This window comes from Phocoena sinus, chromosome 14 (genome assembly GCF_008692025.1).
Source record: "Phocoena sinus isolate mPhoSin1 chromosome 14, mPhoSin1.pri, whole genome shotgun sequence".
NCBI classification, from domain to species: domain Eukaryota; kingdom Metazoa; phylum Chordata; class Mammalia; order Artiodactyla; family Phocoenidae; genus Phocoena; species Phocoena sinus.
The window spans coordinates 39,958,306-40,230,891 of record NC_045776.1 but is presented as its reverse complement, the minus strand read 5'-3'; the positions used below and the strand labels follow the sequence as shown (position 1 = coordinate 40,230,891).

Below are 272,586 nucleotides of genomic sequence, written 5' to 3'. Positions count from 1 at the left end.
GATACTTGTCATTAGACATTTGTCCAAACCCATAGAATATATAACACAAAGAGTGAGCCCTAATGTAAACTATGGACTTTGAGTGATCATGATGTGTAGATATAGGTCCATCAGCTGTAACAACGTGCACTCCTTGAGCCTATAACACCCCCCTGGTGGGGGATGTTGATACTGGGAAAGGCTATGCATGCGTGCATGGGGGCGGGGTAATCCCTGTACCTTCTTCTTAATTTTCCTGTGAGCCTAAAACTGCTCTTAAAAAAATTGTTTTTATCCTTTCTCAATTCCACTTATTCCTCTAAATACTACTCATTTCTTTCCTTCCTTTTACAAGAAAACTCAGAGTGTCAATACTTCTGTGTTCGATTTCTCTTCTCGAATCCACTCTTACTGCTCTTGTCAAGGTCACCAGGGACTTGGACTTGCTTAATCCAATGATCAATTCTCAGTCCTCCCTTTACCCCCCACCCCTCCCAGGGTCTGGCACAGCTGGTGACTCCCGCTTCTCTGACACTTTTGTTCCCTTGGCTTCACATCACTCTTTCCTGGTTTTCCTTCTCCCTTTCTGGCTGCTCCATCAGTCTGCTTTGCAGGTTCCTGTTCCTTTTTCTAACCTCTAAGCACTGGAGTGCCCCAGGGCTCTGTCCTTTGCCCTCTTTGTTCTACCTCACTTCTCTGGGGATTTCATGAAGTCTCAGTCAGTCTTGGCTTTAAACCCCATCTATATGCTGATTTAATCCCCAAATTCACAGATCTAGTTAGGACCATAAAAAAATTTTTTTATTTTTTTTATTTTTTTAAATAAGAAGGGGGACTCATAAAGGTTTTTATTTACAAGCATGAAGATAAAAGGTAGCTTAAAGTTCATAAAGTCCAAACCCTACAATCTATAGCCAAGGACAGGGAGATCCAGAGGGAGTAAGAGACTTGTCCAAGGTGAGAAAAGATTCCAACATTAGGAAAATTTTCCAAGAAAAAGCATTGCTCTCATTTTTCCAAGGGGGAAAAAAACACATGCTTGTAAAAGCATGTGTTCAAGAACAGGCAAACAAGTCCGGTTTGACATCATTTTGCATAGACATATATAGATTAAGTAACTTTCTGAATATTTTGTGCCAAAAATAGATTTAGCTGGAAATGTCCAGGTAACTGGAAACTTGTAAATTTTTTTTTCTTCAGTCATCTAAATGATTGCCCTAATTCTCTGCTTCACTTTAATACATGGACACCACCATACAGTACAAATTTAAAATGCTACACCTTTTAGATAGACACCTCCATCTTTAGAAACTATTAATATTTATACTTCAATATTAAGTCTCTGGAGCCTAATCAGGTGGCAGATGGGGGAGGGGGCAGAAAGGAACATATTTGAATGTAACAGACCCACCAGCAAACTAAACCTAGAAAACCTTCTATAAAATTTGTGACTTGACTCTGAAGGGCAATTCTGACCTGCAGAGCTAATAGCTTGCAGTCAGCTCACTTGCCTGTTCTTATTATCTTAACACATCGGGAAATTTCCCCAAATTGCCATACAGGTCATTTATTCATTCTGTCACATTTGCCAAGAAATAGCATGCCTATAAAAAGAGCAAGAGAAAATATCGTCCATCTCCTATCCATCACCTCCCCAAACATCCAGAATAGATTATATTCTCTTATTTTTCATGTCATTTAATAACAGTACTGGTGCATTTTAAACAGTAAAGAGCAGCATTCAACCATCTCTGGGATGGTGGGGCTACTTTGCTTCTGACATCCTGTCAGTGTATTTTAATTAAAAAGGTGATAAATGTTTAGTGTCTTTTCATCTGAAAGTGAATGCCTTGAGGGCTTTTATTCACGTTCATTTTATTCCTGAAACATTTCAAGCCTACGGACCAGAAGAGAACAAACAGAGACTCCTGTATCCCTACTACCAAGATTAAACATGTTAACTTCTTACATATTCGCTTCAACTTCTGTATCTATCCATCGATGTACCTCAGCCACTCACTCTTATTTCCTCTTCTTCCACAGAAGTAGACACCATTGCAAGGTCTATGTGTATCATCCCCATGAATGAGTAGAAAAAGAAGAAAATAGAAGCGAAGGAGCTGGAAGAGGGAGAACAGGAGGGAAGGAGGAGATAGTGCAAAAAGAAGAGGAGGAGGTATTTTAATATTTTTCAGATGTATTACAATGAGCATATATAACTTTTGCAATAGGAAAAAAATCATTGTAAAAGTAGAAATTAAAACTACAACACTGTCTTATTTCAAGAAGTATAGGTGGAAAATATTCTGGAAAGATTGTATTCTATCACAGTTTGGAAAAGGATGTGTGGACAGACCTGGTTTGTTCTACCTGGGCAGGGCATGTACAGAGGCAGGGCTACTCCCGCCATCCCTGAATGTGTGTCATTCCTCCATTGGTGGTGGCTGGGACCAGCACTCCCCTCCATCCTCTCATCATCCAGGTGAGTGAACTCCTGGCGTCGCTCTGCTATGAAGCACACCGTCTACATCGATACTACATTGCTAAAATTCATTACAGGCCACTGTTCCTTCGATTAGGAAAATAGGGCAGCGTTGGCAACCATGGTGAGGGTAGTTTTTTAAAATTAGTGGGGAGGAAAGATAGTCTTGTCAACAAATGGTGTTGGAAAAATCAGACAATCACAGGAAAAAGAGTAAAAAGGACCTTGGCCTAAACTTCACACCTTATAAAAACTTAAAATAACTCATGGATCTAAATATGAAATGCAAAACCTAGAACTCTGATAAAAACGTAAGAGGAAAACTTCATGATGTGGAATTAGAAGGAGAGTTCTTAGGCATGACACCAAAGACATCATCCCTAAGAGAATAAAATCCATAAATTGAACTTCATCAAAATTAAAACATTTGCTCTGATGAAAAGATAAGCCACAAATCATGTACCTCACAGTGGACTTGTATTCAGAATGTGTAAAGGACTCTCTAAACTCAGCAGTAAACAAACAATCCAGTTAGAAAATAGACAAAAGATGAAGGGATATTTTGCCAGGCATATATAAATGGTAAGTAAGGACATGAAAAAATCCTCAGTATCTTTAGCCATTAGGGAAGTGCAAATTAAAGCTACAGGGAGATACCTCTACACACCTATTAGAATGGCTAAAATTTTAAAAATACTTATAATACCGGCTATTTTTGTTACTTCTTGTGAGGCAAACTATTTCATTTATTTATTTATTTATTTGTTTGTTTATTTATTTATTTTGGCTGCGTTCAGTCTTCATGGCTGTGCGTGGGCTTTCTCTAGTTGTGGTGGGTAAGGGCTTCCCTTGTTGAAGAGCACGGGCTCTAGGTGCATGGGCTTCAGTAGCTGTGGCACGTGGGCTCAGTAGTTGTGGCTCGCGGGCTTTAGAGTGCAGGCTCAGTAGTTGCGGCACACGGGCTTAGTTGCTCTATGGCATGTGGGATCTTCCCGGACCAGGGCTCGAACCCACGTCCCTTGCATTGGCAGGCGGATTCTTAATTACTGCACCACAAGGGTGAGTCAAATTATTTCAAAATACAAAGTTATTTTATAAAAAGTGGTGAGATTGCAGGGTTGATCAGGCAAACGGAGGTGAGGAAGTGGAGTCAGTGAGTGAACATCATTATGGAAAAGTATCTGACCAGCTATCTCCATGGAACATGGCCCTGCAGAATGGAACATTGGCAGGCAAACACAGAGGTAGAAAAGCGGCAGACCGAACAGCAGAGCAGAGTCTTCAAGAACATGAACCCCAACTTCTTCAGGCTGACACAGACTCAAAAGCTTAAAAGCTCTATGATCTTAAGAAACAAATCTGTGCCTCAGTTTCCTCATCTGAAAACAGGAAAAACCATAGCATCCATTTTGAGGGATCATTTTGAGAATTAAATGGAAAACATTACACATATAACATGATAAGTGTTCAGTCCACCTTAACTTTTTGATTGTTATTATAATTCACCTAAATTTCGCCTAAAATTGGCAATTCTCAAACTATCTTAATTCATTTATTTTCTCTTCTCCTACCCCTTATTGTCAAAAACCTTCTCTTACTACATTTCAATCCCTGTTCCCACCTGCCTTCTCTGTGAAGACTGCTATTCTATACAATTTGTGCTTTTTAATGATTTTGATTTTTTCATTCTAAATTTAAGTATTTTTAACTTTTTCAAATGTAATGATCTAAAATGGATCTTTGGGACTTCCCTGGTGGTCCAGTGGTTAGGACTTTGCCTTCAACTGCAAGGGGTGCAGGTTCGATCCCTGGTTGGAGAGCTAAGATCCCACATGCCTCATGGCCACAAAATCAAAATATAGAACAGAAGCAATATTGTAACAAATTCATTAAAGACTTTAAAAAATGGTCCAGATTTTTAAAATCTTAAAAAATAAAGTAAAATGGATCTTTTAAAAATAAGTGCAATTTAAAAAAGAATTGTAGGGCATGCCTGGTGGCACAGTGGTTGAGAGTCCGCCTGCCGATGCAGGGGACGCGGGTTCGTGCCCTGGTCCGGGAGGATCCCACATGCCGCAGAGCGGCTGGGCCCGTGAGCCATGGCCGCTGAGCCTGCGCGTCCGGAGCCTGTGCTCCGCAACGGGAGAGGCCACAGCAGTGAAAGGCCCGCGTACCGCAAAAATAAATAAATAAATAAGAATTTTATTTTATTTTTATTTTTTTAACATCTTTATTGGAGTATAATTGGAGTATAATTTACAATGGTGTGTTAGTTTCTGCTGCATAACAAAGTGAATCACTTATACATATACCTAACCCCATATCTCCTCCCTCTTGAGTCTCCCTCCCACTCTCCGTATCCCACCCCTCTAGGGGGACAAAAAGCACCAAGCTCTTCTCCCTGTGCTATGTGGCTACTTCCCACTAGCTATCTATTTTACATTGGTAGTGTATATATGTCGATGCCACTCTCTCACTTCATCCCAGCTTACCCTTCCCTCTCCCCGTGTCCTCAAGTCCATTCACTATGTCTGTGTCTTTACTCCTCTCCTGCCCCTAGGTTCTTCAGAACCTTTTTTTTTTTTAGATTCCATATTTTGTGTTAGCATATGGTATTTGTTTTTCTCTTTCTGACTTACTTCACTCTGTATGACAGACTCTAGGTCCATCCACCTCACTACAGATAACTCAATTTCATTTCATATTATGGCTGAGTAAAATTCCATTGTATATATGTGCCACATCTTCTTTATCCATTCATCTGTTGATGGGCACTTAGGTTGCTTCCATGTCCTGGCTATTGTAAATAGAGCTGCAGTGAACAATTTGGTACATGACTCTTTTTTAATTATGGTTTTCTCAGGGTATATGCCCCGTAGTGTGGCTGCTGTGTCATCTGGTAGTTCTATTTTTAGTTTTTTGAGGAATTTCCATACTGTTCTCCATAGTGGCTGTACCAATTTACATTCTCACCAACACTGCAAGAGGGTTCCCTTTTCTCCACACCCTCTACAGCATTTATTGTTTGTAGATTTTTGGATAATGGCCATTCTGACTGGGGTGAGGTGATACCTCACTGTACTTTTGATTTGCATTTCTCTGATGATTAGTGAAGTTGAGCATCCTTCCCTGTGTTTCTTGGTAATCTGTATATCTTCTTTGGAGAAGCATCTATTTAGGTCTTTTGCCCATTTTTGGATTGGGTTGCTTGTCTTTTTGATATTGAGCTGCATGAGCTGCTGGTATATTTTGGAGATTAGTCCTTTGTCAGTTGCTTCGTTTGCAAATATTTTCTCCCATTCTGAGGGTTGTCTTTTCACCTTGTTTATGGTTTCCTTTGCTGTGCAAAAGCTTTAAAGTTTCATTAGGTATCATTTGTTTATTTTTGTTTTTATTTCCATTTCTCTAGGAGGTGGGTCAAAAAGGATTTTGCTGTGACTTATGTCATAGGGTGTTCTGCCTATGTTTTCCTCTAAGAGTTTTATAGTGTCTGGCCTTAAATTTAGGTCTTGAATCCATTTTGAGTTTATTTTTGTGTATGGTGTTAGGGAGTGTTCTAATTTCATTCTTTTACATGTAGCTGTCCAGTTTTCCCAGCACCACTTATTGAAGAGGCTTTCTTTTCTCCATTGTATATTCTTGCCTCCTTTATCAAAGATAAGGTGACCATAGGTGCATGGGTTTATCTCTGGGCTTTCTATCCTGTTCCATTGATCTATATTTCTGTTTTTGTGCCAGTACCTTACTGTCTTGATTCCTGTAGCTTTGTAGTATAGTCTGAAGTAAGGGAGCCTGATTCCTTCAGCTCATTTTTCTTTCTCAAGACTGCTTTCACTATGTGGGGTCTTTTGTGTTTCCATACAAATTGTGAAATATTTTGTTCTAGTTCTGTTAAAAATGCCATTGGTAGTTTGATACGGATTGTATTGAATATGTAGATTCCTTTGGGTAGTATAGTCATTTTCACAATATTGATTCTTCCAATCCAAGAACATGGTATATATCTCCATTTGTTGGTATCATCTTTAATTTCTTTCATCAGTGTCTTATAGTTTTCTGCATACAGGTCTTTTGTCTCCTTAGGTAGGTTTATTCCTAGGTATTTTATTCTTTTTGTTGCAATGGTGAATGGGATTGTTTCCTTAATTTCTCTTTCTGATCTTTTGTTATTAGTGTATAGGAATGCAAGAGATTTCTGTGCATTAATTTTGTATCCTGCTACTTTACCAAATTCATTGATTAGCTCTAGTAGTTTTCTGGTAGCATCTTTAGGATTCTCTATCTGTAGTATCATGTCATCTGCAAACAGTGACAGTTTTACTTCTTTTCCGATTTGGATTCCTTTTACTTCTTTTTCTTCTCTGACTGCTGTAGCAAAAACTTCCAAAACTACGTTGAATAATAGTGGTGAGAGTGAGCAACCTTGTCTTGTTCCTGATCTTAGTGGAAATGGTTTCTCTTTTTCACCATTGAGAATGATGTTGGCTGTGGATTTGTCATATATGGCCTTTTTTATGTTGAGGTAATTTCCCTCTATGCCTACGTTCTGGAGGCTTTTTATCATAAATCATTGTTGAATTTTGTCAAAAGCTATTTCTGCATCTATCGAGATGATCATATGGGTTTTTTCCTTCAATTTGTTAATATGGTTTATCACATTGATTGATTTGTGTATATTGAAGAATCCTTGCATTCCTGGGATAAACCCCACTTGATCATGCTGTATGATTCTTTTAATGTGCTTTGGGTTCTGTTTGCTAGTATTTTGTTGAGGATTTTTGCATCTATTTTCATCAGAGATATTGGCCTGTAGTTTTCTTTTTTTGTGGCATCTTTGTCTGGTTTTGGTATCAGCATGATGGTGGCCTTGTAGAATGAGTTTGGGAGTGTCCCTCCCTCTGCTATACTTTGGAAGAACTTGAAAACAATAGGTGTTTTCTCTTCTCTAAATATTTGATAGAATTCACCTGTGAAGCCATCTGCTCCTGGGCTTTTGTTTGTTGGAAGATTTTAAATCACAGTTTCAATTTCAGTGCTTGTGATTGGTCTGTTTATATTTTCTATTTCTTCCTGGTTCAGTCTCAGAAGGTTGTGCTTTTCTAAAAATTTGTCCATTTCTTCCAGGTTGTCCATTTTATTGGCATATAGTTGCTTGTAGTAATCTCTCATGATCCTTTGTATTGCTGCAGTGTCAGTTGTTACTTCTCCTTTTTCATTTCTAATTCTATTGATCTGAGTCTTCTCCCTTTTTTCTTCATGAGTCTAGCTAATGGTTTATCAATTTTGTTTATCTTCTCAAAGAACCAGCTTTTAGTTTTATTGATCTTAGCTATTGTTTCCTTCATTTCTTTTTCATTTATTTCTGATCTGATCTTTATGATTTCTTTCCTTCTGCTAACTTTGGGAGTTTTTTGTTCTTCTTTCTCTAATTGCTTTAGGCATAAGTTTAGGTTGTTTATTTGAGATGTTTCTTGTTTCTTGAGGTAGGATTGTATTGCTGTAAACTTCCCTCTTAGAACTGCTTTTGCTGCATCCCATAGGTTTTGGGTCGTCGTGTTTTCATTGTCATTTGTTTCTAGGTATTTTTTGATTTCCTCTTTGACTTCTTCAGTGATCTCTTGGTTGTTTAGTACCATATTGTTTAGCCTCCATGTGTTTGTGTTTTTTATGTTTTTTTTCTGTGTAACTGATTTCTAATCTCATATCATTGTGATCAGAAAAGATACTTGATATGATTTCAATTTTCTTAAATTAACCAAGGCTTGATTTTTGACCCAAGATGTGATCTATCCTGGAGAATGTTCCATGAGCACTTGAGAAGAAAGTGTGTTCTGTTGTTTTTGGATGAAATGTCCTATAAATATCAATTAAGTCCATCTTGTTTAATATATCATTTAAAGCTTGCGTTTCCTTATTTATTTTCATTTTGGATGATCTGTCCATTGGTGAAAGTGGGGTGTTAAAGTCCCCTACTACAATTGTGTTACTGTTGATTTCCCTTTTTATGGCTGTTAGCATTTGCCTTATGTATTGAGGTGTTCCTATGTTGGGTGCATAAATATTTACAATTGTTATATCTTCTTCTTGGATTTATCCCTTGATCCTTACGTAGTTTCCTTTTTTGTCTCTTGTAATAGTCTTTATTTTGAAGTCTATTTTGTCTGATATGAGAATTGCTACTCTACTTTTTTTTTTTTTTTCCCCAATGCTCTGCACCAGTGATGTTAATAAAAACGTGCTTCTGAGAGAAAATAACTGAGCTGGCTGGTCTGCAGTCCTTCAAACAAAACAGTCTGGTGTGTAGCTGAGGCCAGCGTCACCACGGCGTAGGGCACCTTGCTCTCAGTGCAGTTCAGCAACCCCCCATTTCTGGACAAAGACACACCCGGACCTGTTTCCTTTTAGGAGGGGTGTACCCACTGAGCCGAGAGGCCAGACTCCATTTTTCACGAGATGGTCTCACTTTGAGCTTCATTTTCTTCTTTTCAGGGTCATGCACAACAGCTTGACTGCTGAGGCTCTGCTTCCTGGCAGATGTCTTGCCACAACCAGTGTGCTCACACACGAACGGGTGCTACTCCTTGTGGAACGAGAGGATGTGGCTCTGGAGGTTGAACACGGTGGTTTAGGTGCAGCCACAGCCTTCCATGGGGCACCGACACACATCCCTCTCTGGGGCATGAATTCTCATGTGCTGCTTCAGGAAATCCTTGCGTTTAAATATTTTCTGGCACACGTTACGTTATGTCCTCTTTATGGGTTTCTCTCACATGTTCCAGAAGCTCTGTCCATGTTTTTGCCACAAAAGAACAGTCTTTTTGACATATATAGCCCTCGTGGACCTTCCCATGTCACTTCAGACTGCTGGGGGAAGCAAAGTTTTTTCCACATCCTTTGTGGGTACACCTGAACAGCGGTTCATTGGTGTGCTGGCACTGATGGATTTTCAGCTGCTGATGCTTCTTAAAGGTCTTCTTACAACTGTAAAACTGCATACATATTGTTTTTGCTGGTTTTCATGTTTGCTTTCAAAATGTTTCTTCAAGTTTGATTTTGTGTTGAATTTTTGATCACAGCCGCTAGCTGTACAAAGGGCTTTTCTCCAGTGTGAACAGGGCGTGGCGGCTGGGGTCGTAGTCCCTGAGGAAGGTCTTGGCACACCCTTCATGGTCACAAACAAACAGTCCCTCCCCCGTGTGCTTGCACAGGTGCGCGTCTAGTTTCCTGGCCTTGTTGTAATTGGCGCTGCAGTCGGGGAAGGAGCAGATGTACCTCTGAGGGGGCTCCGGGAGCTCCGGGGCTAGGCTCTCGCTGGCCACGAGGACCACGTCGGCAATGATCAGGGATGACACTGCCTCAGCAACCGAGTCAGTCTGGCTCCAGGGTGCCTGGTGCCAGACACTCGGCCACATGCTGAGCCACATGCTGTGAACCAATGCTGACCATCTGCTCCAGGAGATCCTATGCATGACCCCACTGCACTTCCGGGAGTGCGGCCCTGGTGGAGTGGGGTGGGGCTGGAGTGCCCACTCCAGCTTTCTTTTGATTTCCATTTGCATGGAATATATTTTTCCATCCCCTCACTTTCAGTCTGTATGTGTCCCTAGGTCTGAAGTGGGTCTCTTGTAGACAGCATATGTATGGGTCTTGTTTGGTATCCATTCAGCCACTCTTTGTCTTTTGGTTGGAGCATTTAATCCATTTACATTTAAGGTAGTTATTGATATGTATGTTCCTATTACCATTTCTTAATTGTTTTGGGTTTGTTATTGTAATCTTTTCCTTCTCTTGTGTTTCCTGCCTGGAGAAGTTCCCTTAGCATTTGTTGTAGAGCTGGTTTGGTGGTGCTGAATTCTCTTTGCTTTTGCTTGTCTGTAAAGCTTTTGATTTCTCTGTCAAATCTGAATGAGACCCTTGACAGGTAGAGTAATCTTGGTTGTAGCTTTTTCCCTTTCATCACTTTAAATGTGTCCTGCCGCTACCTTCTGGCTTGCAGAGTTTCTGCTGAAAGATCAGCTGTTAACCTTATGGGGATTCCCTTGTATGTTAATTGTTGCTTTTTGCTTGCTGCTTTTAACATTTTTTCTTTGTATTTAATTTTTTTTTTTTTTTTTTTTTTTTTTTTGCGGTACGCGGGCCTCTCACTGTTGTGGCCTCTCCCATTGTGGAGCACAGGCTCTGGATGCACAGGCCCAGCGGCCATGGCTCACAGGCCCAGCCACTCCACGGCATGTGGGATCTTCCCAGACCAGGGCACAAACCCATGTCCCCTGCATCAGCAGGCGGACTCTCGACCACTCTGCCACCAAGGAAGCCCTGTATTTAATTTTTTATAGTTTGATTAATATGTGTCTTGGCGTGTTTCTCCTTGGATTTATCCTGTATGGGACTCTCTGTGCTTCCCGGACTTCCCCATATTAGGGAAGTTTTCAGCAATAATCTCTTCAAATATTTTCTCAGTCCCTTTCTTCTTCTCTTCTTCTTCTGGGACCCCTATATTTCAAATGTTGGTGCGTTTAATTTTGTCCCAGAGGTCTCTGAGATTGTCCTCAATTCTTTTCATCCTTTTTTCTTTATTCTGCTCTGCAGTATTTATTTCCACTATTTTATCTTCCAGGTCACTTATCCGTTCTTCTGCCTCAGTTATTCTGCTATCGGTTCCTTCTAGAGAATTTTTTATTTCATTTATTGTGTTGTTCATCATTATTTGTTTGCCCTTTAGTTCTTCTAGGTCCTTGTTAAACATTTCTTGTATTTTCTCCATTCTGTTTCCAACATTTTGGATCATCTTCACTGTCATTACTCTGAATTCTTTTTCAGGTAGACTGCCTATTTCCTCTTCATTTGTTTGGTTGGGTGGGTTTTTACCTTGCTCCTTCATCTGCTGTATATTTCTCTGTCTTCTCATTTTGCTTAACTTACTGTATTTGGTGTCTCTGTTTTGCAGGCTGCAGGTTTGTAGTTCCCGTTGTATTTTGTGTCTGCTCCCAGTAGCTAAGGTTGGTTCAGTGGGTTGTGTAGGCTTCCTGGTGGAGGGGACTGGTGCCTGTGTTCTGGTGGATGAGGCTGGATCTTGTCTTTCTGGTGGGCAGGACCATGTCCAGTGGTGTGTTTTGGGTGTCTGTGAACTTATTATGATTTTAGGCAGCCTCTCTGCTAATTGGGTGGGGCTGTGTTCCTGTCTTGCTAGTTGTTTGGCATAGGGTGTACAGCACTGTAGCTTGCTGGTTGTTGAGTGGAGCTGGGTCTTAGTGTTGAGGTGGAGGTCTCTGGGAGAGCTTTTGCCATTTGATATTACGTGGGGCTGGGAGGTCTCTGGTGGAGCAATGTCCTGAACTCAGCTCTCCCACCTCAGAGGCTCAGACCTGACACCCGACCAGAGCACTGAGACCATGTCAGCCACACGGCTCAGAAGAAAAGGGAGGAAAGAAAGAAGAAAGAAAGGAAGAAAGAAAGAAAGAAAGAAAGAAAGAAAGAAGGAAGGAAGGAAGGAAGGAAGGAGGAAGGAAGGAAGGAAGGAAGGAAGGAAAGGAAGGAAGGAAGGAAGAAATATAAATAAAATAAAGTTATTAAAATATAAAAAATTACTAAGAATAAAAAATTAAAAAGTAATTTAAAAAAGAGCGAAAGAAAGAAGAGAGCAACTGAACCAAAAAACAAAACCACCAATGATAACAAGCACTAAATACTATACAAAAAGAAAAAAAGTGGACAGACTGAACCCTAGGCAAATGGCAAAAGCAAAGCTATACAGACAAAATCACACAAAGAAGCATATACATACACACTCACAAAAAGAGAAAAAGGAAAATATGTATATATATAAAGATAAACAAAGGAAGAGAGCAACCAAATCAATAAACAAATCTACCAATGATAATAAGCTCTAAATACTAAACTAAGATAAACATAAAACCAGAAACAAATTAGATGCAGAAAGCAAACCCAATTCTACAGTTGCTCCCAAAGTCCACCACCTCAATTTTGGGATGATTCATTGTCTGTTCAGGTATTCCACAGATTCAGGGTACATTAAGTTGATTATGGAGATTTAATCTGCTGCTCCTGAGGGTGATGGGAGAAATTTCCCTTTCTCTTCTTTGTTCGCACAGCTCCTGGGGTTCAGCTTTGGATTTGGCCCTGCCTCTGCGTGTAGGTTGCCTGAGGGCGTATTTTGGGAAGCCTGAGGTCTTCTGCCAGCGTTCAGTAGGTGTTCTGTAGGAGTTGTTCCACATGTAGATGTATATCTGATGTATTTGTGGAGAGGAAGATGATCTCCATATCTTACTCCTCCTCCATCTTGAAGGTGCCCTAACAGAGAATTTTAAACAAACTATATTACTTTATTACATATCTGTGGATGAATCCACATAAAACTGGTACATTTAGAGTTACCAAACGGTTATAAATGTAATGAAAGAAGAAATGTTTACCTGAGATAATTACACTGCAAGGAAACAGATTTGATAATTGTGTGCTGACTTTTTCTGTAGGAGGTGAAATTATTTTCTTGGTCCTTCAGGGATTCACTCTTCTTATTAACAAAAAGCGTGCCTTTTTTTCCCCAAAGCCCCACATCCTTAGGAACCATTAAGCATGATTTAAGTTGTCAGCAGATTAATTCGAACTTTTTACCAATAAACTATTCACATTTTTTCCTCCAATAATGAGTGATGGAATATGAAGGATGTGTGGAGTGTATTCACATTTGATAGTCATTTTTATCAGAACACTGCAAGCACATATTCTTAAACATTTATCACTGGACTACATTAAAATTGGTAGCAGACAAAAGAAATGAGAGGAGAATCATTATCTAAATTCCTAAAGTACAGAATGATGTGGCTATGACCTTTAATTAGTATAATGCTTTATACACAAGAAAGTCTGTCATACATGCCTTATATTGTATAAGTGTTTAATTTAAATCAACATTAAAAGCCATGAGTATGTAAGATGCTGAGTCACACATATTTAAAGCTTTTGATTTTTGACCTGGAGAAGACCACATTCCAAATGATGGATGCACTGAAATACGCACACAATATGAAAAGACAGCAGCATATCGTCACGTTGTGCTTTTCCTCATACCTTGTAGAATTTCTTCATTGCCACCTTCTCTTAAGCAAAAATAACTAGCTGTTCCAAAACATGGGCTGGTTTTATAAAATGATCTTTCATTTCTTCAAGGAAGATTAACTATGATCTCAACTGACCTCAAGAACATTACCGCAGAGCTACCAGCCACTCAAGCAGACCAACTCTGGAGATTATTGAAAGATGTATGGATAAAGCCTTTTATTTTCCTTAAGTGAATTCACTACTCTTCAAAGTTTGGGGTTTGGATGAATAAGTCCAGGGGCTGCTACTACTGTCTGGAAGGAAAATACAGCATATTAAAGAATGTCTATCAGGTTACCTTGCAAATCAGATCTCTTTCCAATCTAAAAATGTGGTATTGAGCTTGTAGAGCCTCATGTTTAAATAAAAAATTTTTCCTTAAAAAAAAAGCTTAAGACAAATTACTTTTAAAATATAAATACTTATTGATTCTCTTTATCAGTGACTGTTGTGTTGTCCTACAGTAGGTACTTTTTTTCACTCCAACCAATTTATTCTACTCTGAATAACAGACTCATCAATCAAACAGTTTGTCTCTCTCCTGCCCTGAATGTACTGATAGACCCATTTTCTTCTAACAGTTAGTCAAGGCACAAATACAGATTATGGTCTGGGTTTTGTTTCTGCCTTTAAAAAAATTCACACCAAGCAAGGTAACTGAAAGAAATGTTAGCTTTTCTGCCAGATCAGGTTGAACTTTGTTTATTGCTCTTTTGAAAGCATATTACACAGGACTCATTTGCTCCCCACTTTCTAAGCAGTTCTATGGAGGATGACAGAGCGGGTAAGCCTCAGATCCGGCTTCCGTTCAGGAGAGGGTTTAGGGAGGCTGTGGTGACAGCGCAGAGAAGTTCCTCCAGGCTGGCTGCCCGCCTACTTAATACCATGACACACAGAGCTGGACAGGACTACTGACTCTCCAGTGATTCCGCAAAGTGGATAATGAAGCAGCTCTATTTACTGACTACTAGGCAACTAGGCCAGGACAATCAACTGTAATCACAGCTAATGGCTCATATAAATTGGATCATGCAGACCAAGGATCTAGCAGAAACTCAACTCCTTTCCTAGAATTTATTTTGCCGAAATATACTCAGTGTATCGAGTGTTCGTAGGGATCTCCACCCCATACCTGCAGCCACGTAGAGAAGCTGTGAAGAGGAGACCAGCTTTCTTCCAAATGGGATCGCTGCCTGCCTAAGAGGATTCCATTTGGGATGAATCTTTCTAGCAGCCTTCACATTGTACGGGACCACTCAGAAACTCTTCTCAGGGGTTACCATTCACTCTTATAACCATGTGTGGCCTATAATTTCTTTCAGCAGCCAATAGTTTCATTCAGGACCTAGTTTTATGGTAGAGTCACTAGCCCCATCGTTGAAGTCAAATGATGCCTCTTCTCTCTACAAAGGTCTGAAGGATCCCCATCATTTTATAACTGAGTTGAGTTTTATCTCATATTGGTCCATAAGCATGCTGTAGGCAGCAACTATGGAACTTGACTTTGTATTATCCATAGTGCCCAGAAGAATGCTTTGCACACAATAGATGCCAAATGACGTTATAGATTTCAGTAAATTAAAAACCTAATGCTTGACATGTAATAGTGAAAATTGCTAAGTGATTTTGGAAATCAGAAGAACCAGTTCTGCTTTTCCTACACACAGAAAAATTATTTGTATTGTTATGGCTATTACTTTATCCAAATACCTAACTGCAATTAATTACACTTCCTTATGATATCTTCAGAATATGTATGTAATTAGAAAGTGGCTCGGACATAAAATTTTGTTTTAAAAAGTTTTATTGACAACTGATATTATGTTCCTCACTTTCGACTTCGGTGTTTACAAAATTTTAAATAACCAGGTGTTTACAAAATTTTAGATAACCAGAAGTTTCATTATGGTCATCACCTTAACACAAGACCAGCCCTGGCTCATGTATTATCAGTAATAATTTCCTTTAATCTCTACCAAACATGTTCCTTAAAAAAGACTTAATTCAATAATGCTAAATATTAAAATAAAACTTTCCTATTTCCATTGTTACAATCACATGGTACCAGAAGGGTCTCAACCCTCAGTGCTACTTCATTTACTTATTCTAAAATAAGTGTATTAATGCCCAGCAGTGCTAATTCCTCTCTGAACAAATCACCATCTGTCTATATACACGTGACTCATATTCTTTCCTTTCTCTAGTGATCCAAGAAACATGTTTATTCTATTCCTTTACAGCTACATCTGGGAGTCTTATTAGTAGAAGTAAAAATAAATAACCTAGCTTAAATAACTCAGCTTAGCAAATCTGCCCTCTCCTGCAAATTCACAGTTACTATCCAGCACTCTGAAAATGCCTCATAGTTATTTTAAAAGGTTTGGAAATTTTAATTAGTTTTTTTGATCTTTAACTATTCTTATTTTATATAACTACCTAACATTAAATTAGAGCAAATATCTTAAGTGGGAAAAAATAGCGTAAGGGCTGCTAGTGAGTACCCCATTAATATCCCTCAACCTTACTGCTTTGTGCATGTGTCCAGCACATGTGTTCCTTTCCCTAAGGGCATTTTCTAGCCACTATGCAGCAGGTCAAAAATGCCAGGGAATTAGCCTCCCTCTACAGGAGCTCTCCACTAATGTGGAGGGGAATTATAAATAAATACTCCAGATCCCTTACACTGGAGGGGAGCAGATAACACGGAGGTGTGTGTTCTACATAATCTCCCAAAGGACACCCCCCCACCCCTGCCCGGTGGGATTGCACCCAGTAGCCCACAGTGGTACCTGGCCGGACAATGTACCTTTTTATTGGCTGTCATCCCTCCCTGTCTTACTGCCTAATTGTCCTACTGAGGTTTGCTTCACCTCCCAAATAAACTTTTTGCGCTCAATCTTTTTCTAATAGTCTACTTCTGTGAAAGCTTAAATTAAGACAGTTAGTGAGATAAGAGGTCCTGAGAAGCTGATCCTCAGTCTGGGACTCTAGAACTGAATGACTTACCAGCCAAAAGACAATGAGGGGTCCATTTCTGGTGGCAAATGGAGTGGTAACAATCCCAGACATGCTGTGGCAACCCAATTAATAAGCCACTCAGCAAGAATGAACTGGGGCACGATACAGATGGAAGAGGATGTATTGGATGATGCAGTAGCTCCAGCATTTAGAAGATTTGAGGGTAACAGTGATTAAGAATGATGAAATCGGCTTGTTGTTGTAAGTGCCATTGAAGCTCTGAAGGAAGAAAAAGACAGGCAGACTCATGCTCCTACCAACTCAGCTCCTGTACTCCTTTGCCTGAGAGCATTCTTGGCCACTGAAGCCATTTTGCCCTTGTGTGCAGTACACTTAAAGTGCTGGGAATTAATGACCTCCAGGAACAGCATTCAACCCATTAGCAACAGGTACTGGCGTATAAATACCCCAGCTCCCTCACCCTTAGAATAGATGACTCTGAGATGCATGTTCTACACTGGTTCCCAGAGTTTCCTCATTGGCATTAAACTCCAGTAGCCCACAGTGATAACTGGATTGATGATACACTTCTTAATAGTTGACTTCATCCTCTGTCTCCCTTCCCAGTTTGCTTTACATCCTACTTAATCTCCAGTCCTAGTCTCAGGGTCTGCTTTGGGGGACATCCAGATTAAATCAAATGGTCTTATCCATCATTAATATGACTTCAGTGTTGCACCTAAAGAACCAGGCAAAGCCATGAGGAATATGCAGAATCCAATCACATATTATTTAAATATTTATAAAAGTTTGGGCCCTATCAGGTTAGAAAAATATGAGACAAATTCAGAATAGACTCAAGGGATAAAGAGGTTAGTTGACTCCTATTAATTGGTAAAGCAACTGCAAGGAGGAAGAATTGGATTTTGTATAAACTGAATTGGGACTTGAGTGGGCTGAGACACTACTCTTGTCAGGACCTGTTAAAGCCACTATACACAGGGCTCACGCTGCCCCAAGGCCTTGGCAGTGTCTCAGGACAACAAACATCCTATGATCCCAACAAAATTACATCAGATATGCAACCTTGTCCATCTAAGAAAGTCTTAGTAGGGTAACCTCAATTTACTGGCTTGAAATTTTTCTCTTTGTTCCCCACCCACCACACCCCACCCAGGAAAAACTTTTAGATTAAGGGAAGAAGGTGAAAAGGTAAATTCAGTATATAATATGCTTGTGCTAAATATTAGAAAAAACATATGTGTAATTGGCATTGAGTGTAATAATGGAAAATAAAGGATCAGTCAAATGAATCTTGTGATTCCTATTTTAAACGTGCAGTTAGGTAATTCATTCAGACTTGTGATTTTAAATAGAAATATATAAAAGAATTATTGACTTATAAGTAATGTTGTAACATTCAGAATAAGTAATATGTTTAGAATCCTCATGTTTATAAATAAAATTTAATAGATTTTAAGAATAATTTAAATGCCTGGGAAGGTGTTTGTTCTGATAATTTAACTGATTTTAAAAAATTAAATATATTAAATTTATGTATACTCCTTAAAATTATTTTTTTAAATGGACTAGATTTGTAAGCAGAATAATTGTATTTATAAGTTCAAATTTTAAAATGAAGGAAAAACTGGGGTTTGAATTTGCAACTTTCATAAATCAAATATTAAGTTTTGCAAATCAAAGCAAGTATAAATTGTCCTGCTCTCAAAGACAACCAAAAGACTCACCCTTTCAAGAGTGGGATGCCGTGAAACCATGTTTATAACCACTATAGATTTTGTATCTTAAAAGGGAGCAGTCTAGAGCCCCAAGTTCCCTGAATTACAAGTTCTCAATGATTTGCATTTTCAACCCTCTCACCCTCTTGTCTGAATTTCCTCTATCTACTGCCTGATTCTTTTTGGAATTATTTTCATAGTCTTCCTCTCCAGGTCACAGTCTCAGAGATAGTAAAAGGACCTCCAATTGCACTCTGCAACTGTGATCAACCCTATAAACAGCCATGCTAATGACATTCTCTACACCTCAACCATCCACAAGTTAAATCACATGGGAACTTTGTATCTCCTTTACTTCTTTTCCCCCTCCTTAAAATGATCAGAATAATGTCATTGTCTATGTCTGTTATCCTGATTAACTGAATTTTTACAATTATATGAGGGGAAAGTATCAATTCCTTTAAATAAATAAAACTGTTTTATGTTCAGGATTTGGGGTGTATGTGGGGATTTTTTAATTTGTTTTCTTTGTTTTACTTTAATGACTTAGCTAAAACATTTTCTTTCCTTATTAGAAGGAATCTTTATTTCAGTGAATTTCCTAGAAGGTTACAGGGCATTGTCCAGGGAAATAAAACAAAGCACTGCATTGCCCTGTTTTTCTAGGGAGTTCTGAATAGTAATGGTTGTATTTGCTTTACGTAATGGGCTTCTCAAAAAAAGATAAGTAAAATACTTAAACTTTTAAAAGTGTTGGTTACTGTTCACTGCCATAAATCAGGCAGAAGGTGAGGCTAAAAGACCCAAATATTCCATCTGTCTGATTCACTGCCACTCTTATATAAAATGTAAGCAGTAGGCAGTTGAGAATTCCCAATCTGCCCCGCCCCAAATCCAAGCCCAAATCCTGTGGCTGCCAACCTCATCTGGAATCTCCGTGTTGCTTGGAAATCCTGTGACTAAAACTTAGAAATTTTGCTTTCATGCTTTCAAGCTCCCAAGTCTGATCCTACTCAACTCTCAGCAGATGAAACCACTAACTTCACCAAGAAAATAAAGACTATCCCTTATCTTTCCTTGCACAACCATCCAGCTAACATGTCTTGAAGCACTAGGCAGTATGCTAGAAAGAATATACCTGAGAGAAAAGTAAGATTCAGTCTCTGCCTTCCAGAAATGCATTGCCTAGTGAAGAGGAGGATGTGGGAAAAAATAATTTAAACAAAAGATAGTAAGTGTAGCTGAGTGAGATGGGACTGTCATTCACAGTTTTATAAAAGCAACTGGAAGTAAAGTTTTATAAAAGCAGAGTTTTATAAAAACAACTGGAAGTAAAAAATGTAGTTACCTGGGGTTTTTCCCTGAATTCATTCTATTTCCTAATTTCTAAGTTATGATCATTCTCCTATCTTTAACTTCTGCTGGATCCCTTTTAGAAAAATGTAAATGTAAGACACATTCCAAATCATTTTTAAAATTCAAATCAGTCTAATAAATTATAATAGTGCTTAAGACCTTAGTTCCCAGGATAGTGCATTGCTGAATTATTTACAGCATTATGTGAGCGCAAAATAAATAGGGCTTTTTAAAAACCAGTGAATCACAATGACCTCAGGTCACCAATGACCACTTTTAGTGACAGGAATATATATGTGAACAGAAAGATGGTCATGAATTGATGACCATAACCTTGAACCAGGGTTCAAAAACTCTAAAATTGTATTCTGTCTTTGCTAATGACACAGATCATAACTTCATGCAATAAAACTTCATTTCATTTCAGCCCTTTCTTTCTAGTCCAGTGGAAGTCCACCTCTACTACTAACTACTCCATGACAGCACGTAGGTCTCTTGAACACTAAAAGGATCATAATAACCTGCCTAACTCACATAAATATTATGGGATTCATATCACATAATAGATCCAAAATTATGTTTCAAAGTTTTTAAAAAATACTACATAGAGGAGAAAATGTATGATGTTATTATTATTAATACTCATGAGTGGAAGAGCCTGAAATAGTAAAATTGGTGGGGTAGATTTTGAAACCACTTGAAACTAAAGTAATAAAAAATGATAGCGTCCAAGAAAAAGAAAAATAGACATTGAAAAGTCATCTATTGCTAGGCCATTCCAAGCAGTGATCTACAGATCCTCTGAAAGGAAAAGATTTGCTCCCATTTCCAATATGTGGAACTAAGTGTTCTGTATCAGTCTAGTTTATATCAGTTTTAAGCAGCACAGCAAAACCAACTCCTAGGTTTTTAAATTTCTTCTTGAACTATTCCAAAACTACAGGGACATCCAGCTCACCGTATAGTCCTAGGAGTATGAGCCATATCCTTCCAAGTGTCCTGAGAATTTACATTCCATGTTTCTTAAAAATAACTTTTATCAAATGTAAAACATCATATTTTTTCATCAAGTCTAAATTATTATTGAATATAAGATACACCGTTTTTTTAACATACACTACAAAAGGAAGTTCTACTAAACTATGACATGTCATGACACATCCCAATTCCAGAGATTTTAAAATGAAAAAAAATTATGTCTGAGAATCAATGAACATAATAATTACTGTCTTATTATAAAAGGAATCCATATTTCTTGAAAAATTGCCAAAGACTTTGTATTAGCAGAAACATGGTTGCAAGCAACAGAAAAACTAGATTCAATAAGAGTTTGCATAACTGGAAATCCATTGGAAGGACAGAGGTTACGGTTGGTTTAATTCAGGGCCTGAAGGCTATCTCAGAAGAAGTTTCTTTCCACTCTCTGATCTGCCTTCCATGGTGTCAGCCTTCCTGAGACAAACTTCTTTCATGGTATGGGTTCCAGGTGTCCCATCTGCACCCCACTCCACACTGAAGGTAGGGCTTCTATCCTGGCACTCCAAGCAAGAATTCTGAAATTCACCTGTACTGTTAAGATCATCTCCGCCATCTCACCTCACCTGAGCTGTAACTGCTGCTTAGAAAATGCAAATGTACATGAAAAGTACAGGGACTGCATGGGGAAGGGAGTAATACCCAACCAGAAAATCTGCCTATCGCTAGAAAAAAACCAAAAAAACAAAAAACAATGGGGAAGGGGGAATTGCTTGAAATCTGTGATGGTTAATTTTATGCGTCAACTTGGCTAGGCTCTGGTGCCCAGTTGCTTGGCCAAACACTAGTCTAGATGTTGCTGTGAGGGTATTTTTAAGATGTAATTAGATTACCCTCCATAATGTGGGTGGGCCTCAAAAATGACTGAACTTTTCCACAGAATAAGGAATTCTCCTCAAGAATGCAACATCAACGCTTATCTGCGTCTTCAGCCTCCTGGCCTGCCCTACAGATTTCGGACTTGCCAGCCCCCTCAATCATCCTACAATTGTGGGAGCCAATTCCTTAATCTCTCTCATTCTCTCACTCTCCCCACCCCACCCCCCAGGAATACCATTTTAAAATATTTTCTCCAACTTTATTTATTTACTTTTCTATGCATAAAAACATATGGAAACATTTTACTCAAATGACATCATACTGGATATGCAAGATTCAGAACTTTTGAATTTTGGTTTTGTCCCTTTATTTGTTAAGGTGATCATTTTTCCATGCCCTTAAATATTTTAACGTGATTTTTTTTTTAGCAGTTACCAAATAATCCATTATATAACTGAACTATAATCCATTTAACTGTTTGACTGTTTCTGGGCTTTTGGATGATTTCATTTTATTCTCTAAATACACAGCCCTCTCTCCTGATGTGAAAAGCCCGTTAGGAGCCACTTCTGGAATCTGAGGCCTCCAGAGGTCGGGACCAAAAGGGTTGCACTTGGCAGGTATACACTCATCTCCTGACTCATCAACCTGTATAAATTAAATATGTACAGCTTTTTATATGTCGGAGAAAAGTGTTGCACTTGGGGCTGGCTAGAGCTTATTATGAATAAAGAGTGTGTTGCCAATGCAGGGTTTAGCCAGAATGATCTGACCTGGCATCAAAAAAATATCACTCTTCTGGAGATAACCACGAAGATCTGCACCTACCGTGAAGGTCTTTGGGGCAGTGACGCAGACTTCTGGTCCCTGCTCCTAAGTCATCATCACTTTAAGGGCACACATTTGTTTTCAAGTAACATAGTAATGTTTGTGACTTGTCCAAAAATGTGTTTACTCTTGCAAGATCCTCAAAAGAATGAAAACAACAACAACAAGGAAAATAAAAGGAGGAAGACGAGTTATGAATGGGCCTGTGTGGAATCTCAGTAGGAACACATTCTGTATCCTGTATTTACTGATTCACACTCCTAATTATGAGAGAAAACTGAATGTGCTCATGAGTGGTGAACAGAATGGACATTCTTGAAGAACAAAGAAACATATGGCCGCCTGGCAGACCACACCAGCATTTCTCTGAAGCACAATTGCCTGGGGGGTTTCTGGACCTGACACCCCTGCCACTGCAGATTTCACTCTCCATCCATTACCTTCATTGACAGAGGGCCTGATGCAAGTCCCCAGAGACAACACACAGCTCCCAGCAGCTGGATTTCTCTGAAACAGTTAAGTGGCATTTTTTTCCCAATTACTCTTCTCAGACTTTAGATGGAGGGAAAAAACCATTTTGTGAAATGGTGAGACTAATGACAACAATTCATTTGCTGCTGTGGTGAAATGCAGTTTTAGCAAGACATTGAAATGTAGTGTACGATTATAGCGTTTCTTCAAGAACGGATTTCTAGGTCTCCTGTTCTAGTATTTTAATATATTTTATGAATTTCCTTTTTAGTTATTTACTTATTTGTCATATTTTAGAGATAACTCTGCTTTTGAATGCTGGGTTTTATTTTTAAGACTATATTTAACCGTCCTACCTAAATATCGCTGGGAAACTCATGTAAAATGTATTTCAGGTCTTTAGAATAGCTGTAAGCTGAAAGAAGATTGAAAAAACTCCCAGGTGCTGAAAGGTTAAAGTTGTTGTACGTGTGAAAGGAATGACCTCACAATAAACTTATGCTAAACTGAGTTTTAAAAAATATTAGTGGAGTGGCTAAATTATAGATAAATAATACAATATGATAAAGAAGATTTAGATTTTTTTTAACGAAGGGAAATAATTCAAATCAACACAAATTTATCAGTCTACTCTGTTCCTTTATTTATTTATATATTCATTCAATCATTCAGAAATATTTAGTTATCATCTATCATGTCCCAGGCACAGTTCAGCACACTGGACACAGAACAGTAAACAAAACAGACAAAAATTCTTGCCCTCATGGGGCTTACGCTCTAGTGGAGAGAGATGTGCCCCTGAATTAAATTCCAATTTAATGACGATGACGGTGCATAAGTGCTTGAGATGTTAAATAATAAAAATGCCACAAAACCACGATATAAGAAATTTCAAATTTTAAATAAATGCTTATTTGGCATTATTTACTTATAACATCTTATTTATGAGGTTAAAAATAGAATTGTATGAAACCTGAAAATTAAACTGCTAAATTATCCACAGATTCTTAGTAAGTATTGGGTTGGCCAAAAAGTGCCTTCGGTTTTTAAGTAAAAATAAAAGACATTTTTCATTTTCACCAAGAACTTTATTGAACAATGTACTCACCCTTTTGTTCCACTACCTTCTGCCATTTTTCAGGCAACTTCATAATTCCATCTTCCCAAAACTTTCTATCTTTTTGAGCAAAGAACTATTCCAGGTGCCTTTTACAGTCTTCCAGGGAATGAAATTTTTTTCCATTAAGAGAATTCTGTAAAGACCGAAATAAATGGAAATCCGAAGGTGCAGTGTCTGGTGAATACGGCGGATGAATCAGAACTTCCCAGCCAAGCTGTGACAGTTTTTGCCTGGTCATCAAAGAAACAGTTGGTCTTGGGCTTCCCTGGTGGCGCAGTGGTTGAGAGTCCGCCTGCCGATACAGGGGACGTGGGTTCGTGCCCCGGTCCAGGAAGATCCCACATGCCGCAGAGCGGATGGGCCCGTGAGCCATGGCCGCTGAGCCTGCGCGTCCTGAGCCTGTGCTCTGCAACGGGAGAGGCCACAGCGGTGAGAGGCCCGCGTATCGCAAAAAAAAAAAAAAAAGAAAGATGCGATCTTGAGTTATCCTGATGGAAGATTATGCATTTTCTGTTGACTAATTCCGGACGCTTTTCATCGAGTGCTGTTTTCAGTTGGTCTAATTGAGAGAAGTACTTGTTGGAATTAATCGTTTGGTTTTCCAGAAGGAGCTCATCATAGAGGACTCCCTTCCAATCCCACCATATACACAACATCACCTTTTTGGTTCTAAAGAACGGCCTTCGGTGTGATTGGTGGTAGTTCATTTCGCTTGCCCCACAATCTCTTTTATTCCACATTATTGTACAGTATGCACTTTTCATTGCCCGTCACAATTTGTTTTAAAAACGGAACATTTTCATTGCATTTAAGTAGGGAATCACATGCGGAAATACGGTCAAGAAGGTTTTTTTCGCTTAACTTATGTGGAACCCAAACATCAAAGCAATTCACAAAACCAAGCTGTGCAAATGATTTTCAGCACTTGATTTGGATATTTTGAGTATGTCGTCTATCTCCCACGTGGTATAACATTGATCGTTCTCAGTTAATGTCTTGATTTGATCACTATCTACTTCAACTGGTCTACCCGACCATGGAGAATTGTCCAGCGAGAAATCTCCAGCATGAAACTTCGCAAACCACTCTGGACATGTTCGATCAGTCACAGCACCTTCTCCATACACTGCACAAACCTTTTTTGTGTTTCAGTTGCATTTTTACCTTTCTTGAAATAATAAAACATAATATGATGAAAATGTTGCTTTTTTCTTCCGTCTTCACTATTAAAATGGCTACACAAAAATTCACCTATTTTGATGTCTTTTTTTAAATGCACGCTGATATGACAGCTGTCACAATACAATCTAACAAAATTGTTTCTAATGAAGTTAAAGCCAACTAAGTGCTACTAGAGCCATCTTACAGAGAAAAAACAAATGAACCTTTCAGCCAACCCATTATAAGGTAAGGAACTGGGGCAAATGGCATTATATGAAAGGCATCCTTATAACTGAGCAAAAACATGCTTTGACAGGTTGGTCAATAAACAACATGGAGAGGATGGAGGACATCACACCAGAGTTTCACAATGTTCGAGATTCCTGAAGAAGGGATGTATGTACAGCAGAATCAGAAAACATTCACAATTTCTACAGTATAATAAAAGAACTGGCTGATGTGAACAACAGGGTTTTAGGTGTGGAAAGACAGAATGTGGTGCAGACTAAGGGGGGATCAAGATGGTGGAGTAGGAGACATGGAGCTCACCTTCCCCCACAAAAGCAAGATGGGTGTAAGAGAGAGTGACTACCTTACAATAAACTATAGCCTCAATGACACTTGAGAAATAACAAAATAGTAAAAAGAGTAAACATGGAAATCCACCAAAGGACAATATACATTTAAAGAGGTTAAGTAGAATGCAGAACTAGCCTAAAGGTCAAATTAAAATTCTAAGATTGTCTGTTTAGTGATGATGTCTTACCCTTATGCAATGGTAGGCTGATTCTTAATCATTTTCATTTCATTATAAATAATTACAGATGTTAAACTGTTGTGTTAATTTGTCTCTAGGTGGAGGAATATTTTTAGGACCAGCAGTTGTAGCAAGGGCTACAGATTGAGAAATTAAAGGTATATAAAATCTGTATAAGCTTTCCTGAGCTTCAGAATTATATTTAAAACATCCATTAGTCAATCTCCAGGGAATCCTTTGGGCATCTCTGACTTTACACATCCTAAACCGAACTCTTTATCTTGTTCAATATCCCATTTCTTCATCTCAAGTAACAGTTCCACCATTCACTCAGACTAGCAAGCTACAAACCTGGGAATCCCTCTCTCTCTCTCTCTCTCTCTCTCTCTCTCTCTCTCTCTCTCTCTCTCTCTCTCACACACACACACACACACACACACACACACACACACACACACACACACACTTTAACTGAAGACCACATTCTTCAATGACCTCTCCATCACCATCATCATTTTTCTTCTTGATCATCAGCTTTCCTCTGGATCACAATACTAGCCTCTGGCGGATCTTCTGAACACTGGTCTCTCATTCTCCATTCCACACTGTTGTCTAAGTCATCTTCCTAAAAACGAACCTGACCATAGGCACCTTTGCTCTAATACCTTTATTGGCTCCCTTCTGCCTACCCATTACTATAGGTAAAACATTTCTTATCTCACATATACATATTCATTTGTAAATAATATAGATACACAACCGCTGCATTAATATATTGTACACATACGAAAACGTATCATAAAACTTGAAATTTTAAAGGGCAAGATAAAATATACGTTATTTTATATTCTATTTGTTAATGGTAGATAAAATATTTTGCTATCATTAAAATGTTATTTAGTGAGAGTAACGTGGTTGAATATGCTTCGTAATTTCTATAAAGATTTATTGCCTTGTGATAAAGCAACTTAAAATCTGGTTCTAAGTGCAGTTTATTTCAATGTTTACTTTCATGGCTGTCAGGGCTGCAGCATACATTTTACAAAGAGCCCCATATACAAACGGAGGAAGTGTATCATCGGATGAGATTATGATACTCATTTTTCATAATCATCCACCAATTTTGCAAGGACTTTTGTGAAAATTGACTAATGCTTGCGTTATTCATGCTATCTTCAACCTTTTAAAGTCATTTATACATTCCACGAGGCTTAGATTGGTCAACCGAGATAATACACATAGATCCACTTAACCAAGCACACATAAAATGTTAATTAATTGCAGTTGTTTTCAGAGTTAGGAAGGAGGATAGGGACACCCCTTCAATGTTGTGGATCCCAACACTTCCTTCAGTATTCTTTGCACCTGATAAGTCCCTCTGTCTGTCTGACATTACAAACATGCAAGGGCACCAATGTCAATCCATACGTTACTAAGTCCTTTCTCATGTTTTCAGTTTTCACACTTCCTTCCCACACTCCAGTGTATCAGCTCACACAACCCTAGTGTGTTCTTACCCCACTTAGGAGACCACTGGCCAGTATATTACATCCAGACATCTCAGCTAGGCCCTTCCTAGTCTATCCCACTGAGGTCACCCTTCCACACACCCTATCCTTCAGCCACATGGAACTTCTCATCATTCTTTGATCCTATCTCTGGTCAATCTCTGATCAGATCTTTGCTTTCCCATTCCGTCTCTGGAATACTCTGCCCACACACGCTGTCTCACCCCAAAGCATTCTTACCTGGTACTCTCTTCTTCATCCTTCAAGACTCAACCCAAATGTGAGCCCTTCTCTGATGTTCTTCCTCACTGTCCAGTGTTCTCTTAACATATTATTCATACCTTTAATACCCCTCAAGCCACACTATGCACACTCCATGTTTCCCTATCCTGTAAGTCCCTTGAGACCAAAGACCATTTGGGCAACCACAGGCACCTAACTTGGTGACTGCCCAGTAAAAGGCATCACAAAACTGTTTGTTGGATAAATTACAACTTAGCAAGAGTTAAGCAATTTTAAAATTAGAAAAGCTGAAGAAGAGCAAACTTCTTTTGAAGAATCAAAGACTTCTTTCTAGAAGGTTCTGAGAAGACACAAGGAATCAATTACCAATTATTCTCACACCGGTTGACCAACCCATGGACAGGATATAGGAGAATCAAAAAGAAAATGCAATTGGCAAGATAGTCTTCAATAAATCAAAACTAGCTTTCAAGTCAACAAAAATTGACTGAATTGTCTCCCAAGGGATCCCAAGGTGAGACAGTGATGATCCCACTGGTCCCTAGAAGCTCCACGGAACTGCCATAGAAAACTTAAACAGGTTTCATCTCTTGGCCTCAGACTTCATCCTTTAAGAGATAATTACTAATCAACAAATTAATTAAGTATATCTGCTGCTGTCAAAATGTGCTGTGATAAAAATACTGAATACAATGGATTCTCCTACAATTGTTCTACTGTGTTCTAAGCAGCATATAGAAATATATGTCCAACTTATTTCTTTGTATATGAGTTTTTTTCAGTGTGGTATAAACATAGACCTCTATGCCACAATGGCTTTTTATGAGCCAAGGTAACATTTTGTTCCTTTTGATGTACATTAAACATAGCTTATGATGTATACAACAATATGTAGTATATAATAAGCATATTTCCTCTCTGCCATTCTGTAGTATCTTATGGAGGCAGCACTTTTTGCCAGCAGACATAGCTAGAAATTAGGACTTGGGTCAGTCATTTAAGCTCTCTCTTTAACTTCATCTATGAAATAACAATACTTTTTAGCTAACTCACAAATATTTACTCATAAGAGCTCACACATTGTTTTGCAGGTGGCATTGATTTTTATTCCAACATTTACTCTGTAACTAGACACTAGAGTCATCACAAGGCAGTGATCCCTGTGAAGCTGTCCTCTTATGCCACCTTTACTGCTCATCTTGATAAATGCTATCATATCTTGGTAATGAACACATCCATCTCCATCTTACATGGTATTACTGATACATTTGTAAGTGGTTCACTGCAGCATATCTCTTGAGGTTATGATTTATACTTAGAGCACTATTACAGCTTAGCAAAGACTCAGAGTTAAAAATAAATCAGATAAAATGAAAAGGATTTGAGCAAACAATTTAAAATATTAATTGATAAACTCTACCTCTCCTTTTTAATCTCCCATGTTAGATATTTGTGGAAATGTGGGATTGAAGCTTTCAGAATATAGCCTTAGGAAGATACTGGTGTTATATAAAAATATTTATTTGGGAACTGTTTTATGAGAGGTAAATGTTTCAAAAGGGGTATCGCTGGGCTTCCCTGGTGGCGCAGTGGTTGAGAGTCCGCCTGCCGATGCAGGGGATGCGGGTTCGTGCCCCGGTCCGGGAAGATCCCACATGCCGCGAAGCGGCTAGGCCCGTGAGCCATGGCTGCTGAGCCTGCGCGTCCGGAGCCTGTGCTCCGCAACGGGAGAGGCCACAGCAGCGAGAGGCCCGCGTACCACAAAAAAAAAAAAAAAAAAAAAAAAAAAGGGGTATCGCTGATGGATGTGGACAGAGACAATGTAAAATTGTTGTGATCAAAGGCACTATTTTAGTGCCCAACAACATATTATAATATCCTATATCTGTACAGCATCTTAGAGTTTACAGCATTCATCAATGCTTTATCCTTTTTAGGCACGTGAAGCGTTGGGAGATGTAGGAAGCAAGTCTAGTTGACAGAATCTCTGTTCTTTAGGGAAAGAAGCCTGAAAGCTTATTGAAAACCATGATTTTATTTTATTCACATTGATGAGTGATTTTTTTCCCCTTGCTTATGGACTGATTTTTATACTCAGGGCTACATTTCAACATTCTCTTGAAGACAAGAACATTCTTTGTCAGGGCATAATTTGTCTCAGTCAATCATAGGAGAAATATGGGACAATTTGAAACTGCTAAAATATTTCCTTCTTGAGATACACATTCATTCCTCAAGTAGAGAATGACCAACAAAGTCAGCAAAATTTGCACATTTGCTTGTGTCAATGTAAGCTTACTTATTTAATGGTTGGTGTGTTCCTCAGGGTATAATCAAGATGTAAGATACTTCCCCGCTCCTGTGTGACAGAAGAGTTTGGATGATCAATTCCTGGAAAGACTGACCTTGACTAAATCATAAGGTGACCCTGACAGGCAGACAGAATTTCTCACTTATAAGTGTCTGTCTACATAATATCAATATTGTATCAAAACAGCAATGATGTTGTCTTCCCAAAGGCTCCACATGCAGCTTCCTCAAACTGGTAATCTACGCTCACCCTCTACTATAACTAGACTGTTTTCAGTTTAATTTTATCCCTAACCCTCCTATGTAGTAGTAGAATGGATTCCTATGGTAGACACTACTCATGCCCCCCAAGATTTCTACTTCCCCATTCCTTCTGAGCACATACCCCCTTAAAGTTAGGTAATGGCCATGCCCCTTCCTTTGACTGGGTGAAAGCATTTAAGGTTTGGTGCACAGTTTTCCATATTCTCTTCCCTTGCCATGGTGCTCATGGAGAGGTCACAGGAATGAAGCAGGCTAGATGGTGATTCACCCTGAGAGCTGCCCTGGAGACTCTGCATTGAGCGGGAAATTAATTTTTGTCATATGAAGCAAAGCCACTGAGATTTTGGTGGTGTCTGTCACAGCAGCATAATCTAGGCTACTCTGATGGGTGCAGTCTCCCACCTGATCAGTTCACCTTGATCACCATTTATGCAGCAGCCCACAGCAGCATATGTGGCTGTTATACTAGCGAGTGGTGTTTACACATGAGTTGGCCCCAGTCATTATTGAAGGAAAGTCTCACAGCAATATCTGGTAGCAGCAAGAAGGTAGCTGGAGCAATCATACTGTGTGAACCACACCCCTGCCAGGTCCATGAATTAGCACTGAGGGCTTTCCAATGCAAATGATCATCTTGATTTATTACTGAGGAGGTATCCATTTTATGAGAGGAGAGAGGAGTTTAATTTAGAACACACTGAAACTTCTAGGCTAGTGGGAAAATCAGTGGAAATGCCTAGCAAGTAATTGGTAATCCAGAAATGGAGCTTGGAAATGGGTCAAGAATGTGGGTATAGATTCAGAAGTAATCTCCACACACTTGAAAGTTGAAAATAAGATAGAAATAAAATTTCCAAGGGAAATAGCAGAAAGTGAGAAAAATAAAAAGCCAAGAAAAGAGTCTTAGGAAACAGTGATATGGGGACGGGCAGAGAGAGGAGAAGCAAAGAAGGGAAATATGGGAATTATGATGACAATACCCATTCATTTTGAAAGCTAAGAATACCATATCTTCATTAATAAATTCATTTCCAGTTAAATTTCAAGGTTTTTAATGAGGATAAAAAATGTACTACTCCGTAATAATCCATTTACTACCTCGGAGATTAAAATAGATTACCCATCCGACAGGCACCTGGACATTATCTGTAATAAAAAGCAAAATGATTTTTTAATTCAATGTTCCAGAACTCATTTATCAAGATTTAGAGTTTTTCAGAAGAAACAGAAGAACTTTTAAACATGTGTGATTTGCTCTGCATTATGGTTGTTCATTTATTTAACAAACTTATTCTACACATCTGGTGGTGCTAGGTGCCCTTGGGCATAGAGTACTTAGCCTCGGGCAGGCTGCCTCATCCCCTGAGCCCATTTCACACACTGCTCCCCCTGCTGGTATGTTGGACTTTGTGCCAGCTTTGCTCCCGCAAGGATGCCCCCAAGAGCTAATTAGCTAACGTTTGTTAAACCCTAGGTTTGTGTGCCAGGCACTACACTAGGTGCTTTAAATGGGTTTTCTCACTTAATCTTCAAGATTGAGTTGGAGCATCCCTATTTTACAGCTGTGGAGGCTTAAGTGTTAAGAAACTTGCCTAGGGACTTCTGTGGTGGTCCAGGGGGTAAGACTCCGCACTCCCCATGCAGGGAGCCCAGGTTCCATCCCTGGTCAGGGATCCCACATGCATGCCGCAACTAAGAGTTCGAATGCTGCAACTGAAGATCCCGCATGCTGCAAATAAGACCTGACACAGCCAAATAAATAAATAAATATTTTTAAAAGAAGGAAGGGAGGGAGGGAGGGAGGAAGGAAGGAAGGAAGGAAGGAAGAAAAGAAACTTGCCTAAAGTCACAAAGCTATTAAGTGGTGCAGTCATGACTCAAAATAGGCTGGCCAACGCCAAAAGGGTGCTCTGAACCTTGCTACTCAAAAGTGTGGTCCTCAAACCAGCAACACTGATGTTACCTAAGAGTTTGCAAAAATACAGGCTCTCAGGTCCAACCTCAGACCCACTCAAACAGAATTTGGTTTTAACAAGGCCCCCAGATGATCCCTCTGCACATTAAAGTTTGGGAAGCACAGAGCAAAGTCACTCCACTCTGCAGACTTCACTTTAATGGATGCTGGGGAGATGGGGACAAGCTTTCTCCTGAGCTGCAATTTGGGGGAGAACAAAGGTATATGTGTGTTCTCCAAGGGCAAAAGGAAGGATTCAGACAACAGGTTCTTGCAGTTTCAAACACTGGAGATCAGCAACAGTCAGGACCACTTCCAAAAGCAGCAGATACGGAGCTGGGTCCTGAAGCCAGAACATTTTCTCAATTCATTTCATTAAAACTCCGTGTGCTCTTCCAAATGGACAAGTGCCCACATCAATAATCTGGAGTTAGCGCCTCCAGCCTGATTCCATTTTCCAAATAGAATCCAGATATCAACCAGCACCAGCAAGCAGATTTCAAACCTCAGTAGAACTTGCTATTATTTATTACATTGTTTATCATATTGTTCAGCTTAGAATTGCCTAGTTTAATTAATAATGTTCAGGACAAAACTAGTTTGCTCCGCAGTATCCATTGTTCCCCAGGTATGAGTACAAACACTTGGTGTAAAAAGCAGATGCAAGCCGGTTGGTGTGCAGGCCCCCAGTTACAGGTACTTAATTCAGGGTGTGGGGTCGCCTCTTAAGTCCCCTTTCTGAGCCGCGCCGGCCTCCTCCCTCTCGGCTGTGGCCCAACAGTTCGGCTCCTTTCACCGGCTGCCACTTTATTCCTTGTCACCAACCCACTCTGGCTTCCCAGGGCCCTAACCAGAGTTAGGGACTGACCCGCCGGCGGGTCGCCTCCGACCTGCCCAGGCCTGTCGGCGGCGGCGGCGGCGGTCCCCACCTGCACCCCGCCCCCCCCCCCCCCGGGAAGGGGTGGCCCTGGCCGGGCTGTCACGGGTGGCCCCGCCGGGCGGCGGCGGTGGCAGACGGCGAGTCACGTGTGGCGGAGGGGGCGGAGCGCGACCGGCCGGGTGGGTGGAGAAAACAAAGCCCCCAGCTGTCAGTAGAGGAAGGAGGCGACGGCGCCGGAGCAGGTGAGTCAAGTGCATTTAAAGCGGTACCGCCCTGGCGCACCCGGACACCCCTAGTCCTGGCGCAGTCCCTCCCAGGTCAGACGCTGGCCGCGCCTCCTTCCGCCGCCTGGGGGCTGCAGTCCGCCAGTCGCTCAGCCGGCGGGACCGGGGGTCTCCAAACCCAGCAAGAAGTTGTGCAGGGGGTGGCGCCGGGGCCCCTGGGTGTGCATCCGCTGCGCTCCTGCGGGCCACATCCCTCCTTCGGGGCCCCAGAGCTGCGCACCCCGGGAAAGGGGAGGGAATCAGGGCTGCCACGCTGGCAGAGGCAAAGTGGACCGGCTCGGGGGGTGAGAGCCGGGCTGGCCAGGACTCTTGGCGCTGGAGAAGGAGGGGGGTCTTGCGAGTGCGCACCCGTAGCGCGCGGACCTCAAGGCAACGGAGTTGGGGCGCGGGGACTGAGAACTAGGGGCGCTGGCAGGGGCTGTGCGCTTCGGGGCAGACCAGGAAGTGCAGCGCACGGGCGACAGCCGGCTGGGGATCAAACTTTGGACCGCCCCCCCGCCCCCAGCCCAGCTGCCTCCCCCAGGGCTTCTCCAGCGAAGAGCAGCCCCACCTCTCCATTCCGACTCCGGTTCCCGCCTGTGCTCCCGGCGCCCGGGACGTGGGAGCCGGATGGGTGGGAAAGAGAGCGGGTTATTATTCTGATCTCAAGTGGTTTTCAGCAAGGAGCACCCTGCGCTCAGGGCGGGAGCAATTCAGCGACTCCCCATTCTGTTTAAGTAAGAAATTCTTCAGTCCACCCTTCAAAGGACTGGGCAGTGACCACAAATCCCACAAAGGGCGGGCAGGAGGGGTGGGCACAGAAAGACCCTCCCTTCTGAACCCGGAGCGCTCGGTCATGCAGACTTTGAGACCCCGAAAGGGCCAGTGGACTAGGTCACCCCTTGAGTCACTTTGCCAGTCCCGTGCCAAGGGCCGCCCAGTGCAGAGGGCAGAGCTGTAACCTCGGAGGCAGGGGCGTTGCAGCTCAGGAGGAGCCTTTGTCTTAACCCCCGGACCCCTTCTGCTAGTCCTCGCTGGGTCAGTAGCGCGTAGAGTAATTAATATTCCAAACATTAGCCGTCCCTTCGCCCGGGCACCACCCAACACTGCTGTACCCTCCCTGCGGGTTTCTCCATCTCTTGCGCACATCCTCTTCTTTTCCAAAAACATGGTATGTGGTCCAGACCCGCTAGGCAAGAAGAGGTTACTAAACGCACTGTAGTGCAGTCACGTAAAATCAAGGGTTAAGTGTTCAAACCTGCACCCGCCCGCCCGAGAGGAGACGGAAGAACTTTCTTGATTAGCATAGTATCTGCCCTGGGGGCCGCACTGCGACGCGGCGGGTCGGTCCCAGCGAGGTGAAGAGTGCAGTCCCCTCTCGACTGAGGTTTGACGCAGCACCTGCTTCCAATCTGAAGGACCCGAGCCTTCCAACTTTGCCGAACAATACACTGTGGAATGAAACAGAACAGAGATCAGAAGGTAACCGAAAGAATAGCAACGTTTGAGATGCTTCGCTTAAGCACTAAATTTAGCTTAGTTTTTAGCAAGGGTGGGGGGCAGGGGCAGGGGTCCTTGCCAACCTTCCATTCCGGAAATGACCCTTGCTTTGCTAGCGTTCTTTGCTGCCAAATTAATTAAGATACCGGTTAGGGGCTGTCAATAGATCTCCAAGATAGGGGGGTTGGGAACCCACCGAGTGGTCGTTAGGTAAGCTCAACTGGCAAGTTTCACTTGCGTGGGAAGAACAATGCTTCTTCAACGCAAAGGTTCCCAAATTTTGCTGCCCGGGGAACTTTGAAAAATCCTGATGTCCATATCTCATCCCAAACCATTTAATTAGACTGTTTTGAGATGACAGTGAGGTTTGGAGTTGTTGTTGTGGTGTGTTGCGGTGTGTGTGTGTGTGTGTGTTAATCTCCAGGTGATTTCATTGTGCAGCCAAATTTGAGAACCAGTGAGGCAAGGGCAGAGTTCAGTGGCCGGCAGCCGCAAGCTGCAAGACAAGATGCCAGTTTAACTACCTGGGTGGGTGGGGAAAACCACGCTGAAACTGGAATGCTGTTGACCAATGCCTGGGGTCGCGGGGACTGTCATCTGGCAGCTTGGCTGGCGGTGGTACCTGCCACATCATTTTTCACCCTCTCAGCCTAGGGTCTGGTTCTTAGTGGAAAGATCGAAGTTCACTGTCAGTGCCTGGTTTCTGCACGGTTGTTAAGGATACGGGAGAAACTTCATTCCAGAGGTGATTCACGTGTAGCAGGCAGTGGGAAAACCCAGGAGAAACTAACTTGGAGCAGCCTGGTGAGTCAGAAGCCTGCACTCAAAGGCGGATCCCGAGAATAGGAAGTAATTACATGGAGTAGCTTATTGACACCCACTACTCCACTCCTTTGAAAGCACTTTTGAATATGTGATCAGAATCTGTTTGCTTGTTTGAGCCGCTCCCTTTCCCAGCACTGTAAAACACAAAGCCAACTAGATAGACGTCTTGTAATTTCCTTGGTGGGAGGCATGTAGAAAAAAAAAATGTTGCAAAGTAGTTTGGGTTATTTCAATTATGCGAAACAGAGAGGATGAATTTGCAAAACAAATTTTGTATACAAAAAAGTCAAGTAACTGTTTGATTACACATTCAGAGGTAGATTAAAGAATCTATTTAAATAGAAATGGTTACATCTAACATTTTACGAGGAATCTTATTAACCGAAGGTCTCTTGCTTAAAAATAAATCATCCTCAGGCATGATCCTAATAAGATAGCCTATTTAGAGATGTACACAGTTTATGAAATACTTATTTTTATTACTATTAACTTCAGTTATCTCTCTTTTCCTCATTATTCTTTATATCATCATAACTCTCTTGCCTAAACGCTTTCTTCTGCATCCTCAGTTTCTTTAAGGGGGAACAACCATGCCTAGCACATAGCAAGCATTCAATATCATCAGCTGTTGAACTTTATTTGAACCCCTCATAACACCTATGTACCCTGCTTGGTATTCCGTTATCTAGAAGGGGCCTTTAATGTCTACAGCCCCTATAGCACAGAGCACAGTCCTTTTGTGTTTGTACTGAACATTATCAGAAGGTAGGGAGAATATTTATAAGCAAAGCATCCTGAATACATTCGTTTTTATTTTTTTCCAAGATAGACATTCTGGATATGTAGGAGCCAAAGTTCTGTTACCGTTCTTAAGAGCCATAAAATGGTAGCTCATTTGTTTGCTTACATTTTTACATAAAACAATTTAGCATCCTGAGAATAACTAATAATTGTTATAATACTTAACTACACTCTCATGGATCCAAGATTCACTTCATGAAAATTTCACTCTCTACCCATTATTATGGAAAAAACACGTATTTTTTCCAAAAGGAACTAATTAAGCTAGGAGAGTTATTTCAGAGTAGGATAAATGGCAGATTCATAGACAGCTTTTATTGTCTTCTACCTACATTAAAAATAGCACAAATATATTTAAATATCCAGCATATTTAAAAATGGAAATTTGGATGTATTCCTTGCTGGATACCAGCAAAAATAAGTGTTAATAAGAATTTCCAAAAGCCAAAATGATGTAAATGAACCCGTTCTTATTTCTGTGTAGCTGAGAAAATTCTCTGGGAATGCACTTCTGAAATTTCAACTTCTCTTAGGGAAGGTGTAAGATACTGAAAGGCTGAAACATAGTCTAGAAAAATGGTACTAATTCAGATAAATCAGAAACTGTTCATGAGAGGATAGTACAAACCTAGCTTTGTGATATTTACAAGTAGCCCAAGAGGGTGAGGTACAAAGAAAGGGTATAGCCTCAACTTTAGAAGCGCTGAAGTTTTTGAGAACAGATGAGAACCACCCAGTCTTATTACCTTAAATTTATACAGCCCATTGATCTTATTAACCTATCAGGGCCTAAACACAGTTGGGTAGATAGTATTCCTATGTGCCAAATAGCACAGGTCCAGAAATTAAATGATCTTCAAAGTGGGGAGAAATCTGGAGCCCTCACTCCTTTTCCAGGGTCTGGTCTATCATCCTGTTATTTCTTGACTAGCTTTGATGTAATCTTGTCTGGAGGTTTTGGGTAGGCAAGCTCAGTTCTAATTATATCATCCCTTCTTAAAGTAGGAGAAACTCTTCACCTATATCATGCTCTCATTTATTCTCAAATTATCAACCTTTGAACTAGGCCAACCCCAAACAACTGGAGCCACATCGTTGGCTTCTTATCCAGATAAGCAAAGTAAGAATTTTTAACTTGTATGAGGGTTCTTAAATGTTAGTCATATCATCCAGCAAAAGCGTAAATGCCCGGTACAGCATCTTTACTAAATAGTCCTTCAACTGGTGCTTCACTGTCCCTTCACAGGAGGCTCTCAGCAGCATTCACTTACTGGAGACCACGAAGAACACACCCAACTCTTTTTCATGTTCACCTGCAACCATCCTGAGCGTTTAAAGTGAATTTATTCTCCTTAATCAGGACAATCTGGCTAAAGTATTTCAAATGTGTTAATTGCACAAGATTTTTGCTCCAGATCTATAACCACAGATTTTAAGAGAAGTATTCAGAATTGTGGTTTGTTACACCACAGCCTCATAGAATAGAATTATCGGTAAATTTGCTTCCAACAAACCGAATAATCTACACACTTCAGAAAGGACTACTGACAAACTTCATGCAATGGCATTAAGCTTAGGTTGAGTTGAAACCCGTGAGTCGATCAACAGATCAGGAAACTCGATCAGGGATCAGCCATCTATGACCCAATGTCTCTTTTTGTATAGCCTATGAATTAAGATTGGTTTTTGTATTTTTTAATGGCTGAAAATAGAGCAAAAGAAGAAAAACATTTGTGGACCGTTGAAAATTATGTGAAATTCAAATTTAAGTGTCCAAAATAGTTTTGTTGGACTACAGTCCTACTTACTCACATATATGTTGTCCGTGTCTGCTTTTGTGCTGCTGCATGGAATGGAATAGTTGCACCGAAGACTGTATGGGCCACAACACCTGAAATATTTACTGAATATTTACAGTCAAGGTTTGCAGACCGTGGGTTTATTCCAACTCAATACACTTCTGTTTTAAATGAGAATTTGCTCACTGAAAACCTTGGTATTTTTTCAGTTTTTTCCCCTTTAGAGAAGGGGAAAATTTTTGTTTCCAAACATAGGTCAACTAATCTCCAAAGTTAGTTTAGTTTCACATTCCCCTTTTCTGTGTATTTATTCCCCTGTTGAGAATATTTGCAAAAGCAGTACATTTCTAAATAATATGTGAATTTTAGTGATGTGGTCAGCCGTAAAACTTCTGAACCTAAACAGCCCAAACAGTGCAATACTAACTTACGTCGAGCTACATCACTGTTTCCAGAGCTCTAGAAAATAGGAAAACATACCCTTGACAACAAGCCCATGGTCACACTTGCCTCAATTCTTTAGCCGTAGAAACTTCCTTTTCCTCCACCCTAGGAGGGCGTTTGTATTCTTATTTGGTTTAGTATATTAATGCATAATTTGAGGATCTATTCAGATTTAGATGTTTTTCACTGACTGTCACTTCATACACTTAAAACATGATGTGGAAACTTGCTGCTTTGGGAAATAGCACCACTCTTCTAAAGTATACATTTAAGGTAAATTGCTTGCTACTTACAAAAGGCAATGATCATTAGGTAATAAGCAGACATACATAGTCACTTCTATCACTAAAGGCTGACAGTATGCCATGGACAATTTAGTTTGAAATTTCTAAATTCAAAAACAGATCAATTAGGATCCAGAAATTCAAATTATATGCCTTCTGCTCAAGGCTGGACAGATTACTCTTAAGATTCTAGAAGGAATATTTGAAAGGACAACTACATTGATAGGAACTTGTCTTAATTTTTTACTGTAAGTGTTGCCTCATCAAATATCCTTCAGTTAAGAGAACTTCCTCTTTTTGATGACTTGTTAATGTCACAGGCTATTTGCAAGTGAGTTTCACTTAGATTAATAGAGCAATTTTAAGGGTTATATATAATTTGTGTCCTCTTCATCTCTTCCAGAATCAGTACACCTGCAATTTAGAGACCAAAAAAATCAAACATTGCATTATAAGTAATGTAAATTTTGAGGTGCCTGAGGTCAGGTAAATCATTTCTGAAAACTAAAACAGATTGTAAGTGTATTTAATCCCATCCTAGGGCTATTGGTAGTAATGGCTTGTAGGTAACTAACTTCCAAGGTAACTTAACCCACTAGTGTTCCTGACAGGAGTAATTGGGGAAGGGGAGGAGGGAGACGACAGAAGACAGATTGTCTAACTCCTGTGCTGACTGGGTAAGGAACTAGTCCAAGTGAAATTAACTTTCCACCCTTATCATCATTTAGATTTCACTAAATTTTTTTATGAAATACATTTTGTTTGATATAGTGTCTGCCGTACATATACCACTCATAGTTCTCTCCAAAGTAGTTCCTAAAATTAGGAACTAATTGGATTGACTATATTTTTACCAGAATAGGGAATTCATAATTGTCAATTGCTTAAGCAGGGGCAAAACACTCAGAAGCATTTTGCTAACACACAAAACTTGGTTCTAACTTAGAGTTAATCATAAACATCATGGCAGGAATGCTATTGATATTTAAAGTCAGTAGAAGGGAAAATAAGCAAGAAAAGGCAGCTGGAAAATGAGGTAATTCCTGTTTTTTTTGCTAAAGTATCTGAAACTTTTTATTGGCTGTCATACTTAAAAGTGAAATCAGAGGACTAAATTACCGTCTTTAAAAGCTGGTAAAGTCGGCTTTCAGCAACTGATAAGCAAGAAGGGAGAGAGTGCCTGCAATCACCTTACACTTTCCTTCCTTCGAAAATAATGTTAAATCTAACCACCCTGCCAAAATGTGATGTATTAAGAACTTCTCATGAGTGTAAGAAACCACTATCTCCATTTTCCCACTGAGCATCTTCAGTTCTCCAGAAGTGGAAAAGACAGGCAACTAGAAGAAACACTTTCCTGCTTTGCACCACCTGGTCCTTCCCCAGAAAGGAAGCTATTGATATAAGACTCCTGTTAGCTTCACTTCCAGCTTGCCCTCTATCGTGATTTTTTTTAAGTGTGGTCTTTTGGGCACAAATCTCTTAAAAGGAATTCCCATGAATCAACAGCTGTAATAGCCAAGTACTCCATGTGGTATTGCCAAGTCCAGAAAGCAATTCTCTGTGCAGCTGGAATGTTTAAGCAACACTGTCAGTGGGTCTGTTAATTCATCATCCCAGCATCTGGCTCCCTTAACACCTAAATGTAAGTTAGAATCTAGGGTATGTTTTTAGCAATGGTTGCTGCATAAAACACAGGATGCCCAGTTAAATCTGAATTTCAGATTAACAATGATTTTTTTTTTTAGTATAAGTATGTCCCATATATTGCATGGGGTATTCTCATACTGAAAAAATTAATCTTTTATCTAAATTTCAAATTTAACTGGGCATCCCATCTTTTTGATGGTGGTTGATTGAGGTTTTGTTTTATTTTTGTTTTCTCTTTTTGTTTTTGCTAAATTTTACAATCCTACTTTTATCTCATAATCTCAAAATGACTAGCTTTCCTGGTCTGTAAAATATCTGATCCGAGACTCTATTTCTGGGTTAATAAAATATCTGAGCTGCCTTCACCTGCTAAAGAGAAAACTAAAGCCATTATCGGAAGTTTTCTGCACATTTTGCTTAATTAAGAAGGGAAATAAAAAGTAAAGCCAGATCTCGAAAATTAGCAATTTTTTATTTGTAAGATATCTTAAGGTACTTTCTATTCTTTCACAGACCTTTTAATAAAGTAGATACTTTAATGGGTAAATTGTTAGCTCAAGTGGGGTAATGTGAGAAACCCATCAACCATGACATTGTTGATTGAAGTTCAATCTCAGGTGATTCCCATGATGCCTTGCTAGTCAAGTGAGATCCTGGGACCTGTAGCATCAGCATCTCCTGGGATGCCTTGAAATGCAGAATTTGGGGCTCCACCCCAGACCTTCTCAATCAGGATCTTCACTTTAACAAGATCCATAAGTGATTCGTATACACCTTAAAGTTTGAGAAGCCCTGAAGTAAAGGATCCACTTTTTCACCATAAATTGGTCTTTATGTTTAATATCACGTTGCAATAATCCTTAAGAAACTGTTTCTTTTAACACACAGGAAGGAATGGTTTATTTTGATCAAATATCTTCAAGATAGGCAACTATTGTATTTCTATTTTATTCATATGAAAATTCTAAATGACCATTTCTAATATTGTTTCATAATGAGCATATGTAATAAAATAAGACAAATGTAAGTTTAAAGAAGACTCACTAGAACTAATTCAACAGCCTATTAAAACATTCTGGGTTGCCCTTGAATGAATTAGGTGACAAATAGTTCCTGGCCCTCAAATCACCAATAAATCTTTTTCGTGCTTTTTTACTTCATTTATTGCAACTTACATAAGAATATTTGTAATCCAACACCACACATTCATGATATCCCTAGGTTCCTCTAAAGCTGAACAAAGGATACAGTTTGGAGCTATGGCAAATTCCAAACTACACTTATGAAATTCTAAGTTTTAAAAAGTAATTTTAAAAGTCCCATAGATCTTAATCCCTTTTGAGTTCAATAACCTTCCTTCTCTATGCTTGCCTGCTTGTTTTTTAGATGTTATAGGGTTGTATCATAGAAAGAATTAGAGATGTTGGAGCGAGAACATCAGAAGGCCTGATGTTTATAACCAGTTCTGCAGCTGACGGGACTTGGTGATTTTGGAGACCTTAACATCCTTCATCACCATCCCTCAAACTGTTCCTCATCTGTCAAATAGAGACTGTGGGGTCTGAAATTGTCTCACAAGGTTCTTTTTTATATATATAAATTTATTTAATTGTTTTTGGCTGCCTTGGGTCTTCGTTGCTGCACGCAGGCTTTCTCTAGTTGTGGCGAGCGAGGACTACTCTTCGTTGCGGTGCGTGGCTTCTCATTGCGGTGGCTTCTCTTGTTGCAGAACACGGGCTCTAGGCGTGTGGGCTTCAGTAGTTGTGGCACACGGGCTCAGTAGTTGTGGCTCACGGGCTCTAGAGCGCAGGCTCAGTAGTTGTGAGTCACAGGCTTCGTTGCTCCGCGGCATGTGGGATCTTCCTGGACCAGGGATCGAACCCGTGTCCCCTGCATTGGCAGGCGGATTCTCAACCACTGCGCCCCCTGGGAAGCCCCACAAGATAATTTTATGTGTGGGTTTTCGTGATGACTGTTGTGTATGGTGCTGTGGTCATATGATTTGTTTAGTGACCTGCTTCAGACATGGCTGGCCGTTGACTAAATATTACATGATGTGGTTTCCTACAACACGCCTGATCTGGAAGAAAGGTGGTAGTCATTTTAACGGTGCCATCTATGGAACCATCGAGCACATATCTCATAGACATGCAGCTTGATGTCCATGGCCAGCACAACTCTCCCTTCTTCGCCACAGAAACTTAAAGTTCTCCTCCTGGCTGGGGACAGCGACGTGTCCTGGGGAACCAAGCAATGAATTCCTTATCAGGGTACCACTCATGGCTCTGTGAAGTCAAATGACACAAGGCTCTTTCCTGCCAGAATCCTATACAATTCCTCCTGCATTATTTTCCCCAGGAAAAATTTACTAATGGGTTATAAAAACGCATTTCAGTATTTTTAATTAACTTTTAAAATAAAATATTATTCCTTTGAAAACACGTTTTTATGTTGTCATCATAAGCACATCGCTATATAATTGTTGTAATCAGTTATTAAGTAGCTTGGTGTCAAACAATCACATAATCCAAGATTGGAAGAAGCTGCCTGGTCATTTTGTTAAAGGAACCCCAGTGCAGAATTCTACCCACCCCCCGCAGCCCATGGAGGAGAAACTCATTTGTTTTGTTGTTGTTTTAATAAATTCAGTACAGAAACAAATTCACTAGTGAGGGTCTGAAGAAGATGAGGGAGGGGCGTGAGGGGAAGCACTTCTCATCTTACCACCTTCATGCAACTATCACAAATCTATTTTTATTTTTGTGCAAAGCTCTTATTGTCTGTGTTCGCATTCAACCGTATTTCACCTGAAATTTTCCTTAGCATGTTGAATGTTGTTTCCCATATTCAACAGTGTTTCTAGCTTCAGTGTCTTGGCACGCTCCTCTGCCTGGGATGCCTTGCCTGGGATGCGTTTTCCAGCCTTTGTCTTACCACAGGTGTTAATCCTTTTAGGTCCCCACCCCTCAAAGTGTTCTCCCGGGACCAGTGGAGCATCTTATAAATGCCCAAGCTCAGGCTCCACCCCAGACATTCTCCATCAGAATCTTTCCTTTAATAAGATCCACAGGTGTCATTGTTGTGGGTTAAATCTGAGAAACATTGTTCTGGAAAGTCTTTCCTAAGCTCCTAACCGTTGCTTCCCACCACCTCCCGCTGGTCCTCCCATCCAGGACAAGTTAGGTGGATCCTTGCGGTTGCCCTTTAATTCCCCCCACGTGGGCCTCCCCAGCACATAAACTGGTTGGAGACGGTGATGGATGCGTAGTCATCGCCACATCCCCGGGTCCTGGTGCAGCACTTGACATGTAAGAGTTTTATATTTGGAATTGTTTCATTGTTTTCCAACACCACTGCTTTCGCAGATGAAGAAATGCAGAATTAAGTTTTTCTTCCTACTGGGAAATGGGGTACTCAGGTAGGGCTCTCTTGGCCATTGGCCTGCAGTTTGGGGGTCCCGTTTGTTGCAGTCTTTACTATGGAAAACTTATGGGATGGGGGATGATTCTCTGTCTGCAAGTAATTTCTGAAAGCCCACTGCTGGAACTTTCTTTCTTTTACTTAAAATATTAATATCTATTAAACACCAACACCTCTGAGAGGAATCGCGCTTTACCCTCGGTATGAAGGTGGAGCATCTGGCAGGTCTGGGTAAGTGTTTAGCGAGAGACAGATACTGGTTGTCTGACGGGAGAAGAAACGGAACACTAGTAGGTGATAGAAAAGATGGTGGAATGCTGCAAAACAACGTCTAATTCTGACAGATGCTACAATAGTTTTGTCTTGAATCATAACGCTTTTCCATTTTAAAAAAATCACATTTTTTAATCTATAAAAATCTCAGGGGCTTCACTGGTGGCGCAGTGGTTGAGAGTCCGCCTGCCGATGCAGGGGACATGGGTTCGTGCCCCGGTCCGGGAAGATCCCACATGCCGCAGAGCGGCTGGGCCCGTGAGCCATGGCCGTGAGCTGCGCGTCCAGAGCGTGTGCTCCGCAACAAGAGAGGCCACAACAGTGAGAGGCCCGCGTACTGCAAAAAAAAAAAAAAATCTCAGGTTGGACTTTTCTTCCCCATCCTGCATCTCATCTATAACAAATTTCATCCACCCCCTACATTCAGAGCAAAACTAAACTGCTACCCTGGCGATTTTTCTTTGCAAATGTTTGTTTTTAAACTGTAGACAAAGTGCAGGTACATCTATACCGATGTTTCTAAACTCACATTCAAACTAAGCAACACCTGAAGCATGGGGAGCTTTTTTTTTTTGCGGTACGCAGGCCTCTCACTGTTGTGGCCTCTCCCATTGCGGAGCGCAGGCTCAACGGCCATGGCTCACGGGCCCAGCCGCTCCGCGGCATGTGGGATCCTCCCGGGCCGGGGCACGAACCCGTGTCCCCTGCATCGGCAGGCAGACTCCCAACCACTGCGCCACCAGGGAAGCCTGAGGCTGCTGTTTTGAAGTAGCAGGAAACTGATTAAGGCTTTGGAATCAAACTGTACCCAGAAACAAGGAACATCTGTCCTGCAGGGCTATTGTTCGTCATATTTGAAAGGAACGAGAGGCTCCTGGTACTGCTTACCAACAGCTCTCACAATTAGCCACACAGACCACAAGGAGTATAATTATGTCCAAGAATGTGTGGGACTTCCGTGGTGGCGCAGTGGTTAAGAATCCACCTGCCAATGCAGGCGACACGGGTTCGAGCCCTGGTCCGGGAAGATCCCACATGCCGCGGAGCAACTGTGCACCAAAACTACTGAGCCTGTGCTCTAGAGCCTGCAAACCACAACTACTGAGCCCGTGTGCCACAACTACTGAAGCGTTGCCCACTGCAACAAAGAGTAGCCCCCGCTCGCCACAACTAGAGAAAAGCCTGCGTGCAGAAACAAAGACCCAATGCAGCCAAAAATAAATACATTTATTAAAAAAAAAAGAATATGTGGCTTGCCCCGCCCGCCTTGGGAGTCTAGCCCTGTACTTACGCATCACCACGGACACCAACTCCAGAGGAATGGTGAATCCGAGTTAGGTTTATCCCTTGTGGAAGAGTGTATGAGGTTGTCTTTCTGTCCCAAACTGCTTACCTGGGTGTCTGTGATGATACTATTCATGGTAATTTGCCCAGACTTTGGACGTTGGGTGGGGTTTGTAAGTCATTTGATGCCTTCAGAGTGTACCTTGTTGAGTAATCTGACGCAGGTGAGCCATGCAGGATGGGCAGAACAATCGTGTGTTCTACATGCTGTAACATCAAGCCTAGGTCCATTTGAGTCATATTTTCCCGTGGTAGTTGTGGCCCATCCCAGAGGAAAGCGATTTTTAACATATCCTTGTGAGGCTTGGTGGCGTTTTAAGGGTTGCTCTTGGATTCTGAAAGCTATGTGCATTTTTTGTTTGTTTTTCACATTTGGGGGGTTTGTTTTAAAATGTTAAATAACCTTGTTACTAACCTTGGACTTTGATTATGTTAATAATTTTGTATGAATTTGGTTGAGAGAGTTTTACACCTTGATTTCTCTATCCGAAAAATGATACAAATGTTTGTTACTAATGATCATGAGTAGAGGCTCTAGAGATTAAAACATTAAAAGAGTAAGTTAAAATTATTCCAGATATGAAGAACCAGAAAGGTGATAAACAAAGAAGCAGCAGCAACAGCTACCAAAATATTCAAAAGAAAAGTAAACCTGAGTTAAGACCAAAAAAATGGTTGTCTCTAATTAACCTCCTATTCAAACAAGGATCTTCTCTTAAAATCTTTGCAAGTTAGGCATAACTTTGTCCTTATTGTTTTTTTTTGTTTTTTTGCGGTACGCGGGCCTCTCACTGTTGTGGCCTCTCCCGTTGTGGAGCACAGGCTCTGGACGTGCAGGCTCAGTGGCCATGGCTCACGGGCCCAGCCGCTCCGTGGCATGTGGGATCTTCCCAGACCAGGGCACGAACCCGCGTCCCCTGCATCGGCAGGTGGACTCTCAACCACTGCGCCACCAGGGAAGCCCTGTCCTTATTGTTTTTATTATTAACAATAAGTCAGTTTAAACTGATTGTCAGAGGACCTGGTTCTCGTCCCAGTTCTGCTCAAAGGGCAATCCAAAACAGCTCAACTCACCTGTGGCCCCAACTCATCAGTAAAGAGGGGCTCTTGTCTTTAACTTATCCTTTCCCCATAAGATATCCCAGTGCTCTGAAAGGTTGTTGTTAATCCAGCTTTCTTAGAATACAATACCGTAGAAAATGCACCTAGGACTGTATTTTCTTTTTCCTCTGGAGAATCTACACATTGTTCAAAACATGAGGAAAATAGTTTTGATAATCCACTAGCACATCGAATGATCGAGTTAAGTCGTAACAGGCGGATGCAGTGGTAAGATTCAAACTTCCACTTAACATACAGAGAATGCCATTGCAGCTCACCAAAATAGGAAAGCAATGGGATTTCTAGCAGAGCAGATGCATTTTATAAAGCATCCACTCGGAAACCCTCCTGCGCTCACTTCTCCCTGTGCATGTGGTAATTGGCATTGGGTCATCTCTCCACCAATCAGCTTGGGCTGAGATGTGGAGATGTCATATAATCACATCCTGTTAGAGGGAAGGGAGGACGTGGGTAAAGCAGAGACACAGACTCAGTCTAGCATTGAGTTGTATTGTGTTGCCCCCAGATACAGGCAAAGACAAAAAAGCCTGCATCCCATGGTACAAAGGACGTTCCCTTTTATAAGACTGCAGTTGTGTGCTAGAAAAAGTAGATAGGCCAAATGTCAACATTTGTGGCCAGAGGTAAAAATCATTGCCACTGTTGTCTTATGGTACCATCATTAATGCCAGATGGTGCTTGAGGAGGGGTTTATGATGAACAAAGCCTTCCCCTGACCGGCCCATAGTGTCACTGCATGCCGGACTCCGGAGACACGGCCCTCGGATGTCTTCCCACTCTTGGTGGGAATAAACACAACAGGTGTGTTCCACCCATCTTGGAGGTCTGGCATCATCAGTGTGTTCTGGCAGAGATGGTCTCACAGAATTGGTACCTAACTCTCTGTATGCTTTTCATTATGCCAAGTTGGATTGACCCTTCATTATGCCAAGTACAGTTGACCCTTGAACAATGTGGGTTTGAACTGCATGGGTCCACTTATACTTGGAGATTTTGCAACAGTAAATACTACGGTACTGCATGGTCCCTGGCTGGTTGACTCCCCGGATGTAGAGGAACCTTGGATACAGAGGGCCAACTGTAAGTTATACTCGGATTAATACCCACCTTGTTCAAGGGTCAACTCTATTTTTAGAGCCACACGTAGCCTTGGCAGTCATCTCATTTAAATCCCATTATTTTTCTAGATGAAAAACTGAGGCATGGAGACTTTTCCTACTAAAAACTTAGTAATTTCAGAGTCTTAAAGTTGTTTTTTTTTTTCAGCTCATTGTTTGCTTTGACAGTGTTTGGCAGGTCTAAGCATCCTCCTGGTTCTTGAGCACACAGTCATCGTTAGGGTGCTCAGCTAACAGCTCAGCATTGGCAGTCCCTTTGAGGAGCAGACAGGAAGGACTTTGTGGGGTGGGGAGGAGCAATAAGGCAGAAAAATAAGCCTCTCAGGATCCAAAAGACTTGAAAGAAATGAGACTATTAAGCACTGCGTGAAATGAAGTGATATCTACAAAGCCTGAAACCCCTCCAACAGTCTTATGAGCTAGGGTTCTACAAGAAAAGTTCCACTTGGGGTCAAAAGAAAGTTTTGTTTTTTCCTTGGCTGCCAACCTTAGAGAGGTGATAGTCAAAATGTGGGGTTTGGGCTTCCCTGGTGGCGCAGTCGTTGAGAGTCCGCCTGCCAATGCAGGGGACGCGGGTTCGTGCCCCGTTCCGGGAAGATCCCGCATGCCGCGGAGCGGCTGGGCCCGTGAGCCATGGCCGCGGAGCCTGTGCGTCCGGAGCCTGCGCGTCCGGAGCCTGTGCTCCACAACGGGAGAGGCCGCAACAGTGAGAGGCCCGCGTACCGGGAAAAAAAAAACAAAACAAAAAAAAAACAAAACAAAATGTGGGGTTTGCTGAGGTCACAGACTACAGCCCCCTCCAAAAAAGGCAGCAAAATAGGTTTCAGAAGGGCCAGTAAGGGTCCTGCTGAAAGGATTCCTTCAGGTCCCTTTCATCCAGGCCACGTCTACAAGATCTCTTTCATTCAGGCTTTCTCTCCCATTCTGTTTAAGCTATTGGGTTTCCCTGGAGTCTATATTATTTTGATATTTCCTGACAATCTAATTAATACTCAGACCCAGTTGATGAGGGATATGTGTTCAAATTCAGTTATTTAACAGTAATAATGATAAACATAAGTATTTTCCATTTACCTAGAAATTTACAGTTGCTAAAGAAGTTTTACACATAGCAGCAACACTCTTAGTGCACTTTACAGAAAACCATAAAACTTAGGGCCCAGAGTTTAAATGGCATGCCCAAAGCCACACAATTGGGCAAACCTCAACCTCAGGGAATGTTATCCCAGATCCAATGTTCCTTCCACCAGGCAGATTTACAAATGATAGTCGGATTCTCTGAGTAGCCCTCAGTGGTCCCTTTAACCCATAAAGGTACTGAATTATAACAACATCTTAACCTCTAGCCTCTTTGTATTTCCCATGGAAAGATGCACGGAGTTTCAAAAAAATTGGTTGACAAATCCATTTTTAGTACACAGTTGACCGCAAATGAAGTCTCCCGATACCCAGACCTTGATGGTCACTTCTTTTCCCTCAGTTTGAAAATGGAAGTGCAGCTAGCAAGGCCCTGATTCGTCCAGGAGTGTTGTTAGAGAGTGCTGGCAATCTCAAAAGTCACTTTGTAACACAGCATTGTAAAGCAGTTATACTCCAATAAAGACATTTAAAAAAAAAAATCCCTTTGAACCTGACACTTTGAGGCAGAACGATGGTCCAGGTACACTGTAGTGTTGTGGAGATCCTTAGTATTTGCAAAGTTAAGCTTTTAGCTCCTTGTATACTTCTGCCAGTGTTTGGCGGGTCATCCGAGCGTCATCCTGACTCTCCAGCACACTGGATGTATGTGTGGTGGCTTCATCTGAATCAATGGTCTACACAAGAGAAAAATAACAGTGGCTTCATTGAGGCTGCTCATGTAACAAGATTCAGAACCAGCCATTCAGATCAGCAGAGAAGAAATAACAAATGTTTGTTATTATCACACTGTAATGCATTTACACAGATTCATTATTCAATTAAGTATGTATCATCTTGGAAATGAGAGAGCTTTCTCTAAAGACCTAAAACTCTGGATGTGTACGTGACCACTGGGAGATTAGGGATATGAAGAGAGAGGAGAAGCAAGAGGAAAATGATGGGGTACCCCAAGGATGGAATTTACCTCCTTAATTTTGCTTTGATCTGTCCTGGATAACAAGGTCTGAGCTGTAAGTTCAGATGATCCCAGTTGAAATAGACTGAGTGGCCCATCTGACTAAGCACAGGTTAGATTACCACCCAGCAGATTGGGAAAAGAGCTCAGAGGTGGAGAGACCTTGCAACTCAAAGTGTGGCCCCCGGATCAGCAGCATCAGCATCACCTAGAGGTTTTTAGAAAGGTAGCCTCAGACCTTACCCAAGATCCATCAAAACGTAATCGGAACTTTAACAGGATTTCCAGGTGACTCTTGAAAAACTCAAACTCTACATAATATCCAAGAGGACAGCAGTCATACGTTTTTCCCCTTTGTTCCATTTGCCCTGTCAATCATTGCATTCACAGCCCCATGATATAATTATTGTGTCTGTAAGTGCCTTGGGGGCTGCACTCTGTATTAGAGCCTCAGCACCTTGCATAATGCCTGGCATAAAATAGGTGTATAGGTGTCACTCAAGAGCTCCAGCTCTGAAATCCACAAATCTGAGTTTGGATCCCAGCCCCGCCACAAAGCTCAGTTCATGTACCTATAAGATAGGAATAAAAATAGCACCCTGCATAGGGTTATTGGGAGTAAATGAGCTGATGCATGTGACATACGTAGCGCAGCACCTGATGCACACTTGCTGTGTGTAAGTAGTAGCTGTTGTTATGTGCTCAATAAGTGTTGAACAAATGAATGAATAGGAACTTCATGTGGAAAGAAAAGAACTTAAAGATGGTCAATACTTGGTGCCCTGTTGCTTCAAATATATGAAATTGAATTTTAAAACAATATACAAAGGAAGCCTCGCGTAAGAGAAGGAAAAGGTAGAATGGGTCAGAATGGATTTATAGGAAAGCATGCGATTTGGAACCAGAAGACCAGAGTTTGGATCCCAGCTCTGTCCTTTATTTACTAGTTGTGTGATCTCCTACAACACACAAGCTCGCTGAGCCTCAGTTTCTCCATCTGAAGAATGGGATCAGTGGTCCTCTTTTTTTTTCTCGGCTTATGCAAAAAAAAGTTTTGTAACTGACAAAGTATCCCTACCTCTCAGCACAGCCCTGGCACTTAGGAGATGCTCTATAATGGATGTTTGCTCAATTGAATCAGAGCATGCAATGTCAACGGGATGACCATTGGGTATTAGGATGGACTGTGGCCCTCCAAAACGCAACCCTAAAAAAATCCTATTCCTTTGTATTTAATTTCTTTAGGGTAGGGGGTAGTATGGCACAGAAAAAATCTTTCAAACCTCCCTGTGAACAGGTGGTGAGGGAGGGAGACAATAATGAAAAAACTCTGAATTAGAAGTTTGGCTCTGCAACTTGGTACCAGATGAGAATTCCTAAGGAGAGATATAAAGGAGAGAAAAGCAGCTAGCCCAAAAGCAAGCAGAGTGAACCTCTAGCAGTAGAAGAATTATGATTTCAAGATCTAGGTGAGATGGTATATGTCAGTGGTCCCCAACCTTTTTGGCACTAGGGACCGGTTTCGTGGAAGACAGTTTTTCCACGGGGCAGGGGTGCTTGGTTCAGGCAGTGATGTGAGCCATGGGGAGCGGCACACTTCACTTGCTCACTCACCACTCACCTCCTGCTGTACCACCCGGTTCCTGGCAGACCGCACACCGGTAGCAGTCTGCGGCCCGGGGGTTGGAGACCCCTGGTATATGTGAAAGAATCTTGTAAAATTAAGAGCTATAGACATGTATAACGATGAAAAGAAAAGAAAGGCTTTAAGGAATAGTCAGCCCTCTGGATCAAATTCAATACACGGTTGATTGAATCCATGGATGCAGAACCTGCAGATACGGAAGGCCAACGGCACCATTTTGTATAAGGGACTTGAGCATCTGTGGATTTTGGTATCCATGGACGGTCCTGGAACCGTATTGTATTTTCCTGGAACTGACTATATATATATATTTATTATTATTCCCCTTTATTTTTTTTAACATCTTTATTGGAGTATAATTGCTTGACAATGTTGTGTTAGTTTCTGCTGTATAACAAAGTGAATCAGCTATATGTATACGTATATCCCCATATCCCCTTCCTCTTGCATCTCCCTCCCACCCTCTCTATCCCACCCCTCTAGATGGTCACACAGCACAAAGCTGATCTCCCTGTGCTATGCAGCTGCTTCCCACTAGCTACCTACCTTACGTTTGGTAGTGTATATATGTCCATGCCACTCTCTCACTTCGTCCCAGCTTACCCTCCACCCATGCCCCCCTGTGCCCTCAAGTCCATTCACTATGTCTGTGTCTTTACTCCTCTCCTGCCCCTAGGTTCTTCAGAACCTTTTTTTTTTTTTTTAGATTCCATATTTTGTGTTAGCATATGGTATTTGTTTTTCTCTTTCTGACTTACTTCACTCTGTATGACAGACTCTAGGTCCATCCACCTCATTACAAATAACCCAATTTCGTTTCTTTTTATGGCTGAGTAATATTCCATTGTATATATGTGCCACATCTTCTTTATCCATTCATCCAATGATGGACACTTAGGTTGCTTCCATGTCCTGGCTATTGTAAATAGAGCTGCAATGAACATTGGGGTGCATGTATCTTTTCGAATTATGGTTTTCTCAGGGTATATGCCCAGTAGTGCGGTTGCTGGGTCACATGGTAGTTCTATTTTTAGTTTTTTGAGGAACCTCCGTACTGTTCTCCATAGTGGCTGTATCAGTTTACATTCCCACCAACAGTGCAAGAGGGTTCGCTTTTTCTCCACACCCTCTCTAGAATTTATTGTTTGTAGATTTTTTGATGATGGACATCCTGACCAGTGTGAGGTGATACCTCATTGTACTTTTGATTTGCATTTCTCTAATGATTAGTGATGTTGAGCATCTTTTCATGTGTTTATTGGCAATCTTCTTTGGAGAAATGTCTGTTTAGGTCTTCTGCCCATTTTTGGATTGGGTTGTTTGTTTTTATTAATATTGAGCTGCTTGAGCTGTTTATATATTTTGGAGATTAGTCCTTTGTCAGTTGCTTCATTTGCAAATATTTTCTCCCATTCTGAGGGTTGTCTTTTCATCTTGTTTATAGTTTCCTTTGCTGTGCAAAAGCTTTTAAGTTTCATTAGGTCCCATTTGTTTATTTTTGTTTTTATTTTCATTTCCCTAGGAGGTGGGTCAAAAAGGATCTTGCTGTGATGTATGTCATAGGGTGTTCTGCGTATGTTTTCCTCAAAGAGTTTTATAGTGTCTGGCCTTACATATAGGTCTTTAACCCATTTTGAGTTTCTTTTTGTATACAGTGTTAGAGAGTATTCTAATTTCATTCTTTTACATGTAGCTGTCCAGTTTTCCCAGCACCACTTATTGAAGAGACTGTCTTTTCTCCATTGTATATTCTTGCCTCCTTTATCAAAGGTAAGTTGACCATATGTGCATAGATTTATCTCTGGGCTTTCTATCCTGTTCCTTTGATCTATATTTCTGTTTTTGTGCCAGTACCACACTGTCTTGATTACTGTAGCTTTGTAGTATAGTCTGAAGTCAGGGAGCCTGATTCCTTCAACTCCATTTTTCTTTCTCAAGATTGCTTTCACTATTCGGGGTCTTTTGTGTTTCCATACAAATTGTGAAATTTTTTGTTCTAGTTCTGTGAAAAATGCCATTGGTAGTTTGATAGGGATTGCATTGAATCTGTAGATTGCTTTGGGAAATATGGTCATTTTCACAATGTTGATTCTTCCAATCCAAGAACATGGTATATCTCTCCATCTGTTTGTATCGTCTTTAATTTCTTTCATCAGTGTCTTATAGTTTTCTGCATACAGGACTTTCTTCTCCTTAGGTAGGTTTATTCCTAGGTATTTTATTCTTTTTGTTGCAATGGTAAATGGAAGTATTTCCTTACTTTCTGTTTCAGATTTTTCATCATTAGTGTATAGGAATGCAAGAGATTTCTGTGCATTAATTTTGTATCCTGCTACTTTACCAAATTCACTGATTAGCTCTAGTAGTTTTCTGGTAACATCTTTAGGATTCTCTGTGTATGGTATCATCATCTGCAAATAGTCCAACTATATTTTCAAGCTGGATATTTTACCTGGATTTATTGCCCATAATAGATTGGTTAGGGAAAAAAACAATTATGAAGAAAATTAGCTTCTGCTCTAGAACTTCACTAGGTTATTTCCCAGGTGAGTGGAATTCAGCATGAATTTCTCCATCAAGGAATCTAGTTACTAAGACAGCCCCCAAACAGTTCGTAAGTGGACTCCTCTGTAAACCAAACCCCACAGCTGGGATCCCACGAGCAGTGTTAGTTGTTGCTAGATCAGGATTCTAGGGACCACATGGCTCAAACAGAAAACTCATGGGCAAAGACTATGCAAAAATTCCTGCACATTTTAACAAGTTCTGTCCACTTACCAAGACTTCTAACAGACTCTGCTGAAAATGTTAGAGCTTGAAAAGATTTCCACACAAGTTAGACAATGATTATCCATCTTTAGAGGGAGATCTTAGCAACGCTCTTGCCATTGCCGAAGTCTTATTTAGATTTCATATTACCCTTTTCACACTTTTAACATGTTACTGCATTCCTTCTTTGGGTGGTCAAAGGAATAACAAACTACAGCCAGGACACATGTAAAGCAGGGTTCCAGTTTTCAGTATGATCTGAGCAATAAACTCGAACTCTGGACTCTAAATGAATCTGATACCATTCTCTGTGCTGCTTTCCTGCTTCATGAACATTCTGCTACATTTCATTATCGTTCATACTTATGAGCAAAGGAGCCGTTCTTCTACTCCAGCGACTCTATTTTCAAGGATATCTGATTTAAAGTGGATAAAAGGATAAGTGAAAAATAGTTATCAAAAATATTTCACAGAAGTACAGTGAATGTGGTATTTCTCATGTAGTTTGTCTCATCATTTTTAAAAATTTCTTTTATACATTAACACTATGACTATTCTAGAATAGAAAGGTCAATCTGTCTACTTCTATAGGTAGCAGCAGATGGATCAAGGAGTATTCTAGAAGAGAGGGTTAGGCCCAGTTTGTATGAAAAGAACTGAATTTTTATTTAATTATAAAATAGTCTCTTGGGATTCTCTTATTTTTATAGAAGCCCAAATCACATGACCGTAAGAAGTTTATAACATCATTACCATTCTTAATATATCCCCCCAAAATCCCTTTATCAGCCAACTACAATTTTTCAAAAGCCCTTTTATATACAATATGGGTCATTTGTAGTCTGCCTTTCTTAAGTCAAGGAATGCATTGTACCATATCCAATACCCAAGATTCGGTGCAGTTTGACATTTTCTTGCCAGATAACCTCATTTGGGTTTGGTTTCCCTGTTGTGTGCTCAGCTCTTTGCTTCCCAGCAGTCATGCCTCTGGTCCCCTGAGGGAGTTGAACTGGGCAGGCTCTTGGCCTCTCTCCGGTGCCTCTGGGAAGGCCCTGAGCCCAACTGGAGACCCCTAATTGAGGCAGTGGTTGGTGGAGGGCACTCTGGAAGGCTGACATGAAGTAGAATCTGTGTAAGGAGTCATCCTCTGTGACCTTCTGCTCCCAAGCTGCTTACAAGCTGCTTTATTCCTAGAAAGCTGTGGACCTCCCACACTAAAGACTGTGATCTACAACTGGAGTGATTCAGTATCTCCAAGCTGCTACGGGGAGTTTGGAATTCAAGATACAGCTCATTCTGAAGATCCAAAAAAGCTGAGTTAACTCCTGGTAGGAAAACCTAGGTTCAGATCCCAGCAGCGTTCTCTTCTCCGAAAAGCTAGGAGCAGCTGGCAGGAGGCTATAATTCCTGGCTGTTTGCAAGGAGAATGCTTTGACCTTGCATTGAGCAGATGCCTCATTGGCTAGATACGTAGCATTGAAAAAAGAACTCTTCCTTTCAATGGTATGGCATGATTGGCAATATTTTTACAACTCTGTTTTCATTCTGATGTATCCGTTATGTGCCTGCGGTTTTATGGCCAGACAAGGAAGCAGCCTTTGGGGGTGATTTTGGAGCTAGGACAGAAGTTCTGCTGTGCCCCACACATGGGATGCCAGAATTCTGAGTTTGTTCAAAGAAAGAGGATTTGAAATTTCCAGAGGTTGAGGGAAAACAAAATGTGCTTTGTTAAAAGAGTCCGACCATGTCATGACTCTTATCCTAACAAAGCTATTTGGTCTTTTTAAGGAAAACAAATCCAACAGACAGGCCAGGGGAAGGCAGCTGGCTTATGGCTGTTTATTTCTGAGGGCTGCCTAGTGCTCAAAATGGGAAAAGTCAATGGGGTCTCTCCTAAGGTGAAGGGAAAGTCCGCCAGCTCCTCTTTGTGGGGGGATTACAGTTAGAGCCTTATTTAGTGTGTGGCCCAAGTTAGAATAGAGAACACCTGCCTTGTCATCAACGAACCACAAAGGATGAAATTCTATTCCTGTGCCAACAAGATGTGGGAATTTTGAAAATTTATGGAAAGCATGAACTCAAAAGTATAAGAGATGGTTTCCAAAATGCAGAGTGTATCACACTGCTATTTAGAAGTCATTTCTGGTTTTGGGTGTGTGTATTTGTGTCAGTGTTTTGAATTTTAAGGTTGGGAAGGTAAATGTAGGAGCAAGAGAGCATAACAGCAGAGAAGATTCCAAGACAGGCAAGACTGGACAGCGAATGCTTGGCATGAGTTCTGAATGCTAAGGTTGTGGGTGAGAGATTATTTTTCTCGGATCTGCGCAACATGGAACAAGTTCCTGACCCAACTGGTCCACTGCCTTGGGGCTTTTGTTCTTCTCTGAAAAGGTTAAAAAAAAAAGCCAAAAAGAAAGGAGGTATCTTGCTCAATTCTAGTTGCTGTCCAATCTCCTGATTTTTTTTTAAGTTAAACTTTTTAATTTGAAACAATTGTACGTTAACATGTAGCTATAAGAAACAATACAGAGAGACCTCTGTACCCTCTGCTCATTTTCCCCCTCGATGGTAACATCTGGAAGCTCTATGTACAGGGTCACAACCAGGTAATTGACATTGATACATGTGCAAGGTACAGAATGTTTATGTCACCACAAAGGTACCTAGTGTTGCCCTTTTACAGTCACAGCCTCTTCCCTCCAGCCCCGACTCCCTCCTCAACCCCTGGCAACCACTAGTCTCTGCTCCCTTTCTGTAGTTTTCTAATTTCAAGAATGTTAGCTAAATGGAATCATACAGTATCTAACCTATGGATTGGCTTTTTTCACTCAGTGTAATTCTCTGGAGATTGAGCCAGGATTTTGCAGGTATCAGTAGTTCTTTTTTTAATTGATTAGTAGCATTCCATTTTATGGATATACTGGTTTGTTTAACCATTAACCTGTGAAAGGACATCAGTGTTGTCTCAATTTTGGCTACTATGAATAAATCTGCTAATAAAGAAAAGTTTTAACTTTTCTGGAAAAATGCCAAGAGTATCGTTGGTGGGTTGTATGGTAGTTGCATGTTTCATTTTTGGTTCTGTTTTCTTTTGTTTTTTACAACAGTCAAATGTTTTCTAGGGTAGCTGAACCATTTTATATTCTCACAAGCAATATATGAATGGTCTAGTTACTTCTCATCCTCATCAGAATTTCGGATTGTTACTTGTCCTTATTTTGGCCCTTCTGATAAATGTCTAGTGATATCTCATTATGGTTTTGTTTTTTTCACTTACCTAATGGCTAATGACATTGAATATCATTTCATCTGCTATCTGTATATCCTCCTCAGTGAAATGTCTGTCAGTGTCTTTTGCCCATTTCCTAGTTGTTTGTTTTTTTAGCTGAGTTTTGAGGGTTCTTAACTTATTCTAGATACTTGTCCTTTGTCAGATATGTGGTCTGCAAATATTTTCTCCTAATTACACCTTATATTTACACCTGATGGACAACAGTTCTTAATTTTGATGAAGTCCAATTTATCAATTTTTTCCTTGTATGGATTGTGTTTTTTGTTGTCAAAAACTTAAAACTCTTTGTCAGGCCCTAGATTGCAAAGCTTTTCTCCTGTTTTAATTTTTTCTAAAAGTTTCATAGTTCTGCATTTCACATTTACATAGTGACCTATTTTGAGTTCATCTTTTTAAAAAGTGAAACTTAGAGACAATAACTGTTCTGCTTATGCCAGGCAGCACAGAAAACACTTTTTGCCTTCCCTGCCATCCCCACCAGTGGGGACCGTAGACCTCCACCCTCACAAGGCTGTGCATTATTGAGCACCTACCACATCCCAGGAGTAGACCGAGAGCTCTCCAGGTGTCTCGAATCGATGTCGGAGGCCTGGCTTTTAACGTGGTGTTGTGTGGACAACAGAGCAGAGTCTGTCAGACTCAATTAGAACTTGTTAGTTGAGCTGCATGATATTGGGAAACTGCTCCACTGCTCTGAGCCTCTGTTTTTTCATTTGTAATAAGATGGTTTTGAGTATTAAATTAGATAAAATATGTCAAATGACTTGTGCAGGGGTATTCAATAAATGGTCTCATTCTTCTCCAAACTGATCCATTGCAGCTGTTGAGAATGTTAGCAACGGGCTCTTGTTGTCAGAACAGAAAAGACCAGTTGTATACAGCTGGTCCCGAATTTTCTAAGGGCTAATTATCTGGTTTACAGATAAACTAGGAACCTTATACTCTTGCTTCCTAGCTTGGTAGCCAATACTTCGCCTAGTAACGTAGCTACTGGTACTAGTTAAATAAAGAGGGCAAATGAAAATTTTATTCTGATTCAGTTAAAATATCTCAAAGATGGACTTAGGAAAAGAAACTGACATGGATGGGGACAGATTTTTTTAAACCTGATCTTTTTAGTATGATCAACTCTCATTAAATTATGGGGAAAATGTGAAACACTCATAAAATTAAATTCCGTAAAATATGTGAAGAAATTCTACCTGTTCTGTCTGAAGGGAAAAAATTGTCAGCTTATCCGAGGTCAGTTCTTGAAACCATCCACGTTAAATTTTCTGATTTTTATACAAGCCAAATTCTATGAATTACTTTTGAACTCCCTTATTGAATGGTATAACATTGAAAATTCAGCTATCACCTTTGTTTATTCTCTCAGCACTTACATTTTGTTATTTGCTTTTATTTCCTTTCACCATCTCCTCTTTCTCTTATTAAAAGAAAAAATATATATATATGTATATATATAATGCCTCCCTCTTCCCTTTCTTAAAATCTTTCTCCCAGTGGCATCTCCAGAACTATGTCTGGGATTAATCACATTGTGTTGGATCTGCCACAAATACTTTATTTTTATACAATTGATGTTAAACTAAACAAGCACCAAAGGCATTTCTGAAATGGCCATTTACAGAAAACACAGAAGAGCAATGTGCAGGGTGAGGGCTTAGGTGGCAGGTGGAGAGGGGTCATTTCTAGTCTGTTTCTTGGGTGTGGTGGGAAGACCACTAAGGCTCACACACATCTGTATCTCGGGTCCTTTTTAGGAGCAACTGTATGAGCCACAAGCAGCCTCCCCAGTTATCATCCACCCCACCCCCAACCTGGGCCCCTCAAAACCCACAGCTCACACACATGTCTCAACCTCTGGAATTGGACCTGTCCTTCATAAGTTTATTGTCTTATCATTTAGTCAGAGCATGTTTTGAAGATAAATAGCAAATTCATATAAAGAAAGTAAATAATTCCTTGATGGTGTATATATTTTGAAGTTTGATCCTGGCAATGCTTGTCCTGTTAAAATTAAGCACATCTTTTTAAAAATATTTATTTATTTGGTTGCGCCGGGTCTTAGTTGCGGTACGTGGGCTCCTTAGTTACAGCATGCATGTGGGATCAAGTTCCCTGACCAGGCGTCAAACCCGGGCCCCCCACCTTGGGAGCACGGAGTCTTAACCACTGTGCCACCAGGGAAGTCCCTACACACATCTTTTAACTAGAAGAATAAGCCTGTGTTGATACTAGATATAAAGTCTGCAGATTAACCCAAGTTTGGGGAAGTCAATACTTTAATTGACGTTGGCATTTGATACCTCACTGGGGGCATTGGTTCCTTGGGTTATCTGCTAACACATGATTCTCCTCACATGAGGCTATGGGGGGGAGGGTAAAAAAAATTCTCTTCATAGGACTGACATTATCTAAATACTCTCAAACTACGATTAATCAACCCAAGAACTGATATAATAATGTAGCTGACAACCCTATTGTTTGGCTGAGTTACTCTCTCATATGATAAAGTCTACCGAATTTGGATGTGTGCTTTTTAATTTTCTCTTCCATTGCTGGCCACACCCAGTGAACTAAACAACCCTTTGCTCTGATGTTTTCAGCACAGTAAATGCTTTTTTTCTTTTCATTTTTACGATCCCAGTATCCTGTTTCTCAGAGGAACATTTCATCTCGACAGCCAGGGAGAGAGCCTGGATGCTCAAGGTAAGATTTCAACGTAAATTATGTTGCATGACTCCCTGTTTACAGATTAAATTGGAGTGCGTATTATTAATGCCTTTGTAACAAATTTATTTTCAAAATTCCATTATACAGTTAAAGCGAGTATTCGAGTAAACATGCTTCATTAAAACATTGTTTTTCAAACTACATTCCATTTCCCGTATGTACTAAGGGCTAATTAAGTGTTATCCGCAATTCCTCTAAAAATGCTCAAGCAAGTTAAAGTTTAACTTTGGAGATCTTATTGGTGAGAAGTGAAGTGAGAGAATTTTAAGATATAGTCAAATGACCTCATGACATTTCTAATTATGAAGAAGGGATTATTTGTTAAAAATCCAGGCAACTTCTCTGTTGACTTTACAGTAGGGGTGGGCGTCTTAAAGGAGATGAAAGCTCAGGAAGCCTCATTTTTTCAGTTTGGGATTTGTGTTTGAGACAAAATCATTTGACCTTCTGTTGTTTCCCACTGGTGTTCCATCTTCTATTCCAGGAGCTCACTAGAACAAAGGAACAATTAACTGAAATTCCACCAGATGGCAATATTTGGAAAGCCATCCAGTGGGGTTTCAAAGATTTGAGCTATTTATTGTTCACACCGAGAATAGTCTCACGAAGTGTAAAGTCCTAGATTTCATTAAGGGTGTTCTAAACATCTTTTGTTTTACTTTTTGCCCACAGCATCAAAATTTTTACTAGGGGGAAAATAGGTGTGTGGGAGGGTATGTGTTGTTTTCTTTTGTTTATCATTCTGGAAGGATAAATTAGAAACTTTATTCTTCAATAATTCTCCAAACAGTATTGGTGAGTCTTAAAAGCACAATCAATGGGTAATATACCATATTTGTCTTGGGGTCTCTTTGTGATAAATGCTATGATTGATGTTCATTTTTAAATGAATCATTTGAGAAGAGAAACCAAAAATTCTTAAGAAGAGTAGAATTTTAAGGAGTTGCCTAGATATTAAACCAAGTGAAATTTACAGGTACAAAATTCTTATTTGTAATGATTTGAGATAATTAAGGTTTATTTAAATAGGATGAGTAAACTTCGCCCCTTTTGCTCTAATGAAAGTAGAGATGCTGTATGTACCCTGAGCGGTGCCCAAAGAGCTGCCCTCTTCAACAATCAGAACTGGCCTTAGGACAGAGCTGAGACAGAGGGAAGGCAGTAGAAAGGCATCTGAGGGCAATTGAAATAGGAAGAACCAATAAGAGGAGCCGCCTGAGCTTTCCATGTGCACATGAAAGCAGTCCCTGAACAGAACCCTCAGACACTGTTGTTGGGAATGTAAGTGGCTGCACTATGGAAAACAGTATGAAGGTTCCTCAGAAAACTAAAAACAGAGTTACCATATGATCCAGCAATCCCACTCCTGGGCATATTTCCAGACAAAACTATAATTCAAAAAGATACATGAGCCCCTAAGTTCATAGCAGCACTGTTCACAATAGCCAGGACATGGAGACACCCTAAATGTCCATCGTCAGATGAATGGATAAAGAAGATGTAGTATGTATTATATTTACAACAGAATACTACTCAGCCATAAAAAGAATGAAATAATGCCATTTGCAGCAACATGGATGCAACTAGAGATTATCATACTAAGTGAAGTAAGTCAGAAAGAGAAAGATGAATACCATATGATATCACTTATATGTGGAATCTAAAATATGACACAAATGAACCTATCTATGAAACAGAAACAGACTCATGGATATAGAGAACAGACTTGTGGTTGCCAAGGGGGAGGGGGTTGGAGGAGGGATGGAGTGGGAGGTTGGGATTAGCAGAGGTAAGCTATTATATACAGAATGGATAAACAAGGTCCTACTATATAGCATGAGAAACTATATTCAAAATCCTATGATGGGGCTTCCCTGGTAGCGCAGTGGTTGGGAGTCCACCTGCCGATGCAGGGGACACGGGTTCGTGCCCCAGTCCGGGAAGATCCCACATGCCGCGGAGCGGCTGGGCCCGTGAGCCATGGCTGCTGAGCCTGCGCATCTGGAGCCTGTGCTCCGAAACGGGAGAGGCCACAACAGTGAGAGGCCCGCGTACCGCAAAAAGAAAAAAAAAAAAAAAATCCTATGATGAACCATAATGCAAAAGAATATTTTTGAAAAAGGATGTGTATATATATATGTATAATTGAATCATTTTGATGTACAACAGAAATTAACACAACATTGTAAATCAACTATACTTCATTAAAAAAAAAAAAGCAGTCCCTGGACAGGCACCGAGTGCCCTTTGAAACCCACTCGTGTGCCCTAGGAGGGGGCCTATATATCTGGTGTCCAGGACAGTCCTAGTTAACTTCTGCTGTCCACCCCCTTTCACCCTCAAAATTCTGTCTGGATAATAAGGTGATTGTATAATTTATCTTCCAAGCTGGCATGTTTGAAGAAAAAGTAATAGAAAAAGATGGCCTGATATCTAAATTAGGTGTCTGTGTATAAACCTCCTTATATATATGGGGCTATGGGACAAATTCTTTTTCTGTAAAGAGCCACATAGTAAATAGTTTTCTGCTTTGTTGGTCGTACAGTCTCTGTCACAGCTATTCAATTCATTGTAGCGTGAAAACATAAATGAATGGGTTTGGCTGGCTTCCAATAAAACTTTATTTACAAAAAACAGGCAGCCAGCGGCATTTGGCTGGCAGGGTTTATAGCCTTGTCTGAGATAGTAGACAGTAAGGAAATAGGAGATGGTGGAGAACCAAGAAGACGGCCATCCTTCATTCTTCTCCCTTCTCTTCATATCCCTTCTGGGTTGCAGCCTCCTCATTTAACCCTCTCGGAAGCTAGTATTAATAGTTTCCTTGAGTGAACAATTTCATCATCAGTTGTGTGGTTCCCGAGATTCCTTTGCTGGGTCTAACTGCTTTCTTCTCGTCCAAATCTGTTACTGCACCTGCACACCGTGCCTGTGCTTTGTACCTCACGACACAGAATAGCATCCCTACTCAGGTATCACTTGAGTCCTAGTGTCAAATACTGGAGCGATAGCTATTAACAGACATTGTAATTTATGCTTTGGTCCTCACTAAATAACTGTCTATAGGAAATACAGCCACATTAAGGAAACTTTTATGTTGATTCTACCAGAATTTTTATTATAAAAATAAGAAATTTAAAGGAAACTTTAGGGGAAAAAAGTCGCCCATAACAATACCACCCCAAAATAACTATTTTTCTTTTTTTTTTTTTTATTTGCGTATTTGCTATTCCCTTAAGTATTCCTGTTTTTCTATAGTGGATAACATAGCACATGTGCATTTTTGTGTTTTATTTGATATTAATCACAAGCATCTTTCATGAGTCATCAGAACAGTCATTAGAATAGTATTATGTTGTATCAATGTGCCATAAAATATCTTCTAATTTTTCACTAAAAAATGCTATACTACATTTTTTGTAGACTTTGTTATTGTTTTGGTTGGTTCAGTTTAGTTGTTTGTTTTTTCTTTGGTTTTGTTTATTTCCTTAGGACAAAATCCCAGAAAATTATTATCCAAGGCTATGACCATTTGTATGACTTTTAATCTAGTTTACCACATGTTTTTTTTTTTAATTTATTTTATTTTTGGCTGCGTTGGGTCTTTGTTGCTGTGCATGGGCTTTCTCTAGTTGCGGTTAGCCGGGGCTACTCTTCATTGCGGTGTGCAGGCTTCTCATTGCAATGGCTTCTCTTGTTGCAGAGCACGGGCTCTAGGCACGCAGGCTTCAGTAGTTGTGGATCGCGGGCTCTAGGGCGCAGGCTCAGTAGTTGCGATACACAGGCTTTAGTTGCTCCGTGGCATGTGGGATCTTTCCAGACCAGGGCTCGAACCTGTGTCCCCTGGCATTGGCAGGTGGATTCCCAACCACCTGGATATCACCAGGGAAGCCCCCCACATCTTTTCTTAAAAGGTTTGGAGTACTTTACAAGTGTTTACAGTTTGAGGGTATTGAGGCTCACCACAACTTTGAGAGAAGTAGCACTTAATTTATTCAATAATATTTATTGATTGTCTTCTATATGTAAAGAACTGTGCCAATTACTTTGTGTGTGTGTATATGTAAACATATATGTATCAATATATAAATGATGTGCTCCTTCCACAAACATTTATTGAGTGCCTACTATGAACTGTGTATTGTAAGATTTTAATGGTGAGCAGAAGATAGCTTCTGTCTGAGTTTGACCTTACTGGGGAGCTAAGATACCTAGTAAATAACTGTAATAAAATACACAAGATGAGACACACCATAGGAGAAATATAGTTAAAATATGAAGGCGTTTGGGAGGGGTGAGGGGAGGTAGAAATGGCATCTGAGCCAAACTTTGAAGGTAAATTGGATTGGGATGCTTGGAGATGGTGAGATTTGCCCTTCATTCCATAAGCATGTCTTGATTGACAACTACATGCCAAGTCCTGTGCTACAAGCTCGGGATATAAAGGGGAACAGACAGAGCTCTCAAAGCTTACTCTCTAGTGGAGTAGACAGCCTTTAAAAATAAAATTGTAAGTGTGATCGGTGGGATGGCTTATCTAGCAGAGGATACACATGGAGGTAAGGATGAAACAAGGGTTTTCTTTGAAGAGGAGCTTTTCCCTGGCTCCTCTTTTGGTACTGTCTTCATCATCAGTTATTGGGTCAGAATCTGTGGGAGATCTGCTTCTGGAAGTTTGAAGGTTACTCTAGTTGTACTGACCAACATTCCAATTAAAATTGGCCTACATTTACAGCTGGTTCCCCCAGTGGGCATATTAACTGAGAATGCACAGAGTCTAAGGCTGGGATCAGCAAGACCTACATCCTGGCCCTCACCAGCTGATGACTGAAGCAAAGCACTAAGAAGTACAGGGTTTCATGGGTGTTTTGTTTTCTAACAGCTGGAAGGAACCTCAGGAATAATCTAATCCAACTCACTCATCTGACAGATGCACGTTCTTTGTGAAGAGAGTTGGGTGACTAGCCTAGTGTCAGACATTTGGTGACAATGCCACGGCACCAGAACCCTGGCTTCTGACTCTCACACGCTCTTGTGCCATATTCACCGCTGTAATTTCTTCTGCCTCATCTATACCACCGACGTAAAAAGAACTAAAAAGTGTTAGCCTAAGCATTCCTTGCGCCTGTAGAAGCAATATGTGTTTTACCCCTCTCGGACCACAGCAAAAAATAATTTTAAAGTAAATATTTTTAATTTTAAAAGTAATGAATAGTGGTAGAAAGGGAGAGAACTTGGAACAAATTCCTGCATCAGCCATTTACCTCCCTTAGATCCTGGGCAAATAACTTGACCTCACTGAGTTTTTACATCTTGAGTTTGTTGTGAGAATAATTGGCAGTAACGTTAAGTGTTGGATCCATTATGGGCACTCAGCAAATGTTTATTTTCTTTCTCCTTTACCTCCTGGAGCTACAGGTTCTTGACAGATTTCCTTTTGTTTATTAATGAGGTGACCTTGTAAGACTCATGAGAATTAAATGATGGAGTGAGAGTACATTCATAAAAAAGTATCTGGTGCACAGCTTAATGTTCTCATTTCTGAATTTCACTGGACTACAGTTAAGTAGAGATTTAAAGGTTTTTATTCGTGGTTCTTTATCCTTTTCTTCAGTAGCTTATTTTATATGGTCTGTGAACATGTTGGTGAGACTTAGAATTCATTCATTTTCTCCATGACTTATTTCAAAATGATTTGTCAAAGAGAGAAAGATGATTAGATGAAGAAAATATGGCTAAATGTTAACTACAGAACATAGCTGGTGGGTATGGTGTACATTATGCTATTATACAATTTTTTCTACTTTTCTGGATGTTTGAAATGTCCCAAGTCAAATTATTTTTGGAGGATTACATATTAAATATGAAGCTTCTACCATGGCCCCATCACCATGCAAGGTGCCGAGGGTATGTTTTGGGCAAGAAAGTCAGGGTCTCAACCCTGATGGAGCTATGGCCCACCATAGTGGACACTAATAAGACAGGCAACTTCCTCTACAGGGTGCTAACGGCTATGGTAGGGGCTCCCATGGCATCCTGTGATCCTCCTAGCAGTGACAGCAAAGCCACGACTGGTGCAGGGAGGTCAGACGGGGCTTCCAAGAGGCAATGACATCTCATCTAAGACCCAAAGAAAAAGGAGGAGCTAGCAGGTGTTGGGGAGAGGGGGACTGCAGGGAACGAGAGATTGTTTGGGCAGAAGGAGTAGCATCTTCAAAGACCTGGAAAGAAGATAGGAGAAGCATATGACATTTTAGCAAAATTGAAAGGCATTCAGTAACGAGCTGCAGCATCAAGGTAGTAGTCAGAAGGAGGGTTGGATGGACAAGCAGATCAGGAAGGGCCTTGTGAGGCCAGTGAAGAACTTTGAGTTGTTATCCTGAAAGTGATGGTTGAGGTGTTTTAAGTAGAGAAGTAAAACTTCTATCATTTTTATCTTAGGATGGTCACTCTGGCAACTGTATGAAAGTGATCGGGAGGGGATGAGATTAGAAGTGGAGACACAAAGTGGAGGATGATGATGAGCATCTAGATTAGCTGATGGTGGCAGCTGCGGTAGAGAGAAGTAGGTGGGTTTGAGTATAGTTTAGAAAGCAAAATAGCCAGCACGGGTAAGGGAGAGGTCAAGGTCTAATTCATTCATTCAACACGTGTATGGAGTGTATTGAGTGCTTGTTATGTGGTAAGCCTATTTCAGTGCTGAGAAGAAAAAGTCAGGTAAGGGCTATAGGGAATACAGGGTGCGTATAGAGGGGGCTAATGGAGAGGGGTCTTTTGCCAAAGCACTTATTATCCTTCGGGACCCCCTTCGGGGATGTCAAAGTAAGAAGTAGTCACCTGGCAACCATGGAGTTCAGTGGGCTTCCCAGGGAGCTCCGCCAATGGCAGTGCTGTGGTTTGCAGAGGGTGATGCCCAGGTGCCTGATATAGGTAAGTGGGAGCTCTAATGGTATTTACTGAGATAGGAAACACAGGGTTGAGGGAACACTGAAAGTGCGATGGCAAGAATCAGAAACTCAGTATTAAATATATTGAGTTGAGGGTGCCTGTGACATCCAAGAGTATGTATATAGAGATTTGGGATCTGAATCCCAAAAGAGGGAAAAATGAACCACAAGTATAGTTTTTGGAGTCACTAGCATGTAAGCAGTAAGCTGTGAATCTAGGTAAAACTGTCCAAGGAGAACAGAACCTTGAAGATCAGCAATATTTAAGGGGTAGATTATAGCAGCATTATTCACAATAGCCAAAGGCAACCAAGGTGTCCATCGACAGATGAATGGATGAACCAAATATGGTTTATACATACAGTGGAATATTATTCAGCCTTAAAAAAGGAAGGTAATTCTGCTACATGCTACAACATGGATGAACCTTGAGGACGTTATGTTAGGTGAAACGTCAGTCACAAAAAAACAAGTACTGTATGATTCCACTTATATGAGGTACCCAGAGTAGCCAAATCCATAGAGACAGAAAGTAGCATGGTGGTTGACAGGGGCTGGGAGAGGGAGATATGGAGAGTTATTGTTTAATGGGTATAGAGTTGCAGTTTTGTGAGATGAAAAGAATTCTGGAGATGGATGCTAATGATGGCTGCACAACAGTGAAAGTACTTCATACTTCACTGAACTCTACACTTAAGTGGTTAAAATGGTAAGTTCTATGTTATATGTATTTTACTACAGTGAGAGAGAGAGACTGACGATGATTAGCCAGAAACATGGGAAAAAGACCAGTTGTACATGCTCTCATGGAAGCCAAGGGAAAATAGCATTTCAAGACTGAGCAAAAGCCAAGGATTGATAAACCCAAATGTTCCACAGAGGTTAAGTAAGATAATGACTAAAAGTGCCTAATGGTTTAGCAACCAAAAGGTTGTTAGTGATCTTGGTGATGACGATTTCAATCTCGTGGTCAATGTGGAACCCAGCACGGAAGCTGAGGAGTGAGTGGGAAATGGAGGCGTGGAGAGGGCAGCTTTAAATAAGCCCGAAACAGAATAAGATGACTACCGTGCAGGTTAATGTGTAGGTTTGGGGGCAGGAAACTTAAATTCTTGTCTAATGGCTTCAGTTACCCTCTGAAGTCAAGGACAAGGCTATCTGCTGAGGGAGGAAAGGTGGAAAGGTCAGAGATCTAAAGAAACTGAAAAAGTATTGAAATTGCTGGTTTGTGAATAATGACAGGGTGCTGAGTAGGGAAGCAGAAGGATGATCTGGAAGCATCGACACCCACTCAGGTGTGGAGGGCATGAATTTATAGTTGTGCTGATCTTCTAGGCAGGGTGGCTCTTCCCCCCCCCACCCCCAGCAGGGTTCAACAGTTCAAACAAGGCATATGTACGTGAGTAGATGAAGACTTTATAAGGGTTCCTTTTTGGGGAAACATGAAATTGATCTCAAGGACAATATGTTTACTTTCAAGTGGGCAAATGCTTTATTCTTTCTTTTTAAAATGTTGCACGAGCCAAATGACTGGGTTAAGAGCTGTTGATTGTTTGGTTTATGAGTTTGATATTTGTACAGGGATTGTAACTAACTCACGAGGGCCCCCTGCTGGCAGAATAGATTGTTGGGGGCCACCCTTAATTAACAATCGGTTGGTTCAGAATGAAACTTTGAACGGCTTATTGAGTAGTTTGGTGTCACACGTCCCATTCACAAACCTGTATTGCCTGTCATTGGTGGCGCCACAGGAACTATTGCATTGTGTGAAGAAATAAAACTGCCGAGCTGCTTGGCAAACCGTTAATAAATTGTATATCCCTAGAGGAGATTTCTGCCTTATGCATAGAGCACCAGGATCTGGTTAAGAAATACTCATTTTTGCTAGCAAAAGTGTCACTTAAATTACTCTGAGGTTGACATATCTTATCACAATTTTCTTTACAAGTGGGCTGTGGTATGTGGAAAGAATGCTATTGATGTCTCATAGGCTGGTGCCTGGAATGCTTGGATATATTGAGGCCCCCTAATCAGGAAATATGTTTCTTCTATCTGGCTTCACTCTCTAAGTTTATTTTTCTGGCCTGAAAGTCATTTTAAAAAATCAAAGAATTAATGAACAAAGATGATGAGTACGAAGCCTAGGACATTTCTTATTCCCACTGATACCCCACAGCTTCAGAGCAGAGTTCTAAATGTTCTGCAGTGATAAAAACGTTCGATCTATACCAACTATTTGGGGAGCCACTAGGCATATGTGCCCATTGAATATTTGAGATGTGGCTATGTGATTAAGGAAGATTTTATTATTTTATTTTATTTTATTTTAATTCAATGTAAATAGCCACATGTAGCCAGTGGTACTGTATTGGACCGTCCATTTCCAGGAGCCAGATTAGACAGTACAGAAATTTTAAATGCAGCATACAAGCAGAGCTAACCCAGGAAACCCACTCTGGTCTTTGATGGCCAAACAATTCTGGCCTGGCCTCATCCTGCCATCAAGTTGGTTATAGCCTAGGGACGCTGGCCCATGTGAGGGTAAGCATGGGGGAGGGGGCAAGATCTGAAAACAACCTACTGCTAGGGGAGAGTCACCTTCATTTCTACCTGAATTTTGTCTCTGATACCTGAACACTGGAGTCCTGTGTACAAAGAAAAGTGTGGGAGAGAGAACAAACTTAATGCCTACTGTGTACAAATACCCGGCTAGCAACTTCACACATTAATGTCTCAGCTATCATATATGTCCGCTGTGAACCTTGTTTCTGCCTTTTTAGAAATGAGAAAATTGAGTTTTCAGAGAGATGACTGGCTTGTTCAAGGCACATAGTAAGTGGTAGAAACAGGATGCGAATCCAAGCAGGTGTGAATCCAAAGTTATTTCCACAAGCAGTACTCACAGACTTTAATTAATTCCGTGTGTGTGTGTGTGTGTGTGTGTGTGTTTAATCCAATTATCTCAGAAGTTGTACCTGTGTGCCACCTCTCCTCCCTGCCCTCCCTACCCCCTACCACTTCAGTTATGTTGATTGTAGCTTACGCCCCCCATAGAAATACAACTATTAGCGTCATAGATGTACAGTCATTCGGACTGACTCAAGAAATAAAGACAGATCCCAACAGCTTAGTTACCATCACGGCAAAGTCTCAAGCTTCCTGGTACTTCTATATATTTATGATATATCTTACGAGAGGTAGGTTAGATTATCTACAGTCATCTAATCAAACATCTCCCAGAGTTCAAATGCTGCCTGCCTTCTCACATGTCTCTTACATGTATATTTTCTTCTACTTCTATGGCATTTCCAAAATGTCCACTATTGAAAATAATGGTGGAAATCATGAAAAGCAAACACCTGTGATCCTACCCTAACAAATGCCCCCCTTCATATAATTTGACATAGTTATAAGCACACCTTGTGCATACTTTAGGACACTGCTTTTTATTTCACTTTGTCACGAGCAGTTTCTATGCTGCCACACATACTCATGATCACAGTGTTAATATCTATACAATAGTATTTAGAGTCGACTTACCATTATTATTCCAGCCTTCCATTGTTTGATGTGTAGAGTCTGTATAAAAACTAACTTCGGCAGGTTTTAAACTTGTAGATCATAATTGGTTGGTTAATACCCCTGGCTGGAAGTCTCCTATCTGTGTGTTTCCACATCCCCTATGAATAGTTATTATACTGTGGAATTCCTAATTGGATATTACCTTGGATTTTAAACCAATTTTTCACATATGTAATTTTTAACTTCTAAAACGTGATATTCTCAAGAGCAACAGATGATGCATTCTATTTTAATTACCACCCCCTCTCCCAGACATTAGTTACGTAATATATGCTTCTTGAATTCTGTATAGTCTGTAAAACTGGCTTGGGATCAGGTTGCCCAGTGACTTGCGGATAACAGATTTTCAGCATCCCTTACCTCAAATATCATTCTGCTTAAAACGCATGCACTGACGTGTTTGTCTCTGTTCTAAACTTAGTCATGCTTGAGTCTTCAAGAAATCCTTTCAAATGAATCACAGGTGATCAGGTTGATATCAAACTATATTAGGGAACATGAACAGTCAAGGCTAGAATAAGCCTCAGAGTGCCTCCCTAGAGGACTAAATTCTAGGCCATGAGGTTTTTTTATTTGCCAGTACTTCATACTTCTGCTTTGGAATACGGTGTTAAACCTTTACTGGACCATGACGTTTCAAACTGCTGAGGTGTTGTTCTGTTATTTTTCAAGGCAATGACTAGGCTATATAATACCTGCCTGGTAGAGTTTCTCTCATGGGATTCTTGTGTGTCTCTAACTTTACTTTTGCTCTTGGGGAGAGATATGTTTCAGATTTGTGTGAGGTAATGCCACTCACGCAGCATTACCTTGGCTTATAAGCTGGATTGAACCATTAGCATCTTTTTCCCGTGCCTGGCTTAGAAACTTTGCTTGGTCTGTCAAAAAATATGAACTGATGGGCTTCACTGGTGGCACAGTGGTTGAGAGTCCGCCTGCCGATGCAGGTGACACGGGTTCGTACCCCGGTCCGGGAAGATCCCACATGCCGCGGAGGGGCTGGGCCCATGAGCCATGGCCGCTGAGTCTGCGCGTCCGGATCCTGTGCTCCGCAATGGGAGAGGCCACAACAGTGAGTGGCCCGCGTACGGCAAAAAAAAAAAAAAAAAAAAAAAATGAACTGAGTGCTTGGAACATTGTGTAATTACACCGTAACAAGGCTATACAGGTGTCTTGAAAGAAGAATATCCAACTACTCTTACCACCTGATCAAGAAAACAATGTATAATAAAAATTGCCTAACTCAGGCGCACTAGTTTTTAAGCTGCATCTCATGAAAACATTGATATTTTTATTGTATGGTAAGATATCAAAACATGAAACATTTGCTTTTAAAAGTTAATCCCAAAAAAAAAAAAAAAGTTAATCCCACTTAGGTAAAATTATTTTGGACTTTAGGGTCCAAAAAATATCAATAGTAGATAAAATTTTGGTTGAAAAAACTGACATTGCTGGCTCAAAGAACAATCATTTGTACAGAACTCAAATGTTTCTAAGTAATACAGAATGTTGGCCATCTTAGGATGCTCATAAAGGCTTCAGAAGAGGCAGACTTTGAGCTGAGCCTACCTTTGTAAAATATGATGACATTAAAAAAAAAAAAGGAAAAAGGACACTGCAGGCAACAGTCAGAAGATACAGGGAACAGAGCATAACCCCTCTCAGTGGGGTAAGGGGATGACTGATTCTTTAATGTGATAAATGGAGGGTTAAGAAGAAAGACAAGCTGGGCTCTAACCGCACCAATTCCCAAATACCAGACTGTTATTTAAACTTTACATTTTAGATAGTAGGAAATATTGACCATGATGCAATACTCTATGGAAAAATTAGTTTTAAGATGGGAGTCTAGACGGTTGTTTCCCTTCTCTCCAGATCTTCGTTTGAAATAAAATTTAAAAAGAATAAAAGCATGGCAATTCTGGAAACATGAATGAGGACCAGAAATTGACAAACTTCTAGAAGATAGAAAGAGATAGGACTATATTGCTAGGTAATTTTTTTAATCAAAAGAAAAATGAAAAAAGAAGAGATGAAATCATTCACAGAATTATTATAATCTAGATAAAATAATTCTGAGGATAGAAGAAAACAACAAAAAAATCTAATTACTATCCTTAGAAAAGTATTGCATCTATTAAACTTCACTACCCCCTTTTCAAAAGAAGAGTAGCTAGGGATAAGAAGCAGTTAGAAAACATGAGTTTCTGCAAACTAAAAATCAAGAGAAAGACTTCCTGAATGTAGCTAAAGAGTATTCCGGAGTATAGAGCAAAAGATGAGAAGATGGAAAATGTAAGAAAAGTATTAGTGATATGGAAAGGTGATCTTGAAGTTCAAAGTTAAGAAGAGTCCTTAAAGGATAAGTAGACATGGACATATATACACTAACAAACGTAAGGTAGATAGCTAGTGGGAAGCAGCCGCATGGCACAGGGATATCGGCTGGGTGCTTTTTGACCACCTGGAGGGGTGGGATAGGGAGGGAGGGAGACGCAAGAGGGAAGAGATATGGGGACATATGTATATGTATAACTGATTCACCTTGTTATAAAGCAGAAACTAACACACCATTGTAAAGCAATTATACCCCAATAAAGATGTTAAAAAAAAAAAAAGGAAAAGTAGAGACATTGGAGAGAAAGAAATAAAGACATAAGGATTCAGATTAAGAGAGGCTACTGACCATTGAGTAAAATAAATATAAAAATCCCAAACCCGTGCTGGTGAAAGTTCAGGATAAAAGAGATTTAGAGCTTCTGGGGTGAAAAGTCAGACAATGAGAGCATTACCCACAGAAGAGTGATCACCTGAATGGCATAAACTTTGATACATAATACTGGAGACTGGGAGACAGTGGAACCATGTGTTCAAAGTTCAGAGGGGATTGGTTTTGAAACCATGGTTCTGTACTCAGCCCAACTAAGAATAAAGTATGAGAACAAATAGACATTTTCAGACATGAAAAGCCTTGAATACTTCTCTTAGCCTCTCAAAAAACAACTTGAAGATGTAGTCCAGGAAAATACAAGAGAATAAAATAAAGGATAAATTAACATCCAAAAACTTATGGAACTAATGGAAGAGTCCAATTATAAGAAACATCAGGATGCCATCAGTAATATCAAATCAGTTGATCCAAATTAGATAGTGGGTTCCATGATGAATGTCTTACAGAAAAAAAAGTCATTCTATTATATATATCTAGATTTAGAATCTGAGTATTTTTTATCATGAGATGATGGTATATATTTCTTCTGTCCAAAAAAAAAATTGTTAAAATGTCTAGGAAAGGGGCTTCCCTGGTGGCGCAGTGGTTGAGAGTCCGCCTGCCGATGCAGGGGACGCAGGTTCGTTCCCCGGTCCGGGAAGATCCCACATGCCGCAGAGCGGCTGGGCCCGTGAGCCATGGCCTCTGAGCCTGCGCGTCCAGATCCTGTGCTCCACAACGGGAGAGGCCACAACAGTGAGAGGCCCGTGCACCGCAAAAAAAAAAAAAAAAAAGTCTAGGAAAAATAAGCTATACAGTATAGAAATACAGAGAGATAACACATCTACGTATTTGACATACCTGTTAAAATTCAAGTTCAGTCTTAAAATGAGATATATTTTGGAACAATTAATGGCCTGTGAAAAAAGATAATTCATTTGACCCTGATGTTTTTGTTATCTTATTATTTTGACTGCAAGATTCAAGATTTAATGACATATTTATTTCTCTACGGAAGGTAATACCACTTGAGTTTGGAGAGAATAAGAAATTACATAATCATAAATGCCATTTACTAGATTTCAAGTTTAGAAGCAACCTATAGTCAAAACAAGGAAGACTTGACTACAGTCATAGAACATAATGTAAATACAAACGATAAAGGAGACATAATGGTAAAACCATGCAAATTAAAAGTGGGGGCTTCCCTGGTGGCGCAGTGGTTGAGAGTCTGCCTGCCGATGCAGGGGACATGGGTTCGTGCCCCGGTCCGGGAAGATCCCACATGCCGTGGAGCGGCTGGGCCCGTGAGCCATGGCCGCTGAGCCTGCGCATCCGGAGCCTGTGCTCCGCAACGGGAGAGGCCACAACAGTGAGAGGCCTGCGTACCGCAAATAAATAAATAAATAAATAAATAAATAAATAAAAGTGGAAAGTTGAGAAGAAACATATAAAATGAAGAGTTAATAAGTAATATTCCTTGGAATGAGTCAAGAAATTTTAAGGATATTGCTTGAAGTTGTAAAGGTAACCACTGGAACAACTTTAAATATTAACAATAATTGAGAGGAGAAAGTTAATAGAAGTATGTCGAATTTCTTTTATAGTAGAAAATAGATACTATGTTGATAAATCAAGAATAAAAACGGCTGAATTTTTAGAGATACAATTGTAACCTCACAAGAGCTAAACATAGTTTAAAAAAACATTAACTACACATTTAATATTATACATTCTGTAGTCCTCCGATGCTTAATGTGTGCATATTACTTTTATAAACTACAAATAACTATTCATATATATAGAATGGATTGGAAGGAACGAGCTTAGCCAGGAAGACTCCCAGAAGCTATCACATTTCTCTGCCTCTCAGGGGACACAGATTTGATGGAAACAAAACAAACAAACAAAAAACAAAACAAAAACCCAAAACAAACAAAAAGTGTTGAGGCAATTTGAGAAGAATTGATAGCATTTGGTGGTTGTGCAGATATTTGAATAGGACAGGTTTTTTAAAAAAGGGTGAAGCAAAGATATATGATATTTTCACGCTTCGTGAATATCTTTACAAGGTAATCTACACTGAAGCTACTGACAAAATGATACCCAGGATAATATACTTATTTTTAAACTTATCATTACCTTGCTGTTTCTTACCCAGTGGTATGTCTCCAGGCTAGTTGAAAGGTGAAAATGTAGCATTTTATTAGGTGATATTTATAATATGGTCGAATATTTATCATAATAAGAATATGATAACCCAAATATTTTTAATTTAATCATAAATGCCAAATATATTACACTAAAGAACCACTATAGGCTACAGTAAAGAATAAGTTAATAACATCATTTTTTGGTCAAAACTTTCATATACACAGCCAAGAATTGATGCTTCAGGCTAACTGTGTATACTGTTAGATCAGATCTCTTTCAATGATTTGATCTGTGACAGAGGGAAAGTGCTCACATTTTATTACATTAGAAGTTCTCAAAGTCCCAGGACTCAGAATATTTGTTGAGTTTTCAATAAGCTTCTAATCTTCCTCTGCTACCATGAGCTGGAATTTTAGCATCTTCCTGGGCTTGATCCTATTCACTAAAGGTTTTTACGTAAATTACGAACTCTTCACGTCCCTCTTCCTTCATTCACACCCTGACCTCATCCCTCAATCGTGGAATATCCTTTGTTGAAAGCTTTTGGCTATAAATGCCACTTCTTTTAGACTGCAGTAGAACAAAGCACTTTATACAAACAAACATGTTTTAGTTCTGATAACTACATAACTTGCTTTTCTTCAGCAAATGAAAACAAGAATCTCAAGATTAATAAAATTTACTAAGATCTGTGAAACAGGATCCAAAAGTTCACTTAACCTCCATTTCCCATTTTGGAAAGAATTATAATCGTGTGTAAAATTATGCAGAAAATTTGGCTCTTACATTTGCCTGACATTCGAAAGGAATCAAGAAAATGTCTTTCAGTAAATTTAGTATCTTTATACCACAGACAATATTATGGACAGCAGCATCTCTCATCACTATAAGGCACTGTCTTTTGCCAGGTAAAATCAGTGTGAAGAGGCTCTGAGAGTTTGGACAGATTCTTTTCGTTTGGGGTTGTGGTTGGGTTTTTTCCCTCCATGTTGTAAATGGCTAGAGTGATGAATTTAAAGGGTGGAAGTAAATGATTCTTTGGCTTGGAGGAGGGGAAACGGAGAAAATAAAATAAAAGTAATCCAGGTTAACTATACATTTTCGAACCACATGATTAGGAAACATTGGAGGTTCTTCTTAAATCTTCATCGTGAAATCAAGCATCTTGCTTTAACACTAGCAAAGCCATATTTCTTCTCTTGATCTGAATGTGTCCTTTATATAGTATTTGTACAAAGCATGACATAAGCATGGATTTGCAGCTGTTTCGTAACCGCTGTGAAGTTTATTGGCTCAGCTCCGCAGCACTGTGTCCAGACTTCAGGAACTCTCCTCAGATATTGCAAATGTGGGAGGAGGCCGTTGGTGGAATGATTTCCTTCACCCTGAGTTGAGCGTTTTGTGTGCAGAATGTGAGGCTGCTGTTTAACAGGTTGTGTCCAAATGTAAGTGACCGGCCGGAGAGCCTTTCCTTTGGACCTGTCATCCAGCCTCTGAAGAACTTTGAATGTTCTAACCAGCAGTAGGAAATAGCAAGCCTACAATTCTTTATTTCTTCTAAGCAATAATCGCCTTATGAATTTTTCAGCTGATATTTTAATTTGCTGAAAGCAGAGTGATTTGGACTTCAGCGATGTAATCTGATTAGATTGTAAGGATGAGATGGCAGTAGCTGAATGTTCCTGGCTCTCTCTCTCCTCGTCCTGGATGGACGGGGACGCTGCGAGGACAGCTCAGATACTGTTACATTTACATCATAATTCATCTGACCAAGTTGATCTCGTCTTCCGAGCTCTATGATGAAGCAAGCTGAGTTATTTTAAAGTGGTAGCTTAGAGGTCTCGCAGTCCCACTGAACCTAATCCAATACAATGATCACATGGAAGAATCTATTTCTACAGGAACATTTGTAAAGGACTCACAATTGGAACGTTTACGTGCTTCTCTCTGCTAATTACGTGTAGAGGAAGTCTTTTCTTCTGCTGATACCAGGAGGCAGAACTAGCAGTCCTGGTTAAGAGTTAACCAGGTTAAATTCCTCTCTTACCATATGTGGTGGAGGTTACGTTTCTAAGGGTCGTTAGATTGTGTAGGGCCTCAAGCGCCAAAAGTAAAACGTGGAATTTTCATCCTGAAAGTGATAGGGAGCCATTGAAGACTTTTGGAAAAGAAGGGAGAAAAGGTAGATGTCGTGTCGATACGTCGGAAGCACGGAGAGGAGCGTCAGGAAGCGAGGAAACCCCTCCGGAGTCTCTCAAGCCAGGCATAACGTCCACAGTAGGGGTGTCAGAAGTGGGAGGGGCCTAAATGCCACATTGTGAAATGAACAGGTAAGTGACCGAATCAGAGAGATGGGGAGGAAGGGTGGGCAAAAAGCTGAGGATTCAAAACTGATTGCTGGATTTGAGTCTGTTCAAGCAGGAGAGGCGGAAAGAGAGGGAGCCAGGTAGGGGAGAATCTTCCTCGTTAAATGCACTGTGAATTGTCCAAACCAATGGCGCCAACCTAATTTCTGCTTCTGCCTCTGGTCTGCTTCTTCGGTAAGTGAGAGAAGGCGGTGATGACTGTAGACATCACACCACATTTTTACGAGGTACTTCTGGAAACCTGAGCGGAGATTTGATTTTTTGAGTTGCTCTCATGACAGCTGTCCATCAGGAAAACTGGCTCATCAGTACACAGGCCTATTCTTTGCTGCTGACGTTTCTGTCACTACCGCACGGGGTCAGGTGTGTTCTCCCTCCCTCCCCGGAAATATTGGGCAGCTTTGAAGAAAAATCGGTGTCACCCGAAACCCTTCACCAACATCTGTCCCCTCCTTTCCTTGTGCTGTGGTGAGTCAGGAACTTCTGTGTGGCTTTCCCATCCCTCAGGGCTCCAGGTATGAAAAAGGACAGGTTCCCTCTATTTGTAAATTCCCAAGCCAGCTTGGGGCGTGGCTGGACATAGGGCAGGATTCATCTCAGGGATACTCACCAACCTCTACCTCAATTGTCTCCAACTAGTCATGGAGTCCTATGACTGATGGCATGAACTTTAGGTTCTGAGTCATTCAAGGGTCTTAAGCCTTTCATCATTGAAAATCAGACTTGTGAGGTTCACTAATGTCTTCAGCTTATCCTATTTGCCGTGGGATTAAGAGTCTATTTTGAAAATTAGCGCTTCAGCCCTGATTCTTTTCTTCCCTGGAATTCCTGCTGCAACAACCCCATGCTGAAGAAATAGGGAGTAAGAAGGTGAAGCAGGGTGTGTGTGGCAGAATGCATTTCCCAAAGCTGGCTACCACAGTACATCCACGTGTTTCCCTTGCAGTGTAATATCGATATTCCTCCCACTGAGCATATCAGTGAAGTCAATATCCCTTCCTCTTGAATCTTTACTTTTTTTTTTTTTGCGGTACATGGGCGTCTCACTGTTGTGGCCTCTCCCATTGTGGAGCACAGGTTCTGGACGCACAGGCTCAGTGGCCATGGCTCATGGGCCTAGCCGCTCCGCAGCATGTGGGATCTTCCTGGACCAGGGCACAAACCCGTGTCCCCTGCATCGGCAGGCGGACTCTCAACCACTGCGCCACCACGGAAGCCCCCTCTTGAATCTTGATGGATTTCAGTGGTTGCATTGACCAGCAAAAGATGACAGAAGTTATGGTCTGTGACTTCTAAGACTAGATTTAAAACTGCCATGCCCTTCTGCCCTCTCTTTAGGGATCAGAGTGCTGGGAACCCAGCCGCCATGCTGTGAGGGAGCCCAGGCCACAAGGAGTGGTCTGTGTAGGTGTTCTGCCAGAGCCCCAGCTGAGGTCCCAACCAAAAGGCAACATCAACCACCAGTTGTGAGACTGAGGAAGCATTAAGATGACTTCAGTAGTCAGCTACCTTCTAATTACAATTGTGTGAGAGATAAGTGACAACCACCTAGCCGAGCCCAGTCAGCCTCCAGAATAACAAGAGATAATAAAATGATTGCTGTTACAAATTGGAAAAGAAGAACTAAAACTGTCACTGTTTGCAGATGACATGATACTACACATAGAGAATCCTAAAGATGCCACCAGAAAACTACTAGAGTTAATCAATGAATTTGGTAAAGTTGCAGGATACAAAATTAATGCACAGAAATCTCTTGCATTCCTATACACTAATGACAAAAGATCAGAAAGAGAAATTAGGGAAACAATCCCATTCACCATTGCAACAAAAAGAAGAAAATACCTAGGAATAAACCTACCTAAGGAGGTAAAAGACCTGTACTCAGAAAACTATAAGACACTGATGAAAGAAATCAAAGATGACACAAACAGATGGAGAGATATACCATGTTCTTGGATTGGAAGAATCAATATTGTGAAAATGACTATACTACCCAAAGCAATCTACAGATTCAATGTATTCCCTATCAAATTACCAGTGGTATTTTTTACAGAACTAGAACAAAAAATCTTAAAATTTGTATGGAGACACAAAAAGCCCCCGAATAGCCAAGGCAGTCTTGAGGGAAAAAAACGGAGCTGGAGGAATCAGACTCCCTGACTTCAGACTATACTACAAAGCTACTTTAATCAAGACAATATGGTATTGGCACAAAAACAGAAATACAGATCAATGGAACAGGATAGAAAACCGAGGGATAAACCCACACACCTATGGTCAACTAATCTATGACAAAGGAGGCAAGGATATACAATGGAGAAAAGACTGTCTCTTCAATAAGTGGTGCTGGGAAAACTGGACAGCTACATGTAAAAGAATGAAATTAGAACACTCCCTAACACCATAAACAAAAATAAACTCAAAATAGATTTGAGACCTAAATGTAAGGCCAGACACTATAAAACTCTTCAAGGAAAACATAGGAAGAACACTCTGACATAAATCACAGCAAGACCTTTTTTGATCCACCTCCTAGAGTAATGGAAATAAAAGCAAAAATAAACAAATGGGACCTAATGAAACTTCAAAGCTTTTGTACAGCAAAGGAAACCATAAACAAGATGAAAAGACAACCCTTAGAATGGGAAAAAATATTTGCAAGTGAATCAATGGACAAAGGATTAATCTCCAAAATATATAAACAGTTCAAGAAGCTCAATATTAAAAAAACAAACAACCCAGTCAAAAAATGGGCAGGAGGGCTTCCCTGGTGGTGCAGTGGTTGAGAGTCCGCCTGCCGATGCAGGGGACACGGGTTTGTGCCCTGGTCCGGGAGGATCCCACATGCCGCAGAGTGGCTGGGCCTGTGAGCCATGGCCACTGAGCCTGCCCATCTGAAGCCTGTGCTCCACAACGGGAGAGGCCACAACAGTGAGAGGCCCACGTACCACAAAAAAAAAAAAAAAAAATGGGCAGGAGACCTAAATACACATTTCTCCAAAGACATACAGATGACCAAGAAGCACATGAAAAGCTGCTCAACATCACTAATTATTAGAGAGATGCAAATCAAAACTACAATGAGGTATCACCTCACACCAGTTAGAATGATCATCATCAGAAAATCTTCAAACAACAAATGCTGGAGAGGGTGTGGAGGAAAGGGAACCCTCTTGCACTGTTGGTGGGAATGTAAATTGATACAGTCACTATGGAGAACAGTATGGAGGTTCCTTAAAAAACTAATAGAATTACCATATGACCCAGCAATCCCACTACTGAGCATATACCCTGAGAAAACCATAATTCAAAAAGACACATGCACCCCAATGTTCATTGCAGCACTATTTACAGTAGCCAGGTCATGGAAGCAATCTAAATGCCCATCAACAGATGAATGGATAAAGAAGATGTGGTACATATATACAATGGAATATTACTCAGCCATGAAAACAAACAAAATTGGGTCATTTGTAGAGATGTGGATGGATCTAGAAACTGTCATACAGAGTGAAGTAAGTCAGGAGAATAACAAATATCGTATATTAACACATATATGTGGAACCTAGAAAAACAGTACAGATGAACTGGTTTGCAGGGCAGAAATAGAGACACAGGTGTAGAGAACAAATGTATGGACACCAACGGGGGAAAGTGGCTGGGAGGTTGGTGGTGGTGGGATGAATTGGGCGATTGGGATTGACATATATAAAGTAATATGTATAAAATAGATACCTAATAAGAACCTGCTGTATAAAAAATAAATTAAAATTCAAAAAAAATTATGGCCCCAGTGCACAAAGTGGGAACCTAGCTTTATATCTCAAAATATTACTTTGTAAATCTTAGTACCCCCATTACGGATGAAGAAACTGAGGCTGGGAGAAGTAATTGTCCAAGGTTACTCAACTTGTTAAGAACCAGCGTCTGGTTTCAAATCCAAGTCTGTATGAATCCAAACCATGACCTCTTTTCACTTCTCTTCTGTGAAAAATATAGTAAATGTACAATTTATACTACACTTTATGTTCTAATTGAGATATCGTTGACATAACATACTAGTTTCAGGTGTACAGCACAGCAATTCAATAGTTGTATACACTGTGACATGATCACCACAGTAAGTCTAGTTAACATCCGTCACCACACAGTTCCAAATATTTTTCTTGTGATGAGAACTTTTAAGATGTACTCTCTTAGCAACTTTCAAATATACAATACAGTATTATTAACTATAGGCACCATGCTGTACATTACATCCCCAGCACTTACTTATTTTGTAACTGGAAATTTGTACCTTTTGGCCCCCTTCACCCATATAACCCACCTCTCACCCCCCACCTCTGGCAACCACCAATCTGTTCTTCGTGTCTATGAGTTTGAATTTGTCATTTTGTTGCGGGGGGGGGGGTTCCACATATAATTGAGATTTTACGGAATTTGTCTTTCTCTGTCTGACTTATTTCACTTAGCATAATGCCCACAAGGTCCATCTGTTTTGTCGCAAATGGCAAGGTTTCCTTCTTCACTATGGCACGCACACACACCTGCTCATGCAAGCCAGTTTTCTTTATCCATTCATCTGTTGATGAGCACTCGGGTTGCTTCCATGTTTTGGCTACTGTAAATAATGCTGCTGTAAATATGGAGATGCACATATCTTTTCGAGTTAGCGTTTTTGTTTCCTTCAGGTAAATACCCAGAGTGTAATTGCTAGATCATATGGTGATTCTATTTTTAATTTTTTGAGGAAACTCCGTACTGTTTTCCATAGTGGCTGCACCAGTCTTACTTTCCCACCAACGGTGAATGATCATTCCCTTTCCTCCAGTCTCACCAACGCTTATTTTTTTATAATAGCCATTCTAACAGGTGTGAGGTGATATCTCACTGTGATTTTGATTTGCATTTCCCTGATGATTAGTGATATTGAGCAGCTTTTCATGTACCTGTTGGTCATCTGGATGTCTTCTTTGGAAAAATGTCTATTCAGATCCTCTGCCCATTTTTAAAAAACAATGTTGCTGGGTTTTTTCCTATTGAGTTGTATGAGTTCCCTATATACTTTGGTTATTAACCCCTATCAGATGTATGATTTGCAAGTATTTTCTCCCATTCGGTAGGTTGCCTTTTCATTTTGTGGATGGTTTCCTCTCCTGTGCAGAAGTTTTTTAGTTTGATGCAGTCCCACTTATTTGTGCTTTTGTTACCTTTGTTTTTGGAGTCAAATTCAAAAAATCACCACCAAGACTGATGTCAAGGAGCTTACTAACTATGTTTTCTTCTGAGAGTTTTATAGTTTCAGGTCTTATGTTCAAGTCTTTAATCCATTTCTTTAAATTAATTGATTAATTAATTTTGTGTGTGTATGTGTGTGCCTGCATTGGGTCTTGGTTACTGCACGCGGGCTTTCTCTAGTTGCGGCGAGTGGTGGCTACTCTTCGTTGAGGTGCACAGTCTTCTCATTGTGGTGGCTTCTCTTGCTGCAGAGCATGGGCTCTAGGCACGCGGGCTTCAGTAGTTGTGGCTCGCGGTCTCTAGAGCACAGGCTCAGTAGTTGTAGCGCACAGGCTTATTTGCTCCGTGGCATGTGGGATCTTCCCATATCCCCTGCATTGGCAGGCGGATTCTTAACCACTGCGCCACCAGGGAAGTCCCTTTAAACCATTTCAAGTTAATTTTTGTTTATAGCATAAGATAGTGGTCCAGTTTCATTCTCTTGCATGTGGCTGTCCAGTTTTCCCAACACCATTTATTGAAGAGAGTGTCTTTCCCTATTGTGTATTCTTGGCTCCCTTGCATAAATTAATTGACCATGTATTTATGGGTTTATTTCTGGACTATATTTTCTGTTCCACTGATCTTTGAATCTGTTTTTATTGCCAATACCATACTGTCTTGATTACTATAGCTTTGTAATCTTGTTTGAAATTGGGGCACGTACCTCCAGCTTTGTTCCTCTTTCTCAAGCTGCTTTGGTTATTTGGGATTTTTTGTGGTTTCATACAAACTTTAGGATTGTTTATTTATTTCTGGGAAAAATGCCATTGGTAGTTTGATAGGGATTACATTGCATCTGCAGATTGCTTTGGATAATATGGACGTTTTAACAATATTCTTCCAATCCACGAGCGTGGAATATCTTTACATTTATTTGCGTATTCTTTAATTCTTTCAATTTCTTTCATCATACTTTCCAATGTACACGTCTTTCACCTACTTTGTTAGATTTATTCCTTTATTATTTTTAATGCAATTGTAGTGGGATTGTTTTCTTAACAGTTCATTATTAGTGTATAAAAATGCAACAGGTTTTTGTATATTGGTTTTGTATCCGGCAACTTTACTGCATTTATTAGTTCTAACAGTTTTTTGGTGGAGTCTTTGGGGTTTTCTATGTACTATATCATGCTATCTGCAAATAGTGACAGTTTTACTTCTTCCTTTCTGATTTGGATGCCTGTTATTTATTTTTATTGCCTAACAGTATACTATATTAATTCTAAAGTGCTATCTTCAGTAAGGAAGATACCGTCTCCCACATCCCACCTCGAAAACACATCTACTGCAGTTCTAATTTTTTTTAATCCTAGAGAAATATTCAGTGGCCTGCCTTGGGTCACAGACCTAACCTTGAACCAATCTTTAGGTCTGGGAGGATGGAATATTATAATTGGCAAGCTTTACTAGAATCACAGTGTTTGAAGGCATAGTTCCCAGAAGAAGGAGGGGAAGACAAAAATAATAGAAATGCACTAGACATGCTTTTTGCACTACATGCCATTATGTCTCATTCATATTGATTCCATTGCTGCCTCTTTGAAGGCTGATGACATCCTCATTGAAGAGACTGGAGATGGGCCTTTGGGGGAGGGTATGAAAGGCAGGCTGTGTGAGGAGTTAGTCCCAAGAACTGATCTCGCTCTCTCAGCTGACTGTTAACTCATCGTGGTTCCCTATATGTTAAGATCCCTTTGGATTTCCTAGGAGTCTGATTCCTTCACACGGAAGTTAAGTGGAAGCTACTTGAAGGTAAGCCTTCATGCTTTTATGTGCTATACTCTGTAGTTGGACCCCTCATGCTCATGCCCTATAGCGAGTGTGAATTGAGAAAAGATACTTGGTATTATAAGCTCTTGAGTAAACAAAACGTAAGTGCTAATTAAAACATTTCTTATGGAGACTTAGATCTTAATTCATGATTTCCAGTTGCATTCTCTCCCTCTCTTTTTTAATGAAGTAAGCTTTTAAAATTTTCTTTTTAAAAATTTTATTTGGATGAGGTCAGAAATTGGGGAATTTCTCTTCCATTACTCACACTGCTTCCCAGCTGCCGGCCTCTTGTTCACTTGACACACTGTCGAGGAGCTGCCCGTGAGCCGTAGTTCTGCCCCCACACACCAGCCTTGTCAGAGAAGCCCCAGGCTCAGGAACACCCTCCCTCCCAGTGTCCCTGCCATGGGTGGCCTAGGTCCTGAGTAGCTCTAAATGAAACTCTAGAGGCCACTGGTACCCGTTAGAACTCCTGTCTTCCCATCCCTCCACCTTGGCTTTGAATTTATATTAAGGAGTCTCTTTACTCAGTTGGTACTTTTTAATATCAAAATCAGAAATAAAGTCCAGTGGGCTAGTTAACTTTTGATAGCCCTAAGGAAATTGTCTCTTGAAAGCTTGTGAGGCTTCTGGAAGATAATTTACTTGGTAATGGTAACATTTGCCCCTTCCTTTCCTTTGCCCCTCAACCGAGTCCAAGGTGCCTTTTATCCTTTCTCAGTTGTCCTACCCAGTCCGTTCATCAAGACCTGTTTTGTTTAAACGTAGAAATAAAATAGGGGAAGGAGGTAAAGGAATTTCATGAACGTGGGCATGGACACATTTCAGTAAGAACGTTCGACTAGGCATGTCTAGCGTTGGAGGGTTGAATTGTCACAGTCTTAGCACAGTGAAAATGAAAGCAGATTTCAGCTTTGAAAACAAATACCAAAAAATGCCTGTGGTCTCCTCTCCCCTCCAGAAGATATCAAAGAAATGTATATTGATGGTTGAGGCTTACTCAGAAAAAGAAAATAGTTAATCGCTATAAATAAGGGTAAGAAAATTAATTTTCCCTACTAATCACATATACCGTTAAGCCCCAGTCGTGGTATCTCCTCCTCCCTCCCTCTCCCTTAACCATAATTTTTTTTTTAGTATCTTTTATTTTATTACTTATTTATTTATTTTGACTATGTTGGGTTTTTGTTGCTGTGGGCGGGCTTTCTCTAGTTGCGGCAAGCGAGGGCTGCTCTTCGTTGCGGTGCGCGGGTTTCTCATTGCGGTGGCTTCTCTAGTTGCAGAGCACGGGCACTAGGCGCGCAGGCTCAGTAGTTGTGGCACATGGGCTTAGTTGCTCCGCGGCATGTGGGATCTTCCTGGACCAGGACTCGAACCCGTGTCCCGGCGTTAGCGGGCAGATTCTTAACCACTGCGCCGCCAGGGAAGTCCTCCTTAACCATAATTTACAGCTCCTATCCTTCCAGTCTCCATCCCTTACTGCCATGAATACTGCTCTCTTATCCTACCTCTCATCCCCACCCACCTTATTCTCTCTTTCTCCACCCTTTTCCTGGCGTTACTTCCTCGCTCCCTAGACTGAATTGCCTTCAGGGCAGCGGTCTACCCTCTCTTGCTTCCATGTCCTGCCGTCTCAACCCTGCTGCTCCCCAGCCCTAGATTCTGCATTCTTGCACCCAGGTTTTATCAGACCCTAGTGGAAGGCAGCCTGAGCTAGTGAACAAGGATGACAGCTTTGATGCCTGGCGGGTGTGTTCACGCCCAGCTTTGCCACTTCCTGGCTGATGAACTGGCTAAGTTATTTAACTAGCTGCCTCCTCTGACAAACAGGACTCAAAATCCCCCTTTCCTCATAAGTTTCTGTGAGGATTAAAAATACCTACCCAATTGAAACAGAGCACTTGGTCCCTAAAAAGTACCCAGTAAATGTTAGGTGTTGCTGTTATCGTTGTCTTTGTTGCTGGAGAGGATTCTGCATCTGGACCAATAGATACTGTGAAGCCTGCTACAGAGTGATGGCTCCTAACTTTGGTTTTAAGCCAAAGTCTTCACAATGGCCGTTCAAAGCCCTGTACATTCTGGTCACTGCAATCTTTTCTACCCTCACCTCCTACAACCACCCTCCTACCCAACAACACACACGTCACACACTCAAGTATAAGATTCACGAGGGCAGAGAATTTTGCCTGTTTTGCTCATTTCTGGCTCTCCAGCACCCGTTATTCCTAGCATGTAGTAGGTGTTCAGTAAATGCGTGTTGAGTGAATGACCGAGCCCCAGTACAAATATCATGGCCTTGGTGAAGCTTTTCCTGGCTCTCCAGTCATGGTTGCTTTCTTTTCTGTATTCCTGTGCTACTTAATACATTCTTCAATTATAACATTTATCACATTGTATTTTTATGGAAAACATATTTAAAGTTCTTCAGTTTAACAAGATGGTATAATTCAGAAGCGCATTTTTACTTAATAGAGTGAAACCTTAAATTGCACAGATTTGATTGGTTACAGAAATCATAATGTTCTGCAAGTTTGTGAATTGCGTTCCCATCATGTTCTGTGAGTTATTCCACAAAATTAAGTCCAACCTTGAGAAAATCCAAGAAAAAGCGAATTAGAAAGCAAATTCCAACACACAGAGAAATCTTCCCTTAAGCAATGGCACGTTCTATATTTTGACATTACAGAAACCTCGCTTTTTTACTAGCAAATAGGAAGGAGGCTTGCAAAACTCTGCCTTGTGGACATATCGGCATAGCTATAATTGTGGCTGATAAATAATCTTCAAATACAAGTAATCTCAAAAGTCAATCCTGGAAGAGTCCACCTGCTCAGGTTGGTTTTGAAGGAGGGCATTCTTCATCTGGGGGAAAACATTTACCAATTTTTCCTAAATAAAACGCTATTACTAAAAGCCAGGAGGCATATACATATTATAGAATTCTCATCAGATCTAAAGAAAGAACTAATAAAATCTTCTATGCCTCAGGGTGAAAGTAGCGAGCAAGGACCACTCTCAGGTACATCTCTATGCCACCGATGTGATTTCAGAGCCAACGCCCGCTGGCTGGCCAATCATGTATTTATTCACTGCTATCATTTTGGGTGTGGAGCATATTTTAAGCCACTGATTGATAACCTGTCCCTGCCATTCCCTACTGGCAAATACCAAGACATATGCATGGGAAAATTGCTTGTCCCAGGGCAGCAGTGGTGACTGCTAAGTGGAATCTTCTGTCTGCATTCAGAGGCGATAACAATCTAAGGAAGCTCCCCTCCCTCCATCTAAGGTGGTGTGACAGCTGTGAATGCCTTTGACAGCAGTGATTATCAGCTTCAGTGAACACATTTTAACTTGGAAAAGACATTCGTGAGGAGTAGGTACTGCTGGGATGGAATCAGGATTAGCGTCCATTCCTGGCTGATGATTTCACATCTTCTCTACTGTTGTATTTTGGATTTCTCAAATCCAAGGCAATGCAAATTCCCTGTTTTAGACAAACCTCACATGTTGGAGAAATAGACGATGATTTCTGCCAGGATGCAATTATCAGTGCTCTCTGGCCTAAACCTCAAGAGAAACAGGACTGTGCTATAACCTAGGAACTTGGAAAATTAAAATCTGGGTTGGTGCCCAGTTCCGTCTTCCTTGATTGTGCCTGTGGACTGGGACGGCGGCTGGTTTCCTTTTTCGCACGTTGCTCTGGCTCTGTGTCTGCTGGGTCTGCCTTAATAATCCTGCTCTCCAAACACACATTGTAAATGTTCGTTTGACTTTTGGGGGGAAGGGTGGGTCTTGACCCCATAGAAGGGGATACATCTGGTGCCTAACAAGTGCTCGTTAATGAACATATTGGTTCCTCCAATACTGCCGAGAGCTTTTTAGTGCAAATAATTGTTGATGCTAGTTAGTTGCTGACAATATATACATGACCTGTAATTTAATGTCACCTCATTCCTTCAGTATATTTGTTAGGTCAGAATACTAGTGATCTTGCTAAGAATTACAGTTTCGCTACTTATTGAAGATTTCTTTATTTTCTTCAGTAATCACTGATGTGTCTGATCTGAAATTCAATCTCTTAAAAATACCTTTGAGAGCACCTTATCAAATCCAGTCAACACTTCTGTGCCCTCATCTGTTTTTTGTTTGTTTTTTTTGGCGCTCCTCACAGCATGCAGGATCTTAGTTCCCCAACCAGGGATTGAACCCATGCCCCCTGCAGTGGAAGCGTGGAGCCCTGACCACGGGACCGCCAGGGAAGTCCCATTCTCTGCCCTTATCTGATTCAAACACATCTGGCCCAAGAGACACCTCCCTCCTCTCTGATACTCACTTCTCCCCTGGGCCCAGTGAAACCACTCCCTCTTGTGATTGGCCCCATCGGGCCAAATCCTTTGCCGTCTCTTTGCAGGCTTCTTTTTTATCACTCAGCTTTTAGAGAGTTCCATCCCAGGCCTTCTCTTTCTCCTTGAGTGAGGGCATCCACACCCTCAGCTTCAATGATCACCCATGAGACAATTTCCTCCAAATCATATGTATCTCCAAGTGATACATATACGTTCAAAGACCCACATGTTCCCTTATTCAACAAATACTTAACGAACACCCACTGTGTGTGAAGCCTGGTGACCAATCATTGTCACCACTAGGATGTCCTATAGGTACTTCTCTATGTCCAAAACATGCTTTGAGAATCTCTCTTCCAGAAGGACAATTCAATCTGTATTTCCCATCTTTTTTTTTTGTGGTACGCGGGCCTCTCACTGTTGTGGCCTCTCCCGCTGCGGAGCACAGGCTCTGGACGCACAGGCTCAGCGGCCATGGCTCATGGGCCCAGCCACTCTGCGGCATGTGGGATCTTCCCGGACCGGGGCACGAACCCATGTCCCCTGCATCGGCAGGCGGACTCTCAACCACTGCGCCACCAGGGAAGCCCATGTATTTCCCATCTTGATGAATGATATCGTTATCCCCTTGGTCACCCAAGCCACAAACTTAGGATTCACTTGAAATATCTTTCTCCTTCACTGCCCACCCTTAATCCCCATCAACATCGTGCCCACATCCATTTAGTCCAACAAATCATAGCAGTTTTTCCCTCTGAATATCTCAGATCTGTGCTTGCTCCTACAACCCCTTGGCTCCTGTCTAAGTTTAGGCCTTCATCCCTGTTTGATGCATTTTGATCTCCAACATGGGACTTCCTGGGTGGCGCAGTGTTTAAGAATCTACCTGCCAGCGTGGGGGACGCAGATTCGAGCCCTGGTCTGGGAAGATCCCACATGCCGCGGAGCAACTAGGCCCGTGCGCCACAACTACTGAGCCTGCTCTCTAGACCCCGAGAGCCACAACTACTGAGTCCACGTGACACAGCTACTGAAGCCCGTGCACCTACAGCCCGTACTCCACAACAAGAGAAGCCACCACAGTGAGAAGTCCACGCACCGCAATGAAGAGTGGCCCCCGCTCGCTGCAGCTGGAGAGGGCCTGTGCGCAGCAAGCAACGAAGACCCAACGAAGCCAAAAATAAACAAACAAATAAATAAATACTCCAACATGTCTTCTATGCTACTGCAGCATCAGACCTTCTTGATATGCAAATTTCACCATGAATTTCCCTTCCTAAAGCACTTCATGGTTCCAAAACACCTTCAGAGTGAAGGCCAAGCTTCATAGCTTGGCCACAGCCTCTCCTGCACCTGGTCCTGGCCCTGTCCTCTGCCATCGCGCATTCTGTTCTCCACCCATACTAAACAACTTGCTGTCTCCCAGGGATATCACACCCTTTCGTACCTCTGTACCTAAGTATATCTGCTTGAGAAGCCCTTTGTCTCCCCTCTACACTACCGTTCCTCTTTTAAATGACAGTAGAGCCTAGTGGAGAAGCATGTCAACTTTGGGGCCAAGACATCCTGGACAAGTTGCTTTTGCTCTTTGAGCCTCAATTTCATCATTAGGGTCATTGTAAGAATCAAATCAGATATTTGTTGAATCAGTGAATTATGTATTCATGTAGTGCCTACTACCTGCCAGCCCTTATGCTGAGAACCAAAGATATAGCAGTGGGCAAAGCCGTGGAAGCCCCTCCCTAAGGGATCTTGTATTCTGTTTTGCACAGAGAAAGTGAACAAAAAAGGTTATCATTATTACTCACCCAAGGCTTAAGTAATAGCTCCTTGGGGAAACTTTGCAGACCTACGTCCCAGTTTCCATTCTGAATTAGGTGCTCATCTTCTATGGCTCTGTATCACACTGTATGGTACCATGATCATGGCATCGTGCTGTGTCGTAATTGCCAATATTTTCTTCTTGCTCGTCTGCAGCTCTGAGTTCCTTGAGGACAGAGCCTGGGACTTTTCTTCTTATGTTACCAGCTTGTAGTACACAAGAAATCCAGCTATATGTTTCAAGTGAATGAGTGAATGAACATTTCAGAGTATGCTTAACTTATTGTTTAAAAACAGCATCTACCACTAAAGACCATCTGCTATAGGCCAGAGACTATGTCAATTGCTTCAACTGTATTATGTAATTTAATCTTCACGGCAACACTATGAAACCAGTATTATTACACCTACTTCATAGATGAGGAAACTAAATCTTAGAGATGCAGAGTAACTTGCTAGGGTCACATAGCCCGCAGGTAGTGAAACCAAGCCGGGGACCCAAGTCTGCCTGATGCCAGAGCCCCAGCTTCAATCCATGATGCTTCGTAAGAGGAGCCATTTCTCTACGGGGCAGTTGGAGATGTAGGATGATGGTCTGGATCTACTTTATTTTAGATACATCTGTGTACATAAGACAAACCTTAACCTACAGTCAGATGTACATGACACATTTTAGCTTATTTGTGTGTATGTGATCTGTGCGACTCTCTGGGCCCCGCTGAGGGGGACAGGAAATGAAAGGTTTTAAAAAGTTCACAGTATTACAGCCTCTTCCAGTTTAGACTGTCTTTGGAGCGCTCAATCTCTTGCGTGAATATTCAGTCTTTTAGATGTCCTCCTCTCTCCCTGGGTTCTCTGCCTAACTATACCAAGCCACTGATTTTAGTGTGACGAGGCTGCACCTTGATTGGGGAGGAAGGTGTTGGGGAGACACTCTTTGAAAGCCATCTCTTCCCAGAGTCTCAAATGGGACTTCTGCCTCATTAGGCAAAAGAAATTCCCTTAGGCTGAGAACAAAGCCAAAACCTCTCTAACGTCTCCCTTCAGGGACCCGGAGGTGGGAGATTCTGCTTTTTCCCACTTCCACCTGCTTCTTTCCAACCTTGGGGTTGGAAAGGGTACTCTCCCCGCCCTCTTCCTGCCTGTTTGGCGTTTCTCTCTGTCCTAGCATCCTCCTTCCCAAAGTGGAATGTGCCTTCCCCTTCTCCCCAGGGCTAAACTGGAGAATGGCTGCCAGGTAACCTGATTTATGGGGAGAGGAATGAGAACACATCTGTTTAATATTTTCAAATTATTACCCCTGTTACCCCTGCATCTCGGAGGGTAATCACAAGTCTCTGGGGGCTCTCTGGGTCCCTTTAGAGTGGTGTGGTTCAGAGCAGTCCTGGAGGAAGACTTACAAGGCTCTTCGGTACCTCCTCCACCTGCCTCACTACCCCTCCCCTTTCAGCCCATTCACCCAAATTCCTGGCCATAGTCCTCTTTTTCATGGACAGCCCAGAAACAGTGGGAGTATTCTCTCCACAAAATTAGTTGGTATAACCAATGATCTATATATACATTCAAATTCTGACAAACATAGTCCCTAGGATAACACCAGTTATGTAACTTATTACTTAAATATAGGATCATGGAAAAGAAAGCTATTCAAAAAGAGCCCCAAATGAGAGAATGTATGCGGAAAACATTAAATATTTGATTTGTAGACTGTGCCTTTTAACTTCAGACTGTTCCCAAAGAAAGGGGAAGCTTTTGTGAAGAGGAACAAATTAGTAAGGAAATTAACAGCCATGGGTCAAGTAACAGAAATAGTAAGAGGAAGTGTTGATCTTTGTAGCAGTAGCTACACTCTCATGCCCCTTTAGCTCACTGTGCAATGTGAGGCTTGCTGTGTATCTCTCGTACTCAGATATTTATCTGTTGTACCTTGTGAAGTCTTAGGTCAGAATTGGATCCTTATTGTATGAAAAAAAATTCTCATGTAAGTTGAGATATGGATGAAGGAATCAACTTGTGCACTGTGAATTCACTGGAGAAAGTAGAAAATAAAATTATTAAAATATAGTTCAAAAGGAGAATTCAGAATAGGAAAAAATGCCCCCTTATTTAAGATTATCGTTACCATCTGGGTTGTAAACCATTTGACTCTAATTCTAGGAGCTTGATGCCAGAAATAACTTATTACCAGGGAAATATGCTGGAGAATTGTCAGGAATGACAAATTTTTTTACTTGTTTTAACATCTGTATCACAAAATGATAAAGCTGGTAAGCCATACAATGATGTGAAGGCATGAGCCTAGTACTTTCTGCTACATATATTTATTCTGTCTCTTACATTCCAATTCTCCTTCCTTTCCCACCCCACAAAGGGTCAGAGACCACTTTTGATAAGCAGAGGATCCTTCAAACTCCCTTCTTCTTTCTGAAGGAAAGCACTGGACACATCTGGAATCTGTTCAGAATTTATAATCGAATCCATACACTTTGCACAGTACTAGCAATTCTATTCACGGCTCTCTTTTCACAGTGGTCACGTTGAGAAGTACATAACGTACTTGATTCTTACCTTGATCTATAACATTTATGAGTTCACATTAAACATAGACCACCACTGTCCAATCACATTGATAAAAGCATGTCATTTTGAAGTTCCAGTTCACTACTTCCTGGCTGTGTGACCTTGAGCATGTTGCTTAATCTCACTAGTTTACTCATCTTTAAAATAGGGATGGTAATAATAATAGTACCTGGCTCCTAGCCAATGTATTTGAAAGCTCCATTGCAATGATACAGAACAGCTTGAATGTTGAGAGCCTCCAAATACTAAATTGGATGTTCACGTGTTTAATTCAAAGAAAATAAAATACATGACAAGGATTTAATTATGTGTATCAGGAGACAGTGTAAGAATTTGAATTGGGAGGTCGTGTGTAATCACGATGTTCTAAAATGGTGGTTATCTTTTTTTTTTTTTTTTTAACTCTGGGGATTCTTTTGTGCAGAAAATCTCTTACTTTGCAATCTTTGATCTTCTCATTATTAACGTAAAGGTATATTGATTAGAAGGAAATGCAGCTTCCTCTTCGCTTTTCAGGTTTGGGGCTACTTTCGGGGAGGCGGCTGCTGCCGTTTGGAGAATGGGGGAGGAACCTGGAAGTTTTAACCCCTTAGTCTGATATACTTTCTAGAAGGAGGCTACCAGGTCGTCTTATATTTTTCTGAAACCAGACGGAGTTTAATTTTCATGACACAAGAACTTGGTATTGAAGGAGTTAAAGGGTCTCCCACACCCCTCTGCTTGAATCGTTCTTTTGTGTACACAGCTGCAGTGCGAGCTCGGGTTGGAAAGGAAATGGTTAGAGGAAGAGCTGGTTTTCAGACCCAGGCGAGTCTGCGAGGGGGGCCGGGGGTGGCCTGGGGTTTTACATGCCAGATGTAGGCCTGCCCGGGTGCCTGCTTGGAGCCGCTGGCGTGGTCACGCCGGGGCCCAGCGCTAATCAAGACGAGGTGATGAGTTAGCGGGTTGCTATGGGGATGGGCCGGGCCACGTGACCAGGGTGCTGCTGCCGGCGCTTTGACGTCAGCAGCCGGGAGGGCGGGCCTCGAGAGGGCGGGGCGGGATCCGAAGAGGAGAAGGGAGCTGCGAGCAGCGAGCAGGCGGCAGGCGCGGTCTGCGCGAGGAGCAGGCGAGCGGGAAGGCGAGACGCAGCCACCTTCCTCACCAGCCAGCCCACAGCGGTTTGTTTCCATCCTCGGGAGTGCGCCAATGCCCGGGCCGACCCAAACCCTGTCCCCAAATGGCGAGAACAACAACGACATCATCCAGGATAACGGGACCATCATTCCTTTCCGGAAGCACACAGTGCGCGGGGAGCGTTCCTACAGGTAATGGGGCTGGCACGGGAGAGGCGCCGGGCGGGGGACCGCGGCGGGCGAGCGCGCGGAAGTCCGCCCGTTATATAATGGAGCAGACGCTGCCCCCGGACCCGGCTGCAGACGGGCGTTTGTAAAGGCGGTTGTGATTATTTGCTGTCTGTTTCCATGTGTCATGTTGGGTGTGCACGGAGGCTTCCCGATAGCAGATGGAAAGCATTTTGTGAATAGGTTTGCTGCCTGCAAGGGGTCTCCCTCCATCTCTTTCCTTCCACATTGGTTTCAAAATGCAAGCAATTTTCTCCCCCTCTCCAAAGGGAGACAGGCTGGAGCACTTCCTTTCCTCCTTCCTTTTTAGATTTTAAAGGAACCATGAGGTAGGCTGTGCCTGAAGACAGGGAACCAGGAGGATGGTGAGGAAAAGGTTTGCGCTTGCCCTGGTGTGCGTGTGTGCAGGAAAGATGGAATCCTCTAGATTAAGCTGCAGTCTGTGATGTTGAACCGCCAGATTGATGGAGCTTTGTAAGAATTCTGCTCGCTGATTGGTGCAAGGATTGACAGCAGAGGTCACGGTGTCAGACATTCACCAAAATTTTCTCCGTAGAACCCAAGGTTTATTAGAAAGAGACTGGACTGCAGTGGACCTGAAAAGAACTGGGTGCCGTTATGCATTTTCTTAGGAGTTTATGGCCTCCGCATGGGTGGGGGAGCCCGCCCTTCTTATTTACAGTAGGAAGGTAATTCCTGGTATTTTGCTGAGGTCTGATTTGAGGATGGGACTGATCTTGGTCATTGTGTTGTGAGCCTTTTGATTAATGAGGCAGCCTGTACGGTTGGCATCATTTTTACATTAGCATATCTGGCAATATGTTCTAGTAGATAAGCTCATTAAAATTGTTTGCATTGTTTGATAAGGATAACAATGTAATGGAGAATGCAGCTCGAGTCTAATGCAGCTCAAGGCCAGACTTTAAGGGAGACTGATAGCTTCGCTCACATTTCCTCTGAAGTTCTTTTGTACTGGGGTAGTTATTTTTAAATGTTACCTTGATAACCGCTAACAATGCTTTTGCTTTGAGGCAGAGCACACATACCTCTGAAATGCATCCTCTCAGCGAGCAACAGGAAATAACTATTTTTTTTTAATGCCTTCATCTAAACATTCAAATGGTATTATGGGCAGACTAGTCTGTGTGTGTATAAATATTGCATATTTTAAAAATAGAGCCAAAAGTACCCCTACATCCTCTCTCTTTGACCAAAGAAATGCTATGAGCTGACTGAAAAAAAAAAAATTATAAGCAATCTTTGCCCTGTCATCTCTGGCAGTTACATAAATAGTGGGAGTTAATTTTGGCTGTGCCCATGAGGTCACCAAAATCTCATGCCTATGGTTCCAAGTAATATGTTGACATGGCATCCTTAGAGATTCCAAGTGCTGGTTAAACCAAGCACTTAATATAAACCAAAATTGGTTAATATAAATTTGCTTAATATAAACCAAAATTGGTCCACAACCTCTGGGACTCTCCTTTTGGAGACCCATGAGACTGGAACTTTGGGTCCCTTCTCTCCTTTACTTCTCTCCACCTTTCTCTGGACATTCCAAAGCTTAAAGTAGAATTAAACAAAAACAAAAACTCTGAGTTGCTTTTAAACCACACTTATTTAAACTGCTCTTATAGGTGATAAATTTGAAGCCCCTATTTCTTCAGTGATTTCACCTCTGGCACTTAGGTAGCAGTTGTTTTTAAGACAAGAGTTCGAATTTTACCACATGGGCCAAACGAAGGCAGTCGCCTGGTTGGGTTTTATTAATCATATGAGCGAACTTGCAATGGCAGTGGAAAAATCATTTGGTAGAAAGGTTAAATGCTACCTCTTGTTGATGAATTATTGCTTTAAAATAAAAATTTATTCACCTTTTAAATTCAGTCCAAGTTATTATTTCCATTTCCTGAACTATTTCCAGTTTGCTGTCTGAGTCCCTGTACGGTACCTGAAATTATGTGAAAAACAAAACTGAATTTGAATAAAGATCTGACTGAGCGCAATCTTAAGTCACTGAGAGCATCATCTCCTTTGTATTTAATATAATAGGAGTATTGGATGCTATAGTGAGAGATGTCATAGGTTAAATGAAGAAAGAAGACTCCAAAATTACATTTGTATTGTGTTACGTAAAGAGTGCACATGGAGACAGACACACTTGATATTTTCCTTGGTCTGTTTTTCTTTCAAAGTGGATGACCAACGTAGTATAACTACCACTTATTTTTTTGGAGGGGTGGAGGGGAAGGAAAAATGTGACACGTTTTTCTATCCAGGAAGTGTTCCATAATTATTTTGGCGTCCTGAGGCTGGAGTAATATTGCCATTTAACTGCTGAGGAAACTTGGAAGGCCATTTGAAAGCCAGAGGAGAGATTTAACCACATAAGTTTTACTTTGGCTATAGGTTCATTTTGGCCCCCAATGATGAGGTGAGCTTGAGAGTTCTGTTGGAGTGCCATGGAGGGGCCTGAGTCAGCCGAGAGCCCTGGGAATATCACAGGGAATTCTCTTTGTGGTTCCTTTACTGACTTCTAGGTAGGGCCGCAGCAGGTCCTTCAATCTTTGGCTTTATTTTCTACCTTTTCTTATTACATATAGACTCTCTCATCACATTCTTATAAAAGTTTTTGTGAAGTTAACTTCAAATATTTAAAACAAACACCATCTTAAGAGGTATGTAAATATAAGAAGAGTGCAGATATTACTGAAAGGGGACTCTTCCAGGTACTGCAGGACAAGAACACCCCTCACCTGGCTGGGAGCACAGGTGAGAGGAGAAGCAGACACCCAGAGAACAAGACTGTTCTTTCCGGCTCCATCTGGGGGCAAGTGGTCACTCTTCCCAGGAGGAGACATTATTGTCATAATATTTGCACGAGATTGTTTATAGATAAGGATCAAATATGGTTCGCAACCCAGATATCTTGATCCAGGTATCTCTTGGTATAAACAGAACCCATTTTTACAGACTGGACTAGAGGGGGTGGTAAATCATTGTTGAAACAGAGTGTACTTCGATTAGCAGAGCAAGTTTCCTTTAGAAAATTACCCTTCCATTAGCAATTTCAATTGAAAAGAGCAAGTGCAAAAATGGCTCAGCAGAGCTGACTGGACGTGTTTCCACGGCTCATGTCTACTCCTGTGTGATCGCCTTCTCAGCCCCAGCTTCCTCATTGCATTTATGAGCGATAGAAATCCATATATTTTAAGAGCTGCCTAAAAAATAAATGTGGTGTGGGCCATCTGAGGTGACTGCTTAATTCACAGAGCGAACAAGTCGAGCTCTTGCTCTGCTGGGAGGGGCGACTCTCTATAGCTCTGTTTCATACAGATGCTCGTAGGAAATGAAATTTATTAACTGGCCCTCTGCCCGCTGCATCTTTGTTTGCATACTCCAGGCTTTTAAGAATGAATGTATAAGTCCAGAGGACTGGTTCCACATGGGTGTTAGAACACGCAACTACAGTAGCATGTGTTTCTGAATACTTAAAAAAAAATAATAAATTACTTGGCCCCAGGCAATGGACTGTAAAGAAAAGCACAACGAAAACTTAAGCCTAAAACATTGGCTCTGACGTCCAACTTTGCCAGTTTTGAAAAATGAACTCGTGGTAAGGAAAACAAAAAGAAATGTGTGTGTGTGTGCACACGCATGTGCACAAAAGATAGTTGTGAAAGCGTGTTCTGTTTAATAGACGCTATTGCAACACGCCTCACTTAACCAGAATGTAGATTTCAGATCACATTCCCCTGAATAGCAGCTGCAGACAGCAGAAGTCTCCTTCATACATCTCCATTATGTATGTATTAGTATCATCTGGGTTTACTACTGTCATAGGAGGTTTTTGAAAAAGTGGTTTTTGTCCTTTACATTTTTCTTAGTATTTTTAAAGGGTTACTTGATGCTTTGATTATTATGTGCCCAATTTTTGGACTTCTTTTCAGGGTCCTTTGTCAGGGCGTCTGCTAAGGGGATGGTCTTCCCGGTGCCCTTGGTGAGAGGCTCACCCCTGTTCAGCAGTGGTTGTCACTGGTCTTATCTCTTTACGGTGCATTATCTTAGCAGAACAGTGGTTTGAGATGGTCCTCTGAATTTAGGAGGTTGATTTCCATACGCAGTATCTTTCCTATATATACAGAGACCTCTTGAAGCTGCAGTGAATAATCCCTTAGGTCAGTGGCGGGGGAAATATCAGGACTAATCTACATATTCCGTTTGGCTTGGAGAATTAATTTGACAAACGCTTGAGAGTCTTACTCTGGCCAAGCTCTCTGCCAGATGCGCCTTCAAGGACCTTGAGTTCTATTTCAAAGTCAGATGTGTGAGCTGTTCATTTTGTAACAGGTTTACTTTGTTGTGAATATTTGGCTTGGTCTGATAGCAAAAGTGGATTGCACTTCCTGAGCCCACAGTGACTCAAAGTAGAAAAAGACACCCTCAAGGCCAGTGTGCTGTAGGAAGCTAAGAGACATTGGTGGAGACCAACAATTTGGGTGAAAAGAGAGTGCAGGCTTTAGAATCAGAATTTTCATTGGCCTGGCGAGGCACATATTGGGCAGAAGCGGAGAGTAGGGCCGGAGCATTGGAAGGCAGGCAGGTGACCGGAACTTAAAAATAGAAAACCATTGAAGGCACATTAATTGGAAGACAACATAGTAAAAACAGAGGTGCGTGCTGGAATTGATCTCCCGTTTTGCAGTGAGAGGTGAAAGGAAAATGGAATCCTCCAGTGCCCCACCCTGCAGAGCCCAGATTTCCTAGCGAATACTTAGCTTGCTCTAGTAGAGAGAACTCTCCAGCTCTAGTGTAGGTGGATGTTCCTGGCTCAAGTCATCTTTCCCTCAGTAGAACCAATCAGGGCAACTTCTTCCCATAACGGGTTTGGTACTTAGGTCAGATGGTGGCTTCTGTATTTACAGATGCCCACTTCATAGTTACCGGGCTAAAGAGATGGCTGTTGTATAGAGTTTACACTATTTTGATCCTCCCAAACTCCCCAGGCTAATTCGAATTTTACTCACTTGAACCAGGACTTACTTAAAGCATTATCTTGTTTTTTCTAAAGGAGCGGAAGGTGGTGATAGATGCATGGGATGGTCAAGTTGATGGCAGCTTTTAGTGATGGATGCTTTTGTGTAATGTATCTAGTAAAGGAAATGTAACTAGAGCTCAGCCTTTGTCTTTTTTCTAGACCTCATTTGCTTCGGGCAGGTAAAATGTGCCAGAAGAGCCAGATTTGGGTTATGACGTGGAACAGAAGAGGAGTAGGGCAAGAGACTTGAAAATGAAGAGCACGCGTTATAGAGTGTGCATTGGCAGAAGTCTGTAAAACTTGGGATCTTGCGTACAGAATTGGTCCCGAGGTTTATAGCCAGTGCTTGTTACATCATCCGTAACATGACAGTGCTCTTCCTATGAGGCACACTGTTTTATCTTTCCTAGAAGTAGTGTTTATTTTTCTTTTATAACACATTAATTCTTTGTTCTTAAGACAGCCTACCCTGGCAAAGCCCTGAGAGGTAATTTGTCAAAAATGCCAGCGGCATTGACATCTCAGGGCGTCGTTCTTGGGTTCACAGTTCTACTTTGGTTACAAACAGTAGTCTCGCCTCATGCAAGAGCCCGCCTGGTTCCGCACAAGGTTTGCATTTGGTGCTCAGCAAATCAGGAGAAGGCGCAACCACTAACATGGGCTCCTCTTCCCCCACCCCAGTCTACTTCCATTTTGTCATTTTGGAAAGCCAAAACGTGTTTTCAGGTTATTAATAATAAAATCTTTTAAATTTCCACTCTTTAAATAATTACACAATTATTGTTGTATTAAAATTTAAGCCAGGGCTTCCCTGGTGACGCAGCGGTTTAGAGTCCGCCTGCCGATGCAGGGGACACGGGTTCATGCCCCGGTCCGGGAAGATCCCACATGCCGCAGAGCCTGTGCGTCCGGAGCCTGTTGCTCCACAATGGGAGAGGCCACAACAGTGAGAGGCCCGCGTATCGCAAAACAACGACGACAACAAAATTTAAGCGAGAATTCTGGCAGTCTAAGGATCTGTTCTTGAAGCAAATTTACAGGGTTCCTTCTGTACGCCAGGCTCCATGCCAGGCACTTGAATTCAGAGATAAATCATGCGCAGCCCCTTCTTGAAAAGCCTCTAGTATTGGGGACAGCAGGCAGGAAGGCAGTGCTTGACGGAAGAGATCTGAGGTGAAGAGGTACCTCTGACCCTAAGAAAGGAATTCTGTGATTCGTGTGCTGATACTCGGCCGGGGCAAGATTACCACTCCTGTCATTTTCAGAAGCTCTCAGAAATGGCGCGTGTAAATAAAAGCTATGTTTGAGTGTGTGTGTTTCCTACCACGACCTCTGTGTATAAGTTTTTATACAGCCCCCAGGCACAGGTTTGAGCATTGCTGAGTGACCTATGTGGTGGGAAGGTAGTCACTTGGGGAAAAGTAAAAGGCTTATCTCTTTTGATCCCCCAAGTTTTATATTGGTACTGACCATCACTGTGTTTAAAATAGTACAGTATTCTAACTTTTATGTAAAGAAAATTTATATATTCATATTTCCTTGATGTGCATGGAGAAACTGAAGGAGTATAGACTAATCGCAGGGGAACTGTACAGACCGTCCCTGGGTACCTTTCTTTGTTTAACAAAAAACCTTACGCCTATGTAAATGCACTACCTAATCAATCAGTGGTGTTTCATTTAACACCTTAGTAGCATTTTAAAAATTAAATGAGTTTTGATTTTTAACAGTGAGTCGTACGTGCTGAAGTGTGTTGGGAAGCATCTCAAAATATCATGGACTTGTTGAAGTCACATGGATGATATTAAAGATTTGCCTAACGCAAGTACCGCCCTTTAAAACGTCGCAAATCACAGATGAAACGTGCTCGCACAGCATCCGCCCCTTGAGGTTTCACACATAGCAATGCATAGTCCATGTTTTGTTTCCTTTCCCCCAGAGGCCATCGGAGCGTGATCAGTATCGTTCTTTTTTTGTGATGCGGCCAGCTTGCTTAGTATGCAACAGGAATCTTGCACTAACTGCAAAATAATCTTCTGTGAGGATTCTTTGTCAGTATCCTCTTCGGGTGTTTCTCTCCTCGTTTATTGAGCACCTGGTGAGTGTCAGGTATTGTGCAGGGGCCCTTAAAAATGTGAGATTGCGGGTTATGGCCATTTTTTAGCCACTCTGCTGCTGTCCTCTGCCCCAAGCCCCACCTCCCGCCCCCAGCTCTGAGTCTGACTCGCCCCCTTCTGGAAGTTATTGAGCAATATCTGGCCTTGATGGGACCCCCCGCGGTCGTGCTAGACACCAGCCAGGAAACAGGCCATCTGCATTCACCAGCCCCTCCCCCACCCGTCTGGGTGAAGGCTGAGTGGATCCCATGGAGACTGACCAATTAAGAAGAAACAATAGGAGAGCTTTGAATACATTATCCCAGCTATAGGGACCTGCTGCTCACCGGCGGCAACCACGAAATAGAAAGCTTGCGGAGCTCGTGAGCCAAGGGCTCTGCTAGAAAAGGAGGAAGCGGAAGAGGGAGTGATTGGTGGGTGCCCGTGGGGTGGAGAGGGGAGCGCAGGATGAGGGCTTCTTGGGGTGGATGTGTCAGCCCCTCCTCCTCCCCCCTGGCTTCCCATCTCTTTCTGTTTCTGGGGGCCTAGTACATCTGTCCCTCCAGCACGTATTCTCCAGGGAGAAGGAAAAAGAGATGAGAGTCATCAGCCGCCTAGGCAGGGGGCTGAGGACAGGAAGGCATGGGGACCTGTAAGTCTTTCCAACACCGCTTAGAGGGGCTGGCAACACACAGTAAATGGAAAAGCAGGTTTGGTGTTTGGGAAGCCGGTTTGTCTTTCCCTGGAATTTCTGACAGGCAGATAGCATTGTCACATCACCGACTTTAAGACGTCAGTGTGAACATGCATTGCAGGCTGTGTGATGAGTGTCACTGCTACCTCACCTCCCATTCAAAACTTAGTCTACCCCCCAGTAAGACCAACTGGGGCTCTGAAAGTCCCAGATTGCTGCTCAGAGAAGCAGGGAGCAGTAGCAGGCAAAGCTTGGGCTCTGGCATGAGACACTCTGCCACCCCTTTCTAACCGTGTCATCCAGGGTGAATTTTTTAGCCTCTCTAAGCCTCATTTTCCTAATGTGCTAATGGAAACAATAATAGCATCAACCTCACTGTTCCTAATGAGGACTTAAATGAGATACGGAATATAAAGTATACCAAGCAGTGAATGGTGCAAGAGTAAATGCCTTTAAAAATGTTAGCTAGGGGCTTCCCTGGTGGCGCAGTGGTTGGGAGTCCGCCTGCCAATGCACGGGACACGGGTTTGAGCCCTGGTCCGGGAAGATCCCACATGCCGCGGAGCAACCAAGTTCCCCGCGCCACAACTACTGAAGCCTGTGTGCCTAGAGCCCATGCTCCACAAGAGAAGCCACCTCAATGGGAAGCCTGCGCACCGCAACGAAGAGAAAGCCCACGTGCAGCAATGAAGACCCAACGCAGACAAAATTAATAAATAAATAATAAAAAATAAATAAATTTATTAAAAAAAAAATGTTAGCTAGTACTGTTGCTTGTAATTTCAATGTACCCTTTTACCCTGTCTTTATAATAAGCTATGACCTTTGTGCCGTTGGTACTTGTTACAATACCTGGCACATAGCAGATGTTCATTAAAAGTTCAAATTCAGTCTGGGAAAAATTCAAACAAATTATACTGTGCTGTCCCCCACCTTACCAACTCTATTAAGCATTAATTTTACATACCGTAAACTGTATCCATTTAAAGTATATGATTCCATGAGTATTGATGGTATGTATGCCTTTGAAGCCATCACTCCCAAAAGATTCCTGGTACCCTTTGCAGTTCATATGTCTTCTGTCCACAGCCCCAGGCAACCACTGCTCTGCTTTCTGTCACTGTAAATTAGACTACATTTTATATAAATGGAATCACACAAATTGTACTCTTTAGTGTCTGACTTCTTTTACTCGGCGTAATGATTTTGAGATTCATCCACGTTGGGTTTACCAGCACATCATTACTTTTTGTGGCTGAGTAGTATTCCACTGTATGGCTATACCATATTTTATCAATTACCAGCTTGTGAACATTTGGGTTGATTCCAGTTCTTGGCAATTATGAATACAACTTCTATGAATATTCATGTATAAGTCTTTGTGGAGCAAATGTTTTCATTTCTCTGAGGTAAATATCTAGGAGTGGAATGTTTGGGTAATATCATTGGTGTTTAAGAAACTTAAGAAACTGCAAATAGTTGTCCAGTGTGGTTGTACCATTTCACGTTTCTACCAGAAGCGTAGGAGAGTTCCAGTTGCTTCACATCCTTGTCAACACTTGGTATTGTCAGTCTTTTCAATTTGGCCATCCTTACAGATGTGTACAGGTATACCGTTGAGATTTTAAGTTATGTTTTTTTGATGATTAATGATGTTCAGTGTCTTTTACGTGTTTATTGGCCATTTGTGTATATTTAGTGGAGTGTGTGTTCAGATGCTTTGCCTGTTTAAAAAAATTAGTTGGTTTATTGTTATAAGAGGATTATAAAAAGTATAACCTAGATATTATAATATAGTCTTGACTTAGATTTTAATGGGTTTGAGTCTTGTGTTTTTAACCTGAATATAATACCTCTCAAGAAAAAGAATAGTTTTTTCTACGTGTTCTTTATCCCCACTGCCTTTTCTAGCAATTAGGTCCAGCTCTTAGTAAATATATATTAAATGATTCTATTAAAATAGACTGCAAAATAATAACAGGATCATTATATTAACTCAGGGAAAAACCACTAAATCCACTTAAAAAGTTATATTAAAGAGTTAAATTTTGGAGCTGTGTTTTCTTTGGGGCCTTGATAGATATGAGATGCTCTTTTAACTCTGTGGGGAAGAACCCTGTAATTCTGTAGATACTCTTTTCTTTCTATTGAGTGTTCCCTTAACACCGTATGAAACTTTCTGCTATTGAATTTAAAAGGAAAATGTGTGTAGAAACGTTTTCTTCTTTAAAGAGAGCAAGGAGCCATTTTCATACTTTCGAAATTTTGCCCAGGATAATCAAAGCATTACATGCCTCCCCGCCCTTTTTTTTTTTTTTTTTTTTTAAATCTTGCTCACTCCTTTTCATTCTGTCTAATTTGGCATTTCTGTTGTTGTTGCCAGTTTGGCTCCTGACTTCTCAAAACCTCTAAGGAGAAATTGCCTCAAGTAGAGTTTAGAAACTGGGAAGCAAAAGCTCAGTAAAGTCCTAGGTTTACCTGAAAGGATCTGCTGAGGGCCCTTGTGATTTTTGAAAGGGTAGGAATGCTTGGCTCCCAGAATCTTTGCAGCTGAAAACCAAATTTCTTAACCACATATGTTTCAAAACCCAAAGATACTATAAAATAAAGGTCACTTGTGACTTCACAAATGCCATAGGTCTACTAGTAGATTTTGAGTGCAACTTCTTTCATCTGTCACTTATTCATTTCATTGCAAAACCGTGAGGCCAGATTTCAGCTGAATTACTGCTTCTATGATGGCAGTAATCTCTTGCTGTCTAGGTCATGGATGATTATTTTCTGTGTTCTGTTTAGGACTGAGCAAGTTATAGCCACTCGAGGATCAGTTGAGAGTTGAAAGTGTTCTTTTTGCTTTAATTGAGGTTGTTCCATGAAAGGAAGCCAAATACCACTCGACAGGACATCCTGTGATTCCCTTAGTTTACGATGGCCAAGAACATGACTTTTTTTTTTATAAGATGATTGCTTGCTTCCTTTCCTATTAACAAGGGAGCCCAGAACCGATGGTGTCCATTTGGCTTTAAGGACAATAACTAGCAAACAACTAAACCTCGCTCCAAAATCACCTAAAGAATTATAGGACATGGGCTTCCCTGGTGGCGCAGTGGTTGAGAGTCTGCCTGCCGATGCAGGGGACATGGGTTCGTGCCCCGGTCCAGGAAGATCCCACATGCCGCGGAGTGGCTGGGCCCATGAGCCATGGCCGCTGAGCCTGCGCGTCTGGAGACTGTGCTCCGCGACGGGAGAGGCCACAACAGTGAGAGGCCCGCGTATCACAAAAAAAAAAAAAAAGAATTATAGGACATAGACGAACGTCCAGATCTTTTTATGTGAGCCAAAAATGATTTGGTCATTGTTTGCATTTAAGTGACTGCTGGTTCTGTTGTCCTGAAATAATAACTGAAAAAGAGAGGAAACTAGACCAAACTAGAAGTTCTAGGAGTTAAATATGTTAACATAAAATCTGGAATCGGGTATATTATGGTATATCTGAACAATGAAATGTAGTGCAAGTACTACACATGAAGAAGATATGGAAAATGTTCAAAATATGTTAAGAGAAGTAAGCTGATTAGTACAAAAATACGTATGTATTGTATTGGTTTCCTAGGGCTGCCATAACAAATTTCCACAAACTAGGTGCCTTGATAAGTATTCTCTCACAGTTGTGGAGGCTGGAAGTCTGAAATGAAGGTGATGGAAGAGCTCTGCTCCCTCTGAAGGCTCTGAAGGGAATTCATTCTTTTCCTCTTCTGTGTGGTCGCCCTCTGTGTCCCTTGGCTTGTAGCCGCATCACTTCAATCTCTGCTCTCTTATCACATGACTTCCTTCCCTGTGTATCTGTGTCTCTCTGGGTCTCTAAACGGTCTTCTCATAAGGTCACCAGTCATTGAATTTAGGGCCCTAACCTCATCTTATCTAATTACACCTGCAAAGACTCTCTTTCCTAATAAGATCATATTCTGAGGTTTCGAGTGGACGTGAATTCCAGGGGGCACACTATTAAATCTAGTGTATGTGTGTGTGTATGTATAACTGTTTTTATAAATGTACATGTATAAAATACACACACCCCACACACTCATATAAAAGAGGTCTTTAATTTTATTTTATCTTTATTTTCTACTTTTTCTCTAGAGAAAATGTGCTGATTTTTTAATATAAAAATATTTTTAAAAATAAAAAAATAGCACTTTGACATCTACTTTTTAAAAATAGTAGTTTTTTTTTTTTTTTTGTGGTACGCGGGCCTCTCACTGTTGTGGCCTCTCCCGTTGCGGAGCACAGGCTCCGGACGCGCAGGCTCAGCGAGCGGCCATGGCTCGCGGGCCCAGCCGCTCCGCGGCATGTGGGATCCTCCCAGACCGGGGCACGAACCCACGTCCCCTGCATCGGCAGGCGGACTCTCAACCACTGCGCCACCAGGGAAGCCCCAAAAATAGTAGTTTTTTTAAACTAGCATTCTACCTTGAAATTGTTTTCTTTGCTTCATCAAACTATTATGAGATTTTTTTTTTTTTTTTTTGCGGTATGCGGGCCTCTCACTGTTGTGGCCTCTCCCGTTGCCGAGCACAGGCTCCGGACGCGCAGGCTCAGCGGCCATGGCTCACGGGCCCAGCCGCTCTGCGGCATGTGGGATCTTCCCAGACCGGGGCACGAACCTGTGTCCCCTGCTTCGGCAGGCGGACTCTCAACCACTGCGCCACCAGGGAAGCCCTATTATGAGATTTTTTAACCCTAATTTAAAATAGGAATTAATCCTTTGTAGCATATATACACAAAAATATATAGAGTCAATTAATATTTTTATGGTATTAATTGTGTTTATTATGCTTAGTATAGCAATAACTAACACTGAAGTAAAGTAAACTAGGTCTTTGAGACTTTGGGTCAACCAGTATAATATCAGACCTTTGGTTTAAGTCTGGGGAACCACACACACACACACACACACACACACACACACACACACACACACACACACACACACACAAGTTACAATTGGGCTTCCCTGGTGGCGCAGTGGTTGAGAGTCTGCCTGCCGATGCAGGGGACATGGGTTCGTGCCCCGGTCCGGGAAGATCCCACATGCTGCGGAGCGGCTGGGCCCGTGAGCCGTGGCCGCTGAGCCTGCACGTCCAGAGCCTGTGCTCCGCAACTGGAGAGGCCACAACAGTGAGAGGCCCGCGTACCGCAAAAAAAAAAAAAAAAGTTACAATTATACGCAGTTGCTGAATTCAAATTCATTTTAAAAATATGTTTTAAAGTCTCTAAGTTAAATTAATCTTAGGAACCTAGAAACTAGGCATGGGGGCAGGATGGGGAGGCACTTTGCCAAATTTCATCCATTCAAATTGACTCAAATACTGGTCAATTTTTAACATACATATTCACTCTGGAACTCACGTCATTTACTCCCCGAATGCCTTTAGACTTTCCTGTCTCTAGTAACATCTCTATTTAGTCAAGTTGTTCATAAAGTCTTCTCATAAGTAATTTCCTTTCCCTTAATAATTTCTGAGTGCTCATCAATCAGCTGTTATTTTTCTGTCTTTATCCCACGTTTAACAAAACATTCCAAATTCAGCAGGGACCACAATCCCCCACGTTTGTTAAACTACAACAGTATATTAAATTTTGTCCTTTGCTCCTGGGGGTCCTCATACCGTAGAACTGCAGAATCAAAACAGGAGGCTTCAATTCAAGTAACTGCTATACATCCAACTCTTTACTAAACCCAAGGGTCTGACTGTGTATCTGCCCCTCTGGTATTTCTGTACCTGATTCGGTTTGAACATGGCACAGTTCTTATCCACTTTTTCCTCACATGCTCAGTATCTGCACTTCCTTTTGAGAATCACAGTGTTCTTACACTGATGGCTGGAAATGTTTTAACTTTTGACCTGTGAAAAGGCAGCAGATGGGAGAGTGGAGAGGTACTGCAGGTTAAGAATGAGTGAGTGAGTGTGTGTGTGTGTGTGTGTGTGTGTGAACTGATTTTTGTCAGGGGCTGTTGGGTATTTTGATGCAAGTCTATCAGCCCTTTCTTCATTCCCATAAATAAATAGTAAATGAGTTTATTGGCTTAAAACAGACAAACAGACAAAACTCTTCTACTCCAATACAAGGCAGATAGGATTGGTGTTTGGTTGCCCAGACAAGAGTAGCAGGAAACTAGGGAAGGGGAAAGAAGGATGAACACTGACTCTGGGGTGGAATTGTAGGCAGATAGCAGGGAGTTTATTCTCTGGCCTAAATGAATCATTTCACCTGGGAAAGGAAGTTTGGGGAATGATGGCCTGGGGAACTGGTGATGAAATAGTGCTCTAAGTTTTGATAGTATTTCCTCACTGCTACACCAGTTTGGCTGAACGTGACTAATCTTAGACAGAAATTTCCATTTCCTGTGCTCCTGACTTGCAGCCATCTTGGATGTAATTCACAGGATGTCCTCTGGGGTTGGGGAGTGGGTTTGAGGTAGAAAGCCAATCAGTACCTTGTCAACTAAAGGTGGTATTTAAGAAGTTTAAGGAAAGAATTAAGAACGGTGGGTGGCATGGACAGGGCTGGGGGTATGTGGGTGTATATCATCCATTTTAGAGTTAAATTCACTGGGACATATTTTAACACTGGCCTGTACTTCCCTTTTTCTTTTGGGCTTAATTTTATTGGTACTTCAGTTTCCATTTCCGTTTCAGAATGTTCTCATAAATTTAAAAATGAATTTTGCCACAGTGTAAATACAGACCTTTGGATAGGCACCAGTCTCTAAGAGTGAGATACCCAGAGATTTGTGTTTGGTATTTGTTTTTTAAGAAATTGATTTTTTTAAACACATAGTCGAGACATCAATCTGAAGCCTTTTGTTAGTTGAAAAAAATTATAAGCAGTAATAGTGTACGTGGTCTCTGTCCATTTTGACTAAGCTACCACAGAAAGAAAATTGAGAGACTTGAGGCCAAGATACGTAGTAACTAGAAATGCAAAATGTGGTGATTCCTAAAATATTAGCATGGCTTATATGTTACAGCTGGCAGGTTTTTGAGCCAAAAATCATTCCCAGCATTAAACTGAGTAAAACTAGTTACCCAAATCTCTCCATTTCAGGCTCTTCTTCGGGGAAACTTATGTTAAAAGATCATCTTGGTTAAAGGGAAAATGTACAGTGAGGACTTGGTAGCACTAAAAAAGGAAAAATGGTTTTTATTCAAGGCCACAGTGGTATTCACACTTGGAGGTCTGTCTTCTTTTCACTTACTCTCGTGACATCATAAAACCCGAGAGCAGAAAGGGACTTGGTTGAGGGCAGGATTCCTGGAATCAGCCCTGGGTCCAGATCCCAGCTCTTGCATTTAATAATTGTGACTGGGTGAGTGCCTAACCCACCCCAAGTCTGTGTACCTTCTCCTCCATCGTGGCATAAATGCAGTAGCTGTCACATAGCATTGCCGTGAAGACTAAATGAGAAGATGAGTGTTAACTACGTACTCCTGGGAAGGAAAGGAGATCCAGAGAGGTTAGGCACATGTGCCCAAGTTCGCCTAGCTGGTTGGTGGTAGCTCTGGGGTTAGAAGCCAGATCAGCGGTCTCATGAAGCTGAAATGTGTACAAATAGTGAGTGCGCTTTTTTCATCCTGGTGTTGGAGACATGAAGAATGGCATGTTTCTCTACTCCCTTCTTTCTTTTAGACAGCAGACACCAGAGTCCTTTAGTTCACTCAACCCTAATTTATCCTCGCCTGACCATCTCGCACAGCACTAGAGACGTGTATTGACAGTTGGCTTACATGGCATGATTTCGGGAACCCTGTAACTTTCTCCTCCCCACGAAATTCTCCCTCACATGCATCCATTCGGGTTTTATTTACTGCGCACCCACTATGTGCCAGGCACTGCTCTAGACATAGGAGACACACGGTAACAAAATGTATTCTATAAAGAACCTGCCTTCATAGAGCTAACTTCATTAGGGCAAGAGGTAGTGGACAGACAGTAAACTAACGGGATAATCACAGCTTGTGTTAGTATCACGGAGGAAAGAACAGGTGGTGGAGGAGTACCTGGAGGAGGCCACTTTAGAGTGTGGTCAGGGAGGGCTTGCTGAGAAGGTGACATTTGAGCTGAACCTGAAGCATGAGATGTAACCCATGGTGCCAAGTGCTGGGAATGACCCCTTCCTTCGCGTAAGACCTTGAGCCCCAACTATCCCTAAGGATCAACCTTGAAGCTGTCGTCCCTCATTTGTTTTTTATTACGTGAAGTTTTCAGGAAGTCACACAGCTGAGGATGAGAAGTACCTGAGGAGGAATCAGCACCACCAAGAGCACAAAATAGTTCAGAACCGGAGGTGGGGGGCGCTTCTAACGAAATTTGCCCCCCACCCGGCTTTGCCTGGTATTGGTGGTGTGTTCATGCAGTCATCACATACTCTTCTGCTACGTCTCACGCACCTGGTTTTATGCAGGGGGCATTAGCAACTGAGCATGACCGCCCACCATGGTGGCAGCAGCACCCATGCCCTGAAGGGTTGACCCGAGGTCACGCTGGGTGGGGGAGGCTTGGGACTGGAAATGACTTAGGATCATGGGAGAGAGCTAAGGTCAGGGTGAGAAGGAACAGAGCCAAGTAGGGCTAGGAAAGTTAAACAGAAGGCATATGGTCCAGATTGAGTGGATGTACCCGGAGCCAAGTTGAGGAGGGGCGGGGGGACTGGGCAAAAGTTGGTGCCCTGAGGAGGCCAGCCAAGCCTGTGGCATGGGAATGAGCTCTGGGTCATTGAAGTTATTTTCAGAGCATGGACCAAGCCACTCACTGTTTGAAACAGATGGACATTTAGGCAAATGTAATCAGTTATAATCAGTTGCATTTCTGACCATATGGCGCGCGTGTGTGTGTGTGTGTGTGTGTGTGTATGTGTGCTTATGGCTTTAAACTTTTTGCTTCCGTTATACGCAGTTGAATTTCATTCACGTCCGTGAATGTTATGAATGCCACAAAAAACTTTTAGAATTCCCAAATTTCTTCACTCCTTGGATAAGAGCCAAGTTTCCAAGTCATTTCAGGGCCGTAGCAATTGACTGTTAATTCTGAATTTAAAAACCCCAAACCTTTATATGCTGGTTTTTTTCTTTTAACAAATCAATTAATATTTTACTTAGCATGCAATTTTAACACATTGAATAAATGAACACAAGTCGTCTATGTCTTTCATCATTCAGCATGACCTCAAAATCTCAGTCAAGCTAAACAATCCCTCTCTGGACTTTAGGGGGTGGAGCCATGCAGGAGTGTTTTTTTGTTTTTTAATTTATTGAAGTCTAGTTGATCTACAATGTTGTGTTAGTTTCAGGTGTACAGCAGAGTGATTCAGTTATACTCATATGTGTATGCTATCTTGAAAATTGCATTTCTGTTTCATCTCCTTCCAATATTGGGGGTAGCCAAGCTAAGGCAAATGAAGCCCTGGTGGGCTTCACGCAGATAACCACAAGGTTAAGTGGAGGTTGATTTTCAAGGCTAGTTAGAGAGTCTCCTTTTGCAGGCGGTTGGAGAAATCTGTTGTAATCATATTGTTTTTAAAAAATAGCCCTTGGAATACTTGGTGATATGGCAGGAAGGAGCCTGATCTCTGTTTTTAGAAGGAACAGTTAATGGTAGATGGGATGGACACCCTGCAAAAGGGTGTTATTTTCTGTTCATTCTCTCTGGGAGATGGCGACGATTAGCTGGAGGTAGGACCTCTGATTGTGAGACGACATGGAGCTTTGCGCCACGATTAAAAGCATTATCATCAAGCAGTGGATGATAACGAAGGGCACATTAATAGTCGCAATGGTAGGCCACTTGGAAGAGCCTGGAATAAAAAGCAGGCTAATGTGCCCTCTGATAAAACTCCTATTTTATGCAATGTTTCTCTAAGCAGCTTAGTATTAAAGTTCTTTTACACTGGTTTTCTTCACCAGCTCTAAATTGTGAATAGCCTAATTTCGAGGAAAAATTAGTATATCTCACATCCTGTGTTTTAATAAAATATATGCATTTTATAATTGTGGGTGTATCTTGATGCTTCTCTGCTGTCCTTGTCTAAAGTCAGTACTGCACCCAGGCCTCTGCCCCCGCTTAGCGCTCTGGGGAGGGTTGGTGCCTGGAAGAGTCCGTTTTGCGTTGTCTGTCTCATCCCATAAGACAGTCGTAGAGCCCTGTAAAAATAAAACAGATGCACATCTGCCCACGGTGGCTTAAGTGTGTTATTATTACCTGAAGACAATAAATGACCCCTTAAATTCCCCTCCCAGCCCTAGAGTCCATGCAGCCGTCAGTTATTCCACAAGTTAAGTGGAAGCCTTAATACCCAATTTTCAATGAAACTCAATACAGTTTCCAGAATGTCTCTCCAGGGAGATTTCATCTTGTCAGTGTTTGTCTTTCAGAGACCCTCTGTGACTCCAGCTTCCCTCCATCCTGATCTCCCTCCCCAGCCAAATACTGTCCCCCTGCCCCCATATTCTGGGTTGCAAATAAAGAGCAAATGATGAATCGAGAATTATCTGGAGATACTCTTTCCTTGGTGAGATGTTTAAATCCTCCCCCTCACGGTATTGAATCTGGAGAATAAATTATGCACAGCTGAAAGGCGGAGAAGTTTCTGGTTCAGGGGACACTTAGCAGTTACTCCCAACGGATGCCCAGTTCATTATCAGGGACAGCCACAGGGATTTCACATCAGCCTTTTGTGAGGAGGGAGCCAGGAAGCAGACACTCAGGCAGAATCTATTTCTGTTGTTACAAAGCTTTGCAGAGGAAAACTCTAACATTTAAGTGAATGTCTGCCATTGGGACCCAATCTCTTCATCCCCCCCCTCAGGTTGATGAACAGCTTTTGGAGTTCCTTCCTTTGTCTCCATATTTAATCAGTGGGTATAAATATACACTTCTTTTCTTCAGTGTATATTTACAGGTTACTTTAGAAAGATGCCACTTGTAAGAGAAGGAAATAATTCATTTTTAGATCAGTGATTGTCTTGATCTCTTTTTAAACTCTTATCATAATACTTGTGGGTACATAGAAGTGTTTGCAAAATGGCTATTTCTGTTAGGATGACCCCCCCCCCCAAATTCTTTCTGAGTAAAAAGCCACATTTACGAGTGTGTTTGAAATAATGCACCTCCCTTTACCTAGTATGTAGGAACAGGCCAACCTTGACAATGCTAAAAAATGTGAACCAAAGGACAGCCCTGTGGGAAGGGAATTAAAGGTGAGGCCTTGACCTAGACCAAGTGTAAGTCCAGTGATTGGTAAAGAAAGTGTTCTTGTGACTCACAGGTACTTCTCCACCTTGACATATATGGAGACTTCAGAGCCGTTTTGGTCAGCAGGACATAGCTTCCTATGAAGCATTGATACCTTTAGACGTTACTTAAGAAACCACTCAGATTATAGATTATTAATGGACTTCAGAAATCCTTATGTGCCCAAGCTCAAAGATGTGTTTCCCAGGTGAAAGAAAAATGCCATTATTCTTCATACCTCTTTTCCAGTCTGTCCTTTGTTTTGTAACTGGGTAGAGGGTGGATTGCATGTGTAGGTCTTAGGCTGGTGGAGGTGGATTACTTCCCCCAGTGAAAATACAGATTGTTATGAGAGAGAGAGAAGAAAGATGGTCACAGACATGAGTACAGTTGTCAGTTGTCAGCGCAAAATTGTGTGAACAGAGTATATTGCCATGGGGGGGGGGTGAATTTACAGAACATTTTATATTGAACATGAAATTTCCAGTTGTGTATAGACTCCTTTAGGGAATGAAATAAAGAAAGTAACTTAAGTCAGGGTGTGTGGGGTGGGGCAGGGGAGCGGTGGGGGGGTGGCTTTTAAAGGTTCAGCTTCAAAATGCGTTTGGGGTAAATCAAAGCCAAACAGAGCCTACTTACAGAGCAGCAGACAGAAGTCAACCACTTACGGAAGGCAGTTCTTCTGCAGATGGTCGTGTCTAAACTTGGGAATTCTGGCAAACTCAGACGATAGTTGTGAAAAAAAAAAATCAAAATCAAAATAGGTTCCATATGCCTCATTCCCAAAATTAATTTCTCAAGCCCCTCTCCTTACAGCCACACACCCAAAACAGCATCAGAGCCAGGATCCTGAGACACCTGGTTTATTGTGAGCCCTGCTGAAAAAACACTGCGTTTTCCTCCAAATGGAGTGATCAGTCACGTTTCCCCCTAAATGTACACAGTGTGGCTGTGGTCTATTGGTAAGGGTGGGGCGGAGAGATGAAATGAATTACATAAGAAATAATTCCAGTTGAAGGGCACATATAATGCTAGCTATGACATTTTACGTGTTTGCTACATTTTGAAGAGACACTCCTCTGGAATAATTAATAAACCTTGCCCAGTTTGTTCTTGGACACAACTGTGGACTATTTTGTAACTGGTTTAGGGGCCCATGACTAGTAAGGTGGTAGAATCCATGTTTTGGTTTCCACGGTTCGGGCCTTGCCAAGTCTTTATCCAGGCTCTGTTCAGTAGGCGAGCTCAAGTCTCAGTCCATAAAATTCCTTTTGTTTCAGTAGCAGAAATGTAATTTCTCATTTCTATGGCTGAGCGACTGCTGCAAGGCATAAACTTGCTGTACGTTTCCTGCCCACACCCCCAAGTGCTGAATACAAGATTGAAATGGGGCAAAATCAACACACTGGCCCTCAGCCTGAGGCTGGCCTTGTTCTGAAGTCACATGTGTCAGTGGTCACTATCCACAGACAAGCCAGAAATACGACTTCACCTGCTCGAGGTATGAACGGATTTTCATTTTTCTGTGTTTTTGTTTCTCTCACTTGTAAAAATAAAATATATATACACACATATATATATATAGTGCCAGCTTCCCAGAAAGGCATTTGGACATTCACAGAAATTGTGTAAACTATATGGTGATTATTGGTTTACTTTCAAGGAGAAGCAATGGATGCAAATTCATTTCGTAAAATTTATTTTATTGAAGTATAGTTGATTTACAATGTTGTGTCAATTTCTGCTGTGCAAATTCATTTTAAAATAAAATTTCAATGCCATTTTCAAAATATGTGACCCAGAGACCGACATGCCAGAAAATTGTCCCTTACCTACTGCTCTCAGTGCTTTGGTACTTACCAGGTTTTAAACACATAGTGATCTGGTTAAAGTTCCGACTGAAAGCCACAAATAAGAGGACGGTGCTTTGACTTCCTTTTTTACAAGGATGACAACGAGAGAAATGCTTGTTCTAAAGAACAGATGTCAGGTCATCGAAGAATAAAGTTATTTCTGTGGAAAAGGCATGCTGAAGATCCAAACAGAATAAACCATGCACAGTGCATTGGCTCCTTATTCTGTAGCATTCGGTATTACCTTACCTTTCGTAGCCACTTACTTTGCCTGCCTGAGTCTCTGGAAATTACTCAGTACATTTTTTAAAAATTAATATTTTGAATTGTTTTAATTCATACCTTCAAAAGGACTAGGAATCCACATTTGTCAGGGAAGAATACAGTTCCTGACTGGCTCCCCTCAAGGGATTTTTTCAAGAATCAAAATGGAAGCATGGAATCACTTTAACTGTAAAATGATAGAAAATTTCCTTTTGTTATCCACACAACACTTCTGAAGAATAAGCAGGGACCAGTACTTTCACCTTTATATTGTAATATAGGTTGACATCCAGGAAATTATAAGGAAATCTTCAGATTCTAGTGGATATCTACAGAAGAGCTAAGACTGTTAAACTCCACCAACCCTGAGTTTAACATTTGGAAAAATATAAATTTTCTTCTACAAACTGTTGACTCAACTTGAATAATTTACGCTTGAAGGTATTGAAGTTGCACCTGTAGAAAGAAAAAGTTTTCTTTTTTCTGAAGGAATTAGGGGGAGAAAAAAGTGGATGGGCAGAGCAGGAATAGAATTCTTTTTCTATGTTAGCTGCCCCCTGACTTACTAGAGGTTGGGAAGAGCGCTTCCCTCTCCGCAGAGAGAGAATCGGGACTCAGCTCTCCCTCCTAAAATCTGAAGGTGCCACACATTTGGATGGGGAACTAATAAAGGGAGTGAGAGATAACCACAAAGTGAAATGAATTTAGAAGTATCTTGGTAAAATTTGGAACAAGATAGATGATAAGAGTATTCTAATCAGCATGGATGGTATATAGAAATTAACTGTTGAGTCCATTGCTGTTAATTTGAAGTAGGTATGGAAATCTATTTAATGTGTTGTTAATGTTTTATTTTAGAAAATGTAAGGAAATATTCCTAACCTTGACTGATTCACCCTTACTCTGTCCTCTATCCTAGTTTTCCCACAGGTCCCTTAACAATGGTGGTTTTTACTGCAGGGCTTCTAGGGATTGTAGTCGTGTCAGATGGAGATGGGGATGTGGTAGAGGTTAGAGTGGTGAGTCTAGTAACTAATTAACTGGAGCATTAATAAAGCAAAAATCAGGTGCTATTCCACTGTTTACCTGGTCATCTTAATGAGCTCCTTGAAGGCAGATAATGTTTTACTTGCTGTTGTGAGCCGACTGTCTTGATATGAAAGGATTGTTGTCCTTTGGTGAACGTTGTCAATAAAGGTGCAGAAAAGAGTGTAATTCATCGACAGAACCTGCAGCAAATGACTTGCTTCCTTGTTCTTATGGATTTTTTAAAAGCTGTCATAACTCCTCTACCTGCCCTTTGGTTGTACATTTCTTTCTATTTAACCACAGAACATCTTTACTCACTTATATATGGATTATCTTTCTAAAACACAGATCTGATTGTGTCTGTCCCACTTTGCATTTAGTTTTGTTTTTAAGTCATCTAGAGCAAAAATTTCATCCCAACTTGGCTTAATGCCATCTGGTACAATTCTGGGCCTTGGTGCCTCATCCTCCATCAGTACATCGCCTGGTAAAGCAAAAGCTTCTCACTACTGCCTATAGGCAAAGCCATTAGAAAAGTACGTGAACTGCCAAAAGTTATGCCAGTATGTGAAAATTATACCAGACTGTCCAAAACACTTAAAATTTTGAATTTTTTTCTGAGGTTTTATGTCATATACATAGTTGATTTTAAAAATTGACTAGTAACTAAAAGCAAATGTTTTTGTTTACTAAGTGATAGACTAAAGAAAACAGTGGAAGTTATTAACCAAAAAATGAAAAACCTTTTAATAATGTTATGGAAAAGCAGTTACCGTAGTCACATTATCTGGGATGTCAGTGACATGAGTTTTTTTAGATCTTCAGGGCAAGAGAATCTAGAGACAAGGGTGCTTCTGGGGATGAGTGGATATTTATTTTTGTACCTATCAATAAATAATAAAATCTTTACTTAGCACTTTAAGTAAAAAGCAGATTTTTGTTGCTTTAGGATTAATAAGAATTCCAAACACAGCTGTTTCATAAATGTATAGATTTTTGTGTAAAATGCGTAAGACTAGATTTTTCTGTCCTATATAGTCATGCTTAAAAATATTATCTTTAAATACCATTTGTGACCAAAGGAATAAGGAACCCTTGGAGAAATGACTGGTTTTAGGTCTAAGGCAGCAAAGGTACAAGTCAAGCCTGAAGCATTTTGTCATACCAGAAAGCAGGGAAGTTAGCAAAGACTACTGGGATCTTCTCAAAAGAACCTAGCAACCAGTTTGAATAAAGGCATAAACTGCATTGGATTGAAACGTATCAAATGTGTTTAAATCCATGAGTTCATAATTACACTTAAAAAATAAAAACCTCATTGGTGGTGTTTGGAGAATATTAGGAACTTACCTCATTGTTTTGAAAATCTGTAAATAAAAGGAAAGAATCGGGCATCTATCTTGCCTTTCCTATATGCTCAGTATCTCAAAGGGCAAATTTCTCTTTGTAGAATTATTCTAGCTAATAAATTAAGAATGAATAGAAGAAAAGAGAGAGGATTCGAATAAACAAAATAAGAAATGAAAGAGGAGAAATAACAACCAATACTGCAGAAATACAAAAAATCATAAGAGAATAGTATGAACAATTATATGCCACCAGATTGGACAACCTAGAAGAAATGGACAAGTTTCTAGAAACATACAGCTCAGCCAAACTGAATCAAGAAGAAGTAGATAATTTGAACAGACCGATCGCTAGAAGTTAAATAGAAACTGTAATTTAAAAAACTCCCTGAAAACACAAGTCTAGGACCAGATGTCTTCACTGGGGAATTCTACCAAACATGCAAAAAAAGAACTTATACTGATCCTTCACAGATTCTTCCAAAAGACTGAAGAAGAGGGAACACTCCCTAAGTCATTCTATGAAACCACCATCACCCTGATACCAAAACCAGACAAAGACACTACCAAAAAAGAAAATTACAGGCCAATATCTTTGATGAATGTAGATGTGGAAATCCTCAACAATATATTAGCAAACTGGATCCAACAACACATAAAAAGGATCATACACCATGATCAAGTTGGATTCATCCTAGGGTCATGAGGATGGTTCAATATGTGCAAATCAATTAGTGTGATACACCACATCAACAAAAGAAAAGACAAAAACCACATGATCATTTCAATAGATGCAGGGAAAATATTTGATGAAATTCAACATCCATTCATGATAAAAACTCTCACCTAAATGGGTATAGAGGGAACGTATTTCAACATAATAGAAGCTATTTATGACAAACCCACAGCCAACATGATACTCAACAGTGAAAAGCGGAAAACCTTTCCACTAAATTCTGGAACAAGACAAGGATGCCCACTCTCACCACTTCTATTCAACATAGTATTGGAAGGCCTAGCCACAGCAGTTGGACAAGAAAAAGAAATAAAAGTCCAAATTGGAAGGGAAGTGATACAATTGTCATTATATGCAGATGACATGAAACTCTCTATAGAAAACCCTAAAGACTCCACACAAAAACTGTTAGAACTGATAAACAAATTCAGCAAGGTATCAGGATACAAGATTTATATACAGAAATCTGTTGTGCTTTTTTACACTAATAATGAAGTATCAGAAAGAGAAAGAAAAAAAATCCCTTTTAAAATTGCATCAAAAATAAAAAGACTTAGGAATAAAACTGACCAAGGAGGTTAGAGACTTACAGGCTAAGAGCTATAAAACATTGATAAAGGAAATTGAAGATCATTCAAAGAAATGGAAAGGTAGCTCATGCTCTTGGATTGGAAGGATTAATATTGTTAAAATGGCCATACTACCCAAAGCAATCTACAGATTTAATGCCATCCCTATCAAATTACCCATGACATTTTTCACACAACTAGAACAAATAATCCTAAAACTTATATGGAACCACAAAAGACCCAGAATTGCCAAAGCAATCCTGAGGAAAAAGAACAAAGCTGGAGGCATAACCCTCATGGATTTCAGACAATACTACAAAGCTACAGTAATCAAAACAGTGTGGTATTGGCACAAAAACAGACAAATGGATCAATGAAACAGAATAGAGAGCCCAGAAATAAACCCACATACCTACGGTTAACTAGTGTTTGACAAAGGAGGCAAGAATATAAAATGGAGAAAAGACAGTCTCTTCAGCAAGTGGTGTTAGGAAAGCTGAACAGCCACATGTAAATCAGTGAAGTTAGAACACTCTCTTACACCATACACAAAAATAAACTCGGACTTTCCTGGTGGCACAGTGGTTAAGAATCTGCCTGCCAATGCAGGGGACATGGGTTCAAGCCCTGGTCCAGGAAGATCCCACATGCCACAGAGCAACTAAGCCTGTGCGCCACCACTACTGAGCCTGTGCTCTAGAGCCTGCAAGCCACAACTACTGAGCCCACATGCCACAACTACTGAAGCCCACATACCTAGAGCCTGTACTTCGCAACAAGAGAAGCCACTGCGATGAGAAGCCCGTGCACCACAATGAAGAGTAGGCCCCGCTCACCACAATTAGAAAAAGCCCACACACAGCAACAAAGACCCAACGCAGCCAAAAATAAATAAATAAATTTATAAAAAATAAATAAACCCAAGATGGCTTAAAGACTTAAATATAAGATGTGACACTATAAAGCTCTTAAAAGAGAACATAGGCAAAACATTCTCTGACATAAATCATAGCAATACCTTCTTAGATCAGTCTCCTAAGGTCATAGAAGTAAAAGCAAAAATAAACAAATGGGACCTGATCAAACTTATAAGCTTTTGCACAGCAAAGGAAACCATAAACAAAACGAAAATAGAATGGGAGAAAAGATTTGCAAACAATGCAACTGACGAGGGCTTAATTTCCTAAATATACAAGCAGCTCATGTAGCTCAATATCAAAAAACAAACAACCCAATACAAAATGGGCAGAAGATCTAAATAGACATTTCTCCAAAGAAGACATATAGATGGCCAATAGGCACATGAAAAGATGTTCAACATCATTCATTATTAGAGAAATGCAAGTCAAAACTACAATTAGGTACCACCTCACACTGGTCAGAATGGCCATCAACAAGAAGTCTACAAATAATAAAGGGTGTAGGGAAAAGGGAACCCTCCTATACTGTTGGTGGGAATGTGAATTGGTGCAGCCACTATGGAGAACAATATGGAGGGTCCTTAAAAAACTAAAAATAAAGTTACCATATGATCCAGCAATACCACTCCTGGGCGTATATCCAGGAAAGAGGAAAACTCTTAATTCGAAAAGATCCATGGACCCCATTGTTCATAGCAGCACTACTTATAATAGCCAAGACATGGAAGCAACCTAAGTGTCCATCGACAGGTGTGTGTGTGTGTGTGTGTGTGTGTGTGTGTATAAAATGAAATATTACTCAGCCATAAAAAATGAAATAATGCCATTTGCAGCAACATGGATGGATCTAGAGATTATCACACTAAGTGGAGTAAGTCTGACAGAGAAAGACAAATATCACATGATGTCACTTACATGTGGAATCTAAAAAAAAAAATGCAACTGAACTTATTTACAAAACAGAAACAGACTCACAGACATGGAAAACAAACTCATGGTTACCAAAGGGAAAAGGGGCAGGGGGAGGGATAAATTAGGAGTTTGGGATTAACATGTACACACTAGTAAGTATAAAATAGATAAATGACAGGGACCTACTGTAGAGCACAGGGAAATATATTCAATAACTTGAAATAACCTATAATGGAAAAGAATCTGAAAAGAATACGTAGGGATATATATGTATGTATGTATGACTGAATCACTTTGATATATACATTATAAATCAACTATACTTCAATTTAAGAAAAAAGAATGAATAATAGAATATCACTTTGAAGTCTCTAAAGAGTTGTTGGACCTAGGCAGATACCATCAATGGCTAACTATATCACTTAAGGAGTCAATCAGACAGTATGTGTCTCCTGATGGAAGTTGAAACACTGCATGAAATAGTCTTGTCCCCTCTCCTCCATTAGAACTTGAATCAGAGCAAGCTTCTAGGTCAAATTACCAGTTTCTGGGAATACAAGGGACAGAGGAATATGTTAAAAGACACCAATGGGATGCAGCGAGAAAAATCTAGATTGTGGAAATTCTACAAGACAAACAACCCATTCCTTCAACAACAGTTTTTTTAAATGCAAGGGAAATATTAGAAATGGAGAAGAAACCTATAGATAAAAGAAAGTACATATCAAAGAATCACAATGTATGAATCTCATTTGAATTCAGATTCAAACAAAGTGAAACAATTATAATGCATATTTGATGATATTAAGAAATTTTATTTTTAGGTGTGATAATGCTGTTGTTTTGTTTTCTTTTTAATGTCCTTATCTTTTAGAGACACATACAAAAATACTTAGAGGTGAGATCATATAATGCTTGGCATTTACTTCAAAGTAATCTGGCTTGGGAGATGGAGGGTGGGAGGATGGGAGTGTTGATGGGAATATAAATGAAACAAGATTGGCCAAGTATAGATAATTGTTGAAACCAAGAAGTGAACACAACTGATTTGTTATTCTGTTCTCTCTCCTTTCGCATGTATCAGAAAACTTTCAAAATAAAAGTGTGTATATATATATATATATATACACACATTTTATAAAAAATTATGTGGTATAATTGTACAAAATTAGTAAAATTGCAAAATTTCAACCAGGTTTAAATATTAAAAAGAATTTGTTACCACTGTACACCTATTAGAACGGCCAAAATCCAAAATACCGACAATACCAAATTTTGGTGAGGATATGAAGCAATAGGAACGTTCCTTTATTTATTTATTTTATTTTTTGGCTGCGTTGGGTCCCCGCTACTGCGTGTGGGCCCCCTCCAGCTGCGACGAGTGGGGGCCACCCTTTGCCGCTGGTGCGCAGGCCTCCCACCGTGGTGGTCTCCCCTGCTGCAGGGCACGGGCTCCAGGCGCGCGGGCCCAGCAGTCGTGGCTCACGGGCTTCAGAGCGCAGGCACACGGGCCTAGTTGCTCCGTGGCATGCGGGATCCCCCCCAGACCAGGGATCGAACCTGTGTCCCGTGAACCGGCGGGCGGATTCTCAACCACTGCGCCACCAGGGAAGTCCCAGAACTTTCTTTTTTTTTTAATGTTCATAATAACTTTATTTATAATAGCCCCAAACTGTAAACAACCCAAATGTCCATCAACAGGTAAATGAATAAGCAAACTCAATATATGCATACAATGGAGCACTACTCAGCAATGAAAAGGTGTGAACTACTGATACACAGTGCAGCATGGATCTCACAGTTTTATGAAAGAAGCCATACAAATGTATATACTATATGATTCTATTTATAGAAAATTCTAGAAAATGCAAACTAGTCTATAGTAACTTCATTGCTGTTGGGAATGCAAAATGGTGCAGCGACTTTGCAAGACAGTTTGGTAATTTCTTATAAAATTGAATATACTCTTACCGTTGCAACCCATTAGTCATGCTGTTTGGTATTTACCCAAATGAATGAAAACTTATAAAAACCTGCACGTGGATATTTATAGCAGCTTTATTCATAATTGCCAAAACTTGATGGCAACCAAGATGTCTTTCAGTAGGTGAGTGGTACATTGAGACAGTGCAGTATTATTCAGCGCTAAAAAGAAGTGAGCTCTCAAGCCATGAAAAGGCATGGAGGCACTTTAAATGGGCATTACTGAAAGAAGCCAGTCTATGGTTCCAACTATGTGACATTCTGGAAAAGGTAAAACTATGGAGACATTAAAAGAAATCAGTGTTTTCCAGGAATGGTGGGAGGGAGGGATGAATCAGCAGAGCACAGAGGATTTTTAGGGCACTGAAGCTATTCTGTATGGTACTACAGTGGTGGATACATGGCACTGTACATTTGTCACAGCCTGCACAATGTATAACACCGAGAGTGAACCTAATGTAAACTATGGGACCTGAGGGATAATGTATCATTGTAGGTTCACCAATTTTAACATGTACCAGCCGGTTGGGGAGATTGGAGGGGGGCAGTGGAGGACAGGGGGGTATGTGGGAAAACTGTACATTCCACTCAATTTTGCAGTGAACCTAAAGCTGCTCTAAAAAATAAAGTTTATTAATTAAGAAAAGGAAACCAATTACACCAAACTCTAGCTATCAAAGCATTTTAAGCAAAACAAACCTTTTCTGTTACCTTTTCTATGGCCAGTGTGTGCTCCTCCTGCGAAAAGTTGGGGGAAATAGTAAGTGTCATGAAATGGTCAGAAGGAGTATATTAACAATCATAGCTGAAAGGAAGACTTGTGCAGTCAGGCAGGACTTCCAGATTATCCAAATACTTTTTGTATATATTTTTTTTCAAGGCTTTATCCAAAGCTTTTAGAGACTGATAGAGACTATCAGGTGAGGACTTTTCTTTTTCTTTTTTTTTTTTTTAAATAAATTTATTTATTTATTTTTGGCTGTGTTTGGTCTTCGTTGCTGCACGCGGGCTTTCTCTAGTTGTGGCGAGTGGGGGCTACTCTTCATTGCGGTGCGCGGGCTTCTCATTGTGGTGGCTTCTCTTGTTGCGGAGCATGGGCTCTAGGCACGCGGGCTTCTGTAGTTGTGGCATGTGGGCTCAGTAGTTGTGGCTCTCGGGCTCTAAAGCACAGATTCAGTAGTTGTGGCGCACGGGCTTAGCTGCTCCGCGGCATGTGGGATCTTCCCGGACCAGGGCTAGAACCCATGTCCCCCGCATTGGCAGGTGGATTCTTAGCCACTGTGCCACCAGGGAAGTCCCAAGGATTTTTTTTCTAATGGAGTGTTTTTGTAACCTGTTTCTGAAGTGAATTTCCTTTTCTCTAAAGCTGATAAAAAATATTCCCAACTCATTTTCTTTTTTTTCTTTTTTCTTTTTTTTGCCTGGGCCGCACGGCTCATGGGATCTTAGTTCCTCATCCAGGGATAGAACCCAGGCCCTTGGCAGTCAGAGCGTGGAGTCCTAACCACTGGACCACCAGGGAATTCCCCAACTTACCTTCTAAGTGACTCACTAAATTACATGAGAGATTAGGAATCTCAGAACCTGAAGAACATTGGAGTCAAGCTGAGGGAGACAAAAAATGATACTGCACGAACAATATATGAGATTTAACCATATTATAGCAAACACATAGAAGAGAGACAAAGGGAAGAGAAAGGGCTTAGCCAGAGCAGGACTTTTACAAGCCTTAGAGTTCTGTCAGGGATCCAGAGCTTGAATGGATGTCTGTCATCTTTCTGAGTTAATTTTTTTCCTTGTAGGTAAATAAACTGTTTGTTTTTTCTAGCTGGGGAATGGCAGTCAACGTGTATTCTACCTCGATAACCCAGGAGACTATGAGCCGACATGACATCATTGCCTGGGTTAATGACATAGTATCTCTAAACTACACGAAAGTGGAACAGCTTTGTTCAGGTAAGAGATCCTTTTACATAAACATTTACTCCCTGTCGTGTGGAATGTGATTTTATGAACCACAGATCATGTATTTTGGATAGGAAAAAATATATGTATCCGTATTGATATATAATTAAAGGGGGAAAGCCCAGATATAATTGAAGAACATATGGGGAAAATGATGACCACCTAAGAGCATCGAGCCTCCACGACACATGTTATGAATGGTCTCGCTTAAGCTCTGTAACTGGTCTCCCAGCCTCTTCTCCGTCACCCACTGTCAGCCACCACATGTCTCCTCCTAATATGCAGATTGGGTCCTGCAACACCTCTCCTTAAAAACCTTCCAGGCTCCACATTGTCCTTCCTACAGGATAAAATCCACTCCTTGATGTGGCTGATAAGGTCCTTTCTGTTCTGGCTGCAACCCATCTCCTTGGTGTCATCATCCTCCACATCTCTCTCCCCTGTGCCTCAGTCCCACAAAATACTCTTTGTTCCCTAAAGACCCCTTCCCTTTTGCGTCCCACAGCTTTTTTTCAGGCTCCCTTTGCCCTTCTTTTCATTTGCAGTAAAATCTCATTCACACTTTAAAATCCAACTCGGTTGTTACCCCCCCCCCACCGAAGGGTTCCCCAGATCTCCCAGGCTCCACAGTGTTCATGGAGCACTGTGCCCACCCTTGCAGAATAATGCATGCCACACTGTGTTGGAAGGTCCAGCTCTTACTCCCCTGAAGGTACCCAGAGCCCTTGAGGACAGGACTGTGTTTCATCCTTTGTCATGTGTCTGCGGTGGCACCCTGCCTGCCTGCTATAACGTAGGTCTGCAGGGAATGCGTATTGAGCTAAACTTGTTTTTAAAAAAAAAAAAGATTTGACTTTAATGATAAAGTAGGGGCTTGTTAAAGAACATGTCACTAGAAAATTAATTCATTCTTAGGTTAGAGTATTTATCAAAGAAATAGTCTTCCTTTGGGAACAGGAAGTATTTTCTTCTTGTGAACTAACAGGTAAGAGATTTCCTCTCTGCCTCTGGCTCTGACCGGAAATGGTGTTACTAGAAAATATTACTGAAATGTATTCATGTGAAATCCCACGAGACATGATAGGTACAAAATAGTCATCAGGTAGAGCTGGTGCAGTGGTGTTGGGGCAGCAGAAGGGCGTTCTGCTGGCTTTCTCAGTGGGTCATGTGTAGAAGGATTTCATGCGGTGCCATCAGAATTTGGAACGCCCGCACTAGTCACTCTCAGATGTGCCCGAATCCAACCCCCCAGTGAATACACTCTCCATTCTCCACATCTAGACTGGATTAGAATCGACTAGCGGACAAACTTCCCATCTACTGACACCTCTTCTCCCATCACCATTTTCTCATGAGCAAGAAGGTGAGGGTGGCCAGAACCTAGGCATTGCCTCACCCACCCTTTCTGCGCCCAGGCCTCTAAGATCAATACTGTGATTTGTGAGGTCAATAATGGATGCTAACCGGCCAGTTCTTTGCCCTGCAGTACGAGCTAGAGAAAAGCTGACTTAGAATATGATGACACCCCAGATATGTGTTGTTGGCCTCTCGAAATGACTTCTAAAAGTTACTGACAGAAACAGCCCCTGTTGCACGCTCCTCAACTGAAAATCTCCACTCAGTGAAGTTTTCTGGTGCCATTCTTGCTGTGTGTTCTGGAGCTCTCTAATTTTTTTTTTTTTTTTGTGGTACGCGGGCCTCTCACTGTTGTGGCCTCTCCCGTTACGGAGCACAGGCTCTGGACGCGCAGGCTCAGTGGCCATGGCTCACGGGCCCAGCCGCTCCGTGGCACGTGGGATCTTCCCGGACCGGGGCAGGAACCCGTGTCCCCTGCATCGGCAGGTGGACGGACTCTCAACCACTGCGCCACCAGGGGAGCCCTAATATTTTATTTTTAATTTGCTGGAGGAAAAGCAGCCCAGAGTGTTTTCTGTTATTGGCCATCCCTTTTCTGTTAATAGCGAGTACCACTTTATATTGTACTTGTGGGTCCGTTTCTCCATAGGGCCTGACACATACTCTTCTGTCAGAAATGGTCATATTGGGATGAATGAAAATCAGTTGGAAACTGCTGTGGGGCAAAGACAAAACTGTGTATCTTTCCCGTAAAGTGGCTGTATGTACCTGTGGATAAGGGTCATGGGGTTGGTTATCAAAGAAAAAGAGACACAGGAAGGAAGGAGATAAGAAAGAGTCACAGAGAAAATTGCCAGTCATTGGTCTAAAGTGTTGAAGGAGCCCATGAGGAGCTTCCTATGTAATGCACTTGGGGAGTTTTTGCTGACAAATGAAATGAGAAGCAAATTCGAATTTTTAGATACAGTAGTAATAAATGCTGGAGTGTATGTGTGCATATATATGTGTGTGTATGTACCTCTTATTTATATAAATATGTAAAATTTCTTTGCATATCTTTCAAATTTCACATAAGCCAAATTCAACAAAAATTTTGGTAGCATCTGTGAAGAGTTCTTGTACAGTTTCCTTAAAGAAAGCATTGGTGTGCGTTTTATAGTCGTATGTAGCTATGTTGCTCTCTAGCGTGGCTTGATGAAACCTGTAGAAACCATTTTGATCATGAGAATAGATAATTTCCGTTAGGATAACTCACTAGTTACCTAAGGTTACAAGGAGGTTGATGGTTCAGAAGAATATTTAAATATATATTTATTTAAATTATATTTGAAGTTTTCTTTCTTTATTGAAGTACGTTTTTTGGGTATTTTTTTGTTTTTCTGTGGGTTTTTTTGGCTCAAAAACATGTCAGTGTCCACAGTAGAGAGACATGTCTTTTATTTACGGCAGTAGTTTCATCAGAGTGTGAACTGCGGACCATGTGCATTTATAATCTTCTGAGAAGCTGCTTAAGAATGCAGGTTCTGGGGCTTCCCTGGTGGCGCAGTGGTTGAGAGTCCGCCTGCCGATGCAGGGGACGCGGGTTCGTGCCCCGGACCGGGAAGATCCCACATGCCGCGGAGCGGCTGGGCCCGTGAGCCATGGCCGCTGGGCCTGCGCGTCCGGAGCCTGTGCCCCGCAACGGGAGAGGCCACAACAGTGAGAGGCCCGCATACCGCAAAAAAAAAAAAAAAAAAAAGAATGCAGGTTCTTGGGCTTCCCTGGTGGCGCAGTGGTTGAGAGTCCGCCTGCCGATGCAGGGGACATGGGTTCGTGCCCCGGTCCGGGAAGATCCCACATGCTGCGGAGCGGCTGGGCCCGTGAGCCATGGCCGCTGAGCCTGCACGTCCAGAGCCTGTGCTCCGCAGTGGGAGAGGCCACAACAGTGAGAGGTCCAGTACCGCAAAAAAAAAAAAAAAGAATGCAGGTTCTTGGGTTCGTTCACCTTCTAAATCAGTGTCTCTGGATGTGTGAAGCCTAAAATGTGCATTCTAACACGCATCCCAAGTACTTCTGTGCTGCAGCCAAGAGCTTGCAGTGCATCTCAGAGAAACTCCAAACCACTAAAAGTAAAGTTAAAACATCCAAAATTTATCTGGCACAATTTCCTCATTCATAATTTAGTCTGTGACTTTTCCCTTGCCTTCAGCAATTGCATTTAGCAGGAAGTGCTATCTTTTTATTTATTTATGAATTTATTTATTTATACCCTTCTTTGTTCTAGAAGACATTGAAGGCAGCTAGGACAATGCTATTAGGATAAGAACAAAACCAAATATTGGTGACCTAAATGATTTATCCTCAGCATACTTAATGAGTAGTCAGTCAGATTTCTTGGAAAATACCTTTTCCTTTCAGTTTCATTTTAATTTCTTTAGTTTACTCTGTGTGATATTATTTTAGCAGTGTGTTGTGGAAAAACATACACAAAATACCTTCACGTATTTAACTGATTTTTTTTCTTGTTCAATAAAATTGTTCCTTACTCTTTTTCCTAAATGTTTATGTTCCAATCCTAGCAGTCCCCCTTTGGCATTTTTCCTCCATTTGCATTATTTCCTATTTCTTTTTTTAAAATTTCCATCTAAGAGATTGCCCTCCAGCTAATATTAAAACTAACATCAGCTTCCTTTAGCTCATAAAGAACTGAAATACTGCTTCACGTGTGTGTGCCCTTTTCTGCAGAAATTTCTGCCTTTATATAACATCTCATTTGTTTCCATCTAAGCATTTTAAAAGCTTTTTAAAGGAGAGATGGTATGAGGTTTAACACTTAGAAACACGTTGCCGTAAGTTGCAAAAGAATGAAACTGACTCACTCTTTTCTCCTCTTAATTTTATCCCAAGGATGTAACCTTATGAAATTGTCTTTGGACATGAAATCTGGGTCATACAGTCATATGCATATTTAGTTCGCATTCATTTCTTGTGAACAGCAACCTTTATGTTTCAGGTGAAAAGCTGGACTGTATAAATGAACAGGCTGTCAATGGGTATGAATACTGCCTGTAATAATATGACAGTATACGGCTCATCTACATTTGATTTGAAAATGAATATTTGTGGATTTCCCACGTTGGGATGGGGGATTGAACCACATGAAATACCAGATTTGTTTGGCTTAAAAATATATTATGTGTTTAGTTCAATTGCCTAATAAAATGTTTAGGGCTTTTTGTGGGGTGACACATTTTGGTTTTACTTTAGTACCGGCTCAAACCAGTTTACCAGATATTTTATAAGGGATTCAAGAGAGAGAATGGACATATAGTTAAGAGAAAAAATGAAAATTTTTAAATAAAAAATTTTTCTCAAAGAGAGAGAGAATGGACAATATGGTTATAAATCCACTTTAGTGACTCGAGGTACCATATTGGAGATGATAGGAAAGGTAGTGAGCTAGCTGGAGCAGAAGAGTGAAAAGAAATGAGGCAGGGAGTTGGTTGGGAGTGGAAGGAATGTACCTTTCCTTTGCCTCTTCACCCCCCATCCTCTGCTCTAACATACAAACTTCCTTGGAAACTTTTTTCTGACATCCATTTTTCTGTGTCCCAGTCCTCTCCCCTCAACTGGGATGCAGGCAGCAGAGCCATTGGTCCACTGCTGGGTCGCTGCCAGAGCTTGGCCAGTGGGCACCTGACGAGCGACTCTCCCATGCATGGGAGAGAGAGGCTAGAGAGGCAGCCTGCCCTTCTCTCTGTGCCACCTTCCTTTCCTCCTCCCCGCTCTGTCCACAGCACAAGCAAACCACTGATGCTCAGATTCCAGTACTGTCACTAGGCTAGTTATAACAGCTCAGTGATTTTCATTTTAGTATTTGAATAAAATTTGGTTTGGATGAAACCATTTTTTTATAATGGAAATTTTTAGATCTTTTCTTGACTAGCATTTAAAAAAAAGACAGACGGACTTCCCTGGTGATCCAGTGGGTAAGACTCTGTGCTCCCAATGTTGGGGGCCCGGCTTCGATCCCTGGTCAGGGGACTAGATCCCGCATGCGTGCTGCAACTAAGAGTCTGCATGCCACAATTAAGACCTGGCACAGCCAAAATAAATTAGATAAATAAATAATTTTTTAAAAAAGAAAAATCAGGATTCGATTCAGCTTCATTTTGTGCTTCTCCACATTGTTTCAAGCTTTGTCTTGGATCAAGTTTTTGGTGTTTTCTTCTTCCAGGAAAGTTCCTGAATACAGCTGGTCACATCATAGTCAAAAATGACAATTCTCAGTCCTTCATGGCTCCCAGAAGGGGCTAGGCTTTACAGTAACACTGCAAGATTCAGAGGTGTGGTTGTCAGCCGTGCCTGGGACCTGTAGGACAGGTGCTCTGAGCCCAGCAGAGCGTGCTTTGTGACGTTTTTGGCTGCCATCTGTGCCTGTGAAATAGGTTGATCTCACCCTAGCATGGGGTCCCCATGCCGTCTTCCTCCTGTCCACAGAGACCTCTGTCAGGAGGACAGGTTAGTGATGAAATCAGCTCAGAGTCTAAATTTAGTAGACCTTCTCAAGAGAGTTGGCTCTCTTGAACTAAAACCAAGTAAGGATATTTCGTCGATGTCTGGTAGCTCCAGAGCTTACTTAGCTTTATAAAATCATTAGACTGTTATTTGCTTTCAGAAAGTTAAGTCATCTTGGATTGTGTTACTGTTGTTACAGATGTAATTGTATTATAGTGGAATATTATTCATATTTGCGATGTACTATGTAGAGAGGTGGGGTTTTAGGGGTTTTGCTGACAGGTTTTCTCTGATTTTATTTTGCTGAAGTTAATTTTAAAATGCGTTTGCTTGGTCTCAGCAAACCAACTAATTGGCGAGCTGGGCGGGGGGGAGGGGGGGGTGGGCAAAAAGTGAGCTGGAAAAAGGTGGGGAGGGAAGTCCAGCATTGGGTTCAGTTGTTGCAGTGGATAATACACTCCTGTGTCTCCACTAATGTACCTATCGAAAGGGAGTTTATTTTTTGAGCAGAATATGGGATACAGTAGTATATTTTTCCTTCTAAACATGTTTGTTTATAGATATTTGCTACTTTGTTACCAAAAGTAAACATAAATTGGTGTTTCTGTTGTGGTTTACTGCATTTTGTAATGCTAAATACCATAGTGGGAAAAAATGTATGCATTCACCTCCATTTATCCAACTGCCCCTATAAATTTTGTTTTTTTACATAGATGATATATGCATTGATACACACACACACACACACACACACACACACACACACACGTATATGTATTGATGCTGAAAGCAGTCAGCCATCTCTTCATCTGTCTCATTACTGTATTAAGTTCTGACAATCAATTTACTTTTATTTACACATGTTTGGAGCCCTTCTTTGGCCTAGGCCCCGGGGATCTGGATTAATAAGATGGGGTCGTGGTCCTCTAAGAGTTCAGTACGGCAAGGCAGTGTCCTGCAGAAAACTAGAAAGCACACTGTGGCCAGTGCTGATTTGGAAGAGCTTTGAGCTTACAAAGGAGAGGTGGAGAACACAGCGAGTCTGTGGAGAAACACCTTCCTTCAGATTCTTTGGGAGTTGGTGGGTGCTGCCTTAGAATGGCTGAAGAATGGCCAAAGTTTGTGAAACACCTCAGAAATCCTCCTCTTGAGTCACATGGAGTAACCAGGACGCAGGATAATGTGTGTTTTATTAGGTCCAGCCCTTAAATACGTGAAGTATGTTGTTTCTCTAAGAGAAATGTAGAGTTTTTCCGGATGATATCATATGAGTATGTGAAAATTGTTTTTACTCGATTTCTTTGAAGAAACTGTGCGTACATCTGGGATTTTCTCGGAAACCATAGAATTGCTCGGTTCTTTGGAAGAAGTGCAACAAATATTTTCAGTTCCGTAAAGCCAGTCCTCAGTGATACAGTAACTGGACAGGCCTCTAACGGAATAGGTGTCGGGCAACTCCGTTAGTATTTTCCAGAGGGACAGACCTACAGATGTGTCGTTTCTTTTCTTACCCATTTCTACTGGAATCCCTCCTAAGTAGAGATGAATGCCATAAACTAGGGGAAGGAAAACAGGGAAAACAGATCACCTGGAATGAAGACTGGCAGTTTATATACTAACAAAAAATCAAGGAACATGTAATCACTGTGAGCTTAATATTGTGTCTTAACAGGAACAAAGCAAACTGGTGACATGTTATTAGAAATTTTAATGATTGCCTTTGAGAATTCTCAATAAAGTCACAAAATTTAATAATTGCAGGAATTTATACAAGGCAGTACCCTTAATTAAATCCTAGACTTTCATCTTTTACTGTTTTCCCTTATCTGGGAGAATTCCCAGACGACATAGATGAATCCTGTCTTCAGGGTTCTTACGTATATCACTAATTCGCAAAATCTTTATCATGCAGTCTCCCCTTGGGTTCAGGTTCTTTTTCTTCTAATCTACTATAGTAAGACTCTGCCAGGTTTCACCTGCTCCAAAACCATGAATGGGTCCTTGGTTGTGAGTCTGGAAGTGAGAATTGTTGTCCTGGGGGCAGGTCATCAAAAGAAGTGTAGGGTGTGTCCAGGTGATGAAGATGATACTGATGAGAGTATAGGGCTTAGACCAAGGAATGAATCTCCAAATCCCCAACATTGACTCCGTTAGTGTTATGCCTGGAGCCCTGACTCAACGGCCCCAGAAATATTGGTGAAGGGTGTGGGAATCATAGGGCTGGAGCCCAGGGACATGTTGGGTTTTGTGATTCATAATTCTAATTTCAGAAACCTTTAGAGCTCCTTCTCGTCTGATTTTGTCTTTGCTTTATGATAAGATGCTTAGCGTATGATGATACATTTATTTTGAAATCATTCACCAAGATCTTTAAAAACAAGTATCTTAAGGAAAAAGAAAGGTATGTGCCAACACATTGTAAGTTATTTTGATTTTCCTAAAGATGTTATTACTTTATGTGATGGATATATTCTTTATGAAACATTATTTTGTATTTATATTGCTATTTTTTTTCTTTCCCTTTTCTCCCCTTCAGTTTAAATCATCTAAAGACTTTAACAGGAAGAGTAGAAAATTGGTGGAAAATAGTCATTTCCTTTTATAAATGAATTTGTGATTACTTAAGCACCTCATATGTTTATCTGGGGAAAAGACTTAAGGACTGGAGAAGCCCTCAAATGTTTTTCAGTAGATAAACTGGAGGATCTTAGGAATGTGTTCATCCCCTTTCTTTGCTAGCAGGAGAGGCCAAGGACCTCATTTTGTTCTTTGGTTCTTTGCCCTTTGAATCTCAAACATGCATTTTGGAGATTCATATTTCATAGCTGAAACAATCCCATTCCATCCTCTTCATTTTTATAGCTCCAATTATTTTAACCAGCCACATAATACATGGTTTTGTACATTAGGGGCAAAATGATGTCATAGGACCTCAACTTTTATGTATCGTCCTTTAGCATTTTTATTGTGCTTTTATATTTATTATTTATTTTAATTCTTATAACAACTGTGTGCAGAAGAAGAATAGGACTTTTTTATTCCTATTTTATATAAGAGGATAAAAGCCCAGAGAAGCCAAGTGTTCACGGCTGATGCTAGCTGGGGCCTCCCTGGATCACAGCCTTACGCTCTCCTTGTTCGTCGTGTGTACAGCCGCTGTAGATGTGGAAGAGGGGTGTGTGCGTGTGCACGTTTTTGATTTTTTTCCATATCCACTTATCAGGAGCTCACTGAACATCTCTAGGAACAGAGGAGTTAGAAGTCCACATCCCCACCCTTTAAATTACTAATTGAGGTAATGAGACACATCTGGTAATTCGGCTGATGGCACACTGTGACCTAGTATCATCATCAAGAACTTTCTTACCAAAGGTAGCCGAGATGCTAGTAGAAACATACATTTGCTCCCGCTCTTATCAAGTTCTACGTGCTGAGAGTGGGTGGGGGAAGAGGCTCCCCTTCTCTCCGTCTGTTCTTCTTGCTTCCTCTCCTACTCTAAACTCTCTTGCCCTCCAAGCAAGATGAGGGGGCTCTGAAAGTTTGTCACCTGCAGCGATTCGGTTCTCTCAGGATAATCCCTGGTCAGTGGAACAGTAACCAAAATAATGGCTCCTTGGAGACACATGTGCACATTTGAAGCCCAAGAATGTGGCCCTTTCCTCACGCTGAACCCAGGCTTATTTTAATAAGCTTGGACCTTAGAGGACAATTAACATCCTCATTTCTTCAATATTTATGCTACTGAGAAAAAAGAACATCTTCTAGGATAACGTTGTTGTCAGCTTGGTCCCCCAAAGGATTTACGACTCAAGGAATCACTGTTTCCCACATATTTCATCCTGTTCAGTGAACCTGGTTTGCTGTAGCTGTGCTGAGCACCTCTGTCAGTACTTCTCCAACTCCTTTCATATGAAAAGTTGATGTTTTCTCAGTCTTGTACAAAGGGACATGCTGGTGCAACATTTAAGAATAGTCATCTGTCTCCCATCCAGTTCTGTCCCCTTATTACCGTATCTGTTTGCCATAGAGGAAACTCTAGAGCTGCCAGTGGTTTATAGTTATAGTGGACACTGTGCCAGCCCAGTAGAGAGATGAATTGTACCCCATCCCCGGTCTTAAAGAGTTACCCAGCAGTCAGCTAAGAGAGATCGCTAATTAAAATGCAAGTCCAACTTACTGCTGGGCTTCTGTAGCTATTAGAGTGAAACAGTTAATTCTGCACTGGGAACAGAAAAACTCCACAGAGGAGGTGATGTTTGGGCTAAACTTAACAAAGAGAAATTTCTGTTCAAATGTAAAAGGTGGCAAAACGACATTTTAGGCAGAAAACGTTTGATCAAGGCAGAGAGAAGGTGCAGCATTTTATGCACGTACTTGCACTCATGAGACTCTGAAACCTAAGTTAGGATTCAAGGCAGCAGGAGAGGGGGCAGTGAAGTGGCAGGTAATAAATGCCGTAGTATTCGAAGAAAGGGGAAATGATGTCAGCCTAAAAAAGCTTCTTGGGTCTTTGGCCAAACAGCCGTGCAGATTTAGTGGATGGTCAATAAATATTTATGAAATGGAGTTTAATTGAAATGCTCTCCTAACTAGGTTTTTCATACAGATAAGATTCAGGCTGAGAAGAGAAAGTTGGGGATTTCAAGTAAAGGTACTATTCAGATATTTTTTTGATGTTCTAACATATCGCTTTATGTATTCCTAAAGTCAGCAGATATTTATTGAGTGCCTACAGTGTGTCAGAAGGCGGGCTAGGATCTGGGGATACAGCTAGGTACGAAAAGCAATACAGACTATACTGAGTTAGGACCCATTCCTTTACTACCAAAGTTCTCCTTTGACACATTTGTATCCAGAGCATTCAAGATCCTTTTTCTCAGCTTTCCCCAGTGCAAAGCAAAGGTGGAGCAAGGTCCCTGAACAAAAAGTCCTGGTCCTCCAGCCTGTCTCACCATCAGATGGCCTTACAACACGAATGGGCAGTCTGTGCTCTGAATATCTGAAGCAGTAGTAGGCCGTCCAGTGTCTACACAACTGAGATGATGAAGCCAGGCATCTTCGAGTTCTACTGTTCTTCAAAAGGAAATATTTCTTCTAACCTGTTTTTTCCCAAATTGTGTTTTAAATTTACAGTTTATCAGCCATGTAAACACTATTAAAAAAGGAGTGTCAGAAGTCACTGTCCAATGTTCGGGCATGTTAGAATTACATACCTGGAAACAGAAGAATTGAATTGCTTCGCACCTCTTAAAATAACCATCACTCCGCAGATTGGATTTTTTTCCACCCTGTAACCATTCCATAATTCAGGCCGATTGCAGGTCACCTCTCTTTATTTGTCCCCTCCCTTGCAAGTTTGTTCTTATCCAAGTATCAACACTCACAAGCTCTTATGACCAAATTATTTGACAATAAGAAGCATGTAAATGTGAAACTCACGACAGCACAATTTCCTGCAGTTTCTCTTTGACATCCTCCATAAGGAGGATCATTTCTCCACTATGATTTCTTTTAGATTACATTTGTATGACAATTCATGGTGTATGGCAACTTTAAAATTACACATAATTGTGTTTAAATTCAGTGTTTTAAAAAAACTCCTTTCCTGCCTTTTTTGTTCTTTCTTTTTTAACTAAAGTTAAATTCCAGTCTTTCTGTTTATTCTGTGATCATGTGGTTGAATCTCAGAAGTAAATACTTATACAGTCCTCATACTAATTTGGGTTCCTCCTAATACTAGAATTGTGCTTAGAAAAGCAAAGTGTTCTGGGGTTAACCAGCAAAATATACAGAAAGCAATTTCTTATAGAAAAATACTGTCTTAGGTATCACAGTCTGCGTGAATGTTACGTGGTAGTTCCTCTGTAATTGCTGGGGTACCACCTTTGGTACCACCCCTGGCCTTCTGGGCTTTCTGTGGCCTCTAGGCCTCTTCTCAGGGAGCTGTGGGGAAGAGTGCCTACCTCTGGAAGATAGGGGATGGTATTGGTATTGGTACTGGTATTGGTGAGAGCCAGTAGACTGGATGTGACGGGGAGTGGCAGTAGAGAAGAAACCCTCACCTGCAAGCCTTGGAAAGCAGGTGAAATGGCTTTGATCTGGGAAGAACCCTGCAGCTCTCAGTCCCAGGGACAGTGACTTTAGCCATTCAAAAGGCAACCTGAGTGAGTGGTCCATAGTGTAGAAATGGACTGCGGGTTTATGCTGGTCAGTTCACACCACTGCATCTTCCACTATACTAAAAGCCTCTTCATCAGCTATGATACCCAGAGTTCACATAGTGGCCTGCATATAGAACTGCTGATAGAATGATATGAGCAATGATTCAGTAGAAATTCCCTGAAAAACTGGGAAAAGTTTATAACCTTTAGGGATTTTTTAAAAAACTTTATTGAAGTATAGTTGACTTACAGTGTTCTGTTAATTTCTGCTGTACAATGAAGTGATCAGTTATATATATTCTTTTTCATATTCTTTTCCATTATGGTTTATCACGGGATGTCGAATATAGTTCCCTGTGCTATACAGTAGGACCTTGTTTATCCATCCTATATATAATAGTCTGCCTCTGCTAATCCCAAACTCCCAATCCTTCCCTCCCCCTTGGCAGCCACAAGTCTGTTCTCTATGTCTGTGAGTCTGTTTCTGTTTCATAAATAAGTTCATTTGTGTCATATTTTAGATTCCACATATAAGTGATATCATATGATATTTATCTTTGTGACTTACTTCCCTTAGCATGATAATCTCTAGGTCCATCCATGTTACTGCAAATGGCATTATTTCATTCTTTTTTTATGGCTGAGTAATATTCCAGTGTGTGTATATGTGTGTGTGTGTGTACGTACACAACATTTTCTTTATCCATTCACCTGTAGATGGACAGCTTTAGTTTACTAATCTGTAATCTCATTTGTCCCTAAAATAGATACGTTCTTACAATTGGAGCTTTAAAATGGCACAATTTAGGACTCTTCTCTAAAGGTACTTGTGCCAAGAAATAAGCATTGGTTCCCCACTACCTACCAAATTAAATTAAGCTGCTGCTTTTAAAGCCTTGAACAGTCTGGCTGCAACCATCTTTCTAGCATCTACCCCCATGACTCCCCTACCCATAGCCTGCATTTGCCCAAACTCATCTTTCATCAGATGTTGTAATTCCCCACTTTTGCTTGGAATGCCTCCTTTGAGGACCATCTCCAATGCCACCTTCCAGCCCATTCCTTCAACAAACTCTGTGTGCTCCCTCTTAAAGTCTTAAGGTCATTGAGTACCTGTAACCTCAACATTAGAGGTCAAGGTCCTTGAGGACTGGAAATGACCATGCAAGTTTGACTTGACTTCATTTGTTAATCTTGATTACTCCTTTGGGGGAGTTTATTGGGCAGAATTTTTGAACTAACTCCTTTAGTATTTCTGTGTCTCAAAGGTTAACACTTAGAGTTGTTTTGTACTTTTGCTAGTTGTTCCATGTGTGTTTCTCTGGTCTCTCAAAACTAAATTCCTTGGTCCTTTAAGAGTAAAATCATATTCCTCAATAAGTAGTTGTTGGTTTATTGGTTTTTCATTGATTAATAAACAAAGCGACATCCCTCTGTGCCACCTAAAGATGGGTGTTTCTTTAGCCTGTAACCACAGAAATTAGATAGGAAATCTATCTTTTCAGATTCTTACCTTCTCCTCAAGCTTTCCTTAATTTAAATCTTGCATTTTTACATAGTCACACATGTAATTTCAGTACTTAAAGAAAAAACTTTTTGTCCATTCAAGTAGAGGAGGTAATACAAACAAATGTGTGAAAATACCTGCATGGAGACACAGAGAAACTGTTTATATCCTCTGATACTACAGCTTTATAGAACTTTCTATTTTGATCACCCTAATGAGAAAACTGACCCCTTCAGAATGGGTTTCATATGTACCTTTCTTCCTTGTTTTTCACAATAAAGGCTTTTCAGTGCCTCCTTGTCCTTCTCTGTCTGGAATGCCAAATTCTAACTTCAGCTCTATTCTAGGCCTTCAGCCTTCGGTATGTCTCGCTGCCAGTTTCAGTATCAGACTCCCTGGGAGCCAGTGACATTTTGTCCCGCACACCATTCCTGCCTGCGCTCCAAGTGCCTCTCCCCCTTCCTTCATTCATGATTCCCACGTAGAAGCCAGATCTTATGGTACGAAGCTGCATATGTCAGGCAGCTTGTTTGGGTAAAATTTGATGAGCACGTTACCCTAAAGGAAATCACTGGTGTTAGAAACTAGAAGTGAAACCAAACACCCAGCTCTGGGTCGTCAATTAGCAGCTACAAAGAAATCTTTCAAACCAATATGATGATTTCGTATTTCTGCCATTTCTTTCTTGTTTCAATTGACTGAATCTTTGTCTGCATCCATAGGCACATTTGGAGTTTTATATTTTTCCCTAAGGCACTCAAATGCAAGATGATAAGTTACAGGGTAATTATGATTTCGTTGAATAAAGCAACTGTAAACAGTCCAGTTAGACTTTAGCGTGCTTTGCATTCCAGTTTTCAACACAGATAGAGTTGCAGTTAATTTCTATGAAAATTATTTTCACAAATACCACTCTTAAAGTACCAGCTCTGTTCTGAGTATCATGTATTTCTATCTGTTATCATCTAATTATTTCTCTAAAATTTACTTTTTAAATAAAAATATGGGTACCTAAATCTTAATCAAGGGCTATTTGGTATGTAGATTTTTACTACATTGAAATTTCCTATTGAAAGATAGAGGAAAACAGTCTTCATTCTTCCATGATTTTTTGATGAAGAAGCACTAAATCAACTCAGTACATTGATCTTAATATCTGATCGATTATCTCTATGGAAGGTGTCACTTTTAACATTGTTCTGCAAGTTTCTTAATAAAAATCTGATTTAAAGGTAACGTTACTTTTTAAAAAGGACTCCTGGGTTTTGAAGGCAGGTTGTGAACAGGGAACATTGGTATCTTTAACTGCAATTTGCTGCAGCCGTATAAGATTCTTAAAAAGGTTTGATATCGTATGAATCAGTAAAACTTGAGGGCATGTATCAGATGAAAGCCCAGCCACATGGTTTAACAAGGATTTTTAATATATCTGCTGATACTCTTAAAAATCCATCTGCCGGAATAATGATTGCTGGCTTATTTCTTTTTCTATAAAAGAAAGGTGATGAAAATGTCTTTTGACAGCTTCCTCTGAGTGTGGAGAAGGGCACGGATAGCATGCTTTCAGCACTCGGCACAAGCCACAGAAGCCTTCTGTGTCTAGGTCTGCGGGAGTTGAAATCTTCCTGCTGGTTCTAACTCCTTTTCCTCTTCAAGGAATTGGTTTGAAAGCTATTTGTCTTTGAGACTCATTTAAAATTTGAATTAAAAGTTTCTGACATAACTCCAAGCAGTGAGAAGAAGTAGGAAGCCCAGTTGAGGACCGTGGGAATTCCCGGCAAGAAGCTCAGCTGAAACCATGTTTCTGAACTGCAGATCTTTATTTTTGCATTTGTGACTTGGGGCAGGTGAAGTAGACAGTGTTCTAAGTTCACTTTCACAGAGTTAAATAATACTGTGGTAACTGAAGCTATGAAGCTGCTGTTCATGCCAGGAATGTGAAAGATGCCTATAAAAACAGCACAGAGCTACTACCAACTTCAGCATATTTTTGTTGTATTAGAAAAATGCAGTTGAAGTTTGGGATTTTAAATTCCTTTCAAATGTTAATGTTCCAAAGCATTATTATCTCACAGTTGCCATTAAGCTCTTCAAGCCTTCTGTTTGTGTAGGTAGAGCGATTTCTGCTGATGTGTTGGAAATATGTAACCCTGTGTTTTGCAGCCTCACTTTCCTCCTTAGGAAGCCCTGATTTCCCAAAGGGAAATACTGCCTTCAGCATGAGGTTTGGGCTTTGGTAACATATGCAGTTCTGCAGTGAGATCAGTTCCAGGAAAGATGGGGCTTACTGCGAAAACAGAGCTGGAATGATTTTGTGATTATTGTGTAAAAACAATATTCTAATAGGAAAGATATTTAATAGTCAGCTGCTGAAGATGACAGAAAATATGGTTATGTTGCTGAGTGTATTAATATCAAGAGCTCAAAGAGGAGTACCTGGAAGATATAATCTGGGAAGGGCATGACTGGGTGCTCCTGGGAGCATCCCTCCAGGTGCAGCTGTGTACTCCTGGCTCCTACAGCAACTGTGGCAAAGGACGGTGATGGCTACAAGCAGGCGCGCTGGCAAAAGTCTTAGTCATGGGAGGATGAAAGACATTGTTGCATCCTAATTAGCAGAAATATCAAGTATCCCTTAAAAGACAAGTTGGTGATGGACTTTGAGTTAGAGAATCATCTAATTTTAGAGCTTAGAGATCTGTCCAGACCAGACATTTTGCAGCTAGAAATACTGTTGGCTTAGAAGGGTGTGATGACATGTCACAGTCCGTTCAAGATGATTGAGGCTTAGATCCAAGTTCCGACAGTCTGGTTCTCTATCCTTCCCGCTCCCTCCCTGGTCCTCACTGATATTAGTTTGAGAGAATAAGCTTTTTAAAAAGTTGTTTGCCGGGCTTCCCTGGTGGCGCAGTGGTTGAGAGTCCACCTGCCGATTCAGGGGACACGGGTTCGTGCCCCGGTCCGGGAGGATCCCACATGCCGCGGAGCGGCTGGGCCCGTGAGCCATGGCCGCTGGGCCTGCGCGTCCGGAGCCTGTGCTCCGCAATGGGAGGGGCCCCAACAGTGAGAGGCCCGCGTACAGCAAAAAAAAAAAAAAAAAAAAAAAAAAAGTTGTTTGCCTGTAATGATTTCTGTAATTAAAGGTATAATGGCATAGATGTGTCCAGTGAATAGACGTTGTCGTTCTTTTCTTCTGACCCTTCATCGGTACCAAGTAAGATTGTAGAAAAGTAGTAACTGAAGACCTCAGTGACATAGGCTTTTCTGTGTAAGGGCTGCTGTTCGTTTTATTTGGCCTGGGAGAAAATCAGATGGGTAATTTGAGTAGCGGTTCATGGCTGAACCCAAAATAGCTTGATATCTTCTCCACAGATTGTGTCCCAGTTCTGGGAGAGTACTGTGAAATCTTGACAGCAGTAATATATTTTTTTTTTCAAGGAATATAGAATGTTATTTATTTTAATTTTTATTGGAGTATAGTTGACTTACAATGTTGTATTAGTTACAGGTGTACAACAAAGTGAATAGTAATATATTATTGAGAAAGGCTGTGCTTATTATATTTACATATATACACTATATATGTAAAATAAAGTTATTATGAGTATATATACTAAAATATAAAACCATGACCTTGGAGCAGATTAATGAGCTATCTGTCTAGCCCAGGATTGTTCTATGAGGAGGAAACGTATGGCTGACACTCCTCCTGTCATTCTGAAAGGTTCGTATTTTCTCTTGCAGTTTCCTTTGTGACTCCTTATAAAATCATAATCTAGCAAATTTTCTAAACTCTCTTTGAACCCTAAAATTTTATGATCCCTAGAAGCAGCATAGAGAAGAAGAAAGAAAATTTTTAACTGGAGTTCAGAACAGAGTGTAAATTCTACTTTTGTTACTTTTGTTAGCTGAATGACTTTCTGAGCCTGTTCCCAAGTCTCTAAAATAGGATGATGATAATTAAAAATACTTATCTCTGTGGGGTTCAGAATGTTTAAAATAGATATGCAAGCTTTAATAGATTTTATACAAATGTAGGTGTTTTCATTTCTTAAATTTCTTGGCATAATGCAGTCCATAAACTTATAAAGTAATATTTCCTTTCCCTTTTGTTATCTGAAATTTTCCTTTTAAAAATGTCAGTTTATCCTGATATTCTTCTCCTGAGGTCCTGGGATCTGGTAAAAATGAGATGATTTGTCTTCTCATGCTTTTCATGATTTCATACACGGAAATCATACATCCTCAGATCTTTTGAGTCTGGAGATTCATTTTTGAGTTCTGCCTTTATACAGTGTCCCAGCTGTTCCTTTTAGATTTCTGTCCCCAAGTTTTTCAGCTCCATTATGTCACTTTTGATATATAACAACTGAAACCATCCTTAGGACTATAGGCACAGGCATAGCATGGCACTGTACAAAGACAGAATCTGTTCCCTTTTTCTACTCATTTCCTGATTATTTCCAGAATCTTGCTGACCTTCATAACTGCATAGCACCTTGAGCTGATAGACTTAGAGCATAGCCCATCATAGTTCATCTCTTGGTGAACACAACATCCTACAATTTGGAATGCCTTTACTTTGGTGTGATATCTAATAGTTTGCCTTTTGAAGCTTACTTTTCACTTTACTGAAGACTGATTTCCAGAGTGGCTCTTGTTTTGGTTAGATTTTTGTTTGTTTGTTTTATTTTGTTCTGTTTTTAATGTATTCATACCCCATCAATTTTTAAAAGAATATGTAGCAACTCTTCCAGGAATACCTCATATTTGGGACTTTGGTAACATTAGAATTTTATCATTTACCATCCCTTGTTGTGGTTCAACTGCTACACAACCTGTAGACCTCCATTCATTAACCGGATGTTTATTGAAGCCCACACTATGGCAGGTACTGCAGTAAAGGATTGGATACAGAGGGGACCAAGATCGATTAAAGTGCAGACTCTCTTGAAACCTACATTCCAGCGAGGGGGGCAGTAAACCACAAACCAACATATGAGTTAACAGTAAAACACCAGACATAAAACTAGATGAGGTGGTAGAGTAACTGGAGGGTGACTTCAGATGGCATGGTCAGGAAGGACCTCTCTGAGGAAGTGACGTCCAAGCCTTGATCTGAATAGCAAGAACATGGAGTAACAAGGAAGCCAGTGTGAAAGGAGCTTCCAGGGAGAGGTGGACAGAGACCTGGTCACAGGACACTGCAGGCCAGGGAAGGAGTTTGGATTTTGTAGTGGTTTCATAGGAACCACTGTGGAATCCTTAGCAAGGGGCAGTACATGAATAACGGCAGCCTTGGCATAATTCGATGAAAGTGGGATCTGTGTAAAATGTAGGCCCACATCATTGCGAGATTAATGAAATGACCCCAAAATCTCTACACCTCTCAATGAGGAACATTCTAATTTGTGGCTGGCTAGACTTTCAGGACAATGGCAGTGATTCCTGAATTTTCAAGTTAGTTGGTACCCATTTTGTCTAATTAAGGAACAAAATACAGAATTTCAAGGAGGGAGTGGTCACCAGAGCCAAATACTATTCAGAGGTTGAGTTAGATGAAGAAAGAAAAGTGACTGTTAGATTCAGTAACAGAGAAGCTGTTGATGGCCTCGACCAGAACAGGGTAAGATTGGAAGACAACAGAACTGATTTGAATGGTAGATGAAACAATGGAAATAGACAGTTTTGTCAAGTTTTGCTGTGTATAGGAGGAGATAAATAGCATAATAGCTAATGGATCACGTGGAGTTAAGGAAGCCTTTTATCTTATTTTGTCAAAGTCACATGATACTAGAGCATGTTTGCACATGTTAAGAACAGTCCATATGGAAAGAAATTGACATTGCAAGAGAGAGTGAGGATAGTTGCAGGAATGACATCAACGAGAACGGGAGGGGAGACGTGATCCAGAGAAGAGGTGGCGGGTCGACCTTTGATGGGAATCAGAACATGGCAGCCTTGTTCAGGTTATGCCTGAGTGTGGTTTCCTGCTCTACAAGAACCACTGATGATGTTCTTAGTAGCAAAAATTAATGTCAAGGTATCCTTTTCCTGATGTCTCTTTAAGCACTAGATATTTGAGGAATGGAAGTTGAAAATACCCAAATGGACATAACCAGAGGCAATAGCAAGAAATCTTTAGCATAGTTCACAAAGTCAGTAAGATAATTCTTAAAAATTCTCAGAGGCTCCTTTGACTCTAGAGGGTGGCATACGATATTATACCTAGATGATCATATAACATACCATTTATTGGAAATCTTAATGTGATCCACCCTTTCTTCATTGTTTATTGAAAAAATTAGTCAGCTTATTTGATGCTCATGGGGCTCTGAAATGCATAGGGAAGGTGTGAAAAGGACATACAGGTAGCAAGTTGTGCAGTTAGGATTCTAATCAAAATTTTTTTTAACTTTAGCACTCAAGTTTTTATTTAATTTTTAAAAATTTATTTATTTACTTATTTATGTATTTTTGGCTGCGTTGGGTCTTCGTTGCTGCATGCAGGCTTTCTCTAGTTGCGGCGAGTGGGGGCTACTCTTCATTGCGGCGTGTGGGCTTCTCATTGTGGTGGCTTTTCTTGTTGCGGAGCATGGGCTCTAGGCGCGTGGGCTTCAGTAGTTGTGGCATGCAGGCTCAGTAGTTGTGGCTCGCGGACTCTAGAGCGCAGGTTCAGTAGTTGTGGCACATGGGCTTAGTTGCTCCACAGCATGTGGGATCTTCCCGGACCAGGGCTCGAACCTGTGTCCCCTGCATTGGCAGGCGGATTCCCAACCACTGCACCACCAGGGAAGTCCCTCCCATATTTTATATTTATTTTTTAAACTTAAAAGAACTATAAGAAAATAAGACAAAAGCACACAATAAATGTTGCACACAGTCTCACTTATGAGTTTGCAAATCTAAACCAGCACTGTAAAGAAGACTTTGTAAACATTACCAAGTAGGACTTAGTCTAAGAATGCAAAGATGATTCAACATTAGGAAATCAATGATTATGACTGATCATATTAATCAGAGAAGGAAACCATTTTTATTATCTCCATGGTGGTTGGAAAGGTAGTTGGTACATATTTTTTGTATACCATATACATGTATATATGGTATAACAAAGGCATTACTTTCTGCATTGATTTCGCCCTAAAAAACCAGAGACATAACTGAAAATTTATTAGCACTCATGAGTAATAACTCTGTAACAATAGAAGTAAATGTTTAAAAATCAATAATTTTCAGTAATCTAGATGAAATGGATAAATACCTAGAAAGACATAAACTACTTAAATAGAAATTCTGAATAGACCTATAAAACAAGAGATTGAATTAGTAATTGCAATACAAATTTCCACAAAGAAAAGCCCAGGCCCAAATAACTTAATGGTGAATTCTACCAAATATTTAAAGAAAAACTAACACCAATCCTTTAAAAACGCTTCCAAAAAGCATAAGAGAGGGGAACACTTTACAACTCATTCTGTGAGGCCAATATTACCCTGATAACAAAACCAGGGACTTCCCTGGCGGTCCATTGGTTAAGACTCCATGCTTCCAATGCAGGTGGCATGGGCTCGATCCCTGGTTAGGGAACTAAGATCCCACATGTGGCACAGAGTGGCCCAAAACAAACAAACAAACAAAGACATCACAAGAAAACTATAGACCAGTATCTCTTATGAATATAGACGTAAAAATCCTCAACAAAATACTAGCAGAATAAATCCAGCAACATATAAAAAGGATTATGCACCATGATCAAATAGGATTAATGCAAGGTTGTCTTAACATATGAAAATCAATCAGTGTTATACACCATATTAATAGAATAAAGGACAAAAGCCACATGACACTGTCAGTGGATATTTAAAGAAGCATTTGACAAAATTCAATACCCTTTCATGATTAAAAACACTAAAACTAGGAATAGAAGGAAACTTCCTCAGTGTGATCATAATGCTATCTATGAAAAACCCATAGCTTTTACCATACTTAGCAGTGAATAGATGCTTCCCCACTAAGACAAGGAACGGGACAGGATGTCCACTCCTGGCACTTCTATTCAACATTTTACTAGAGGTTCTGGCCAGGGCAATTGGGCAAGAAAAAGAAATGAGGCATTCAGCTTAGAAAGAAAGAAGTAAAACTATCTCTGTTTGCAGAGCCATGATCTTGTATGTAGAAATCCTAAGGAACCAACAAAAAACTAGTACGACTAATAAGTCAGTTAAGCAGGGTTGGTGGATACAAGATCAGTACCCCAAAATCCACCTTATTAACATTAATTAACTATCCAAAAATAAAGAGTACAATTCCACTTAAAGTAGCATTAAAGAGAATACAATAGGAATAAATTTAACAAAGAAGTATAAGACTTATATACTAAAAACTTTAAAATATCACTGGAGGAACTTAAGTGGAAAGCTATCTCATGTTCGTGGATTGGAAAACTTTATGTTGTTAAGATAGCAGTACTCCCCAGATTAATCTCTAGATTCAATTCAGTCCCTGTCAAAATCTCACCTACTTTTTTTTTCCCCACAAAGAACATTCTGTGGTTTTTTTTCTTTTTATTTTTTTAATTGGGGTATAGTTGCTTTACAATGTTGTGTTAGTGTCTGCTGTACAACAAAGTGAATCAGCTATATGTATACATATATCCCCTCCTTCTTGGACCTTCCTCCCACCCCACCCCCCATCCCAGCCATCTAGGTCACCACAGAGCAGCAAGCTGAGCTCCCTGTGCTATACCGCACGTTCCCACTAGCTATGTTTTACACATGGTAGTGTATATATGTCAATTCCTATCTCCCAATTCCCCCCATTCGCCCCTTCCCTCCCACCCCGTGTCCGTGTTGAATCTAGAAAAATGGTACAGATGAACCTATTTGCAGGGCAGGAATAGAGATGCAGACGTAGTCAACTACCTTTTTACACAAATTGACAAGCTGATTCTGAGATTAATAGGTAAATTCGTGGGACCCAGAATAGCTGAAACAATCTTCAGATGGAAGAACAAAGTTCCAGGACTTCTACTTTTGATTTCAAAACTGACTACAGACCTGCAGTAATCAAGACAGTGTTACTGGCCCAAGGATAGGTGTATAGATGGAATAGAACTGAGAGTCCAGAAATAAACCCATATATTTATAGTTAATTGATTTTAACAAGAGTGCCAAGATAATTAAATGGTGCTGGGATAACTGAATGGTCACATGCAAAATAATGAAGTTTGGATCCAAACCTCACACCATGTAGAAGAAATAACTGAAAATGGATCATTGACCTTAATGTAAGAACTAAACTATACAACTTTTAGAAGAAATGTATGTGAAATCATCATGCATTTAGATTAAGCAGTGGTTTCTTAGATGTGACGAAAGCCAAGTAACAAAAGAAAAAATGGATAAATTTTTCATCAAAATGAAAAAGTTTTGTGCTTCAAAGGATACCATCAAGAAAAAGACAATCCACAAGAACAGGAGAAGATATTTGCAAATCAGATATCTGATAAGCGACCTGTATCCGAAATGTAGAAAGAACTCTTAATAACTCACCAACAAAAAGGCATTTAACCCACTTTAAAAATCGGCAAAGGATTTGCATAAACATTTCTCCAAAGAAGATATACAAATGGTAAAAAAGCATATGAAAAAGGTGTTCAACATCATTAGCCATTAGGGAAATCAAATCAAAATTTACACACACTAGGATGGCTAGAATCAAAAACACAAGTGTTGGTGAAGATCTGGAGAAACTTGAACCCTCATATATTGCTGGTGGGAGTGTGAAATGGAGCACCTGCTTTGGAAAACAGTCTGGCAGTTCCTCAAAATGTTAAAACACAGTGGTACCATTTTCCACTCCTAGGTATATCCCAAGAGAATTGAAAATTATGTTCACACAAAATCATCTGCATGAATGTTTATAGCAGCATTGCTAATAATAGCCCAGAGTGAAAACAACTCAAATGTTCATCAACTGATGATTCAATCAATAAAGTGTGTTACATTCATACAATGGAATATTATTCAGCCATAAAAAGGAATATGACGTTCTGATATGTGCCACAACATGGATGAACCTGGGAAAGATTTTGCTAAGTGAGTGAAACTAGACACAAAGGCCACGTATTTTATGATTGCATTTATATGAAATGGCCAAAATAAGTAAATCTGTAGAGACAGAAAATAGATTAGTGGTTACCAGGGTCTGGTGGGAGGAGAGAATCAAGAGTGGCTGCTAATATGTATGGGGTTTGTTTGGGGAGGGGGGGGCTAATGAGAATCTTCTGGAATTAGAGAGTGGTGATAGGTGCATGATTCTGTGAATATATTAAAAACCACTGAATTATAAACTTTAAAAGATTGAACTTTATGGTATATGAATTATATTTCAATAAACCTTTATCATTACATAATAAATGACTAAATTTTTTTTGAATTTATTTTTTTATACAGCAGGTTCTTATTAGTTATCTATTTTATACATATTAGTGTATATATGTCAATCCCAATCTACCAGTTCATCCCACCACCCCCGCTTTACCCCGTTGGTGTCCATACGTTTGTTCTCTACATCTCTGTCTCTATTTCTGCCTTGTAAACTGGTTCATCTGTACCATTTTTCTAGATTTCACATATATGTGTTAATATTCGATATTTCTTTTTCTCTTTCTGACTTACTTCAATCTGTATGACAGTCTCTAGGTCCATCCACATCTCTGCAAATGACCCCATTTCATTCCTTTTCATGGCTGAGTAATATTCCATTGTATATATGTACCACATCTTTATCCATTCGTCTGTTGATGGGCATTTGGGTTGCTTCCATGATCTGGCTATTGTAAATAGAGCTGCAATGAACATGGGGGTGCATGTGTCTTTTTGAATTATGGTTTTCTCAGGATATATGCTCAGTAGTGGGATTGCTGGGTCATTCGATAATTCTATTTTAGTTTTTTTGAGGAACCTCCATAGTGTTCTCTATAATGGCTACTATCAAGTTACATTCCCACCAACAGTGCAAGAGGGTTCCCTTTTCTCCACACCCTCTCCAGCATTTGTTGTTTGTAGATTTTCTGTGATGCCCATTCTAACTGCTGTGAGGTGATACCTCATTGTAGTTTGGATATGCATTTCTCTAATAATTAGTGATGTTGAGCATCTTTTCATGTACCTCTCGGCCATCTGTATGTCTTCTTTTGAGAAATGTCTGTGTAGATCTGCCCATTTATTGATTGCATTGTTTTTGTTTTTAATATTGAGCTGCCTGAGCTGTTTATATACTTTGGAGATTAATCCTTTGTCTGTTGATTCATTTGCAAATATTTTCTCCCATCCTGAGCATTGTCTTTTCATCTTGTTTATAGTTTCCTTTGCTGTCCAAAAGCTTTTAAGTTTCATTAGGTCTCTTTTGTTTATTTTTGTATTTATTTTCATTAGTCTAGGAGGTGGGTCAAAAGAGATCTTGCTGTGATTTATGTCAGAGTGTTCTTCCTGTGTTTTCCTCTAAGAGTTTTATTGTGTCTGGTCTTACATTTAGGTCTTGAATCCATTTTGAGTTTATTTTTGTGTATGGTGTTAGGGAGTGTTCTGATTTAATTCTTTTACATGTAGCTGTCCAGTTTTTCCAGCACTACTTATTGAAGAGGCTGTCTTTTCTCCTTTGTATATTCTTGCCTCTCTTATCAAAGATAAGGTGACCATATGTGCATGAGTTTATTCCGAGTTTTCACTCCTGTTCCATTGATGTACATTTCTGTTTTTGTGCCAGTACCATATTGTCTTGATTACTGTAGCTTTGTAATACAGTCTGAAGTCAGGGAGTCTGATTCCTCTGGCTACGTTTTTTCCCCTCAAGACTGCTTTGGCTCTTCGGGGTCTTTTGTGTCTCCGAACAAATTTTAAGATTTTTTGTTCTAGTTCTGTAAAAAATGCCATTGGTAATTCGATAGGGGTTGCATTGAATCTGTAGATTGCTTTGGGTAGTATAGTCATTTTCACAATATTGATTCTTCCAATCCAAGAACATGGTATATCTCTCCAACTGTTTGTGTCATCTTTGATTTCTTTCATCAGTGTCTTATAGTTTTCTGAGTAGAGGTCTTTTACCTCCTTAGGTGGATTTATTCCTAGGTATTTTATTCTTTTTGTTGCAATGGTGAATGGGATTGTTTCCTTAATTTCTCTTTCTGATCTTTTGTTGTTAGTGTATAGGAATGCAAGAGATTTCTGTGCATTAATTTTGTATCCTGCAACTTTACCAAACTCATTGATTAGCTCTAGTAGTTTTCTGGTGGCATCTTTAGGATTCTCTATGTATAGTATCATTTCATGTGCAAACAGTGACCGTTTTACTTCTTCTTTTCCAATTTGTATTCCTTTTATTTCTTTTTCTTCTCTGATTGCTGTGGCTAGGACTTCCAAAACTATGTTGAATAATAGTGGTGAGAGTGGACATCCTTGTCTTTTCCTGATCTTAGAGGAAATGCTTTCAGTTTTTCACCATTGAGAATGATGTTGGCTGTGGGTTTGTCATATATGGCCTTGATTATGTTGAGGTAGGTTCCCTCTGTGCCCACTTTCTGGAGAGTTATTATCATAAATGGGTGTTGAATTTTGTCAAAAGCTTTTTCTGCATCTACTGAGATGATCATATGGTTTTTATTCTTCAGTTTGTTAATATGGTGTATCACATTGATTGATTTGCGTATATTGAAGAATCCTTGTATCCCTGGGATAAATCCCACTTATTCATGGTGTATGATCCTTTTAATGTGTATTTGGATTCTGTTTGCTGGTATTTTGTTGAGGATTTTTGCATCTATATTCATCAGTGATATTGGTCTGTAATTTTCTTTTTTTGTAGTATCTTTGTCTGGTTTTGATATCAGGGTGACAGTGACCTTGTAGTATGACTTTGGGAGTGTTCCTTCCTCTGCAGTTTTTTGGAAGAGTTTGAGAAGGATGGGTGTTAGCTCTTCTTTAAATGTTGGATAGAATTCACCTGTGGAGCCATCTGGTACTGGAGTTTTGTTTGTTGGAAGGTTTTTAATCATGGTTTCAATTTCATTACTTGTGATTGGTCTGTTCGTGTTTTCTGTTTCTTCCTGGTTCAGCCTTGGAAGGTTATACCTTTCTAAGAGTTTGTTCATGTCTTCCAGGTTGTCCATTTTATTGGCTTAGTGTTGCTTGTAGTAGTCTCTTATGATGCTTTGTATTTCTGCGTTGTCTGTTGTAGCTTCTCCTTTTTCTTTTCTAAGTTTATTGATTTGAGTCCTCTCCCTCTTTTTCTTGATGAGTCTGGCTAATGGTTTATCAATTTTGTTTATCTTCTCAAAGAACCAGCTTTTAGTTTTATTGATCTTTGCTATTGTTTTCTTTGTTTCTATTTCATTTATTTCTGCTCTGATCTTTATGATTCTTTCCTTCTACTAACTTTGGGTTTTGTTTGTTCTTCTTTCTCTAGTTCCTTTAGGTGTAAGGTTAGATTGTTTATATGAGATTTTCCTTCCTTCTTGAGGTAGGATCGTATTGCTGTAAACTTCCCTCTTAGAACTGCTTTTGCTGCATCCCATAGGTTTTGGGTCATCGTGTTTTCATTGTCATTTGTCTCTAGGTATTTTCTTATTTCCTCTTTGATTTCTTTAGTGATCTCTTGGTTATTTAGTAACGTATTGTTTAGCCTCCATGTCTTTGTGTTTTTTATGTTATTTTTCCCTGTAATTGATTTCTAACCTCATAGCGCTGTGGTCAGAAAAGATACTTGATATGATTTCAGTTTTCTTCAGTTTACTGAGGCTTGATTTGTGACCCAAGATGTGTGTACATTCTCCTAGAGAATGTTACATGTGCACTTGAGAAGAAAGTGTAATCTGCTGTTTTTGGATGGAATGTCCTATAAATATCACTTAAATCTATCTGGTCCATTGTGTCATTTAAAGCTTGTGTTTCCTTATTAATTTTCTGTATGAATTATCTGTCTGTTGGTGTAAGTGAGGTATTAAAGTCCCCCACTATTACTGTGTTACTGTCGATTTCCTCTTTTATAGCTGTTAGCAGTTGCCTTATGTATTGAGGTGCTCCTATGTTGGGTGCATATATATTTATAATTGTTTTATCCTCTTCTCGAATTGATCCTTTGATCATTAGTAGTGTCCTTCCTTGTCTCTTGTAACATTCTTTATTTTAAAGTCTATTTTATCTGATATGAGTATTGCTACTCCAGCTTTCTTTTCATTTCTATTTGCATGGAATATCTTTTCCATCCCCTCACTTTCAGTCTGTATTTGTCCCTAGGTCTGAAGTGGGTGTCTTATAGACAGCATATATATGGGTTTTGTTTTTGTATCCATTCAGTGAGCCTGTGTCTTTTGGTTGGAGCATTTAATTCGTTCACATTTAAGGTAATTATCGATATGTATATTCCTGCTACCATTTTCTTAAATGTTTTGGGTTAGTTTTTGTAGGTCCTTTTCTTCTCTTGTGTTTTCCACTTAGAGAAGTTCCTTTAGCATTTGTTGTAGAGCTGGTTTGGTGGTGCTGAATTCTCTTAGCTTTTGCTTGTCTGTAAAGCTTTTGATTTCTCTGTTGAACCTGAATGAGATCCTTGCTGGGTAGAGTAATCTTGGTTGTAGGTTCTTCCCTTTCATCACCTTAAATATATCATGCCACTCCCTTCTGGCTTGCAGAATTTCTGCTGAGAAATCAGCTGTTAATGTTATGGGAGTTCCCTTATATGTTATTTGTTGTTTTTCCCTTGTTGCTTTTAATAATTTTTCTTTGTCTTTAATTTTTGTCAATTTGATTACTGTGTGTCTCGTTGTATTTCTCCTTGGCTTTATCCTGCCTGGGACTCTGCACTTCCTGGACTTGGGTGGCTATTTCCTTTCCCATGTTAGTGATGTTTTCAACTATCATCTCTTCATATATTTTCTCTGGTCCTTTCTCTCTCTCTTCTCCTTCTGGGACCCCTATAATGTGAATGTTGGTGCATTTAATATTGTCCCAGAGGTCTCTTAGGCTGTCTTCATTTCTTTTCATTATTTTTCCTTTTTCTGTTCTGCGGCAGTGTATTCCATCATTCTGTCTTCCAGGACACTTATCCATTCTTCTGCCTCAGTTATTCTGCTATTGATTCCTTCTAGTGTATCTTTCATTTCAGTTATTGTATTGTTCATCTCTCTTTGTTTGTTCTTTAATTCTTCTAGGTCTTTGTTAAACCTTTCTTTCATTTTCTCCATCTTTGCCTCCATTCTTTTCCCTAGGTCCTGGATCATCTTTACTGTCATTATTCTGAACTATTTTTCTGGAAGGTTGTTTATCTCCACTTCGTTTAATTGTTTTTCTGGGGTTTTATCTTGTTCCTTCATCTGGTACGTAGCCCTCTGTCTTTTCATTTTGTCTGTCTTTCTGTCAGTGTGGTTTTCTTTCCACAGGCTGCTGGATTGTAGTTCTTCTTGCTTCTGCTGTCTGCCCTCTGGTGGATGAGGCTATCTCAATAAATGACTAAATTTTTAAGATCTAGTTTCTTCATGCCATGAATGAAGATCTAGTTTCTTCATGCCAGTATAATTCGAAATTATAATGGAAAGAACGAATGCATTACAGAATTTAAGAAAATTTTGAGAAAAAGGAGAGGAGAAATTATTCTACAGATAGTAATACATATTATATATGTATTTAAATAATGAAGACTGTGAACCTATCATGGGGACAGGACCTGCCTCCCCCCCAAAAAAAAACCTTGAAGACACTTTAAATGCATGTATTTGGAAAGTCAGAGAGAGAGTAAAATTAGTGATTCCTCAGTGGGAAAAGTATAGATTATCTATGAAATTATGGTTTTCAACACCTAGCTAACTTTATCAGTCAGCAATTGTGGTTGAAAATAGCAGAAAATAATTCTGGCAAGTTTAAGCAGAGACAGATTTACAGAAATCACATTGGGCAGCTCTCACAGTCAGTGGGGAACCAAGCTCAGAAGGTGACAGCATCCAAAAGATGTGAAGAAACTAGGAATAGATCCTCCCTTGAGCCACTGGACTAGGATGGTTAGGATGCCGCTGTGCTCCTGAAGCATCTGCTAGATCCCACCGCTGCCACCATGACCAAATTCTAATGATCCCTGCATGTTTCACTCACTCCCTTAAGACTCTGAGACCCGGGCAAGAGCATCCAAAGGCAGAGCCTAGGTCACAGGCCTGCATCTTACCCTGGGTGTTGGGAAAGGGATATCTGCCCACTTTCGGTACTGTGGTGAGAGGCAGGGCCCTGGTGCATCAAGTCAGATAGGAAGGTGTCCAAATGCTGGGGAGCCAAAAATTTCCACTAACATTTGGAATAACTAAAATTAGAACCGTCCTTTATATCATAGGCCAAAATAAATTCCACGTCTATTCAGAATGTAAATGTGAAACTTGAGACCATAAAAGTACTTAAAGAAAATACACATGAATATTTATGTAATCTTGGCTTGGGAAAGTTGCTAAGCATGATATAAAATCAGAAGGCCATTAAAAATGTCAGTAGCGAATATTTAATGATCCAGAAAGGGAACCATGGTCTGTTAAATTTTTAAAAAAATAGAATGTTATATGCCAGAATATTAACAGTGGTTTTCTCTGGATGATGAGACCAGAGATGATTTTTCATTTCTTCCTTCACGCTCTGTATTCGAGTTTGGTGGGGTTTTTTTGTTTGTTTCAAAAGCTGTTATTGCTTTTTAAATTTGGAAGATTTGCTTGCTGGATTTGTACGAACACATAGATACCGGTGTCTCCATAAGTAAATTTTATGCTAACCACTACAAAAGTGAAAATAACTCTTTAAAGAGCAGGTAATGAGACACTTGTGTGTAGACACCCCCATCTGTATAAAAATCATGTTGAATGGCTTTTGGTATTGGCTCCATCTGGTGGCACTTCAAAAGGAGGACCTGAATAATTGGATGATGACTGTAAGAATGCCCCCCAAGATCATGATGCTTCTCTCACCTCCTCCAGTGTTTTTTGTTTTGGTTTGTTTTATTTTGTCTTGTTTTTAAGAGAACCCATCTGCTTGACTACAGAAGTACCAGTTTGTACTTAGGGTATTGGCATCTAAAGGAAGCATCCACAGATATAAGGATTCTGGAGGTGATGTTTATTGTGGCCTATATTTCATCACTTTATACTCTTGCCTACAAATAATGAGTTGCCCCACCATTTCCTGTTGTAGCAGCCTTTAGATTCTTAATATCTGGTTCCCTCTTTCCTGGGATTCCTATCTCAGTAAAGGATGCTCAACATCTGTTTGACATAAGAGACCAAGTGGGCTCTTCCTGTGTAAAGGTGAGTCGCCCAAACAGAATGAAAGGCTCCTCACAGAAACCTTGATACCAAAGGATGGAGGAGAACCCTTTATGTTCAGAAAGGCATATCGTTGACACGTTACAGAAACAGACCAAGAGATCTGGAGAAGCAAAGAAAGAAAGAACACAGAAATGGCCATTTGTTCCATTCTCACCACTCGATTGCTTTTCCTACTTGTAAAAGAAAAATAATCATTCTGGCTTGGAATTTCTAAATGCCTTTAGCCTTTGTGAGTCGATATGTATGATCTTCCTGGGATTTTCTAGTTGATATTGTTATGATCTAAGAGTTCTGCATAAAATTTATATATATATATATATATATATATATATGAAAGACTTACTAATATCCTTTTTTCTATGACTGTTTCCTCAGGGAACTCATTGAACATGTCTGTTATTTTTATTTCTCAGTCATAAATAGCATGACTCTGAACTTCTGTAAGTTTCAGAGTCTCCATGTCTCCATCCTTCACGTTAATATAGGAACCTCATTGCTCTGGACTGAAATTAAATTGGTATACAACGGTTTTTTGTATTAGTTGGCTTAGTTAAACGGTTTCACCTCAGTCATTTTGCAGGGTGGACATAAAACAGCTTGGGCGGCGTATGCATATTTTTTTGAGCTCCATATTTCATGTAGTTTGCTCATGTTGAAATTTTCTGCTATTTTTCTCTTATGTGTTTTAATGATTTGGAGCCAGTAGCAGCTAGATGGAAGGAAAAATATGTTCCTTTTTTTTCTGATAGAAGCTAAGAAGAGTTGTTCATACACTGATTTCCTTGGTGTTGAAGGATGAAGTTCTGTTCACTGTGGAATCTGGTGATGCTCTGGTGAACAGCGTCGGTACCACAGTGGTTAGGGATGGGGAAGTGGCAGGAGCTGCGTCAAGGCACGTCCCTGCCCACCAGCACCCTCCCCTGGTGGATGAGGAGATGTGGGTGCAATGAGGAGAGGAGCCCACACGGCAGGAGGGCTGAGGGCTCTGGGCTCCCAGCTCCCTCCTGCCCAGCAACCCTCAGTCGCACGTGGTACAGTCTGACTCACACTGGTCCTTTTCTTGTCTCTTTCCAGGAGCAGCCTACTGCCAGTTCATGGACATGCTCTTTCCTGGCTGCATTAGTTTGAAGAAAGTAAAATTTCAAGCGAAGTTGGAACATGAGTACATTCACAATTTTAAGCTTCTGCAAGCATCGTTTAAGCGAATGAATGTTGATAAGGTAGGAGACACACTTGTACCTCCATAAAATGCATTGTCTTTGCTTAAAATGGTTTTTATGCAGAGATGCAAAAATCCAAAAATGTGTCAATGGGATATATCTTGACATCACTACAGTAGGTTGGGTCCTGTACTGAGCATAAAGCACCAGCCCTCACTTCCCATATTCGCATGAGGTTTTTATTTTAGGAGATTTCTAAACTTGTAGCCATTAGACTAAAAACGCTAACAGAAATTATGAATGCTGAAATGTTGTTATTCTGTATTAGCATTGCAGATGAGAAATTTTTATGTTTGCCAGATGCCACTGTGGTTCTTTGTGTGTTTTGTTTCTTTAAAGAAATAGCATAGTACGGTAGAAATGGCACGGGTTTGAATCCCAGCACCATGACTTGAGCAAGTTATTTAAATTATTTGAGTCTGAGTTTACCCATCTGTAAAATGGGACTAAAACCCCCTTCCCTGTGGTTATGAAATTAAAGCGAGGACTGCATGTTAAAGTGTCCAATATATATACTCAGATTCTCACTCAATGTCCGTAAAATATTCTTTCACCCACTTTGAACTTCATAATTTTATTCTAGAGTGATACAAATGAAGTTAGACTAGAGTCCTTTTTCCCCCATAGAGGTCTATTGCTGAAGCCCCTTCAGGCTCTGCATGTTTCCTGCTATTCCAATACATATTACATTCGTAGTCTTTATTTAGGATATAGCTCTTGGAGAGAACAGGTTGGAAAGAAATGAATTTTGAATAAGGGAAAAGAGAAAAAACAGCAGGGGAGAAATAGAAAGTTTTCTTTTCATAGATAGTAGCAGTAAATAGGCTATGGAAATAAAAATTTAAATTTTGGGGCTTCCCTGGTGGTGCAGTGGTTGAGAGTCTGCCTGCCGATGCAAGGGTTCGTGCCCCGGTCCGGGAAGATCCCACATGCCGCGGAACAGCTGGGCCCGTGAGCCATGGCCACTGAGCCTGCGCGTCCGGAGCCTGTGCTCCGCAACAGGAGAGGCCACAGCAGTGAGAGGCCCGCGTACCGCAAAAAAAAAAAAAAAAAAAATTAAAATTTTGGGTTATAAGAGATAGAGGTTAAAAAGGAAAGAATAGTTTGCTGAACTGTATATATTTTTTAATTTATGCAATTAATATCTTCCTAAATCAAAGCATTCTTATCAAAATATTAAGAAAATTTTGGCTTCTCATTTTCTCACAATTTTTATTGCAAAACATATATCCTCTTTAACATTTTCATTTTTTGACTCCTTTTCAACTTGATATCCTTTGCTGTGGTTAATTTCCAATTAGCTCCTTCTGTATTTATTCAAAACCAGAGTTATATAGATTCTTCTTCCTATTAGCATCACTTCTCTGTATACTTCTGTATCATTTTTCTATACATGCTTCTAGATCAAAAAGGAAAGAAACACCCATTCATAGGTTTATTGATGGAACTTGCTATGTAACAAAGTTGGGGACTCCATATCTCCGTAGAAGTGTACACTCAAGAGAGTGGGTCAGCCATTGTTAAGAAATTTGAAGATAGGGAATTCCCAGGCAGACCAGTGGTTAGGACTCCCAGCTTTCACTGCCGAGGGCACAGGTTCAATCCTGTGTCAGGGAACTAGGATCCTGCAAGCCACGGTGTGGCCCAAAAAAAGAAAAAAAAAAAAGAAATTTGAAGATAAAATTCTTGTACTGGAGGAGCACTGACCTTTATGACCTTTGTTGGCCTCTCTAGCTTAATATGCTATGATTCTACCCAAAGATCCTGGTATAGAGACAGTGATCCCTGTTCATGTTTGTCATAGCCTGTGACAGCACGTGGGAGAAGCACATGCACAAATATTTCCTCGCCACCTCAGATTTTGAACTTATGACCCCGGAACTTTCATTTTGATAGGAATTGCTAAGTTAAGTCAACAGAAGTTAAGTGCCTGCTTTGAATGGCTAATGCATCATCATCATCTAAAACTGTTTATAAATGTTCACGTTTGGCAGAGAGCAAAATACAGTAGCATGTTAATTAGAGGGCCTTATGCTCCAAGAAGGCACTTTCTAAAACAATCACAATACCAGCATAAACAAAACTTACAAGTCAGAAAACATGAAAATACTTAAATAGTACAATGAAAAGACCTCGAAAGGGAATACTGATTGGATCTTTAGGCTGCCCTTTAAAAACACTTAATTTACACCCAGTCTTGATAAGACAGTTACAAAATACAAAAAGAAACCTGTTTAAGACATGTACCCAGGGCTTCCCTGGTGGCGCAGTGGTTGGGAGTCCGCCTGCCGATGCAGGGGGCGCGGGTTCGTGCCCCGGTCCGGGAGGATCCCACATGCCGCGGAGCGGCTGGGCCTGTGAGCCATGGCCGCTGGGCCTGCGCGTCCGGAGCCTGTGCTCCGCAACGGGAGAGGCCACAGCGGTGAGAGGCCCGCGTACCACCAAAAAAAAAAAAAAAAAGACATGTACCCCCCTGGCACATTAACTGTGCTCCAGTGTCACCCATGAATTACTGAGCCCTGTATTGTGGTTAGTTGTTTTTATTTTATGCTTGTCTCTCTACATTGTAAATACACTCCATGAAAGCTCATTTTGTTTCATAGGAACCGTTAGATTAGTGTGAGTTTTCATTGACTTGAGTCTTATTCATTTGTACTCTCTAATAGCTACAGTCCTTTTAAGAGCTAGACCAAGTGTTACAAAGAAATAGGAAAACCTTTCAACCTTGAAACAGCACAACATCCCAGACCCATGTTTTTGGGGGGATGTGCTTTGGCAATAAACATTCTACGAAGAGGATCAGCCCCTTGACAGCTCAGGGTATTCCTTGTTTCGTATGGTTTGTTCAGATGTATTAAATATTCCAGGAGAACCAACTACGACATTTTAATTTTTCTTTAATGTAATGAAAAATTATATGAATTCTGGAGTACCACTGGCTAAGACACTGGGGGAGAGGCCAGCAGACATGAATTGCAGATGTAAGGTTATATTTAGGGAACACTTCAGTTGTATTCAATACAAACAAGGCTGAGGGTCGTGACTCACCAGGTGATTTTATATTTCAGGTAATTCCAGTGGAAAAGCTCGTGAAAGGGCGTTTCCAGGACAACCTGGATTTTATTCAGTGGTTTAAGAAGTTCTATGATGCTAACTACGATGGCAAGGAGTATGACCCCGTAGAAGCACGACAAGGGCAAGATGCAATTCCTCCTCCCGACCCCGGCGAACAGATCTTCAACCTGCCCAAGAAGTCTCACCATGCAAACTCCCCGACAGCAGGTACCGTAACAATGAAATCCTAGAGTCACTTTCACAGGCCCTCCTGCGCCGTACTGTGAACCAATTTACACTTTTAAATATGGATCATCATCTATAATCCTTCAGAGGAAATTCATGAAATATCCATCCTGTCTCCTGTGTGGGCAGTGCCAATTTCTATGTGACAACATTCAGCAAGACCTCACTTAGCCAACTTCATCCCAAAGTGAAGTCACTGAGGATAAATACCTAGAACTTGAAAAAATGTTTTAACTATTTTGGAGAAAAATCTTTCTAAAATACATTACAAACATTCTTGCCTAGAGAACAGACTTTACCTAGCAGAATGTGTTCTTGTCCAATGAGGGTCATTATTATAAACATCAGCTGTGATACTACAGAGTTAAACGATGAAATCCTCAGAAACCATGTGTTTCCATCCTGAACACCAGTGTTCACACTTGTTAAGTCAACAGCCTTAATTCTGTAAGAATGCAAATTCCTTATTTATGCCCAGCTTCCAATGAGAATTATTAGAAATGATTATAACAAGACTAATACTAAACTGTGTGGACATGTGTCTGGAACTCAAGGAAGTGTCGGCTAGAGGTAAACATTGGTGAGTCTTCCATATCCAGGTAATTGAAGCTGGAAGTGAGTCCCCAGTGAGAAGGATAGAGTCCCTGAGGAACTCGAACATTTAATGTTTGGGTAGAAAAGGAAGGGCTTACATAGGAGCAGGGAAGACACCAGAAAGATTGAAAGAAATGAAGGAATGACGTGTCAGGGAAATAGAAGGAAGGGAGCAGAACGGTCACCAGTGTCTAAATCTGCTGAGGAGTCAAGTACAATGAGGACTGGAAGGATCCTTTGGGGTCACTCAGTGGAATGATGGGTCCAGGAGGGGGCTGAGGAATTGGAGAAAGGAAACTGAGACAGCATAAAAATCCAGCTTCAAAGCCATAGAATAAATAAGCTTGAACAAAATAAACGAAGCACAGATCTTTGGGAATACATACATTTAAGGGGCAAGAGGAAAAAGAGGAAGCTGAGAAAAGGAGGAACATCGGGGAAAAACCAGCTCAACATCAGAGAACAAACAGTAGGACATTTTTAGAAAGAGGGATCACCAACAGCGCTGAGTATTAATTGTTGGAGAGATCAGATAGGATGAAGCCTGAAAATAGGCCAAAGAAAGAAATCTGGCTCCTGGGAGGTGATTAAGAGTTCTTTAGAGAACTGGTCTGTAGAAATGCTGAATCCATACACCTAGATTGCAGCGGGTTATTAACAAGGGCATGACACACAAACGTGAAAGTGATGTGAGAGGAGATTCCACCTTCACCAAATCAGGAGAATAAGTGGAGGAAATAAAAACATTTTATTGGTGTCAGGGAAAAAGCTGACAGTTGCTTTAGGAAGTAAGACTGGGGAGAGAATGGTCTTGTCCTCGATTTGATTTTGTTTGCTTTTAGGACACGGCGCAAGGAGCAGGTTTGTAAGATGGGAGAAAGGTCCGTGAGAAGGAATAATAGGAAAAAGGAGGGGAAACTGGTGGAACAATGACCCTGAGGCTGGAGGGAAAAACTGGGGTCAAGGGCATCGCAGGAGGTTTGGCGAGGAAAGGGAATGTTTACCTTTTTCAGAACAGAAGTGCTGGGAAGAGTTTGGGTAAAAATGAAGCCACAGGGAGTTTGGGGAACAAACGTTTATTGCAGTTCAAACAGGCCTTCAGCTTTTGTCAGAAAGTGTCATTATTCTAGGACCAGGATAGAGAAGGGGAGTGGTGTGTCTCCTTCAGAGCTGGGGAGACACAGGCAGATGGAGTTGGGGGACAGGAAGGTACGAAAACCAAGAGCAGCTGGTAGCTCTCACCGCAAGCTCTTTTTCTGCAGCTGCTAATGATGTACAGATCCATCTTGAAACTCAGCTGCTACTTTTTCAAGTTTTCAGCAGTGGAACCGGAAAGGCCTCAGAACATTTTTCTTCTACAGTCATAACGTGTCCTTAAATTGGCACCAACCATTCTAACCCCACCCCACCCCCAAACAGAACTGTCATTATGCTACCCTGGCCTCATTTTCAAGGAATTCCCTCATCTGTCTTTCACAAAAGCCACAGAGAAACTTGTGCCATTTTGATAGAAAGAATGTCCATGAACCTGGAAAAGAAATACGTTGTTTCCAGAGCTTAACTTCTCTGGTGACAAAGCTCAGGAAACACATTAAAGTCAGCAGATCATAAATTTGGTTTTTAATGTTCTGGAAGACAGTATTACCAAGGCTTGTGTTCCTGATACCTCGACCACGTTTACCTCATCGGTCTTAATCAAGGAGGAAGGATATTTCCAGAAGTCAAACCAGTCATACGGTTTTTTATGAGACATGTTCTGACTCTTGGACATGGTGGGGTAGTAAAACTATACTGAAAAGATTATAGCAAGGTATACATCACATGTAGAACATTGTTTTAAAAGCTATAATAGGAGAAAGGCTCCTATAAATACAATGAGACCTCAGTTTTTTCTAGAGGTCATGTATCCAACTCTTGGGAAAAGAGCCAAGAAAGTGTAAGCCAAAACGTCTTCTAAAAGTCAGAATAGGTGTTGTAAAATCTGTGCTATAAAATTCATACACTTTACTCTTTCCACAAGGGAGAGTTCCTAGAGTACTTACCCAGAGTCTGTTTGCTCTTTCTTTTATATATATTTATTTATTTTTAAAATTGACATCTAATTGACACACCACGTTATATTAGTTTCAGGTGTACAACATAGTGATTTGGCATTTGTACACATTGCAGAATGATCACCACAGTGATTCCAGTTACCATCTGTACCATACAAAGTTAATACGATATTATTGACTAGATTCCCCATGCTGTACTTTACACCCACATGACTTATTTAGTTTATAACTGGAAATTTGTACTTCTCGACCCCCCTTAATTTGCTCTTTCTTGACTTGGATATAATTATAACAAACATGGGGATATGATTTCTCAGCGTGTATCTTATTAGGGCAAGGAGTATACTGATAGCACTACAAAGTGTGAGCATCAGTAAAAGAAGAGCCAGAAAATCTTAATGAAACCTTATAAATAGTCCAGCAGCCTGAGATCTCTGTTGCTGAATGAAAGAGCTCCATGTCTCTCAGTAGCCCTCACGATCTGTATGACACCAGCATGCACTAATCGATACACTCAGAGTTCCCTTCTAATTCTTAAGATTTAAATTTTCTATTTATCATCATCTCTCCCATGAACTATTTTACAGTCTCTAAACTAGCCTGTCTGCCTCTGGTCTGAAACCATTCGAGACCATCCTCGTCGTACATAAGTCTAATTGTGTCCATCCAAAATTTAAGACAAATTAAAGTGCTTGATGAGGTGAGGGTCAGCTGTCTGGGAATTCACATATCTATGCCAGTCTGATGCCAGGTCAGTAGCATTCAGCAGTAATTTCTGTGCCCATCTCTAGGCCTTGGCCGTTAATCATCTGTATTAGTGGAAACAAGCAACATCTGGTGTAATCGAAAACAGGAGATGGTCTTTAATTATTTTTTCATTTTGGCTTTGGGATATTTGGTTCATTTTGCAGTGGCTTTATCTCTCTCCAAATATATCCTTAAGCTAATATATTAAAAGTAATTTGCATGTCCTGACTATAAAACGTGCTAGATTTTTCTGCCATCTCAGTATAGACACCAGTATTCCGTGGATTCAGAGAAGCCATAGAACCCGTTGGTGTCTGTGTATATTTGGGTGACTTACCTGGGCCGTAACAAGCTTCAGCACGAGCAGAGGCTGTCGCTAAGGGTGGATGGCTGCCTGGCAAGTCTTATTCTATCTACATCCTGAGGAATTGCATCTTGAATTGCTTTTGATCTCCCAACAAGGAGCATATGTTAAAATACACATTTTTATAATGACAGATATCTATTAAGTGCATATGTCATCGTGAGTCATGATGTTTATAAATTTATTGCTATGAGCCATATCTGCAACTCGAGATAGCTGTCAGCAGGATCAGTTTTTATGTGTGAGCACTTAACTAAACTTAAAACGAAATTTGAGGTTGCGGTTCCTATAGCAACCACAGCTTAGACATGTTGCAAACCCACATATATTAATGCATTGAAATCAAACTCCCATATACAAATATAGTGTGATGGATTTAGAGTTGCTATGGAAATTGATTCTGAGCTTTCTCTTTTCCTTAGGGACTTTCCTTTAGGCATTGCAGCCTCAAAATAAGATTAGTAGAAATACTAGAAAAATGATTTCAAAAAGGAAGCAACCTAAGAAGTAGAATTGAATAGAATAAAGCATTTGAATGATCATAATTAAATTCCTAAATGGAGATTTAAATAAATCCTAACAGTGACTTTCAAAAACTGTATTGAGTATTTGAATACTCTCACTCTCAATTATCTTTAATTTTGGGTTCTCTAAGGCTGTTCATACAACCTTAACAAAGTGATTATGTTTATTGATTTTATTTGTTTACCAGTGTTTGCATATTCTTTGAGTACCTGTAATCTAAGTGAGCATCGCCTATCACCTTTGCGGAAAGAAGAGTTGCTTTTACTTTCCCCAAAAGTTTGGGGGTTTTTTTGGGTTTTTTAGGAGAAGCAATGCAATGTAGCAGTTTACAGTGGGTTTTTTTTATCCTTGTTCTGATCTTGATTTTCTGGCCCAGAAAGTGGTCTCCCCTGGTCAGTGTCACTTGAAAAGAATATGCATTCTGCAACTGTTGGTCGTATGGTGTTTTAGAAATATCAGTATCAAGGTAGTGGATGGTGTTATTCAGATCATCTCTGTTTTTACTGATTTGTTGTTGTTGTCTCATTCTAACAATTGCTGCAAAGAGAGTGTTAACATTTATTGTGGAATTTACCGGTTTGTCCCTTTAATTCTCTCAATTTTTGTTTCCTGTATTTAGGGCTCTGTTGTTAGATGCGTAGATATTTCTGATTGTTGAGTCATGCTGATGAACTGACCTTTGTATTTTATGAGGCTTCCCTCTTTATCTTTGGTAATACTCTTTGTCTTGAAGTCTATTTTATCTAATTATTAATATAGCCACCCCAGCTTTCTTATGCTTACTGTTTGCGTGGTGTATCTTTCTCCATAGCAGGTAAATTTCCACCTATCTTTGTCTTTATATTTAAAGTGTGTCTCTTATAAACAGCATGTAATTGGGTCTTGCATTTTTTATTCATTGTGATAATCTCTGGACATTGGAGCGTACAGTCCATTGTTAATGTAATTATTGATTTGGTTGGATTTAGATCTATCATTTGTTTTCTGCTTGTCCCCTTTGTTTTTGTTTCTCCGTTTCTCTTTTCCTGTTGTCTTCTGAATTTTAAAAATATTTTTTAGCATTCCATCTTAATTTATCCATTGCCTTTTTAACGGTACCGCTTTGCATTGATTTTTTTTCAGTGGCTGTTCTAACGATTACCGTATATATTCTTACCTTTTCACAGTGTACTTAATATTTCATGTAAAATGTGGAACCCTGGCAACCCTTCCCTCCACTGTCGTTTGTTTTGGCTGTCATATGTATTACATTATAAACCCCACGAGACAGTGTTGTAACTATTGTTTTAAATCAACACTGTCTGATATCGTGGCTTGTGAGCACTTGAAATGTGCTTATTCTGCCTTGAAATGTGCTGCAGGTATACAATGCGTGCTGAATTTAGAAGTATGGGAAAAATATAAAACTGGTATGGGAAAAATATAAAACTAGTTAATAATTTTTATATTGATTACACATAGAAATTGTAATTTGCATATATTGTATACATTTTGCATATATATATTAAAAGTAATCTCAAGATTTTTTTTAATGTGGCTACTAGAAAATGTTTACTTACATGGTTCCCATTATATTTCTATTAGGCAATGCTTCTTTAAATAGTCATGAATTTTAAAGATATTAAGAGAAAAAACTTATTTATTTTTCATATTTTTACCATTTCCAGTGTTCTTCTTTCATCCCTGAACGTCTGAGTTCCCTATAATTTAATTTCTCTTGAGACTGAATAACTTTCTTCAGCATTTCTTGTAGAGCAGGTGCAATGGCAACAAATTCTTTTAGCTTTCCTTTTTCTATGAATGTCTTTATTTCACCTTCATTCTTTTGTTTTTTAAACTTCTGTGCATCAAAGTACACTTTTTAAAAAATTTTAATTAATTATTTATTTATGGCTGCGTTGGGTCTTCATTGCTGTGTGCGGGCTTTCTCTAGTTGCGGTGAGCGGGGGCTACTCTTCGTTGCAATGCACGGGCCTCTCATTGTGGTGGCTTCTCTTGTTGCAGAGCGCGGGCTTCAGTAGTTGTGGCTCGCAGGCTTTAGAGCGTAGGCTCAGCAGTTGTGAGGCACAGCCTTAGTTGCTCCGCGGCATGTGGGAGCTTCCTGGACCAGGGCTTGAACCTGTGTCACCTGCATTGGCAGATGGATTCTTAACCACTGTGCCACCAGGGAAGCCCTCACCTTCATATTTTTATTTATTTATTTTTTTTTGTGGTACGCGGGCCTCTCACTGTTGCGGCCTCTCCCGTTGCGGAGCACAGGCTCCGGACGAGCAGTCTCAGCGGCCATGGCTCACGGGCGCAGCCGCTCCGCGGCACGTGGGATCCTCCCGGACCGGGGCACGAACCCGCGTCCCCTGCATCGGCAGGCGGACTCTCAACCACTGCTCCACCAGGGAAGCCCCTCACCTTCATTCTTAAAGAAAATTTTCCTAGGTAAAGAATTCAGACTGATCTTTTATTCCTCCCTCCCTCCTGTTAAAGATATCTTTCCACTATCTGTGACCTCTAAGGATAAGAAATGCATACTCATAATCACCTTCCCCTATAATGATAAGTTGTTTTTCTCTGGATGCAGTCAAGACTCTTTATCTGTGGGTTTCAGTAGTGTGGCTATGATGTTCTCTTTGAACTTATCTTGTTTTGGAGTTCATTAGACTTCTTAAATCTATAAGTTTATGTCTTTTACCACATTTGGGAGATTTTCAGCCACTATTTTGTCAAATTTTTTTCAGCTCCATTCTCTCTATCCTATTTTTCTGGGACTTCATTTTTCCATATGTTAGAGCTTTTGAAATTATCCCTCAGGTCCCTGAGGCTCATTTTTTTCCAGTATTCTCTCTATTCTTTAGATGGTTTCTATTAATGTATCTTCAAGTTAGCCCTCTTCTTCCTCTGTCATCTACATTCTACTACTGAGCATTTTTTAAATTTCAACATTTTTTTTCAGTTTTAATTTTTTTTCTTTCTCTCTTGAGATTGCCTATCTTTCATTTATTATGAGCATACTTTACCTGACTGGGAATGGTTATGATAGCTGCTTTAAAGTTCTTGTCTGCTAATTCCACCATTTCCTGACTCTTCATATGTTGAGTAATTTTGGATTGTGTCCTAGACATTGTGATGTTATATTATGGAGACTCTGGATTTTGTTATGTTGCTCTGCAGGGTGTTGATGTTCCTGACGTAACAGGTATTAACTCAGAGTCCAAGTAAAAAGTACTCAAAAAGTTATATTTCACTCAAGGGTTCTAACCTTGGCCTCAAGCCTGTACCATTATACAAGACCTTTTTCCTTATTTATTGCCAGGATGCAAATCTTCATTTATCTTTTGAGAAACTCCACCCTTTAAACATAAATGTTAGTCTCACCCCAAAGCTGTCATTTACTCTAAGAAATGAATATTTCCCATGTCTTCTCTTTAGACTTAAGCAGTCCATAATGGCATTTACTTTCCAGAACTCTGTTAGGATAGGCACAGGCAGTGCCACCTTTCTGGTCCCTTCATGATCTCTCCATCAAAGAGAACTCAGGCCTATTTATTCTTACAACTTCCCAGTGTATATCTGCCTGGTACTGCTGCCTCACAGTCCCCAGTCACCTAACCACATACTGTACTATTCCTATACCTACTTACTTCAAGGATCCAATGTTAATTTTAAAAGATCATGCAATATCAACTCATAACAAGGAAGAAATGCATTTTTCTTACCAGTCCCGTAATTAACAAGACTTCTTTTCAAATAGGTGTTAGCACTTCTCCTTATTATCTGAACAATGTATCTTTCACTCAGTCCCTGCCCTATATCAGCATTGCATGTCCTTGGCCTGTTCATGTTGAGAAACCATCCCATTGCTAAGCTGCATACCAGTTAATGGCTACACCCTTAGCTACAAGTAGGCCTGGAGAAAATGGGAAAAAATTATGATGGTCCAATTAATTAAATTCTTAGATGACATTCCCTACTCCCTAGAAGGAGAAGAGGGGTATTGGTGGTTTTGTTCCTCCAGTTACACATCTATCGTATGTGAAATATGTAAGATAGGCGTTGGGATACTTTTCTCCTCGAAGAATAATTAAAACGGCATTTCCGTATCTATAACACTGATAAAACCACAGCATCACATATGAGCAGTGCTCTGCCTTGCCAGGAGACTGAGTATCTATGAGTTTGGAATATTGGGCACAGAGAGGAGCAAAGAGTCATGAAGAATTCAGGAGCTTCAGATAGGAATCTTCTGGCAGTGCCTGTGTAAGAGGCCAAGGGCTTCTTCCAAGGAAGAGCCCTGCATTTTTCATTTCCATCACAATGTGTTTGCTTAAGGAAACAGCACCTTTGACAGACAATTTACTGATTCAGTTTATAATTTTTAATTGTTTTGGCTTTGGGGGATCAAAATACGTCACAGTTTTGTTTTTTTTTCAAAACCGGAATTTTTTCAAGCTTGGAGATCAAAACTTACAAAATGTTGTGGTGTTACTGTTGTGTAACTCTCAAAATCTAAATCTAATATGAATAGAATTTTTAATGGAAGTTAGGGAAAAGGAAAACATTTAAAATGTAGAGGGAGTCATCAAATATAGAGGGAGTAAGTACTGAATACATACTAAATGCCAGCTATTGTTCTAAACACTTAACCTGTGTTAGCTCAGTTTAGCTTCACAGCAATCCTAAATGGTAGAGAGTTCCCATTACACCCCTATTTTAAAGCTGAGGAAACTGAGGCACAGAGAGGTTCAGCAACTTGTCAGGGTCACACACTGGAAATAGGGAACCCTGTGATTCCAGAGCCCGATGCTCTTTAACCATTATATTATTATATTGCCTCTCTCAAATATCATGGATATGGTCTTATGTTATGTTCTTATCTGCTCCCCACACTATACTGAACTGCGTAAATTTTCACAAACGAAATTCAAATTGCATACTGAATGGAGGAAATAAAAGGCCCTCCAGTGTTGTAAAGCAGGGGTCCCCAACCCCCGGGCCACAGACTGGTAGCAGTCCGTGGCCTGTTAGGAACCAGGCCGCACAGCAGGAGGTGAGCGGCAGGGGAGCGGCAGGCAGGCGAAGCTTCATCTGTATTTACAGCTGCTCCCCATCGCTCCCCAGTGTCACATTACTGCTGAACCATACCCCCCTCCCCAAGTCCGTGGAAAAATTGTCTTCCACGGAACCGGTCCCTGGTGCCAAAAGAGTTGGCGACCGTTGTTGTAAAGGTTTGAAACAGAGCACGTGCTGTTCTATTCAAACGGCATTTATTTTTTTAAAGAGCAATAATTTTTATTTATTTTTTATTTTTTTAAGGGTTTTTTAAAAAATAAATTTATTTATTTATTTTTTGGCTGCGTTGGGTCTTTGTTGCTGCACGTGGTCTTTCTCTAGTTGCGGTGAGCGGGGACTACTCTTCGTTGTGGTTCATGGGCTTCTCATTGCGGTGGCTTCTCTTGTTGAGGAGCGTGGGCTGTAGGCACACCGGCTTCAGTAGTTGTAGCTCGCAGGCTCTAGAGCGCAGGCTCAGTAGTTGTGGCGCACGGGCTTAGTTGCTCCGTGGCATGTGGGATCTTCCCGGACCAGGGATCAAACCCATGTCCCCTGCATTGACAGGCAGATTCTTAACCACTGCGCCACCAGGGAAGTCCCAAGAGCAATAATTTTTAAATGTTCGAAAACATTCCCGTCATCCTTGCAATAGGCTCTTGAGTGAGAGTCACTATATTTGATGTATGTTTGTAAATGCAGGAAACGTTAAGCCACTTGTTCTAGGCCTCTTATCAGCCCCGAAGTAGAAATGTGTATAAGGCCCAGAAAACTGAGCCCTAGGTTAGTGGGATTACTTATCTCTGATTTCTTAATCTTTCAATTCAGATAATTCTCTGAGTTAATGGTCTGGGTGATTACAAAGTGAAGAGTAAGTGCTTCAGACAAAACTGGCCCGAATTTCAGCATGTCATACTCTATGCCCTCACAGCAGACTTTGCAGAAGAGGGTAAGGGCCTCCATTGTTGCCCCAGCTGCACCTGGGAAGCAAGCCATCCTAGCCCTTTTTTAAACAATGCTGGGTCCTTTCATAACCAGCACTGGGTCATTCTTAGATAGCTGCTCCCTCTACATGCTGAAATATTAATCAGTTCTTCAACTCAACCGCACGTGTTCCTGTGATGGATCGTTCCTTTTCTCTCCATAGATATAATAACTTGGCATTTAGCGTCTCAGCCTCACCATAAAACTTGTCAAACCTCAAAAGGCCATGACTTACCATTTATTTCAGTTTCCATGAGCAGAACATCACAGATCACCAGTGAGCCTATTTTTCTTTATCATTGGTGCCTTTTTTTGTCCCTTGGTATGTTGGGCAGGAATAGAAAAGAGTTTTGACCTGAAGAATTTTCTATACTCCCTTTGAATTGGGTTCCGTATGAGGGGAGTCACATCCCATCCCCTTTCCCATATTCTGTTGGTTAGAAGCAAGCCACAGTTCCCCCCCACATTCCAGGGGAGAGGACTGCACAAAGGTGGGAATAGCAGGAGGTGAAGATGTAGCAGTCACCTTAAGTTCTATAGTCACAGAAGTTTACAGTTTACTATGGGGACTCTGGGGACTCACTGAAAGGTTTTTTTGTTTGTTTGTTTGTTTGTTTTGCGGTACGCGGGCCTCTCACTGTTGTGGCCTCTCCCGTTGCGGAGCACAGGCTCCGGACGCACAGGCTCCGGGGCCATGGCTCACAGGCCCAGCCGCTCTGCGGCATGTGGGATCTTCCCAGACCGGGGCACGAACCCGTGTCGCCTGCCGATTCTCCCGTTGCGGAGCACAGGCTCCGGACGCACAGGCTCCGCGGCCATGGCTCACGGGCCCAGCCGCTCTGCGGCATGTGGGATCTTCCCAGACCGGGGCACGAACCCGTGTCACCTGCATCGGCAGGCGGACTCTCAACCACTGCGCCACCAGGGAAGCCCACTGAAAGGTTTTAAGTACAACAGCTAAGAAGCTGTTGCAGCCAAACATGTAGGAGTGGAGGGTGGCCTGAATAAAGGTCATGGCCATGTGGGTTATAGAGACCTTTAAGGAGGTTTAGTCAACAAAACTTGATGGTGATGGGATATGAGAGGTGAAGGACAGGGGAAGCCAAGGATAAATGATGCACAGTTTCTGGCTTGGTCAATGGTTGGGGGAAGCAGAAAACCTGGAGCGGGAGCCAGCTGGAGTAGAGTAAAGTGGATGATTCCAGTGGGGCTCAGCTCTGATTCTCACCTCCCCGAGCTCCAGCGGCTCTGTGGCCTCAGACTGTCTCTCTTTGCAAGGGAGTCCCGGTAAGGTAGTGTTAATGGAGCACAGCAGACTTACCACCATCAGCAAAACAACCTGAAACACTTGGTCTTGCCAATGGAATCAGCAGGACTCTGAACATCGTAAAGGAACTAAATAGTTGTGTTCCCCTGAAATGGCCGTCTTAGTTCGTAAGCTTTTTGCTTAAATGACTGATGTATGCCAGGAATGCGTGACACAGTGATGCTGTTGTCATGGTGATGCCTGTGTGTCTTTATTCTCAGCAGGCTGTCTCAGTTTGTTGGACTCTTTCAATCACCAGCTTTCCTTACTGCTGCAGCAAACAGGCAAGGGAGTGTTCCCCTCAATTATTGCTGGGATTCTGGTGCATCTTGTTTTCACGGGGGTGAGGGAACCTCACCGCTTCTAGAGAAGAATTGCTCTGAGAACAATTTAAAAACAAGAATTTGAACCAAGACAGTAATTGTTTGGCACCTAATGCATTTCAAAGCACACTTAATTCTCTACCAGGGTGTGAGAGGTGTGAAAAGTCAGCTTATCGAAAGAAATATATACCACGTTCAAGTAACTTCTTACACATCAGAATTTTTAATATTTGAGCTAATTTTAAGATGAGGAGTTCTCTCCTGCATTTTTTTTTTCCCCCTCTGAAAAATTCTCCAAAACCAGAGTGACTCAAGCAGAGCCTGGAAAATACTGGAGAATCACATGATGGCTAAAAATAAGCACATCCTCTCCAGCAGGGACAGTAACCAGGGCAGAAGTAACTCAGCTCTTGAATGCTCACACTGGCTGGACATGCTCGGCAGAGTCAGGCCCACTCGCCCATCTCAGTGGCCACCGGTCAGGGAAGCCTCCGGCACTGGGGCTCTGAGCCCTGGCTGTCGGTGTTGTTCCCTGTCATATTTTTGCAGCGCAGAGCCGGTCAGCACACTGTGTGATGACCCCGAGCTGGGAGTAGGCTGGGAGGGACACCGGCTGACTCACAGCTCTCATCACCGCCTCGTCCTCCTTCAGCCGTCCCCCTTGGACCAAGAGCAGATGCTGTTGATCCCAGAATGTTGCTGTTGATGTTGCACAACTGAAGTGGTGATAAATGTATGGATATTTGGTGCCTGTCCTATAGGGTATATCGTAGGGTTTTCTAAACTGTAGCCTTGTAAATGCTTTCCCAAAACCAGAGCTCATCTCGAGCACTCAACTGCTCATCCCCAGGGGTATGACTGCAGTAGCCTCCCAGCTGGCAGAGGGGGGCCTCCTAAAACCCAAGTCAGATCATGTCACTCTGCTCAGGACCCTGCCATGGCTGCCCTTTTCCATCATAATGAAAGCCGGCCTCCAGCAGTAGCCCGTGAGGTCCTTGGTGACCTGCACTCCCCTCCCGCAGCGCCCGTGCTCCCTCTGCTACAGCATCCAGACTGGCTGCCAAGCAGGCGAGGCCACGCCGTGGCACTGGCGCTGGGCCTTTCCTCTGCCTGCAATATTCTGCTCCTGGCTGTCCGGAAGGCCAGCTTCACCTCTCTCAGGTCTTCGCTCAGATCTCACTTTCCCAACGAGGCCTTGAAGAAGTCAAGGTGACTCCTGCAAATGGCATGTCCCCTGCAGGGATCCTGGAAGTTGCAACTGTGGAGCTGTTACAACACACGTCGTCTTCTGTGAGAAGGGAGGCTGTGAGCTGGGGTGAGCCCCACGCACACCCGGTGTGGATCTCGCCTCCTTGCATCCCTGCTGGGCTGCTGCACGACTGTCACCAAGGAGACTTGGGCATTTTGACCCCTGTCCTTCTGGGTGGACCCTTCTGAGTGAGGGGTTGAGACTGGAGGGGATCATGATGGGTGCTCAGGCCTTCCCTGAAGTTCCTGTTTAAAACCGTCACTCACCCAGCCCTACCCAGCACTCCTTACCCCTGCCCTGCTCTGCCTCTCTCCATGGCATTTACTTTCTAGTTTATTATGTCACTTATTAATTTATTATTGTTATCGTTTATTATCTAATCTCCCTGTTAGAATGTAAATTCCACAAGGCCCAGCGTCTTTTGCGTTTCATTCAGTGTTCTATCCCAAGTGCCTGTAGCTTGCCAGGTACACAGTAGGGGTGCAGTAAATACTTGCGGCAGGAATGAGTGAATTGGGGAAATTTCAGAAGGCGCACAGAGACTTGGGTGACAGTCCACCAGTTCTCAAGACAGACAGTGCGGAATGGGGGAACCGAAGCCTGGGAGCCCACTGGTGGGTTATGGGTTAACCAGTTTTTATAAAGATTTTCTTTATAAAGATTTTCTTTATAAAGATTTTCTTTAAATAAAATGAGTCTCATTTCCTTATTATTTCAGCAGTTTAGTTTTTATTTTGCTAGTGTCTAGAAATGGGAAACCCGTGTGCTTTCTCGTCATTAGTTGAATCAGGCCTCGTTTGCTGAGTAATAATGATCGGGTACACTTACTGTGTGCCAGGCTGTTGTGTAGGAACTTTCCATGTATTAACTCAGGTACTCTTCCCAGCTCTGGGAAGGAGGCACTGCTACTGACTCTGTAGAACATAAAGAAATCCGGGTGGCAGCAAAAGTCACGCCACCAAGCAAGCAGCAGAGCCAGGATTACTACGAAGGCTGCAGGCTGCAGGGCGCCCCCGCTCTTAACCACTGCCTCCCTCGGGGAAGACGAAGGACACCCAGTTCATACCAGGTCTTCATTCCCACAGGATTGATGTGGTTCAGTCTCGGCTGTGTAGAGCCCTTCCCCAAGCTGCTTAGAAGTGGAGCTGCCCACTTTTATAAGCTGACACCAAAGTGGCAAAAAGGAAGAGCCCAATTTTGCCAGTGGCTGCTCTGGTGGGACAGAAGCCATAAGGGCTCTGAACTACTAATTTGAGAGTAAAAGAGCCACCCTCTTAATGACCTCATGAATCAGGGCATCCCAGAACCCCTGTTAAAGTTCCATTTGGACACAACACTGGCCTCTGAGGTGGGTTTTGTTTCTTTTGGTTTTTTTTGAGGTACGTGGACCTCTCACTGTTGTGGCCTCTCCCGATGCGGAGCACAGGCTCCGGACACGCAGGCTCAGCCGCTCTGCGGCATGTGGGATCTTCCCGGACCGGGGCACGAACCCGTGTCTCCTGCATCGGCAGACGGACTCTCAACCACTGTGCCACCAGGGAAGCCCTGAGGTGGGGTTTTCTTTGTTGTTGCTGTTGTTTTTGCTCTCAGGGCAGAGCAGACTACAGAACCTACAAAGTGAAGGTATGGAGGCATTTTCGAAGGAAAGTGTGAGATCTTGAATTTGCGATGGTCAGGGTTGTGTGGGAGCTGTTAGTCATTCCGCAGTGTGACAGCTCTGGTGTCAGTTTAGTCACTTAGGAAACCCTCTTCCTGTGGGAATTGTCTCTTTTCATCAGTCCAACCCCATACCCTCTCCCCCAGCAGTGGCCTTACTTACTTATTTATTTTAACCTGGTTCATATCTCAGCTAAACAATAAAACCTGTTTGCCAAGGTAAAGGGGATAAGGAAATGATGTCAGGTCCATCCACAAATGATTAATCAGTGTAGGTACAAGGTATCTTCTGTCATGTTTCAGTTCTGTGGGGTTTAGGTTTGTTTTTATTGATATATAATTGACATATAAACTTATATCAGTTTCACAGTTTGCAAGGCAGAAATAGAGACACACATGTAGAGAACAAACGTATGGACACCAAGGGGGGAAAGCAGGGTAAGGGGTGGTGGTGGGATGAATTGGGAGATTGGGATTGACATATATACACTAATATGTATGAAGTAGATAACTAATAAGAACCTGCTGTATAAAAAATAAATTTAAAAAAACAAAACAATCATTAGTTTCAGGTGTACAACAATGATTCAATGTTTATATGTATTACAAAATGATCATCACAACAAATCTAGTTAACAACTATCACTACACAGAGTTACAAGTTATTTTCCTCTTGTGATGAGAACTTTTAAGCTCTGTTCTCTTAGCAACTTTCAAATATGCAATACAGTATTATTAACTGTATTATTACTGTAACTGTGTAATGCCATGCTGTACATTACATCCCAGGACTTATTTATTTTATAACTGGAAGCTTTACCTTTTGATCCCCTTCACCCATTTCATCCCTCCCACTCCCCGCCATGGGCTTTTTAATTCAGTGGCGGCGGCCTGCGGGGATGCTCTCAAAGTAGGGAAGAAGCTGGGGACGACCAGAAGCGTGGTTGCTCCCTGAGTGTGTGTGTGTTCTTAATGTCTCTGTGGTTCTTGTCAACAGTATTAATGTCATATTTTTAGCTCCTCTGTTTATGATTTTGGCAGAAAGAATACGGCAGATTATGTGAGAAGAATTTCTAAGTTCCATCAGAGCCCTGGCTGCGAAGGATAAAGCCAAGTATAAAAAAGGATAAAGTGCTTTTATTTGCTTCATCGTTATGAATTCATTGGGCCTCATAGGCCCAAAATGTTGGCACGTTTTCCATAAACATTAAGCAAGCTACTAATTATTGACATTAGACACAGCAGTGCTCTGGCTTCACTAAGGCAGTGAATCAGGCCACTCTTCGTATTTTACAACTATGGTTTAAAATGTTTTAGCATCATATTTATACCCCAGCTCCTGAAGGCATTAATTAAGACAACTGCTCAAAGACTAGCATTGTAAATCATGTCCATATCCAATGGGTAAAGTCAGAGAATTATAGGGACTTGCAAGGAATTTATGTCTACTTTCCGCCGCTTCTGAAACTCCTTTTTTATTTTGAAAGGGGAAATTAGTGGAGAGAGAGAAAAGCTTGAGGGAAAAATGATTCTTGCAAAACAGGACTACCACTAATTATATTTTCAGGACATCATTAAATGCAGCTCGACAAAAAAATTGAAATGTTTGATAGCTGCAGGAAAAAAAAATCTATTATCTGTATTATTATTATTATTGCCAAAGTAGCTGTACTCCCTTTAAAAGCTATTATGTAAAATGTTTTTCGTGTAAGCATCATTGAGCAGAGAGGCATGGGAAGGCCCAGTAGTGAAATCACCAGTGGACTTGGAGGCATTTAGGGAAGCATGAAGGCAGCTTTTGAGAACCTTAGTGTCTAAAGCCAGGATTAGACACTATAGAGGACATTATTGGGTCACTTCACAAAAATGGAATATGAATTTACATAAAAGTATTATATCAGTGTTAAATTTACTGACATTGATAACAGTACAGTTTTCTGATAACATCCTTATAGCAGCCCGGGTGAGTGAAAAAAGAATATCTGTCACCCCAGAAGCTGGGTACTCCTTAGGGTATGGTGTTTTGAAAGAAGGTAGCAAGGCTTGTAAAACAAATAAACAAAAGCCTAGTTTTTAACTGACTAATGAGCATGATATAATATAGGATATTGTCTATCATTATTTATTCTAATAAGTTAAACCATGAAATCATTCAACACAATGAACAAAAGGTTGCATTTTCATCTTTATACATTTTAGTATTTTAGCCTTAATCACGTGATAGCCGTGAGTGATCAATTACGTTCATATCAAATTGCGGCCTGTGAGGATTTAAAGAGCTCAGTTTACATTCTTTTGAAAAGGAGCTTTGTGTGGTTTTTAAAAACTTTTAACCTCTGAAGATACTAAGATCTCCCTCTGTCTTTCCTGGTCTTTCATTTCTTTGCGTTTATTCGTTAGAAGGTAGAAACGTACAGTTAACTTGGTGCTGACCTCTTGTATTCTCATTCATCAGACATGCATTTCCCTCGATTATCAGTTTCTTTCCAAACAACTTAATCAGAATTTCAAAACCCCTCTCATTTTAAATTTCAAATTCTAATTACTTAATTGAGCTATTAAATTTTTCAAATTTGTTTTCCATTCTTTGTCCATATTCTGGGGGCAGAAGCTTTTCTTCTGTCCCCCGTGTAGGGAGCATAGCGGGTAGAGCGTGGACCAAACCCCCTCTTCTCCACTGTCCCCTCCCTGCCCTGCAGCAGGGGGTTGCCAGGTCTGACTCTCACTGCCTTCATCTTTCTCGTCTCAGAGACCCACAGCCTGCATGCACGTGTGCCAGTTTGAAGGACCTGGGGCTCTGCACCCCAGCTGACCTTTACAGGATCCGTGAAACACAGATGCCACTTTAATGCCGAGACCCTGTGAACCACAGTAAAGTTGGACTCTGTCAGTAGCAAGGGATGTGTTTCTTCAGGAAAAAGCTGGAACTGGGACAGCGTCAGTAACTGCAGCAGCTCTGGCCTCTGCCGTGAGCCACCCGGCATCTCCCGTGACCCCATTTCCCTCCCAGCCAGCTTCCTCTGCGTATTTTTAGGCTTTCTTTCCCTGATAACTTGGTCTTACATGGGGCTTTGGCTTGCCATGACCTCTTCTACTTTAACTTCGTATCAAACGTTTCAGGTTTTTCCAAGCTGCATTTGATGATGTCCTGATAATATAATCAGTGATAACCTTGTTTTACAAGCAATCAGCTTCTATTCCTTCCATGCGTTTCTTTGAAAATTTACATGAGACTGGGTGAGGCAGAGTATAAGAACATGAGTGTGTCTGGTGGACCTCCTGCAACCAGCCACATCATAGCTGCTGACCTGCTTAGGGAGGCCTGCCCAGGCTGGGTGGGTGGGTCACTTGCTCTGTAGGGAAGCCCCTTCCCCAGAGCTGTTCTCTTCAGAAGAGGCATGGATGGAAGCATGGCAGAGACTTGGATAGGACAGCCCAGCACAAACCATCTTGCTCCTCCCTACTCAGAGTTAACTGTTTACTGACTGAATTTACCCACATGAACTACTGTCTTGACTCCATCTATACAGGACCTAAGTAATAATGGAAGGTGAACTTGAAACCAAGTAAGAGATCTCTTTCTGGGAGGCTGGTGGGTTTTGTTTCGTTTCCTTCAGGTGTTGCTGGCTCCTGCTGTCAGTGACTTTGAGGTTGGCATCAGCTCCTCGAGCTTCCCCTGGGATCTTTACCCTGGATAGATGCCTGTCCTAGGCGTTCTTTCATGAGTTATAAAAAGTTATTATTGAGTGTCTCCTCTGGATCAGGCATTGTGCTTGGCCTTGGGAACATAAAATAGTAAACAGAACAGACTCAACTCCTACCTCGTGGGGATTAAGTCTAATGGGAGAAGTAGGCATTAAATAAATCACTGTACCATTACCGTTGATGGGTGCTATGTGAAGGGTGTGTGAGCCACCACATTTAAGCTGAGACCCGAAGGCTGTTAGACATAGTCACTCAAAGGAGGGGAGGAAGAATTTCAGGCAGAGGGAACACAGCCCGATCCCAATCCGTGGTCGTGTCTAGAACATTGCCTTGTTCCTGAGAATGTTGAGTGTGGCCATGCCTGGGCTTTTTTTTTTTTTTTTTTAAATATACATTCATTTGCTTTATTTTTTAGATTCCACATGTAAGTGATAACATAGAGTATTTGTCTTTCTGTCTGTGGGCATTCTTAAATGACCCACTCCCACCAGGTCATGAGCTCCTGTAGAGCAGGGACTTCCAGTACAGGGCTCATGGTAGGCACTTAATAAATATGTATTTAGTAAATAAGAGGGGTTGGTCATAGACAGTCTTTGAGCCACTTTCTGTTAGACTATTTTTATATTAAAATACGACAGATTGCTCATGAAAAGGTCTGAAGTAACTTGATTTTTCAAAAGCTGCTTCCCCAGCGAGGCTGGCTGGTGGCCACCCTTGGAGAACGCTGTTTGTCAGGTCAGCACGTCCTCGCCCTGCCTCTCCTGCTGTTTTCCACGCTGTGTTCTTTACCCTGTTGGCTTAGCGTGGAGTTAGAGAAGCCGGCCAATGGGACACGGAAGCTATGTCCAGGAGTGTGTTTTCTGGGCTTTTGCAGAGATGAAGCCTCCTCACAGCTGTTGAACAAAGCAAAGCATCCGCTCTCTAGACAACCTGGGAAGTTCCGCTGCATAGGTGAGGTTTCCAGGTCACTGAAGGTTTGAATACTCAAACTTTTTAAGTCATTCCTAACTTAAGCATCCTCAGTTTTACATATATTAGGCATTTCCCTGTATTTTTAGAAGAATTCTTTCTTTCTTTATAACAGGCATGTATTTTAAACGGTATGTTACTGTCAGTGCTTCTTGAGGGTGTGTATGACTGTATCTCTCATGACTCTGAAGACATACAGATAGGAATTTTATAGTCTTCCTGCTTGCTGCTTTGTAATTAGGAGATTGGTTGAAACTTGTAACTGCTGCCAGGGTGCTTGCCTTTTTCTGATCTCTTAGTACCAATAAACTGTAAAATTGGAAACCATACAACCAGGTTTTATTTACTTGTTCATGTATTTAAACATTTGTTCCTTCATCGAATATGTGTTCCGCCAAGTATTGTGCTAAGCACTGAGGTTGCAAAGCTGAGTATGAGGAGTTCCTTGCCCTCCAAGAACCAGAGGAGCAGAGTGTGGGGGGACTGTGGTGGAGAATTGGGCCAGCGGGAGCACCTACACCAGACTGAGCTGTTCTGAGTAAGAGGGAATGGCTGGGCCCCAGTAATGACCCTGAATTTCTAAACCCATGGAGTATAAACTTCACTGCATATATCTTGTGCCATCTGTTTTGCCTGCAGAGGCCATTTCCTGTGTCTGTCAAGTTCTAGATAGTGAGAGCCTGTCATGAGCTGAGCTTCAGGTAGATGAGGTCTTACCTGACATCAATGGTCCTATTTTTTTTTTTTTTTTTGGCCAATTTCTATCATTATTAGTGATGCTACTGAATAACTTGGTTAAGGTCCCAATCCTCAGGCTTCCCTGTTGTAAAGGCATATCTTTCACCCTTTATAAGCAACTTATAGGGTAGCACCTTGACATGTGTAAACATCCCGTCCTCCAAACACTTCTCAGTGTTTTAGAGTCAATTGATGAAACTTTCCTGAATCAGTTATGTGTATTGCAAAACTGTGATTTTTCTAGCATTTCTTTAGCATTTACTGGCTGTCGGTGTTCTGTGGAGATATTTGGATTCTCCCTCTCCCCTACCCTCATTATGGACTAGATTTTTATTTATTCAGTGCATTGTAATACATTACAGCCATCACTCTTTTTGGTATGCAAATGGTCCAAGTCTGGCCAGTTGGGAGCCCCTTTGGGCTGGCCCCTGACATTCATTAATCCTTGAGCACATCCTTGCTTTTTTACATGAGATGTCCCAGGCCCACCTTGTCCTTTCCCTGCCCCAGCCCCGGAATCAGCCATATCATATCTCAAGAAGCCCTTTTATTGCAGAATAACATTTAGAAACCAGGACTTGGGCACCAGGAGTGCCTGTTGCTACAGAGATATCATGGCTCCTAGACTCTTTTAATGGCTAAAACGAGGAAATACATTAAAAGAGGAAAAAATAGACATGTGCATTGATATTTCTCCTAAAGTGTTATTCTCTTATAAGGTCGGTGTTAGAAATTCAATTATGGTGATGCTCTGAGCTTATCAAAGAACCTTTCCTCTTTAAAAAAAAAAAAAAACAAACAAACTTAAAATCCCTTTGTATCTGTTCTCATCTCTCTGGAGGGAGAAGGGACAACCGCATTAATCTCATGTCACTTGAGAAAAACAACCAGTGCTCAGAAAGGTTAAGTAAGTTGCCCAGGATGATTCTGTCATTTTATCGAGTACACTCTTTCTAAGCGTATCTGTGCTACTTCTGTGCTGGCAAGAGATCACTGGCAGTGTCTCTTCTGTGTTTTAGTAAATTCCTTTTATATGACACTTTTGCTGCATACCTAAGAAGCATTTCCGATGTTGCCAATATTCATAATTTATTCTGGGTCCTTTCAGGTGCGGCTAAATCAAGTCCAGCATCTAAACCAGGATCCACACCTTCTCGTCCCTCATCAGCCAAAAGGGCTTCGTCCAGCAGCTCAGCATCCAAATCTGATAAAGATTTAGAAACACAGGTCATACAGCTTAATGAACAGGTAACTTGGCATCCCCAGCTCTGTCTCTAGGAGCAGTGACAGGTGTCAGGGGGTGAGATGAGCAAACTCCTATGGGCTTGGGATAGGGGGAGGGAAGCCGCGGGAATCAGTGGCTTCAAGCAAGTAAGAATGAAAGGAACTATTGGGGCAGATAATCAGTGGCCCATTGTGAATAAAAGATGTTAAGTCACAAATCTCAAAGCTATACATTGAGACAGAGGGACAGATGACTCGGCTTTAGGTAAATGCAGGTGTGCAGGCCAGCCTCCCCCTCCCGTACACCTCAGTGCCTATTAGGAGCTCCAGGCTAGACCATGGCCACTTCTAGCCAGTCTAGATTGTGTTAAAGGCATCAGGGGTTAGTCTCCCTCCTTCCTTCCTTTCTTTCAGCAGCTATCTGTTAAGCCTGTTCGATGTGACAGACACTATACTTGATGCTGATAATATAATGGCAGCAAGATAGAGAGCTTCCCTTCCCTCATAGAACTTACAGATAGCAACCACACACCATTGTCTATTACACAAGCAAAAGCCAAACGGCCGAACACTTCCCGCAAGAGTGAAAGTACACAGGAGCACTGAACCCAGGAATAGGGCATCAGAAAGGCCACAGTTAAATAGAACTTTCCTTTTTACCTAATATCCCTAGGATTGCAGTAAATCTAGGTCTACTGCCTTCGAAATTTTCAATATAAAAGCTTAGGTACGCTTTCTAACAATAGCTAATTTTGCCCAAGAGTATACATAGTTTAAAAGTAATAAAACAATTGGTAGCATAGGGCCCAGCGCAGAAACCACCCACCCTTGCCCTGAGTTAGGAGGAGAGTCTTTTATTTTTTTCTGTACGCGGACCTCTCACTGTTGTGGCCTCTCCCGTTGCGGAGCACAGGCTCCAGATGCGCAGGCTCAGCGGCCATGGCTCATGGGCCTAGCTGCTTCGCGGCATGTGGGATCTTCCCGGACCAGGACACGAACCCATGTCCCCTGCATCGGCAGGCGGACTCTCAACCACTGCGCCACCAGGGAAGCCCAGGAGGAGAGTCTTTTATCCTGTCCACTCCCACCCCTGGGAGAAGAGCCAATATCCCAGGTGCCCAGGCTGTTCCCAGCCACTCACTGGGCATGGGCAGATCCCGGTGATTAATCTGATTCTTGATGAGCCAGCAAGAGTCTGGAAACAGTTTTTGAGATAGTTGTGTATTTGCAAACAAGAATCTAGTTAAAAAGCAAGCAGTTGCTTAACTAGGGTGTTTCTTTACAATTCTGAACACTTCAATGAAAAAGGTAAAACCTTAAGTCATCCGGTGCATAGGACTTTGATTTAGAAACTGTGGAATGTTCTAATTACCTGCTGATCCTCAGTTTGAGCCCTTATACAATTTCCAGCAATGAGTTCTCCTAGAATGAAAGGCAGTTAGTACTGAGACTGAGCTCTAGAGCCCGCGAGCCACAGCTGCTGAGCCCGTGTGCCGCAACTACTGAAGCCCGCGTGCCTAGAGCCCATGCTCTGCAACAAGAGAAGCCACCACAATGAGAAGCCCGCTCACCGCAATGAAGAGTATCCCCCACTCATCGCAACCAGAGAAAGCCCGCAAGCAGCAACAAAGACCCAACACAGCCAAAAATAAATAAATAAAATTTAAAAAGAAAAAGGCAGTTAGGACAGCCCTAATTAGCCTTGGGACACATGCCTGAGGCTCTAAGCAAAGTAGACCTGAAGAGAGTCGGGTGTGGGTCTGTAATACTTTAGATTTATAACCCTTTTCTCCGTAGGACTCAAATTCTTTTGATATCTTTATTATCAAATGTTTCTTCATCTACCCCTACCACACCCAGTTTCCCAAACCACCAACCCAAAGTAGAAACACATTGGAACCTCGAGATCCTGCCTGCCCCTCTCTCGCTTACGGCCTTCGCCAACCAGCCCCACTTCCTCTCCTTGGGGCTGGCTCTGGGCTCCCAGTAGCTCTCCAATCACACACAGAGCCCCAAGGGCCCCAGCCGTCTACGATGCTTCAGTTAAAACTGTTGTCCCATCCAAAATGCCACTCTAGAGAAGACACAGAGAAGCACATTCCAGTGGCCTTCCTCCTCCTGGTTGTAATTCCTTCATTACTTCCAAAGGCCTCACTCCCAGGCTGTCCCCCCATGCATTCACATGGAGGAGAGTGTCCCCGTACCTCCATCTGTCCCCCAGAGGGAAGGTCGGACACATCCTACATTGTAAGCCTTCATTCACCAGCTGTTTACTGAGCGCCTCCTTCAGCTGTATTTCCAAGGCTATGTTAATGCTCCCTCCATTTTCTGTCCCCGAAGCCTACAGGGTGCCCCCCAAAACTGGTGGGGAGCCACACACAGTCATCACTGTGTTGGAATTGAGGACACGAAGACGAGGAAGGGCCAAGTAAAAATGCCCGGACCAAAGACTGAATTACAGTGGTAATAGACAAAGTGACCAGTGCCGTAAACTTTAAGAATTCTCATTCACTTGGCCTCATGCCTTGATTTGGGCAGTCTCCCACGACATGCTATGAAAGCACCACTGTGTTAGAGAATTTCAATGATAGAAATGAACCAAAAGACACAGGGGAGGAAAAGACATGACTAAAATAATCAGGGGTTGTTTCTGGAGAGTAGGTGAGCAAACAGGTGGCGGCATGGGGTCCCTGCTTGTGCTCGGGGACCACGGGGGCTGAAGAGTGGGGCCTGGTTAGCCCTCACAGACACTGTCCGTGGCTCGGACTGGAAGGCTGGGCGGATCTACAGCGTGTGGACACCTGAGCGGTGGAGAATTGGGAGAAGAGAACTTCCCCTTGACTTTTCTCAAGGGTCCATCCCCAGCATCACCTCCACTGCTTAGGCTCCTGCTCTGACATGTGCGGGAGCAAGGAGGCATCGGAGCGGGACTGTGAAAATGGCATCCCATTTGCCAATGGATCTTTCATCAAGTAGTTTAGGTCCTATTGGTTTTTACCAAGGAAAGTTTATAGCTGTGCGTCTGTTAACCTCATGCATCTGGAATAGCAGCACAGGCCAACCTGGGCTGGGTGTTTCTACAAAGCCTCAGCTCTTGGTTCACTGTACAGACCACAGCACTTGAGAGGCTGACAAGCCTGGTTTCCATGGGTCAGAGGCATCCAGAGACCCTTCTTGCCCGACACAGGGAAGGGGAGCTGGCAGACAGCAGACACCTAAACTACCACAGATCCGCTGGTGGCACCAGTGCAGGCTTGAGATGGGTCTGTGGTCGAGTCTGGGCGGGGTGGGGGGGAGGTTCTAGAATAAACAGTTTTCTTTCTTCTGGAATTCAGCCAACTGGGTTGCCTTCAGTTTTTACAAATGTCCAAGCCATAGTATTATCAGAAACAAGAGTTGAAAGTTAGTGGCTGAGGGAGTTCCCTGGCAGTCCAGTGGCTAAAGACTCCGTGCTTCTACTGCAGTGGGGCATAGGTTCAATCCCTCGTCAGGGAACTAAGATCCTGCAAGCCGCAAGGCGTGGCCAAAAAAAAGAATAGTTAGCGACTGATCCTCCTTTGCTTTGTAACCAGCTCCATGAGGGCATCAGTGAGGTTTAACTCTGAGGAAGAACCATATCCTTGAGTCTTACTGGATGGACACAAGTTTGCCAGGTGCACAAGGAGATGGACACTGCATGTGCTGAGTATCTGTTTGAATGAGTCAATAACTCCAGACAGATAAATAGCATGTACCAAGGCCCGGAGTTACTAGAAACAGAGAGATTTTCCACTCCAAATGTAATCTTTGGAAATCTGTGAAGGGTGGTTTTTCATATACTGAAAGAGAGGTTTCTCCTGAGGAGAACCATGAGAGACCTAATTCACCCCCTAAAGAGAGTCTCTGCATAAATATAAATGATCAAAGGGTTCAGAAAACTTGAGGGATTCTCCGAGAGCAGGAAGCGGGTGATGGTTTGGGCCTGTGTGGAGCTGTTCGGCCTGCAGCCTGGAATTTGAGACTAGATCTGTCTACACTGCCTGTGGTGTTTCTTCAGCCCAGGTGACGGCTCTGCCAGCCTCAACCCTTGCCCTCTTCCCTTCACCAGCGCCATCTCCGCAACCACCGTGAGAAGCTGCAAGACCCTTGAACCCGCGTCAAGGGAGAAAAAAGGGAATGAGGGCTGTTCTGCTGAGGGACTGGAGCTTCCACATCTTCCTGCCTTTCATGTGATGAGCTCGAAGCCAGAACTAGAGCAATTAAGACAGGTCCACTCAGCCTGCTTTTAGTCTCGCCCAGTTTTCCTTGTGCAGCCACGCCCCAGTCCCTCAGTAGGAGCATTTGTCTAGTTTGGTTCGGGAACATGTATGAAGGGCTCCAAAGTCGAGGGCAGCTCTCAAGTGACGTGAAGAAAGGAGGTTCCGCAAAGCGCGTCTGAAGGGACCACAGTGCCAGCCCCTCCCTCCTCCCGCTCTCGCCTCTCCCTTCCCTGTAGAGGATGAACGAGTTGGGGGAAAGATGTGCCCCAGCCCAGGTTAGTTACCAGGAGAGGAAGGCTGACTCGGAGCCCGGGTGGAACTGTCTCGGGCAGAAGGATCCCCAGGCCTCTGGGTATAAACAGTCGGTTGACAGGAGTGACAAGAGTGCTGTTGAAGCTGGGCATTCGGGCCCAGGCTCAAGCCCCAGCAGCAGCCCCTTGGCTCTCCCCGGACCTGCACGTCGGTTATTTTTGCACATCTGTCTTTTCTTGTTTCGCATCTTTATACACAGGCACAGTTGGTCATTTATTTCTTATGCTGTAGTTTGAGGGTTTTCTTTTCCACCTTCCCTCCCTCACAGGTACATTCGTTAAAACTTGCCCTTGAAGGCATGGAAAAGGAGAGGGATTTCTACTTCGGAAAGTTGAGAGAGATTGAGCTCCTCTGCCAGGAACACGGGCAGGAAAACGATGACCTCGTGCAGCGACTCATGGAAGTCCTCTACGCTTCGGAAGAACACGTGAGTGTGAGCAGAGCCCTGAGGCTTGCGTCCCAGAGTGATGCTCTTGGTCAGAGTGCAGTGGTGCCGAGCCTTCAGATATCTGCCCTGGGACCTCAGTGAGGCCTGCGGCTCAGCCAGTGCATGTGATGTTCCCAGAGGAATAAACACGATCGTCGTGATCCGTTGACCCAGGCGCATGGGACCCGCATTCGTCAATCTGGGAAGAGATGTGCGGATGGTTGCCAGTTGTTGGGGGCAGGGGACCGGGGGGCTTCGATTGAGAAAGAGAGGCTTACACAGCCAAGTCTCAAGTGGTTTTCACTCTCAGAGCAGATAAGCAGTAAGAACGTGTGCAGAGATTCTTCACGCAGGTCAGAATGTGGCTAAAGGAAAGATTCATCTAGACGCATTTCCCACCCCCAGAAGTCCCACAACTGTTTTTTCCTTCATAGCTGGTTGTCTCGGTTACGCTTTGCCAGTACAGAGCAGCATTGTGTGACAGCCCTTTGTGGAAAAACACTTCTGGAAGGCCTCCTCTGTGGAGGCCCCGCCCACCAGGGTTGCTCCCCACGAGTGGATGTGCCGAGGGGGGACCCAGGACGTGGCTCCGTCCGCGCGTGGAAAGCCGATATGAGGAGCAGCGGAGGAACATGAGTCTCAGGAAGCGAGGAGGGGAAGGGGCAGGATAAACGGCAGGGCCCCAGGCAGGTCACCCCAAGTCCGCCCAGACAGGCAGGGCGAGGCCCTGGCAGCCGCAGTGGGAGCCCCGTGGGGCTTCACTTTCATGAGGGCGGCGCGGTGAAAGGCAGGAGAGCACGGGCCAGGCTTGCAGGCGTCCTGCTGCCGGGTTGGGGCTGAGGAAGTGTTTGGGTAGGTGTGATTAGGAGGCCTGCGGGTGCCCTGAGGGCTCTGTGGTCGAGTTGCACGTGTGTTGGTATTTCCACAGAACATAGGAAGCCACGAGCAAGTTTACTTTTATCTTATTTCAGCCGAATACCAGGCAGTTGTTTACTCCGTGTAAGATTAAAATCCTAGCTCTGAAATTTTCCTAAACTGTAAGAAACTGTCTGGAGTTTGGGGACTCTCCAGCACTTTTTTTGTCTCCCCCAGATACGTGTATATTCTTAAACCTCTTTCTCGGTGAGCTCAGACTATAGATCTTGAAGCCCTGGGAATCCGCCTGCCCAGGTCCCAGAGATAGCGGCGGCTTTACAAAATATTCTCACTATTTTCAGATCTGACGGAAGAAACCACAGGTTGGTCTGTAGTGTGTGTATCCGCACCACCCAAAGTGGCATTTTTATGACGTTCTGTACGTAGAGAGTGCTTTGTCATCTGTCAAGCGCTAGACGAATTATGGTTATTCTCTTCACAAGCTTGTTTGAGGCTGAATTCGATGAGGTCTGTGCAGCAGCACCGTGAGCCCGAGTGAGCCGTGCTGCTGCCCATCCGGGACGGTGCCCGCTCGCGGGAGCAAGGCGGCTCGCAGGATGGAATCTCCCTGCTGATGCTAACCTCTAGCCTTCTGATGCTAACCTCGAGCCAGATCTTGTCCCAAAGGAGGAGTCGTTGTGAGGTAACGCCGTTAGGTGAACTCCAAATTAAGGGTTGGCAGGGCCACTGAATTCCTAGCTAATGGCAGGTGGGGCTGGCCTTCGGCAAGAGCTCTTGCCTCCTGAGAGTTCAGGAGTGTCTTCCTGGATGACTACACTCAGCTTCCGTTAGACCATTGATATCTCCAACACCCCCAGCACACATGCCAGCACCAGCTTACCGCGGCCTGGCTTCAGAGAGCCATTCTTGCAGTGTATGGGCAGTTAACGCACACGCCCCTCAAAGAAGTAATACTTCAGAGTATCATCAGTCATTAAGACTAATGGGTTTAGCAGGTCCTTTCCTCAAACTCTTGGGATGGGAGATGAGGGGGAAGGCCGAGGGCTTTACCTGTATCAGCTCCTTTAATTGTCTGGAGGATCCTATTAGGTAGATATGTGTGTTAGCCCATTTACAGATGAGAGAAACTAAGGCAGCCGAGAGGTTAAATAACGTTCCCGAGTGAATAAGCAGCGTAATTTGCATTTGAACTCAGTCCTGAGTTCGTGCCCTCCCTTCTCCAAGCCTGAGCCACCTTTTAAATGGGGAACATGATAGGAGTAATAGCTAACCGTGAGCATTTAGCATGTGCTAGATATTACGTTTATGTTCTATATATATATTTCTCACCACATCCTTATGTGGTGTACTATTACTTATCTCTGCTTTACAGATAAAAATTACTTGCTCAATGACCCATCTTTTTTTTTTTTTTTTTTTTGCGGTACGCGGGCCTCTCACTGTTGTGGCCTCTCCCGTTGCGGAGCACAGACTGCGGACACGCAGGCTCAGCGGCCATGGCTCACGGGCCCAGCCACTCCATGGCATGTGGGATCTTCCCGGACTGGGTCACGAACCCGCGTCCCCTGCATCAGCAGGCAGACTCTTAACCACTGCACCACCAGGGAAGCCCGATGACCCATCTTTAATAAGCTCCGTCACTACCCAGGTTTCTCTAACTCAGAGCCCAGAATCTTAAGGACTATGTTCCCTGCCTCTCAGTATATTGGGTGCCATGGGGAAGGGAAAAAGTAAAGGCGGTACCTCTTGGGGGAAACTGCAGGACAGACTTTGTCTAATTGACAGTACTGAGTTGCATGTGTTCTGTATGTGAAGAAGGGAGTAGTCAAATTCCTACCTGGATTTTCTCCAAATAATTCCCTTCATCTTGTTTTGTTGTTTGACACCTTCAAAAGTATTGTCTTGGCCTCTTTCTCTGGGCAGTCTGTTTAATTCAGCATCCGCCAAGAACCTCCATTTTTTTCTGGCGGGTGGTGTCACTAAACCCACCTTTGTTGTTCTGACTGGCACTGTGATGATGTCATCAAATAGAGAGAAACGTGGCAGGGAGGAGAGAGAGACAGTGGCATCACTGTTGAGTGTAAGCTAAGGAGTATCCAAAGTCCAGGAAGAGATTTAGAGGCAGTAACCAGGCTACTGGAATCTGGAAGGGAAAACAGACTTAACACAGACGTAACACGTGTGGGTTACCAGTGCAAAGTCTTCAAATGCAGCTGCTGCCTTAATTCTTCTCATTCCAGGATAACTTCTAATGCAACTCTGTCTGGACAGCTCCAAAAGAAACACATCAGGCTATGCTGAGTTTTCTATAGAGAATAAGCTGGAATATGCCAAGCATCCTTGTTTAGAATGTGACAAGACCCATTTTTTTAAACTTCGGTTTCTATAGAGAGAGAAGGCGAAGGCTGTCTGCCACGTGCCTGGACACTGCACGGTATTTTCCATGCTGCACACTCACACACATGACACTTCTTACAGAGGCGGATGGCGAGACGCTCAGGAGCGGCTGGCCTGCTCTGCTCTCTGCTTCCCTTCCTGGAGGTTCATGGAACCGTCCTAGACACCTTAGAGCCGCAAGCGTTTGCCTCCCTCCCTAAGCGTAGCGAGTCCTGATTCTGTGGTAGCCTCCCAGCTTATCCAGCTTCTACCATTGAGGCAGTGAGCCTTTAAAAAGCTTCCACGCTTGCCTAGGAAAGGCATCACTTGGGAAAAAAATGTGCTCAGAGGTTGCTGGGCCACTGCACCCACCCGCAAGCTCTCGGAGCCTCCTTTTTCCCTCGCTGTGCTTGACCCTGACACTGTGTCCTGTTTTCAGGCCATTCACACACTTCAGTGCTAGGTGGACGTGCAGCCACGGGGGGCATGATGTCTGGGAAAAAATGCCGGTACTTAATGCATGATGCCGCCGGTCGGACTTCTGTGCACATCTGAGAGGCAGAGATTTCTGGTTGGTTGCCTCCCTCCTGGAGATGAGAGGGGTGCTGAGGAATGAGAGGCTGCAGTGAGTGCCTGCTCTTCAGTTCACCACAGGTGGACCCGACACTGACACTTCAGGTGGAGGCATTCGCTGGAGAGGCCTCCTCCTTCAGTCTTTATTTAGTGATGTCTGGTCTTTGATTCTCTTGATCAAGCAATCCATGTTTGGAAGATGTAGAAATCCAGATGAGAGTTTTGAGTGTGGAAGTAAACAGAGGCAGTTCAGTTTGCAGTCACAGAAACCTAATGGAAGTTTCCAGAGCAGATGGCCAGCTGGCCGTCCAGTGCCTCTCATCATGATTCTCATTATCTTCACTACTTAACTAGGGGCCACAGGTGTCTGGGCTTAACGTCGTTGGTTAGCTGCTGCCCTGTGGATCTGTAGGCTGAGGGTCACCTGCTAATACAGAGACACTTGTTTCCTGAGGTCCTGTCACGGAAGCCACTGTCGAATGACCTAAAGATACTCCCCCCTTCAGCCCACATCTTTTGAATTCAGCCTGCGTTTCTGTCACTGGACGCAGCATTGGGTTTATAGAAAACAGACACAGCCCCTGCCTTAGAAGAGCTCACAGTCCCCTTGAGACAGACAGGGACACCACTAACTGGAATTTGTCAGGTTGTGATAAACGCAGTAATAGAGACGTAAATAAACTTGTGTGGGGAGCACATAAAGACAGCCTGGAGGGACAGGCAAGGACTTCACAGAGAAGATGACATTTGTGTTGGCCGTGGAAAGATGATTAGGAACGTCAGCAGTTACAGAGGTGAGACGGGGGAGTATTTTTTCAGCAGAGGAAATGGCAGGAACAAAGCAGAGAGGAAGGAACAGCCGGACTCGCTGGTGTGAGTGGCGGCAGATGAGCCTGTTGTGCGCTACCTCCTACATCTGGGAAGGTGGGAGCCATGCCCCCTCCCCACTCCCTGCAGCCCAGCTTCTTGACGGCCCTCCCCCTCCTCCCCTCCTTTGTCCCTGCTCTCCTCCCACAGTAGCCGAGAGCATTCTTCAGTACTGTCCTGCTTGCTTCTCCTTCTAATGATTATTATAAGAATAAGGAACTCCAAAGCGTCACTCACAGCTGTGGGTGGATTTATATGCAAATATTAGACTTAATTAAGTAGGTGGCGCCCCAGTGCTTTAGTCACACGTTTGGCCTAGGTTTCGCCTGGCCTCCTCCTCACCTGTGCGTTTAAGTTCTTCTTCAGTCTTGCGTGGGGCATAAGAGAAAGATCATTTTGGTGTGTGAGTGCCTCCACGCGTGGGTGGGGAGCTCCCAGTGGTGATGTGCTACAGCTGCCTCAGAGTTACAGGTGCGTCCTGCCAGACTTTCAGAGCACCTTAATTTGAACCCCAAGCATTAGCAATCCATTGGTAACCCAGGACGTTTGTTCTTTATAGCCACGGTACCCAATAAGAGTGCTCTGGGGTCCGCAGTTCCTGCAGGTGAGATGCATGACCTCACAGCGGTGCACCGTGAATGAGGGAGCTGCCCTTGGCCAGCTGGAGACAAGGGCACCACACCCACCCCCGGCTCATCAAGTATGGAACGGAGGCCCGAGGGGGAGCCTTATCTAGTGCGTTTCTAGTCCCGCAGCTGGTTTGACAGGCCCACAGTTACTTGAATCCAAATCTTCTGACTTTGAGTCCTGAATTAAATCCGTTATCCCACAGTTAACTCACCGTCCATGATGTGAGCAAATAAGATTCTCTGTAAAATGTCAAACAGATCCTCGTTTCTGACGATCTTCGCATCAGCAGCCTAACACTCACAGAAACGATTATGTAAGAAAAGTGCACTTCAGACCAGCTGAAGTCTGGGCAATATGATATGGAAGGCACCACACTGGCATTAAAAGGTTAGGATGACGAATACAACGTCTCTACCTCTTAAGGGACTCAGAGGCTCAGAGCCTGGCTGAAGAGGCAGCCGTGGAGCCAGCCAGTGGGGACGCACGAGCACACGCCCATACACACACAGGGCTGCAGTGTGCAACCTGATGGGAGCGTGAATCGAGGATGTAAAGCTCAGAGGAGTGATCCGTTCTGGGGTGAAGGCAGTGAGAAAGGCGTGGGAAGGAGCGTGTGGCAGAGCAGACACCCAGAGCTCCTGGTCCACCATCCTGGTCAATTCCCATGAGCGTGACTTTCCTTCTTTGCCCCTGGACTAGAGGGAGGCTGGTGGCTCTTCCTCGCTTGTTCTATCCCAGCAAGAGGTGCTCTCCTGCCCCCAGGAGGGCACCTCTGTCCCTGAGGCACTGAGCCGAGAGGACCACCCTCACGTGTGCTGAGCGGTGGGCAAAGAGGCTTGTGGGGGACGCTGCAGGGCCGGCCCGGGGACGAGCTGGCAGAGCCTGGAGCAAGGGGGGGCTTGGGGCTCTGAGGTCAAAGGACATCGTGGTTAAGGAATTAAGGAGCGAGGTGCCCCGAAGGACAGCAGGATGTGGGCAGAGAGAGTAGGATTTGGGCCTTCACATTTCAGAGGTGGAGCAGTTTTAGGTATGACGACAGGGTGTGGTCATGGGGTGAGCTAATATTTATTAAATTAAATAACGTGCTTCTTGAAGACACCAAGCCAGTAAGGGACGGTGCTAGATTTGAGCCCAAGTCTTCAATACGATGCCATTTTCTACTCTTGTCATAGAAAAGACTATTTTTTAAAAAATTATTTTTACTTCTAGAACATACTCCAATGAGTTACCAAGAAAAGAGAATCACAGCTCACACTTATATTATGTGCCAAACACTGTTCTAGGCACTTCACCTATTTTAACTCAGAGTTCTCTGTTGAATTCAGTGACTCCATTGATTCTTTGATCAGTGACACTCATTGAAAACTCTGTTAAATGGGCACTTTTGTCCTATCTCCCACTTGCACAGATGAGAAAACCGAGGCACAGAACAGTTAAGTCACCCAGCTTGTAAATAATGGATCTGGGAGATGAACTCCAGTTCCATGCTTATAACCTTGACATTACGCTGCTTCTCAGAAGACAAGTGGCACGTGACCTTGGCTGATAGTCTGGGTCATCTGTTCTTGCACCCCTTCTGATGTCTTCTTCCTGACACACATGCATTGAGTTGTACAGTAAGCAAGGTCTGACACAGATGGATGAGGCCCTATCCCGACGTCAGTATCCTCAGGATCCAGTGGATGAGGCCAGAAGGTTCAAGACAAACAAGATTACAAGTCAAAAGCTTTTAAGGCCAAGGACGAAGCAAAATGCAGGAGGAGGGAGAGAATCCTGGCTCAGGGATCGGGGGAAATGATGCTGCTGTATTTGAGTTGGATCTTGACGGGTGTGTCCTTGGCTAAAGGGAATACGGGCCAGACAGGAAGGGAGTGTGCAAAGTGCAAGAGAACACAAGTACATCCCAGCGTACGCTCCCGACTGCATCGCAAAAGCGTTGTGCATTCTGGAGGGAGCAGTCGGCCCTATTGATTAGCTACGCTCCCTCTGCTTGGGTAGTAAAGAGCTAATTATCCTTTGCGAGATTAAAAAAAGAAAAAAAGAATTGGCAGATATAGCTGACCAGGGTTTATGTTCCCTGGAGTTTTGTGTTCGTGACGTGCTTCCCCGGGTTATACACAAGTGAGTAAATAGGTCATTTGAAGCCAAGTAGAGGAACACCTCAACCATCAGAAAGTAAGCAAAAAAAGTCCTCACATACCCAAAATAGATGTCCCGAAGTCCCTGAGCACAAGCTCCCAAGCTCCCCTGTTGGAGACGCCGTCTGGCTGGGGGCAACCCAGAACCATAGTTGTTGTCCTTTCCTTACCTACCCACTCTAACGGGCTGCTTCTCTGCATCAGATGAGTAACATTATAACAAGGGGTCTGCTTAGCAGACATGCTACCAGGTGAGGAGGAGGACAGCAGGGCAGGAAACAGGAAGCCGTCGGACACACTGCAGGGGCCTGGGGCCCTGTGCTGTGTCACAGCAGGCTCACTCGTGGTTATCGTGACGCTCTTGAGTCCTTGCATCTGATTTACTGTCGTACAGCGGGTGGGAAAGGATGTCGTATGTTCTGTGATGACGTCCTCCCAAAATGGTCAGAAGGAAAACGTGGTGCCTAAAGCCTGCTGGCCGCGCTCCAGAATGGGCCGTTCCTTGATGGGGCGGGAAGGTGAAGGCATCCCTGTGTGTGCCTGGGCTCCTGGGAGCGGGAAGGCACTTGCGTGGCAAAAGCCGTGGCGATGCCGTGCTGTGCAGCGATGGTGGGGCTGGGGACGCTGCAGGGCTGCCGGCAGTGAACCGCTTCAGCTGAAACCTCTCCCCCTGCCCCGCAGGAGGGCCACCCGGAGGAGCCGGAAGCAGAGGAACAAGTCCACGAACAGCAGGCCCAGCAGCAGGAAGAGTACTGAACCGTCTCGGCAGCTCTCCACACTTCCGTTCTGGTGGGAACTTTTCTTCTGGAGAATTGGAACACCTGTGGCCTCAAGCTCATCAGAAACCAGTTGTTCCCAGCCTGCTGTTCCATCACTGCGCCGGCACCCATGCCAGCCACCGCGCTCGGTTCCCATTTCCTTCGCCAAGACACACTAGCTGCGGCCGTGGGCAGCCTCCCCAAGACATCACGGGGTCACATACCTTCAACTTCACCACCTGGCTGCTTAAGATTGGTTCTGCTCTTTGCATTTCTTTCCAGAACAACTGTCCCCACCCCCACCCCACCCCCCTTTTTATCCTGGTGTGAAACAATGGTAATTTGATATATGGTATTTATATTGGCATTTCTCAACCCAGTGTCACTAGATGTCACACACATTTGTGGTGCTTTGATGTTTGCAAGTCTAACCTCTGAACATAAATTTGGTCAGATAATAAATTGGAACAAAGGGAAAGAGATACTTGATATGAAAGCCATATGACAGTGACTTATTTCACAGGGAAAAACACCAAGTCAGTTTCTCCCTCTACTCACAAACAAAAGGGAAAAAAAAAGGAATCAAAACTAGGACGTCAGGGCCCAGCAGTGTTCAGACATCGGCATGTTAGACAACCACACAGTATGTTGTTAGTTTTGAAAGACATTCACTCAAGGAAAACACCATCTCGACTTGGCCCTCTAACTAACCGCTTGCCCTTTCCCTCGCCTCCCCCCACCCAGATTCTCATGCTCTTTTCTTTCTCAGGGTCCTCTGGTGGGGAGCCACTCTCCTCAAAAGCTGTCATCAATTGTCTGCAGTCAGAGGGGGTCTGCATGGGCACAGGTCCTCCTGCCTCCTCCTGTGGGTTTCAGCCCAAATCCTCTCATCCACACTAGGGGATTCCTACTAAAGAATGACTTCAGGGTGTGCAGCCCCGGGCGGCAGGGTCCCACATCATGCTGCACACTGGCTGGAAGGCTGGGAGTGAAGACCTTATGAATAGGAGCGTAAGCCCAAGGGAGAATCCTGGTTCTGAAGTCTGCTGTTGACACTGGAATGACAGCACAGGAGAATCTGACTCCCAATACTTTGTGGAATAAAGAATTCCCCCTCTCCAATAAATACTATGGCCCTCCTTGTCATTGACCTTCGCTAAATCGTGGCAGTGCATAAACAGAGGAAACATTAATGAATTAAAAGCATTCCTTATTTTTTTTTAACTAATATTTGCACATTTTCTTAGTATCTTTCCAAATCTTTGCCTCTTCCCCACCCCGCCCTTTGACAGATGGTTTCCCTTCCTGGATCATTCATTTCACTTGGTTTCTGACTTTAGATTTTCTTTCACTTGTTATTTGACTTAGCAGGTGCAACAAAAACAGCAAACAAGTGTGCCCACCCCACTTTCCTCTTAATTGAAAAGCTTAAAATAAATTTCTGAATTATGTATCATAAAGCTTTGACATTTCTTTATTAACTGATGAAATACTAATTCTAAATTCTAGCATTGAAGCTTTCCACCAAAAGAAGTCTTCTCAAAATAAATCTTCTGTGGCAGAGTGGTATTGACTGAGTAACCTGTGAAAAAGATTGCTTGTATTTTTGAGGTTATTACAGGACACTGTGCAGAACTGGACAGATGTTTCATGGGGTTTGGTTTCCCTTTCTTCTCTCTCCTGCTTGCTCTGCACTACAGCGGCAGCTCGTTTCTCTCAGGCTGGAATACGGCCTGGCTCTCGGCGGTGACATCCTCCCACACCTGGTCACAGGGAGTGGTCGTGCTATACGAAGCATCGTGCTTAACAGTGTGTCGTCCCCACCCCCTCCCCCCCCCCCCCCCCCCCGCCCCGCCAAGCCTGTTGCACTCACTGAGTTTCCTTCTTTCTAAACAGCTCTTGTCAAGAGGCACAATAAATAATTCCATGCAGGTGATCCTTCAGTGGTTCCCGGGCAGTTCTTTGCTTGCCTTGGACATGTCAGTAATACCCAGTGCCAGGTGGATCAGGATCCACACTCCCATCATGTGGGTGCACATGATTACTGAGTAACATGCATAAGCCTCACCAGTGACACTCAGCCACTCTGTTCCTCCCCAAATCCCCACCTTTCTCAGCTACAAACATACTGGCCATATATCTGGCAAAGACAGCTTTCGCCAGTCATCCTACTTCCTTCTCCTTCCCGGAGTCTTGGGGCAGACTATTCATTTATTTAGAGAGGAGCTATATACTTCTCTTTCTGTCGACATCTGAAACGTCTTCCATTGCCCTGCATCGCATGGGACATCACTGATGCTTTGGGGAATCTTTGACAGCTAAGTATCCCGGTCCTCTTCGGCTGCACCCCAGCTTCTGTGCAGACCACCTCTCATTTCCCAGGACTGCTCCTTTCTCCCTGATGGCTTTACCCCATCATTCTCTCACCTCGGCAGCCAGCGCGTGCTTTCCTCTGTGGACCCCCTCACGTGTCGTCATGCTGGGCCGAGAAGCATTCCCTGGTGTGTGCTCTGCTCCTCCCTCTCAGAAGCCAGACTTCGGTCTTGGAGTCCCCTTCACACCCGCCGCAGCTGGTTATAGTACTTCCACTGCTCATATCAGGTAGGAAGTGATTGAAGCAGGGGGTAAAGAGAAAAGAGCAGAAAAGCAGAAAAAGAAAAGACAAAGACACACCCTGTTGACCCGAGAGAAGTAAACTCCAGAAGGGAACCAGGAACTCCTCCCTTCCCTGGTGAGTATTTCCATTATTCCGTTAAGGTTTAATATGCATTCAAATTACTTTTACTAAATAGTACACCATAAAGCTTTTGTTATATATTAAATGTAAACTGAAAGGAATGTAAACATATGTATTGTTAATTATAAATATAGATAAGTAATGACAATAGATGAAAAAGTCTTATTCAGATGTATCATTCATTTTACATTACCCACCTACTGTCGCATGGTAGAATAGGTTTTTGTCTCTGAATATGTGAATAACTTGACTTGCATTTATCTTTTTACATATTTAATAAAAAAAAAAGGTATATGTTAAAATCGGCCTGGATCTATAGAGTCTTAAATTTTTATGCTAAAGGTTTCCTTTTGAGTGAGCACAGTTATACGAATTGGCTATTTATGTAAATTCACACAGAGCCCACATTTTATTATGATTTACATGGTGGGGGGCCTTGTTTTTATTGACGGCAAATGTTTTAACAGGAATTACAGGTTAGTATTTGATATCCAATGTAGCAGCTGTACTACCTTTCTAAAACTCTGCCAAAAATATTTTCTTACCGCAAAGAAAGATACACCATTCATTCCCTTAGGAAACATTCCACTTGCAAAGCAAACAAAGGCCTCGCTCCTGCAGGTTCACCTGCTCCATCTGGACAACACAAAGGCTGGGCAAAAGCAGGCAGGTGTTTCGATGTAAAGCTTTGTGGCAAAACGACCTGTGATTGGCAAAAGCTCTTTGATTAAGTGTATTCTCCTCCCTCCCCGCCTACAAGTTTGCTGACTTTAGCAGTGATGATTTATAGACATAAATGGAATACCAATCTTACAGGAATAACTAAAAAAATGTATTTGAACTGGCCCACTGCCCTCCTGGAGACCCTGTAGAACAGGTGACGACAGTCTGTTGAAGACTTTGCCCAGGAGCCTCCAGGTTACTGAGGTTCAGCGGACACCCTTTTACCCTGAAGGATGCCAGCCTTACTGAACCTGCTTTCAAGCACCACCTAGAGCCCAGTTTTGTTTCTATACTGTCCTCTGGCAACTGTTTTCCATTCATTTGCCTTTAGGCCCTTTCCTTTTAAAAGCAGAGAAGCAGGAAAATGAAGCTACCACCACTGCTCCCCACCTACACATTACTCCACAGGGTCCTTACGTGATGGAAGTCTGAGCCGTTACCTGGGTTGGGAAAGCTCATACTCAAAGCACACGTGTTTCCATTTAATTCACCAACCCTAGGGTTTTCAACACTAGATCTTAGACATTTGTGCACAAATACCCAAGAATACGTGTGATTCATTTTACTTAAAAGGCACACTGGTGGACTCTAAACACATCACAAACAGTTCAAAAGTGGTGAGATAACATGTTTGCTCCATTTTATTAAATCTGAGATCGTCGATAAAAATTTGAGGCGTTCCTACTGGTATTATGGGTAGGCCCATGAGTCCAGAGGGAAGGGAAAAAAGTTAATATACTTACGCTAAGTTCGAGTTACAAGATGCCAGTTCTCTAAAATTAAACACAAACTTCATTTCTCTGACCTTTCTTACGCTTCCTCTTAACGGCTAGAACACAGCCACCGTGACCCTTTAGGCTGCTATTATGAGTAAATATTCACGACCCAACTTCTCAGCACTAACAGAGGCGCCAAACAGCACCAAGTGTGAGAACAGAGCGTCTCCCTGGATGTCTAACAGCTCCTGTTTTGCTGAACTGGGAACTCATGAGACACTCTCCATTCACTGGAAGAGCTCGGGCTTTACTGCCTAACAGAAGGCAAAGCGTAAAATCCATTGAAGCCTTGACCCTCAGATGGCACAAGGACCTCAGGTCACAAGACTGTCCAAGGGCAGACCCTTCCCCCAGGCTGTGACCTGGACCCCATAGTGTATCAGTAGGGCTTACACAGAAGGTGCATTTGCTAAGGCCTTGCCTCCTCCTGTTGGGTTTAGGATTGGAACAAAAAAAAAATGCAACGCCCAGCTGGAGCTTATTTGGTGAATGCCTTTTTCTCTCTTTCCACTGACCTAAAATGTTGAACCTTTTGCCAAGTTTTAATTTCTTAAACAGGTTTCCTTTTATATTTTGTAACTATTTTATCAAGACAGGGTGTAAATTGTTTTTAAAGAGCAAGAGCACATTAATGTACCTTTGAATTTATGCTATTCATAACAAACTAGCCCAGTACCTAAATGCATTCTTTTTCAGGAAATAAAGTACACACTTCTTTCTGTGTAGCAAGAGCCCCTCATATTTTACACTATGGTATTCCTTTCAGTCTTGAAGGTTACCTGTATATTATAAAAAAAAAAAAAATTTTTAAGATACATTTATCTTATTCACTAAAATGTATTGGTCAAATCTGACCATTTAAATGAGGCTTTAGAAATTACAGAAGTAATGAAAATTTCCCATAAATGATTTCAGAATTTTAGTCTAATTCAAGTTCACAGCTTACTACTAGGACACTCTCTTCCAATCTGATGCATTTATGATGCAGGTGAAATGTAGCCTCCTACCAATGGAACAGTTTTTTACCAGCATGAAAGTTATGTCAGAGAAAGAAAATGTCTCATAAGCTAAGCCGTCTCAAAGACAGGTTCAGGGACCTTCCTGTCCTGTAGACATAGACACTGTCCAGTCACCTGAGCGTAAAACAAAAAACCATGAGGCAGAGAGAGCTTCAAGATGGCGAGGGAGTAAGACATGGAGATCAACTTCCTCCCCACAAATACATCAAAAATATATCTACATATGGAACAACTACAGAACACCTACTGAAAGCTGTCAGAAGACCTCAGACTTCCCAAAAAGCAAGAAACTCCCCACGTACCTGGGTAGGGCAAAAGAAAAAAGAATAAACAGAGACAAAAGAATAGGGAAGGGGCCTGCACCTCTGGGAGGGAGCTGTGAAGGAGGAAAAGCTTCCACACACTAGGAAGCCCCTTCACTGGCGGAGACGGCAGGTGGGCGGGAGGGCGGGTAAGCTTCGGAGCCGCGGAGGAGAGCGCAGCAACAGGGGTGTGGAAGGCAAAGCGGAGAGATTCCTGCACAGAGGATCGGTGCCGACCAGCACTCACCAGCCTGAGAGGCTTGTCTGCTCACCCGCCGGCCAGGACAGGTGGGGGCTGGGAGCTGAGGCTCCGGCTTCGGTGGGCGGATCCCAGGGAGAGGACTGGAGTTGGCTGCGTGAACACAGCCTGGAGGGAGTTAGTGCGCCACAGCTAGCCAGGAGGGAGTCTGGGAAAAAGTCTGGAGCTGCAGAAGAGGCAAGAGACTTTTTGTTCCCTCTTTGTTTCCTGGTGCGCGACGAGAAGGGAGTAAGAGCGCTGCTTAAAGGAGCTCCAGAGACGGGCGCAAGCCGCGGCTATCAGCGCAGTCCCCAGTGACGGGCATGAGATGCTAAGGCTGCTGCTGCCGCCACCAAGAAGCCTGTGTGCGAGCACAGTTCACTATCCACACCTCCCCTCCTGGGAGCCTGTACAGCCCGCCACTGCCAGGGTCCCGTGTTCCAGGGACAACTTTCCCAGGAGAACGCACGGCGTGCCTAAGGCCATTGCAACGTCACGCCAGCCTCTGCTACTGACGGCTCGCCCAGCACTCCGTACCCCTCCCTCCCCACCACCACAGCCTGAGTGAGCCAGAGCCCCCTAATCAGCTGCTACTTTAACCCCGGCCTGTCTGGGTGGGTAACAGATGCCCTAAGGCGACCTACACGCAGAGGCGGGGCCAAATCCAAAGCTGAACCCCAGGAGCTGTGTGAACAAAGAAGAGAAAGGGAATTTCTCCCAGCAGCCTCAGGAGCAGTGGATTAAATCTCCACAATCAACTTGATGTACCCTGCATCTCTGGAATACCTGAATAGACAATGAATCATCCCAAAATTGAGGCAGTGGGCTTTGGGATCAACTGTAGACTTGGGGTTTGCTTTCTGCACCTAATTTGTTTCTGGTTTTATGTTTATCTTAGTTTAGTATTTAGAGCTTATTATCATTAGTAGATTTATTGATTTGGTGGCTCTCTTCCTTTTATATATATATATTTTTTTCCTTTTGAGGGTCTGTATGTGTATGCTTCTTTGTGTGGTTTTTGTCTATATAGCTTTGCTTTTACCATTAATCCTAGGGTTCTGTCTGTTTTTTTTTTTTAGTATAGTTTTTAGCGCTTGTTAACATTGGTGGATTTGTCTTTTGGCTTGGTTGCTCTCCCTCTTTTTTTACTACCTTTTTATTTTTAATAATATATTTTTTAATAACTTTATTTTCTTTTATTTTTTCTTTCTTTCTTTCCTTTTTTTTCTCCCTTTTCTACTGAGCCGGGTGGCTGACAGTCTTGGTGCTCCAGGCGGGTGTCAGGCCTGAGCCTCTGAGGTGGGAGAGCCAAGTTTAGGATATTGGTCCACCAGAGTCCTCCCGGCCCCACGTAATATCAAACAGCGAAAGCTCTCTCAGAGATCTCCATCTGAACACTAAGACCCAGCTCCACTCAACGACCAACAAACTACAGTGCTAGACACCCTATGCCAAATAAATAGCAACACAGGAACACAACCCCACCCATTAGCAGAGAGGCTGCATCTCTGCTAATCATAAAATCATAATAAGTTTACAGACACCCCAACACACCACCAGATGCAGTCCTGCCCACCAGAAAGACAAGATCCAGCCTCATCCACAAGAACACAGGCACAAGTCCCCTCCGCCAAGAAGCCTACACAACCCACTGAACCAACCTTACCCACTGGGGGCAGACACCAAAAACAATGGGAACTACGAACCTGCAGCCTGCAGAAAGGAGACTGCAAACACGGTAAGTTAATCAAAATGAGAAGACAGAGAAATACACAGCAGATGAAAGACCAAGGTAAAAACCCACAAGAGGGCTTCCCTGGTGGCGCAGTGGTTGAGAGTCCGCCTGCTGATGCAGGGGATACGGGTTTGTGCTTGGTCCGGGAAGATCCCACATGCCACGGAGCGGCTGGGCCCGTGAGCCATGGCTGCTGAGCCTGCGCGTCCGGAGCCTGTGCTCCGCAACAGGAGAGGCCCATGCACCACAAAAAAAAAAAAAAAAAAAAAAAAAAAAAAAAAAAAACCACAAGAACAAATGAAGAGGAAATAGGCAGTATACCTGAAACAGAATTCAGAGTAATGATAGTGAAGATGATCCAAAACCTTGGAAATAGAATGGAGAAACTACAAGAAACATTTAACAAGGACATAGAACTACAGAGCAAACAAACAATGATGAACAACACAATAAATGAAACTTAAAATTCTCTAGAAGGAAACAGTAGCAGAATAACTGAGGTAGAAGAACAAATAAGTGACCTGGAAGGTAAAATAGTGGAAATAACTACTGCAGAGCAGAACAAAGAAAAAAGAATGAAAAGAATTGAGGACAGTCTCAGAGCCCTCTGGGAAAACATTAAACACACCAACATTCAAATTATAGGAGTCCCAGAAGAAGAAGAGAAAAAGAAAGGGACTGAGAAAATATTTGAAGAGATTATAGTTGAAAACTTCCCTAATATGGGAAAGGAAATAGTTAATCAAGTCCAGGAAGCACAGAGTGTCCCATACAGGATAAATCCAAGGAGAAACACACCAAAACACATAATAATCAAATTATCAAAAATTAAATACAAAGAAAGAATATTAAAACCAGCAAGGGAAAAGCAACAAATAACATACAAGGGAATCCCCATAAGGTTAAGAGTTGATCTTTCAGCAGAAACTCTGCAAGCCAGAAGGGAATGGCAGGACATGTTCAAAGTGACGAAAGAGAAAAACCTACAACTAAGATTAATCTACCCAGCAAGGATCTCATTCACATTTTTTTTTTTTTTTGCAGTACGCGGGCCTCTCACTGTTATGGCCTCTCCCGTTGCAGAGCACAGGCTCCAGACGTGCAGGCTCAGCAGCCGTGGCTCACGGTCCCAGCCACTCCGTGGCATATGGGATCCTCCCGGACCAGGGCACGAACCCATGTCCCCTGCATCAGCAGGTGGACTCTCAACCACTGAGCCACTAGGGAAGCCCCTCATTCACGTTTGACAGAGAAATTAAAACCTTTACAGACAAGCAAAAGCTAAGAGAATTCAGCACCACCAAACCAGCTTTACAAAAAATGCTAAAGGAACTTCTCTAGGCAGGAAACACAGAGAAGGAAAAGACCTACAATAACAAACCCAAAACAATTAAGAAAATGGTAATAGGAACATACATATCAATAACTACCTTAAATGTAAATGGATTAAATGCTCCAACCAAAAGACACAGACTGGGGCTTCCCTGACCACAACTCTATGAGACTAGATATCAATTACAGGAAAACATCTGTGAAAACACGAACACATGAAGGCTAAACAATACACTACTAAATAACCGACAGATCACTGAAGAAATCAAAGAGGAAATCAAAAAAATATCTAAAAACAAATGACAATGAAAACACAATGACCCAAAACCTATGGGATGCAGCAAAAGCAGTTCTAAGAGGGAAGTTTACAGCAATACAATCCTACCTCAACAAACAAGAAACATCTGAAATAAACAACCTAACCTCACAACTAAAGTAATTAGAGAAAGAAGAACAAAAAAACCCCAAAGTTAGAAGAAAGAAAGAAATTATAAAGATCAGATCAGGAATATATAAAAAATAAATGAAGAAAACAATAGCTAACATCAATAAAACTAACAGCTGGTTCTTTGAGAAGATAAACAAAATTGATAAACCACTAGCCAGACTCATCAAGAAAAAAAGGGAGAAGACTCAAATCAACAGAATTAGAAATTAAAAAGGAGAAGAACTGACACTGCAGAAATACAAAGGATCATGAGAGATTACTACAAGTAACAATATGCCAATAAAATGGACAACCTGGAAGAAATGGACACATTCTTAGCAAAGCACAACCTTCTGAGACTGAACCAGGAAGAAATAGAAAATATAAACAGACCAATCACAAGCACTGAAATTGAAACTGTGATTTAAAATCTTCCAACAAACAAAAGCCCAGGACCAGATGGCTTCACAGGCAAATTCTATCAAACATTTAGAGAAGAGCTAACACCTATCCTTCTCAAATTCTTCCAAAATATAGCAGAGGGAGGGACACTCCCAAACTCATTCTATGAGGCCTCCATCACCCTGATACCAAAACCAGACAAAGATGTCACGAAAAAAGAAAACTACAGGCCAATATCTCTGATGAACATAGATGCAAAACTCCTCAACAAAATACTAGCAAACAGAATCCAACGGCACATTAAAAGGATCGTACACCATGATCAAGTGGGGTTTATCCCAGGAATGCAAGGATTCTTCAATATATGTAAATCAATCCATGTGAAAAACCATATTAACAAATTGAAGGAGAAAAACCATATGATCATCTCAATAGATGCAGAAAAAGCTTTTGACAAAATTCAACACCCATTTATGATAACAACTCTCCAGAAAGTAGGCATAGAGGGAACTTACCGCAACAAAATAAAGGCCATATAAGGCATACCCACAGCCAACATCGTTCTCAATGGTGAAAAACTGAAACCATTTCCACTAAGATCAGGAACAAGAGAAGGTTGCCAACTGTCACCACTATTAATCAACATACTTTTGGAAGCTTTAGCCACAGCAGTCAGAGAAGAAAAAGAAATAAAAGGAATCCAAATTGGAAAAGAAGTAAAACTGTCACTGTTTGCAGATGACATGATACTATACATAAAGAATCCTAAAGATGCTACCAGAAAACTACTAGAGTTAATCAATGAATTTGGTAAAGTAGCAGGATATAAAATTAATGCACAGAAATCTCTTGCATCCTATACACTAATGATGAAAAATCTGAAAGAGAAATTAAGGAAACACTCCCATTTACCATTGCAACCAAAATAATAAAATACCTAGGAATAAACCTACCTAAGGAGACAAAAGACCTGTATGCAGAAAACTATAAGACAATGATGAAAGAAATTAAAGATGATACAAACACATGGAGAGATATACCATGTTCTTGAAGGAATCAACATTATGAAAATGACTGTACTACTCAAAGCAATCTACAGATTCAATGCAATCCCTATCAAACTACCAATGGCATTTTTCACACAACTAGAAAAAAAAATTTCACAATTTGCATGGAAACACAAAAGACCCCGAATAGCCAAAGCAATCTTGAGAAAGAAAACCAGAGCTGGAGGAATCTGGCTCCCTGACTTCAGACTATACTACAAAGCTACAGTCATCAAGACTGTGTGGTACTGGCACAAAAAAAAAATATAGATCAATGGAACAGGATAGAAAGCCCAGAGATAAACCCATGCACACATGGTCACCTTATTTTTGATAAAGGAGGCAAGAATATAAAATGGAGAAAAGACAGCCTCTTCAACAAGTGGTGCTAGGAAAACTGGACAGCTACATGTAAAAGAATGAAATTAGCACACTCCCTAACACATACCTAAAAATAAACTCAAAATGGATTAAAGACTTAAATGTAAGGCCAGACACTATAAAACTCTTAGAGGATAACATAGGCAGAACACTCTATGACATAAATCACAGCAAGATCCTTTTTGACCCACCTCCTAGAGTAATGGATATAAAAACAAAAATAAACAAATGGGACCTAATGAAACTTCAAAGCTTTTGCACAGCAAAGGAAACCATAAACAAGATGAAAAGACAACCCTCAGTATGGGAGAGAGTATTTGCAAATGAAGTAACTGACAAAGGATTTAATCTCCAAAATTTACAAGCAGCTCATGCAGCTCAATACCAAAAAACAAACAACCCAATCCAAAAATGGGCAGAAGACCTAAATAGACATTTCTCCAAAGAAGATATACAGATTGCCAACAAACACATGAATGGATTCTTAGTATCACTAATCATTAGAGAAATGCAAATCAAAACTACAATGAGGTATCACCTCACACTGGTCAGAATGGCCATCATCAAAAAATCTACAAACAATAAATGCTGGAGAGGGTGTGGAGAAGAGGGAACCCTCTTGTACTGTTGGTAGGAATGTAAACTGATACAGCCACTATGGAGAGCAGTATGGAGGTTCCTTAAGAAACTAAAAATAGAACTACCATATGACCCAAGAATCCCACTGCTGGGCATATACCCTGAGAAAACCATAATTCAAAAAGATACATGTACCCTAATGTTCATTGCAGCACTATTTACAATAGCCAGGACATGGACCCACCCTAAATATCCATCGACAGATGAATGGATAAAGATGTGGCACATATATACAATGGAATATTACTCAGCCATAAAAAGAAACGAAATTGAGCTATTTGTAATGAGGTGGATGGACCTAGAATCTGTCATACAGAGTGAAGTAAGTCAGAAAGAGAAAAATACCATATGCTAACACATATATATGGAATCTAAAAAAAAAGGTCCTCATAAACCTAGGGGCAGGACAGGAATAAAGACACAGATGTAGAGAGTGGACTTGAGGACACAGGGAGGGGGAAGGGTAAGCTGGGACGAAGTGAGAGAGTGGCATGGACATATATAGACTACCAAACGTAAAATAGATAGCTAGTGGGAAGCAGCCGCATAGCACACGGAGATCAGCTTGGTGCTTTGTGTCCACCTAGTGGGGTGGGATAGGGAGGGTCAGAGGGAGACGGAAGAGGGAGGGATATGGGGATATAGATATATGTATAGCTGATTCACTTTGTTACACAGCAGAAACTAACACAATTGTAAAGCAATTATACTCCAATAAAGATGTTAAAATAAAATAAAGAAAATATAAGCAGAACACTTATCACATGTGCCACATAGTAAGTGCTGAATAAATGTAATCTGCATACGTTAAAAAATAAAATTTAAAAAAAACCATGAAGGCCTTTGGCCATTTGGCCCATTAACATTGCTCCTTGGGAGAAACCATGCCCTGGAATCCAGAACAGGAAGTGACTGCTGCTTCACAGAAAGGGTGTGTATTCCTGGGCACATTTTTGAAATGGAAAGGTGTATATGTTCAAAGGCTCACTCAACTGTCTCCTCAAGAGAAATAGAGGGAGAAAAAAATTACCTAACACAGCTCTCTTTATATGTAAAACACATATCCAAGAAAGCTGCTAATTCTTCCTCAGATATACCCATAAGAAATTTTTAAGCTAAAAAGAAGGCAGGGGTAAGGGAAGAGTGTTTTTATTTTCTCCTCCAATTTAATTGTTTTCAAAAGCTGAGCACCAACCATGAGCAAAACGCAGCAGTCACGAGTGACTTTTTACTACTAAAATATCATATCACTGTCCCTCAAATACTCTAAAGAGGCACTCTGAATCCATACCTGCTTCAGTCCATAAAAAGTAAACTGAAGCAGTTCACATATTTTTTAAAGCAGTATATTACACGTAAGTGAGGACATCAGAGAGAAGGAGGGAACAATGAAGCCAGCAGTATGTCAGTGGCCTCACACATGCCCTAAAGGTCTTCTAGACTTTACTAGGACCAAGGGGGAAAAATTATCTCTGACCTTCCTACTTGCCAGCACAGAGAGGAAGTAATCATCACTCCAAAGTGTCCATAAGCTGAAAACAAATCAGTTGCTTAGGAGTACATATACTTAGGCCTAAGAGACATTTCTCCATGGCTCCTCCTCCTAAGAAATTAACGATGCAGGGAACATGACTTTCACAGTATCTCACAGCAAATACAGTAACGGTCTAACTGGCCTGTCCCTATTAATCATCAGGACCATCCCTGATGACATAATGCCAAGACTCAGTTCAATAAAGACTAGTCTTACCAGGGACCAAAACTGTCTGTGCATGGAACTAGCCCCCGGAGTTTCGGGCTTCATCCCAGGATGAAGAGTATCCAGAGGAACAGCGTGTGTGGTGGGGCTGCTACAGGTTCAACTCCTTGCCGTGGAGGCTGAGGTGGACCCTGCAGGGCAGAGAGTGTGCCCTTCTGTGACCTGACCGGCACTAGAGGGCAGCTCTAGGACTGAAGGCTACCTATCAGGACCCAGTCCCTTTCCTGACAGTCAGCCACCTTGGGTGTGGAGCAGCAGTTCATGCTGAAGGCTGAGGAGCCTGGCCGGGACACGGCTGGTAGTGCAGGTCACCCCACCGCTCATGGAGAAGGCAGGAGGCCCATGCGCAGGGTCACAGTTTTCCCCGGAGCATTGTAAGATCTGACTTGTGAGTTTCTGTTTTTTCTATTATTCTTGGCAATTTACCGATAAGGCAGTTTTCAGTGCAGATTGCAAATATGAAACTACTGGCTGTTACTCCCATAACCCTCAAAATTATCCTAGAGATAGGAAACACCATCTGTCAGTGGACTAAGTCCAAACCTAAGTCTGCAGGGAAAGAAGGGATAATATTTTAATAAAAATCTTAACTGTATCTATAAAACCCTTTACGGGTTGCAAAATAGTTTCCCAAATAACCGCGTGGAGGAAAAAGAGCATAGGCTTTGAAAATGCTCTGACCCAAAGTCAAATCCCAGCCACCCCCCTTCTAGCTGTGTGATTTTCAACAGACCGCATACCGTTTCTTTAGTCTCCATTTCCTCTTCTGAATATGTAGAGAAAACCTACCTGGCAAACTTGTTTTGAAGAATAAATGAGATTACATGTATAAAGTACCTTACACATAGTAGATAGTTAATAAATAGTAACTACTGTTACTAGTTTTGGCTTTGATAGTCCTGTGAGGGAGGTAATATAGATATTATACTACTACAACCCTGGTACTAGACATCTCACTACGGCCCACTGCTCCCATCACCCCTGCAGGAGCAGCCCTAGCAGCCGTATATTATACCACAGAATCCTGCCCCCCCTCCGCCACAGCCGATGGTCCAGAGTGGATGTCTAACCCAGGGGCAGTCAACCTATGGTTGCCAGTGACCACATGGCCTGACTACGAGCCAGACCAATCTGGTGCTTAAAAATTCTGACTCCCGACAAATAACAATCAAAAACCCAAGTCCCTGAAGGGACAGTTCCCTGAGTGAGGCCTATCTTTCCTACCTTGGAGGCATTTGGAGAAAAGTCAAATGTGAAATAAAACTCTGCTTTTAGAGGCTGCTATCCTCTACCCATAGTCGGTGCTCAAAATATGTTGTTTGCATTGAAATGTCACTTTCATGGGTATTCAGATTTAATTTAATTTGTTTCTTCTCACTCACTTATATGCTCTGAGGTCACTTCCTGAGCAAATGAAATAAGGAAGAGTAAATACATACAGGTTCAAAGTGAATTTTCAACACAAGTTAAACAATGATCTCTGTTTTCTCCCTTCACTCTCCTCTACTAGCTTTCCAGCCAACGGGCATGTCTACCCAACCTGCTGCCACTCAGGGTATCCCCTCCCAGGGCAGTAGAGCAGGTGGAGGCCACAGGGACGTCCCTTTTACATACAACACCCACCTTCCTAAACCCCCCTCTCAACAATAAGGACATGGAGGCTCACCTGCGTCCACCTCATTTCGGGCACCTCTTTTCACTCCTAAGAAGAAAAAAGTGATCATATACTCATCCCACCCTCTGCAGTGGACATGATACAGTTTTTTTGTTGTTGTTTTTTTTTTGTTGTTGTTGTTTTTTGCGGTACGTGGGCCTCTCACCGTTGTGGCCTCTCCCGTTGCGGAGCACAGGCTCCGGACGCGCAGGCTCAGCGGCCATGGCTCACAGGCCCAGCCGCTCCGTGGCAGGTGGGATCTTCCTGGACCGGGGCACGAACCCACGTCCCCTGCATCGGCAGGCGGACTCTCAACCACTGCGCTACCAGGGAAGCACATGATACAGTTTTTGACGCCGTGAACAGGACAAGTATCAATTCCTCTAGGCTTTCCAGAAGCCTTGTAACTGCAGAGAGGACCATGGGGCCAGGAGAAAGAGCCAGTGAAAGGGCTCTGATGTGATGATCACTCACTATCAAAATAACAAACAAGCACACGTCCAGGTAACCAGCGAGGCAGCTATGGCTAAAGGAAGCGCACTAAAAGTCGCCATTATCTATAAAAGTTTCCTGTTCTTTCTGTGCTGCTCTCTCCCCAAAACTTCCTTTCCCTGAAACTGCCTTCCTTATACTGAGAAAACCTGGGCTATTTCCAAAAGACTATTTATGGGAAATACTTTGGATACATTTTAGTGATTTTAAAAATTTTATTATTTATTTTTGGCTGTGTTGGGTCTTCATTGCTGTGCGCAGGCTTTCTCTAGTTGCGTCAAGTGGGGGCTACTCTTCGTTGCGGTGCGTGGGCTTCTCATTGCAGTGGCTTTTCTTGTTGCGGAACACAGGCTCTAGGCGTGTGGGCTTCAGTAGTTGCAGCACATGGGCTCAGTAGTTGTGGCATGTGGGCTCAGTAGCTGTGGCTCGCGGGCTCTAGAGCACAGGCTCAATAGTTGTGGTGCACGGGCTTAGTTGCTCCATGGCATGTGGGATCTTCCTGGACCAGGGATTGAACCTGTGTCCCCTGCATTGGCGGGTGGACTCAACCACTGTACCACCAGGGAAGTCCCTTGGATACATTTTTAAAACAGCTCAGAGATAATTTTAAAAACATACCTCACTGGACTGGCTCTTCACTTTCAACATAGAAATCACACTGTCCACCTTTCTCCGTATTCCCAACTTCTGAATGTCCAGGGGGAAAACCTAGCCTTGCCACATTCATCGGGATCTTAGCTCCCAACTGCCTAGTGAGACCCACCAGCACATTCTGCTTTAGCCACGTCTGATGACAGCCATGGCAAAGGCGGTGACCCTGCAGGCAGTCCGTTCCCTGACACCCCAACATGCGCTCAGTGATTCATCTACCAGAACAGTGTACAAGGACCCATCTTTGAAGCCTGGCAAGTTTTTTGGCCATTTGCTAAAACTTACTCAGTTTGCTTATCTAGAACAGGGAGAATAACGGTAGCCCTGCTATATGGCCACAGCCTAGCACATCATAGGTGCTCAACAAATAACAGTTACATACGTGAGCATTCAGCACAGTGTATAATCACCTATGTATATTTATCAGTGTAATTATTTGGCTAATTTCTAATCTTGTCATCGCTACTAAATTCCATGCACCATAGCCACATAGACTGTATCTGTACGACTCAACATTCCGGCCCTAGCATCTAGCCCCCTGAGCTGATACATACGAGGTGCACAATACACTTATTGGTGAGTGGAAACTGCCTCTACAGAGGGTTGTTATGAAGATTTAATAAAATACTGCATGCCAATGAGGTACCACCTCACACCAGTCAGAATGGCCATCATTAAAAAGTCTACAAATAACAAATGCTGGGGAAGGTATGGAGAAAAGGGAACCCTCCTGCACTGTTGGTGGGAATATAAGTTGTTGCAGCCACTATGGAAAACAGTATGGAAGTTCCTCAAAAACTAATAATAGAGTTGCCATATGATCCAGCAATCCCACTCCTGAGCATATATCTGGACTAAACTATAATTCAAAAAGATACATGCATCCCTGTGTTCATAGCAGCACTATTCACAATAACCAAGACATGAAAACAACCTAAATGTCCATTGACAGATGAATGGATAAAGAAGATGTGGTATACATATACAGTGGAATATTACTCAGCCATAAAAAAGAATGAAATAATGCCATTTGCAGTAACATGGATGGACCTAGAGATTATCATACTAAGTGAAGTAAGTCAGAAGGAGAAAAACAAATACCACATGATATTACTTATATGTGGAATCTAAAATATGACACAAATGAACATATCTACAAAACAGAAACAGAGTCACAGACATAAAGAACAGACTTGTGGTTGCCAAGGGAGAAAGGGTGTGGGGGAGGGATGGATTGGGAGTTTGGGGTTAGCAGATGCAAACTGTTATATACAGAATAAGGTCCTACTGTATAGCACAGGGAAGTATATTCAGTATTTTGTGATAAGCCATAATGGAAAAGAATATAAAAAAGAATACATATATATGTATAATTGAATCACTTTGCTGTACAGCAGAAATTAATACAACATTGTAAATAAACGATACTTCAACCAATCAGTCAGTAAAATAATGCATGCAAAGAGCTTAGCATTGTGCCTGGCACATAATCAGTACAGGTATACCTTGTTTATTGTGCTTCAATTTATGGCACTTTGCAGATAATTGCATTTTACAGTTGAAGGTGTGTGGCAACCCTATCAGAGGACGGTTAGCATTTTTTAGCAATAAAATATTTTTATTTAAAGCATGTACCTTTTTTAGACATAATGCTATTGCACACTTAATAGACTACAGTGTAGTGTAAACATAACTTTTATATGCCCTGGGAAACCAAAAACATTTGTGTGACTCACCTTATTGCTATATCTACTTTATTGCAGTGGTCTAGAAGCAAACCCAAAATATCTCTGAGGTATGCCTGTACTCAGTACGTTGTTGCCTGCTACAATTAGTAGTGTAGTAATAGCAGTTGTGGTGGTGGTGGTATTATTTCTCTCAATCCATGCCTGAATTGTGTGAAAAGGTGATACTCTCTCTGTTCTCCAGAGAAGGAAGCAGCCATCCAGAGACAGTCCCTGCACTAGTGCTTTTTTCAGATCCCCATCACCACCATTTTCGTTTCTAGCTTTAAATTCCTGCCTCCTCTCTCCACAATCTACCCACCATGATATACTCTTCTGGCTTATGTTCAGTCTCTAGAAGAATAAAAGTTTCCACAGTTGGGTTTCCCTGGTGGTGCGGTGGTTGAGAGTCCGCCTGCCAATGCAGGGGACACGGGTTCGTGCCCTGGTCTGGGAGGTTCCCACATGCCGCAAAGCGGCTGTGCCCGTGAGCCATGGCCGCTGAGCCTGCGTGTCCAGAGCCTGTGCTCCGCAATGGGAAAGGCCACAACAGTGAGAGGCCCGCGTACCGCCAAAAAAAAAAAAAAAAAAAGTTTCCACAGTTAACTGATAGATGATAAGCTTTCTGATCAACACCAAACACTGGAAACCATTGGATCTACATGTTCCAAACGGTTTCTTTTGACCAAAAGGGGACTGGAGATCACTGTTCATCTAGCAGTGTCTTAAAAGAGAGAATGACCTTGCTTGGTGTCACCACAGGTTTCTCTCGAAGGAGTTAGGTCTTCTCTCTTAACATATTATATTGTGATTACTGGTGTTTAAGCCTGTGTTCATACCAAAGTATGAATTCAGGGATGGGGCCACTGTGGCTATAAATTTAATATCCCAGCATTGAACAGTTTGAGCACAGAGCAAAACTCAGTGTATGATTGATTACCAAATAAAGAAGGGGAAAGGCACCGTGATAGAGTTTAGAGTTATCTCCTATATCTCCATTTTGCTCTCCATTAACACAAATAACAAAAATTTAGCTTTATATTAAAGAAGATTACAATCCAGGTGGTCAGAAGAACTAGAGAGATGAGAACACAGAATTGGAGAAAACAATGAAGTGTGGCCTCTTGGTCATGAGCATGGAAATTGAACACCATGATTAAAAAGCTACCACTTCATCATATGCTGTATTTTCAAGCTTTAGAGATTGAATTCCTCAATATATATTAGATTCTGATTACATGATTATGTTCGACTTTGAACTTTTCTTATATAAACCTCAAAACAAAAATGGAAAGGTCATGAAAAGAACAAGATGTTGAGTCAGAAAAAGACTTAGCAACCCTCTATGCCAGTGATTCTCAAAATATGGTCCTGAGACCCTTGGAGATCTCCAAGACCATGTCAGGGAGTCCTTGAAATCAAATCATTTCCATGATGATATTAAGATGTTATCTGCCTTTCTCACTCCCATCCTTTCACCAGTCAGTCTACAGCGGATCTTTCCCAGGGTTACAGGATGACATCACAGCAATAGCAGGTTTAACAGTCCAACTGTCTTCTACTAAGCCAGACCTTAAGAAAATTTGCAAAAAAAATGTAAAATAATATCACTTTTCTCACTGTTTTTGTTTTGAAAAAAGTTATTTTTTGTAAAAATATTCTTTGTTCATATATAATGTTTATTATTGCTTTTTAAAAAGAATTATTTTTAACTTCCCAGTTTTAGTTTCTAAAATGATAAATATCAATAACTATAACCCATATAAATAAAAGTTCTTTGGAGTCTTCAATATTTCTTGAGTCTAAATAGGGTCTGAGACCATTAAGTGTGAGAACCACTGCTCTAAACCCATGGTCTTCAACCAGGGATTTGCATTTGAATCAGGAAATCAGGTCCTGGCTTTTCTAGGTTGTAACTGATAAAGAGGCAAAGAAGCACTCTAAGCTCCATGGCCTCACCTGTAACATTAGAAGGTGACAGTAAACATAGAGGCTGGGATCGGAAAAGTATTGTGAAGTAATTATTGGGTTGGCCAAAAAGTTCGTTCGGGTTTTTGGTAGCATCTTATGGAAAAGTCCGAACGAACTTTTTGGCCAGCCCAATAGTAGCGACCATTCATATTAAACTGGATATAGAAAATGCAAAACAGTAAGAGTCAAAGATTTAAAGGTTTTTAGGCTAGGCAACTGGCAGGAAACTAGTGCCTCTGGTAGTTGAGAATAGCCAGGTTGGAACTGGGAGAGAAGATATGAACCCACTGTTAGATGGCAGGTCCTTAAAGTGGAGATGTCCTGCAATATCTCAATCGCTCTTTGGAGACAGAGAACTGCAGTGGAGGTGAGCGGTCCAAACCAGGGATATGGATTTGAGGGTTAGTTAGCCTTCTCTCATGACAGGTGGCATCCAGAGGGTGAATAAGCCCACCCAGGAAGTGCATGTGGAACCTGGAGCTGTTCAAGGCAGAACCTGGGATGAGGGCCTCCTTTTTGGAGCAGGAACTAAAGAAGAGCCTAGGAGATGTTGGGAAAGGCCAAGCCAGATAACCAGAACAATGCAGGACTCTGCACGGTATTCATGACATAGCCACTGGATGGGTGGGAAGATGGAAAGACAAAAAAGAGGAAAAAAAAAACCCAGAGGAGACAGCTTCAAGGAGGATTGACTGGTCAACAATATCAAAGCCAAAGAAAAGGTACAATGGTAAATTCTGAGAAGCTATGGATTTGACAAGAATCCGATCATTGCCAGCTTCAAACAAAACTTTTTAATAGAAAAATTTTAGTGGAGTCAAAACAATACATGAAAACTGCATGGAAAAAAATCTAAAAGCATACGGAAGGAAATAATAAGGATGGGAGAAAGAAAAGGGAACAAAATCCAGCAAAGACTCTTGGTATTTAAGCCAGGACCACCTGTGTACAGCCATGATAGAAATACCCAATGGCTTCAGAGCCGCTGAAGGTGCTAAAAGCAAAGAGAAGAATGGTGGGTACCAGGACTCACAGACTTTCATCGTCTTCAAACCACCCTGTTCATGGGACTATTTCTTATTACATCAAAAGAGAATCCTAAGAAATCCTATAAATCAGAGGTCAAAAGACATTAAGAGTAATGAGGTGAAGGTTAAAGATCTATTCTGGTTATTTTAAAGAAAATATTTAGATTTTAATAGATCTTGACTTGCTATGAGGTACAAATAATAAAAATCAAAATATCAGAGATTCGTGTAGAAAAAAGGAATTGCTATGACAACCACAAGTTGGCCTCCACAGAAAATACAAACAGGAATCAGAATGAGAAAATTATAGAGAAATGTGACTGATTTGGAAACCATTTGAACTAGTACTGTTCTTTAATGTTTTGCTCATGTGGCTCTGATATGAGAACATGAAAACATTCCTCCACTTCAATAGCTCCTTTGTATTTCAGATTAAAATGAGCAGACCATCAATTAACGAAATGAAACTGGAAACCAAGACCATCTAACGGCTTACTCCACTAAAATGTCCCTGTCCCCTTCACTGTTAACTACTAATATTTATAGGCCCATACAAAAATTCAAGAGTAGACATGCATTAAATGCATGATATTGCAGGCCAAATAGTAAAAGCAGATGACAGGGAATGAGGACTCAATACATCTTTAGCTGCCAGAATGTAAAGCTTCAAACCAGTTGTAAAGGACCAAAATTTCCTACCTCTTCTCCAGCATTTTCCATTAACCATGAACATTCCTGAGACCTGCTATGAGGTTTGCTACTTTTTTTGACTGGTGAGGGAAGGTAGAGTAAGGAAGGGTCAGATTTCCCCAGCTTCTTTGGGGATAACCCAGTCACTTTCCAGAGTTCACTCTTCCAAAACCAGAAGAGTCAGATCTGCAAGCCCAGGGATCCCAAGGAATCAAAATTAGGGTATCCAGTGATCAGATCTTCTGCACAGTGCATTTGCCTTAAGACATGTTCACTGCCAAGTGAGTAAGCTCTCCAATTAGCTAGGTTGTCAGACCCTGACCCAGGCCCTTGTGTTCTGCCTCCTGCCTGCCCTGTACCCTCACTTTCTTGGTCTAGTGGCCTCAGATACCTTGCTATAAAGCCTCATGCCCAGTCTTCCTCTCTCTACTCTGGTTTGCTCCTTCACCTAGTCTGGCACCCGACTAGAGCTTTGGTCTAGATGCTGTTGTTCAATCTCCTAAGGCTCTGTGCTCTGCAGCCCAAGGGCCAGGCCAGCCCTGCCCTTCCTCTGAACCCATCTCCAGCTCTAGGAGCCCCAGTCTTTGCAACTCCAAGCCACTTGCCTATCAAGTGGAATGGTTTGGACACAGATCAGTTTTATCTACAGACATTCTCCAACATCACTGAGCTTCCCACTATGTCACCCAAGTGCAACATCTTCCCAAAGAGAAGGAAAGAATTCACTGATTCAGTGTGTCTGACAAAAACGATCACATATATGAGGGTCCTTCTGATGCTGCTACTGAACTATATGACTTCTCTGTATTAACCAAACTAATTAAAATCTGTCATTCATACCATGATAAATTAATTGTAAATTAGAACAGCAATGTCACATGATTCAGAGTATATTTTGCTAGATCCTCCGTAAGTCATCTTACACAACAATTGGTGATCATCAGTAGGTATGAACGTCAAAACACATAAGTCGCGTGATTTAAATTCAAGTTCCTTGCATCCAAGAACTTTAGTTTTGAGAATCTTCTATATATAAATCCATATAAATTCCAAGTCTTGATGTGGGATCATCAAATATGGGAAGGGCATCCTGAAATAACTTTTGCCATCCCCAGCACCTGAAGGCCTGAAGCTAGCTCTCTTTTGAAAAGGTAGGCCATTACTAAATGTGCAATGTATATACTGGCTGGCTTGGTCAGAGCAAGCTTGGTTCAAGAACTCACACTTCCACTTTGGAAGAGCCTTTGCCAGGGAAACAACACTAGCAAGGCCTTGAGATTCTACAGACACACTGAAGAATGCAGCACCAGACATGAATATAAGAAGTCTGGGGTTTCCCTGGTGGCAAAGTAGTTAAGAATCCACCTGCCAATGCAGGGGACATGGGTTCGAGCCCTGGTCCAGGAAGATCCCACATGCTGTGGAGCAACTAAGCCAATGCGCCACAACTACTGAGCCTGCACTCTAGAGAGCCCGCAAGCCACAGCTACTGAAGCCCGCATACCTAGAACCTGTGCTCCGCAACAAGAGAAGCCACCACAGTGAGAAGCCTGTGCACCCCAACTGAAGACTAGCCCCCTACTGGCCACAACTAGAGAAAGACTGCACGCAGCAAAGAAGAACCAACGCAGCCATAAATAAATAAATAAACAAACAAACCCTTTAAAAAGAAAAAAAGAAGTCTGGGCTGCCTGGTCATACGTCACATAGAGCAAGGCTGCCCTTGGAGTAAGGAAGGAAAACAAGGCAGGAAACACCAAAAGGAGCAAAGCTTCATAAAAACCATCTTTCTTTGGGGCTTTCTTCAGATATGCCCTATAAAGAAAAACAAACAAATACTGACTAGAAGACTTCCTGGTCATCACAAAAACTCTCAGAATTCTAATATGCATTCATGTTTGCCACACAGAAGTATTTGAGCTAAATACTATCTTTCAAGAACATCAAGATCCTTGTTGTTGAGCACACCCTGGTTTCCCTTCCACCTTTGATCTCCAATTAACCACTGAACAAGGGACAAGCCAATAACACAGATGAAAAAGGATGCTGTCGCTTCTCAACTACTTTGTTGCGCCTTGTTCCCGCTAATGCCCCAGGCCCAACTGGGAATAACGGTCCCTCTTATGAACGATGTCCCTCTGGACACAGGATGTACATCAAGCAGAATTTCATGAAGCCCGGGGTCTTTTTCCAAAGAATCGAAGAAGTTGGAAACTGTGCAACACAGCTGATGAGTTTCACAGCGGAGTTTCGAACCCAGAACAATCTGAACCAACAGCTCCGTACTCTTTCCTCTAGTACCTTCTAGTTCACCTTTCTAGGTTTAAACTTACATGTGAATGTTATGCAACGTCTATGCAAAGCAAGGAACACACGGCAGGATCGGGAGGAGGGAACAAATGAGGATTTGTTATAATTCCACAATGGTAAGGTGTACCATAGTGACAACAATAGAAATATTTTACTGTCTTATTAGAAAATAATATAATTCTTGACAGATATACCAAATTGCATTCTGCCACAGTAGTGGTACTGCTGACATGATCATTAGTTTTATTATTATACTCTTATATATTTATAAATATATATTACTTTAGAAGTGCCAGCTAACGTAGGTTGTTTGGGGTTTTTGGTTTTTTTTTGAATCAGATGCCCAGCATTTCTAATGAGGACATGATAGAAAATTTAAATTTCAAAGAAAATGTCAATGCCAAAACAAAAAGTGATTTTAAATGTTCCTCCCACAGAATGCTGATTCTCCACACCATGGCCAAGTGTACACATGTAATTATTAGCTGGTTCACTGGCACCCAATGGACCAGATGTAAACATGACTCCAAACTGTTCATTTACTAACCAAGCTCTCCAGATACTGTCAGTCCTGAAAGGATTGAATCAAATGCACTGATCAAAGCAGCTGGGAGTGAGAAGGGGATGTGGAAGCCATCTAGACCAACTGGTCCTTCAGTCATGAGTCTCCTTCTAAGACCCCTGCCATGAAGCCACCTGGCTGCATGCCAGGGTCGTGTCTGTCCCTGGTTACACCGACCGAAAGCTCACTATGTCCTAGGAGAGGCCACCATGCCATCTTTGGAGAGCTCTGTTTCATGATTAGTTGCAACCATCAGAGTAAACAAACCAGTGACTGGTCTGAGGACAGGGATACGTGTTTATTTTCCCCTGTAACACAAGTCAACAAGAAAGCCTCTAATCAAATAAATCCAAAGAGAGGTACAAACATAATTGTGACACATGTTTAGACTAGTTGAAGCAGATCAGGTCACTGGGCCACTGAAGAAATCATTCCTAAACCATATAAATGAGCTCACATTACACGTCTACACTATGAAGTATTTTTTCCCTCTTAAATACAGTTGCCACCAACCTGAAAAAAAAATTCAGATTGTTGGATCAGTACTGATAGATAAATGTAGCACTTTGGCCAAAGGAGCTGGGTGTCATTGTCTGTATCACAGTCACTGGACAAGTTGGGCCCTTCTCTGCCCAACTGACCTACAGAAGATTTATGCCACAGGAAGCTGAGATGGTGACCTCAAAGTTGCTGAAATATTCAGTATGTGCAGTTCTCTGGAATAGCACAATTTGGGAGAACTAGCTTTGTAGATAGAAAATATAGGCATTGTCATCATCAAAAAATCTACAAACAATAAATGCTGGAGAGGGTGTGGAGAAAAGGGAACCCTCTTGCACTGTCGGTGGGAATGTAAATTGATACAGCCACTATGGAGAACAGTATGGAGGTTCCTTAAAAAACTAAAAATAGAATTACTATATGACCCAGCAATCCCACTACTGGGCATATACCCTAAGAAAACCATAATTCAAATAGAGTCATGTACCACCACGTTCATTGCAGCACTATTTACAATAGTGTGATATTGTGTGATATTGTTGAATTTCCATGTCTTCCTCTCTAGTATACTGTTACATCACACTTGAATTTCTGAAGGTATTATTTCAGTCTCCTTTGGAATCTACTGGTCTTTAATTTCAAACTTTAATTTCATCCTGCAAAAAAGAAAACCCTAAGTCTCAGGTCAAAGATCAACAAGCAAGACAAATTATCTCAACAAAAACAAAAGAGCATGAGACCAGAAACAGGATTCAGGGAACTCTTTCCTTAAGTCTGGCTTTTGAGCCTGCACTCTCTAGCCTCTATCAAGCTTGTGAGTAAAACTACGTTTGAAGAAAGTAATACTGACCTATTAACTTTGGTGGCTCTGTGGATGCTTCTCTAAAATGCCACTGATCAGAAATACATACACAGACACACACACACACACAGTAGATGAAGAATTTGTTAATTTGAACAACTCAGAATGAAACAGCCTCTCCTATCGAATTCCATGGTAGAGTGGGATGCATATCTCTAAACCTTGCACATTACAGAATTTTCCTCAACCATGAGGATTCTGATTGAATCAAGGGACTGGGATTAGAAGGAGATATTTACCATGAAGTCATTTTAGACAAATCTTTTATCAAGTTATGCCTTAGTTTCAGCATCTAGAAGAATCCAGGGTCTATGCTTGGTCTTCAAGTCCTTTTACCAATTTATCCCTTGTCCTATCTCAACAGATTATTAACCCTCAGCTAGTCAAACAAATCCTATTGCTGTTCTTTCGACCTCACTGGTTACTCCTTCTCAGTCTCTTTTTCTTCTTTCTCCTTTTAACGTTGGAAGGTCCCAGGGCTCAGTCCTTGGATGTCTTTTCTATCATCACTCACAACCTTGGAGAGTTCATCCCGTCTTCATATTCCAGAGACTCTCAAATTTATATTTTCAGCTCCAACCTCTCTGCTAAATTCCAGACTTACATACACAACTGCCTGTTTAATATCTCCATTTGGATGTCTAATAGACATCTCAAACTTCTGTGTCCCAAATGGAAGTCCCAGTTTCTCCCTACGCCATCCCACAAACATCCTGCCCCTACGAGGCTTCCTGTTCTCAGCTAATGACAACTCCATCCTTCCAGTTGCTCAAGACAAGTTATAGTGTTACACTTGACTCTCACTCTCCACATTCAATCTGTCAGAAAATCCTATTGGCTGTAAGAAAGCCCTCAAGAAAACCGTATATCCAGGATCCAGTCTGTTTCCTTATCACTTTCATAGCTACTACCCTGATCCAGGCTCCATTATTTCTTACCTGGGTTACCTAATGGCCTCCAAAATTCTCTCTCTGCTTCCAACCTTGTCTCCTGGATAGCCAAGGGGACCCTCTGTAAACATCAGTCATATCATTTCATTCCTCCACATCAACTCAGTAACGACTACCCAGACTACCTGTTTCACGCAGGTAAAAACAAAAGTCCTCACAATGGACTAGTTTCCTTCTTTTCCCCTTTGATCAACCTGCTCTGATCACAAAGGCCACCTGCTGTTCCTTAAACATCTCAGGCAGGTTCCTCCCTTAGGTCCTTTGCACTGGTGCTTCTCTCTTTCTAGAATGTTCCTCCCTCAGAGAGCCATAGGGTCCCCTCACCTTCAAGTCTTTGCTCAAAAGTTTCCTTCTTAGTTTCCTCTGAATGCCTGCTTAAAGTTGCAGCCACCCTCTCCCCAACTCCCAATCCTCTTTCCCCTACCGTACTTCTTTTTTCTTTCTCTAAAGCACTTATCACCTTCTAATATTTACTTACTTGTTTATTTTGTTTCTTCCCCCAACACACACATACACACCAAGAGTATAAGCTCCATGAGGGCAGTGATTTTTATATTTTGTTCACTGAGATATTCCAAGGGCCTAGAATATAGACACACTGGGTGAATATTAATTGACTAAAGTCCACCAGACCACCAACTTGCCCATTCTATTCTCTGAAGTTTTATCTGTGTCATGGTTCCCTTTTTAGACTGACTTTCCCCAACCTCTCTAGCAATATAAATTCCTCTTCTCCTCACTTAAAGCTCCAATTTAAATCCTCCTCCTCTTAAATCTTTTCTACATTAGCTCTGCTCTATTGACCATGGATTTTTATGTACTTAGTCAACAAAAAAACTTGCATCAGCATCTCTGTTTGCCAACTCTGTAAATTTTAAGTCATACATACATACAGCTAAACTCTCAGTTCTTTATCTTACAAGAAATTCTGTAAGAACTATAGCCCCTGGAATTTGTGAACGTTTCATGCCTTTAAGAGATGCATCTGATGGAGAGAGAGAGATTAGCAGAGAGTCCCTTAGTCATGGGGTAAATACTGAAAAGTTCACAAGCTTTCTTTGGTGAGAAACCCAAGCCCATCATTATGGGGTGAATCACGTCCCCCAGGAAAGAGATGTCAAAGTCCTCACCGCTAGTACCTCAGAATGTGACCTCAAGGGCATTAGGGTGGGCCCTAATCCAATGTGACTGGTGTCCTTATAAAAAGGGGAAATCTGGACACAGAAACAGATATACACAGAGGGAAAATGTTGTGAAGACACACAGGAAAAACACCATGTGAGGACAGAGGACTGGAGTGATGATCTGTGAGGCAAGGGATGCCTGAGGCTACCAGAAGTTAAGAGACAGGCCTGGAACAAACTCTTCTCTAGCGCCTTCAGAGGGAACACGATCCTGCCAACACTTTGATTTTTCTCTCCAGAACTCTGAAGCAATACATTTCTGTTATTTTAAACCACCCAGTTTATGGTACGTTGTTATGACAGCCCTAGGAAACCAATGCACCCATTATTTGGATGTAGTTAATTGAGCTGAGATCTGGTTAGATATCCACATTTTCAAATTATTCAGGTTGCAACAATGTGCCCTGAAACTGAGGGTTTTTTAACTGATTGTCTTGATTCCAGAGCAACTTTGTAATTATTACTTTACAATCATTCCACTGATAAGATACTCAGCTGGGGATAAGGGAATCATCTTTCTACTCTAGAATCAAAAAGATCCTCTCTTTTGAGTACAAGGGAGGATCACACAACGGCCTTATAATTTCTACAGGCAAGCTGGCCTACAAAGCTGAAAGTCAGAAAACATTCTGCGCTATTAATTGGCAATTATATGTTTGAATTGGATCCACACAGGGAGAAAAACAGTTTAGAAAACCATTAAAATTATATGACTAAATTTAATCCATTGGTTCAGATTTTAGAAACATGTCTGGTTTGAGTTACCTGGACCAGCTATCTAGCTTTCTGGTTCAATATACAATCAACCGTTTAGCTTTGGCATCAGGTTCCAAACCATATTCTAAAAGGGAAAAAAATAAGAGCCACTGTTTGAAAGTTTATACTTCAGGAATAAACTCAGCTTAATTCCCTTGGAGGCCGAGAGACTCAGGTTATTGGACCTTTCCTAGGTGTGAGGGTGAGAACAGAGGCCACTGTCACATGAGCCTGAAAAACTTTGAACTGTTTTCCCCATACTGCGCCTTCAGACCAGATGCCATCTGCCCAGCCTCATTTCTTCCTTGAACTAAATCAAGAACTCGGTTTTTCCATTGCTGCAATGCTCACAGGTCTAGAAAGACAAGAGTTAAAGTTTAAACATTCCTGTCAGTTACTGGATATTTTCCAGTAAAGAATCACAATTAGCAAATCAAACCCTAGTGATGTACTTATACTGCATATTACAATATAATCCTAGCATCTATTGAGCTGTTTTACCAAAGTGCCAGACGTTTCCTATACGTTATCTCTAATCGTCACAAACACTATGCAAGGAAGATGTTATCTCCATTTTTCTAAGGGGAAGATGTTCAAGGGAGCTCAGTGGCAGAATTAAGGTTTAAACCCAGGTCCTTCTGGCTGCAAACTCAGCCACTGAACAAGCAGCATTAAGAAGAGCCAGTTCCCACCACTTCCCAGCACTTTAATTCCATTATCTTTAATTTTCAGAATAACCCTGGTAGACAGGAATTGCTGTGATCCCCTTGTCACACGTGAGTGGACTGACACTCAGGAACGTTACGTGACTTGCCTATAGCTGGATAAAAAAAACCAGACTTCCCTGTATTGAGTACTGTCCTAAGCTATTGGGTTTCTTCCATAAAACCCAAATGAACTTTTTGGCCAAACCAATATTTATAACCATTATAAACCACCCTAAAAAGCAGAGGGGTATTATCCTCACTTTCCACGTGAAGAAGGTGAGGTTCAGACAGGTCACTTGACTTTTCATGTCACAAAGCTATCAAGTGGCAGAGCCAGGATTCAAAGCCAGGTCTGAGGATTCCAAACCCGTGCTCCTGCCACTGTGCCAGGCCGCCTTTCCCAGGGCCTTTTAGTAATTAAGTCAGTGTCACTGAAACTCTAGGCTACCTTTCAAGGGCTATTATAATAAGGAGAGCACTTGGAATAAAAGTAAAACCACTTGACAACATAGTACAGGAAGAAAAAACTATGATCTGGGGTTACAATAGCCAAGTTGGCCCAGTCAGTGCACAGAGCAGCAAGCATTCTCTATGTTCCAAATAATGACACTGTTAATTTGATTTATATAAAAGGAAATAAAGAAATTTACATAAATGAAAACACCAGCAGGAGGAGGGAAGCAGGTATACATTGCCAGAAATGAGCTAGGTATTAAATGAGAAAGGGCAAAATAGGGAATTTCTGTGTGTTTTATTCATTTTACTTCATTTTTAAAGGCTCTTCCCTGCCTACCCTCTTCCCACTGCGTTCAGTGACAGTATTCCCCTGCCTCTGACCAAAATGTTGCTTTGGCAGGAAATGAGGAGGAGGAGACTCCGTTTGAATGCAGGCTATTACCCTATGATTAACCCTTCTCCCTTGGATCAGAACCCGGGGTCCTTTTGCCAAAAAGGCAAAGAAAAGAATAAGTTTACAAAACCCAAACCCTATCCCTTCTATAACATATCAGAGTGTTACACAATGCTTCCATATAGATTCTTTCATTTGATCTTCACATCAGCCCTGGGAGGTAGACAAAGTCTACATCATAATCCTCATTTTACTGACAGTAAAGATAAATTCAATTAAGTGATTTGTTCAAGATCATACAATCAGTAAAACTCAGGCCGGAAGCCAGGTATTCTGTTACTGAACCTCAGGTTCTTTCCACAGCAGCGTCATGTTCTAAATTATTTGAGAAATAACCTGTTTTACTGTATAATGCTGAATATCTCTACAGCTGCTACTGCAGTTACCACATCATCATCATATTTTTATTACTGTTTGGTAGACTTTATTTTTTTACGAGCAGTTTTAGGTTCACAGCAAAATTGAGCAGAAAGTACAGAGATGTCCCATATACCCTCTGTCCCCACACATGCATAGCCTCACCCATTATCAACATCCCTCACCAGAGTAACACATTTGTTACAATTCATCATCATTTTTTAACTATAAAGAAAATTCAAATGATCATTCTCAGCATGTTCTTACTAGATAAAAATTAAGAAAGTATACAGATAATGTAGCTACTTTTAATGGGGCACATGCTATGCAGTGGAGAATATACTAGATATTTGCACATTTAACTCTCACAACTCTAAGGAAGCTGTTGTTCTTTTTATTTTTATGTCTCATGAAACTGAGGCTCAGAGAGGCTAAATGACTTGCCCACACTTACAAAGGAGGAGGTAGGTAGGATTCAAAGTACTCCAAAGTCTATGATATTTCTGAGGCACCAGGCGTCAGCCTTCATAAACCACCTTACCCTCCAGTTAAGGCAAGATGACTACTAGAAAAATCGTAAGTCTACCAGCTTCCTTAGGAACCTACCCCAACCTAGCAATCCCCAAGTTGGTCAGTTTGTTCATTACCTAAATCCAGGAAAGAAGAGCAAAACAAGGTGCTACTGAATCAGTGAATGACCGAAATGTAACTGGAAAGCTGTTAGCATTAATATGCAGACTCATTAATATGCAGACTCATTAATATGCAGACTCATTAATATGCAGACTCATATTAAGTTTGAGTCTCACCTTCCCCCATGCAGGCAATAATGAATGATCTCTTTACTCTCAGAGGATCAAGAACGCTTTGTTCAAGGCTTCCACCACCTACATGTGAACCTCAACCTCTAGCCCACGGCTAAAGTAATTTCCTTTGTCTCATGAGATGACAGTCATAAGACTGAGTACACAAAAGAAGGAGAAGGAGAAGGGGAAAGGGGAGGAGGAAGAGGAGGAGGAAAAGGCACTTCCCAGTATCTGGGGAACCAATGCTACCTAGAGCTCCGACTCACCTCCACTATGTACACTTATCACCAGCCTCTCTGCCTCATCCCCTGTAAACGTATGAAAGACCACGAAGAATGGGCTTCCCAGTCCCTTTATTTCTATCTAAACGCTCCCTAAAACACCACCCATAGTTTCAACCTGGCTTGAATGAACAAGGAAACTGGGTAACACTTCTAACAGGGCTTTACTTTTATAGTCTTTTGTGTATGTGTGTGTGTGTGTGTGTGTGTGTGCGCGTGTGTGTGTGTGTGTGTGCTATACAGTAGGTCCTTGTTGGTTGTCTATTTTAAATATAGCAGTGTATACATATCAATCCCAAATTCCCAATCTATCCCTTCCCCGCACCCTTCCCCTGGTAACCATAAATTCATTCCCTAGGTTCTGTGAATCTGTTTCTGTGTTGTAAATAAGTTCATTTGTATCATTTTTTTTCAGATTCTGCATATAAGTGATACCGTATGATACTTGTCTTTCTCTGTGTGACTTACTTCGCTTAGTATGATAATCTCCAGGTCCATCCATGTTGCTGCAAATGGCAGTATTTCATTCTTTTTAATGGCTGAGTAATATTCCATTGTATATATGTACCACATCTTCTTTATATATTTATCTGTCAATGGACATTTAGGTTGCTTCCATGTCTTGGGTTATTGTAAACAGTGCTGCAATGAACCTTGGGGTGCATACATACTTTCGAACCAAGTTTTTCTCTAGATATATGCCCAGGAGTAGGATTGCTGGATCATATGGTAGCTCTATTTTTCATTTTTTAAGGAACCTCCACACTGTTCTCCATAGTGACTGCACCAATTTACATTCCCATCAACAGTGTAGGAGGGTTCCCTTTTTTCCACACCCTCTCCAGCATTTATTTTTTGTAGATTTTTTGATGATGACCATTCTAACTGGTGTGAGGTGATATCTTATTGTAGTTTTGATTTGCATTTCTCTAATAATTAGTGAGGTGGACCATCTTTTCATGTGCCTCTTGGCCATCTGTATATCTTCTTTGGAGAAATGTCTATTTACGGCCTCTACCCATTTTTTTTTCTTTTTCTTTTTTTTTTTTTTTTTGTGCGGTATGCGGGCCTCTCACTGCTGTGGCCTCTCCCGTTGCGGAGCACAGGCTCCAGACGCGCAGGCTCAGCACCCATGGCTCATGGGCCCAGCCACTCTGTGGCATGTGGGATCTTCCCGGACCGGGGCACGAACCCATGTCCCCTGCATTGGCAGGCAGACTCTCAACCACTGTGCCACCAGGGAAGCCCCACTCTGCCCATTTTTTTGATTGGGTTGTTTTTTGTTTCTTATGAGGGTTTTTTTTTTAATTAATTAATTAATTTTTTGGCTGCATTGGGTCTTTGTTGCTGCACGCACAGGCTTTCTAGTTGCAGCGAGCATGGGCTACTCTTTATTGTGGTGCACTGGCTTCTCACTGCGGCGGCTTCTTTTGTTGCGGAGCACGGGCTCTATCCGCGTGGGCTTCAGTAGCTGTGGCTCGCGGGCTCTAGAGTGCAGGCTCACTAGTTGTGGTGCGTGGGCTTAGTTGCTCCACAGTATGTGGGATCTTCCCCGACCAGGGATCGAACCCATGTCCCCTGCATTGGCAGACAGATTCTCAACCACTGCGCCACCAGGGAAGTCCAGGTTGTTTGTTTTATGGTATTGAGCCACATGAGCCATTGGTAAATTTTGAAGACTAGTCCTTTGTCAGTTGCATCATTTGCAAATATTTTCTCCCATTCTGTGGGTTGTCTTTTCATTTTATTTATGGTTTCCTTTGCTGTGTAAAAGCTTTTGAGTTTAATTAGATCCCATTTGTCTATTTTTGCTTATATTTTCATACTTCTACAGTCTTGAAATAATTACTACTACAATACTATCCTACTACAACATTTTCCTACTAATAATATTGAGGCAATGAATAACAATGGTAATAATAACTGATTGAGTTCCTATTATATTCCAGGTGCTTTATATATTTAATCCTCTCCCAAATCTTATGATAAAAGGTCCATAATTCACATCCACAATTCTAAAATTTAAAAGTTCTGAAAACCCAAATGTATTTTCCTAAGTATACAGGAAACTCTTTTTGTGGCAAAACCTAATGTGAACAAAAACTGGGTTTTTACAGTCTTTATTTATCCACTTGGTGTAAACGTCCATACATTTTGCTGCCAAATGAGCTAATGTGTTGGATTTGAGGGCACAGTCCCAGGCTCTACTGGGATGTAACATACTATGTATTATAGAATACATATGCACCTTTTTCTTTCTAAAATCTAAAAATATCTGAATTCTAAAACATACCTAGACACAAGAATTTCAGATATCTCCACTTTTCTGATGAGAAACAGAGAGTCACAAAGAATACAATTTTACTATTTACTTCCTTTAGGTCATCAGAGCCCTTTTACTAATTTAATAGTCAACGTTCAATTTTTTTAATTCAGAAAAGGATAGCTATTACGTCTGCACATAATCTAATAGTCATACGTAAATGGATCATTCCAATATACACCCCCATCCAAACTGCGTTAAGAGCTACTGGCTTGTGGCTGACCTGAGAGAGCTGAGCTTGCATTTATCATCTCCTGTTACCCTGTCCAATCTCTAGCGAGCAATATTCAGTAACATTTCTAAGAAAAATGACTTACTATATTCCATGCACTGTTCTAAGTGCTATACATAACACATTTAATCCTCACAACAACACATTGAGAATGGGCACTATTATTCCCACTTTATAAATGATGATTCTGAGGCAGAGAGAGGTGAAGTATACTGTCCAGTTAGTAAAAGTGGCAAAGCTAGGATCTGACTCTCAGCAGAAATCAAACAGACAAAAATCCTTTTCTTCACAGCACTTGTTGGGAGGGGGAGGGACAGAAAGTAAATAAATAAAATAAATAACCAAACTATACAGTATATCAGAAAGTTGATAAGTCCCATGAAGAGGAAGAAAAGCTGAGCTTTTAATTACAACACTCTATCTCTTAGTGAAAGTAATGTCAGGTCTGGTGTCTGAAGGGTGAAAGAGAAGATAAATTTTAGGCTAAGTAAACTGAACACTGAACTCTACTATCAAAGTAAAGCCTGTAAGTGAATTTCTTTTTTTTTTAAGAATACATAAGAACTTCCACTTCCAAGCATCATAGAGTAACAAGGATCAGATTTACCCTTCTACCTGAAAGGTTAAAAAATAAAAGCAAAAAACAAACAAAATGTATGAAACAATGGTTTTCAAGATACTGCATATCACACAGTGGTGGACAGTGATTCCTGAGAAACAGGAAACAAATGAGGTGAGCCCTATGATTTACCTAGCTTACTGACTGGAGGGAAATTCCAAGTGGAAACCCATTTGTGGGATGTCCCAGGAGATTTTGGCCTGTTAATAAGGCAAGAAAAGGAATAAAAGGCATCTGGCTTAAAAAGCAAAAAGTAAAACAGTGTTCATTTGCATATGACATAATTTTCTATGTAGAAAATCCTAAGGAATACTTTTTAAAGCTACAAGAATTAATAGGTGAATTTAACAACACTGCAGGATACAAGCAATGTACAAAGTCAATTGTATTTCTATGTACCTATAGACTAGTGATGAATAATTGGAAATTGAAATAAAATATCATTTACAATAGCATCAAAAATATGAGAAAAGATGTATATAAACATCTTTTACACAATGATAAAAGATATATACATTGAAAGATATATACACTGAAACTATAAAACATTGCTGGAAAAAATTAAAGAACACTTAAATGATTGGAAATCTGCTCATTGTTTATGGGTCAAAAGACTCAATACTATTCAGAAGGCAGCTCTCCCCAAATTGATCTATAGATTCAGCATAATTCCTATCAAAATCCCAGCTGACTTTTTGCAGACGAGGACAAGATGATTATAAAATTCATATGGAACTGCAAAGGATCCAGAATAACAATAGAAAAAGTGTTTTTAAAGAACAAAGTTAAAGGACTAACACTACTTGATTTCAAAAGGTGTAATAAAGATGGTGTGGTATTCTCATGAAGATAAACAGATGCATCGATGGAAATGCCTAAAGAGCTTATAAAAAAGGCCCAAACATATATGGCCAACTGACTTTCAACAAAGATGTGAAAGCAATTCAGTGGAGGAAGGATCTTTTCAACAAATGGTGCTAGAATATGCATAAAAAGTGAACTTAGATCAATACTTCACACCATATACAAAGATTAATTTTAAATGTATCACAGACCTAAATGTAAAACCTAAAATGATAAAACTTCAGAAGCAAAACATATATGAAAGCCTTTATGACCTTGGGTTAGGCAAAGATTTCTTAGCTACAACGTCAAAAGCATGATTCATAAGAAAACAAATTGATAAACTGGACTTCATGAAAACTAAAACCTGTTAAGAGATGAAAAGACAGTCCTCGGACTGGAAGAAAATACCTACAAAGCATTTATCTTATAAAAGATTTGTATCCAGAATATATAAAGAATTCTCAAAATTCCAAAATGACAGCACAAACAATCCAACAAACATATAGACAAAAGATGTGAACAGATATCATCAAAGAAGATATACAAGTAGCAAGTAAGTACATGAAAGGATGCTCAACATCATTAGTAATTAGGGAAATACAAATTAAAATAGCAAAGAGACACCACTACACACCTATTAGAATGGCTAAGATTACGAAGATTCACAGGAACAAGTGTTGGTGACGGTAAACTGAGCAACTTTAAACTCTCATACACTGCTGGTGAGAATGTAGAATGGTATACCCAGTTTGGAAAACAATTTGTTAATATCTTAAAAAGTAAAATATACACCTGCCATATGATCCAGCCATTCCACCCAAAGATTTGTACACAAATGTTCATAGCAGTTCTATTTGTAATAACCAAAACCTGGAAACAACCCAGATGCACACTCACAGGTGAATTGTTAAACAAACTGTAATATATCCATACGATGGAATATTCCTGAGAAATAAAAAGAATGAAGTAATGATACATGTAACACAAGGAGGAATCTTAAAATAATTATGCTGAATAAAAAAAGACAAATATATATATATATATAAAATATGATTCCATTTATATGAAACGCTAGAAAACTAATCTACAGGGACAGAAAACAGATCAACGTGGTTGCCTCAGATTTCTCAGGAGGGAGAGATTGCAAAGGGTCATACGGAAACTTTTGGGAGGTGATGGATATGTTCATTATCTTGATTGTAATGATGATTTCACCAGTGTATACATAGGCCAAAACGTATCAATACTATCTGCACATACTTTAAACGTGTACAGTATTGAATGTCAATTATACCTCAATAAAGCTGTTTCTTTAAAAAAAATAACACATAAGAAACTAGAGACTGGCCTCCTTCTGCTCGAATCTACTGAAATATCACTTGTACAGATAGGCATAACTAACTGCAAATAGACAAATCGGTCCCATACAAAAGCTGAGAAGGATTTAGTTCTTCAAAAGAATGTTATAAATGTGTGTGATTCACAGATGATCAAACAATTCTAGTACAAGAGGGAACAGTTTTGCTATTTTTCTTTGCCTTCCTTATGCAAAATCAAGGTTTCAGATACCTTACAAACAACTTTTAACATGACCAGTAATTCTGTTTATTATGTGTTCTGATGATCTACTGCTATATCAAAAACCACTGCAAAAGCTAGTGTCTTATATACAGTTTGGTCAGAACTCAACAGGAACAGCTCATTTCTGTTTCCCTCAGAGCCATCTCAGATGGCACAAAGGCTGAGAGCTGCAAGCTTCTGAAGGCTCATTGATCACAAGTCCAGTGGTTGAAGTTAGCTGTCAGCTGGGACCTTAGCTGGACTAGAGCCACAGCACAAAGCCTTTCTGTGTGGCCTGGGCTCCCTCGCAACATGGCATCGGGGTCCCACACACCAACATCCCAAGATAGAGCCAGCTATAAGCCATGTCACCTCTTCTAACCTAGCCTTTTAAGTCACTCACTGTCATTCTGTCACATTCTATTCTCTAAAATCAAATGACAAAGGGCAGTCCATACTCAAAGAGGGGGGATTAGATTCCACCTTTCAATAGGAGGAATGTCAAAGAATTTGCAGATGTGTTTTAAAACCACCGTACTGTATTTATTGAAAATGCAGATTCCTCATCATCCTTTCAAATACGTGGCCAGGAGCTTTCATGGGAGGAGCACTGTGCTAGGACTCCAGGACAATGGATTCAAATTCTGATACAGATTTGAGACTCTTACATGGGTTAATTTCCACGTTAAGAACGGGGACTAGGAACTAGTGTACAGATGAGGTCAAAGTGAGATGAGAGGGCACAGAGGGAAGGGACGCAGGCTGCTCAGTTCAGGTCTTTAGTAGAGAAAGGCAGTGGAGGCACCAGGCAAAACACAGTGTCTAGACTCCCAAAAGAATGCTTAGAGCCACTGATGGGTCAGTCCTATAAAATCAGAGTGAGGAACAGTGGTGGGAAGCCACGAACAGGGAAATCTTACAGCAGGTACACGTGGCTCTGAGGCCAGGATTGGGTTTTAGTACCCCTACTCCTCGGCAGAACTGTACTTCCTCTAGACAGAAAACAATCTTCTATTATTATACCAAATCATGCAGTATCATCATTGCATGCTTATCTGACCAGCTGTCCTACTAGACTAATATGCTCCATAAAGGCAGGGACCATGTTTAACTCATTTTTGAATCTCAGCACCTTGCATGGTTCCTTTGGTGCTCGATACTTTGCAAGTGCTCAGGAATAAATGGAACTGAACTATCAAGGTCAAAGCAGGGAACTAGTCTTAAGGGAGTAAGAGTCTAAGACTGGGTATCAGGACAGGATTTAGAATCTGGGAAAATAAAGGCCCAGTTATTAAATTGTGTGGTGGTCGAGGTCCTAGGCAGGTGATAGGTGCTGAGGTTCTGCGTATGACTGGCCACAAGGCTGACCTGCCTGAGCTCTTAAACAAGGGTTCCTTAATTTCCCCCAAAGATTAATCCTAAAGCGTGGGTGTAAGATCGTAAGAAGGGAACAAGGGCAGGGACAGAAAGATCTGTGGCTGGCCCACATAAAAGAGTGCACCAGGCAGTCTGTGAGACCCCTTTCTTCTTCTAAGTCATTCTGCACGGAAGGGAGCTGTGCTTATGAGCACGATGCGTTCTGGACAACCTGCCAGGAATCCCCCACTGCACCACGTGGTTTCTCCAGGCCAGACTTCTCTGCTGTGAGCTCATCTATTCGACTGCCCTAGATTCCCAAAGGCATTAGACAGAGCTCATCACCACACCCAAACCACCGAGTTCCTCCTGCATCCCCTGACTGAACGAGACAAAACCACTGCCACCCAGCTTGCCATGCCGGAACCAGGCCTTGTCCTGGACACCTTGCCTCAGTCAGCCCCAACTTGCAGTTATGTCCTATCGATTCCAACTCTTTATTATTACTCAACACTGTCTCCTCGAAATGCAAATCTGAACTACGATGAGGTACCACCTCACACCGGTCAGAATGGCCATCACCAAAAAGCCTACACATAATAAATGCTGGACAGGGTGTGGATAAAAGGGAACCCTCCTACACTGTTGGTGGGACCGTAAATTGGTGTAGCCACTATGGAGAACAGTATGGAGGTTCCTTTAAAAACTGAAAATAGAGTTGCCATATAATCCAGCAATCCCACTCCTGGGCGTATATCCCGAAAAGACGAAAATTCTAATTCAAAAAGATACACGCATCGCAATGTTCATAGCAGCACTATTTACAATAGCCAAGACATGGAAGCAACCTATATGTTCATCAACAGATGAATGCACAAAGAAGATGTGGTATATATGTGTGTGTGTGTGTGTGTGTGTGTGTGTGTGTGTGTGTGTGTGTGTGTGTGTATATACATACATACATACAATGGACTATTACTCAGCCATAAAGAATGAAATAATGCTATTTGCAGCAACATGGACGGACCCAGAAATTATCATACTAAGTGAAGTAAGTCAGACAGAGAAAGACAAATATTATATGATATCACATATACGCAAAATCTAAAAAAAGATATAAATGAACTTATTTATGAAACAGAAATAGATGCACAGACATAGAAAACAAACTTATGGTTACCAAAGGGGGAGGAGAGGAGGGATAAACTGGGAATTTGGTATTAACAGATACACACTACTATACATAAAATAGATAACTAACAAGGACTTACTGTATAGCACAGGGAATTATATTCAGTACCTTGTAGTAACCTATAATGAAAAATAATCTGAAAAAGAATATATATATATAAACTGAATCACTTTGCTGTACATCTGACTCATTGTAAATCAACTATACTTCAATGTTTTTAAAAAGAGGAAAAAAACAGAACAAAACTGTCTCCTCTTCCAAGAAACCCTCCCTAACCCTAAAAAGTTGAAATGCCTTAAGTAACTTCTGATCCTGAACTGTCTTGCTACACTACCCAGATGGCCCAGGTAACATGGTTGTTCAACAAATGTTTGTTGAATAAATGAATGAATATATTAAATAAAGCCACAGCCATTGTAAACCGTGCCCCCACCCAGCACTTCCTGACCCCCTCCCCTCCTTTGTTTTTTCCCCTCCATAGCACTTATTGCCTCTAACATGCTATAAATTTACTTATTTCTTTTACTTATTATCTCCTCGTCTCCACGTCCCTCTGAATGTAACCTCCATGACAAAGGGGTTTTTGACCGTTGGTTCATCCCTGAATCCCAAGTGCATAGAATAGCACCTGCCATTCAGTAAGCACTTAATAAACACAAACTAATGACAAGCTTCCACTGCTTAGCTGGTTTCAGACAGCCTTGGCATTTTCTAGGCAGTGATCCTCCTAGGTTCCCTGGCAATCACGCCTCCCTGACGTGCCACCCTCTCCCCGCCTGGGACACTCTTTCCTCATCTGCCTGGACAACAGCTTATTTTAGGGCAGCTGCCGCTGCAGCAGAACCAACTACTGAAGGAAACACTTCCCATCCCAACATCTGGAAAACTCACTTAGAAAGACTATCAAACCTCATGTGCCAGGAAAAGTAACTCTTTCACTTTTTACAAAGTAGCCAAGTGACTATAAAATATTAGTTTTCAAAATGCATTTAAGAAGGAACTAGTTGGTACTTAAAAATTCAAATACCTGGTTCGGAGTCAAGATGGCGTACTAGGAGGATGCCAAATTCACGTCTCCTCACAACTAGGGCACCTACCAGGCACCGGTGGGGGACCACGGACACCTAAGGGGACGGGAGGAACACCCAGTGACCGGGTAGGACATGGGACGTGGGGAGGAGTGAAGGGGGAGGAGAAGTGGAGGTGGGATGGCACTGGCGCCCCTGAGGGGCGGCTGGGGGAGGGGAAGGGACCCCACACCCCAAGGGGGAAATTGGGGAACCACTGAGAGGCCAGAGGATCAAAAGGGAGAGTGGCCAGGTTTCCCCTGCCCACTTGGGCCCCCGGGAACCTGCTGAGATCCCCGGCCTGATTCTCTGCCCACCTAGGCCCCCTCCAGCTGGGCGAGTCCTGAGGGAGTGGGAGGGAGGGAAGGGGGAGCAAAAGTAAAGGCCGGACCTCCGGGACCAGCGCCCCTGAGGGGTGGCTGGGGGAGGGGAGGAGTTCCTACACCCAGCGGGATCCACCCATGGTTAGGGGTCCAGCGTGGATGGGGGAAACCCTGGGGGAGACAGTGGGGGAGGGGCACGAAGGAACGGAAGGGAACGGGGCCAGTGCCTTCCCTGTCCACTTAGGGACCAGGAAGCCTAATCCTCTGCCCTTGGAGCCTCCCTCCTGCAGTGCAGTGCCCAAACCCCGCCCCTACACCGCCACCCAGTGCCGCACCTCTACACTGGGAGACTCCCTCTGAGACCCCCTCCAATGCGCTAGGCCTAAACCCCACCCACACACCCCCACACAGGGCCCTACCTCCAAACTCCAGAACTCCACACTCCAGAGGCCCTCCTTTCCATGTGCTGCCTCTCCCCTTCTGCGCAGGTACTAAACAGAGGCCCTGCCCCATGCTTGAACCTCGCCCTGCATAGGCCCTGCCCTACACTCAAATGTCACCCCCAACAACTGCCTAGGTCCCGCCCCACCCAAAACCCCACCCCTGCCTAAGTTCCACACCCACCTAAACTCCACCCCCATAGCCAAGGTTTTTTTTTTTTTTCTTTTTTCCCCTTTTAGATTGGGGTTCTGTTTTACCTTGTTGATTTATTGTTGTTGATTCTTTTATATTCTTATTTTTCCTAAAAAATCTTTTATTTTTCTAATTTTATTTTATTCTTTATACTTTGTTGTTGTTCTCTCGTTTTCACTTGTTTCCCCGCCCCTTTTTCTTTCTTTTTTCTGTTGTGCTTTTAGTTTACCTTGTTGCAGTTGTTTCAATTATAGTTTTATTTTTCCTAATATATTTTTTCTTTCTAATTTTATTTTGCTTTTTATTCTTTCACATTGTACTACTCCTTTTTTTCTTTCTTTTTTTTTTTCCAACTGCGCCATGAAGCTTGCGGTATTTTGGTGCCCAGGCCAGAGGTCGGGCCCAAGCTCCTAAGGTGGGAGCTCTGAGTCCAAACAGCTGGGCTAACAGAGAACCTCAGACCCCAGGGAATATCAATCAGAGTGAAGCCTCCTGGAGGTCCTCACCTCAGCACCAAGACCCAGCTCTATCCAACAGCCTGCAAATTCCAGTGCTGGACATCTCAGGCCAAACAACCAGTAAGACAGGAATACAGAACCATCCATCAAAAAAAAAAAAATGAAATGACAAAAAAATATGCTATAGACGAAGGAGCAAGGTAAAAACCTACAAGACCAAATAAATGAAGAGGAACTGGGCAAACTACCTGAAAAAGAATTCAGAGTAATGATAGTTAAGATGATCCAAAATCTCAGAAACAGAATGGAGAAAACACAAGAAACATGTAACAAAGTCCCAGAAGAACTCAAGAGCAAACAAACAGTGATGAACAACACAATTACTGAAATTTAAAATACCCTAGAAGGAATCAGTAACAGAATAACTGAGGCAGAAGAACGGATAAGTGAGTTAGAAGATAAAATAGTGGAAGTAACTGCCAGGGAGCAGAATAAAGAAAAACATGAAAAGAATTGAGGACAGTCTCAAACACCTCTGGGACAACATTAAACGCACCAACATTCGAATTATCGGGGCGCCAGAAGAAGAAGAGAAAAGGGGTCTGAGAAAATATTTGAAGAGATTACAGTTGAAAACATCCCTAACATGGGAAAGGAAATAGTCAATCAAGCCCAGGAAGCACAAAGAGTACCACACAGGATAAGCCCAAAGAGAAACATGCCGAGACACATATAAATCAAACTATCAAAATTAAATACAAAGAAAAAATATTAAAAGCAGCAGGGAAAAGCAACAAATAACATACAAGGGAATCCCCATAAGGGTAACAGCTGATCTTTCAGCAGAAACTCTGCAAGCCAGAAGGAAGTGTCGGGACATATTTAAAGTGATGAAAGGGGAAAATCTACAACCAAGATTACTCTAACCAGCAAGTATCTCATTCAGAATGAAGGAGAAATTAAAAACTTTACACATAAACAAAAATTAAGAGAATTCAGCGCCACCAAACAAGCTTTACAACAAGTGCTAAAGGAACTTCTCTAGGCAGGAAACACAAGAGAAGGAAAAGACCTACAAAAACAAACACAAAACAATTAAGAAAATGGTAATAGGAACATACATATCACTAATTACCTTATATGTAAACAGATTAAATACTCCAACCAAAAGACACAGACTGGCTGAATGGATAAAAAAAACAAGACCTGTACATATGCTGTCTACAAGAGACCCACTTCAGACATAGGGACACATACAGACTGAAAGTGAGGGGATGGAAAAAGATATTCCATGCAAATGGAAATCAAAAGAAAGCTGGAGTAGCAATTCTCATATCAGACAAACTAGACTTTAAAATAAAGACTATTGGGCTTCCCTGGTGGCGCAGTGGTTGAGAGTCTGCCTGCTAATGCAGGGGGCACGGGTTCGAGCCCTGGTCTGGGAGGATCCCGCATGCTGCGGAGCGACTGGGCCCGTGAGCCACAACTACTGAGCCTGCACGTCTGGAGCCTGTGCTCTGCAACAAGACACGCCGCGATAGTGAGAGGCCTGTGCACCGCGATGAAGAGTGGCCCCCGCTTGCCCCAACTAGAGAGAGCCCACGCACTGAAAGGAAGACCCAAAACAGCAAAAATAAATAAAATTAATTTTAAAAAAAAGAATTAAGAGGATCATTGGAAATGCTTAAAAAAAAATAAAGACTATTACAAGAGACAAAGAAGCACACTATATAATGATCAAGGGATCAGTCCAAGAAGAATATATAACAATTGTAAATATTTGCACATCCAACGTAGCAGCACCTCAATACATAAGGCAAATGCTAACAGCCATAAAATGGGAAATCGACAGTAACACAATAATAGTAGGGACATCAACACGCCACTTTCACCAATGGACAGATCATCCAAAATGAAAATAAACAAGGAAAAACAAGATTTAAACACATTAAACAAGATGGACTTAATTGATATTTATAGGACATTCAATCCAAACACAACACAATACACTTTCTTCTCAAGTGCTCATGGAACATTCTCCAGGATAGATCATATCTTGTGTCACAAATCAAGCCTTGGTAAATTTAAGAAAATTGAAATTGTATCAAGTATCTTTTCCGACCACAACCCTATGAGACTAGATATCAATTACAAGAAAAAAAACTGTAAAAAATAGAAACACATAGAGGCTAAAAAATACACTACTAAATAACCAAGAGATCATTGAAAATATCAAAGAGGAAATCAAAAAATACCTAGAAACAAATGACAATGAAAACACGATGACCCAAAACCTATGGGATGCAGCAAAAGCAGTTCTAAGAGGGTAGTTTACAGCAATACAATCCTACCTCAAGAAACAAGAAACCTCTCAAAGAAACAACCTAACCTTACACCTAAAGAAATTAGAGAAAGAAGAACAAAAAAGTTCCAAAGGTAGCAGAAGGAAAGAAATCATAAAGATCAGATCAGAAATAAATGAAAAAGAAATGAAGGAAACAATAGCTAAGATCAATAAAACTAAAAGCTGGTTCTTTGAGAAGATAAACAAACTTGATAAACCACTAGCCAGACTCATCAAGAAAAAAAGGGAGAAGACTCAAATCAATAGAATTAGAAATGAAAAAGGAGAAGTAACAACTGACACTGCAGAAATACAAAAGATCATGAGAGATTACTACAAGCAACTCTATGCCAATAAAATGGACAACCTGGAAGAAATGGACAAATTCTTAGAAATGCACAACCTGCCAAGACTGAATCAGGAAGAAATAGAAAATATGAATAGACCAATCACAAGCACTGAAATTGAAACTGTGATTAAAAATCTTCCAACAAACAAAAGCCCAGGACCCGATGGCTTCACTGGCGAATTCTATCAAACATTTAGAGAAGAGCTAACACCTATCCTTCTCAACTCTTCCAAAATATAGCAGAGGGAGGAACACTCCCAAATTCATTCTACGAGGCCACCATCACCTTGATACCAAAACCAGACAAGGATGTCACAAAGAAAGAAAACTACAGGACAATATCACTGATGAACATAGATGCAAAAATCCTCAACAAAATACTAGCAAACAGAATCCAACAGCACATTAAAAGGATCATACACCATGATCAAGTGGGGTTTATTCCAGGAATGCCAGGATTCTTCAATATATGCAAATCAATCAATGTGATAAACCATATTAACAAATTGAAGGAGAAAAACCATATGATCATCTCAACAGATGCAGAGAAAGCTTTTGACAAAATTCAGCACCCATTTATGATAAAAACCCTGCAGAAAGTAGGCATAGAGGGAACTTTCCTCAACATAATAAAGGCCATATATGACAAACCCACAGCCAACATCATCCTCAATGGTGAAAAACTGAAAGCATTTCCACTAAGATCAGGAACAAGACAAGGTTGCCCACTCTCACCACTCTTATTCAACATAGTTTTGGAAGTTTTAGCCACAGCAATCAGAGAAGAAAAGGAAATAAAAGGAATCCAAATCGGAAAAGAAGAAGTAAAGCTGTCACTGTTTGCAGATGACATGATACTATACACAGAGAATCCTAAAGATGCTACCAGGAAACTACTAGAGTTAATCAATGAATTTGGTAAAGTAGCAGGATACAAAATTAATGCACAGAAATCTCTGGCATTCCTATACACTAATGATGAAAAATCTGAAAGAGAAATTAAGGAAACACTCCCATTTACCACTGCAACAAAAATAATAAAATACCTAGGAATAAACCTCCCTAAGGAGACAAAAGACCTGTATGCAGAAAATTATAAGACACTGATGAAAGAAATTAAAGATGATACAAAAAGATGGAGAGATATACCATGTTCTTGCGTTGGAAGAATCAACATTGTGAAAATGACTATACTACCCAAAGCAATTTACAGATTCAATGCAATCCCTATCAAACTACCAATGGCATTTTTCAAATAACTACAACAAAAAATTTCACAACTGTATGGAAACACAAAAGACCCTGAAGAGCCAAAGCAATCTTGAGGAAGAAAAACGGAGCTGGAGGAATCAGACTCCTGGACTTTAGACTATACTACAAAGCTACAGTAATCAAGACAGAATGATACTGGCACAAAAACGGAAATACAGATCAATGGAACAGGATAGAAAGCCCAGAGAAAAGCCCACGCACATATGGTCATCTTATCTTTGATAAAGTAGGCAAGAATATACAAGGGAGAAAAGACAGCTTCTTCAATAAGTGGTGCTGGGAAAACTGGACAGCTACATGTAACAGAATGAAATTAGAACATTCCCTAACACCATATACAAAAATAAACTCAAAATGGATTAAAGACCTAAATATAAGGCCAGACACTGTAAAACTCTTAGAGGAAAACATAGGCAGAACACTCTGTGACATAAATCACAAGATCCTTTTTGACCCACTTCCTAGAGAAATGGAAATAAAAACAAAAATAAACAAATGGGACCTAATGAAACTTAGAAGCTTTTGCACAGAAAAGGAAACCATAAACAAGACCAAAAGACAACCCTCAGAATGGAAGAAAATATTTGCAAATGAAGTAACTGACAAAGGATTTAATCTCCAAAATTTACAAGCAGCAGCTCATGCAGCTCAATGTCAAAATAACAAACAACCCAATCCAAAAATGGGCAGAAGACCTATATAGACATTTCTCCAAAGAAGATATACAGATTGTCAACAAACACATGAAAGGATGCTCAACATCACTAATCATTAGAGAAATGCAAATCGAAACTACAATGAGGTATCACCTCACACCAGTCAGAATGGCCATCATCAAAAAAGCTACAAACAATAAATGCTAGAGAGGGTGTGGAGAAGAGGGAACCCTCTTGTACTGTTGGTGGGAATGTAAACTGATACAGCCACTATGGAGAACAGTATGGAGGTTCCTTTAAAAACTACAAATAGAACTACCATAAGACCCAGCAATCCCACTACTGGGCATATACCCTGAGAAAACCATAATTCAAAAAGAGTCATGTATCACAATGTTCATTGCAGCTCTATTTACAATAGCCAGGACATGGAAACAACCTAAGTGTCCATCAACAGATGAATGGATAAAGAAGATGTGGCACATATATACAATGGAATATTACTCAGCCATAAAAGTAAACGATATTGAGTTATTTGTAGTGAGGTAGATGGACCTAGGAACTGTCATACAGAGTGAAGTAAGTCAGAAAGAGAAAAACAAATACCATATGCTAACACATATATATGGAATCTAAAAAAAAGATTCTGAAGAACCTAGGGGCAGGACAGGAATAAAGATGCAGATATAGAGAATGGACTTGAGGACACAGGGAGGGGGAAGGGTAAGCTGGGACAAGTGAGAGAGTGGCATTGACATGTATACACTACCAAATGTAAAATAGAAAGCTAGTGCAAAGCAGCTGCATAGCACAGGGAGATCAGCTTGGTGCTTTGTTACCACCTAGAGGGGTGGGATAGGGAAGGTGGGAGGGAGACGCAAGAGGGAGGAGATATGGGGATGTATGTATATGTATAGCTGATTCACTTTGTTATACAGCAGAAACTAACACACCATTGTAAAGCAATTATACTCTAATAAAGGTGTTAAAAAAAAAAGGAGGGCAGGAGGGAAACAAAGAGGGAGGGGATATGGGGATATACGTATGCATATAGCTGATTGACTTTGTTATACAGCAGAAACTAACACAACATTGTAAGCAATTATACTCCAATAAAGATGTTAAAGAAAAAAATTCAAATACTTGTGAAATTTTAATACTTAGAAAAACGTAGACTCAGGAAATACTAAATTTGGAATTATTTTTCTAAGTCAGTGGTAGAGAAAATCATCTTTATTTTTTGAGTAACGAAATCAAGGTTAGGGCCTACCTAGAATTAGCAAAATTATGTTGTCTTTTTTTTTTTAATTCATTTGAAGTTTTTAAAAGGCCACTAAAGTGATTTATTCATGATTGTCTACATAAAAACTTGTCTACACGCCTTAAAATACGGCAGACCCTTTGGATATGTCATGCTGTTTAATTCTAACGACTCTGGAATAGAAATATAATTAGACACATTTCAGAGTAGAAGAAACTGCAAATCAGAGCAACTACGTAATTGCTGTAACATTTTATTTCTTCACAAAAAAGGAAGGGATCTGAAATTAATATGGCAAAATGATAAGATCTGACAAAGTTACAAATGGTGGCTAAACATGGTATTGTATATACATCTTTCTGAGCTTCAGATACTTCATAATTAAAAAAATCAATAACAATGGTAATAATTTGCCCATGTTATAGTGCTAATTAAGGGCAGAACCAAAATTTAAATTCACATCTGTTTGACTCAAAAGTCCATGTTTTTTCTCACAATATGGTGCTGCCTTGCCTCTCCAAAATAGAAACTATGACATTTGCTTGAACTAGTACATAACCAAGTTGGAAGACCTGCAAAGTAGATGTAACTCATCATTACATAGTTATTATTAGCAGACATAATAATGCAAATGTGGCAAGTATGTTGGATGCATACACTACCTTTTCTCCAATGTCTCTGAGATGGTTCAGTAATCCTAGACCATGAGATTGTGAAAATTATCCCCTCTTCTCAAATGGCACCTTAGGATATAGCCCACAAGCTTAGAACCAGACTCTCTTTCTTATAGTACAAGACATAATTAAAAATAAAGAGCATTATTACGGACAAAGAAAGAAAAATGAATAAACCAAAGACAGTAGGTGGGTAGGGGGTAACTGTGCGTGAGTTCTGGAGGAGGAATGGGAAAGAATCCTGAGACTCAAAGAATAAGAAGAGATAGTGGGAGAGGAAGGATTATATATAAAGGAGGCATAAAAAGAACTAGGAGATAAGGTGAAATCTGGAGATGGAGGAAGATAAGAGTTAAAGAAAGTAAAAGGAATATAGAACAAGAAAAAACCAAAAATTAGGGAAAGAGTGCCATAAAGGAGAAGGCAGATGCAGATTTCCAATCATTTCATAAATTAGTTCCATGTCCTGCCGTGTGGGTTTTCCCCTCCCTTTCCTGACATTAACAGGATCAGCAACTTTGAGTGCTACATTTTGCAATAGGAGGGTAATAAATTGAAAGCATCAGTGAGCAAACAGACCCTCACAATGAAAATTAAGCACTGAGGAACGCAAATTAAATCCCGACATGACATAATGCTTAGAAATGTGGCACGTGGCACTGAAACATGTTGTTGTTCTGGAAGCATTGTCAGTTCTGCAGCGAGCCTCCAGACTGCAGGCTGCTGCTACATATCTTATTTCTTCCCCCCTTAGTCCACCAGTGTACATTGGAATCTGACTCCATCTTTACTACTGAACAAGCGGGAGGAATCTTCATGCTCCCAACCACACCCACACCCGCCAACACCTTTATCCAGCAGGCTGAAGGGCTGAGTGGCAAGCAGCAGTGACACACGCCAGGGAAAAGTCACACTCTTCCTAAAGTTTTCTCTCTTGCTCTCCCTTTCAAGGAATTTTAAAAATCACATTCAGAATGCTCAAAAATGTTAGAGCCTTTAAAACCCTGTAGCCGTCATCAATTTTTCTTCCATATTCATTAGGTTTGTTTTTATAGGTAAATATTTCTTTCTAAAAAGGTAGTGGTTAAAATCCATAAAGCTGTAAAGGGAGACTTAGTAAAAGTATTAGCTTATATTGCCCAGTTAAGCACTTGCTCTTCAAGCGGGGATTAGTTTTGGTTTTGGTTTTGGTTTTGTTTTAAGGCACTTTGTAGCCATTTCATCTGTTTATATATAAAGAAGTTTTAGGTTAATTCCAGTTAGGTTAATTCAATAAGGATTTATGTTACAAGTGCCTACTTATATCAAGGTACTATGGTCTAATCCACACAAGCTTAAAAAATTAAACTGTCGACCATATGCTAGATGATATATTAAAGCTCACCTTTATGTATAGGCAGTTCCTAAGGAAAAGTGATGTGAACAGATCAACAAGCACAACTCACCCATTCATTTCAACCTCCTGCCACGGAGCACCACCTACACCCCACCATGGCGCCGGGAACTGCCCTAAGCTATACCATCACCGGAGCCCTTGATCTCCCCTCCCATCCTCTCTCCTCCCCTCTGCTGCCCCATCAGCCCTGCAGCCTCCCTCGGCAGGTGCCCCTCAGCTCCAGGACTGACCCAGCCTCCAGCCTGCACAGCAGCTGCCATTCCCTGCTCGGGACACCTGGTGTGCAAGCAAGCCCTGGGCTGCACTCCTGCCAGAATGTCTACGGAGGAGCAGACACTGGTCTCAGACTCCGAAGAGCTGGGCTTGAGTCCGAAGTCCTCCACTTCCTAATTGTGTGTCGACGGATACTTTATTTCACCTCTTTCGGCTTCCATGTCTTTACCCTTAAAATGGGAAGACCACCTGCTCTACCGTCTTCATAGGGTTGTTGTGAAGATTTTGTGAGCCTACTATGTGGGAAAGCATTTTCTAAGTGCTATAGTGATACATACGTATTCAGAAGTAAACTATTTAGAGATATAAGCTGGTAAATAGTGGTCTAATTTTATAAATTACAGGACACTGGAAAGGTCAGACATGGATCCAGTCCTGGCTCTGCTGGATAACCCCAAACAAGTCACTTACCTTCTCCCATCCTTTGTATGAGTTAATGTTTTTACTCAACTTGAAGCTCTCTGAAGATCCTTCAGGTGCTAATAATCTGCGAGTCTAGAGCAGCATTGCTCAACTGCACATGTGTTAAATAAGCTTTCAGGAACCAGCCTGGGAACGGAACAGTAAAACATTGCTTATATGGAAAAATGAGTTCTGAGCGATGACAACTGGCTTACAAGTGAACTTTTGGAACAAAATCAATTTGCAATTTGGAGACTGTATGAATCACTACTATAGATTTCCATTACAAAAAAAAAACTTTGGTGAAGTTAGGAAATATCTCCCATGCTCTTCTGGAGTTGATTTTCCACAACATTTCAGCTTTGACGCTGGATGAGGTCTGGGATGTACTTGAGTTTTTAGTTAACCAAACCACCACCATTTCTAAGGACAATGGCTGATTTCCCTTTTGGCACATGATGTGTGTGTCTGTATGCGTGCGTGAGTGTGTGTGTGTGTGTGTGTGTGTGTGTGTGTTTGAGGAGTGAGGGAAGGGGATTAACATGGATTTTACTTAAAATCTGATATTTTATGAAATTATTATACATCATGAAAAGTATTTTGAATTCTTAGAAAAAGAAACATGCAATACTGACATTCATTTTTAACCTTTATTTTCCTCCTTGTATCATTCTGACATTAACTGTTTAAAGTGAAAAAGGAAAGGGCAGTGTATCCCTTAAGCAGTTCTAACAAAGGCAATGGGATAACTAGTACTCTCTGAAATTAAAATATAAAATGAAATGAAATGAAAAGACTCTCTTCTCAATTGACCTTCCTAAAGCACGGAAGTCTCGGACACATATTAATCCTTGGGTCCCAAGTGCAGCATGTTATAGTAACTTTTTGAGGCTATGAGGGAGTATGAAGAGATCATGGGATACTGTTGCCATAGACGTTTGGGGTTCTTATAATAAGAACTTTACTTGACAACCTGTGAATGGAGGACACTTCAGTTGGAGGCCCAGAACCCTGATTTTTAACTGGCTCATCTCACACGGTTTCAATATATGGTTGTTATGATAAAAATAACCACAATCCAAGGAATCATAATTATAAAGACATGTTCCTCTAAGAAATTCTCTCACACATCTTCCTTCTCTGATGAATTAAGCTGTACTCACTGTCAAGAAGGTAATGTTTTCCCATTCAATGAAGTGTCATGTACTATTCACTTTGTGTTTTATTATGAGATGCACAGATACCATTTCTAAAGACAGATTTAAAACAGCACGTTTTTAAACAAAAGCAAAACGAATTGCACACAGGTAGGCTCCAGAAAAAGTTCACACAGTTTTTCAGAAACTATTCCAAGGATCATGGCAGTTAACATGTTTAGTGATTGTCCTCTTCCCCACTATGGTGATATTTTGTGTCTGATGGACTTTCCAAACTTATTACCAGACAACAGACATTATCACATTCTGACAACATTATGTATCCATGTAAAAAGAAAAATTAAAAACAAAAAAAAGGGGGTTAAGGGTGTTGAGAGGTACAAATTTCCAGTTATAAAATAAACCAGGGCTTCCCTGGTGGCGCAGTGGTTGAGAGTCTGCCTGCCGATGCAGGGGACGCAGGTTCGTGCCCCGGTCCGGGAAGATCCCACATGCCGTGGAGCAGCTGGGCCCGTGAGCCATGGCCGCTGAGCCTGCGTGTCCAGAGCCTGTGCTCCGCAACGGGAGAGGCCACAACAGTGAGAGGCCCGCGTACCGCAAAAAAATAAATAAATAAATAAAATAAGCCAGTCTTGGAGATGTAATATAGAGCATGGTGACTATAGTTAATACCATACTGCATATTTGAAAGCTGCTAAGAGAATAGATCTTAAAAGTTATCTTCACAAGAAAAAAACCTTTTTGTAACTAAAATATCAGGTCATTTCAACAATAAATCTGTTGACCTGGCTTGAGAGGACATAAAAATCAGCGTGAGACACTGCTTTCCCTCTGCAAGGGATCAAAACCGCCCCTAAGGGATCCTTGTCTTAGTCAATAGATCCTTGAAATCAAACCCAGGGTAGTGTGCACTGAGAAACATGATCTGTGGAGGAGGAGGAGGAGGATATGGTGATGACAACGAAAATAGCTGGCACTTATTGTTCATTTCTACAAGTGAAGCATCACACAAAGAGCATGATCTAAATTAGCTCATTTAAACCTTACAATGACTCTGGGATAGTATTATCAAGCCCAGTTTACATATGGAAATAAGCTTATGATGACCGAATAACTTGCCCAAAGTTACACAGCTAAGAACTAGCAAGGCCTCAACCCAAACTCAGATGGGTCTTCGCGCTGAACCTCTTCGTTTGCCCCTCCAGATCTACTTTCCACCCTAATCTCTGCACCAATTTGATAAATTGTGCCAATTTTATACCCAGGTGGTTGACCTCTGTGAATCGCATCAGTGGGCTTCCTTGCCTTCTGGATGGCAGTTGTTTAGCCCATAGGAGCCGAGGCAGGAGCTCAGAGGGAAGAAGGAGACTAAGGCTGGGCTGCTTATTCCCCGGGCTTCCTGCCGGTGGAGTCACCTTCCCTTTACTACTTTATTCCCTTCTATATCACATTACACGTTATATTATGGTATGGAATTATCAGTTTAAATACTTCTGAAATTAATCATTTCCAATGAAATTTGATCTCTCAAAAAATTCTATGCTTTTTCTTTCTAGGTCTCAACTGTCTAGGCTTTAGTCTTTCTTTTATGAGAATCTAAGCAGTAAAGACTACTATGAATATTTCTGCTCAAGTTCTTTAGAATGTGGAAAGGCAAAAATGGTGAGAAGAAAAAATACCTAGGAATAGGGCTTATTTCTGTATCCCTATTCCTAGAGTACCATTTCCCAGCCAATACTGTGGAACGCTCTGACACGTCATAATGATGGTCCTGGGGTTTCCTGAGACCCAAGAGCCCATTTTTGACTAGGCATATTAGTGTGCCGGTAATTATTGATATATTCTCCAAGACAGAGAGTAGAAAAGAGACTGTACGTGTGCCTCTGTGTGTGTGTGTGTGTGTGTGTGTGTGTGTGTGTGTGTGTGTGTGTCTTACATACACAAGCAGTCCCAAAAGAGGCCCTGGTCCCTGTGTCAATGCAGGAAGTACTGTCGCTACGCTCAGGGGACTGTAATGTGACTCTAACATTGCTGCTTGGAATGCAATTCCCCTTGAAACTGATCCTATAGAATCACAATGTTACAGCTAGAAGAGACCTCAGAGATAAAAAAGGAAGCGGTCCAACCTCTTCATTTTTCAGATGAGTCAACACATCAGGGCAAGAAGTGACCTCCGTGGATTTCCAGTCTAAAAGTCTGATACCACTAATCAAACTCTTGGAGTCCTGGGGGACTTTCTGTTGTTCCTCCACGTACTGTCCCCTGTGTCCATTTAGTTCTCAAAACCACCAAGAGATTGACAGATGACACAACATCTCAAAGTGTTTACTTATTAAGCCTAATATATTATAAGCAGTTTTACATATTATTAAATATTTTACAAGATTTTTAATGACTGTATAGCCTTTTGGCTTTTGGATGTACCATAATTTAATTCATCAATCCTCTGTGTTTTATTTACCTCCACTTCACCCCACTGGTGAGGGAGGGATTCCTGCCCTAGGGTGACAGGGATGGCCAGATACATGACACCTAGACTGATGAGACCAACAACGGTTTATTGCTCCCATATACTCACGTCCCAGGGAAGACACTGCATAACACATGGAGCCGCCTGGGGGCTACCCCCTGGGAACAGAGTGAACAAGCAGGGTCTGTGAGAGGCAGGCTCCATTGAAACAATAGGGTGAGGTGACCCCTAGTTCCTGCAGGAGGGTGCCATTGGCTTGTCTGAATAATCCTGCAGACTGGCAGGAAACTGAAACCCACTACTCAGGGATAAGCAGCACTATGCCTGGCCCCCCGATAAGGAGAGGTTTGGGCCAGTGTACCTTATCCGAGGGAGCAGAATTGGGCGGGGGGCGGGGGGGGGGGCGGGCGGGGGCGGGATTTGCAGTTAAGCCATTCAAGCCTCTCCACACACACAGTTTCAGATGTCAAGGCAGCACATAATCTTTTTATTTATTTTTTTAACTTTTTATTTTATATTGGCGTATAGTTGATCAACAATGTTGTGTTAGTTTCAGGTGTACAGCAAAGTGATTCAGTTATACATATACATGCATCTATTCGTTTTCAAATTCTATTCCTATTTAGGTCATTACATAATATTGAGAAGAGTCCCCTGTGCTCTACAGTAGGCCCTTGTTGGTTATCTATTTTAAATATAGCAGAAGGCAGTACCTAATCTTGAAACTTAGCTCTAGGTCTTACACCACACCCTGTTGTTTAAATTCCCAATATTTCATTCTCATAAGCATAGCTACATTGGGCACCTTTGAACATCTATCGTTTTACCTATCTCTGATCCTATCCTTAGGATAAATTCCTCAATGCTGAAATTCAATGGGAAAAAACAACAATAAAACAAATGTTATTCTATAAGTATGTATGGTGTGTGGGGGGTACTCCATCCCCATCTGTCAAATAATATTCATATTCTAGGCAGAATGTTGTTTTGCTTTTATCTATTTTAACCAGATGCTTTATTATTATAAAACCTATAAGTTCTTAGAAATACATTCAAGCAATACAAAATGGCATATAATGAAAAATAAAAGCCTCCCTCACTTACTCCCAAGCCCCACTAGGAGGACCTTCCCCCCAAAAAACTGCAAAATGTTTATGAATATACAAGCATACCATAGTATATCTTTTTTTTTTTTTTCTTTTTCAGTACATGGGCCTCTCACTGTCGCGGCCTCTGCCATTGTGGAGCACAGGCTCCGGACGCGCAGGCCCAGCGGCCATGGCTCACGGGCCCAGCCACTCCGCGGCACGTGGGATCCTCCCGGACCAGGGCACGAACCCACGTCCCCTGCATTGGCAGGCGGGCTCTCAACCACTGCGCCACCAGGGAAGCCCCATAGTATATCTTTAAAATTTTTTTGAATCCAATAAATGGGAGGATAATATACCCTACACTGAAACTGTAGAGTACTTCATTAAATGGATGCTGCATTGGTTTGCCAGGGCTGCCCAATAAAATACAACAGACCGGGTGGCTTAAAACAACAGAAATTTACTTTCTCACAGTTCTGGCGGCTAGAAGTCCAAGATCAAGGTGCCAATAGGTTTGTTTTCTCCTGAGGCCTCTCTCCTTGCCTTGCAGACAGCTACCTTCTCATTGTGTCTTCACATGGCCTTTCCTCTCTGTGTGTGCCCCCTGGTCTTTTTCTCTTCTTATAAGGACACCAGTCATATTGAATTAAGGCCCCACCCTTATGACCTCATTTCAACTTAATCACCTCTTTAAAGGCCCTATTTCCAAATATAGTCACATTCTAAGATACTGGGGGTTAGGACTTCAACATACGAATTTGGGGGGAACACAATTCAGTCCATAACAAATGCATTATAAATTCTGTTGTTTTCAGCTTTTTACCATTATAAGAGTGCTGCAATGAATATCATTGTATATGTATCTTTGAACATGTGTGAGTATATCTGTAGAAAAACTCCTCGAAGCAGAACTGCTGAGTCAAAGGAATATATTTTCGTACCTATTGCCAAACTGCCCTCCAAAAAGGTTTGTCAAATTTAAACTTCCACCAACAGTGTATGTGAGTCGTCATTTCCCCTCATACCCAACACATGGCACATTATCAAACTTTGCCAATCTGTAAGTAAAAAGTGATATCTTATTTTGGTCTGCTTCTTTTAATTATCAGTGAGGTTTTTTTATACAGTATGCATTTTTCATAAGATGACTACCATCCTTTTTTCATACATACTATTATATTTACAGTGATTAAATGCTTATATTATATATATTATGTTTAAAAATCAAAATTGCTAAAATGTCTTTATTCGAATCTATAGTCAGGTAATTAGAACACCGGTTCCACTATATCTAATTTAAAGAAGTATGGCCACACAAGCTTTGTACTGAATCTGTACTAAATAAGTACTTGCTGAACCAAACTGATCACTGGTGGCCTTTGCTGTCAGCAAAGGTAATAAAAACCATCTCCTTTAAAAAAAAAAAAAAAGCCCCTAATTATCAGTGCATTGCTGAGTGGTTGTGTATCTCTTCAATAACTTTGAATTAATTTGAACACATTTTCCTCTACCAATTCTTTTCCAGTTGACATGTAGGCATGACTGAGCCTGGTGTTTTCAAATTGGGTCGAAAGAAAAAAGGTTGTTTTTAATTTTAAAGTTACCTGAAAAGTTTGGTAAATAAACCAAATCTAATTTTTAACCTAGTACCAGTACAGACTTAACTTTTCTTGTATCCTGCTATGCTTTTGGAGCCTCTGGAAGACACGGCACCAGGGCAGCCTCAAGACAGGAGTTCCTTTTACAATGAGCAGGCAGCGTAAGCAAGGCCAGGTACAAGTGAATAGGCAAGATGCTGAGAAAAGATGAGTATGCTTGCTATGGAACATAAAATTTTAAAAAGAAAAATCACCTGCAGGGTTTTGGTATGAGTGTATTTACTGGGAGGAGGCTCCACAGTGAGGGAGGAAATCATTTTCATATTGAATAGAACTATCCAGGTTTCCCAAGTGCCTCCTAATAGCTAATAGCAGAAGGAATATTTACGAACAGATACACTACTCAATTCTGTTTGCCACATGTAAATCTAAAAGTGCACATTAAGTTTGCCGTGTTTCAGGATTTCATCATGTTTTTGGCAAGAGTATGTACACATAAGGAGACCTTTTGTTAAACCACATAACTCTGATCTTGTTTATGAGCTCTAAAATTAAATTATCTCACATAAATACTCAGAAGGTAATTGTCATATTAGTCTCAATGGTCCACAGTACCACCACAAAAGATCCAGTCACAATTCATTCTGTGACATGGGCGGCCTGTTGGCTTGGTATAATATGCTGCTTCGTGGGAGTTTCATGACCTACAGACTCCCACGCATTTGGAGAGGGAAAGAGTGGCTGGAAGCACTTTTGCTGGATCTGTGGCAAAAGCATTTACTATTGAATAAAGGAAATACACTAATGTAAAAGAATGAGGACCATAGTTCAGAGCCTGTGAAGGGCCAAATAGTAAATATTTTAGATTTTGCAGGCCAGTAGGTCTCTGTGACAACTACTAAACTCTTCTGTTGTATCACGAAAACAGCCATAGACAATACATAAATGAATAGGTGTAGCAGTGTTCCAATAAAACTTTATTTACAAAAAAGAGAGAGGCAAGCCAGATTTGGCCTACGGGTGATAATTTACCACCTCCTGCTCTAGACTATATTGATCTTCCCCTTCTCTGGTAGTTTCTTTTCTAAACATGCACAGTTACTATGTCCCAGGCCCTATTTGGCTTTTTAAAAATTAATTTATTCAATCCTCGAAACAACTCTGCTGTTATCATCTTCCCACTTTACAGATGAGAAAACTAAGGCACAGAGAGGTTGAATAACTTTCCCAGGGTTGTACAACCAGTAAATGGCAGAACTAGAACTTGAAACCAGACAATCTGACCACAGAGACCACAGCTTGCCACCCACTCCTGTGAGCTTTTAACTGTGCTAAGAGCTCTCAAAAATTCATCCGCCCTTTCAGGGACTCCTGAAGCTCTCCAAGTCTGGCTGGTACCCAGAGCAGATTACTTTTGCCACTAATCATCCAAGTGGATCCCAGGTTCACTATAGTTCTATGTGAGACTTCTAACAAAGGAAACACAGGGAGACGCTGAGGGTCCCAAATCTATCCTGGCATTTGGATGTTCTCAGACACCTTATTAAGGTTTCTAGATCTTTATCCAGCATCTTTTCCCAATTTCCTATAAGCCTAGAAGTTACTGTGTCCCCTAAGGGATAATCTGGGACAATACTGTGCTACCAAAATATGCTGCTTAAAAAACAAGAGAAAGCACTAGAAAATTATCATATTTCATGTAAAATTAATGACTATAGATATAAAAATTTAGCCCAAAGTCCTCTTATAACACAAAATTATGGGTCATCTGGATGAAAAGTAATGATGTTTGTCACTATAAGCAACGGGATACTACTATGAGGTTTGGAATTTATCCCTTTAAATCTGAATAAAGTAGACAAATCCTGGCTATTGGTGTTCCGATAGTACCAAGGACGGGAGGTCAATTTTAACTTGCTGCTTGCTGAACAGTCTTCATGATTTGATTGTCCCTCACCATCCCATCATAGTATCCAGATATCCTTTCATTCAAAACGTATCACTTCTGATAGGTTTAAAAACTCATAATTAAAGAAGAAAGTAAACTGAACATCCCTTTAGGAACATGGAAACTTCCTGTGATTGCCAAAAAGAACTTGAAATGCCTTAAGATTGAGATTATACATTCAGTCAAATCAGCAAATATAAATTAATAGTTTTGTGTAAGGATTTAGAATGTAAGTAGAATGAGAAAAGAGGTTTTCCCTGAAACAGTCTCTGGGAAAGGGAAGTGGGTGTTTTCACGTCCCATTCATAAAAGCCAAGGACAAGTCCATAAACTTTTCTATGGCCTTTACTGCAGAGAAAAAAAAAAAAAAAAAAAATCCCATTTCTATTTGTTAAAAGTCTTCAGATTTCATATTCTTGGAGAACAGAGAATGTTTAGCTCTGAAATGGCACGAAAATCTTATGCAGGATATATTTTGAAAGTTTTAAAAAAAAGATATTTTATCACATAAATGTGCCTTGTTATTCATTAGAGAACACCACTGTAGTATTGTGACCAGGTTCCCTACTGAGTTCTGAAGTTTTCATTGAACAGGAAAGATATGAAAGGGCAGGGGAGAAAAAAATATGTGAAGCCTACTATGTACCAAGCTCCATGCTAGGAAATTTAATATAAATTATTACATTAAGGAAATAGCTAATTTAAAATGTTAGTTTCCATCAAGTTTTGAAGATTGCTGATTGTCATTAAAAATTTTCTCTTATTTCAATTTCTGTTGGGAAATTTTTAATTTTATTGTGAAAGTGCATTTCTTTTATATCGTACTAACACCTTCTTTTAAAAGCAGGCTGAGGAAAGCTGACCTGTGAAGGAGTCTCTCTCCTGCTTGAGGTGAAGGATTGTGCCTGCCCATCTTCTGACTGTTGTTAAGGGCAATGGGACCTCTGGAGAATTTTTAGTTATCAAGGCCTTCCTTTTCATCTCCCACCCCCACCCCAATTACAAACTAATATATTTTTCAATATGAGGACTTGTGTGTGTTCATGACTATAATAAATGAGGCATGGCTTTGCAAGCAGCTGGAATATCCCCTCAAGAAGTCATTTACATAATTAAACACTGAAGCTCTGAACATGGTACCTATGGTGTGTGACCCACTCTTGCATCTGAGGTAACCTCAAAGCAGCATCACATTCTTCCAGCAACTGCTCAATCAGATCACTCCTAAATCCTCACGCCTCCACCCAGCCTTCCCACGGTAACCTGGATATTTGCTTCATCTACAACAAACTCTCTGCCTTCTCTCACACTTCCTGCCTCAATTTTGCTGAAAAGTCACTTTCCTTGACTTAAACTAATTTACTCTTTTTGTTATGTTTCCTGTGTCCTGGACATGGGCTAGATTCACTTAGCTGTTTTAAGTTTTGAAATAAAGGCTATGGGACTCTGACCATAATCATATACTGAATACCTATGAACCCTTATCATACTGTTTGCTCTATTTGGATAATTTATATTTTTCTTTGCTCAGATAATTCAACTCCCCTCATTTAATCCCCATAACAACCCATTGAAGTATATATTACTATTCCCATTTTACAGATGTGGAAGTTGAGCCTCAGAAGTTAAGTTAGAAATGGCTAGGACAGTGATAATGATTCAAACCCACTCACTGACTTCCAAAACTTGCTGCTCTTAAACATTAGGTAATATTGCCCATAAAGTTCTCTTTATCTGGAGTGGTTAACATAAAACCATACATAATTACATCCTCAGAAAGTATCTTCAATTATATCTTTATAACTTTTTTAAAATCACTTTGTAAGGCTAAATTTAGATGAGCTAATTCTTAACTATTTTCATTATGAGTACCATAGAGAATTTGACAATGCTGTTGGACCCTCTGCCCAGAAAAAAACACATATCACACATACAACAGTCTAGGTGGCTGCCAACTTTAGAGGTGTCTCCACTGAGAGATTAGAATCCTTCTCAGTCACAGGTTAATGTTGCCAGGTCATCTCTCTGCAGACATTACCAGCAAGCCCTCCCATTCTTTGATTTTGTTTTCTTCTGGGTGTGAAATGTACCGTTTCCATTACTATATTCTGGCCATGACATAGGGAAATGACTCACAATGGACTTTCCACACTGTTGAACCCCCACATCTTCAACAATGATGCTAAGTTTGGTGTGACCTTTCTACCCCATCAGCCTCACAGATGTGGTGTTGTTTTGCTATTTGCCAGTACATTTTCCCTCCTGCTGAAATAGTCTTGACTTGTATATCAGAACACATAATAATAAGGCACAATCCATTTTCTTAGCACAGAATCATTCAGAGAAAGGGGTTTGACCACAAGGCATAAGAAAAAGACTAAGGAGAAGCTAGTTATAAGAGGCAGTCTAGAATTCCATGGAGGTTAAGAGCCCAAGCTTTGGAGTAAGGTGGCTAAGTAAGACAGCTATAGGCTCAAGTCTGTGTTCTGTCACTCACTTCCTGTATGACCTTGAACAATTTATTTAACCTCTCTGACTTCCTTAATCTGTGAAACTGGAATAATACTACACATCCCTCGTGGTCCAAGTTAATGTTAAGATTAGATGTTGAGATCAGATGAGAAACGTACAAGAGTTTGGCACATCTGAAGCACTGGGTAATGGGTGGTATTACTATGTTATTCTTAGTACTTTTCAATGGACTGGTTATCTGGCATGATTATGAAAAACTATATTCTAGTCAGCAGATAGTTTTCATATATATATTTATCATTGTTAAAAGTAATATGTAGTATTAAACCATGGACTTTTTGCCTGTATCCAAAAGGAAACCCAATCAACTGGATTACTGACTTTTAAGGAATTAGAACATAATAAAAATGCTTAAAGAGGAAATCATATGAATTCCCTATTTTTAATCATTTGGGAGGATCCTCTGGGCTCAGGGTTACACTAATAAACATTAATCATCATTATTATATAATAGATATGCAGAAATACTGAATAAGAGAGGTTTCCAGATGATAAAATATCAATTATTCTTTTACTATAGCACAGTATTCTGTGACGTATCCTTTTATTTAGAAGTCATCAAGGGGAGTTCCCTGGCGGTCCAGTGGTTCGGACTCTGAGCTTCCACTGCAGGGGGCATGGGTTTGAGCCCTAGCTGGGGAAATAAGATCCCGCATGTTGCGTGGAGCAGTCAAAAAAAAAAAAAAAAAAGAAGTCATCAAGAAGATTTATTTTTAAGAGATATTGAGAATGTAGTATGTATTTATTGAATTGAAGGCCAAACTGAAAATCATACATGCCAGAGTTTTATATATTCTCTTATTATGTCTCACAACTTCCTAGCATGACAAAGATTATATGCCTACTTTATATTTGAAGCAATTGTGTGTTAGAAAGCTTAATTTGCCAATGTACACATCTAGTAACTTGTGTGAAAGTAACTAGTAATTAGTACGTTAGCATTCCAACCTTGGCCTACTTCAAACCCATGTTGTTTTTAACATATCCTGCTGCCTGCCAAAGGGAAAAGACATAATGTTCAAACCAGTCAGGAACTCTGCTTATAAAATGTCTTACTCTCTCCATTATCAATCTTTTAACCTCCTAGAGGAAAAAATGGCAAAGTTTACAGAATAAATATACAGAATGTGCTGTCTCTTGAATAGAGAGATTTTAAATTCAAAAACTAGAAGGTAAAAAATGCAACAGAATTCTGATCTGAGACAACAATTCAATTCAAAAATATAACACCCTTTTCCCAGCTTATTATGTGGGTTCAAATGAATGAGCTGCCATCCCAAACTAATTAGAACACCGGTTGTAAGCATAACTTGGCAATCTGATTACTTACTAATTTGAATGAAGCATCAGCAAAGGGTACATGAAAACTGTAAGCATAAATCAGGAGAATTTCTCCCATTTTAATGAATCATATCTTTTAGGAGATAAGCTACAGTTAAAGGTTAGTTTATGTGCCAATTAAGGAAGCTATAATCATAAACAATTTGCCTGTGCCTGGAATAAAATTTAATCAATCAATCTAGGATCATTTCCTTTTCATCTGTGCAAAAAAAAAGAGTAATTTATTTACGTAATTATTACCAAGAGTTTGGAAAAAAATTAAAAGTACTGGAACGCAAGAACTAGGGTTAGAAATTTAGCACCAACTGGAAATCTAACATGGACTAATAAGTCAGGCACTTCCATAGGTGCTGCTAATAAGAAATAAGTACCAGCTTAGACCTTGAAATGTCACCAAGCAGGCCAATAATAGATATTTATGAGTTTGCTAAGTCTTGCAGACCACAGAGAATGAAGAAACTCAGAAGATTTCATTGATTTTATCACCACAATACCCCAGGCTTTTCAAAATAGTACCAGATCCTTTTGTTGTAGAAGTTATCTGCCTTAATTCTTCTATTAGGACCAAAGAGTTATCAAGAGTCAGAAGGGTAGGTATGAAAGGAAGTACAATATCTAAAGGTAAAATGATGCAAGCTAAGGCTCAATTAGAAAAGCCAAAAAAAGCATCCAGGTGCCTTATTTTATTCATAAGAAATGTGCCAGAAATCATTAACAGAAATGAACCATTTGGTAAATCTTAGCCAAAGCCAGAGATTTCTCTAGAATTCAGCCTTCCCTCTTGAGTGTAGCTATATCGTGCAACCCAATAATGAGGTTCAGAAACCATATTTTTCATCATTTTATAACGTACAGACATACTCAATGTTTAAATGACTGTATTAATAGAAGCCAAATCATAACACTCTGCCTCTGAACACAACAGGGACAATGAAGACTTGTAATATGAACAAGTCTGCTGGAATTTAAGTAGTGCCAGAATTCGGCAGCATAAGAAGAGGTGATTAAAGCTCATGAAACCTCCCTCTCATGGCTGCTTAGGCATTCATTTTTCCTTAATCTCCCTTTTTAAGTTAAAAAGCACTAAAGAGGGCTTCCCTGGTGGCGCAGTGGTTGAGAGTCCACCTGCCGATGCAGGGGACACAGGTTCGTGCCCCGGTCCGGGAAGATCCCGCATGCCGCGGAGCGGCTGGGCCCGTGAGCCATGGCCGCTGAGCCTGCGCGTCCGGAGCCTGTGCTCCGCAACGGGAGAGGCCACAACAGTGAGAGGCCCGCGTACCGCAAAAACAAACCAACAAAAAGCACTAAAGAATGTTTAGAAAATGAAAAAAATCACCACGCACATCCCTGCCACCTTAAAACTATTATCATTTGCATTATCCCTGTCTAGTCTTGTTTTCTCATGTATATAAAATCCTTTCTTTTACACCAAAAGGAGTATATTATATGCATCTTGCTTTTTTTTTTTTTCACCTAAAATATTTCTTGGAGATGCATTCATATTGGTATTTAAAGCTGCCAGGCTTCCCTGGTGGCGCGGTGGTTGAGAGTCCGCCTGCCGATGCAGGGGACACGGGTTCGTGCTCCGATCCGGGAGGATCCCACATGCAGCGGAGCGGCTGGGCCCGTGAGCCATGGCCGCTGAGCCTGCGCGTCCGGAGCCTGTGCTCCACAACAGGAGAGGCCACAACAGTGAGAGGCCTGCGTCCCGAAAAAAAATTTTAAAAAGCTGCCTCACTCTTTGTAATGCCTGCATGTTATTTCAGTGTACGATGTAGCATAATTTATTTACCCAGTCCCTATAAAATACCAAATCACTTCTTTGTAATTTTTTGTTATTACAAACAATGCCACAACAAACATTCTGGTACTCATATCTTTATGCAGATATGAGAGTATATTGGTGGGATAAATTCCTAGAAGTGGAACTTCTTTAGTTGATATTTTATGTATTATAGTTAAAGTCATAGTGTCCATTCAATTTTACAGTCTGAACATTTCACATTGGATTTTATATACAACAAACATTTTCCATGTTGCTGTATAGCCTCCAAGATTAAAGTTTTTGGTGGTTTATGGCGTCTTATTAAGCGGATACACTCAATCTTCCCTCTATTGTTAGGCAGTTCAACATTTCTAACAACCTGCTTCAATAAATAACGTAAGGGCTTCCCTGGTGGCGCAGTGGTTGAGAGTCCACCTGCCAATGCAGGGGACACGGGTTCGTGCCCCAGTCCGGGAAGATCCCACATGCCGCAGAGCGGCTGGGCCCGTGAGCCATGGCCGCTGAGCCTGCGCATCCAGAGCCTGTGCTCCGCAATGGGAGAGGCCACAACAGTGAGAGACCCACATACCGCAAAAATAAATAAATAAATATATAACGTAATGCTGCTCCTCACACACTGTGTGAGGACCCAGAGCCCCCACTCTGGTCCTCCTCTCCACTCCTCTTAGCACAAAGCATCCCCATTCTAGAATATTCTCCAGGTCCCCATGACCCTGGAATTCCTTGCCTAAATGGCATGATACATGCTACAACATGGTTGGAACTTGAAAACACTATACTTAGTGAAATAAACATTCAACTGTTTGGGAATCATAAACAATTTCCCAACTGGTTATCGTCTTCAGAAAGTTCAACTTTTAATGTAGTTCAGATCTGACTTTAAGCTTCCGGGTTTTCCATCTTGCCTACAAAGCTCCCCTCCTTCACTCCAATAGTCCACCCCACCACGTTATAGAAATATTCCCCTATAGCTTTGCTACATTTAAATACTGAGTTTATCTTGTATTCGTATAAACATAGCAAAAGGATGCATACCAAACTGTTAGCACCAGTTATCTAAACTTTGCCTTTGTACGATATAACTAGATCCTTTGTGATATATATGTATTACTTAATAAACTTAATAAACAACAAAGAATACTGTCTAGCTCTAAAAAACAGTAAATGTAAACATTGCCATTTTCACTGCCAAGCTGAGAAAAGGAATAAAATAAAACCATTCATTTGGGAGCATTCAAAGGTACTCAGCAAAAGTAAAATATCAACCCAGATTCTAAATAACCAGCTTTTGTAAACTTTAGAGTAACAACAATTTTTTAAAATTTTCCCTCAAATGGTTTAACCAAATGGAAGAATAAATAAACCCATATTCCATTCAGGATAAAATGAAACTGTGGTTCACCTAAAGATCAAGCTTCAGCTAATTAGTAAAAGGGGCCAGACCAGAGGATGACAACCAGCCCAAGGAAAGAAAGCAGCACATGATTAAGAGAGCAGATGGTCACTTGCAATTTATTGTTTGATTTGGATTGATGGCCCAGTGAGGGAAGGCCTTTAGCTTAAGCTCTTCCCTTGAGAGCCCCGGATGGCTAGACTCCAGTGATTTGTTCACGTTGGAGCCCTTCTCCTCCCAGAAGTGCTTCCATAATTCATAAAAAGTCTAATGTGTATATCCAACAAGCACAGACCAGGGGTCCATACTCGTTCAAGATGGCATGCTAACTAACTCCTTCTGGCCTCAGGCAGGCAGAGTGGAAGAGGAAAAGCACCTTTTTATCTTCCAAAGATCCTGTTTAAAAAGCAAAGCACATTGGGAGGAACCTTACCTTACTTAAATCATTTTGTATGTATACCTTAAGCTAATGGTAGCAAAGATCTGCCGACAGCCCTGTGAAAGTACAGTCAGGCCTCAGGATAGGTAGAAATGGGTGAACTCAGGAAAGAGAAACAGGGTACTGATTTAAGAAAGAGCCAAAAGCATGCTTCCATGTATTTCTCAACTTTGCTTAGAATAAGCACATCCTGTACCACGCATGATCAGCTCTAAAAGGCCTTCCCTAATGTGAACTGCCCAACCAATTAAAAAGTACCTGTTTATTAAGCTGCAGGGGGCTACTGCATAAACAGAAAGAGGTCCCAAACAAAACCACAGATGGTTCTGACAAGCTATTAGTAGAACATACACATCTTTAAGTATTTTCTTTTTCATGTAAACATCTATTTTAAAAAAGGTGAAGAAACAGATTTGGATGGGGGAGGGGGAATCATGGCTAAGTCCAGCTTTGAGTTTTTCCGCTCAAAAAGTATTTAAATAAAAAAAAACTGGTAGTTCTTAAAGTCAGTCTGAGGTTACTGCCATTATCTCTTGGGTTTTGTTCTTATGTTATCTTCTGCTAACTAAAGAGAGAGAGAGAGAGAAATAAATCTGTATTAATGCCTTTGTAAGCCAGCTTTCCAATACTTTTTCTCCCAGATTCAGTATCCTTTTCATTACCAGAAAGTTACCTTGCATTAAATTGAAGATTTACAAATTAAAACTCAAATCTTTTTTTTCCCAAATAACTCCACAAACATGTTAAACAGGAAAAGGAAGTTGGAGTTAGGAATTGGGAGGCTATAAGAATTTTTCGTTTCTAAAGGATTGGATGTGACTGCCAACAATTCCGTGGTTTTAGATGCTTTCAAAAGGAAGAATGTGATAATAGCTCCTGGGTGGAATAATTTTGGCTGGACTTGATTAAATCTAAGCTTAAAACTTATAGAGAACAGCTTGGACTGCATTTATTTTTTTTAAGAAACAGCTATGCATTTCATCTTACTGTGGCCTTGCCAAATTCAGGGCCTTTTGGGAGTCTGGCACCAGATTAGACACTGACAAAGCGAGCTAAATGCCCTAGGTGATATGAGTTACTTAACTCCAATCAACACTAATGAGTGTGTGTCTCACTAAAACCCTGCACGCGTAATTTTGGAAAGGAGTCCTTTCCTTTCTCAAAGAGCTATTCCATTAAACTCCCAGAAAGTAATCAATCTAAAACAGACTGAGTGACAAACACCGGACATATTCAGCTGGCTTTTTTATTTGTACTCTAATATCTTTTTCTGTTGGTAAATAAATTATTTTACACTTCTTAGAAATGCATCTAGAGTTTGCATCCAATATCTTAAGCTTTGTTCTTGACATCATTTTCTGGTGGCTTCAGGACATATGATGTTTTAAAAAATTTTTATTGGAGTATAGTTGCTTTATAATATTGTGTTAGTTTCTACTGTACAGCAAAGTGAATCAGCTATACGCATATATATATCCCCTCTTTTTTGGATTTCCTTCCCATTTAGGTCACCACAGAGCACTGAGTAGAGTCCCCTGAGCTATACAGTAGGTTCTCATTAGTTATCTGTTTTATACATAGTATCAATAGTGTCAATTCCAATTTCCCAATTCATCCCACCACCACCACCCCTCCCGCTTTCCCCCCTTGGTATCCATATGTTTGTTCTCTATGTCTGTGTCTCTATTTCTGCTTTGTAAATAAGATCTTCTAAACGAATTTTTTCAGATTCCATATGTATGTTGTTAATATACGATATTTGTTTTTCTCTTTCTTACTTCACTCTGTATGACAGTCTCTAGATCCATCCATGTCTCTACAAATGACCCAATTTCGTTCCTTTTTATGGCTGAGTAATATTCCATTATATATACAGGACATATGATTTTAGTACCACTGACAATAATTCTAGAATATTTGAAAAAATCAACTACATGTTGGATAACTCCTGGAGTCTCCATTTTCCAAATCTGAATACAAATAACACTAAATATTAAAAACTGCCCGATGGGTTTCTGGTTCCAAGACAAGATGGCATAAATGTACCTCTCCCTAATCCTCCTGCTAAGCATTGCTAAAATCCTGGGACATTATATATAAAACACACATAAGAAGACTCTGAATATTCTTGCAGCGGTGAAAGAAAAAAACTCTATATCCTTCAAGAATGAAAGGAAATTCAGACATTCTCAGATGAAAGAAAAGTAGGAGAATTTGTTGCCAGCAGGCTACCCTAAAGGATGGCTAAAAGAAGTTCTTAAATCAGAAAGGAATGATAAAAGAAGGAAACTTGGAACATCAGGAAGGAAGAAAGAACAAAAAGAGTAAAAAGTTGGGTAAATACAATAGACATTCCTTCACCTCTTGAGTTTTCTAAACTGTGTTTAATGGTTGAAGTAAAAAAATTATAGCATTATTTGATGTGGTTCTAAATGTAAGTAGAGGAAATATCAATATTTAAGACAATTACATTATAAATGGTGGAGGTAAGGTTTCTATACTTTATTTGAAATGGCAAAGGCCAACACCAGTAGACTGTGATAAGTTATGTATACATAATACAATGCCTAGCGCAACCACTCAGAAAGCTATACAAAGACATACACTCAAAACACTATAGATGAATTAAGACGGAATTCCAAAGAATGTTTTAGCAACCCACAGGAAGGCAAAATGGAGAAACAGAGAGAACAAACATAAAATGAAAAATAAGATGGAATACTTAAGCTATAAGATATCAATAATTACATTAAATGAAAATAGTCTAAGTTCCCCACTTAAACAGAGATTGGCAGAGTGGATAAAAACCATGACCCAGATATATGCTGTCTGCAGCAAACTGCATACAACAACTTGGATGGCACTCAAGGTCATGATGCTGGGTGAAAAAAGTCCTCAGAAGGTCACATACTATATTTTTCCACTTATATAACATTCTCAAAATGACAAAATTAAAAATATGGAGAACAGATTAGCAGTTACCAGGGTTAGGGTTGGGGTGGGCGTGCCTATAAAGGGATAGCATTAGGGGAAATTTTGCAGTAAAGGAATAGTTCTGTATCTTAATTGCAGTGGCAGTTACACAAATCTACATGTTATAGAATGGCATAGAACTATACACACACATTGCACCAATGTCAGTTTTCTAGTATTAACATTGTATCATGGTTACATAAGATGTAACCCTTTTATAGGCATACTGCAGAGATATTGCAGGTTCACTTCCAGATCACCACAATAAGGCAAATATTGCAACAAAGAGAGTCATGAATTGTTTCGTTTCCCAGTGCATATAAAAGTTATGTTTGGGGGGGGGAGAGATAAATTGGGAGATTGGGATTGACATATACACACTACTATATATAAAATAGATAACTAATAAGAACCTACTGTATAGCACAGGGAATTCTACTCAATACTCTGTAATGACTTATATGGGAACAGAATCTAAAAAAGAGTGGATATATGATTATGTATAACTGATTCACTTTGCTGTACAGCAGAAACTAACACAACATTGTAAATCAACTGTACTCCAATACAAACTTTTTTAAAAAGCTATGTTTACACCATACTGTTGTCTCTCAAGTGTGCAACAGCATTATTTTTTTTAAAGGTACACCTTAATTTAAAAATACTTTATTGTTTACAGAAACAGAAATATGGATCAATGGAACAGAATAGAGAGCCCAGAAATAAACCCTCATACCTACAGTCAATTAATCTTCAACAAAGGAGGCAAGAATATACAATGAAGAAAAGACAGTCTCTTCAGCAAGTGGTGTTGAGAAAGCTGGACAGCCACATGTAAATCAATGAATTTAGAACATACCCTCATACCATACACAAAAATAAACTCAAAATGGCTTAAAGACTTAAATATAAGACATGACACCACAAAACTCCTGAAGAGAACACAGGCAAAACATTCTCTGACATAAATCGTACCAATGGTTTTTTAGGTCAGTCTCCCGAGGCAATAGAAAGAAAAGCAAAAATAAACAAATGGGACCTAATCAAACTTATAAGCTTTTGCACAGCAAAGGAAACCATAAACAAAACAAAAAACAATCTACAGACCGGGAGAAAATATTCGCAAGCAATGTTACTGACAAGGGCTTAATTTCCAAAATATAGAAACAGCTCATACAACTCAATAACAAAAAAACAAACAACCCAATCGAAAAAAAAAAAGGGCAGAGAACCTAAACAGACATTTCTCCAAAGAAGACATATGGCCAAAAAGCACATGAAAAGATGCTCAACATCGCTAATTATTAGAGAAATGCAGATCAAAACTACAATGAGGTACCACCTCACACCAGTCAGAATGGCCATCATTAAAAAGTCTACAAATAACAAATGCTGGAGAGGGTATGGAGAAAAGGGAACTCTCCTACCCTGTTGGTAGGAATGTAAATTGGTGCAGCCCCTATGGAGAGCAGTATGGAGTTTCCTTAAAAAACTAAAAATAGAGTCTCCATATGATCCAGCAATCCCACTCCTGGGCATATATCCAGAGAAAACTAAAATTTGGAAAGATACCAAGGTTCACTGCAGAACTGTTTACAATAGCCAAGACATGGAAGCAACCTAAATGGCCATCAACAGATAAATGGATACAGAAGATGTGGCATATATACACAGTGGAATACTACTCATCCATAAAAAAGAATGAAATAATGCCATTTGCAGCAACATGGATGGACCTAGAAATTATCATACTAAGCGAAGTAAGTTTGACAGAGAAAGACAAATACCATATGATACCACTTATATGTGGAATGTAAAACATGACACAAATGAACTTATTTACAAAACCGAAACAGACTCACAGACACAGAAAACAAACTTATGGTTACCAAAGGGGAAAGGGGTTGGGATAGGGATAAGTTAGGAGTTTGGGATTAGCAGATACAAACTACTATATATAAAATAGATAAACAACAAGGTCCTACTGTATAGCACAGGGAACTATATTCAACATCCTGTAATAAACTGTAATAGAAAAGAACATGAAAAAGAATATGTGTGTATATATTATATATATATATATATAATATGACTGAATCACTTTTCTGTACACCAGAAACTAACAAAACCTTGTAAATCAACTATACTTCAATTTAAAAAATACTTTATTGCTTAAAAATGCTTCCTGGTGGCGCAGTGGTTGAGAGTCTGCCTGCTGATGCAGGGGACTCGGGTTCGTGCCCCTGTCCGGGAGGATCCCACGTGCCGCAGAGTGGCTAGGCCCGTGAGCCATGGCCGCTGGGCCTGCGCGTCCGGAGCCTGTGCTCCGCAACGGGAGAGGCCACAGCAGTGAGAGGCCCGTGTACCGCAAAAAAAAAAAAAAAAAAAGCTAACCATCATCTGAGCTTTCAACAAGTTGTGATTTTTTTGCCATAGTAACATCAAAGATCACTGATCACAGATCACCATAACAAATATAATAATAATGGAAAAGTTTGAAGTATTGCAAGAATTACCAAAATGTGACACGGAGACACCAAGTGAACAAATGCTGTGGGGAGAATGGCACTGATAGACTTGCTCAATGCAGCGTTGCCACAAACCTTCAGTTTGTTAAAAACATATCTGCAAAACATAATAAACTGAAGTATGCCTGTATCTAGTTTCCCCAGTGGTTATGTTACATCTTATGTAATCACTGGGGAAAACTGAGTAGAGGGTACACAGGACCTCTCTGTACTATTCTGCAGCTTCCTGTGAATCTGTAGCTATCTCGAAAACAAAACAAAACAAAGAAAAAGCTCTGCCTAAGTTCAAATCCAGGCTCCACCACCCTCTGTGCGAACTTGAGCTCATTTAACCGCTCTGTGCCTTGGTTTTGTCATCCTTAAACAAAATAACATTATCTACCACATCATGGCAAGAAATAACTGAAATAATACATTATAAGAAAAACTGTTCTATGAGTACTAAGTGATTATTTGCATATTTCTGACTTTCCTTTGTTGTAGAGCTGGGCAAGATCAAGTCCTCTTTTCATCTCTGATTATTTACATGATCTACTTCATGTCCAAATCATACAGCTATTATCAGGGAGCCTATATGACTAATAAAATGTTTTAAGCATCTCTCCAACACATCTACGAAAACGTTGGCCTGCAGGCTGAAAACAAGAACTAGACACTGAGCATATCAAGGATAGGCATGGGCAGTTCTACTCTCTGACTTTATTCACACCCTACCTTGAGAATCAAAATATGCCTCCCAAAGCACAGGATGTTTACTAGCCATATAATTTATTGAACAAAAGCAAACAAAAATCATGCTGCTTAATTAATCAAAAGCAATTAGAAAACCTGACACATATATAGCAGACAAACCAGAAGAACAGAATAGGAAGCCAAGAAATAAATCAAATACATTTGGGAGTTAAGTATATGAAAAGGGTGTTATCTGAAATTGGTCAGGGAAAGTTGGAATATTCAATAAACTGTGTTGTAACAATTGGACAGCCACCTGGAAGTAAAGGTTAGACCCACACTTTACATCAGGATAAATTCTAAATGGATCAAAGACTTAGGTGTGAAGATAAAGCAATGAAAGTACTAGAAGAAAATAGAAACTTCTTTTTAACCTTGCAGTAAGGCAGGCTTTTCTTACCATGATACAAAACAAAGAAGCCATAGAAGAAACAATTAACAAAACTGACTACATAAAATCAAAAAGTTCTGCATGACAAAAACAAAACCAAAATATCTCAAAAAAAAAAAAGAAAAGAAAAGAATAAATGAGGGAAAATATTCACAGAAAACAATAAGATCAATAATCCTCTTTAAAAACATATCTGGTTATTCCTGTAGCACTGTTTATAACAGCAAAAAATTGGAAACAACCTAAATGTCCATCAGCAATAACCTGATTAAGTTATAGTTTAGTAAATTTTACATGATAGAATATTATGCAGTTGTGAAAAAATGGAAAAGTTCTTCAGTTAAATAATACAGAAAGGTACCTATTATTAAAACTATTATTAGTTTTTTTAAAAAAGTAAAGTGAAAACAGAATATATGGTATGCTTCCTTTTGAGTAAAAGGGTAACTTAAGAAAATATAAATATATATATATTGCTTATATGCAAAAAGAAACTCTGTAATGATATATAATAAACCACTTATATTGGCTATCCGGGGGTAGGCAGGTAGGTGGGAACTGAGTAGATAAGAAAAAATTTTTCATTTTATACTTTTTGTTACTTTTTTGAATCATTCAAAACTTTATCTGTTCAAAATATTAGATTAAAAACAACTTTTAAGCAGATTAGGAAAAGATTATTTTATTCATTTTAACCTCCATTAAAAGGTATCCCAAGCAATTTGAATAGACTGAAAATATTCTTATAAACACGTAATCAGAGAATGGGAGGTCTTAAGATGCTACCAAGAGCCCCTGAGTCAAAATACTGAAAAATGATTTCCCACTCAACAGTCTAAGAAATTAGTTTAAATTTACTTAAAAATAGGAACAATCATAAAAGTATTTTAGCAAATTTTAAAGGCATTAACAACTGAATTTTATGAAATTCTGAGGTCTAGAAATGCCACACTATATTAAAGAGAAAAAATATATTGTTTAAAGACAACAATGAAGGTGGACAATTGGCAGGGGTGGGGGAAGCAGCTTTTGCAGTAGGAAGATGACTAGTAGGAAATACCAAAGAGCTACAGTTTACTACAGCAGCAACCTAAAGTTTGAGAGAAATATTCCAACAGCTTATTATCTGTGTACTGTGTGTGTTTACCTATTTATTCATTTGTTTACTTATGTACTTGTTTATTTTAGTCATTCATTCATTCATCCCAGACTGATAACTTTCATGTTATTCAATTTTTTTTATTGAAGTAGAGTTGATTTACAAAGTTGTGGCAATCTCTGCTGTACAGCAGTGACTCAGTGATACACATATAGACATTCTTCTTTATATTCTTTTCCATTAGGATTTATCACAGGATACTGAGTATAGTTCCCTGTGCTATACAGGAGGACCTTGTTGTTTACCCATCCTTTATATAATAGTTTACATCTGCTAATCCCACACTTTCAGTCCTTCCCTCTCCCACCCCCTCCCCCTTGGCAACCAGAAGTCTGTTCTCTATGTCTGTGAGTCTGTTTCTGTTTTGTAGATAGGTTCATTTGTGCCACATTTTAGATTCCACATATAAGTGATATCATATGGTATTTGTCTTTCTCTTTCTGACTTACTTCACTTAGTATGATAATCTCTGGTTGCATCCATGTTGCTGCAAATGGCATTATTTTGTTCATTTTTATGGTTGAATAGTGTTCCATTGTATATATGTACCACATCTTCTTTATCCATTCCTCTGTCGATGGACATTTAGGTTGCTTCCATGTCTTGGCTATCGTGAATAGTGCTGCTATGAACATTGGGGTGCATGTATCTTTTTAAATTAGTTTTGTCTGGGTATATGCCCAGGAGTGGGATTGCTGGATCATGTGGTAATTCTATTTTTAGTTTTCTGAGGAACTTCTACACTGTATTCCTTGTCCTTTCATTTTAAACAAAATAAATTTAAAAGCTGAAGGGAATTATATTCTTAAAGCTTTCAGACCTACAGAGCTAAAAATCTATTTAAAGAAGCAATTTTTTACAGAACATAAGCCTAAATTATAAAATGGGAGGGCAGCATGATTACCACGTTGGTAAGTGATCATAAAAAAGTAAAAGTGATCATTCCTAAGACACTAAATATTAAACCCAGAGAGACTACAAATATAACTTTCATAGCTTCTAGTCATTTCTAAGCTTTAGTTATTAAATGATTTACATCTTAACTATGGAAAGAGTACACAATTTTTCCAAATTTAAGTATTTTACCTTGAGAGAAGAAAAAGGGAAATTTACAATGAATAATATACACTTTAGATAGAAACCTGACAATATAAAACTGGGGCTTAAGTTTTTGTTAGGGGAGACATAAATTTGTCTGTATTTGTCAGCTGCAAACTGGTGTGCCTATTTACATTAATCTGCTTTGTCTTTTATTTTCCATAATCCAAGATGGGGTTGAGAGTTCCTCCCACATGCTCCCAAAGTACTCTATGTATAATGCACCTTACTGTGTTCTAGAATTCTGTTGATGTCTCCATGACACCAGAAGGCAGGACCCTTTGTCATTCTATTCACTGTAGTAGTCACAGAACCTAATAGAGCGTTTGGCTTGATGATGATTAATAGACATTGTTGATTTGATTAGATATCAAAAAATTTAGGTGTAGCACATATTGACTCTATTGATATTTTTGTTACCAAGATGCAAGTCCGTGTGCCCAACGATGCACAGTGAGGCCAGACAATACCAAAACGCCGGAGTCTGGAACAGAGAAAGGTTTATCAGTTGGTGGCTCCCTCGGGGCCAGGGGAGCCGACATCCCTTTTGGCCCTGCGATAAACTTTTCTCTGTTAAAAAGAGATGACAAACTTATAAGACTGAATAAGCATAAGAGGAATTGATCCTTAAGAGTTTCACTATAAAATTCTCCAAGGTTAATTTTCTTTCTGTTTATATAACTCAAAATTAGCTGTAATAGAGTTTACTCTTTTGCAGCATCCTTGTATAACTCTGTGGGAAGTATTTCAGATTATTTGGTCCCTTTGACT

General features: G+C 41.2%; 1 protein-coding gene and 1 pseudogene across 3 annotated transcripts; one reads left to right on the top strand and one right to left on the bottom strand.

Moving 5' to 3' along the window:
* Positions 1–8,685: 8,685 nt before the first annotated feature.
* On the bottom strand, positions 8,686–9,873 carry LOC116764996 (annotated as a pseudogene).
* A 23,286-nt stretch (positions 9,874–33,159) lies between these two features.
* Positions 33,160–197,491, top strand: MAPRE2 (microtubule associated protein RP/EB family member 2). Of its 3 annotated transcripts, XM_032602450.1 has the most exons (8): positions 33,160–33,227; positions 60,280–60,341; positions 125,831–125,958; positions 157,913–158,058; positions 161,127–161,340; positions 182,721–182,860; positions 187,655–187,813; positions 195,955–197,491. In XM_032602450.1, the coding sequence occupies exons 3-8, from the start codon at positions 125,838–125,840 to the stop codon at positions 196,027–196,029; spliced, it is 855 nt and encodes a 284-aa protein (XP_032458341.1). In that variant the 5' UTR covers positions 33,160–33,227; positions 60,280–60,341; positions 125,831–125,837; the 3' UTR covers positions 196,030–197,491. The 3 variants fall into 3 exon arrangements, with proteins under 3 accessions (XP_032458341.1, XP_032458340.1, XP_032458342.1); XM_032602449.1 differs by lacking the exons at positions 33,160–33,227; positions 60,280–60,341 and adding an exon at positions 94,943–95,234; XM_032602451.1 differs by lacking the exons at positions 33,160–33,227; positions 60,280–60,341; positions 125,831–125,958 and adding an exon at positions 94,974–95,234.
* Positions 197,492–272,586: the final 75,095 nt, after the last annotated feature.

Coding starts and splice junctions, on each gene's coding strand:
- MAPRE2 (XM_032602449.1), top strand. CDS start 95,116: ATGCCCGGGCCGACCCAAACCCTGTCCCCAAATGGCGAGAACAACAAC. Junction 95,235..125,830: donor CGCGGGGAGCGTTCCTACAG/GTAATGGGGCTG, acceptor TGTTTTTTCTAG/CTGGGGAATGGCAGTCAACG. Junction 161,341..182,720: donor TGCAAACTCCCCGACAGCAG/GTACCGTAACAA, acceptor GGGTCCTTTCAG/GTGCGGCTAAATCAAGTCCA.